The sequence below is a fragment of the Mus musculus genome, chromosome 13 (genome assembly GCF_000001635.26).
Source record: "Mus musculus strain C57BL/6J chromosome 13, GRCm38.p6 C57BL/6J".
NCBI classification, from domain to species: domain Eukaryota; kingdom Metazoa; phylum Chordata; class Mammalia; order Rodentia; family Muridae; genus Mus; species Mus musculus.
Genome location: NC_000079.6, coordinates 54,371,255 through 54,615,047, shown reverse-complemented (window position 1 = coordinate 54,615,047; position 243,793 = coordinate 54,371,255). Strand labels below are relative to the sequence as shown.

The 243,793-nt window shown below is 46.4% G+C and overlaps 8 protein-coding genes, 2 long non-coding RNA genes, 1 other non-coding gene and 1 pseudogene across 31 annotated transcripts in view; 7 read left to right on the top strand and 5 right to left on the bottom strand.

Moving 5' to 3' along the window:
* The first annotated feature begins 3,674 nt into the window (after positions 1-3,674).
* Positions 3,675-22,662, top strand: Cltb (clathrin, light polypeptide (Lcb)). 2 transcript variants are annotated; one of them, NM_001347512.1, is made up of 6 exons: positions 3,675-3,970; positions 8,358-8,404; positions 15,887-16,004; positions 16,215-16,326; positions 17,969-18,022; positions 21,006-22,662. In NM_001347512.1, the coding sequence occupies exons 1-6, from the start codon at positions 3,784-3,786 to the stop codon at positions 21,175-21,177; spliced, it is 690 nt and encodes a 229-aa protein (NP_001334441.1). In that variant the 5' UTR covers positions 3,675-3,783; the 3' UTR covers positions 21,178-22,662. The 2 variants fall into 2 exon arrangements, with proteins under 2 accessions (NP_001334441.1, NP_083146.1); NM_028870.4 differs by lacking the exon at positions 17,969-18,022.
* A 1,238-nt stretch (positions 22,663-23,900) lies between these two features.
* On the bottom strand, positions 23,901-24,817 carry Higd2a (HIG1 domain family, member 2A). The gene is made up of 2 exons (NM_025933.3): positions 24,629-24,817; positions 23,901-24,324 (listed from the first exon to the last, which is right to left on the bottom strand). The coding sequence occupies exons 1-2, from the start codon at positions 24,780-24,782 to the stop codon at positions 24,158-24,160; spliced, it is 321 nt and encodes a 106-aa protein (NP_080209.1). The 5' UTR covers positions 24,783-24,817; the 3' UTR covers positions 23,901-24,157.
* Positions 24,818-24,950: 133 nt separating this feature from the next.
* Nop16 (NOP16 nucleolar protein) lies at positions 24,951-30,857 on the top strand. 2 transcript variants are annotated; one of them, NM_178605.4, is made up of 5 exons: positions 24,974-25,187; positions 25,277-25,385; positions 26,381-26,450; positions 29,122-29,228; positions 29,624-30,857. In NM_178605.4, exons 1-5 carry the CDS (start codon positions 25,081-25,083, stop codon positions 29,765-29,767), a joined length of 537 nt encoding a protein of 178 aa, NP_848720.1. In that variant the 5' UTR covers positions 24,974-25,080; the 3' UTR covers positions 29,768-30,857. The 2 variants fall into 2 exon arrangements, with proteins under 2 accessions (XP_030103152.1, NP_848720.1); XM_030247292.1 differs by lacking the exons at positions 26,381-26,450; positions 29,624-30,857 and having other exon boundaries at positions 24,951-25,187; positions 29,122-29,205.
* A 1,425-nt stretch (positions 30,858-32,282) lies between these two features.
* Positions 32,283-40,001, bottom strand: Arl10 (ADP-ribosylation factor-like 10). Of its 3 annotated transcripts, none has more exons than NM_001377082.1 (4): positions 39,771-40,001; positions 39,100-39,298; positions 36,080-36,255; positions 32,285-35,909 (listed from the first exon to the last, which is right to left on the bottom strand). In NM_001377082.1, the coding sequence occupies exons 1-4, from the start codon at positions 39,951-39,953 to the stop codon at positions 35,904-35,906; spliced, it is 564 nt and encodes a 187-aa protein (NP_001364011.1). In that variant the 5' UTR covers positions 39,954-40,001; the 3' UTR covers positions 32,285-35,903. The 3 variants fall into 3 exon arrangements, with proteins under 3 accessions (XP_011242846.1, NP_001364011.1, NP_064352.2); NM_019968.3 differs by having other exon boundaries at positions 32,285-34,327; XM_011244544.2 differs by lacking the exons at positions 39,100-39,298; positions 39,771-40,001 and adding an exon at positions 36,904-39,089 and having other exon boundaries at positions 32,283-34,327.
* Gm24195 (predicted gene, 24195) lies at positions 36,827-36,909 on the bottom strand. Its single transcript, NR_162773.1, has one exon. It is a non-coding gene; the product is annotated as a predicted gene, 24195 (primary transcript).
* A 9,664-nt stretch (positions 40,002-49,665) lies between the features above and the next one.
* Positions 49,666-63,830, top strand: 4833439L19Rik (RIKEN cDNA 4833439L19 gene). Of its 7 annotated transcripts, NM_133797.4 has the most exons (9): positions 49,666-49,866; positions 50,427-50,533; positions 50,776-50,863; positions 53,177-53,355; positions 55,724-55,850; positions 58,397-58,521; positions 61,744-61,850; positions 62,011-62,150; positions 62,231-63,830. In NM_133797.4, exons 3-9 carry the CDS (start codon positions 50,836-50,838, stop codon positions 62,434-62,436), a joined length of 912 nt encoding a protein of 303 aa, NP_598558.1. In that variant the 5' UTR covers positions 49,666-49,866; positions 50,427-50,533; positions 50,776-50,835; the 3' UTR covers positions 62,437-63,830. The 7 variants fall into 7 exon arrangements, with proteins under 7 accessions (NP_598558.1, NP_001239574.1, NP_001239575.1 ...); NM_001252645.1 differs by lacking the exon at positions 50,776-50,863; XM_006517478.4 differs by lacking the exon at positions 50,427-50,533 and having other exon boundaries at positions 49,672-49,866; positions 62,231-63,826.
* Simc1 (SUMO-interacting motifs containing 1) lies at positions 63,758-111,309 on the bottom strand. 8 transcript variants are annotated; one of them, XM_011244529.1, is made up of 11 exons: positions 111,044-111,309; positions 89,944-91,078; positions 88,376-89,838; positions 86,497-86,744; positions 85,825-85,894; positions 77,812-77,966; positions 75,192-75,344; positions 73,496-73,624; positions 67,915-68,071; positions 67,709-67,793; positions 63,758-64,665 (listed from the first exon to the last, which is right to left on the bottom strand). In XM_011244529.1, exons 1-11 carry the CDS (start codon positions 111,170-111,172, stop codon positions 64,415-64,417), a joined length of 3,975 nt encoding a protein of 1,324 aa, XP_011242831.1. In that variant the 5' UTR covers positions 111,173-111,309; the 3' UTR covers positions 63,758-64,414. The 8 variants fall into 8 exon arrangements, with proteins under 8 accessions (XP_011242831.1, XP_011242832.1, XP_011242833.1 ...); XM_011244530.1 differs by adding an exon at positions 102,576-102,728 and having other exon boundaries at positions 88,376-91,078; positions 111,044-111,132; XM_011244531.1 differs by adding an exon at positions 102,576-102,735 and having other exon boundaries at positions 88,376-91,078; positions 111,044-111,129.
* On the top strand, positions 110,734-129,142 carry LOC115486438 (uncharacterized). The gene is made up of 3 exons (NR_168901.1): positions 110,734-111,279; positions 117,021-117,092; positions 126,658-129,142. It is a non-coding gene; the product is annotated as an uncharacterized LOC115486438 (long non-coding RNA).
* Positions 114,958-115,470, top strand: Gm2830 (annotated as a pseudogene).
* A 17,065-nt stretch (positions 129,143-146,207) lies between the features above and the next one.
* Positions 146,208-156,211, top strand: Thoc3 (THO complex 3). Its single transcript, NM_028597.3, has 6 exons — positions 146,208-146,507; positions 147,066-147,222; positions 148,664-148,868; positions 151,205-151,366; positions 151,476-151,576; positions 154,811-156,211. Exons 1-6 carry the CDS (start codon positions 146,241-146,243, stop codon positions 154,972-154,974), a joined length of 1,056 nt encoding a protein of 351 aa, NP_082873.2. The 5' UTR covers positions 146,208-146,240; the 3' UTR covers positions 154,975-156,211.
* Positions 156,212-215,614: 59,403 nt separating this feature from the next.
* LOC115488208 overlaps positions 215,615-243,793 on the top strand; it is a 112,561-nt gene continuing 84,382 nt past the window's right edge. For both annotated transcript variants that reach the window (XR_003950718.1, XR_003950717.1), the window contains exon 1: positions 215,615-215,954. This is a non-coding gene — a long non-coding RNA (uncharacterized LOC115488208). The remainder of the gene's footprint in view (positions 215,955-243,793) is intronic.
* The window catches only part of Cplx2 (complexin 2), an 81,960-nt gene continuing 69,291 nt past the window's right edge, over positions 231,125-243,793 (bottom strand). Inside the window, exons 1-4 of one of the 3 annotated variants that reach the window (NM_009946.3) lie at positions 243,473-243,699; positions 236,349-236,467; positions 236,061-236,236; positions 231,131-235,536 (exon numbers count right to left, since the gene is read on the bottom strand). In NM_009946.3, the coding sequence (NP_034076.1) occupies positions 235,339-235,536; positions 236,061-236,236; positions 236,349-236,379 (405 nt within the window). In that variant the 5' untranslated portion in view covers positions 236,380-236,467; positions 243,473-243,699 and the 3' untranslated portion in view covers positions 231,131-235,338. Of the gene's footprint in view, positions 235,537-236,060; positions 236,237-236,348; positions 236,468-243,472; positions 243,700-243,793 lie in introns of those variants that run through there. The other 2 variants (XM_017315376.2, NM_001362218.1) reach the window with 2 other exon arrangements.

The window sequence follows — 243,793 nt, the reverse complement described above, 5'->3', positions numbered from 1 at the left end:
TGTAGACCAGGCTGGCCTCAAACTCAGAAATCTGCCTGCCTCTGCCTCCCAAGTGCTGGGATCAAAGGCGTGCGCCACCACGCCCGGCTTGAATGTTTTTAAGTTGTTTTCTGAGCATCTTGTCACAGTGGCAAAAAGTGAGGGGGGGGGGTGACGACTTGTACAATGACTACCAGAAATAACTGTTGAGAAAAAGCTCAGCAGGTGACCCTGATTCAAAGGTCAGATGACAAGTGACAAAGGACACTGGCCTGTGAATGCACATGTGAACACACACACACCCAAACACCCACACTCAAACACCCACACACACACACACAAATGATACATTTTAAAAACTTTTTTTATGTGCTGGTGAGATGACTCAGCGGATAAGAGCGCTGACTGTTCTTCCAAAGGTCCTGAGTTCAAATCCCAGCAACCATATGGTGGCTCACAGCCATCTGTAATGAGATCTAATGCCCTCTTCTGGTGTGTCTGAAGAGAGCAATGGTATACTCATCTACATTAAATAAATAAATAAATAAATAAATAAATAAATAAATACATCTTTTTCCCCATTCTTCTAGAGAACCTGGGTTTAATTCCCAGCACCTACACGGACTTCACAACTGCCTGTAACTCTAGTTCCAGGGGATTTGGCACCCTCACACACACATCCATAAGGCAAAATACGAATGCACGTACAACAAATCTTTAAATTAAAGAAATTATTTATGTGTGTGTGTGCCTGTCCGTATGTGTACCATGTGCATGCAATGCCCATAGAGACCAGAAAAGGACATTGGATCTCCTGAAACTGGAGTTGTGAGCCACCTGATGTGGATGCTGCGAGCTGATCCTGGGTCATCTGAGAAAGCAGTGAGTGCTCTTAACTGCTGAGCCATCTCTCTTGCCCAAATACACAGCTCTTTTAAAAACAAAAATGGCGGGGATGAAGAAAGCACTCCCTAGTAACAGAAAGCAGAGTGCTGCTGTCCTGGGAGTGAGCTGAAACAGAAGCTGACTGCGAAAGGGCACAGGCAGCCTTTCAGGTGATAGTGTGCCTCCTTTCTTCGTTGAGCTAGAGTGCTAGAAGGTGCTGCTCAGGCTGCTGGGGTGGAAAAGACATCAACAGCATCCTTGTCCGCATCTTTCATGTGATAATATTAACCTGCTAGGCATCCCACTGAGGTTGGAAAGATAGAGAACATGCTACTCTTGTAGACAACTGACAGCCTGCAGTAACTCTAGCTACAATGTATCTAGATACATAGTATCTTATATACCTTTAGCCTCTGTAGGTACCTGGACATATACACACTCACCCATACCCATACACCTATACATACATATGTGTAACTTTAAAAAATAATTTTAAAAAACCATGCATGAAGCAGAATCATATGGATTCTGTGAGTTTGAGGCCAGCCTGGTCTACATAGCAGGCTCAAGGCCAGACAGTTGTGTAGTGAGACTGACTCAAAAACCTAAAGTTCTCACTGGTGTAGCAGTGGCATGAACATTACAGGGGTAACCTCACTGTGCGTCACTGTGATGGCCTGCTCATTCCTTCAGGCAGTGTTAATTGAACTCAGTGGGTTACTAACACAAAAAAACTGGAGAGGATGGGGGGCGGGGGCACTGGTGAGATGGCTCAGCAGGTAAGAACATTGACTGCTCTTCTGAAGGTACGGAGTTAAAATCCCAGCAACCACATGGTGGCTCACAACCACCAGTAATGAAATCTGATGCCCTCTTCTGGTGCATCTGAAGACAGCTACATTGTACCTATGTATAATAATAAATAAATCAGCCGGGCTTGGTGGCGCATGCCTTTGATCCCAGCACTCGGGAGGCAGAGGCAGGCGGATTTCTGAGTTCGAGGCCAGCCTGGTCTACAAAGTGAGTGCCAGGACAGCCAAGGCTACACAGAGAAACCCTGTCTCGAAAAACCAAAATAAATAAATAAATCTGCTGGGCAGGGCAGTGGTGGCCCATGCCTTTAATCCCAGGACTTGGGAGGCAGAGGCAGGCAGATTTCTGATTTCGAGGCCAGCCTGGTCTACAGAGTGAGTTCCAGGACAGTCAGAGCTACACAGAGAAACCCTGTCTCGGAAAACCAAAAAACTGAGTGAACAGAGTTGACTGGAGAGGGAGCAGAGGTCCTAAACCAATTCAATTCTGAAAAACCACATGAAGGCTCACAGCCATTTGCACAGCTACAGTGTCCTCACATAAATATATAAATAAATAAAAAAATTTCAAGTGGGGGAGGGGAACTGTTAGGGAGGGGATACCTGGGAGGCGTGAGATATGTGAGGGGGGAGCATATGCTCAAAATGCATTACTTGTTTGTATAAAATGACAAAGAGGGCTGTAGAGATGGCTCAGTGGTTAAGAGCACTGACTGCTCTTCCAGAGGTTCTGAGTTCAATTCCCAGCAACCACATGGTGGCTCACAACCATCTGTGATGTGATCTTGGTGCCTTCTTCTGTCCTACAGGCATATATGCAGGCAGAACACTGTATACATAATATATATATATGTATATGTATATATATATATATATATATATACACATATACACACACACACACACACACACACACACACACATATATACATATATATATATATATAAATTGACAAAGACTAAAAGAGAGGTACTCACCTGGCAGTGGTGGTGCTCGCCTTTAATCCCAGCATCCTAGAGGCAGAGACATGTGGATCTTTATGAATTTGAGGCCGGCCTTATCTACAGAGTGAGCTCCAGGATCAGCCAGGGATACATGGAGAAACCCTGTCTTGAAAAACAAAAACACAACCAAAAAAGATACTGTATTTTTGAAAAAGGTCTCCGGGTAGTGGTGGCGCATGCCTTTAATCCCAGCACTTGGGAGGCAGAGGCTGTTAGATTTCAGAGTTCGAGGCCAGCCTCGTCTTCAGAGTGAGTTCCAGGACAGCCAGGGCTATACAGAAAAACAGTCTCGAAATACAAAAAAAAAAAAAAAAAAAAAAAAAAATCACTACTTTGAAGCCAGCCTCAGCTATACAAGAATTTGAGGTCAAACAGGCTACTAAAAAACAAAACAACAACAACAAAAACCGCGAAAGTAATTGCAATGTGCAATGCGAGTTTGGCATACAATCTGCTGTCACAATACGTATATTAATTACCAAAGAAAAAAGCAGGCTCCACCTGTACTGTACTGAGTAATCAACGGGAACCTAACCAATAATGGGACAAACTGACCCTCTGCTCTAAGAACTAGAGAAAGAGCTCAAATTGAAAGACAAAACAATCAGCCAGTTAGTTGCCTTAAGGAACATCAATGTCACCAGACAGGGAGAAAGAGGAACAGTCCCTGATTTCAGGGGCTCATCACACAGATAGGGCGGCGGGATGCTTTACTCAGTCCTGAGAGAACAAGGCTCTGCTGTGCGCGCCTGGCACTCAAGCCTTTCCCAGCCTCAGCTCCCTCCTCCTACGCAGGAAGAGTACTCTTGTATCACGCAGCTCACAAAATCAGCTCTGGGAGAAACTTTTCGGTTCAATGCACCCGGTGCCAGCCCAGTGCTGCTGGCACGCTCTGGAGCCGAAGGTGGGCTTCGGGGGCTCGAACCGAGGGCGGGGCGACCACCCAGCCCCGCGGGCCCCGCCCTCGGCCGCTGACGTCACCGCATTCCCGCCGCGACTCCTCCCGCCGCCGCTGCAGCCGCAGTGACAGGCAAGCCGGGCGGGTGACGGGAAGTGCGGGCCGCGGGCGCGGGCGGGAGGTGACAGCAGCCACGCGGGGAAGATGGCTGAGGACTTCGGCTTCTTCTCATCGTCGGAGAGCGGGGCCCCGGAGGCCGCCGAGGAGGACCCAGCGGCCGCCTTCCTGGCCCAGCAGGAAAGCGAGATTGCTGGCATCGAGAATGACCCGGGTTTCGGGGCACCTGCCGCCAGCCAGGTGGCCTCTGCGCAGCCGGGACTCGCGAGCGGGGGTGAGTCAGCGCAGCGGCCTGGAACCGGGGAGGCTGAGGCCACCACCGGGGGCGGGAGGCCCAGTCTCGGTCAGACCCGGCCTGGGTCCCTGCTGTACTCTGAGTCCGGCTATCCAGGGTGACCAAGGGTACCTCGGGGGGCTGTGTGTATCCGTGAGGCCTGGGAAAAGAGGAAGGAGCCGGGAGATGAGTTGGAATCTGCGCTGAGACTGGATCTGCTGACTCTGGGGACAGGAATTTAGTCATGACATTTCATCCCCAGGCCAGCTTCTCCACCCTGGCTCTGGAACCCTCCCCCTGCTCAGTTCTGAGACTGTCCCAGTGTCCTAGCTAAGTGATACAGGTGTGGGACGGACACGTCCTCCTGACGTTAGCGTTAGCGTTCCTTTCTGCAGGGAAGCAGGGGGCGCTCAGAGAACTCGCAGCTCATCCTTTGGGGATCACCTGCAGTCCTGCAGCAGTGCGGGAGACAATGTTAATTACATATAATAATTTCATACACGTTACTGAACCCATTTTAGAACTGGCTTCAAAGGGTACACTATTAAAACAACTAGGAAGTAGCAATAAAGAATTCAACCCCTTCTTTCGGATGCTGAATTCTTCCTGTCCAGACCTCACAGTCCTTCATGGGCCCGACTGTAAGTCTAGGCAGGGGCACAAATGGCCAAGAGCTGTGCCCTTCCTGTTTGTAACTGTTTGTTTAGTGGATTTACAAAGGTGGCCCGGACCTCTGCGTGTGGCTTCAGACATAAGGGTTCAGGACCTTTTTCCTGCATTGTTATGTTTATCATTGATACTTCTGCCCCAAGGAACAATTTCTTATAAATATATTTAAATATTTAGTACAAATATGGACCTTCATGGTGACCCTCCTAGTAGACCTTGTTATTTTTTGGTGTCATGTTAAAGAGGTTTAATGGTCCTGTTGGAAATAAATATTGTATGTATACATTCATCTTTCTTTCCTTCCACACTTGCTGTGTTGCCGTCCCCACTGGGAACACAGAAGGAAGAAACTGTATCTATGGCCCAGCGTTTGAAGAAACTCTGACATAAGTGTAATAAGCCTTTTGTAACATACACGGAACTGGAGTTTGAGGGGCTATCAGGATGGCTTGTCAAGTAAATGTAAATCAGCCCAGCCTGGTGACACCTGAGCTCACGCCCTGGAACCCTCATGGCGGTAGATAGAACTCACTCCCACAAATTGTCCCCCCGACCTCGCATACATGCCTGCACCACACACACACACACACACACACAAACACACACAAGTAAAGAAAATATAAATAATAATAATTAAAAAGAAAAAACTGGAGTTTGAATGTCTTGCCTAGGGCCACACAGCCGTGAGTGATAGGTCTGGGGCTTGATTTCAGGCCTCCTAGTTATGATCTTCCAAAGGGCAGCTGTGCTGGTCTCCTTAGGAGATGATTGGATACAGCAGGGAGAAGCAGGGGCCTATCCAAGCCAGCCATGCAGCTCTGAAATAGCAGCTCTCAGTCCCTCAGCCCTTCATTGTCCCTGGGAACCTCCTAAGTTCCTGTATGGAACTCACTTGTCCATGGTCACCCCTTGGGAACAGTCCTTTCCCTCATTAGGAGGTCCCAAGTTGTTAGCAACTCAGGAGAAAGACAGATGCAGTTCCAGCTGAGGATAGCCACAGGAGCCTGGGATTTTGCAAGTTGTAGTCTTTCCTAGGGACTTACAGTCTGGGTGGGTAGGGCACTGACTAGCCCTAGATATGAGATAACCGGGAGGGAGACAGTGGTGATAACCCTTAGGGAAGCAGCCAGGGACTTGACCCTCTGAGGGTCTCCCGGACTCCATCAAGCTGCAGGTGCCCAGCTGCCCTTCTGAGTGGCAGTTTGGGGAACAAGGAGGTGCTTCAGGAGGGGAGCTCAGCGGGTGTTCAGGCATAAATAGAACAGACCTGATTCTCCTAAGCCTAGACAGTGGGAGGTACCCATCCTCCTCTGCGTTTGCAGGGAATGATAGGAGCCTGGGTGGTCTGAGGTGAACTGTCTGGGCAATTCTGGGAGTTGGAAAGAAGCTAGTTCTAACAGCAGCCACCAATGCACACCTCTGAGTCACCTCCCAGAGACAATGAGGTCTTCTGATAGCAGCTCTCGAGCCAAGTTCAATGCCGCTTCACTGCTGCTGGCTCTCAGGGGGGCCTGGGGAAAGCTGTGTCTGGCGTAGGCCTGAACCGGAACCCCACTGAGCCTTCCCTCTGGGCGGATCTGCAGCCGGCCTGAGCTGCGGATACTTTGTTTCCATTCATCAGCCTTGGGCAGTGCCCAAATGCTCTACACTTTCACACCCGTTAGCTGGGCTCTTGGCCTGCCTGTGACCAAGCACTGTGTAATCCTCTTGCCCCTGCTGGTCTCAGTAAGCTCACAGGAATGTTCTGGATCTTTTGCCATTATTCCTGAGGTGACCACACACCAAAAAGCTTATCCTTGGAACATGTTATTTGCTTTGCTGTATTTGTTCTGCGGGCTCTGTTGTAGACTCGGAATCATAAATGTGCAAGAGCCCTGTGGGATACAGGCTGGTATTTCTAAGAGTGGGTGTGTATGCAGTCCCAAAGACTGAAAGGAGGATGATGCTCATAGCCTTTTGGGACCACCCTTATTTAGAGAGCAGGCCACCTGTACTGTAGAAACCCTCCCAGAGTGGGTGGGATGAGAGCTGTCATAGTGAATCAGGATTAATCACTGCTTGACGATAAATAAGCTATAATTTATATCTGTGACACATAATTGACATGAGACTGCAAGGCCCTGATGAATCAGGTCAGGCTTAGGCCAGAAGCACTGTTGCTCTTCAGAGGCCAGTCTATCCCATACAGGGCTAATTGTTTATCTATGGGGACCATATGAGGCCTGCTGTGGCTCGCAGCTAGGCGGCATGACAGTTTCAGAGAGGCCTTGCCAATTACAGTGAACCCCAAGAACAGTCCAGCTCTCATTTGGCCAACTGTCTCTGTTCATCCATTCTATGCAGGAGCCCTTAACTGGGAATATATATACACACACACACACACACACACACACACACACACACCACACACACACACACACACACACACACACACACACACACACACATATATATATATATATATATATATATATATATATATATGCATCCAGAGTCTGGGCATGCTAAGTCACTATACAGGAGAGTGGGATACCCTGTGTAGTGTTCCAGTGTACCCCAGAAACGAGACTTTCTTTTAGTGCCTAGGGAAGTAGAGGAAGCAGGCTAAGGTTCCCTGTAGGAGGTAACTTACACACCAACTAAAAAAAAAATTAATGAGCCAAGTGTGGTGGCACAAGCCTTTAAATCCCAGCACTTGGGAGGCAGAGGCAGGCAGAGCCTGGGAGGGGCTCTTGCACATTTATGATTCCGAGTCTACAACAGAGCCCGCAGAACAAATACAGCAAAGCAAATAACATGTTCCAAGGATAAGTCCAACCTGGTCTACAAAGTGAGTTCCAGGACAGCCAGGGCTATACAGAGAAACCCTGTCTTAAAATAAAAAACAACAACAACAAAGAATTTAATTTGTTTATTCAGCATCTAGTGACCAAACTTGTAAAGAAGCCTAGGCCCCATGCATGGGTGTGGCTCTGAGCCACGGTGCTCTCATTTGTCACTAGCAGGACAGACAACCAAAGCAGGAGTGTAGGTTTGAGATGTCGAGGGCACAGGCTGGGCTGGGCATGGGAGTGAGGGGAAGGTAGCTGTGAAGGTCGCTGTTGCAGCAGAAGCTACAGGTCGTTTGTGGCTAACTGGATACTGGATAAAGGGATTGTGCGGTGTCACTGTGAAGCCAACATGAAACCCTGGGAGGGGCACAGAGAGGAAAAATAGGCCAAGCGTTGCCCAGGGGGAGCTGTGAGGCTGCTTGCCCAGGCAGATCGGTTGCTCAAGGTTCCAGCAGGACATGCAGAGACACAGACCCCTCTCTTCCTCGTCCCTGATGGCCTCTCCCTAAACTCACAGTCCCCCTGTCTACTTAGGAGGTCCCAGCTCCATGCTGAACTTCAGGTTGGTAAGGAATGGTGCACTGCCAGGTGATCTGGAGCAATCACAGTAGCCTTCCGAGCCTCCACTTGAGAATCTGTAAAATGGGTCACTGTTTCATCATAGGGCTGTGGCAAATATTAGGGATGACAGTGAATGCACATGGGAACAATCAGGGCCTGAGCCTCGTTGCTTATATATCCATTATATCTCAGGGGGTGGGAGGAGGGCGGTGGGTATCAGTATACCCATGGGTGTATGCATAGGTTGGCTTAAGAAGCAAAAAAATAGGACCTTTGTGTGTTTGTAATATGGACTGTGAATGAAACTGTCTCCTTGCTCTTTCCAGCTGGTTCAGAGGACATGAGTACTACAGTCAATGGAGATGTGTTTCAGGTAAGCAGAGGTGGGATGGACTGTCTCAGGCTCAGTGACTTGTTTCTCCATTGGAGGTCATTTAGGGCTCACCATGTTTCCTACACTGACTATTTTCTTGTCGTATGCTGGGGGCAGGGACTGACTGAGGAGTCGCTCAGGTTGTCTTCAGGAGTAACTAGCTTTAGGAAGGAGTGGCGTGGGATGGAGGGAATGAAAGCTGTGCCGGGCAGGTGTCTCTGGTGGGAGGCTGGCCTGACTGGCCATCATGGGTATTTTAACTGGATAAGCTCTTTGGTCAGGACATTACATGTGGAATTTCCCCTAAGCAAATGATTGGAAAAGGGCACCCAGTTTCTCTGCAGGATGGTTTGCCACAGCAGACAAACTAGAAATAGCTTACATGTCCAGAATCGGAAGGCCTAGGTCGACTGTTCTAAAGGGCTATCGGAGCTTCCTGTAGACATGCATGTTCTTATTAAAGCAACTTGCAGAATGAATGATGTGCCATTATTTTTATTTTTGGTGTTTGCACAAAATTATTTGGAAAAGGCATTCCAATTATTAACAGTGGTTGGCCCTGAGAGTACGAGGCCCTGGCTTCCTCTTTCCACCACAGGGGCTGGTACAGTATGGATGGGAAGGTAAGGCAGTCTGGGGATGGGGCTCAGGGGAGAAGCTTTGAGTTAAGCCCACAGGACCACAGAAACAGAACAGAACAAAACACACAGACTGAGAGAGCTCACACACCAATGGCATCCCCAAACCCCACATAGTGCGGAGAACCCCAAATGTCTAGGTGGGAATGAGCCTCTACTGCCTGAGCTTTAATTCTCAACTTGGGCAAGTAAGACTCGGATGTTGGGGCCTGCAGCTTCCGGATCTCCTGAGCCCCACCCTGAGGAGGAGTTGGCCTCTTGGATTCTGGGAGAATAAACAATACTTTCTTATGTAAGTGGGATGGGCTCCTCCTAATACAGGAAAGAAAACTGGCCTAACCCCATTTCTGGAAAATGACTCAACAGACAATGAGTTAGAAAAGTCTCTCCCTAGGACCCAGGCAGCTTCGTGTCCAGTTGAGTATAGCTGAGCTAAGGAGTAAGCGTTGCTCTTGTACTCTTAGGACTTTGGTCAGGCCGTTTCTGGGCTCCAGGAACACCCACAAAGACCTTACTGGCTCAAAAGGCCTCTGTTCTGCAGTGAATCTGCTGGAGCAGCATTTGGAACTGCAAGAGTATCTGGAGCATTCTGAGCCACATACTCTCACCTTCTCAGTTGAAGAGAAGCTTGAGATTTCAACAGATAGTGAAGAAATTCACAGATGGAGTTTTCCTCACTTGAATCACTTGGCTCTCCTGGCCCTGGCTCTCCTGGCCCTGGCTCTCCTGGCCCTGGCTCTCCTGGCCCTGGCTCTCCTGGCCCTGGCTCTCCTGGCCCTGGCTCTCCTGGCCCTGGCTCTCCTGGCCCTGGCCATTGCTGCCTCCTTTAGCATCACTGTCCATTAGAGGATGTGAAGAGTGCAGTCTCAGGAGTAATTCTTTTTGGTTTTTCGAGACAGGGTTTCTCTGTGTAGCCCTGGCTGTCCTGGAACCTGGAACTCACACTGTAGACCAGGCTGGCCTCGAACTCAGAAATCCGCCTGCCTCTGCCTCCCAAGTGCTGGGATTAGAGGAGTGCGCCACTGTGCCCGGCTTCAGGAGTAATTCTTATTCTCTGCTATCACAGTGCCCCGAGGCAGGTTGATCTGTGAATCATGCCACACACTGCTCCCCTAGAGCTCTCCTGGGTAAGGGAAGGTCACAGAAGAGGCAGTTTATTTGGCTTAGCAGCGAAGCTCCTTCCTGCCTGCTCTGCGTACGCTCTGCACTGTGCTTTGCTCTGCCGCTGGACCCAGAAGACTATCTGTAGGCTAGGCACAGTGAGCAGTGTGTGGCACGCACTTTCAGGGATAAAAGCCTTAGCCTGTGCAAGCTCGACACATCCACCACCCTGGGTAGAGCCTTGGGTCGCAGTCTTTTCTAGGAGACTAGGTGAATGACCAAGTACAAACTTCATCCCCAGCAGAGCAGGAGGGTAAGCCTCATAGCACCCATTCCAGCTCCTTTGGCTACTGGGGGACAGGGATGGGGCTGGAGGACCCCGCAGAACCCATCTCCTTTCTACCCTCCCTCTCCTCGTCTCCCCGCCCCACTCTCTTTGCATCTATTCATCTCCTGTGAGCTACTTAGAGGAATCCACAGCTCAGCCCAGCTTAGCTTGAGCTGCCCAATCCTGAAGATGGATAAATTGGCCATGAAGTTTTAGCATGCACTTGGCCAGCATGAAAACCTAGCCCACTCACGTTAAAAAGCTTCATTCATTATGTGAGCCTTATTAAATGCCTTGAACAGGATGCTGTCATTTCACAGGTTTGAAAGCAGGGTTGCCCAGGGAAGGGGATTTTTCTCAGCAGCCATCACCCTGTGCATGGTAGAACAGGCACTGTAAGCCAGGCCTCTCTGATACAGTGTCCAGCGCCTTTCTGGTCCCTCCCCTAGCTTTATAACCAGCCGTTTGTCCATTCATTTCTCAGCTCTCATTCTTTGGGGGCCAGGCCTGTGCTGCGGCGGTGGTGGATGTGAAAGCAAAGCCAACGGAATTTTTGTCCCCGGAGTTTACTTCTAATGGAGTTCTGGGAAGGCCCGAGAAACCTGGAAAGAAATCAGTATAGCCCAGGAGCTTGGATTTGTGGGTAACTTTGAGACAGGAAGGTCAGAAGTTTAAGGCTACCATGGGGCACATTCTCATTTTGAGGCCCTTAAAAAAAAAAAACCCAACTCTAACAGCTTGAGTTCTTTTTGTGTCTGAAAACAACTGAGGGCTTTACAGGGATTAACCTACTTAATCCTCCCAATACCCATTACAGTGTCTTTTATTATCCCCATTTTGCTCAAGGAGATTTAATAACTGTTCTAGTTAGACAGGAGCTGGAAGCCTGGAAGCCCAGCAGGGGGCAAGTGACAGAGGAAGTGGGTTTCAAGGCTGCTCTAAGGGAGGCATGGCTGGCCCTGGCTGAGAGAACAGCATGTGTAAAGGCATGGAAGCTAAGACAGTTGGTTCAGGGTTCATCATCCTGACATCCTATGGAGTCTGCTGCATAGAGGGATATGTCAGGAAAGCCCCAAGAGGCCACAGACACAGGCCTGGATAGGATTGCCTAACCTAACTCCCAACCATAGCGTATCAGTGGCCTCTCATGTGGTATAGGAGGTGGTCCCGGCTTAGGTAGACACCATACCCTGGACCTGGAACTGGCCACATCACTTCCAGGCATGGGAGGTGCTGTGGAATCCTGAGCCTTGTGCCCTGGGTGTGCAGTGGGATCCTGAGCCTCGTGTGCCTTGGGTGTGTAGCGGGATACTAAGCATCGTGCCCTGGGTGTGCAGGGGGACTGCTCCAGGACTGCCCAGGCTTCATACCCAGACATCAGACAGCGGAGGAGGCCGAGGCTTCGGTTTCTGGCTTTTCCCTGCAGGATGACCTTGAATTAGTAACTTAACCTTTCTGAGCCTGGTTTCTCAGTTGTAAAATGGGGATTCAAGGCCCTGCCCTGTTGTTCCCACGGGGTTGTTGGGAAAAGCACTCTGTAACTGTGACAGTCTTATACATTACTGACTTGTGCACTAAATGAGTTTAGGAGTGGCCTGGGGGCAGGAGAGAGGTGTGTGTGGGTTGAGGGAGGTAGGGACCCTGAAGGGACAAAGTCTTTAATCTTGAGGTCACTTAGCAGCAGCCAGGCTGGGACCCGGGAGTGTGAGTGGGTGGTACTGCTTGTCTAGCATGCCTAAGGCCCTGGATTCAGTCCCCACCACAGGGGTGGGGGTGGGGGGCAAGAGGACCAATTGAAGAGACAAGGGCAGTTCAGGAGTCATGCAGAGTTCCTGTAAGCTGTTCACACCCAGCTAGCTATTCGGTCTGAACCTGGCTCTGTCACTGGCTTGCCAAGGGTGACTGTGGCACTTTGGAACTAGAGTCCCCTTACCTATAAAACAAGGGCAATAAAACCTTCCGAGTAGAATTGTAAAGATCAAAGGCATCTGCTTGCTAGCAAGTGCTCTGGAATCCTAACGTGGGCCCAGGCTTAGGGTGCCAGCCCAGGGATGCTGCTCCAGTGTTATGCCTCTTTCCTCTCTTCCTCCTGCATCTCTTAGCACCTAAGACTTTCCCAAAGGCACCTGCCCTGTTTGGTCCTTTAGCTTGCTGGATCTTGGTGAATAATGACTTCTCTCATTCTTTGCTGTTCTCTGCTCCCAGGCAAGAATGGCCATGCCGGTTTTTTTGTCTGGCCTTTTACTATAGTATACCCGTCAGCTATGGTCCTCATCTCTGAGGGACTCCCCATCTCAGGGAACCAGAAGACAGGCTGTCTTGTCCATCCCTGTCCATGGCCTCCACACTTAGGAATTTAATGTTCTCTCTTCCTCTCACTCATCTTCCTTTTCCTTGTCCCTTGGGTTGTACTTGAACTCAGGGCCTTATGACAGGTAGGGATACCCTCTCCCATTGAGCTATCTCTAGCCTCAATAAACCTCCCTCGTCTTGGCTCTCCTGCTCTGGATGCTGTGTGGTGGCAGCCAGTCTCTGGTTTTATGGAACATACTTGGGCTAGAAAGATGGCTCAGAGGTTAAGAGCATTGACTGCTTTTCCAGAGGTCCTGAGTAGCTGACAACTATCTATAATGAGATCCGATGCCCTCTTCTGGTGTGTCTGAAGACAGCTACAGTGTACTTAAATAAATTCTAAATATATAATATATATATATACTCAGATTGGCAACTCAGAACAAAACTAGTATGAAAAAAAAAACCAATAGCTTTTGCCTCTCCTCTCTCTCACTCTCTTATGGAGCATACTTTCTTAGGCAGCTAGAGGGCTGGGGTGAGGGAGTAACCGTGTAAACAGGTAAGCCATTTCAGCAACAGGCACTCTAAGGACAATAAAATGTGGTGTCCCCAGGGATCCAGATGGCATCAGTTCCAGCATCCCTGAAGATATAAAAGCCTGAATATTCAAGTTACTTGTATAATAAATGGTCAAGTAGTCAGGTGGTGTGTGGCTCAGTAGTAGAAACTTCCAAGGCCTATGGTGAAGATTTCAGTGGCTGGAGGAAGAAAGCGGGGCACACTGCAGTAGAAGCCCAATGGGGTCTGTGCCCACAGGAACGTGGAGGGGAGAGTGAAGGTGCCAGGCATGGTAGCAGTGCCCGGACTCCCATCCTTCAGAGAGAAAGGGTCTCCTGGACCAGGGGTGTCCCATCCACACTGACCCAAGTGCACAACCCCCAACATTTCTGTCTCAAGCTTTATCAACTCTGTCACCAGAGATGAAACCTGCCCACTACGTCTGTCCATCTTTCTTGGCCTCAGTGTTCCTTCTGTACAAAGGGAATGAGAACTGACGACAATGGGCTGGTGAGATGGAAAAGCAGTAAAGATACTTGTTGCTAAGCCTGAAGACCTGAGTTCAACCCCAGAACCCGCAGAGGGAAGGAGAGAACCCATTCCCCAAGTTGTCCTCTGACTTCCACAGAGTCAGAAACACAAATTGAGAAATATAATTAAAGAAAAAGAATGATAATGCTAATCCCATCTACCGAGCTACCAGTCATCCTGTGGCAGGCAGAGTTGAGAATGTAGCTCAGTTGGAAGGGTGGCTTGCTAAGCATGCACGTTGGATTTCATCAGTGCAATGAAGCACAACAGGACATAACCCCAGCATAGCAGCCCACACCTGGATGACGCATTTGGAAGATGGAGTTAGGTTAATCAGAAGTTCAAGGTTACCTGCAGATGTAGAACAAGTTCTGGGCTATCATGGGCTACACAAGGTCCTGTCGCTACACAAAGAATAACTATCTTATAGATTATATTGCGTCAAATCCCAGAATCAGGTCTGAGAGACCATCTTACTATGACCATTTTTAGTGAGGAAAACATAAACACATCTTGCAGCTTTAACAATGGGATTGTATGGCTTTAGAGTCCAAGTTTACCACAGCAGACTTTAATTATTTTATTTTATGTGTAAGAAAGAGTATCTTTTTTTAAAGATTCTTTTTTCTTTTTGAGACAGGGTTTCTCTGTATAGCCCTGACTGTCCTGGAACTCACTTTGTAGACCAGGCTGGCCTCGAACTCAGAAATCTGCCTGCCTCTGCCTCCCAAGTGCTGGGATTAAAGGCGTGCGCCACCACGCCTGACTAAAGATTTATTTTCTGTATGTGAGTGCATTGTAGCTGTGCAGATGGTTGAAGCCTTCGTGTGGTTGCTGGGAATTGGATTTTGTAGGACCTTGCTCACTCCAATTGGCCCAGGTCGCTCTGGCCCAAATATTTATTATTATACATAAGAACACTGTAGCTGTCTTCAGACCCACCAGAAGAGGGCGTCAGATCTCATTATGGGCAATTGTGAGCCACCATGTGGTTGCTGGGATTTGAACTCAGGACCTCTGGAAGAGCAGTCAGTGCTCTTAACCATTGAGCCACCTCTCTAGCCCTTGTTCTTTTTTTTTTTTTTCGAGACAGGGTTTCTCTGTGTGTAGCCCGGGCTGTCCTGGATCTCAATCTGTAGACCAGACTGGCCTTGAACTCACAGAGATCCACCTGCCTCTGCCTCCAGAGTGCAGTGTGCTATCATCAACTGGCTATGACAGAGTTTTAGTCATGGTTGTTTTGCCTGTTGCTGGTCTGCAGGTTCACTTGAGAAAGTCTGTTGTTTCCTATGTGCATTGTGGCAAGGAAACACCAGACAAGTGTCACAAAGGTGACACTCTGAAGGACAAATGAACACATTAGTAATGAGGTCCTATTAGACTGTGTACGTTTTATCACATGACAGAACTATACTAGAGATAAATTTTAATGATGGTAGCACAAGGCACATAAGCATTGTGTGCAAGGCATGGCATTTACAGGTGTTTTTAAGGTTTATTTTGTGTGTATGAGTGTCTTGCTTGCACATGTGTATGTGTACCACCTGCATGCAAATGCCTTCAGAGGCCAGAAGCAGGTACGTGGTTGCAGGCAGTTGTGAGCTGCTATGATGGTGCTGGGAACTGAACTAGGGTCCTCTGCAAGAGCAGCAAGTGCTCTTAACTGCTGAGCCATCTCTCCAGCCCCCCAAATTTAGTTTTAAGATTCATCTCATTATTGTATCAATCCTATGGGAGTGTTATAATTTATCCTCTTACGATGAATGAAGGGGAGTGTCAAGAAGTTGGCCAGGCTGATGGTAAGGCTCTGAGAGATTGATAGGCCTGAGGCCACATGGGGAGCAGTGTTGCTGGCAATGGGGAACACAGTGTAAAGGTAGGGTGTAGTCACCAGAGGCTGGGTGCTGGTGTGGGTTGAGGCTGCCTGCTGCCTCCTGGGCGGCCTGCTTTGAGTGCTGTCTTGGTACCAGTAAGAACAGCACCACAGCAGGGCAGGCACGCTGGACCAGGAACGCTGTGCTTTTGTTGTAGGAGGCTAACGGGCCTGCCGATGGCTACGCTGCGATTGCCCAGGCGGACAGGTTGACTCAGGAGCCCGAGAGCATCCGGAAGTGGAGAGAGGAGCAGAAGAAAAGGCTGCAGGAGTTAGGTGAGGGCACACCTGGAGGAGGGTGACTCCAACAGGGATGGCTCTGGTGCCTGCCAGGTGGCCTTGGAACCTTGGCTATCCAAGGCAGGTCCACGTGGTTAAGGGTGGGTCCTAGGGGTGCTGGCTAGGGCCAGGGGTGGAGCAGCCAGGGTGGGGGTGGCTGTTCTGCAAAGAAAAGCTGCTCTATGCATTCTCCTGCGGGGCTCACAGACGCTGCCTCGAAGGTGACCGAACAGGAGTGGCGGGAGAAGGCCAAGAAAGACCTGGAGGAGTGGAACCAGCGCCAAAGTGAACAGGTTGAGAAGAACAAGATCAACAACAGGTGAATGAAGGCCAGGGGATCTGAGCAGAGCCAAGGAGGCCTAGAGAAGCCAAGGGGACATAATGAGAACACAAAGGGAATCAAAGAACACAAGGGCATCTCTGAGGAGATGGAGGAAGGAGCCATGGGGGCGATGGGTGGGGTGGTGGGGCTGGGAAATGGCTTTGAATGGATGATACAGCGAGGACACAGGGAGGAGGGCTGCTGGAACCGTAGGGTTCTTGACAGCACGCAAACTCCTAAGCCTGTACCCTCCCCGTGACTGAGAAGCAGAATATGTACCAAGGCCTGGAGTATACCGAGACTCTCCAGGGCCCTAAGTCCTCTGTGGGCAACTCAGAGAGGGAACAGGGAGTGAAGAGTCAGCCTGAATATTTGATGTCATTTCTGTTAGAAATGGCAAATGACAGTAGTTCAACCCAGTGTGTCTAAGGGATGAAGGGACGCTAGTGGCCTGTGTGGATGAAAAGGCCAGGACGGTGGCATTGGGTCATAAGTGATATCAGTCAGCGTTCACTCTCCCTGCCACTTAGCTCTGCTTCCTTCCGTTCTGGTTCTACCAGTGGTCTTAGGCCCCTGTATGGGGACAGCAGCATCAGGCCTCTGCCCTATGATCCAGGCAAGCTCGGTAAAAATAGCAAGTATCTAGTGGCTCCTGCCAGAGTTGCCTTGGGCTGTGTGACCCTGCCAGTAGACAGGAGAAGGGTTGCCTCTCCTGCTTTTCAGGGTGAAAGTCCCATTCACTGGGTTGCTCTGGGGGCCAGTCCTATCGAAACCGTGGGGACTGCAGTAGGAGCAGCTGATCCTGCAGAATAAAAGCAAGGTAGAGCATGGGGACGAGCCAGAGAACACATTTGTGAAAATAGATATTCTCCTGCTTCGGATGCTGTGCCCTTCAAGATAAGAGATCTTCCCTGAAGCGAAAGGCAATCGAACTGCTGCATGCTAAGCTGGGCTTTGGGTGTCCAGTGAGGACCCTTCTGTATCCTCAGAGTTCAGTGAGAGTCACATGCATAGAGCCAGACTTGCATCCAGTGGGGCCCTGTGCGTGAAGACCATAGAAGCAAAGTACCTGCTGGAGAAGAACCATTGTCTAGAGCAGTAGGTGGCGACCCCAGGGGTCACATACCAGATAGTTCTGCATTACAATTCATAATAATAGAAAAATTACAGTTATAATGTAGCAGTGAAAATAATCTTATGGCTGGGGGAGGGGTTTCACCTTAACATGAGGAGCTGTATTAAGGGGTGATAGCATTGGGAACGTTGTGAATCACTGGGCTAGAGACTTGTCTTCGAGGAGTGACCATGGTTCATCAGAAGAGAAGGGCTAATGTAAGGGAGAACATTCTAGACCTGGGAGCATCGTGGGAGGAAAGAGGGGATGTGGTGTGTTGGTTTCAGGGAGTCAAAGCGTAGAGGGAATGGTTTTGGGAAGACTTCATTGAGCTGTAGGGGGCCATCAACGGTTGGGGTCTCCCCACTCTCTTATGGGTAACTGTTAGTTTTAAACTGTACTTCCTAACATGTCTCCTCTTGGAGGTACTAACACACTGTTTCTCTTTCTCTTTAACCCTGTGCCTGCCTGTCTGGCTGTCTGCCTTCCCCCACCTAACTCCTCCTCCTAACGGTTTTCCTCAAGGATCGCTGACAAAGCGTTCTACCAGCAGCCAGATGCTGATACCATTGGCTATGTGTACGTGGCTCCTTGGCTCTGCAGGGGCAGCTGTGGAGGGTGGCCTGGCAGCAGCTTTTCAGAGTCTCTTGTCTGTGTGGTATAAATGAATGTGGTTGGGCTCTGAGCAGTGACCAGTGCAGGAGGCAAGCTCCAGGGCTCCAGGGCTGGTATGGGTAGCAGCCCTTGCCGTACAGCCATCCATCTCTGTCCTGCTAGCAAACTGCAGGGAGCTTTGCCCAGTAGAGTTCCCAAGTTGGGGGCGAAGGAAGGAATGCACTAGCCAGCCTCACGTGGGAGGGGCAAAGGGCAGGCAGCCAGCCACACTACCCCTGAGAAGCCTCCCAGGAAGGGGAGGGGTATGTGAGATGAAGGGGTCTTTTTGGGGGTAGGGATAGGGGCAAACACCAGGCACAGCTTGCTGAAGGTATAAAGGAGTCTTTACAAGTCTACCCTTGCCCCATCCCTAAGTGCACTGACTTGGGCATGAGCCATTCCACAGCTCCTCTCCCAAGTGTCTGGGTTTGGAGTCTGGCTGGAACCGTGCCTGCTCCAGATCTGGAATGTCAGTCAGGTTTTCTCTCACGCCAGCTCCAGATGACAGGCAGTGCGTTACTGACAGAAGGACTGGAGGAGAAGTTACAGGGAAGACACAGTGGTTTCTGAGTATAGTTTACTCACAGCACACCTTACTGTACTGATCCTGCTGGAACGGGGCCTCTGAACTGCGCCACTGCAGCCTCCACTGCCCTCTGCCTTCGCCCTCTCTTGACACACACAGGGCGTGGCCGGCCCTGGCTTCTCTTCCTTCTGCCCACTGTTCCTCCTCCCATCTGACCTGTACCTGCTGACACTTATCCTATCCCTGTCACTGGTCACACTTAGAGAAGAGACAGATAGCCCTGCCAGTTACTCATGGATTGGAATACATCATGAACTCTGGAAGCCACACTCTCTGCTGGGAACCCAGTGTATGCTTCAGAGACTCATGACCCTCAGTTACACCTTAAAAAAAAAAAAGAATTTGCAGGTAACAAGGGGTGATGAGGACACTCTAGATGGGAGAAACAGCTAGGGTAGAGGCCTGGAGAGGACTGACGGGCTGGGTTTGTGGGGACGGATGGAAGTCAAAGCTGGGAGGCTCTACGTGGGAGCTGGACTCTCTGTGCCAAACTGAGCAGCTCAGATTTGACCCTCAAGGCAGTCGGCAGCCATGGAGGCATCTAACGAGGGAGAGGGACACCTGCGGGTGTAGGTGCTGTAGAATACTGCTGGGTTCGGTGCTCCCATTGGACCCAAGGAAATGGTCCAGAGAACCCAAGGAGGCTCTGAAGGAGAAAGAATTGGACCCAAGACTTCTCAGCCTTTCATCTGCCCATGGGTTTGCCAGGGGAGCTTGAGCAAAGCCGATTCTGGTTCCGTAGGACCGAGGTGAGGTGACACTGTGTTGTTGGGCACGGATGAGCAGTAAAGGCACAGGGGACCTCTTGACCCTGACAGGCAGCTGCAAGGATAAAACCCATCATCCACACTCACTGTCTGACCCTCACAGCACAGAGCTGTCACCACACTGGTCGCTCAGCCAGATATGGGCTCAGAAGAGTGGAAGCCATGCTTCTCACCTCCCAGGTTAGCTGAGCACACAGCGGAAAGGCAAGCTCATGATGGAGGGTCCCACCTTTGAGCCCAGGCCAGTTCCAGTACACAGCACAGTGGGATCGCTTGGAGAGCTCTCTGATCCACCTCCCAACTGCTCCCCAACTTTGGATCCCTTTTTCCCTTCCCAAATAACTGAGTCCAGTGTTCACAAACTCCTCAGTGTGGACCTATCAGGAGCCACACCCTTAAAGAAAACCGACTTTCCCTCCATACTTCAGACTGGTGGCTGCTTTGAACCTGTGCAGGTAAGCGCAGCTACTATGTGTTCACAACACAAGCGTCTGGTCAAGTCCAGAAGACGCTGCCTCTCTCCATCCCTCCTGACCTCTGACTCTGGAAAACCTTTCTGCCCCCTTTCCACTATGGTCACTGAGCCCTGGTGTGTGTTTGCCCCATTTATGGCTGGACACTCTTAAGTCAGTGACTTTCAAAACTGTCAACCAAGAATTCTGAAGGGCGGTAGAGTTCTTGCCTGGAATACACACAGACAGAAATACCCAGTACCCAGTACCATCAAAGCAGGACTCCTGAAGAAGAAACAACCCCAGTTTTATCCTGATATAATTCCAAATGAAGCAAAGCTTCCGATAGAACCTTTCCTGAGCTGTGGTTCCATCCAGACACAACTGTTCTGGGCTCAGAACATTTCTGTAGTCAGATATGCTTGCGATGTGGAGGATTCCACATCCATTATAAAGTTGATTAGGTGGTTAGTCAGTGTCCTCTCTGGAGAATATGAGGTAGGGATGGGGACACAGCTCAGTTGTAGGCTGAGTTTAGGTACACCATTGTCTGAGGCCTAGGTTCTTTCAATCCCTAGTGATAGAAAAGAAGGAACACCTGTAATCTCAGTAGGAGCAGGAGTTCAAGGTCAACACTTGGCTATGCTTTAAACAAACAAAAAGAACTGTAGGGAAGTGACTGAACAGGGAATACCCAGACTGGGAAGGACTTTCTGAGGAGGTAACTCCTACTCTGGGAACTAAATGACAAGCAATAAGTTAGCCAGGTGCAGGGGTACACACATGATCTCAGAACTGGAGAGGCAAGATCTCTAGAGTTCAAGACCAACTTGGGCTACGTAGTGAACCACAGGCTCCAGCAAAAAGCAGTCATCTGAGCCGGTGAGCAAGCCTCTCTGGAAGTTCCACAGCCCTGAGTCTAGATGGCTTCCATACTCAGGTCTAGGTTTCCTACGTCAAGGCTGTTCCTGGTGGCTGAAGTCACAGGGCACAGGGATGGGGAGCCTTCTGGCTAATGTCCCAGAGTAGGCTGCACACCACGGGCTAGGAGCAGGACACTAGTGACAACCCTGAAAACCTGTCTTCTCTACCTTTACCTTCAGGGCATCGGAAGAGGCTTTTGTGAAAGAATCCAAGGAGGAGACCCCGGGCACAGAGTGGGAGAAGGTAGCCCAGCTGTGTGACTTCAATCCCAAGAGCAGCAAGCAGTGTAAAGATGTGTCCCGCCTGCGCTCGGTGCTCATGTCCCTGAAGCAAACACCACTGTCCCGCTAGGTGCCCGTCACGAGAACGGCCGCGAAGCACATGGGCCTTGCTGGGGCAGAGGAGCAGCTGCTTCCGCCAGAGTGGAACTTCCTCTGGCAGCTGCCACACACAGCCTGTTCTGTTCCTCTGAATCTCTGGGAGCTAGGAAGTGGGACCCTTACCCCTTTCACCCCACAACTCCTTCCTGGTCCCCTGGCCCAGCCCCTCATGACTCCTGTCAGCCCACTCAATTGTGACTGTCCCTCCTGATGTATTTTTCTTGGCTTAAAGGGTGTGTTAACTCTTTTTACACTTATTTATTAGTATCCTCATTTCTCTGGAAGCCGCAACTGGTGTCAGCGCTCAGTTTGTGCATAGAATTTTCCTAGCTCCGTGTCCTTAAAAGGTGAGGATGTAGTCTTAGAAACCCAGAGCTCGCAGCTGGAAGCAGGAACCCCAACCTGTCTGTGTCTGCTGTCTGCCCTCCAAGAAGAAAGGCAAATTTTCACGAGACAGGGTCTGCAACCTTGCTCTCTGTGATTCTTTAACAAGTCTGAAGGTAGGGACTCTGCTGTCCTCATGTATAGCTGAGAAAACTAAGACTCCCCAAACAGAATTGGCTTTTGTGTAGAAAGGAAGTGAGGCCAGCGTGCTCTAAGGCTGTGTCTAGGCCTGAGTAAGGGTGGCAAATACAGCATCCGCCCAACCTTCTTCCTCGAGAGTGACCAAGACCCTCTTAAGACATGCAGGCCTGCTGCAGTACAGATGTGCCTCCCTCTTCAGCTATTCCCCCCTGTGGACTTAGGATAAGCAACAGTGACCACACCTTCTTCCCCTTCAGCAGAGGCCGTATAACAGGACTTTAAGCCATTACGATCTACATGGTGTTTGAAAAGATTTGGGTAATTGCTAACAGTATTAGTTCCCTAAGATTGCCATTAAAGAATACCAAAAAACCTGGCTGCCTTAGAGCATCAGAAATCTGTTGTCTCAATTCCGGAGGCTAAAAGTCCCAAATTTGGGAACGACCAAGCCACGCCCCCCAGAGATGCTAAGGCAGGACCTGTGCCTCTCGTAGCTTCTAGTAGCTCAGGTATCCTTTGGTTTGCAGATATAGGTCTCCAGTTTTGCTTACACCCTCACATGGCTGTCTGTGTTCATCATTTTCCCATGTATAATTTGTGTGTCCAATTTTTTTTCTTTTTTTGGTTTTTTTGAGACAGGGTTTCTCTGTATAGCTCTGGCTGTCAATCTTTTTTTTTAAATATGGATACGAGGGGCTAGATATATGGTTCAGTGGTTAAGAGCACTGGCTGCTCTTCCAGAGGTTCTGAGATCAATGCCCAGCAACTAACTACATGGAAACTTAAAACCATCTGTAATGGGATCTGATACCCTCTTCTGGCATGCGTGTGTACATGCAGAGAGAGAGAGGGGAGTGGGGAGAACTCCTAAATAAATTTTAAAACAATGGATACCAGTATTACTGGATTAAAGCCCACCTTAAAGACTGTATTTTAACTATTGATGGTCATGGCTGTAAAGTCCTATTGCCAAATAAGGCCTAAAAAATTAAGAGTTGGAGTTCGACTTTTAAATGTATTTTAGGGGGTGGGGGCATCATAACACTAGGTGGACATTACCTTTAAATACGGCACCATCTTCAGCTCCTTATGCCCTGTTCTTGCATCCTGAGGGCTTCACAATGCAGTGTTCCACACTGGCAATATGCCTTGTGGTTAAGATCATGATGGAGATACAAACACCTAGCTCTAGTCACGGACCTTCCACTCAGAGATTGAAAACATGTCAGGGCCCAAGAAATGTATCTTCACTTTCTTCCCTTTCCCCTTCAGGAGGTATTCAGAGAGGCAGGGTGACCCATGGGAGGATTCGGTTCCTCAAAGCAACACAGTGACTACAGATCACAAATGCCTTTGAGACGCCTGTGTCAAAAGCTGGAGTGGTAAAGAGATCAGCAGAGTGGAGGGTCGCAGAGGAGGCTGCACCGGAGTAAGAGAAGTAGTCAAAGAATGGTGGTGGTGTGTGTTTGAACATCCTGACTCACAACAGGACCACGACAGGCCTCATCTACAGGCTACAGAAACTTGGAAATTGCTGGCAAACTTTCCCGTATTACATCAAACAGCTCACTGAATTAGAATCCCAAGAATGAACATTTGGGAATCTCTACTTTTAACCAGTGCCCCAAGTAACTTGACAGTGCCGAGGAAAGTTTGGATAGCACTAGGCTCTATGTTCCTCTTTCACAACTGGAGAATAAACCTCCGGCCTCACAATCACTATGTACTGTACTGCTGAGCTGTACCCTCAGGCCATTTTAAATGATACAGAGTCTAAGTTACTCTACTGAGTGATCTTGCATTTTTTTTTTTTTCCGAGACAGGGTTTCGAGACAGGCTCTGTATAGCCCTGGCTGTCCTGGAACTCACTCTGTAGACTAGGCTGGCCTCAAACTCAGAAACCCACCTGCCTCTGCCTCCCAAGCGCTGGGATTAAAGGCATGTGCCACCACTGCCCGGTGATCTTGAACTCTTGAAGTCATGTGCAGTCAGGCAAGATTCTTTCTTCTCCCTCAACCTTCAGAACAGTTAAGGCAATAGGCATGCACTGTCAGACCTAGCTGATTTTTAAAGGCCAGTCCTACTGACAGCCTGTTCCCTCTTAAAAATTTAAAGGAAAAATCATGGTTTTGATCGTAGGAATGAGATTAAGAAATAGTTCATCACATACAAGTGTAATAAGCTTTTATTAAGTAATTAAGGGGACGCATCACAAATAGAAGCATGCAACCCAACTGAAATGAACCTGGGATTTTGGGAGCGGGAGGGGGCAGCGGTGGAAGCGCAAATCAGTTACAAAATCGGCCACTTCCTCACCCAAATGACAATAAGGTCCGGTCTGAAACGGAGGGAGCAAGTCTGACAGGGATGTCTGTTGTTCCTGGGTTTTGTAATGGTTTCCATGGCGCTTTAAGACCCGGCTATACTCAGGCTTGAGACTTCATAGCAGATGCCGCTAACCCCAACAAGATGGCTACGACCGTGAAACCCTGTGCAGCGATCCGGGTGCGCATCATGAGTTGGGATCGGTGGCTCTGGCCGCGGTGGAAGCAGTAAAGGCCATAGGTGAGGGCAGCCGCCGTCCCCAGACAGCCTGGGGAGAGGACAACACACGCGGGAGGCAACAGGTCGGGTCCTGCAGGTCCCTTAAGGATGTAGCCCGTCCCAGCTTTCCCAGAGCCACAACAGGAGGGCAGTTCTACAGTCTGCTTCATCTAGTCCCAAGCCCCGCAATGCATTCCGATTCGTTTCAGTCACCCCCCACCCCGCACCGTCATTTCGTCACACCTCTGGTCCGCTCCCCTTCCCAAACCCCAGGCTTACTTGATCCACCCCTATTTCCTTTCCCTACGAAACCGCTGTCCTCTCGGTCTTCCGTTCCTACAGCACACACTTACCTATAGGCACCATTGGGTTCTCACGGGTCTTGCGAATAAACTTTTCCTTAAAGCCCTCTGGGTTGGAGTAGACCGTGGGGCTGAAGCCCTCGATAACTGGGGGCTTGGACGGATCAAAAGGCGCCTCTGGACTCACAGGACCGGGAGCCGCCATACCCACCAGCACAGAAATAGGTAGGACACAAATCCGGACACCGGACCCCGCCTTCTGATGAGGTCACTACGGGGCGGGGAAATAGCTTGCTGAGTGTAGCACGCAGGCGCCATTGCCCGTTGCTTTCTGGGAGTTGTAGTAAGTGAATGTGGAGGCACTAACTACTAAAACTACATTTCCCAAGAATCCTTGCGCGCACGGGTGGACGGAGACTATTAACACGCGGCTCTGAGAGCGTGGTTCTTGAGTTTGAGCTGCTGTTTCAAGGGTTTGAGCTGCTGTTGGGGCAGTTAGCGAGATGCCCAAGGCTAAGGGAAAGACTCGGAGGCAGAAGTTCGGTTACAACGTCAACCGAAAGCGTCTGAACCGGAATGCTCGTCGGAAGGCAGCGCCACGGATTGAGTGGTGAGGGGCCAGTTTGGAGGCGGGGGCCTGGGCTGGGATCTAAGGTGAGGTGACAGAATCTCGATTTCTCTCTCTCTCTTTGATGTTAGTTCCCACATACGACATGCCTGGGACCACACCAAATCCGTGCGGCAGAACCTGGCGGAGATGGGGTTGGCCATGGACCCCAACAAGGCGGTTCCCCTCCGTAAGAAGAAGGTACTGATAACGCAAAGCACTTTCCCCATCTCCACACTAGCCGCTTCCTATTTTCCTTCCCACCTGACGTTCCTTCACTGAGCAGAGTTTCAGAATTTGTTCTCTCTCTCTCTCTCTCTCTCTCTCTCTCTCACACACACACACACACACTTACTTCCCATATTTGTGATAAAGTCATTTTGCTTGCACTAATTCTGGTCAAAGACCTTTAACGACCTCCTTTATTCACGCCCCCTCCTCTGCTTACCATTTCTTCTCAGGTCAGTGGAATTTTCTAGAATGTATCTTTTTCTGTCCCCCAGAGCTTGAGGGGTTTTTTTTGTTTTGTTGTTTTTTCGTTTTTCGAGACAGGGTTTTTCTGTATAGCCCTGGCTGTGCTGGAACTTACTTTGTAGACCAGGCTGGCCTCGAACTCAGAAATCTGCCTGCCTCTGCCTCCCAAGTGCTGGGATTAAAGGCGTGCACCAACACCCCCCGGCTTACCCCAAGAGTTTTTTTTTTTTTTTTTTTTTTTTTAGTAAAATTATAACTAAGCACTGGCAGGTAAGTCCTCCCCATGAAGAAGCTATCGGACATGGCTCCCTGTAACTTATAAAGCGCTCTTCATGCACATGGTTTTTGTGGTGCTACTACACAGCAGAGTAAGGAAAGCATAGATATAGGCAGAAAGATGAATTGCTTGTTAAAAATATTACTGTGGGTGTCATATGCAACTGTATGAACATATCATGTGTGGTGTGACATGTGAGTGTGAGCATTAACATACCATGTGTGGTGTGACATGTGAGTGTGAGCATGAGCATACTGTGTGTGGTATGACATGTGAGTGTGAGCATGAACATACCGTGTGTGGTGTGATCTGGTTCTAGTGACTTTGGGCAAGGATTTTCTGATACAAGACATAGTTGTGTTTCCATAGGGAATGTCCTTCCCTAACGTTGGTCAAACTCTGACCAAAGGTGCTTGTCTGTTGGTCTCAAACCTGTTCTTTACAGGTAAAGGCCATGGAGGTAGACACGGAGGAGCGACCCCGGGATCTTGTACGGAAGCCCTATGTGGTAAATGGTGAGTGTGGGCTGTGTTCTTCTACCGTCCTGTCCTCTCTCATGTAGAAAGGGCACTCTGACTCTTCACTCTACAGCCAGAGAGCCCAAGATTCAAAGAGAGAGAAACGAAGAAGTCCAGGGTTCACAAGTAGTACTGTGCCCTGGCTGAGTTGTTTTCCAGCTAATATTGATGAGATTTCAATGGATGAACTAAGGTAGTAGACGCTCATACAAGCTAGAACTGGGTGTCTGAAAGGACGAAGAAGAAGGTCTCAGGCTTGTGCCCAGTTTCTCATGACTCGAGAGCTTGGCCTGTCATTTAGTCTGTCCAGTGATACATTTACTCCCCATGTGTTCCTGCTGTAGAGAGAGGCACACACCCTGCAGGAAAGAGAATATTCTTTGTTTGTTTGTTTGTTTGTTTGTTTGTTTCAAGACAGGGTTTCTCTGTGTAGCCCTGGCTGTCCTGGAACTCACTCTGTAGACCAGGCTGTCCTCGAACAGAAATCCTCCTGCCTCTGTCTCCCAAGTGCTGGGATTAAAGGTTTGCGCCACCACACCGGGCTGAGAATATTCTTGAATCCTTGCCTAACCTTTTCCCTACCTGTTGTAGGTTTATTGTGTGTGTGTATTTTTTTTAATTAATTTATTTTTATTGTATGCATATGGAGTACACTGTAGCGTGTTCAGACACACCAGAAGGGGGCATCGGATCCCATTACAGAGGGTTGTGAGCCACCACCTGATTGCTGGGAATTGAACTCAGGCCCTCTGGAAGAGCAGTCAGTGCTCTTAACTGCTGAGCCATCTCTCTAGCCCCTTGTCATTTTTTATTTGTGTGTTGGAAATTGAACCCTGGGCCTCTTGAATGCTAAGTGTACACTCAGCCTTATAGCCATACCTCCATTCAGGTGATTTTATTTTTTCACATCTCCTGATTTGAATAGACAGATGCTTGACATGAAATTATTTTGAGTCTTCTATTTGGCTGGTTCACATTAGAATTTTCGACAGTTCAACGAGGGGACCTACACCCTTCTGGAAATATTCACAGCCACATATACTTAAGGTGGTAAGGTAATTGTGTTTGATTTTTTTTTGTTTGTTTTTGTTTTTTCTTCTAGATGTAGTCTATGTTGCCCTGGCTATCCTTGAACTCACAAAGAACAACCTACCTCCGTCTCTTAAATTCTGGTGTTAAAGGCACCTGTAAGAATTTTTCTAAGATTTAAATTGTAGCTGAAAGAATTACATAAAATTTACCTTCTTGGCCCTTTTATAATGTATAGTTCTGACCCGGCAGTGGTGGCACACGCCTTTAATCCAAACACTTGGGAGGCAGAGGCAGGTAGATCTCTGTGAGTTGGAGGACAGCCTGGTCTACAGAGCAAGTTCCAGAACAGCCAGGACTACATTGAGAAACACTGCCTTGAAGAAAAAAGTACAAGTGTGTTGGTACATATATTCACACTGCTACATAATACAGCCCTGACATTGTTTTTGCAAAGCTGGGACTGTCCAACCACCAGGTCAGAGATGGTTTTGACTTTAAGAAGTTTTAGTTCCTCACGCTTAGATTGGTTCTGACCACATCATTTCTGTGTTTTGCCCATTTGCTTAGCGTTTATTCTCCTTGCCGTCCTGGAGACTGAATTAGCATGAAAGCGTGCTCTGCTCCTGAGCTGTACTCGAATTCTGTCTGGCTTTTATTTTTCTTTTATTTGTCAGTTTCATTTGTTTTTTGTTTTTTTTTAAAGATTTATTTATTATATGTAAGTACACTGTAGCTGTCTTCAGAACTCATTACGGATGGCTGTGAGCAACCATGTAGTTTTTGGGATTTGAACTTAGGACCTTTGGAAGAGCAGTCATTGCTTTTAACCGCTGAGCCATCTCGCCCCCCCCCCCCCCACACACACACTTGTGGGTTTCATTTGTTAAAATACTGTCTTGTAATGTAGCTGAGGCTAACCATGGACTTGAGATCAGCTTCTAAGTGCTGGTACTTCCTACCTGTCTTAAATATATTTTTAAAGACTTTATTTATGTGTGTGAGTACACTGTTGCTGTCTTCAGACACAGCAGAAGAGGGAATTGGACCCATTATAGATGGCTGTGAGCCACCACCATGTGATTGCTGGGAATTGAACTCAGGACCTCTGGAAGAGCAGTCAGTGCTCTTAACAGCTGAGCCAGCTCTCCAGCCCCCTCCTACCTGTTTTAAAAGTATAACAATGATTGGGTCCATGGTCAGGATTCTACCTTCACACATACAAGTGCTGTACCTGGGTCTAACCCTGCAGCCCTAATGTTGAGCAATTCTGACCTTCCCATTTCAAATGCTGGCATAATACACCAAGAAGAGACTTTGTGTTGGTAGTGGAGCTGGACACAATCCAACTTCCCATCTTGCTGCCCCTGGGGCCTGACACGGAGTAAGATTGGTAAGCGTAGTGGTTTTCGTTTTAAATCACAACTTGAGAACTGGTTTTCAGGAGTTGCCACGCTGATGGGTAGGAGGTAGGCTTGGGGATTCTAGGGCCTGAGAACGTGAGTTCTGGTTTTGGACTTGGGAAAGTGCTGCTGTCCAACAAGTCTTGTGACCTGGGATTGGATGGCTAGGTACTTGGGCAGCGCATGTAACACAAACAGGAAATCCTCATTCCGTTTCCTGGCTTCTCTTCCCCCAGACCTGGAGGCAGAAGCCAGCCTCCCAGAGAAGAAAGGAAATACCTTGTCTCGGGACCTCATCGACTATGTGCGGTACATGGTAGAGAATCACGGGGAGGACTACAAGGTGAGTTCTGCCCACAGGAAGAACACTCGGGCTTGTGGGGAAACTCACTGGCCTGTCTGCAGCTGACTAGAAACGAGGAGAAAAAGTCTAAAGATGTCTTTATGTTTGTGTTTTGCCTATGTGTACGTCCACTACATGTGTGCCTGGTACCTGTGTGGGTCAGAAGAGGGTATTGGATTCCCTCAGGACTGGAGTTATAGATGGCTATGAACTGTTTTGGGTCCTCTCTAAGAGCAGCCGCTGAACCAGCTTTCCAGCCCTCTAATGGCTTCTGAGATGAGAGAGCCGGACCCCAGGGATAGATTGGAAGTGGCACACTCTATTTAGGCAGCGCTAGGATTTGGATTTGAGCGTCTGCCTGTGTATCCCTCCACATGTCTGTCCTTCCTTTATAGGCCATGGCCCGGGATGAGAAGAATTACTACCAAGACACCCCAAAACAGATCCGGAATAAGATCAATGTCTATAAGCGCTTTTACCCAACGGAGTGGCAAGCCTTCATCGATTCTCTGCAGAGTAAGAAGATGGAGGTAGACTGAGTGGGGCACACCCCCAGACCTAGGTCTGCTGGAACAACGAAACCAAAGCCAGGCTGTAAGGCAAGGGGCGTGGAGCATCAGTGATGCTGGCTAAGTCCTGTGGAATCGGGTCTTACGTGCCCCCTCCCCCTTCCTTCTGGAGAAGGAACTCTTCATTTTGTTTTGTTGTTTTTTGAGAAAGAGCATCTCTCTAATAGCCTTAGCTGTCCTAGAACTCTCTCTGTAGACCAGGTTGGTCTTGAACTCACAGAGATCCACCTGCCTCTGCCTCTCAAGTGCTGGGATTAAAGGCGTGCACCACCACCACCTGGAGAAGGAACTCTTTCAAGGCCATGGTTTGTGTTCTGTTGGGAGCTTACAGAAAGCCGGGGCCTGCTGTTTCTTTTCAGAGGGATGCTCTGTTTCAGCTTGTTCTGTACATGATAAAGGAATATTTTACCCATGTAACATGACTAGGTGGGTTTTTGTTTGTTTGTTTGTTTGTGACTGGGCTTCTCAGTGTAGCCCTAGGTGGGATTAAAGGCACACTTGTGTAATATTTTTGTGTTTACTGTGCCCAGCTAAGCTCTGGAGTTGTCCCAGGAAAAGCTAATCTTACTAGCGAGCGGAGATGGATTATCAGCTCAACAGCAAGTACTGCAGTCCTGGGCTTTTGTAGGCGCTGCCTTGCCTTCTTCCTCGTCAGTGCTCCTAGTCTCGGTTTCCTCCAGACACTCTCCGGGAGGCCTGGGCTGACATAGAAGGGTAAGGAGCCAGGTCTCTGCTCACTGTGGATTGCTTTTTGTTGGCCATGGCTTAAATCAAACATCAGGGACCCAAACTTGCCATCTGGGACCGGCAGCCTGCTCGCACTACTCTACCGTGTGCCACTGCTAGGCTTTCCATGGCATGGCCATCTTCTGTTGGCAGGACTCTTGCAAGCAGTGGCCTGAGAATGTGATACCTACTCTGTAACAGGATCACGGGCAAGGGGTTTGAGCTGGGCATTTTAAGGCCTAACTAACCTCAACTATGAATGATGTAAAAACCTGCAATTGTGTGTATTGTATCTTCAGCGCTCTTGAAAAGCATATTTTATACATTGCCTATGACATTTGGTAAGATGCACTTTTATTTTTGTTATAGGGAAACAGGTCAGGTGTCCAGAGTGGGTGTGGGGTGACATCAAATCTGTTCTGAAGACAGCAGTTCATCCTTCCTCCAGTATCAAGAGGCCCTAGAATCTCCCGTGCCTGGAGCAGTCCTTAGGGTCTAGTGTGTACTCATCATTTGCCTCTGTAGCTTCTGCCCTCTGCACAATCCTAGCTTGTGTCATTGGCTAGAAGTTCCCTCAACTTGTTTACAGAATTTGGTTGCCAGCTTCTAGAAGCCATCACTGCCATCTTCCTTGCTCCCAGGGCACGTAAACTTCATAGCCAGAGCTGTCTATTCTGCAGTTGCTGGAGATGAAACACCTGTGCAAGCTTTCTTGCTAAGCTACACTCTCATCCATGGTGCCTTTAATTTTTCCTGATGTCCTTGCCCAACTGAGCTTCTGGACAAGGGACTATAGTGTTTGGCACAAGGCATATACTTGGGCTGCCTCCAAGGCCTAAGCATGGAGGCGGAAGAATTTTTTTTTTTTTTGAGATGGTCTATGTAGCTCTGGCTGTTCTGAAACTCTATGTCGACTAGGCTAGCCTCTAACTCAACTCAGGGGGTCCATCTGCCTGAGTCCTTTGATTAAAGACTTGTCCATTTTGCCCAGCTGGCAGAAAACTTTTGGTTTCTGGGGACATCAGCTAGATCCCTTTCTGAGGGTTAAAAGGCATTAAGTCACTGTCCCAAAGGTCAGAGGGTAAGTGACTGGAGCTCACTGTCCCAAAGGTCAGAGGGTAAGTGACTGGAACTCACTGTCCCAAAGGTCAGAGGGTAAGTGACTGGAACTCACTGTCCCAAAGGTCAGAGGGTAAGTGACTGGAGCTCACTGTCTGAGGAACTGTAAGTATCAGCCGTCCTCACGATGAGGACGATGCCCTGAATAATGCCATTCTGGCATTTATTGTTACTTTCACCGTAGAGAGCTGGTGACACTCCACTTTACAAGTTGTCCTTGTTGGCCCCGTGCTGCTAGCTCATGGGCTGGAGAGCATCATCTTCCAGGTATAAGGGCAGGAGAAAGTTGATTGCCAGAAAGGACTTTGGCCTCTGAGGTTGTGGAGTAAAGTATCTGCCAAGACCCGAATCAAAGTCTGAGGTCTGGCCCTGTGGCAGGGGGTGGATGTCATCGTCCTGCAGCCGGCTTGTGTTGATAGTTCCTCCTAAACTAGTGTAGGTGCAGAGTGCCCAGAGAGTGTTTGTTTTCTAGCACTGGGAAGCCTGCCTTGAGGGGTCAGTCCTCTCTACCCATGTTTATATGGGTCAAACTCTGGTCATCAGGCTTTACCTACTGATCCAGCCTGATTGACTGTGCGTTCTCCAGAGCAGCTGGGATCATAAACCACCAGGTCTAGCCTCAAGTAAAGTCACTTCAGGAGACACAGTGAAATTGTTTATTCTTAACACTCCCCCACCCCTTGGACAATATGACAATTGTACATGATAAAACGCATTAGACAAAGGTCTTTCAGTTAGGAAAAAGAAATTCTCTCAATAAGTCTGGTTGTAAGGTAAGCTTTAGCACTGGGGAGAGGCGGAATCCTCAGAACAGACATACAATGTCCAACAAAATTTCAACTACTTTAAAATCCTAGTCATTCTTTAAATATTTAGTACAAAAGCAGGACAATCCCTTGTAATGAGAGTGCTTTGTCCTGTAGTAATTCTGTTCTCATGGGCTGGAGTCCAAGGGCACAGCCCGCCCCCCTTCTGATGATTGTGCTCACGTTAACGACGCTTTCCACTTCCTGGGCTGTATGTTGGACAATTGGCAAACAGCACAGTGATTCTCAAACAGCAGACTGAATGCGCCAGGCGTGATGGCACAGTGCTTCCTATAATCCCAGCACGGGAGGCTGAGGAAGGACAAGTGCCATCAATTCAAGGCCAGCCTGAGCTACAGAGTGACACTGTCTCAAACAACAGTGCTGTTGTCATTCAGTGTCCCTGGCAGACCGAGGCTCTTTTGCCTGCACCAGGGTCAACATGGGGTCCAGCTTTGCATCGGTCACAGTCGTGGAATGTTCACTTCAGAGAATACAGAATTTCAGTCTGTTTTTGGCTGGCAAATAAATGGTCCCAGAAGGCTTGGTGATGTGCCCGCCGTGGGCACAGGAAGAGTCATTCTGATGGCTCGTCTAGTCCTATCCTAAGTCCTGGACCATGAGTACTAGGTCTCCTTGAGGTACTTGCTTCCAGTTATGGTCTCAAGGCCAGTTTGGGGGAGGGGAGGGGAGGGGAGGGGAAAGCTACAGTTCTGTGTCTCCATTGACAGCTATAGGTTACCTAATCTCAATCATAATTCCAAACAGTTCTAAGCTTCAGCTTTTCTGACAGTCTCCTAGGGTTTTCATTACAGCACCTAGAAACAGAACCTAGAACTTTGGCCCATTCCTTTGATAAATACATAAATAAATAAATAAAATGCCATTCTGAGGCTGACCCCCCCCCCCCCAACCCCCTAGCTCCAGTCTTGTTCCAGGACTCCGGCTCCTTCCTTCTCTAGACTTGTGTAAACATGGGTGTTGGCACAGTTAGTACAAAAGCAGCAGGTTGTCTCCAGACCTGGGCAAAACCACCCTTCACCCTGTTCAGTGAACTGCACTTTGTGGTCAGTAAAGACTGGCAAGGCCAGGCTGTAGTAACAGTGGGGAGGTGTCGAGAAGATTCTGTGCTAAGGTTTTCAGGTTTGGCACTGCCAGGGATGGCATTTAGGAAAAAAAAAAACATGGAAATCATCTCCCTTTAAAAATAATGGCCCCGGGGCTAGAAAGGCAGGAACACAAGGCCACAGACAGAGCGAGCAGGGGCTGGAGGATAATGAAGGACTAGGAGCGAGGACTTGCTGTGCTGTACCCAGAACCTTTCCACATGTTAAATGTATGATGTTACCAGGAGTGAACCATGAGACATGAGACGGGAGACGCAGGCTCAGAAGTACCTGTGATATCCACACTGCTCTGCAAGCAGTGGGACCTGCAAAGGGGGGTTGGGGGGCACTGAGCCTGCTGAGCATCACACTGCAGGAAGGCAAGGCAAGGCAAGCTGGAGCTACACTATGGCGTCCTCCCTGCCTCAGCCCCACGTCTACCTCACCGGGAAGACTTCTGCACGGATTTGGCCTTGCTCTTGAGGAAGAGAGGAAGCGTTGCTATGATGCTCCTGCCCAAGGCCTAGGCTAGCAACAACAATGCGGAAGAAGGCAGAAATGTGGTATTCAAGGCTGGGCAGCAGGCAGGTGGGTCCAGCTTAGGAGAGAAGCTGCAAGAGCAATTTCCAGATGTGCACAGTGCCGGGTTCCCCAAAGCCAGATCCTGCAGGGGCAATGCTGGCTGCCAAGAGGAAAACCTCCCTCTGGTTATAACTAGCAAGGAGGCCCAGCTCCTGCTGCAGCTCCACCATATTCATGGCCCCGCTCAGGTCCTGCAGTGAACACAAGCCAGCACAGCATGGATGTCAGACCGATCCCAGTATGATAACAGACATAAATGTTCAGCTACTACTCTGGACCCCAAATCCCAGGAAGTGCCTCTAGATCCTGTGGAAGAAATTCGGTGCCCTCCTTCATCATTTTGTGGCACCCTTTTTTCATGGAGTAATCCATCATTGTCACAAGAAATAGCCCTTTCTAACTTGTTAGGCACCAAGATGGTACCTGCCTACCAAGTCCTTGGTTCTCAGGATCCACATAACTAATGAGGAAGCTGGTTCAGTGATGTCATTTAGCTCCTCACGATGATAAACAGCAGATTTAGGTTCCAAGGTCACATTAATGACCACACTTTTTTTTTTTTTCCGAGACAGGGTTTCTCTGTGTAGACCTGGCTGTCCTGGAACTCACTCTGTAGACCAGGCTGGCCTCGAACTCAGAAATCCGCCTGCCTAATGACCACACCTTTGAACCTTCTGGAATCCCTACTCTGTCTTATGACTACAATGTAAGAGCATACGGTGGGGTAACTCCCAGACAATCTGGGGTTGGGGAAAGGGAAAAAAGGCTACTAGATACTGTAGCTGATCCCTTTAAAGTTCATCATTGGTTCGGGATCCCTGGAGCAATTCTTCCATGGTAAGACCCCTCAGTTGCCTCCTGTACTGGTTTGAATGAAAATGGCCCCCACAGGCTCACAGTTCTGAATGCTTGATCCAAGGTCAGTGAACTGTTTGGGATGGTTAGGAGGTATGGATTTGTAGGGAAAAGTGTATATCTTCAAGGTTTCAAAACTGAAACTGTGAGCCAGCAATACACTCTCTGTAAGTCCCCTCAGTCATGATGTCTCTTTACAACAAGTAACTAAGATAACTCAGGTAAGTAACGGAGACACCTCCTGTCGGTTCAAAATGCCATAAACTATCAGCTATCAATTATAATGGTCTAACAGTTCAGTGCCCTGGGTACTTCTGAGGCTCTAAGAAAACACCATTGGGGCTGGAGATTTGGCTCAGTGGTTAAGAGCATTGACTGCTCTTCCAGAGGTCCTGAGTTCAATTCCCAGCAACCACATGGTGGCTCACAACCTCTGTAATGGGTTCCAATGGCCTCTTCTGGTGTGTCTGAAGACAGCGACAGTGTGCTCATATGCATAAAGTAAGTGAATAAATCTTTTTTTTTTTTTTTAAAGAAACAACAGAGCTTATCATGGGGTGTGGCGGGACGAAAGCGGGGTGATGGCTGTCAGGTGTTCACACTGTGCCTGAACATTGTGCTCCCATTACTTAATGTACCCCACTTCTCAGCTCAGTGCAGGCATCCCAGCACCACCATCCTCTATTATGTCACCCTGAGCTGTGGTGGCCCCACCAATAAAGCGGAAACAGTATTGTATACCTTGCATAAGGCCAATAATGTCATTTAAGGGAGGTGTGGTGGTACACACCTACAATCCCAGAACTTAGGGACAGAATTATGAGTTCCAGCCAGCCTGGGTTGCATAAAGTATTCAAGACAGATGTCTCAAAAAAATCCAGGAAAATAAAGTACTGAAGACTGCGGCTGGCATCACATCTGTAAAGGGTAACAGAAGATAGGGGGACTGAGAAAAGAAACCGGAAGGAAGGATGAAGTGGAAAGGGGAGGGCGGGGACAGTATGTCAGGCACTGGCTGGTTATGCCATGCAATCCTATGCCCAGGCATCAGTGAGAAGACCAACTGGCTCACCTCCCATAGCACTCACCTGCTTGTTGGCCACTATAACAACAGGCAGATCCGGATCCCTGTCCAACAGTTTCTGCAGCTCCTGCCGAGCCCAGGGCAGCCTTAGCCGGTCAGTCGAGTCCACCATGAACACCAGCACGTCCACCTCGTTGACAAACTCCTTCCAGTAAAAGCGCAGGTTCTGGCTGCCACCAACTGAAGAGAGGCCAAGGGTCAGCTCAGAGCAGAGCTCCCTGTAGCATGGCTCTGCCCATAGCCCCAACCCACTTCCGGATCCTAAGGGTCCACTAGTCAGGGACAAAGAAGCTGCCACAGCCCAGAGCCAGTCAGATCTCCTGAGAGGGCGCTACCCTAGTGTACCAGTCTCTTACTGAACAAAGAGGTCTCAGCAGACCCCCAAAGGCACCGGCTGCATTGGGCCGTAGTTGCTGGGCTTCCTTGCCTCTTATCAGTTCCTAGCTCCCTCCCTGGTCAATGATAACTGATGGGAAACCAGGGATCCCTAAGCCTAGAAAAGCTAGAGTCCCATGCCTTGCCAGTGTACCACTACCCCCAACTCAGTCCCACTCAGGCTTGTCATCCCTTCCTCTCCCTCCCTCGGGAACACTGTACAGAGTCGTGCCAAACGACATTAGCCACAGTGTCCGCCCGCGCCTGGGCTGCCTTTCTGTTCCTCTTTGCCCCTCTGCTCAGTTCCTCTTGGCTACCCTGCACCCCAATCCGGTTCTGCTTCTCTCTCTCTCTCCACTCTAAATCCCCCCAAAAGCCTCAGCACAATGTCTTGGCACACAGTAGGCACTCATCAAATACTTACTGAGTGCTTACCAGGTGCCAAGCACTCACCTGGGTGCTGGGTATCAGGCTGGAGTCCCGGCTCTCTAGGAACTCCCTCCCTAGCCAGAATGGACCAGGCAACCAGATAAGACATATTCTAGAAAGCACGGAATCAAAACCAAGGGAAAACAAGGGGAAGTGGCCGGAGTGTGCTGCTGGTCTTGGGTTGGGCGATCTGGAAATGTCTCCTCAAGGAGGCTGGGTGTGAGCGGAGAGGAGGATGAGGAGCTAGCCACAGGAAGAAGCAAAAGCAAGCATCTCGGGCAGCACAAAGAACAAGCTCCACGCATGCGCGGAAGGGAAAACGTGACAAGCAAGGGGCCTCCAGAGAGAGAGAGAGAGAGAGAGAGAGAGAGAGAGAGAGAGAGAGGAGAAAAGGGTCCAGACCATGTTTCTGAAAGATACCAGTCGCTGACTCCATGGGACGATCTGCAAGGGAGCAACTGTAGTTCTAAATGGGAGAGACGAAAGGGGCTTGAAGCAGACAGCAGCCCTCGGAGTAGGCCAGGCTATGCAAGTGTACCGCGGACAGAACCGATACATTCGATTTCCTAGGTGGTGCACTAAGGAAGGTGTTGCCAGTAATAAATGTGCTCCCTTGCCAGTTCTGCCACAGTGTGCATTCTCAGCTGATCCCCAAGCCACGATGCCGAGACCACGTGAAGGGACTGTTGTGGGGGAAAAAAGCTCTAGGACTTGATTGACAGCTTTCCTGCCACCGCCTCCGGAGGGCTGGGATTACAGGTGTGAACCAACAGGCCTGACAGCCATTTGGGTCTGAATCCTGATGTCCGTCAGAACATGGGTTTGTGAGAACACCTCACTTGGGTGGGAAAGTGAACGCTCCTTCTGTCAGGCACTCACTGAATTCCTGTCCTTTGGCTCAAGAAGAGACAGAGAAAGCTTGATGGGTGGTCCTAAGTAAAGATCAATGTTTGCTACGACCTGGGAGAAAAGGTATGGCCAGGCATGACCAGACCACAAATGCTTAAGAACGAGACCCACTCAGGCTAAGAGTTCGGCTCTCAAAGCTCAACTCTATCCCTAGTGCTTAAATAAGCACACCCAGGCTTCACAGTTTTAGTCCTGTGCCTCGAAGTCCCTCCTAACTCCTCAGAGACTGAGGCTAGACCCAGGTGGAGAAGTCCAAAATCCCAAGACTCCTACATCTACAGGTAGGGCTCCTCAGTCGCCTCTCAGACCACTCACTCAATAAGCCCCCTCGGGTACCTATTAGAGGGCTGAGCCTTTGGGCCAGAAATGGATCATACACTCTGTGACCACAGTGTTCCTGGCCTCATCAGGGACAGAGGGTGAGTGACAAATCCTGCAGCAGGAGGGGACCAGAGTCAGGCAGAGGCCAGACTTCAAAGGTAAGCTTCAAAAGATGTCATTCACAAATCACACTTGAGGCTTGGTTGTGGCCGTGTGTACCTGTAACCCTAGCACTCAGATGGTGGAGAAGGAAGGTTCGAGTGTTCAAGACCAGCCTCAATGCCATGAAACCATCTCAAACAAATGACAAAACCCCGACTAATGGAAGAAAAGACACTATAGCTCAGAATGAGTGGTAGTAGTTTGTCAAGTGTTCCAAGCAGAGAGATGCATGCAAAGAACAGGTAAGAAACAAGTCCCCTTCGTGAGGGCCAGGAGGACCTGCTGCATGAGAACACCGGGCTGGAGAGATGGCTAAGCCATTACGGGCACTGGCTGCTCTTCCAGAGGTCCTGAGTTCAAACCCCAGCAACCACATGGTGGCTCACAACCATCTATAGGGGGATCCGATGCCCTCTTCAGGCAGCCAGAACACTGGAACACTGGGGGAAACCTTTCGTGATCTAGCTTGTCAGAAACCTGTTTGTACATGTATCTAACAGGCAGGTTAACTGATGGCAGTTTTGTGGAGTTGTGTGGGGTATTTTATAAGCAGTGTTTGTCAAATACCTGGCATATGAACCCTTAGCTGTTAGTCTGCCAGTGTAAGGCATGTGTGGTGAAAGGTAGGTGGACCATTTGGATACACAGGATAAGGAAAAATCCTAAGTGTTAGAATGTTCTGTATCTTGTGCCCTGAAGAGAAGCAGGAAGGGTTTCATAAAGGGGAAATGTCCTGATTAGAAATGCATTGTATGATAATCTCCAAATAATCTAGGCCCTGGGGCATCAGTGAGGACAGGGAGAAGGGGGAGTGTGTCTCTTGCTCACTCTCTAACAGGTCCACCTCGAAATTCTTGGTAGGCAGCCGAACAGAGTTGAAGCCCCAGGTAGGGACGTGGCCTTCCACCGGTGGCTTCCCGGCCAGCATGCGCAAGAACGTGCTTTTCCCTGAGCCATCCAAGCCCAGCACCAACACTTCCCGCTGCTCCAGCTCTTCCAAGGCCGGCTCATCTTCCTCGTCCTCGGGCTGTGGGACAGAGACGAAGGCTGCAATCCCCAACCTCCTTCTTGACCCTCCCTTCCCTAGGGACAACGAAGTGCACCACGGTGCCCCTGCACGCCATCCACGCGTCCCGGGGCAGGCACCTGTGGTCTGACATTGCAGGGCAGGAGCTGCTTTTTGAGTCCTAAACTAAAAGTCTCACTTTTCTTTTTGACTCCTCATGATTTCGCGCACAATCTTTCTCATCATAAATCCTTGGCTTCCACGAACAGTAAACCCAAGACAATCCCAAGATCTCACGATTATCCGGCACCGGGAATGAGGGCTCTACCAGGGATCCCCGGGGCGGCGCCACTGCGCTTACTGCACTGTCGCCTGGCTGGCTCCTACCGCGCCCACGGGGCTACCGAGCCCGATGCCCTGCCCGGGCCCTCGCGCTTGCACTCCGCGCTCACAGCATGCGTAGGCCTCCCTGACCTCGGCGGCTCGCACTCACCTCCCACTCGTCCCACTGAGGGAGGCGGGCAGTGTCCGCGCCCCACCAGGCCTCGCCCCGGTCCCAGCGCCGCTCCCGGCCGCGGCCGAAGTAAGCTTTCCAGAGGATAAAGAGCACAGAGCCCAGCACGGCTGCGGCGCCACCCAGAGCCAGCACCAAGGGGCCCAGCGGCCGCGGCGCCATTTGGCCTGGGAGCAAGACCGACCAGCCTGCGGTGGAAGATGGAGCTGTGGCCGCGCCCACCCGCCGGACCCCGCCACACTACAAGCCCCACAATGCACTGCTCGCTGCCAGCGAAGGCTGCGCTTGTATTGCGGTGGGGAAGGGGCACTAGGGTGGGATGGGCTTTCCGAGTAGGGGTTCGGTCCAGGATGGATCTTCCACTCCCTGACCAGTGTGGTAGAAGTGAGGCTGTGCGGACCTGTTGAGTCCCTTCAGAGAAGGAAACACTGAGACTTAGCAGGTATTAAGTTGCTCAAGGTCGCACCATAGTCTAGTTTGGCATTTAAACCCAATCTATGTCACCTGGGTATTTCTCAGGACCACAAAAAAGAGAAATCTCGAAACTAATTATATGGGATCATACGCCAGTGGGATGGCAGAAGGAAGAAGTTTCTCCAAACCTTTGGTGGCTTACTGTGCACAGCAATGAAGAATGTCTGTCTGGCAAGGAAAGTTCAGAGCAATCACATTGTCAGCCACTCCCAGAGACTGCAGGGCTTCCAAGTACTGCATCAGAGAGAAGAGAAACAGGAAAAAAAATGGTGCCCCAAGCTACAGCAGTCCTTTGGCCTTCACTGCGTCTGCGGGATAATGGGAGAGAGTGTCCCAGTGTCCAGCTATGCCTGCCTCTTTAAAGTAGCACGCACACTACACACTCCTTAGCCAGTTTCTCTGTGCCCTAACCTCTGTTCTTTTTGGGCCCCCTTACTTTTGGCTACATATCTATGCTGCTTCCCCTTCTGTCTTGACTTCTTGTTTCTTAGGGTTTTTTGTTTTGGTTTGGTTTTTGGTTTTTCGAGACAGGGTTTCTTTGTGTAGCCCTGGCTGTCCTGGAACTCACTCTGTAGACCAGGCTGGCCTTGAACTCAGAAATTCGCCTGCCTCTGCCTCCCAAGTGCTGGGGATTAAAGACGTGTGCCACCACGCCCGGCTTTGTTTCTTAGTTTTAAAAAATACCTCTATCGGAGTTGTAGAGATGACACTGGTTCAGAGCACTGGTTGCTCTTTCAGAGGACCTGATGAGTTCTACTCCGAGAACTCACACAGCTGCTCCCAACCTTCTGTAACTGCAGATCTTATCTGGCTTCTGCAAACACCATGCACACTCATGCCCACAGTGCCCAGATATACAAGCAGGCAAAATACCTCTATAAAAAAAAAATCTCAATAGCAACACCTCTTTGGGGGAGGTTCATTTTGCTTATTTGATAGAAGTCTGGAGGTAGCAGAATAGAGCACTCTGAAAGGTTTTACTCTCAGTGGCACTCAACCTCATGGTGACTCTTTAATATAGTTCCTCATGTTGTGGTGACCCCAACCATAAGATTTTCTTTGCTTGCTACTTGGTAACTCTAATTTTGCTACCGTTGTGAATTGCAATGTAAAAGCTTGTGATTGTGGGTTGAGAACCATTGATTCAGAAATTACTATTTGCAGAGCAGGAGAGAGATCTCCCTTCCCTTTCCCTTCCCTTTTCCCCTTCCCCTTCCCCTTCCCTTCCCTTCCCCTTCCCTTTCCCTTCCCTTTCCCTTCCCTTTCCCAATCCCTTCCCTTTCCCCTTCCCTTCACCTTCCCTTTCTTCTTCCCTTCCCTTTCCCCTTCCCCTTCCCTTCCCTTTCCCCTTCCCCTTCCCTTTCCCCTTCCCTTTCCCTTGCCTTTCCCCTTCCCTTCCCTTTTCCCTTCCCTTTCCCCTTCCGTTCTCTTTCCCCTTCCCTTCCGTTTTCCCTTCCCTTCCCTTCCCTTCCCTTCCCTTTTCCCTTCCCTTCCCTTCCCTTCCCTTTCCCCTTTCCTTCCCTTTCCCCTTCCCTTCCCTTTTCCCTTCCCCTCCCACCCCCTCTCCTCCTCTCCCTTCCCCTTTCCCTTTCCCTCTCCTCTCCTCTAATGCATACCACTGGAGTGCCTGGTGCCTCCCAAGGTCAAAAGAGGATCCCGCAGCCCCTAGAACTGGAGTTAATGCATGATTTCGAGCTGTCATATTGGACTCTGGGAATTGAATCTGAGTCCTCTGCAAAAGTGATAAGTGTTCTAAGGTGCTGAGCCACCTCTCCAGTCACACACACACACACACACACACACACACACACACACACACTGGGAACATTTATATACACCCTTCACTTTTGCTATCAGACTATTGGCACAATGGACCCTGAGAAATTGAAATGTATCCCTCCCCGGAAACTGAAGGAGGAGAAAGAGAAAGTAAGGCAGTTAGAGATCGGCCTCAGTAAGACCTGACTCTAACTTTTGTTCATGGTCTGACTCGGATCGAAAGTAGTGCATGGATTAAAGCCCCTTTGCTTGATGACCTTTGATAATTCTAGTTCTTCATGAGAGAGCTCTGGTGCTGGGGGAAAACCATCATTTTGTACACAAGGAAAGTTCAAGTTATCTTTTTACCTCCTATCCACTGTTGCCTTGTTTTGTAACCATTTTAAAACACCTACCTCTTTACTTTTTTTTTTTTTTTTTTTTTTTTTTTTTTTTTTTTTTTTGGTTTTTCGAGACAGGGTTTCTCTGTGTAGCCCTGGCTGTCCTGGAACTCACTTTGTAGACCAGGCTGGCCTTGAACTCAGAAATCCACCTGTCTTTGCCTCCCGAGTGCTGGGATTAAAGGCGAGTGCCACCACGCCCGGCTTTAAAAACACCTACCTCTTGAAATCTGAACCATACCCTCTCTTGGAACCCATTCCACTTTGAAAGTTTCTCTTTCAAAAAAAAATCACATTTATCTTTAAATTTTATGTGTATGTGTGTTTGCTTGGCAGGTATATTTGTATATCACATCCATGTCTGGTGTCTGCAACACCAGAAGGGGATGTGGGAACTGGAGTTACAGAGGGCTATGAGCAATGTGGGTTCTGGATTGGATAGCGAACCCTGACCCTCTAGAACAGCAACCATGTTGGTGCTTTCAACTCTGAGACATTTCTCCAGCCCTTCTCTTTCTCTCTCTAATAGACAATATTAAAGCACTTGACTCATGAACCACTCCTTCACAGGCCAGTATCCTGGAGTCCCAGCAGCTTCCAGCAGTAACCACTGCAGGCAGCTCTCAGCCACTAGTTCTGAGTCTCATGTTTGGAAAAAGATTGAAATGGGTGCCAAAACCTTGTGACTTTTCAGACTCCCCTCAAAGGAGGTACTGTTGGCATTAGAAGCTGCTTCAAGGTCAGCCTCTAAATCCAGGAATGATGTCATCCCTGGGCAACAAGGACCCTCTTGCATCTGTTGTCATGGCAACCACCACACACTCCCAGCTTATACTTCCCACGTGCTCCTCACCAGCATGATCACCTGGCATCTATGTTAAGACCCAAATAAAAGACGGAGTCCCTGACCCCTTGCCCCCCTTTCCCTCTTTCTTCCCTCCTTGCTTTCCCCCAGTGAACCCTCTTCTGGTGGGGCTGTGTGGGTCTGGTGTGATCTGTCTGGATCTGAGCCACTTTCTAACACAACAGGTACTATAGCTAAAATGACAGTCTGTTGACAGGTGGGTGGGCCTACGGTTCGTCAGACTACCTTCCTTGCCTTTTCAGCTTTGTTCTTTAAAGACTGGGTCGCTTTACTTTTTTTTAGCTTTGGTTGGACAGGAACTTGCTTTATAGACCAGGCTACCTGCAAACTCACAAAGACCGGACAGACACTAAAATGCACCATCACGCCTGCCTGCTTGTCTCCTATTCAAACACAAACATCATTCCAGGACCATGAAGATGTACTCCAGGGGGTCATTATGAAGCAGAATAAGGTAGAAAAGATCAATTATTAGCTTTACTGAAAGCACTACTTGTACTGCATTTTGCCAAACATGACTTTACTTTGCTACCAGGACCAGAACGACCTAAAGAAGAAGCTAAAACACAATAGGTTGTTGTTCGCAGTAATCTGACAACAAACACATGTGTGTGTCAATGTCATACATACCTTTGGAACCCCAAAGCTCCCAAAGCTAACGACCACCTTATGCTTCTGTTCACAGGCTGTGGCTTAGAGAATGAGAATGCAAACTGGATCAGAGACTGAAGACTTATGGGAGCTTACTTGGCTTGAGTTCACCAGTGGCACTGCCTCTCATTTTCTTTGACCTTGTCTCACTGACAAGACAGGCATAAGGCCTCCAAAGAGAAGGTCAGGGCTGGAGAGATGGCTCAGACGTTAAGAGCACTGATTCTTTTCCAGAGGTCCTGGATTCCATTCCCAGCACTCACATGGCAAGCTCACAACTGTCTATAACTCCAGTTCTAGGGGTTCTAATACCCTAACACAGACATGCGAGCAGTAAAAAACACCAACGTAATAAAATAAAAGTAAATTATTAGAAATTTAGATCAGTTCAAATGAAAGGATGAAAATTTAAAATAAGAAAGAAAAGAAAAAGTCAGGATCAATGCCCAAAGAGGCCAGAAAAGGACACCGGATCCTCTGGAACTGGAATTATGGAGACTATGTGGGTGTTGGGAACCAAACTTGGGTCCTCTGCAGGAACAGTCAGTGTTCTCCTGACCTATCTTTCCAGTCCCCTCGAACTGCCTTTTTGTTTGTTTGTTTTTGTTTTTCAAGACAGGGTTTCTCTGTATAGCCCTGGCTGTCCTGGAACTCACTTTGTAGATCAGGCTGGCCTCGAACTCAGAAATCTGCCTGCCTCTGCCTCCCAAGTGCTAGGATTAAAGGCATGCACCACCACACTCAGTCTGGAGGTGGGGATTTTTTGGTGAGGGGAGATGACGCGTAGGGTGTGGGGAAGAGTGACAGAGGGTATGGGGTGAAATGATGTATGGGATGGTGTGAGATGACGAAGGTGTGAAGTGATCTCAAGGAGCCTATAAAAAATTGACTCCTCGCTGGGCATGGTGGCCTTTAATCCCAGCACTTGGGAGGTAGAGGCAGGCGGATTTCTGAGTTCGAGGCCAGCCTGGTCTACAGAGTGAGTTCCAGGACAGCCAGGGCTATACAGAGAAACCCTGTCTCGAAAAACAAAACAAAACAAAACAAAACAAAACAAAACAAAACAAAACAAAACAAATTGACTCATCTGTGGTAGCTAGGCAGATACAGGCTGAAGTAGGTCGTGCTGAGTCACTCCAGTACTGAACTGAACAAGACAGGTCTCTAAACTCAGGCTTCTTCACTAGGCCTCAGTATCTGGCAGAATAAGGCCGAAAAGTTTTCTTTCTTTCTTTCTTTCCTTCTTTCTTTCTTTTTTTTTTTAAATAATTATTTATTTTATAAATGATGAGTACATTGTAGCTGTCTTCAGACACACCAGAAGAGGACATCAGATCCCATTACAGATGGTTGTGAGCCACTATGTGGTTGCTGGGATTTGAACTCAGGACCTCTGGAAGAGCAGTCAGTGCTCTTACCTTCTGAGCTCTTAACTCTCTAGCCCCCCTGAAGTCGTTTTCTTAAATCTGCATTCAGCCTAGATTCCAGGAAGAACTAACAGTCACCTCTTGAGACTTTCTCTTCCCACTCTACTTTCCAGGGTTACAGAAGCAGCACCCCTCCTGCTTGTGGGGCACAAAGTCAAGAAAGTGCTGCAGAGCAGGCTCCTCCCCTTCAGAGCAGGCTCCTCCCCCTCAGAGCAGTAAGCTTGGTGGCCAGTTTGCACCACTGGGAAACAGTCTCTCTCCCAGGCAACAGGGGCTCCTTTGGTTCCTCTTGTGGAGTCACACTTAAAATAATGGCCAACTAGCTAACATTCTGACCAAGATTACCCAGTTATGAATGCTTCTTGTCCTCTATTTTAATCATTTAAAAAATATATTTAATTTGCAGGACTAGAGAGATGGCTTACCAGTTAAGAACATGCAATGCTCTTCCAGGGGACCCAGTTTGGGTCTCTGCACAAAAGGTGGCATACTGCTGTCTGTAACTCCAATTTCAGGAATTCCAATGTCCTCTTTTGGCCTCCATGGGTACTAGGAGATACTTATGATACAAAGACGTACATGCAGGCCAAATATCAACACATACAAAATAATGCAAATAAAAATTTAAGCACACTATCTCCTCTTCCAGAGGACCCAGGTTCCATTCCCAGTACCCACATGGCACTGCTTGTATGCCAGTTCTAGGGAATCCAATGCCCTCTATGACCTCTTAGGACACCAGGCACTCATGTGCTGCAATACGTACTGTAAGAGGTTTCCAGGCCTTAGCACAAATGACTCCATGATAGACGTATCAGTCAGGCTGTAAAACAGCACGTAGACAACACCACTTGCTAAAACTCAAGCAAAGGCTTAATCTGGTGGCCAATGTGGGGCATAACCAGCTGACACATACTACAGCTCTGCCCATGTGGACCACAGGAAGGACCACAGGAACTCTGGTTTGAACAAAAAGCATGAGTAGTTCCTGGGCTACGGCCCACTGACTTTTGGCATTAGCCCCAAAGACGTAAGCCTCCCTACTCAGAGAGCAGGCACTCTGTCTTTTTGGAAGCAGCACCCCTCCAGCAGAAAGACCTGCCTGCTGAAGCAAATAGCTGGCGGTGGCAGTGGGGCAGAGCAGGCTCCACCCCCAGACCAGGCTCCTCCCCTCAGAGGAGGCTCCTCCTCTAAAGTTTTTGTCATTGCCCTACAGACGACCCTGGTGCTCAGACCCTGAACGTGATACCCTGAGCAGGATTTCCCTGTCTCAGGATTGTCTAATCATTGTGTTCACACCAGAGGCTGTGTAGATTGTGAAAGCCAAGACTTGTGTTTTGAAATTCCATTGATAGTGTGAACTAAAGTGAATGAAGGTTAATTGGGCACCTTCAGTTTAAGTGAGCACTCACTTATAAACCAATTTGGTGTCATTTACAGGACATGGCAATCCTAAGCATGCATGTAGACACCTCATAAACACAGGCAGACACTCCATAAACACACGTAGACAGACATAAAGTTGGACCAAAGGATTCATTGTCTTTTTATTTGTTAATTTTAAGTTATTACTATTGATCTGATTATTTTCTCCACAGTATTAACTAATACTTATTCTAAAATATGCATGTCCAAATGTGAAGCCAGGGAATTGTGGGACCAAGGAGAACAGGCCCGGAACAAGAGTGAGGTCAAGGCATGTCCAAACCCCAGAATCTGGGGTCTGACATGGACAGGAGTGTATGATCAAGCCTGTGTGTCCCAGCACAAGTAGCCCTGCACTCCCACATTTGTCCCCCACCCCCAGGAGGTTATGTAGCCTGAGTTGCCAGGCTAAACTTCCTCACCCTATGTACTGGCTGGCTTTGTATGTCAACTTGACACAAGCTGGAGTTATCACAGAGAAAGGAGCTTCCCTTGAGGAAATGCCTCCATGAGATCCAGCTATAAGGCATTTTCTCAATTAGTGATCAAGGCTGGGAGGGCCCAGCCCATTGGGGGTGGTGCCATCCCTGGGCTGGTAGTTCTGGGTTCTGTAAAAAAGCAAACTGAGCAAGCCAGGGGAAGCAAGCCAGCAAGCACCCCTCCATGGCCTCTGCATCACCTCCTGCCTCCAGATTCCTGCCCTGTGTGAGTTCCTGTCCTGACTTCCTTTGGTGACGAACAGTAATGTGGATGTGTCAGCTGAATAAACCCTCTCCTCCCAACTTGCTTCTTGGTCATGATGTTTTGTGCAGGAATAGAAACCCTGACTAAGACAGCCATTATAAGGTCATGTCCAGCCGCACAGTAGCACCTGGAATCCTTCCTCATGGTAATGAGGTATCCCTAGCACCCTGGCCCTGGCCAATGATGTTCACTCACCCTGAAAGCCTCCATCCCCTCGAAGGTTTAAATAGCGTTTATTCCCTCCATTAAATGAGCTGCCTCACTGAAGCTCTCTCCTAAGAGTCCGTTCTCAATGTGCTCACTGCCACCTGAGGTCTCTTGCTCCTGGTTGTCCTGCCTCGGTTTCTCTCTCAGGATCTACCAGTTGCAATAGTAGCCAATCACATGTACTCACATACATAAAATAAATAAATAAATCTTAAAACAAGATATTTTCAAAATATTTCATTTGTTTTTAAAAAAAGACATTTTAACCTTATAAAAGATTTGTTTTTTAAATGTGTGTGTGTTTGTTTGTCTTTTTTTTTTTTAAAGAATTTATTTATTTCATGTATGTGAATACACTGTCACTGTCTTCAGACACAACAGAAGAGGGCATCAGATCCCATTACAGATGGTTGTGAGCCACCATGTGGTTGCTGGGAATTGAACTCAGGACCTCTAGGAACAGTAGTCAGTCCTTTTAACCACTGAGCCATCTCTCCAGCCCTGTGTTTGTTTTGCTTGCATAGATGTGTGCCTGTCTGTCATTCACATGCTGAGGCTGTAAAAGGGCATTGGACCCCTTGGATGAAGAGTGATAAGCAGCTGTGAGCTGTCCTATGGGTGCTGGAAATTGAATCTGGGTCCTTTGGAACGGCAGCCAGTGTTCTCCATTGAGGAGCCTTCACTTCCGTCCCCATGTTTAACCTTTTATGTGAGAATTGATCTGCACCCTTTCCTCCCAGGAGCAGTAAAGTAAAAACACTGGGAATACTTTTTCAAGTGTCACACTGCAAATCAAGTGTGTTATTCACAAATGAAGTATACAGCTTACAGAAGACATGAATTCCTGGCCCAGTCTTGGTCCTAACAGAATGCAAGCAAAGTCAAATGTATTCCCATCTTTTAACACCCTCCGATTCTTCCTGAGCGGACAGTGAACCTTGGACTTGGAGCAGAGTTGAGTGTGGGTGTTTTCAGCTTTCTCTCATGGAGCAGAGCAGGGAAGTGTTTTTGAGACCTCTGAGTGGCTACCTCTCCAGGTCCACTTTTCTCATAGTTATTATCCATTTCCGGGGAGGCGGATGCTCCTGTATTTAGTCCTGTACTAGTGTGGAGCCCGCCTGACTCCACTGCTAATTAAAGGGAGAAAGATTAACTATCAGATCCTCTCTGTGTGTGGGAGGTATGGTAGTGGTTCTTAACCTGTGGGTCACGACCCACGAAGGCGCCTACCTGGCTTCATGGTTCATTGAACTGTGCCCTTCCCCCCAGCCTTGAGCAGGCAGAATCAGACTTTGTTTCTGCCACAGTTGGCTAGCCCACCTAGGGTGGAGTCTTCCAATCTAGGTAAAGTCTATTGTGTGCCACATCTGCAGCTTCCTGCAAGAAGCCACCACCTGCTAACAGGCTGCCTGAGCTTGCTTTCCTGATAAAGCAATGAGAGTCTGGCAAAGTGGGGGATGGGTCTCCCCCCTTTAAATTCAAGTATGTGGGAATGGGAGACCGACTGCGGTGTCCTTGGGAGCCAGAAGAGGGCAGCAGACCCTGGGAGCTGTACTACAAGAGGTTGTGAGATACCAAACCTGGGTGCTGGGAACAAACCCAGGTCATCTGCAAGTGCAGTAATTACTGTTTTAACTGAACCATCTCCAGCCATCAATCTTCATTCTTTCCCCCCTTCTCATCCTCAGCCCCCACCACACTCCTTGATTCAGGCAATGCTCCTGCCTCAGCCTCCAAGTGCCACAATTCTGTAATCAAGTAAAAAGCGCAGAGGAAGTGCTGGAAACAGGTGACCTCCTTTCTGGGAACCCCGTGGAATTCCCTTTTAGAGTTCAACCTACAGGGAGGTGTTCCGGTGGTGGTGGGTACGGAGGCACGCTCAGATCTCGGACTACAACTCCCAGCATGCCCCGCGGATCTTCGAGTCAGGTCTCGCGCGACCTGCGACAGTCTCGGGGTGGTTTGGGGGTTCGGTTGCCGGCCGGCGACTGTCCTCCGTAGGGGAGCGTTCGTCGCGCTCTCACGATGGCTCTGCTCTGTTCAGCCCAGCAGCCTCTTGGGCCATCTGGAGCCTCGGAGCCTCTTTAGTGCGGGAAGTCGGGCCGCAGGCGGCGGGCGAGCAGGTAACCGACCGCGGCCTGGCGGAGCTGGGGGCAGCCTGAGTTCCGGGGCGCCGCGGCCTGGGGGGCCTGGAGGGGGGCTCTGTTCCACCCTAGCGGGGCTCGAGGGACACCAGAAAGACCCGCACAGTGAGCCTCGGAGCATCTGCTCGCTGCGAACCAGCCGGCTTCGCCTTGAGGGGTGGGACCGTGGGAAGGTCGGGATTGGCTTTACACATCTCAGAGGCTTTGTTTTGCACCTCCTGCGAGAGAGTCGTGGGCTTGGGGTCGCTAAGGGAGAGGGAAAGGGCGTGTGTCTGGCTTGCGGATGTCCCTAGGACCGCAGTGAACTTGAACAAAAATCTGGACCAATAATGCCTGCTGTGCAGCGCCGCGGGTTTGTTTTCAAGACAAGGGTTGTGTGAGAATGCGATGACTTTTAGTGATGCCGAGTTGGTCTTCTATGCTGGCATAGCTCATTTCTGCCAAGGGGAAAGGCTGCTATGTAATCCGGCTGGGGAGTGGTCGGATGTTCGGTGGACTTAGGGGCGCTGTACCAACCTTGCTTGTTTATTGTTACTTAGAGCCTCTGGATGGACCCTTCCTCAGAAGCTTCGCTAATTTGCAGAAGCTGGGCAATGCTCCTCATTAACATCTGTCTGTCTGCATAGTCCGGCGTCATTTCACTGTGGTAAGGTGTCTGTCTAAACTGAGGTTTGGCTTTCTCCTCTCGGGTGTTCAGAGGAGCCAGCCATAGGATACTGGCAAACTAGTGGACTTTATCCTTCCGGGGGTGTGTTTGTCACTCATTGGTTCTAGCGTGTGTATGTGTCAACCTTACTTACCAGCCATAAGTCTCTGCGTGTCTGTCAGAGCACTGGAATGACCCTCTGCTGTGCAACATAAGAAAATGCCCTATGTTATTTTTATTAGGTGGAAGGGACTCAGCTCCGAATTACGTATAGAAAAAAACACCTGGATCCCTGTCTTTCAATGGCTTCAAGACAACCAGAAGTGCCTGGTAAACTTAAGTTCTTATTGGTTAAGTCTGTACCCCCACCCACATCCCCCAGAGAGCTTATTTTCTCAGAATCCTTAGTACTGATCTTCTTTAGTATTAGGTCATCACCTTCTCAGCCGTGGTATACACCCTGACCTTGGCTTACAGCCTCTTGCCATAAGTGTCTTTTGTGAAGAGTAAACACTTTTTGTTTGTTTTTCCAGAGACAGGGTTTCTCCGTGTGGTTCTGGCTGTCCTGAAACTCTGTATTTAGACCAGGCTGTCCTTGAATTCACAGAGATCTTACCACCTCTACCTCCCAAGTGCTGTCTTTAAAGGCGAAATCATAAGTGAAGTTCAGAGTTGCTGCTAAATCTACATCTACTGTTTTTTTTTTTTTGAGACAGAGTCTCCCTTTGTAGACTTGGCTGTCCTGGAATTCACAGAGATCCTCCTGCCTCTGCCTCCTGAGTTCTGGGATTAAAATGCATGTACACTGCACCTGGCTCAAAAAAGTTTTTGGGCAGGCAGTGGTGGTGCACGACTTTATCCCAGCACTTAGGAGGCAGAGGCAGGTGGATTTCTGAGTTCCAGGACAGCCAGGGTTACACAGAGAAACCCTGTCTCGAAAAACCAAAAAAAAAAAAAAAAAAAGTAGATGCCAGCGGCTTTATTACTATTGTCTTTATGAAGCCATTGGACAAGGTGTTAGACACTGTTTGAAGTCGCTCCCCAGTTAGGCAGGTTAATGGAAGCTTCCTCCATGTACCCTAATACCATTTGTCTCTACCATCACGTGTGTCTTCCACTTACACTGGACTCTCTAACGCCCTTGTCACCATGCAGAGCTATGTGTGTGCTCATGAGCTTAAGGCTTTGTAGCTGGCAGCAAGGAGTGAGCCCTGGCTCAGTGTCTCCTGCGCATTTGCTAGCCGTGTGGTAGTGCTTAGGTTCCGTAGCACGGTTTCCTGAGCTGGGAAATGGGAAAGAGTTTACTTAGAGAGGAGTAGATAGAAGGAGGGCTCTCAGTGCCAGGTCATTTGTGTTTGCATGTCTTTTTCCCTTGAGATAGCAATGTACATACTGTAAATTCACCTAGAGTGGGTGATTTCATGGTTGGTGTGTTCATAAGGTTATGCATCCATCAAATTAATCTACTTACAAAGCATTTTCATGCCCCCAGAAATACTTTGTACCCATTAGGAGAAACACCTCATTGCCCTCTCCCTGGCCCTTGGCAACTAGTAACTTCTTGGGCTTGTTAGTTATTAGTATTGGTGATGGTCACATGGTAGCTCTGGGTCCCCTTGCTGTTTAAGTCAAACTTGGCAGGGTTTGAGCCTTGCTGCCAGGCAGGTTTCTACCTTGACGAGTGCGATTATGTAACAGGAAAGTATCACCTTGAAGGCAGGTTCTGGATCAGTGACCAGACAAGTGAAGCCTGCTCTCTGCTCTGGCACAGCTCAGAGTACACACAGCTGAAGCATGACGCCTCTGTCACAGCTGGACGTGCCAGCAGTCAGCTGTCGTGGTCAGGAATGGCAGGCTCAAGCTGGCGGTGTTGATGAGAGTGCCTGTCAGTAATGCCTGTGGTGGAGACGTTTAAATCTTCAGAAAGCTAGGAACTAGAGGGCATGCCAGGCCCCAGACGAGGAACTGTTCCTTGTAGTTTTCTTTGGAGGGGGGACACAGAAGGCGCAGGGCTCTTGATAAACTAGGTCGAGCCTCAGCTAGCTAGCCATTTTCTCTATGAACTGAGGCAGCTCCTTTCATCACTAGGGTTTAGTTTCCTCATCAAATGAGACAGTGACAGGCTACAGACTGAGGGAAGAAAACATAGAATGATACCTTTAGTCACTTTCTATCCTCAGTCTTGTATGACTGAGAGTTAGCATGTGAGTTTTGAGATAGGTTTGATTTTTGACTGAAAATTGTGCTTTGAAGTTGTGACTCTGCATAGGCTAAGTACAGTAACTTGAGGTTCAGGTTCTTTATTCTGTAAAAGTTGATGAAGCCCTGGAGTGGTTGTCTGTGCTTGTAGTCCTAGCACTTGGGTAGAGCTGAGGCAGGAAGACTGGCAGAACTTGAGGCCAGCTGTGCAAGCTATATAGTGAGTACTAGCCAGCCAGGACTACGTAGCAAGACCTTGTCTAACAGGATTGTGTTGCTGAGCCAGTGTAGTAGACAAAGAAGGCAATGAGCACTGATAGCAGGGCTGTTATTACTCCCTTAAATGGATTAGCTGTCCCCTAAGTGTCACAGCTTTCTTATCTACAGATGAACTTAAAGTCTGTTCAGTTGACATCCCATATTGACAGGTATCTCTGTTCTTAGCTCTTGCTCCCAGCGGGCCTCTAGGCAAGATGTCCCTGCCCATCGGGATGTGCCGTCGGGCATTCAGCTATGATGATGCCCTAGAGGACCCTGCGCCCATGACTCCTCCTCCATCGGACATGGGCAGCATCCCCTGGAAGCCAGTGATTCCAGAGCGCAAGTATCAGCATCTTGACAAGGTACCTCACCCTGCTCACGGCTTCTGGCAAACTCACCCCATTTTTCTTCCTGTTCCAGAAGCTTCCGTGGTTCTCAGTCCCTACAAAACCAGGCAGCAGTTGTTCCCTTTGTACATCTTCTGTCCCTTTTTCCAATCCAAAACTTGAATAGTAGTGTTATCTACAAGAGATTCTTCTAGACTCTGCTTCCCCAACTAAGAAGCCAAACTCCAGAACCTGCATACCTGAGTTCTGATGAGTCCTGCTTGTCTCTTTATAGCTTCTCTGTTATCCAGCTATAGTATTATTAGAATATTTGCATAGACACAATGAGGTAGTGGGGGAAAGGACCAAGTCTAAATATGAAATTAATTTATGTTGTATGCATACCTTTTCCCTTATGTAGTCAGATTTTTATGCACTAAATGAAATTTTACACCGGGAAATTTTACTGTCTCTTGTGTCATGGCAGTGTGCAAAAGTTTCAGATTTTGGGGCACTTGAGAGTTTAGGTTTTTGAGTAGTGATTCTCGGCCTATATTGTATTGCAGCATTAAAATGAAGGTCTGGCATAGAGTTCAAAAACCCTTTAAGTGGTTCGTTTTGTGATTGGCATCAGCGCAGGTCTCTCTCTAGTGCCTGCTGTGTTGTTGCTCGGGCATGGGTCACCCTGATGCCCGTCACCCAAAGAAGGTCAGCCTGGTGCCCGAGTCAGCGGGGAGCTGAGGTAAAGCCATTTCCCTGCAGCCTCTGTGGGCCTGAGAGGAAGCGTGCAGTGAGGGTCTGTGTAAGCAAACTGGGGTAGATCCCTCAGAGTCGTACCAGGGCACAGTGCCTCTGTCTGAGTGGATGTTGAGGGAGTAAAGTAGGAGACTTAGAGGCTGGGTTGGCGTGGGCGGTAGCTGAGCTGGGTGCTGTCTGAGCTTTCCTTTCTGTTTTCCTGTTACATTCTCAGAACAGGGACTTCTTCCTGTGGTCTGTCTGCACTGCTGTGTGGAGAAGAACTCCTTGTGTTAGTTGTCTGCTGTAATCCAACTCCGACAGCTGTTGAAGAGAAAATGTTGTGTTTAAGACAGAGGGTAGACTACAGGGACTGGCAGCCAGCATAAGGAAGGTCTTGAGTCTGAGGCCAGCCTGAGTTTTATTCAAAGGCCCCTGCCTAAAGAAACAAGACCCCTAAACAGTTATGATAAAAACCTATATAAAAACAAACATGAAAAAACCTGCCAGCTGTTTCCAAGGCTAGTACAGGAGAATTGCCTGCTTAGGCTACAGAGCGAATTCAAGGCAAGTCCAGGCTATGTAGTGAGATCTTGTCTCAAAATAGATGAGAAAAAGGACAGCGGGTATGCTCAGTGGTGGGTGCGTGCTGGGCATTTGCAAGGTCCTGGGTTCAGCCCTCAGCCTGGGCCTGGGCTGGGAACAGGGCCTCCTGTAATAAAGATGAATCTTCCCACATCAGTGAACAGAGCAAGGTAACCCCCACAGACACTCACAAAGGCTAACCTAATCTAGATAACTCTTACTGGGTGCCCAGAGACCTTTCTCCTAAGTGCTTTTACATTCTGTCAAGTTAACACTAACCATCACACTTGGGAGTTTGTTTAAAAATTCTATTACTATTATTTTCTGTGTGCTGGATATCCAAGGCTTCACATAAGCTGGGCTAGAAACAGATTTTTTTTTTCTTTTTTGACCTAGGGTCTTACTATGTAGCCCAGGTTGACCTCAAATTCATGGTAGTCTTCAGTCTCCAGAGTGCTGGCACTGCAGATGGGCATTACCACACTCTGTATTCACTCTTAGTGTCTGTGTGTCTCACCTCCCCACAGCCCAGACCGACCAAGCAGCCTGAAGTGTGTTTGGCTAGCACTCAGGGGCGAAGTCTGAGGAAGTTCTGCTCAGCTAAATAAGGCTTGCTTGTAGGAGGTGTCTGTTCCATGTTGTTTCTGCCCTGTTTGTCCTTTCTTCTCTCCATCCCTCAATAATGTTTCCTCATTTTGGAGACAAGGTTTTGGTAGGTATTCCAATCTTGTCTTGAACTCACTATGTAGCCCAAGCTAGACTTGAACTCACACCAATTCTCCTGCCTCAGTGTCTCTAGCACTGGGATTACGCGTGTGCCATCAAACAGTGTTTAATCTGTAGTATTATGGGCAGACAGAAGTTGAAAGTTAGGCCTCAGGACTCCAAAAACTGCCTTTCCTCATGTGGTTCCAGGTTCTTCCCTTAAGTCCAGTCTGCTTGTCACTTTGGCGAGTAGAACTGTCCCCTTCAAGCAGTTCTTCTCTTAACAGGTTGCACACTCTCGTAACGTTCTCCACAGACGTAAGTTTAGCTGTGTGGCTCCCCTGCCCTGCTCACGTGCTTCCTTCCCTCTCTTGAACAGACAGAGGAGGGCGCGGCCAGTGTCTCTTCCCTTGCTGTGACTCCATCACCAGCCACTGACAGTTCAGACAAGGCCCCTGTGGTGAAGGCTAAAGCTACCCATGTCATCATGAGTTCCCTGATCACAAGTAAGCGCCCTTCAGTGTTGGCAGAGTGAAGGGAGTGAGGGAGAAGTTGGGCCTCAGCTGCAGGTGATTCTCAGGCATGTCGCTTTCATGGCATCAGATACAGCAAGAAGGAAGATAAATTGTTGACTATGAAGGATCTCATTGACTTAGGTGTTAAGTATCTCATTGGCTTAGGTGTATTCCTAAGTATCTGATTGGCCTAGGTGTATTCCTAAGCCAATTGTTGTTTGATACAGTCTCATTTTCCTGTTGTGACCAATGTGGTCTTGGCCAAGTTACTCAATGGTAGCACTGTTCCCACTTTTCTGAAGTAGGGATCTGGCTGGCAGGTTGTTGGTGAGGTTGAATAGTTCATTAGCAGGAGCTTGGACCTGCTGCTCTGGGTGTGTTGTAGAGAACAGGGCCTTCCACTATTACATGCATATTTGTTTGGTTTGGTTTTGAGAGAGGGTTTTGCTGTGTGCCCCTTTTGACTTAACTCAAAATAGTCCCTGTCTTAGTGGTTTTTTTTTTGTTGTTGTTGTTGTTTTTTTTTTTAATTCTTCTTCTTTTTTAATGTAGGAGTGCTCTGTCTTCGAATATACACTTGCAGGCCAGAAGAGGGCATCAGATTCCATTACAGATGGTTGTGAGCCACCATGTGGTTGCTGAGAATTGAACTCAGGATCTCTGGAAGAGCAGCCAGTGCTTTTAACCTCTGAGCCATCTCTCCAGTAGTGCCTTAGTGTTCTTTTTTGTTTGTTTGTTTTTTTCTGAGACAGAGTTTCTCACGCCTGGCTTGCCTTAGTGTTCTTAAGTGCTGGGATTATAGTCTTGTACCACTGACCCAGCTACTTTAAATTTCTTTACATAGCATTTATAGATAATGTATATATATTTTTACAAATGAGTTTTTGATAGTGCTGACCAAGGCCTGTTGGTCCACCAGGAAGTCCAGGTGTGGAGCTTCAGCTTCTTTAGAGTGTGCCATTGATAGTCCTAGTGAGGCTTGATATGGCAGCCAGTTTTTCCTTTTTAAGTTTATCATTTTAAAAAAATTTGTATTTATGTATATAGTCTGTGTGCTTGAGAGTGTTTGGGAGTGGGGAGGCAGAGGTGTATGTGTGTGTGTTTGCACGCGCATGTAAGCCTGAAAGGGCAGAAGAGATATAGTTGTGAGCCATCCAGTGTTGGCAACAGGATCTGAGTCGGAGTCCTCTGAAAGAGGAGCAAGTGCTTCTAACCACTGAGCCATGTCTGCAGCTCTTCATTTTAGACTTCTTTCACAAGTTACCTAAGCTGTTTCCTTCTCAAGGGCCATTCTGGCAAGTGTGGGAAGTTAATTATTCAGCCCATGGCTCTGCAGTAACACCCACACCAGCACTGAGGTGCACAGAGCTTCTCCTTGGCTGGCTCTTCTGTCAGAGTTCTTTACTTTTCTCCAGGAGGGCATCAGTTTGTCTTGTCAGTTGTGGAAAGTTTACTTGAACAGTCAAAGTCCAGACCCACTTTGGTTTTCTGTAACTGACCCATTTGCAGCAGCAGCTGTGACTTGATTTTGTAGCTTGACTGTCATACAGCGCGGCTGTTCTCCTGGCAGGAGTGTGGTGCACATCAAAAAGGAAGTGGGAAGTCTAAATCCGAAGTCCACCTGGTGTGGACATGGGACAGTCCATAGCTGCCATGCTCATGTGTAGTGTGCAAAGTTTGTAGCTTAAATTGGGCTGATGAAATGGCTCAGTGCAGAAGAGCACTGACTGCTCTTCCGAAGGTCCTGAGTTCAAATCCCAGCAACCACATGGTGGCTCACAACCACCCGTAATGAGGTCTGGCACCTTCTTCTGGTGGGTCTGAAGACAACTACAGTGTACTTATTTATAATAATAAATAAATCTTTGGGCCAGAGCGAGCAGAGGTCCTAGATTCAATTCCCAACAACCACACGAAGGCTCACGGCCATCTGTACAGCTACAGAGTGTACTCACATCCATAAAATAAATAAATCTTTTTAAAAAGAAAAAAAAATCTCTTGTTTATTCTGTAGTGTGATCGACTTGTGACATAATAAGTCAGGCTGAAAGGACATGGTTAACTGGGCCAGGGACAGTAACAGGTAGACCATATGTAAGAAACTTAAGAGTCTTTATTTAGGCCTGGGCTGGGCCAAGGCAGGTTGTTGTGCTGCGACTCTGGCTGGTACCTTGGTGCCAGCTGGCAGGAATGCTTCCCTTTGGCAGAGTTTCTGTGTAGGTGCTGATTCAGCAGCTGAGTGCTTTGGGAAGTCTTACTGTGTCCATATGTCAGGGGCTGTTGCTGAATGTCAAGTGTCAAGAGGCTGAGTGTGAGGAGCTAAGGCATCCAGCTCCCTTCAGGACAGTCGGCTTTTTGGGGTGCTGTGAGAGAAGGCTGGCTTCTGAGGGAACCTTTGCGTCTGGGGTACTCCTGAGTCTCCAGTGCTCAGTGTGGCCTCTTGCCTCTGGGGAGAACAAGACACCTGTTCTGTCCTAGCTGGTTTTGGCTGGTTTGCCACTGGTGAGGGTTGAGCATGACCTGTCCTCTCTTTTCAGAGCAGACCCAGGAGAGCATCCAGCGTTTTGAACAACAGGCAGGACTGAGAGATGCTGGCTACACACCCCATAAGGGCCTTACCACGGAGGAGACCAAGTACCTTCGAGTGGCAGAAGCACTCCATGTAAGCAAGCAGGGCCATCATGACTTGATCTGCAGTTGTGCTTTACTTTTTCCAGCTTAGCTGTCCTGGAGAGTGACAAGAAGAGAATGGCAGGCAGACCGGGACTGTCCTGCTAAGATGGCACTCCTGGCTGAAGGCCTGGACGCCTTAGCTGCAGATATCTTGCTTGCTGGTCTGGAGAGTGAGGCCACGCTTTACTTATATATGACATGTATGAGAACTCTGAACTGAACTCTTTTCTATGTATGCCAGGGTGGTTGGCCGTGACGGAGGGAGAGGAGACTCCCACGGTTCCCATGGTTTATAACTCAGCTGAATAACTCAGTCGCCATTATTTAGAGATAGGGTCTGGTCTTTGTATATAAACTCAGGCTGGTTTGGTGGCATATTCCTTTAATACAGTGTACATGTGAGCATGAGGGTTCCAGGCTAGCCAGGGCTACATAGTGAGAACCTGTTTCAAAAAACAACAAAATCAAAATCCAGGCCAGCTTTGAACTGTGATCCTCCTTTCAAATTCTGGGATTACAGGTGTGTACCGCCATCCCAGAGAATTCTTAACTTTTTAAACCTTCTGTTCAGGAGCTGGGTGTGATAGTGCTCATCTTTAATCCCAGTTTTTGGGAGGCAGAAGCAGATGCAGGTGAGGATCTCTGTGGATTCAAGGTCAGCCTGGTCAGCTTAGTGAGTTCCAGGCCAGCCAGGACATTGAGGGAACCTGTCTTGGAGTGGGGTTACAGTATTTTGGTGAGAGTTTATTTAATGATGGTTAAAATGTTCTTTTGTGCTACCAGATAATTGAACCCAGGGCCTCATGCCTACTGAGGAGTGTTCTATCATCAAACTACAGCTCCAGCCTCTCACCCACTGTTTCTTGTCTTATGGATTTATTTTCTATGCATGGTGTTTTGTCTCCAAGTATTTCTTTTCTTTTCTTTTCTTTTTTTTTTTTTTTTTTTTTTTTTGGTTTTTTGAGACAGGGTTTCTCTGTGTAGTCCTGGCTGTCCTGGGACTCACTCTGTAGATCAGGCTGGCCTTGAACTCAGAAATCCACCTGCCTCTGCCTCCTGAGTGCTGGGGTTAAAGGCGAGCACCACCACTGCTTGGCTTGTTCACATGATTCTTTTAGAGAGGCCACTTTCTATTAAATGATGCTGTGTGACTTACACATTCACAAGTCTTGATATTGATCCTTGGAGTAGATACTATAGTCTGTTGTGTAAAGAAAGAAGATATTGGGGGCTGGAGAGATGGCTCAGTGGTTAAGAGCACTGACTGCTCTTCCAGAGGTCCTGAGTTCAATTCCTAGCAACCACATGGTGGCTCACAGCCATCTGTAATGAATGGGATGCCCTCTTCTGGTTTCAGGTGTGTCTGAAGACAGCTACAGTGTACTCATATAAATAAAATAAATAAATCTTAAAAGGAAGGAAAGAGAGGAGAGAGAGCACGCGAGAGCGCAAGAGCAAGAAAGAAAGGAAGAAAGAAAGAAGCTATTGGCAAGGCGAGCCAGTCAGGTACAGAAGCATGAGGACCAGTCCCTAGAAACCAGATAAGGTAGTGCTGGCCACCTCACTGCTATGGGCAGCACAGGAGAGGTGAAATTTATAATGGCATGACTCGCTTGGACCTTTGGCACTGGCTAATCAATCATGGTGTTTCCAGGAATGAAATACATAGGAAGCCTACTGCATATTTGTTTGATCTGTATAAGCAGAAAAATTCTCAAAAAAATGAAAGAAAGGCTACATTAGATCATGGTAAACAGCAATCTCGGCCAGTGAATCAATTTCCAGACTTGAGACAGTTTGCAGATCCGGAACCCCTTGAATGAAGGGGTGGCCAGGTTCCGCTGAGGAAGGATCTTGATAAGACACCCAAAGGTTTTGCTGTTACCCTTTCTCCAGTTCTTCCCCAGAGGGACCTACGGCCTTTTACAAGGGTAACTGTACACTGGGGAAAAGGAAATAATCAGACCTGAAAGACAGGTGGATTCCTGGAGCTTGCTGGCCCACCAAACCTGGTCTAATCAGCTCCAGATTGGAGTGAGAGATGATCTCAATAAAGCAAAACAAGACAAAACAACCCCCGAGACAAAGATCCACAGTGGTCTCAGACATGGAGATGCACACCTTTACTTCTAGCATTGGAGGTAGAGGCAGCCAGCTCTCTGTGTGTTTGAGGCCAGCCTTGTTTATGTCGTGAGTTCCAGGACAGCCAGACCTTGTGTCAAAACACCCAAACAAAAGAGAAAGCTACCAATAAGGTGGGTGGCTATTGAATAGTGACAGGAGGTTGATCATCGTATACATACCTTCCCCTCACAGTACATACACGTACATACATACAGGCAGATCACTTGTGCACATAAAAAAGTAAAGACAAATCTTTAACACAAGAAAGAAAATAAAATCCAAGTAGCCATTACAAGTTCCTTTGAGCATTGGAAGACCATCAGAAACAGGTGTTGGTGTACAGTGTGTGTATGTGGGGGTGGGGGGAGATATAGGACACCATGGATGGTTTGCATTGTGCAGTGAGTATTCCAGATGAGTCTGCAGGTTAGGTTTAAAAGCCACTCCTGGGAGAAATCATGTTGAGCTGATACCATTTGAACTTTGACAAGACAGATGCTTCTGAAGGCTGGTACTCTGTTTTTTCCATTCAGATTGTTAACTTACACAAATTGCTGTGTTGAAAGTCAGCTTAGGTCCAGCAGAGGCATGTCCCTCATGGAGAACATACTACTGTGGAGCTACAACTTAGACCTAAGAAACAGCTCTGACTCTCCCTGCTGAGCCACCAATCTGTCAGCAGTCTTTTGATAATGCTGTGGAGGTGGTTGCTTATGGGAGAAAGGAGGGAGAATGGGGTAGGTTTCTCAGAGTATTTCACTAAAGAGGATAGCAAGCCTGACTTGGCTTTCAAAGTCTGAGAAGGGCAGAGACTGTACTGAAAGACAGGAGCAGAATTGAAGGCCAGGCCTAAGGGGTCAGCGGCCTGGTGGCTCTTCCATGATTTGGCTTTGTTAGAAACCTGAGCTCTAGTGTACAGCTTGGAGCACAGGAATGCTTGGGATGCTGTAGAGTACAGCGCCTTACAAACACAAAATCCATGTCGTATGGAAGAAACAGAAGCACTGCTGCCTCAGGTTAGGATGGGCACCATAGGGCTCATGCCCAGGCTGATCTGCTGTGTATCTGATCTCACCCATTGGGACAGAAACTAAAGCTGCAGAGTGGAGAGACAGCAAAAGAAGAGAAGCACCCTGCATCAGCCCAGTCCACCCCGAGCAGCACCCCTCACGCGTCCCCTAAGCAGAAGTCCAGGTCAGTCTCCCTGGAGCCTGTGAGCTGGTGTCTCTGGGGAAGCCAGTGCTGAGATGCTGCTGGGCTCCTGCCTCTGGGTTCTTGTTGCTTTGGGGTAAGACACTTGTAGTGACAGGGGAAGATGGCATACAGGAATTATGCATTTACTTCTCTGTTCCAGAGGCTGGTTCCCATCTGGCTCCTCCACAGCCTTACCTGCTCCGAATCCTCACACCATGGATCCTGGGAGTGGAAATGATAGGAACTCAGCAGACAAATGGAGCCTCTTTGGACCACGACCCCTGCAGAAATCTGATTCTGGTAAGGTAGCTTCAGAAAGACCATCAAGGCATCAGGCTACTGTGTGGGCTGGGGCTATAATCTGTTGTTTTCCTTGGCAGGTTTTGCTATTCAGGCTTACAAAGGTGCCCCAAGACCCTCTCCTATGGAGGTGATGCGTGCCCAGGCCACACGAGTAGGTGAAGATCCAGCAACTTTCAAACCACCAAAGATGGATGTCCCAATGGTAGAAGGAAAGAAGCAACCACTTCGAACCCATAATCTCAAACCCCGTGACCTGAATGTGCTCACACCCACTGGCTTCTAGAATGCTCTGTCCAGGGTCTGCAACTTCCCTGGGCTCTGACTTAGGAGTGATGTGGCTAACTGAGGCCTGAGTGAGTGTGTAGATTGTCCTTGGGTGAGTGAGAAAAAACACTTTGCATTGCTTTCAGGTTGGTGGAAAATGTCAGTGGTGTAGTGTTGAGGACCTCACTATTTTTTTTTTTAAATCATTTATCCTAGAGAAGGACTCTGATCCTTGCTTTCCTAGGTAAATTATGCTGGAGTGCTTCCAGTACTAAGGCCTCTTGATTCTTTCCCCTTGAACACTATGAGCACTGACAAATCATGGTAGAGGTGCCCACCAACCAGTTTGCACAGTGGAGGCCACCTGACATGCATTAGCCTGGACTTCTCTGAGAGCTGGGCACAGCTTGCAGGACCCTGGCTTTCTAAGCTGAACCACAGATTGTTCTTCCACCCACCCTCTCTTTTTCTTTTTCTTTCAAGACAGGGATTCTACGTGTAGCCCTGGCTGACCTAGAATTAGCTCTGAAGACCAGGCTGACCTTGAACTTACAGAGATCCACCTCCCTGCCTCCCGAGTGCTGGAGCTAATGGGGATCACCACCACAGCCCAGCTCAAGTTCTTTCTCTTGGTTAGTCCAGCACACCACTTTGTTCTCTTGGGCCGTATCTGCTGTGTCACAGGACAAACACTAGGTCTTATACAGCCCCCTTTTTTCCCCCTGAATTTTAACATGACATTAATTTAACTTCTAATTCAGTATGATGCTGGTTTCATACTGGCAAATGGTTCCCCACTCTAATTCCATTACTGAAGATTAAGCCCAGGCAGGGACTTGCTCATTCTAGGCAAGTGCTCTACCACTGAGCGGGAGTCACCCCTACTTCCTGGATAGTAGGCTTTTTTAGTTGTGTGTTTTGTTTTGAGACAGTGTCTCACTTTGTAGCTGTGGCTATCCTGGAACTCAATCAGTAGATGCCCAGAGATGATGTGCCTGCCTCTGCCGTCCAATGCTGGGATTGAAGGTGTGCACAGCCACACCAGCTTAAGGTTTTGTTAAAGAAGACGATAGGTATGGCTGGATTATATAGTCTTCAGGTTCACATGAACTTGGCTGTATTCTGATAACATTGAGACCGTTTTCCACCAAGTTAGCCTCATTTGTTCAGTAACACATCTTACCGAGGAAAGGAGGCAAGGAAGTGCCCTTTTGTGTCTCCTCATTGTTCACAGCCTGTTGGTCTCGAACACTCAACATATGATTGCTCGATCACTTTAGATAGTAAGTAGGCTATTTACATAATGAGCTAACCTCAGAGAGAAGCCCTGGAGTCTAAGATTGTTGTAAAAATTAATTTATTTGTGTTATCTTGTATTGACAAATAAAAATCTTTACTACTTTCTCAAGCCCAGGTCTGTCTTGTCCATTCTGCCTGCCCCATAGTGGAGCCCAAGCACTGTAAACATCTTATTCTATCTTATTAACACCACAGGTTTGACAGGCTCTTGTTTCTTTGCCTGCTTTGTTAGACTTAATAAACTGGCCACAGAGTCATATTTATGGGCAATATAAAAAGTCTAGTATAGAACATGGTCTATTCAGGAAAAACTAATGTTTTTTTCAGAGCTGGGCCGAGCGGGCCGTCAGTATCTTGACCAGTGTAACACTGATGGATTGTGCAGAAGGGTTCTTTCACATCTTGCATGGAAATGTTGGACATATAGTGCATATCACTGCCTGTTTCAAAAGCATAGATAAATAATTTAATAAAAAATATATACACCTTGTATATTTAAGCCAAATTTGAATAGGCTAGGATAAAGATTATAAAAAAAATATATACTGAAGAGTTACAAAGTTATTACAACCTACTGATAAATAAGATAGGTTTGGTCCTATGATGTTCCTAACTACTGTTCATACTTCAGGGCTTCTAAGTAGCTGGCGGTAGTCAGGAGGTATTCTTGGTGCGCAGTGCTTAGAAGTCTGGCTGCCTCAGTGCTCTGAAGCAGGCTCTGTGTCGGGGTTCAAGTCCGCAGCATAGAAGAGCAGCAGCTTCAACAAATGCACTTTGTCTTGGAGCTGGGGGACTAAAGGTTCTCCCAATATGTGGACCAGGCGGCTGCGGAAGGCCTCGATCTGCTTCTCCACATCCAGCACCGTGATGTCATCTCCTTGTTGGGGCTTGGGCTTAATTCTTTTGATGATTAAGTCTTTCCGATCAATCACTGAGCTCCGTAGGTGCTCTGCAAGCGGGAAGGAATCAAACAATCTGTTTGTTTTATTTTTATTGTTACTCCTTGGCATTTAAAAGCTAAAGTCTAGTCTTATAGGTGAGGCCTGGTGCCCGGCTACAGGACACAAGACTTACTTGCATTACTGTGGGAGCCTCACTGATTGTCAAGAAAAAACTACTCTGCTGGGCATGGAGGTAAATGTCTTTAATCCTGGCACTCGTGAGACAGGCAGGTGAATCTCTGATTTTAAGCCCAGCCTGGTGTATGCATACGCCATATGTATGAGTGCCCACAGAAGCTGAAAGGACACCATTCAATTGCAGTAGGCAGTTGTGAGCTGCCTGATGTAGGTTCTTGGAACTGACTGCAGTTCTCTGGAAGAGGGATACATGGTCTTAACTGCTAGGCAATCGCTCCAATTCAAGAAACTATACATTAAAAAAAACTAAGCTGGGTGTGGTGGCGCAAGAAAGGACTGGGCACAGTTAAGTGGGAAACTGCTTGTTGAGCACGAGGAGGTGTGGCTTCACTTCCTAGCACCTCAATCCAACCTCTGGGAATGTAGAGAAGTGATCCTAGAAGCCTGTGTAGCTCATCCTGTAATCTAGGAGTTAGGAGGCCAAAGCATAGCCATGAGTGTTGGGGCTGCCTGAGGCGCCCCCCCCCCCCCACACACACATGGGAGGGAGTGGTGGTGGTGGTAGTGGTAAAACTTTAATTCAGTGCTAATATTTACAAAAGAGTCCTGCCCAATTGGTTCCAGGCCTGAGCAGGTCTCTGAGGTCTCTTACTTTCTGTGTGACATCACTGAGTTAAAGTCAACCTCCAAATGATCATGGGCAAGTAAAATTTCCTATAATCTATAGATACCATGTCCAATACTACAACATGGATTTCCTAAGATTGAGGATATTTACTATTGTAACCTGGTATAATTATTGAAAATAAACAGTATCAACACAATATCATATGCTCTTCAGATTCCCAATTGTCCCAACAGTGCCCTTCATTTTTGTAGTTCTGGGACTGGGGCCCATGGCTTCCAGTGTGTTAGACAAATGCTTTATCAATTATCCTCAACTCTTCTACACCAGCCTTTTCTAATTTAGAATCCTGTCTAGGATCAAGAGTTACATTTAGTATTCAAATACTTTAGCTTCTCCTTAATCAGGAACAGAATTTTTTTTAAAAGTACGGGTCATTCATGTAAAAATGGTCTGGCAAGTTTAATGTCAACTTGACACTAGCTAGAGTCATTTGGGAGGAGGGACTCTCAGTTGAGAAAATGCCTAAGGCTGGTTTATAGGTTAAGTCTGTAGGGCATTTCCTTTAGTGATAGATACAGGTGATATTCCTGAGTATCCTGGTGTATCAGCTGTGTGTGAGGGGGGAGGGGGAGAGAGGGGAGAGAGAGAGAGAGAGAGAGAGAGAGAGAGAGAGAGAGAGAGGGGGGGGGGGAGAGAGGGGGGAGAGAGAGAGAGAGAGAGGGAGAGAGAGAGAGAGAGAGAGAGAGAGAGAGAGAGAGAACGTGCGCGAGCCTGCTTTCCAGTTCTCCTGGATGACAAATGGTGGACTGTGATAGGAAGTATAAACAGAATAGACCTTTTCCTCTCCAAGTTGGTATTGGTCATGAAGTTTTATCAACAATAGAGAAACCCAGCTGTCTGTCTGGATTTGTGGATTTCCTTGAGATTGGAGCAAGGTCATAGGCTCTGGCATGTGAGGCTGTGTCCTCAGTCCACCATGTTAGGGGAAATGCCCCATTTCTCCTCTGTGAGGTTCCTATTTTATGTCAATCTTGATAGTGTATGCCTGGAAACCTAGCACCTGGGAACTCGAGGCAGGACAATCTCAGTTCAGGTCAGTCTGGACTACTTAGGAAGTTCCAAACTATCTTGAAATACAAAGTCCAATCTGAAAAAAGAAAAACAAAACAACTAAAGAAACCTATGTGCGTAGTAATTTTTAGTGATAAGGTGTCATATTTACCAGGCTGGTCTTAAACTTGCTTGAGTAGCCCAGGGTGACCTGGAGTCTGGTTCTCCTGCCTCCACCCGAGTACTGGTTCTGCTGTGCTGCAACTGAACCCAGGGTGTCACTGGGGCTTGAAGAGCAGTCAGCCAACCAAGCTGCAGCCCCAGCCTTCCTAAGGATTCATTCGTCAGCTCTCAGTAATCCTTACCTAATAAAATAGTTCTCACTCGAGCAAATCTGTGTCATTTGGCATGATCCTTGAATCCTGGTCGACCGCGTGCCTCCTGCCGGCTACCTAGGCTGGCTCTCCCAGCAACTTTGAAGAACATTTTCATAAGTTTTAAGGTCTCCCCTTCCCTCTCCTTTCAGGCAGTACTGGGACTGAACCCACAGACTGAAGGATTCAAAGCTGCATCCTCAGGCATTTTAAGATCCCTCTTAAATGTGGGTCCTATGCTCTATTCTGTACTTTACTGAGAGCTGTTATAATATTGTAGTCCATGAACAACTGATCTAACAAAGGTGTCATGAGAAGCCAGGGCTCTCATGCTAGGGGTTATGTTTATCTATAAATCTAATAACCAGGAGGACTACTGTATTATCATCATCTGTGACAAGATAGGAAAGTTACATTATCACAGTGATTCCAGCTATGCTCCCTGTAGATGTAATCAAGGAACAACGCTTTAAATAAAAGTTTTATTTTGTTATTATTTTTAAAAATACCTATTTTTATTTGATGTATGGGTGCTTCAGCTTGCGCTCATTGTTATCACCACATTATATTCTGTGCCCATGGAGGACAGAAAAGGGCATTGGGTCCCCTGGAACTGGAGTTATTAATGCTTGTTACAATGTGGGTACTGGGCCTGGAACCTGGGTTCTCTATAGGAGCAGGAAGTGTTCTTAATTACTAAGCCATCTTTCCAGTTCATATAATTTTTTGAGACACACTAACCATTACTATGTAAGCGTCACCTCTTCACCCTCCTGCCTCAGCTTCCTGGGTGCTGGGATTACTTACAGGGCAAGTGAGAGTTCTCTGCAATGGCCATTGTTGTGAGCAAGTGCTCCTTACCTCTCAGCACGTGTTGATAACTGGACAGCAGGAACTGCAGATGTTCAACCAGCTCATCCCATGTCTGCCACTGCGTTTTATCTGACTGCAGAGACAGTAAAAGCAGCGGGAAGATCAATGAGTCCCATTTAAGTATAGTTTCCCAATCTCCCTCATGATGCCCAAACAGCAGGATCAGGAGTGTTCTGAAGCAGGAAGGAACATACTTGACACTTGAGCAGGGACGTGGAGTTGTTCAGAAAATAGAGGGTCTGGGCCAGAGACAAGGGGAGACGGGTGGGTGTCTCACAGCTGTGCAGGAATATGATCTCCAGGACTTTGCATCGCAGAAGGTGGCTTTCCATGGTAGTAAAGAACATCTCCCTGTGTGGACAAGAGGGAGTTACCCAGAAGCACATTTAAAGAGCACATAGCACAGCATTCTCTGAATGTTCTAATGTAATGGAGGCCTACACAACCACAATGCTTGTAGACAGAAATGGATTTATTAATAAATCAGTAACTTATAGAATAATGGAACAGTCTTTGACATCTGAAAAAGACAAAGCCAGGTATCCTGGTGCATACCCATAATTCCAGTGCTAGGCAGAGGGCCAAGAGCTTGAGACCAGCCATCTGGGGACTGAACCCAGCACCCTGTGCTCCATCATTGGGATATACCCTTGACCTGAATTTTCTAATGCTTCCCATCTGTACTGGCTAGTTTTGTGTCAACTTGACACAGCTGGGGTTATCACAGAGAAAGGAGCTTCAGTTGAGGAAATGCCTCCATGAGATCCAACTCTAAGGCATTTTCTCAATTAGTGATCAAGGGGGAAGGGCCCCTTGTGGGTGGGACCATCCCTGGGCTGGTAGTCTTGGGTTCTATAAGAGAGCAGGCTGAGCAAGCCAGGTGAGGTGAGGCAAGCCAGTAAAGAACATCCCTCCATGGCCTCTGCATCGGCTCCTGCTTTCTGACCTGCTTGAGTTCCAGTCCTGACTTCCTTGGTGATGAACAGCAGTATGGAAGTGTAAGCCAAATAAACCCTTTCCTCCCCAACTTGCTTCTTGGTCATGATGTTTGTGCAGGAATAGAAACCCTGACTAAGACAAATTGGTACTGGGAGTGGGGTATTCCTGTGACAACCTGACCATGTTTTGGGGAGAACTGTGGAAGGACTTTGGAACTTTGGGCTTGAAGATCTATTCGTTGTTAAGAGCTCTGTCAGATGTTTTGTAGGAGGTTGGAAGATAATGTTGAGAACAGTGCAGAAGATGGAGGCCTGGCTTGTGAAATTTCAGAGGAAAAAGACTCTTTTCAGGGACATTGCTGTTTTGATTGTGAAGATTCTGTAGTTCTGGTTAGCTGGGGCTGAAGAATCAGCTGTGATTAACAAGATACCAGAACTACTAAAGCAAAAACTTTGCATTACTGGGACTATTGATGCTGGTTAGCTGGAGCTAAGAAATTAGCGGTGATTAAGAAGACACCAGCATCATTGAGGTGACATCTTCTGGGAAGTGTTTTATGAGAGCACAGTGGCTGTGTTCCAGAGATAGCCAAAGTTGTACCTTGTGCTGTGGCTGGACTTGGTAATGTGTAAGGGTCACCCAGGTGGTACTGGTTTTGAAGGCATGAAGGAGTTGAGCAGAGCAGCTGAGGCTTGGCATTGTGAGAGGCCATGGAAGGCCATTGGTGAAAGTCCAGCCTCATTTGCAATTGACGGCCCAGGACTGAAGGGGTCATGCAGTGTTTTGGAGATGCCAGTACCATGAGATGACCACCAAGAGCAGTAGCAGCAGTGGAGTACAGGCATCTGGAGCCTAGAGGATGACACGTGTGCTACAAAGGGCATGGCTGGAGAAGTGACCCAAGCCCTTGGAGGAGCCCAGAAGATCGTGAGTTGGATCCCAGACATTGGACGGTTGGAGATTGACTTTTGCTTTTGATTGTGGCTGTGCCCTGATATTTTCCCTCTTGAAGGAAGAAACTGTTTTAGTGGAGCCCACAGTTAAGAGACTTTTAATTGTAAAAAGACTTTGGATTTTAAAAGAGATGGATATTTTAAAGAGATTGAAATTTTAAGAATATGTAAAGACTGTGGGACTTTTAAAGTTATTTAGATCTTGGGGATGAATAAGATTGTAAGGGTTGAGGCTTACTAGTGATGTGTTTGTGTGTCAAGTTGACAAGGGGTCAATTGTACTGGCTAGTTTTGTGTCAACTTGACACAGCTGGGGTTATCACAGAGAAAGGAGCTTCAGTTGAGGAAATGCCTCCATGAGATCCAACTCTAAGGCATTTTCTCAGTGATCAAGGGGGAAGGGCCCCTTGTGGGTGGGACCATCCCTGGGCTGGTAGTCTTGGGTTCTATAAGAGAGCAGGCTGAGCAAGCCAGGTGAGGGAAGCCAGTAAAGAACATCCCTCCATGGCCTCTGCATCGGCTCCTGCTTTCTGACCTGCTTGAGTTCCAGTCCTGACTTCCTTGGTGATGAACAGCAGTATGGAAGTGTAAGCCAAATAAACCCTTTCCTCCCCAACTTGCTTCTTGGTCATGATGTTTGTGCAGGAATAGAAACCCTGACTAAGACAGCATCACAGATACTACACTCAAACATCTTTAAAATACATTAAGTACTTAGCAATTATGAATTATATTCAGCAAAAACCCTTCACAAATGAAGGTGAAATAAGAAATCAAGATAAATAAAACAATGTTGCAAGCCAGGAGTGGTGGTGGGCACCTTTAATCTCAACACTCAGGAGGCAGAGGCAGGTGGATTTCTGAGTTTGGGGTCAGCCACCATGGTCTACAGAGTGAGTTCCAGGATAGCCAGGGCTACACAGAGAAACCCTTTGTGAAAAACCAACAAACCAACTAACCAACCAACCAACAACAAACACAGAAAAAGGAAATTAACATAATTGCCCACATCCAGAGAATAAAGAGGAGAAATTAAAATTCTGTCAGGAGACTCTAGACCTCGTCCTCAGTCTGACAAGCTCCCTCCCAACACCTACAGGTCCCCTTACATGTAGTGCTCAAGCCTGAATGGCTCTCTAGGATGAAGACAGGTGAGGATATCTGCACACACTGTTTCTCTAACATCTGACCTGAAAGGTCTGGTGTATTGAGGCAAAAGAAACAGAAAAGAGTCATACAAGTTAGAAAGTAGGATGTCAAATACCACTGCAGACAACTTGATGGTGTATGTAGAAAGGGCAAAGAAAACTACGAAAAAAACAAATTCTATTAGAATAGCCAAATTTAACAAGTTTGCAAGATTTTATTTTTTAAAACAATTTTCCATGTTGATTCTTTCTTTACATTTTTTATTACCAATTTTGCCTGCATGTATGTCTCTGTTCATGTCAAGACACCTGTGGGAATTAGGTTTTTCCTTCCACCATGTGGGTGCCAGTAACTGACCTCAGACTGTCAGGCTTAGCAGTAGGCACCTTTACCACTGAGCCAGCTTGCCAAGTTTGTAAGATTTTATATACCACCAACAAGCCAGGCCAGTTATTTTTCAGTACTCATGAATACTATCTATATAAACTTGTGTAATGTAACTGTAAAAAAGTAATATTGAAGATAATACCTGAATTAATAATGAATAGAAGTAAAGGTTACTTTATGTATCTTCTAGTATAATTTGGGTGGGTGGACAGTTTGTCCCTTCTGAGAAAGATCTTAGTTTTTATTTATATTGTTTTTGTCTACTCCAAGTCTAAACTTGAAGGATGACTTCTTAATCAAGTTGACATGGTAGGGAGAGTTTGGATCTGATGGTGTCAAGAAATTATGCCTTGACTACACAGCTATTACTCACCAAAGACATCTCCCTACCCTTTTCTTCCCCTTTTGATTATAGTTTGTGTGTTTTTTCCTAAGAGAAGCCATCTATGAAAGGCTATGAGTGAATTTCCTGGAGATGGCCCCCCGGCTTGCATGGCTGTGATGGGTGCACTCTGGAGAGGCACAGCCCAGAGACTTCCTCCCAGGACTGCTTCTCACTGCTGATGTGCCTTTCCTGCCACTATCACATAGCCTAGTGATTCCTGGACATCAGCCTACCCTACTGGGCAATTTCCTGCAGATCAACATGAAGATGACCTTTCATGAATTAATGCTGTTTAGATGAATTACTTTATAGAGTTCCTCATTTGGCTAAAATAATTTTAGGAAGAAAGTTTAAGGAGATGATTTTAGTTGTTTTCACAGATGTAATAAAGTTAGGATGGAGAATAGAATGTGCCCCCTCCTCATAGACTGGTAAGCAGAGGCTACAGAATAAGGGATGCAGTGAGCTTTCAGACGTTACACAGAATAGATACAGCTTTGGGACAAATTTGTAATCAAGGAAACTATTCGATCTAGGTCAGGTCCACGGATGATGCTAAGCATGTGCACTATAAAGCCAGGGCATGTGAAACTGTTGCTGTGAACTTATAATGAACTTAAAGAATGAAACACTGCTTTCAACTTACTATGGACATCCTTCTGTGACTCCCCTTTTATGGTGGAACATTTTATGTATGAGGTAATTTTATAAAGAACTTTTGTCTAAGAGGGAATAAAAAGGCCGAGAGAAGAAATAAAGTGTGGCTTTTGGAGCTGTGCTCCGTCCACCAAATGTATGCATATCTGTCTGTCTATATGTATGCACATAAATATATATGTAGTTATATGTATATGTATATAAATATGCATGTGCAGTTGTGAAACTGATGATACAGGTGGTCAGGATAGGCCAGAGGGAGTGAGTGTGTGTGTGTGTGTGTGTGTGTGTGTGTGTGTGTAGTGGCTATTCCTGGTTGTCAACTTGACTATATTTGGAATGAACTACAATCCAGAATTGGAAGGGTCACCAGTGACCCTAATCTGGAGGCTGGGAGATAGAAGTTTCTGACCTGGATCTTGGTATGGAGATCTTAAAGACAGGGAGATCTCAGAGTTCAAGGTCATCTGGGATTAAAGGTATGGTGGCACAAACCTTTAATCTGGGCTAGACCTTCTGCTGGAGAACATATAAGGACATTGGAAGGAGGGAGTTGTGCTCTCGCTCCTTTGCCTGCTTGCCCTGTGGGACTGAGTAACTGCTATATCCTTGGACTTCCATTCACAGCTATTACTGAACCATTGTTGGGAATTGGACTGCAAACTGTAAGTCATCAATAAATTCCTTTACTATATAGAGACTATCCATAAGTTCTGTGACTCTAGAGAACCCTGACTAATACAGTCTGTATATATGTGTATATGTGTGTCCCCTTCACTTTCTTCCTTTCTTTTTCTCTCTGGCTCACGAAGTGGTAAGGAACTCTGAGCCTCTTGCCTGGCTGTCAAGGGGCACTTGAGTAAGAGAAAAAAGAGCCCAAGTAACTAAGCTGCTTTTTTAAATCTCCCGCTGCTATCTCCATGAGGAAATTGCCAGAAGCCAGCAGCTTTTGGCTCCCATCACCAACTCCATACCTCATTTGCTTCCTGGATGCCAGTCTAGCACCTGGCATTTTTCTCTTGAAATTCTGTTTCTAGGAGGCAGAGATTAAAAAGTTAATTTAAAAATAAATGACTTTAGTTCTCTCTCTCTCTCTCTTTTTTTTTTTTCATACAGGGTTCCTTTGTGTTGTCCTGGTGGTCCTGAAACTTACTCTGTAGACCAGGCTGGTTTCAAACTCACAGAGATCTGCTTGCCTCTGCCTCCTAAGTGCTGCAATTAAAGGCGTGCACCACTACCTGGCTTAGTTCTCTTTTTAATAGAGAAATCAGACACAACTGAAACAAATGCTCAAACTACACTCACCTCTGGCTCCTCTCAGGGATATCCAGCACAAACCCAAACATCATCTCCGCTATTTTATTGGAGCTGCAGGTTGGAGTCCTGTCCACCTCTACAGCGATGGACAACATCCTCTGAAGCTGACACACAATCCTGGATCCAGAACACAGGAGACACATGAGTAGGAAGACATGGAGAGAGGCTTTCCTGAAGCTGGAGAAGGTCCCCACAAGAGTATGCCAAGCACAGAGACAACTGGGTGTGCAGGTACACACCTTTAATTCTGGCACTCAGAAGGTAGAGACAGGCAGGCCAGCCTGATCTATGTACTGAGTTTCAGGCCAGTTAGAGTTACCGTTGAGATTTTATCTTAAAACAAACAACAAAAAAGTGAACAACAACAACAACAACAACAACAGAACAGAGACCATTACAAGGTCCTCACAATACACAGGCCAAGGAGAGTACCCAGCCCTTAGCTCATTCCCGCTTAGTAGTCCATCCTTCTGATTCTCTCTGCCAGCTCATATGTGAAACTTCTAGAATTTGAGGGTGAGCTACATGAGCAAGATACTCTTAAATTAAAACAGAACAATATAATCCTAAGGGTCTAGAGAACTGTAAAGACGCTGTAACTTCTCTATTTGGGAAATGAAAAAACAGGTCTAAGGTGACTAACATTATTCTCTTTGTTATAGAAGACATTTCAATTACTTTTTTTTTTTAACATATTAAATACTTCTATGCTTCATGTGCATGCCTGGTGCTGTCACAGACCAACAAAGGCCCTAGATCTCCTGCAAATGGAGTTACAGATGGTTCGGAGCTGCTGTGTGGGTGCTGGGAACCAAGTTCCTCTGGAAGAGCAGTCGGTACTCTCACTGCTAAGCCATCTCTCCAGCCTCATCATGTATATGTCCTATTAGTGGTTTCTTACTAAGACTAGCCTCAGAATTTCCAGTGGTAGACCTCACCTTCTCTCCCATCAGACACAAATATGGGAGAGAGGCAGACACAGCACTGGGAGGCTAAGCAACACTTCAGAAGGGTAAGCTTGGCTTGACAGCACTCACTTAAGCACATATTATATGGTGGAAGTGTGTTGTTTTCAGAGAAACTGCAGACAGTGACCAGATAACAGAACAGGGCAGGCCAGCTTCTGACTTCGATGAAGACACCTGTGAGCTGCTATACCGGCTCTGTTCAAGTTGATCAAGTCAATTTCATTAGTGTTTAAAAGAAGACAACAGAGCTGGAGGTCTCAGCAGCTAGGAGGTAGGAGATGGATCAGAGTTACAAGTCTCAAGGGGCAGGACTGCTCCTCAGTGCAAGTCTGAATGGCTACGTGGGATGGGTGTCTTTAGAGGAAGCAATGTCCGGCAGAGCAGGCTCTGGACTTGGGTTAGTATCCACAAAAGGGAGCTAGAAAGAGGGGACCCTTTCTGATCAGAACCCAAAGGTGGAAGGTTAGCAGTGAGAGCCCCTTCTTTTCTGTGGATGGAATGTAGGTCCTAGTGTATGCCACACACGAATTCTACAAAATTACACTCCTAACCTAGATAAGTCCTTTTTTCTTTTCCTTTTTTTTTTTTTTTTTTTTTTGAGAAAAAGTCTATGTTACAATAGTTGGTAATTTGGAGCAATCTGTTCTTAGGACAGTCCTATTTGCTAGATACCAAATCCTCAAAGCCCTGGAGACAATTCTTTGCTTGCTCCTTACAGTTGATTGGTGTTCTTGTTCTGGTTAGGCCGGGGAGACAGATGGTCACTGCTAGTTTTCAAGACTCCTGTTCTTGGAGAGGTCTGAGTCTCATCTTGGGGTGGAGTTAATTCATTTTCAGTCACTGCTTTGACCAGCCACTTAATAACATCTCTGGAATAAAGAAGAGATAAAAAAGGAAGTTGTACACAGCTGTTGTGCCTACAGCATTCAGACCTGCTTACACTGGTCTCCCAGACCAGGAGCTTCCTCCAAAGGCAACCAAGAGGACCTTGGGGTTATGTTCAGTATTTAAGCAAGTCTAACAAAGAGCAGCATGGTTATAAAAGCTGACTGGAATATCAACATGTTTTTTTCTTCTCCTTCCGTGGTACTGGGTACTTGAGCCTAGGACCGTGGGAATGCCTATCAGGCATTCTACCAGTGGGTTGAACCTCAGCATTTTCCATGAAGGTACAGATTAGTAACATTTTATTCTTGTTGTCGCAGACACCTGGCAGAATACTTTGAGGGAGGATGATTTATCTCAGCTCAAACTTTCAGTGGTCAGTGGCTGCCTGGGCTGTGCTGTCAGGTACAGCATCTGGAAGCCTATGGCAGAGGCTCTTTTACTTCTTGGTGGATTAAAAACCAAGAGAAATGGGAGTGTAGAAAGTGGCCAGTGTGTGCTATAGCATCGGGTTAGCCCCACCCCGTTGACCTACCCCATCTAATTAGTCCAACACCTCCAAATAATGTGTATTGTGAATTCATCAAGGAATTAACACATTCATTAGGGGCAGAGCCCCCAAGGTCTGCCTGTCTCTGGAAACAACATCAAGTGCTTTACTAACCCAAATACTGGCCAATCACAACTGGCTCCTATAAATACAATATGGAAAGCAGCCCTGGAAGGCAAAGATGACTTTCTGACCAGTGCCACTTCCTAGCCAGGTGGGAAGCGGGACTAGCTGACCATAGGTCTTCACTGGCTCTCTGTCACCATGCATCATCTATTAAAGCGGTTAAGAGTGCCCGACTGCTCTTCTGGAGGTCCTGAGTTCAAATCCCAGCACCCACATGGTAGCTCACAACCATCTGTAATGAGATCTGACACCTTCTTCTGGTATGTCTGAAGACAGCTATCGTGTACTTACATATAATAATAAATAAATGTTAAAAAAAAAAAAAAAGAACCGGGGTTCAGAGGATGTGCACTGCAGTCATCCTTTATCTAGGCCTTAGGCTCTATCAGGAAGGCAAAAACATCTCATATGGTTAATATTTATTTTGATGATTACTAATTGCTTAAGTAATCAAGATTAAGAAAAAAGTGGCATTGAATACATACACTGAATTATTCCTCCCCCACAAACCACCGTTAACCCTAGAGAAAATAAAAGTGTAAAGAACAGACCTGGATATGGTGGCACTCGGCTTTAATCCCAACAATCAGAAGCAGGGGCAGGTTAGATCTTGTTAGTTTGAGGGCAGCCTGGTCTACAAAGTGAATTCCAGGACAGCCAGGGCTACACAGAGAAACCATGTCTCAAAAACCAAAAACAAATAAAGACCCAAACAACCAAACCCTACCCCCTTGCCAAAGGCAATTAACAGGAAAAACAGGTGGTATGGACAAAATTAGAAGACAATTAGAAAAGATAAGAAATGTGTGGGTACAGACATTGTTTTTCCCCCGAGACAGGGTTTCTCTGTGTAGCCCTGACTATCCTGGAATTCTGTAGACCAGGCTGGCCTTGAACTCAGAAATCGGCTTGCCTCTGCCTCCCCAGTGCTGGGATTAAAGGCGTGCGCCACAAAGTAGTGGATGACAGCTATAGCGGCCGGGGCTCCCGACCACTGAGCCTTCTCTCCAGCACTGCTGCTCATTCGTAACAGCACTTCTGGCAGCTAGAAGACAATTTCTTCAAAGCTTTGCATAAAAGTTATTCTTAAATATGTAAACTAAACTAAGAATATTTACCTACTTATTAGTCAAAACATGAGAGGAAGAAAGGTATTTTCAAACATGACTTCTCAAAATTCTTCCTTTATATATATATATATTCTTTGGAATAAGGAATACTCCTTGTTACTCAGGAGTCCACATGGTCAATTCAGAGAAGTTTCCTGTGATTCTCCACAGTGTTGGGAGTTACCCCACTCATGGTATTTAGTAATAAGAAAGATCTCATCCCCTTAGTCTCTGGGTTTATCTAGAGCAACTGAGAAGCACCTAGCAGGCCCGTGTCTGAGAGAGGACTTCCTAAAATAATCAGGCCTCATAAGCATCCAACTTTTCTCTAAGGAATGGTCCAATCTACTGCCATACAAAGCCTGAATAGGTAACTGAGATAGTAAGACAGTGGAAGGGCCTGGCTGGAGAAGTGGCTCACTGGCATGTGGCCTTGGGGCTGTTCACTGCTTTGCCCCTATCCTCTTAGTTCCTTTGCTTCCTGGCTGCTTCTGCCATGAAGACCGAAGTCTCTGAATCTGTGAACTTAAATAAGTCCTCTCTCTCTCTGTCACTTGTCTTCTCACAGGTGCCAGTGACCATCAGCTGACACACTGACACACTGGGCTTTACTTGTTACAACTAGAATCTCTATTCTCTCATACCAGAGCTCTAGTATCTCATTACCTGACATTGTGAGGCTGTTTGTCACATGACAGAACAGTGTTTGCAATGGATTGCTGTAGGTGCTGCCGCTGTCTCCTCAAGATCTGCTGGAAGTCATCTTCCAGGGTTTGCACTACGTAGCGTAGAAAGAGAACTCGTCCAGGCAGAGTTTGTCCCTGTGGAAAAAAGAATAAGAAGTCAGGGTTGCTTTTCAGTCCCTTGGATGACAGGGAAGTGTGGGCTGCCATGCGGCAGCACGTTTATCTGTATCAGAGAGAGATTTCTGGCAGACAACAGGTATTTTGAGTCATGGCAATAAAAACTACCAACTGTTTTCCGAGGTGGCTGTACCATTTACAATCTCACCAGCAATGAATTGGACTTATTTCTTCACATTCTTGCCTAAAAATCTGTGGTAAAATACAAACTATATTAAATTTCGATTGTAGCCATTTAAAAATAGTGTTAATAGTTTGGATGTATATCCTCCGCAGGTTCATGTTTTGAAGGAGTAGTCCTCAGCCGGTGTTATTTTAGAAGCTTTGAAACCTTTAGGAGATGGGGCCTAGGCAGATGAACCAGGTCCCTGGGAGCATGCCTGTAAAGGGTGCGTGCTTGTAGAGGGATATTGCTTGTCCTAGTCCCCCTTTTCTCCCTTTTTGAATATTATTAAGTGAGCCACTTTTCCTCACCACCATACTCTTCTGCTGGGATGCTCACCTCACTACATTTTGGAACAGAGCCAACCATGGACTGAACTCTCTGAAACCAAGAGCTCAGATAAATCTGTCTTTTTAAATTCTTTCAGTATTAGTCACTGTGAGGAACAGTCTGATATAGTATTAGTCACTGTGAGGAACAGTCTGATATAGTATTGGTCACTGTGAGGAACAGTCTGATATAGTATTGGTCACTGTGAGGAACAGTCCGATATAGTATTGGTCACTGTGAGGAACAGTCTGATATAGTATTAGTCACTGTGCTGTGAGGAACAGTCTGATATAGTATTAGTCACTGTGCTGTGAGGAACAGTCTGATATAGTATTGGTCACTGTGAAGAACAGTCTGATACAGTATTGGTCACTGTGAGGAACAGTCTGATATAGTATTGGTCACTGTGAGGAACAGTCTGATATAGTATTGGTCACTGTGAGGAACAGTCTGATACAGTATTGGTCACTGTGAGGAACAGTCTGATATAGTATTAGTCACTGTGCTTACTCAGAGTCATGCACAAGGCTACAAAAGCTTTCACCCTGCAAAACTGATCAACAGTGGCTGTTCCTGTCTCACCCTTCCACCCCCAGTAATGGCTACTTTCTTTTCCCTTTTTTTTTTTTTTTTTTTTTTTGGTTTTTCGAGACAGGGTTTCTCTGTGCAGCCCTGGCTGTCCTGGAACTCACTCTGTAGACCAGGCTGGCCTCAACTCAGAAATCCGCCTGCCTCTGCCTCCCAAGTGCTGGGATTAAAGGTGTGTGCCACCACGCCCGGCTGGCTACTTTCTTTCCTCTTGCTTTTCTTGGCTTTCAGTTCTTGGCAAGGAAAAAACATCATGGCCAAAGGACCACCTCCCAGTGGGAGAAGATTCATTCTTCCAAGGAGTGTCCTAGAATGCTTCTAGCATCCAAAGTCCTCAAGCCAGTACCAACCTCCCTAATACCATCAACCATAAGCCAGCTAACGGACTAAAAGCCCTGTCTGTTACTTTGTTGTTGTTTTCATTTGTTTTTCCAAGATAACCCTCAGTGTCCTGGAACTCTTTCTGTAGACCAGAGCGGCCTCATATCAGATCACCTGCCTCTGCCTCCCGTGCACCACCTGTGCACCACCACTGCCCTCTATTTAGTCACCATTTAAGGACCAAATGCACAAGCTAGGAACAAAACCTCCTAGCAGGTCTTTGCTACTTTGTAGGTTCTTGTCCTCCCCCTCCCGGCTTTACCCCATCACTAGATAGGAGAGAAAGAAGGATTGGGGGTGGGGGAATAGCCTTGAATCCAATTTCTTTCCTTTTGTTTCTTCTTTGAGCACTAACAAACTTCTCTGACTACTAACAAACAGCAACAAAACCCTGCCGCGCACCCCCCCCAAGACCACCCACCCTGCCTCTAGGGTGGGGGTGGGAGTGGGGGAGGGCTTGCATTCACATACCCTCTAAAATTTGCCAGAATTCCAAACTTCACACAATCACAAAAAGCTATGTGCAGCCATTGTCAGCTGCTGTACACAGTTCAAAGCAGCCCCACATCCCCATACCTGGGATTAAAACCAAAATGCTTTCTTATATTTCTGTGTTTTTTTTTTCACTAAAAAGCCTTTAACACATGAGCATTTTTAGGATCACAGGAGGTGGTGGTAGTTATATTTTATTCATGATTGACTTATAGGAAGATAAGAAATGGATCCATTTCTTCTCTTTTAAACCGGCTTAGAGCATCCATTTGCTGGCGGTCCACAGGCTGCGCTAAGCTCCCACCTATCCATTTCTTTTGGGATCACTTTTTTTCTCTCTTTTTGGCATATGGTTGTTCAAACTAATCTCTATAATGAATTCTTATGTTTCCCTGGGGGCAACTGTGCTAGCTCCCTTTTCATCTTATTTATTTAAATATTTTGTTCCTTTTTCTTCATCTAACTGAAGGCTTTATATTTATTTTTTTGGAGAATGAGCTCGGGTAGAAACCTTTTTTTGAGAATTAGTTATCTGAAGAAAGTACCTTTTCTAGTATGTACGATTGAATTTATTTAGGGTAAGACATTTGGCAATCAGCGTGGCTTGAAATTATTGCAGGCTATTTGATCAGAATGTGAACCCTGAGATTTTGTTATTTACTGAAAAAACAAAAACAAAAACAAAAACCCTGTTTCTAGTTGTGGTATGACTTAGCCCTTAGCACTCACCTTTAATCCCTCTGGCTGGAATGCAGACACACACTTAATCCAAAACAATGAATGCAACATTACTTTGTAGAAGGAAGCACCCATATTTGAAGGCAGACAAAGTGACTAATCAGAGATCGGACAGGATAGGATACGCCCAGCTCTCACAAGAACAGACAGGAAAAAAGAGGCTACTTATGGGAGCACCACAGAAAAGAGGGGGAAAAAGAGGCAGTTTTACCAGGACAGTCAGGATAGAAAGGGGGGGGGGGGGAAGAGTAGTTAGATTCAGTCAGTTTGGAGAGTTTGAGTCAGAACAACTGAGTTGAACCAGCCAGTTAGAATTCAGAACTAGAAAGGGAGAGCTTATTCAGCAGTAAGTCTCAGAGGCTGAAAACATTCTAGACCTAGATCAGATTGTACGGAGGCTAGGAGCTTCTAGAACTTGGCCTAGGTTAGCAGACAAAAGCAGCACGCTTTGAAGATAACAATTTCAACAGAAGAAGAAAAGTTACATTTACAGGAAATTCTGGAACCCTCGCCCTTTTTCTAGTAAAGTCCACTTTAGACATGTGCACGTGCTGTTCTTATTCTGGTGTGTGTGTGTGTGTGTGTGTGTGTGTGTGTGTGTGTGTGTTTGTAGACCAGAGAACAGCAGGTGTCTTGCTTTACCATTTTCTTATCCCTTTGAGACATGTCTCTCACTTAAATGGCATTTGAGGCCCAGCAATCCTCTTGTCTCTGCCCGCACAGTGCAGGGTTACAGAGACACCCACCTTTTTACATGGATGCTGGAGATCTGAGATCAGGTCCCCTGCTAGCTAGTTTGTGTTAGCTTTCACAGTAAGTACTCCTTACCTGTTGAGCCATCTGCCCAGCACTATGCACTATACTTAAAAACAAAAACCCAAACTTTTGTGCTGAATGGTGGTGATGTACACCTTTAGCCAAAGCACTCATGAAGCAAAGGCAGGAAGATTTCCAAGTTTGAGATCAGCCTGGTCTACAGAGTGAGTTCCGAGACAGCCAGGGTACACAGTGATGGTTGTTTTGTCTCAAAACAAACCAACCATCCAAAGCAAAGCAAGCCAAAACTTTTCATTTAACTATTTATCATGTTTGTTTATTTATTTGGGTATGTGTCCATATGTTTGTGAACATGCACATGTGTACACACAAGTGTGCGGACAACTCATGGAAGTCAGTTCTCTCCTTCTGCCACCTGAGTCCAAGGGCTTAAACTCAGCTGTCAGGCTTGACACAGAGTTTCTTTACCTGGTGGGCCACCATGCTAGTCCTCATCTACCATACCTTTAAATGTATGTATGTATGTATATATATATATATATATAGCATGCTGTGTCTTATATGTGACAGTTAAATGCCAGAGAATAAGTGCTGAAAGTCCTTTCTCTCCTCCACTTGTTCACCTGTCTTAAGTGTTTACTCCAGGATCCCTAGCCTCCGATCTCCTGGGGGACTCCTTGTCTCCATTCTCAACTCACTGCTCCCGGCAGCAGTTCTGGGATTGCAGACTTGCAACACCAGGAGCTGTGTGACACAGGTCTGGGAATCAAACTCACGATGTCACACTTGCTTTTACACAATGAACTTGTTTGTTTGTTTTTTCAAGACAGGGTTTCTCTGTATAGCCCTGGCTGTCCTGGAACTCACTTTGTAGACCAGGCTGGCCTTGAACTCAGAAATCCACCTGCCTCTGCCTTAAGTAAGGCAAGTGCTGAGATCAAAGGCGTGCGCCACCACTGCCCAGCCTCAATGAACTCTCTTGCTAGCCTCTATGTACTATACTTTCTTTAATTGCCCCAAATGACTTGTTCCTGTTTTTTCTCAAAGCTCATAATCCCTTGCTTTCCCTGCTACTTGCATATGGAATTGCATGCACTTTCAGTAGTTGTAACACATGAGACTATGCCTGTGCTCTGACACAGGCAGGGCAAAAACTAATCTCTTCAGCAATCTCCAGACACACTGAGTATGGTAAAGCTGCCTCTAGGAAGGAATTGAGGAAGGAGTGGTTTCTCTCTGGGTGGAGTTGGTTACACTGAGTGAGGGGAAGCACCTGAGCATGGCAGATACTACAGAATTTCTACCTCTGTAGATGGAGAACCCTTTTTTTTTTTTTTTAAAGATTTATTATTTATTATATGCAAGTACACTGTAGCTGTCCTCAGACACTCCAGAAGAGGGAGTCAGATCTCCTCATGGATGGTTGTGAGCCATCATGTGGTTGCTAGGACCTGAACTCAGGACCTTCGGAAGAGCAGTTGGGTGCTCTTACCCACTGAGCCATCTCACCAGCCCCCGATGGAGAACCTTTATGGTCATGTTAGACTACTCTGTAGCGACTCTGGTCTCGGGAGCTCTCACAAGCCTGACTTTTGTTGTGTGGTAAGTTTGGATGCTATGTTCCCTATAAGCCTCAGGCTCCTGAGTATTTGGCCCCCAGTTGGTGCTGTTATGAAGGATTAGGAGTGGGTGTGTCACTTCCTTCTTGGAGGAGGCCTGTAACTGCGGGAGGACTCTGAGGTTTCCAAAAGTTCCCACCATTCCCATTCTCTGTCTTCTGCCTATGGATCAAGATGTAAGCCCATGCTCCACCATCATGGATTCCAACCCCTGAACCGTAAGTCATGTGTACTGTATAAGACTTTTGATGTGACCATGTCTTAAAAGTTTGTTGTGCATATGGGATGGAGTTAATTATCAACTGTTTTCCAAATTGTGCTGTACTTAAATATACCTAAAATAAAGTACTAAATAAACTGTCAGACTCTTAAAATTTGAACCAAGCCCAAGCCCTGCTACTGAGTTGTGCTGAACTTAATTTCCTTCTTGTCTCCCCTGGATTGACACTCTGCTGGCCTTGTGCATGCAGAGACACCTTCCCCTACTGTGACAGACTGTGACTGTGAGGGTTTGGGGTTTTTTTTTCCCAGATAAATGTGAATGACTTTGGGACATTGTACTCAAGAATTTTCAGAGAGAAACAATATTTGCAACTAGGCTGGAGGATGTTCTTGTCATATTTTGGCAACGAATATAGCTGCTTTCTGACCTTGTCCTAAGAATTTGCCTGAGGCTAAAATGAGAAGTATTAATTTTCTTGGGAGATATTTCCAGACAACCCAACACTGACTCTGTGTCGTGGCTATTAGTAATCTCTCTTATTCAAGTCCACAGTGATGACAGGCAAGCAAGGCAGGAAGCTGTGCAAATGTACAGTCTGACAAGAGGAGCATCCAGGAAAGTTAATGTCAGCTATCTTGTGCTGAAAGGGATAAGGGGATTAAGAAGGCCTGATCTGGGCTGGAGAGATGGCTCAGCAGTTAAGAGTACCGACTGCTTTTCCGAAGGTCCTGAGTTCAAATCCCAGCAACCACATGGTGGCTCACAACCATCTGTAATGAGATCTGACGCCCTCTTCTGGTGCATCTGAAGACAGCTACAGTGTACTTAGATATAATAATAAATAAATCTTTTTTATTTTTTTATTATTATTATTTATTATTATTATTATTATTTTGTTTTTGTTTTTTTTCGAGACAGGGTTTCTCTGTGTAGCTGGCTGTCCTGGAACTCACTCTGTAGACCAGGCTGGCCTCGAACTCAGAAATCCACCTGCCTCTGCCTCCCGAGTGCTGGGATTAAAGGCGTGCGCCACCACACCTGGCATAAATCTTTTTTAAAAAGAAGAAGAAGGCCTGATCCACATTAGAATAAATAAAAGACCCCCCCAAAGTTCCCAGCTTCTGAAAGGAAAAGGGATGAGGACTTTTCTGCTCCTAAAAAGCAATAATTGAAGCTGCTGCAAATGTGATTCAAGAGGACCAGCTTCATCCTAAGCAAGCAGACAAACATGGCATCGTGTAGGCAGACTTGGTGCTGGAGGAGCTAAGAGTTCTACATCCAGATCCTCAGGCAGTAGAAGGAGACTGTGTGTCACACTGTGTGTAGCTTGAGCATAAAAGATCTTAAAGCCTGCCTCCACTTTCTCCAAGAAGACCAAATCTACTCCACCAAAGCCACATGGGGCCAAGGATTCAAACACATGGGGGCCATTTGTATTCAAACCATCACACAGATAGATGTGAGCCATCATGTGGGTACTGAGAAATGAACCTGGGTCCTCTGCAAGAGCATCCAGTGCTCTTAACCACTGAGCCATCTTTGCAGCCCACATCTTTATTTCATCCTCATACCTAAAAATCAGAGTTTGGTTGAATATAAGTAGAAATTCCTTTGTTGAATTACCCTAGGACGTACAGACAGAATGTGGCAGCTAAACTTGGAGTTCACTAAAGATAGAAAGTGGGATTTTTTTTTTCCTGGATTACTAACTTCCCACCTTTTGTTTTTGTTCATGCCGTTTCTTGAGACATTTTGCCTACTGTGTTCCAGAGTGTAGTAGTTGACAGTTTCACACAGTGAGTTTCAGCAGATACCTACTCACCATCTGTAGAACTCGTTCACACCGCTCGGCCAGTAGATTGCCTTTCTGAGTGGCAAAGTTCTTTGGTGCTCTAATGTGAAGCTTCCCCTCCCTGGCTACGGCAGTCTCTTCCACCTGTGCGCTAGTTCACAGCTGTCTTATCACTAACCACTGATGTATTCCTAAGATCTCTTGAATTGTTACTCACATTATTGTTCGTCTCCTTTTCATAGCTATGACTTACAACTTTCTCCAATTATTTACTAGCACCTCAAGATTATGTATTTGGAATTGCACTCTCAGACCTCATGCACGGTAGGCAAGTGCTCCACCAATGAGCTGTATCACTGGCCCTTTTCATAATATTTTTAGTTTGGTCTCTCAAGTAGAGAAGACATGAATACATGAGTATTTGAGTTGGGAGACAGAATGGTTTAAAACTAATTTTTTGGTAGGGTAGGACCATCAACAGGAAATAATGACAGAGACATTACTAACAGTTTTGTTTTTGTTACTTTTCTTTGTAGTTAAATTTTCCTCTGTGGACCAGTGAGATGGGTCAGTCAGTGGTAAAGGCAGAAGTAATTGTCTTCTGACTTCCACACACACCACAGTGCTCCTAAGTACATCCTATATTCAAACCCACACACAAATACAAATTCAAAATTCCTCTGCAAAAGATATGTCCTTATAATTTATGTTACCTCTTCCTCCATGACATAGGTGAGCAGTTTCCAGTCCCACTCCACTGTCTTGGCATTGGCTGGATGCAGCCTGAAAGTCAAGTGACATCAATTAGAATTCTGGAGATTTTAGTGACAGAAAGGATAGGATCTGGAAGGTGACAGGACAAAAAGCCTCTTCTTATCATAAGCAACCTGACCTACCCTTCAGGACCACAGCATGTCAGTCGAGGCCAGCTCATTGCCAGAGAGCTATACCTATCAGGACTACATGAAGCATGTGACTCGTTGAGCCAATCACAATATCCTATTCTTTAATTCACTATGAATGTCTAAAAATGGACTCCTGTCATGTTAACCCAATTATAATACAACTCGGCTTGTGTAATTACTGAAGTTGATTTTCTAACCCAAAATACTATAAAAATCTGAAGATAAGGACTATAGAACCAAGGCAGGGTTGCAAACTGGGTCCAAGCAGCCATTTATGAAAACAGTATCAAATAGCATTCCCAGATTTCTAGTGAAAATAAGTCATTACATTCTTTTGCTAGCAATTGACGCAGGTTTTATTAGGTTCCTTGCTACTTGCAATTAGCATTCTTAAGGAAGCTGCCAGGCCAGCTGAATCAAAGCTTAGACAGGGAAGCTGTGCCCTGAGTCTAGGTTCCCTAGAAGACTTGGCCAACCCACTGTAATGGTTCATACTGTTGGATTTTCATGAGAAGCATGTAGGCCTCCTTGAGGACATCCACAGTCTCAGAGCCACTGAGCAGGATTTTCTGGACGATGTGAGCCACAATTTCTCTGGGTGGGTAATGTTGGGGTGAAACAAAGTCCATTAAAAACTGCACAGTCCCCAAAGGGAAGTTTTCTTCAATAGTGTTTGTCACCATTCTTAGTCTTCGATGAGGGATGGGTTCTAATTTCTGACCCTTGCTCTGTAGAGACAAAGAGATAGATAGGCATGAGGATGGCTTCTACGCTTCCTAAAAAGCAAGAGGTTCTGCAACAGGTTGAAAACAGCAAAGTTTTCTATGCATTTGAAATATTTTATTAAAGAGAAACAAGAAAGCTCTACTTAAAAAAAAAGTCTAAATGACGTAGGGAAATTAAAAGACAGAAATTCTAAATTCTACACATGACATGATTTCATCCATATTCAAATATAACAGAAAGGAAAATACCAAAGAGCCAAGAGCAAGGGCTTTGAGTTCCTGATCTTCCTGCTTCCATATTCTACATGCTAGGATTATAGGCCAAGATACTTAGGGATAGGGACAAAGGTCTATATCTTAATACAGATAAGAAAACTTGAGCCTGTTGTCTTGCTGGAAGAATGAACACCACTTTCTCCCCCCCCCCTTCCTCCCTTTCCTTTTTCTCTTTGAGAGGGTGTCACATGGCCTGGGTGATATGGAATTTAGTATGTTTGTAGTGGAGACTGGTCTTCAACTCTTGATCCTCTTGCCTCCAGCTCCCAAGCACTAAAATTATAGGCATGTACCACCATGCATGGCTTTTAACCATTACATCTATAATGGCAAAACCAGTAACAAATACATATGTTTAAAAAGAAATTCTAATTATTAAAAAAGTTTAAATGAGCATATATAAAAAGACAATTGGAAAGGGAATACATGGAATTATTTATAATAAATGCTGTCTGAGAGCATGATGGGTGACTTTAAACACATTAGATTATCTGTTTTTAGATTCATTCATTCTTATTTTATGTATGCGCATGTCTAGGTGTAGAAATGTGCATGTGAGTGTGGCGCCTGCAGAGAAAGAATGCCTTTTTGACTTACATATTTCCTGTGTTTGTGTTTATGAGTGCATACCACAACTGCAGCGTCAGAGGACAATTTATGGGAGTTGGTTGGCTCCTTCCATCACGTGGGTCTGGGCCATAGAATACAAGTTGTCAGGCTTGGCAGCAAGTGCCATTGCCTCCTGAGTCACTCTGCTGGCCTGGAACCACTTTAAACAAATGTCATGGTTGAGGGTGAGGTTCTGGATAGCAGAAAGGTTTCACGTGAAAGACTGTAACATTTCTGTCTATATATAGTTAATTAAGTTCTCATAGGTCAATGACGACAAATGGGAAATGGTAATCTCATTAAAATTTTAAAACTGAATTTCTACTCCTAAATTCTAAGGAATCATTTGAGGCATTGAAGTGACAAGAGTCTTTTCTCTGTTGATATGGGAAATGTATAGAACTCAGGAAGAGGAGGATAAAGGAATGGAAGACAAGAATTTGATGAAGGCCAATGATAAATCAGACACAAACATGCACTTCACACACATCACCTCATTCAGTGCCCTGAGTCGTGTTTTTACCTCTGCTTTACAAATAGGGAGGCCAAGGCTCACAAAGAAAAGTGACTTGCACACTGGGTTTTAAGTGTGGGCTGAGATCTGAACATAGATCTAGTTCCCCCCTCAAGTTGGGGGAAAATTAAAAAAAAAATTTTGTTTATCTTTGGCCCATTCTCTGGCATGGACTCTAATCATGATAACATTATCAAAGAAATAGCCCCCAATGTGGGTGAGTATGTTAGCTTACCTCTCGTGTATCTTTATCTGGTATTAATGTCTGGAAGAAGAGATGATGTACTGGAGGCCGTAAGAAGTATTTCAGTCTATGCAGGCAAGGTCTATTGTATACCCCAACTTGTGGTATTTGTCCTTGTATCTGAGCAGACCCAGGGTTGGCAAGCTGTGGCAGTGATTTCTCTCTCCTGGCTGAGCTATCTGTGATAGTGAGCCAAGGAACTTTATCTAATTTAAATTCAGACTGTCGAGATTGTGGGTTAGCAGAGCAACTTGAAGAGGATGAAGCTGAGATATCCATAGGAGTATCACGATTCTGCACATCATTCGGGGAAGACTTCGGCCTGTCTCTTGCTAAGTCCAATAATGCTTGTGGTGAGTTTGACACATCTCCTGATAAGTTTGGTGTATCTCCAAGTGACTCTGACATATTGCCTGGTGACCGCAATGTACCGCTAGGTGACTGTGGCACACTTCTTGGTGACTGTATTGCATCTCCTGATGCCAGTAACACACCTCCTGCTGACTGTATTGCATCTCCTGATGCCGGTAACACACTTCCTGGTGACTGTATTGCATCTCCTGATGCTGGTGACACACCTCCTGGTGACTGTATCACACCTCCAGATGATGGTGGCACACCTCCTGGTGACTGCATCCTATCCCTTGATGACCGTGGCACACCTCCTTGGGACTGTATCACATCTCCCGATGATAGTGGCACGCCTCCTGGTAACTGTATCGAATCTCCTGTTGCCAGTGACACACCTCCTGGTGACTGTATCGCATCTCCTGATGATTGTGGCACACCTCCTGCTGACTGTATTGCATCTCCTAATGATTGTGGCACACCTCCTTGTGACTGTATCATATCTCCAGATGATGGTGGCACACCTCCTGGTGACTGCATCCTATCTTTTGATGATAATGGCACACCTCCTTGTGACTGTATCACATCTGATGATAGTGGCACACCTCCTGGTAACTGTATCGAATCTTCTGTTGCCAGTGACACACCTCCTGGTGACTGCATCCTATCTCTTGATGTCGGTGACATACCTCCTGGTGATTGTATTGCATCTCCTGATGCTGATGGCACATGTCCTGCTGACTGCATCCTATCTCTTGATGACTGTGGCACACTGTTTAGTGACTGTATCACATCTCCTGGTGACAGCATCATTCCTGGTGACTTAATCATACCTCTTGGTGACTGTGTCACACCTCCTGGTGACTGCATCACACCTCCTGGTGACTGCATCACACTTCTTAGTGACTGTGTCACACCTCCTGATGACTGCATTACACTTCTTAGTGACTGCATCACACCTCCTGGTGACTGCATCATACTTCCTAGTGACTGTGTCACACCTCTTGGTGACTGCATCACATCTCTTGGTGACTGCATCACATCTCTTGGTGACTGCATCACATCTCTTGGTGACTGCATTACACCTCCTGGTGACTGCATCACACCTCCTGGTGACTGCGTCACACTTCTTAGTGACTGTGTCACACCTCCTGGTGACTGCATCACACTTCCTGATGACTGCATCACACTTCTTAGTGACTGGGTCACACTTCCTGATGACTGCATCACACTTCTTAGTGACTGGGTCACACTTCCTGATGACTGCATCACACTTCTTAGTGACTGGGTCACACTTCCTGGTGACTGCATCATACTTCCTAGTGACTGTGTCACACCTGCCGGTGACTGAATCACATCTCTTGATGTCTGTGTCACATATCCTGGTAACTGCATCACTTCTGGTGATGGCGGCACATCTCCCAGCAATGGTGGCACATCTTGCAGTGACTGTAACACATCTTGTAGTGACAGTGGCATGTCATGTAGTGACCATGGCATGTCTTGCAGTTGTGTCACATCTTGTGGATATGACATGTTTTGAGGTCGGCCTGGAACATCTTGAGGTAGGCCCAGAGTGTCTTGATATGGGTATAGGGTGTGTCGAGGATGCCATGATAAGCCTTGAGGTGTGCTTGGCATATTCTGCTGAGGGCACGGTACATTTTGGGTAGAGCATGGCACTTCTTGAGGTGGTTGAGGCAAAGCTTGGAGTTGGCACTGTAAAGTTTGTGATGGGCATGACAAAGCTTGAGGTGGGCATGACAGGGCTTGTGGTGGGCATGAGGAAGCTCGTGGTGGACATGGTGAAGCTGTTTGTGGGCATGATAAGGCCTGTAGCGGGCATAGCAAGCCTTGTGATTGACAAGGCACATCTTGCTGTGGGCATGGCAAAGAGGCCCTCTGATTGCTTGTGGAGGAGAAGGAGCTAACATCTGAAGAGAGCTGTAGGCTTGTCAAGAAGCTGAGGTCACCTTTATATGTGATTGAGCTACAGTTTGGTTCTGGTGGATAAACAGAGTCCTGGCTGATAGATGTAGGGGGTCGAGAACCTTCAAACAGGTTTTCCTCTAGCAAATCCAAATCTACAGGATCATTGTTAATGATTCTCTGTGCTGCAGGCTGAGAGCCTCTATCTTCATGGGCTTCCATCACTTCTTTGCCCGAGAGACTGGTACATGTCTGAAGACTGGTTGGCTCCTTCTGAGAGGAAGCTACAGGTTCTAAAGTCAAATCAAGAGTGGCAATAGGCCTATTTTCTTCCTCATTTCTTGTTAGATCAATCACACAGAGTCCATTCCGGTCTTTTGTCCTTGCTCGGTTTTCTCTAGTTAAGTCAATGAAGTCCTGTTAAAGATTGTGAGAAGGGAGAAGAGTGAGAGGGGAGTCCAGTAACTTGATTCTAGAAATCTAAGGTTTTAGCTTTTAACAACAGACATCACTTTATCTTTCCATGTCACTGATATTTCTACATGTTTGCAGTGCTAGTGATTAAATCTAGGGACTTGTGTACACTGGGTAAATGCTCTAGATCTGAGCTATATCTCTAGCCTTCTATGCATCATCTCAAGTATTAGTTTATTTTCTTTTTTTTTCCTTCCTTTCTTCCTTCCTTCCTTCCTTCCTTCCTTCCTTCCTTTCTTTCTTTCTTTTTTTCTTTTTTTTGTTTTTGTTTTTCGAGACAGGGTTTCTCTGTATAGCCCTGGCTGTCCTGGAACTGACTTTATAGACCAGGCTGGCCTCGAATTCAGAAATCCGCATGCCTCTGCCTCCCAAGTGCTGGGATTAAAGGCGTGCACCACCACTGCCCGGCTTAGTTTATTTTCTTTAGTTAACATTTTGCTAGTGTCAAAGCTGTCAACGTCTATAGATTCATAAATCATCCAAATGCTAAATGTGGGAATGCAATGGAATTTTTTCCCCTTAGATTCAAGAAAGACAGGTTTGTAGTAGAGAAATTCCACCCTTGACCAACAGAAAGCAACTTTTGCTTGGAGAAGCCAATTCCCGGGATAATTTGCAACAGAGGCTAAGCAAGGCTTTAAGTTAATATGAGGACCCAGATGCTAAGAACATGCTTGAGTGTTTGTCACTGGACTTGGGAGTTCCAAAGATTCATGGCTTCATTAGAGAAAGTTCTCAAGGACACACATATGAATAGAAACAGATTTACTAAGAAAATAATCAAAAGTACACTTCTAAAAAGGAAAGAAAATAGGAAACTTAGCTGGATAGTTGAGTTTTTAAGGGCTGTAGAAAAATTTTCCATTAGTCTTATCCATATTTATGTGTAAATTTTTCTGGAGATTAGGAGGGCATTTTGGGTCTCGGAGGGAAGGTTTGGCTAAACGCAGGATGTTTAGAATCAAACTATTGATCTGAAAGGCAGCATTCATGTAAAAATACAGCTATACTGGAAAGCATAAGAAGCTGATGGGGCTTCTGGGTCTTGGAATCTCCTGTAGAACATAGCTAACTTCTATCACAGAGCACAACCAACTATAAGAGTAGGATTTTGTGCAGTCTGGATCTGGATGAAGCCATAACCATCAGGTTAAATTTACATCCAATGGGCTGGAGTGATGGCTCAGTAGTTAAGAGTATTGGCTACTCCCAGCATCCACAGGGTGTCTTTTCTACTCTCCATAGGCATAAGACACACATCTGGTACACAGATACAGTACAGGCAAAACACCCATACTTATTATAACCCATTATCTTGTCTCCCTGATTACACATGTCACTTTTCTATGATTTCTTAAATTTCACAATGATACTGCAGGATAGCATTGCCATCTCCATTATATACATGCAAAATCAGTTTTGAGGGACCAGGTGATTTACCCAAGGACTACACAGCTAAGTAGTAGTGGCAGACATTCAAATCCACTGTCCGCCTTGCCTGTTAAGGGCCTAGGGATATGTTCCTTTTTCCAATATGTAACCAGCTCTATCGCCTTTGTTTTGCTGAAACAGGATCTCACTTTGAAGCTCTGGCTAGCCTGGGACTCTCTATGCATACCAGGCTGTTTTTAAGAAAACCTCAATCATTTGATTTTTCCAATGACGACTCAGGAGCCAGATGCTGAGGTGAAGGCCTCCTAGCTCAGAGAGGCAGAGAAAGCACCCAGATGACCTTCCTCTATAGGTCTAAAAGAAAGAGGACATCCCAAAAGAAAGTTTTTCTCCATGCCCCGTCAAAAACCCTCAAACTGAATGTCCCTCCCTTCTACTTCCAGTGCATCTCTATATATCCTCCTGACTTACTCTTGCTGTTTTTCCTCCATGTTCACTCCTTATCTACTGGTTATTTGCTCCACCTCTCAACCTATTTAATCTCGTTTACAATAAACAGAAAGCTCTTGAATTAAAGGTGTGTGCTAGAGTTGAGCCACACCACAACTAGAAAAATGTTTTTTTTTCCCCCCTCTAGTTAATAATACAATCTTGGGGTTGGGGGTGGGGTGGGTTTACAGTGTATGTGATCAAATACCCTACAACAGGGGCCAGAGAGATGGCTCAGCAGTTAAGAGCACTGACTGCTCTTCCAGAGGTCCTGAGTTCAAATCCCAGCAACCACATGGTGGCTTACAACAATTCCCAGGAACCACGTGGTGGCTCACAACCATATGTAATGGGATCTGATGCCCTCTTCTGGTGTGTCTGAAGACAGCGACAGTGTACTCACATACATAAATTAAAAAAAAAAAAATCTTTGCCTTATCATAGGCCTGCAAACCAAACCTTTGACCTCTTTTTTAAAAATCCTGCAACATTTCCCCCTTTTTGTCTAAATAAAAAGGAAAGAGTTTAACTCTAACAAAATAAAACTATTTACAATAATGAAGACATTTCTGCCAAGCTTTCCACAATGTCCAGCATTGTATTGTATTTGGCAGGCCTAGGATGGAGTAATTTGAGTTCAAAGTTCTGTAAAATGTTCCTGTCAGTCTCCTATGAACTCAGCAATTTCAATGTCCTGAGCAGGTTGTAGTCCAAACCTGATCTTTGGGTGGTGTTTGTCACCTTAGTGGCAATCCTGGTTAGGTAGAATATAGCAGTCAACCCAAAGGTGTCCACTGTTTGCACTGATGCTGGCAGCAGAAGTGGCATAGGGCAGTTTTGTCCAGTGGTTGATGTTACCACAATGCAGGAAGATTGGCTGTTACAGGGCCCCATCATCTTCTCAGAGATCACAAGGTTATTGTTATTGCTTGGTAGAAGACTTAAACATTTTAAATGCCATATTCAGCAGATCTCTGAAAGATTTGAGGACCATGATGTATTAAGTATATCTGAAGTACACAAACTTTGTTCCTAGTTACCTGCTTCAGACTCAAACCTGAAAACAGCACGGGAAGCAGGTGAAGCTTATTTCTAGAATTAGTTAATATTCTGTATAACTCCTAGTATGACAGTAAGTCTATATACACATAATAATCTTACATATTTTTGAGATAATATTTATAGCTTAAGGAAAGTTTTAGAGTGTCAAATGAAGATCAAAAGATTATGAGAGTAGTGGTACTAGAACAGTCCCTTATTTCTTGTTTTCCTCTGTCCTATATGAGGAGGCTCCTCTGATATGAGACAGAGATTTGGGATTTCCCTTTAACAAGCATGTGTGGGTTTAGAGAAGGAGAGCTATGCTCAAACCCCAAAGCCAGCTTTAATTTTTTTATTTGTTTGTTTGTTTGTTGAGACAAGGGTTCTCTGTGTTGCCCTGGCTGACCTGGAACTCACTCTGTAGACCAGGCTGGCCTCGAACTCAGAAATCTGCCTGTCTCTGCCTCCCGAGTGCTGGGATTAAAGGTGTGCGCCACCATGCCTAGCTCAGCTTTAATTTTTAATTGAATTGGGACCACAGAAAGAGCATTTGCCACTCTGTCTGCAGAGGGCAGCAGAGATGAGCTGGAGGTGGGCGGTGCCACTTGGCCATCTATCTTACTGTTTCTTGATGATCAGTTCTTTCCTCAGATGTTTCACTTGTCCAGTGGTCTCTAGATTCCCTATTTGGATGTTTTTATTCTCCTTGAAAGATAAAAGAAAACCCTGCCCCAATGTTAACTCTGGGGGTGGGATTTTTTCTTTTTCTTTTTTTTTTTTTTTTTTTTTTTTTTTTGTGCAGGTTATATCTTTCCTAGGGCAAAATGTATTTTTGGCAACAGTAGGAAATTCTTTTTGAGTTTTAATCACTGTAATTTTTGTGTGCTTGCTTCTGCCTCTCAAGTGTTGGGATTAAAGGATTAAACCCAGCCACTGTCTGGCTATGGATTGCTCACAATAGTTATTCTCATAGAGTTGTCCTGGTTTAATTTGGTGCCCCATTTCCCCTTATTTTTTAGTGCTAGAGGTAAACTTTCAAGGTTTTCAAATGTGTAATCTATCATCCATGCTAATTTATTCTGAATTTGTTCCCTGGCAAATTTTAACATTCTAGAACTAGACAAACATGATGCCAATTTGTTCACTATTTCATTATTTTCTGATGTTTATGTTTGTATTACCTGCATGAGTTATATAATATTTGATGTCTTTGCTAAGTTTTTCTATGTTTCTCCATTTCCATTCATGCCTATGACCAGGTATCTTTGCCATTTACCTGACAGTTACTGGTCTTTCATTTGGATGGCCATATAGCTAGACCATTACACATGCACCATGAATTGGAGAAGATAGAGATTTTTCTTTTCCTTTCCTAGTTGTTTGTCTTATAGGCAATAGTGTTGCGCTGATTTTGTGGTCCTTCCTCAGTATTGGCCATTTCATCCCCTAGTCTATAAGCTGTCACTTTCCATTAATTTTGGTTCTAACAGTGGTTGATGAACCATCAGTAAACCATGCATTAGCTAAATGTTATGACCATTCTGGTGGTCCTCACAGTTCAATACATGCCTCTGTGGGGGGAGGGGTAAGAGGTTTAGGGATGGGGAGTACAGGCAACTGAGCTATTTTCTCCATGCAAAAAGGCAGACCCCTTTGCTACTACATCCTGGTCACAAAGGAATTCAGGTAGGTACCAGTTCTACTGTAATAGCCTTTCTTCCATGACTAAGTCTGTGAAGGATTCTGCCTTTGAATAGACCCAATCCATCATTGGAGGGGTACCCTTATGACAGGGTGATTGACAAAGAATGAGTATAAGGTTTGCCTCATTAAATGTCCAGGTTTGTTTCTCAAAGAGAGAATAGTTATTCTCTCTATATAGAAAACATCTGCAATAGAAGCTGACAGGCAAATGTTAGTGAACTCCTTTTTGCTGTATGAAGAGTCCCCAATATTGACAATTCACCAATAAATACCATATCCATAATTAGGGTACCATCTGGTTCAATACTGGTTAGACTGCAATGCACAGAGATGAGCTTACTTGCAGTCACAAAAGCTGTTCTTTGTTCCTGTCCCCATTGGAAACCAGCTGCTTTTCTAGTAACCCTGTAGAAGGTTTCTATAAGAATCTGTAAATATGGTATGTGATTTCTCTAGTGTGCAAACACAGCAAACATACCAATTAGGAGCTGTATCTGGTTTTGTCCCTGGTTGGTGGAATTAAATAAAGGCACGGGCTACCACTGCTCAAATATTATATCTTATCTCCAAATCACTCAAACTCTTAGAGATTTAGATAACAATTATAGTAACCCTTTGAATTTGAATTTACTTAAAACATTTTAAATCTCTCTCTCTCTCTTTCTCTTTTTTTTGTTGGTTTTTCGAGACAGGGTTTGTCTGTGTAGCCCTGGCTGTCCTGGAACTCACTCTGTAGACCAGGCTGGCCTCGAATTCAGAAATCCACCTGCCTCTACCACCCAAGTGCTGGGATTCAAAGCGTGCGCCATCACCACCCAGCTTCATTTTAAATCTCTTAAGTGTAGTTTTAATACCAAACAACAAAAATACCCTTTTTATTTAAAAAGAAAAATTAAGAGCTAATGTCCAAAATGGTGTGGACCATGCAGCAATCTACAATCTAACCTACTAACGTGGAATTAAGACATGTGGATTAAAAAAAAATCATTTTTCATTTCATGTCAGTAAGACAAGATCTTGTAACCTGGTCAGATAAAAGGCATTTTTTGTCTTTATTAGTTAGTTTGGACTGAACGACCAAACTATCTGATGAACTATCACCTCTCCTTATTAAGGAGATTTTTCCTGTTCAAATCTAATCTTTAATAAATCTTGGTGGTATCCACAGCTTATCTTCTTCTGGGGAAACAGAGACAAAACCTCTTCCCCAACATAAGACATAACCCAGCTTCCATTCTGAAGATGTCCATTTTTGATGTGTACAGACTTGATTCAGCAGTGGTATCTACTATACACTGTCTCTCCACAGCTGTTGTTCCTCTCTCATTAGCATTTACACATTTTAGAGTTAATAAAGCACTATGTAATCTATCACTGAAGGTCTTTATTACCTCTTTCTGTTTACTAAGTATATCTTTTAAAGTGTAATTAGATCTTTCTATAACTGCTTGTCTTGTAGGATTGTGTGGTATGCTTGTAATATACAAAAACAAAACAAAACAACTATTTAATTTTACTAGAGACATATGCTGGCACATTCCGGGTCTTAATTTGTAAGGTATTCACATAATAGCCATAACTTCTCATAAATGTGCAATTACAGAATCCTCCTTTTCAGAGCTTGAAGCAGTGGTCCATTGCAATCCTGCATCTGCACCTATGGTACGGTGCATATACTTTAACTTTCCAAACGCTGCAAAATGAAACACATCCACTTGCTAAATTTCATTTCTTTGGGTATCTTTTGAATTACTTTCTGCAGGTAATGGAGTTTGGTTATACAAAAAAAAAAAAAAAAAAAAAAAAAAAAAAAGTATAATTTCCTTGGCTTGTTGCCAAAGTGATAGAAAAATCTTTATTTAAACCTTTGCTGTTAACATGGCATTTCTTATGAAAGTTGGAGCCTTTTAGCACATTTCCTATAAATAGTGAATCAATTTCTTCGTTACCTGTGCTAGAGGGCTTGGCAGACCCGAATGGGATCTGGTATGTGTTCTATAGAATGGATGGTTTCTATTTCTGATTACTTGTTGTAGTTGAATAAGTAACAAAGTTAATTCTGAATCATCCAGAATATGTTTAGCAGTTTCAACATATAAAACAAACTCTTTCTGCATAATGAGAGTCAGTAGCTATATTAAGAGTCAGGAAAACCTAACAATACTGTAAGAATGGCATGGCTCTGACTTTTAACTGAATCATAAGCATCCTGAGCCAATTTGCTTATTTTCCTGACTTATAACCTACCTTTCCTGATTTATTTGCATCTTTATAGATGGTAGGGGCTCCAGAAATTTGTATTCCTTTTACCATACAAGGGAGAATCCAATTTTTTCTTTTTATAAGATGAAATATCCTGTTTGGGGGATATTTGCTATTAATCTCTTCCAAAAAATTACTGCATGCTTTTTACCAATGCTCATTTTCTGCCCATAATGAAGTAATTTTAGCATTAGTAAAATTACTAATTTCTGTTGGGTCTATATCTCATAAATGACAACGTCTCATTTTTCCTTTCAGAATCAACTCAGAAACCTATTCTACATAAGTCTTTAATTTTTTACTGTTTGTGTGCTAAAAATACTCATTCATTATCTTCTCTCTGTATAAGACTTCCTGTAAGAGAAGGGGTAGAGGGCAAAATAACCAAAATACAATCCAGCTTTGGATCAAAACAGTACATATGTGCATCCTATAATTTCTTTTCTACCAAAGCCAATTTTCATTTTCCTCAGCGGATAATTATTTTCTTGGACTATTCAAGTCTCTTAGTACCTAGGTAAAAAATTAAGACCTGTATGGAATATGAAGGCTTAGGTGGAATGTTAAGGCCTAGATAACTAACTATAATCTGGCTAGCCTGCCATCATAAGGAAACTTTCTCATTTGTTTCTGCTGTTACTAGGGTATTCTCTAATGCCAAGTTTGATTACATTTTCTGTTATGTTCTGTACCCTTGGAAACCAATCAGGATAGAAGTCAGTAGAACTGCTTTGTATAGTTACCCACAATAAGCTTGGACTGGAACCAATCACCCAACAGCACTTCCTTCACCTGTGTATAAGCTTTTATGGTATGAGCTGCCCCTGGGATGGACCCCAACATAAGAGAGACACCTGCACCAATATAAGAAACTATCTGGAATAAGACTTCCATTTTGAATAGTGGACAAGTAAAGTTTTAAGTTCCCAAGTCCTTCCTGGGAACTGATATGTTGGTTGGCAAGTTAAGACATGAATGTTAGGCAAAACAAGTCCCATCCCGGTAGACAAGTTAAGACAAGGTAAGTCCTGCCACAGTTGAATACCCCAACCAACGGAAACAGGATAAGTGTACAACAAAGACTTGTTCCTATGGAAATCCCCTATCCCTAAGTCCTGATTGGTTGGGTAACCTGGCTCAGACGTTTGTGAATTTTGGGATTAAAAATCAGGTAGGATCTTAACGTGGGTCCTGAATCTGGACCATGGCCCTGGTTGATCAGTCCAGAGGCATAGGATCAATAAACTATCTCTATCTGACTTAGATTGGTGTTCATGTGGTTTGTGAGGTGATTCCTGGACCCAAAAAATCCTTCTAAAGTTTGAAATAAATTACTTAGCTCTTGAGTAGTTAATCCAATTGTAGGCCATAACCAGTTAATATCTCCCAGCAATTTTTGAAAATCATTAAGAGTTTGTAATTGATCTCTCCTTGATTTTTACTTTCTGCAGTTGAATTTTCTGTAAACCTATCTCATATCCTAGATAATTAACAGAATCTCTTTTTTTGAGGAGCAATTTGTAACCCCCAGCAAGGCAAATATTCTTTACTTCATCAAATATGTTTTCTAAGGTATATGCAACTGAATCAGCCAGTAAGATATCATCCACATAAAAGTAAATTTTAGATTGAAGAAACTGTTTACTAATTGCTTCTAATGGCTGCTGTACAAAATATTGGCACAAGATAGGACTATTTAAGACTCCTTATGGTAAGACTTTGCAATATCTCTTTACTAGACAACTATTGTAAGTTGGTACTGAGAAAGCAGTCTTTCCCTATCACGTTCATGCAAAGGGATTGTGAAAAAGTAATTTTTTAAATCAATTATTATCAAAGGCCATGACTTAGAAGGCAATGTAATTCAGGTTGTAAAGAGCCCGTTGGCTGGATGGGCTTATTTATGTCTTTTAAATCTGTTAACATCCACCATTTTCTTTTTTATACAAAGGCAGGGGAATTCCATCGGCTGGTAGATTCTTCAGTATGTTGAGCATTCAACTGCTCCTGTATCAGTTGTTCTAGTACAGGTAATTTTTTTTCAAGTCAAAGGCCATTATTTTACCCACACACATTTGTCAGTTAACCATTTTAAAGGTAGGGCAGTTGATGCTTTTCAAAGACCAACACCTGTCATGTTCTGCTTATGAACAACTGGACAGTCTATGACTGTTCTTGATAATACCTTTTAATATTTTTCTCAGAAGCATTCTTTACTTTATGGCTTGCTTCTGAGGTTGGAGGAATGTTAATCTGTACTTTGCATTGCTGCAACAAATTAGGCCCCCATAAATTCATGGCTATATTAGCCACATATGGCTCTAATTTTCCTATTTTTAATTCTGGCCCTATAAATTTGACTCATCTTGTACTTTGTTTTACCAAAGATAAAGTTCTAATCTCTAGAAGCTGAATATTTACCTCCTAAAGAGGCCAATCTGGATGCCAGAATTTTGGTGAAATTATTGTTACATCTGCTCCTGTGTCTATTTTTTTTTTTAAAGATTTATTTTATATATGTAAGTACACTCTCGCTGTCTTCAGGCACACCAGAAGAGGGCATCAGATCTCATTACAGATGGTTGTGAGCCATCATATGGTTGCTGGGAATTGAACTCAGGACCTCTGGAAGAGCAGACGGTGCTCTTAACCACTGAGCCATCTCTGCAGCCCTCCTGTGTCTATTAAACCTTCAATTTCAATGTCATTTGTGTCTCTGATCATTTATAACAGTTTGCTAAAATAACTGTTTTTTTGGTCTCTCTGGAATTTTTTTTTTTTATTTAATGAAGCTCTTCTGATCTTGATTATATTCAGAGAAGTGTTGTTTTTAACAATGGGCATTAAATTTTTTAATTACTCTATGGATGAGTTTCTCCAATGCTGACAGGGAATAATTGGATCAAATTTGATATTGGGTCTGCAGACTCCCTACAATGACAAAGGGTTGCCTTGCCTCTCCCTTGTTGATTTGCATTCATCAGTCCAATGCTAGCCTTTGCCATACCTTCTGCATATTCCAGAAGGCTGGGGCCTTCTTTTTGTATTAGCTCTAGAAAAAAAAACATTGTTTCTAGAAATGCTTTGGCTACAATTGCTTTTCAAATGACCTTGCTTACCACAATTAAGGCATCTGGTATTTTGATTTTTCTTAAAATTTTTAGAAATGTCAGGGCTGGAGAGGTGGCTGAGTGGTTAAGAGCACTGACTGCTCTTCCAGAGGTCCTGAGTTCAATTCCCAGCAACCACATGGTGGCTCACAACCATCTGTAATGGGGTCTGGTGCCCTCTTCTGGTGTGTCTGACAATAGCTACAGTGTATTCATATACATTAAATAAGTAAATCACTTAAAAAAATTTTTAGAAATGTGAGATTCAATATCAGCCATATTTCTAGTCTGTTAGTCTATTGGTGCTGATCTTGCCTTTAAAGGTCTAATCACCCTTTTGCAATCTGAATTAGCATTTTCAAAAGCCAAAGATTTGATTAATATTTGTCTGACTCCTGAATCTGATACTATTCTATTTACAGCTGAAGTCAATCTTTTCAAAAACTCAGTGAAGGCTTCTTTTGGGTCTTGTATAATTTTAATAAATAACTCAGATCTCTTTTCTGATTCTTCAACCTTGCCCCAAGCATTTAGAGCTAAAGCAGGACATAGTGCCAAGGTGTGATTATCAAATTCAAGCTGCCTTTGTAACTCAGCATATTGATCTTCACCTGGCAACTGATCTTAGGAAAAATTAAAACCTCTAGCCCTATTTTGTCGTTCTATGGTCCTAGCTTTCTCTTTTCATCATGTCCACCATTGTAACTGAGGACCAGCTCTGTTCTGAGTTGCCATGAATATTATATCAGCCTCACATAGGATAAATGCATAGCATATGAAATGATTGCTTCCTTAAATATTTTCAAATCTGTCTATAGAAATCTATTTAACTTCTTCATAACTCTGGGGGTGCCTAGTGTCTCCTGGTAGGTCTTGTATAGTTACTGGATAAACTAAGGTTGGGTTTTTGGGGTTTTTTTTTTTGGTTTTTTTTCGAGACAGGGTTTCTCTGTGTAGCCCTGGCTGTCCTGGAACTCACTCTGTAGACCAGGCTGGCCTCGAACTCAGAAATCTGCCTGCCTCTGCCTCCCGAGTGCTGGGATTAAAGGCGTGCACCACCATGCCCGGCAAGGTTGGGTTTTTAACAACCTTGGGTCACCCTCTTTCGTTTTTAATGTGGTGGCGTGGTAGGTTCTTGTCTAGATTCCTCTGTTTGTACCCGAATATTTTTCTTATTTAATTTGTAAGACTTTCTAAGGCTTGTATTTTATCAATCCACTTTTCATATTTAACACAAAAAAACTATGGCTATTATGGATAAAATATGAATTACCAAACTGATAGTAATTATAAACAGCATTATGTCAGTCTCAGTTAAGTCATTTATATTTCCATTTTCTGCTTCTATTTCAAGCCATCTAAAGTCAACTATACAGGGTCCTAGCACCTCGTATTATTTCCCATCCTTAATTCTCTCCTTGAGGACTTCCCAGGTGACTTACCAAATCTGATGGCTTCTCAGTTTGTCCACGGCTGATGTGATTTCTTTGTCCTTATGGTCGTGCCACGCATTGGAGTGCCAAATGTTTTTAACAAAAGCTCAATCATTTGATTTTCCCAATGAAGACTCAGGAGCCAGATGCTGGGGTGAAAGCCTGGTAGCTCAGAGAGGCAGAGAAAGCACCCAGGTGACCTTCTTCCATAACTCATGTCCCAAAAGCAAGTTCTTCTCTACGCCCTGTCAAAAATCCTCAAACTGAATAGTCCTCCCTTCTATTCCTGTGAATCTCTATCTGCCCTCCTGACTTCCTTACTCTTTCAGTTTTTTTCCTACGTTCACTCTCTGTCAACTGGTTGTTTGACAGAGGGTTGACTTTATTTAATCTTGTTTACAATAAACCAAAAGCTCTTGGATTAAAGGTATGTGCTAGGGTTGAGCCACACCATAACTAGAAACAGGTTTTTTTTTTTTTTTCTCTCTTTAGTAAATAAATCAATTTCAGGGGTCACAGTGTGATCCAAGATTTGGCTCTGCCTCCTGAATTCAGGGATTATAGGCATGCACCACTACACCTGGCCTATAATCAGCTTTAAAAAAGAGATTGTTTTTATAACAATGTTGGGGTCCAGGAGTCGCCTCACAAACCACATGAACTCTGGTCTCAGTCAGACAGGGGCAATTTGATGAGCATTTGCGCCAGGACTGACCAATCAGGGCCATGGTCCAGATTCTGGAGCTGAGCTGTGATGAGTTAAAATCCTGTTAAGCCTAAAATCCACAAACATCTGTGCCAAGTTATTCCACCAATCAAGATTTAGGGGTAGGAGATTTCCTTAGGAACTTGTCCTTGTTGTACACTTATCCTGCTCCCCATTGGTCGGGGTATTCAACTATGGCAGGAGGCTTGCTACATTTATTTCTTAACTGTCAACAAGGATTTCAGTTACCCACATACATATGTCCCAGGAAGTTCCCAGGAAGGTCTTGGGGACTTAAACTTTACTTAACCACTACTCAAAATGGAAGTCTTATTCTAAATAGGTGCACGTGTCTCTTATGTTGTGGTCCGTCCTAGGGGCAGCTTATCAAGGCAAATACCATTTGTTGGGTGGTTGGTTTAGGTCCAAGCTTATTGTGGCTAACTACAGAAAGCAGTTCTGACTTCTGTTGGGATTGCCTTCCGAGAACACCAAAGCACAGAACATCCTAATAATAGCAGTAACAGCATGTGAGAAAGTTTCCTTATTATATTAGTAACAGCACAAAATGGCAGGCTACACAGGTAACAGTTACTCAGGCCTTAACATTTCACCTGTGCCTTAACATTCCATCTAAGCCATAAGACAATTAGCAGTAGAGAAGCAACAGTCTGAGTTTTAACTAATGGAAAACCACTAATCCTTGTTCCCATTCCTCAGTAGGGTGATCGATGCCAGCCATGGGTACCATCACCAACCTTTGTACCATGGAATAACACTGTGGTAGTTTCCATGTGTCTTCTTCTCACCTGGCTGGGTACTATCATTATTGGTATGTTACGGTCTGGCAGTGGTGTTGCCACCATAACCAGCACACTATTTCTCTATTTTTTAAATTTTATAATTGTTCTTTTAGTTAGCATGTTAAGTGTTTTATTATACTTTCATACATATCCTTATACTTTGTTCTGGTTTGCCTTGGTGGTCATGAACTGCTTTCTTCACCTTCCCTATTCCTTGTTGGTTACCCTTCTTTCTTCCAAATAGTTGTTTCTGCTTTAGTGCTGTTTCTCTTAATAGATGCCATGGTCACTAATGTCAACAGTTTCAAACACAGAGTTCTGAATGGGTCAAGTAAAAATCTGGTATGTATCTAGTGCTAGAATAGGAACTATCTGGCAAAATTGAAAGCCTCAGTTTCTAGGAAAGAGACAGACAACATCAGTGCCTTTGATGTCACCAACAGTCAGGTGAACATACAGAGTTGAAAGTCTACTCCAAAGTTTGAGTTTAACTCATGTAATATAGCCAACTGCTAAAATGCAACATCTGATGCCCTCTTCTGGTGTGTCTGAAGACAGCTACAGTGTACTTACATATAATAAATTAAATAAATAAATAAATAAATATTCAAGTGTTGACTCAGACTTTCAGAGTCTGACCCAACATGGTTTATTTAAACACAGCACAGGCTGGTGAAAACCATTTTTGTGATGACTATCGGAATCCAAGCATTTCTGATTCTCTGAGATGAGGGTCTAGCTAAGTGGCAGAGTAATTGCCTAGTTGAAAAAGGCCCTGGATTCAATTCCCAGCCCCACCCCCCCATTACACACAAACACACATACATGTTACCATGTCAACCTTCATTTTCAACTATCATCAGTTTGACACAAACTCCAGAATTAAAGTCAAATGCCTTATCAAGAGTCAAGGTTCTTTAGTATAAGCCTGATACGTACTAGTCTATTTCTTATCACACGATATATCCCCAACTGTGACAAATTTCTCAAGAATTTTTATGTTTGTTTCTGCTTTCTTTTACTTGCAGTGACTATGATCACTTTTTGATTTTTCTAACTTTCTCTTTTGAATTCTTCTTGCTTTTCTAGGCATACATTAAAAAAAAAATCCTGGTTTTTACAAGCCTTTTTTTTTTTTAAATTTATATATAGAAGTATACTGTTGCTATCTTCAGACACAGCAGAAGGCAGCATCAGATCCCATTACAGATGGTTGTGAGCCACCACGTGGTTGCTGGGAATTGAACTCAGGACCTTTAGAAGAGTAGTCAGTGCTCTTAACTGCTGAGGTATCTCTCCAGGCTGGCATACATCTTTTAAATATATTTTCAGTGGCTGATCTTGTGATTATAGTCTAGAAATTCAGTATGTGCTACTATGCTTAGAAAAAAAAATTGATTACTTAGGGTAAAAATTCAGGAACCCTAAAAAATATTGTTTACCTTGTTCCTCACCCATTTTTTGTGATATTTTAAACAGTGATAAAATGAATTATATGTTTAAGTGTGTAAGTGTAAGCTCCTCAACTTTTTACTCTGTAGTTGTCAGGGAGGTCCTTGTGCTCAGCCATGCAGTAGGGGAATCTCGCGTGTTAAGCACAAAAGATTGTTCCTTCAAAGGAAGGAAGGCAAAACCTGTTTTTTACCCAGAAGGCTGGAGTGGATGTGCTTTCTAGCCAGGTCACCTTTGCAATCTGTGTGGCCAAGGACTTTCCATCACTGGACCTTCTTTCAGATCCTTCTCATGCACTTTTCTCAGTCTATAGACTCTATCTTTATGGAAGATATGGCCTTATAGTTTTGATGTAGTCAGGTCTGATCTGTATTTAGTTTACTTTGTTCCTCAGAGAATCAGAAATGCTTGGATTCAGATAGTCATCACAAAAATGGTTTTCACCAGCCTGTGCTGTGTTTAAATAAACCATGTTGGGTCAGACTCTGAAAGTCTGAGTCAACACTTGAATATTTATTTATGTATTTATTTATTTATTTATTATATGTAAGTACACTGTAGCTGTCTTCAGACACACCAGAAGAGGGCATCAGATTTTGTTACGGATGGTTGTGAGCCACTATGTGGTTGCTGGGATTTGAACTCTGGACCTTCGGAAGAGCAATCGGCGCTCTTAACCACTGAGTCATCTTGCCAGCCTGTTTTTTTGGTTTTTTTGAGACAGGTTTTATTGCCAAAGCTAGCCTCAAATTTGTGGCAATCCTGTCTCACCCCTCTTGCAATAAATATGGATATTTACTACTACATTTTTCAAGCAAGTTATTGTTAAAAAAACTACTTTTCTTTTTTTCTTTCTTTTTAATGTGCATTGATGTTTTTAACCTGCATTCATGTCTGTGTGATGGTGTCAAATCCCCTAGAACTGGAGTTACAGAGAGCTGTGAGTTGCCAAGTGGGTGCTGGGAATTGAACCTGGGTCATCTGGCTGGAAGAGCAACCAGTGCTCTCAATTGCTGATATATATATATCAGCTTAAAAGTGTTAGCTTTTGAAGGGGTCTGCAAACCTATAGGTGGAACAACAATATGAACTACCCAGTACCCCCAGAGCTCTTATCTCTAGCTGCATATATAGCAGAAGATAGTCTAGTCGGCCATCACTGGGAAGAGAGGCCCCTTGGTATTGCAAACTTTATATGCCCCAATACAGGGGAACGCCAGGGCCAAGAAGCGGGAGTGGGTGGGTAGGGGAGCAGGGCGGAGGGAGGGTATAGGGAACTTTCGGGATAGCATTTGAAATATATATAAAGAAAATATCTAATAAAAAAAGTGTTAGCTTTTAAGCATATATTTAGAATTTCTGAGCTCTTAATTTCTTTGTGAAAATATGTATTTCCACTTGAAGTCATTTCTTTTTAGCCTAAATATCCTGTAATGAAGGGGTACTAGTGAAAAGTTCCGTTTATTTTTTAAGATGTCTTTATTTTGCTTTTATTCTTGGAGGGTATAAGCATAGAGTTCTTAGCACTGGCAGATCTTTACGTCTCCCTTGCCTCCAAATCCAGGCCCCAAGTCTCATCCTCAGTTACATATAGTGTTTTATCAATTAAACACTGATTTTTACGTGTAACGTAATCTTTCTCTGTATAGATACAAAATGAGTTTTCATTGTTTATTCTTCCATATGTCTTATTTTTTTCCCCCACTTTTTGGATCTGTAAGTTAACTACCACCTCAGTCAAATCTGATAAATTTTATTAGCTGTTTTTTTTTTTTTAAGGTGTCTAATCTATTCCTGTTCTTCAGTATTCCATTTCCCATATTTTGGATTGCTTCACAGTACCCTACATCACTATGTAGTTACTGAGTTTTACTTAATCTCCTTGCACTGATTGTGAACTTAGTGATTTCTATTGATCTGTCTTGAACTTCTCTGTTTGCTCTGTCACTGTTTTCCAATTTTCTGATGAGCTCATTTAGTTTATTAAAAACATAACATAACAAAACAAAAAAAGGCCAAGGAAAAAAATTTTTGGAGCCAGGTGGTAGTGGTACACACCTTTAGTCCAAGCAATAAGGAGGCAGAGGCAGGAGGATTTCTGTGAGTTTCAGGCCAGCCTGGTCTACAAGGAGAGTTGAAGAACAGCCTGGATTGTTATACAGAGAAACCTTGACTCAAAAACAAAGAAAAAACATTTAGTTAATGGCAGATTTTTACCTCTCCTCTGAATCCAGTCCTCCAGTCTCATCCCCAGGTGAGGTAGCTACACCTGTTGTGCCCACTCCCACCCCCCACTTCCTGTGGATCACACAGATTCCCCCCTCCCACCACTCTTTGCTTTATCCAAGCCCCCAACTCCAGCAGGCATTCCCTGGAAACCTGCAGTCGCCTCCATCCAGGGAAGTGGCCCCCAACTCTGGCAGATATTAGAAGATATTAGAGGATGGAAAGATCTCCCATGCTCATGGAACAGCAGGATTAACAGCAAAAGTAATCTACAAGCCGGGCGTGGTGGCGCACGCCTTTAACCCCAGCACTCGGGAGGCAGAGGCAGGCGGATTTCTGAGTTTGAGGCCAGCCTGGTCTACAGAGTGAGTTCCAGGACAGCCAGAGCTACACAGAGAAACCCTGTCTCAAAAAACCAAAAAAAAAAAAAAAGTAATCTACAGATTCAATGCAATTCCCATCAAAATCTAAAACAATTCTTTTTTTTTTAGGTTTATTTATTTATTTTATGAATATGAGTACACTGTTGCTATCTTCAGACACACCAGAAGAGGGCATCCATTACAGATAGTTGTGAGCCACCATGTGGTTGCTGGGAATTGAACTCAGGACCTCTGGGAGAGCAGTCAGTGCTCTTAACTGCTGAGTCATCTCTCCAGCCCCTGACACAATTCTTGAAAGGCCAATCTCCTTTTTTTATATGGAGAAAACAGAAAAACCCAGGATAGCTAAAACAATTCCCAAACAGTAAAAGAACTGCGGGAGGTCTCACTATTTCCAATTTCAAGTTGTGCTAAAGAGCTATAGTACTAAAACCCACAAGACATTAGCACAAAAATACACAAGTTGATCAATGGAATGGAATCGAAGACCCAGACATAAGTCCACGCACCTAAGGACACCTGACTTTTGATAAAGAAGCTAGAATATATACTAGGAAAAAGACATCAATATATGTATGGTGCTGGTCAAATTGGCCGGCTACATGTAGAAAAATGCAAATAGATCCATTCCCATTTACAACCATGCACAAAAGTCAACTCCAAATGGATTGAAGATCTCAACAGAAAACCAGATATACTGAATTGAATAGAAGAGAAGTGCCTTGAATTTCTTGGCACAGGATGAGACTTCTTGAACAGAACACTTTTAGTGCTGGCAGGATTTCTGTGTATTCCTGGATGTCTTGGAACTCCTTCTGTACAACAGGCTGGCCTTGAATTTAAGAGATCCAGCTGCCTCTGCCTCCAAGCCCTGGAATAAAAGGTATATGCCACCACAGCCTGGCAGGAAAAGATTTTTAACAACTACATATTTGATAGAAGTCTACTATCCACAACATATAAAGAACAAAAAAAAAAAAAAAAAAAAAGCTATCAAGAAAACCCAATTAAAAACTGGGGTAGCACATATTCCTTTGTAAGGAACTTATTCTACAGACAGTCCCATCGCTGTCTTCACTAGCAAGAGCAAACAGGCTCAGCTGAATCATTTTTTTAAAAATGTCAGAACATGAAATTGATAAACTACCATGTGCCAGGATACTTACTATATACATGGAACAGCAATTTTTTTTATATCTCTACTTAAAATTACGTTTATAATTCAAGGAGGTGAAAAGTCACTTTTCCAAAGATGTTTGTGGACCTCAAGAACAAGGTTTCCTATCAGAGTGAAGTAAACAATTTAGTAACTATGAACGTTGTACAACCCAACGTATTATATGGATGAATCACACCACAATAAAGGTACTGTTAAAAGATAAACTAGCAGCCCAGCAGTGGTGACGCATGCTTTTGATCCCAATATCTGGGAGGCAGAGGCAGGCAGATTTCTGAGTTCAAGGCCAGCCTGGTCTACAGAATGAGTTCCAGGACAGCCGGAGCTACACAGAGAAACCCTGTCTTGAAAAAAAGAAGAAAGATAAACTAGCTATAAAGGTATATTTACAAGCTAGATAATACAAAAATGCAAAAATTATGTTCCTCTCTTAAAGAGAGAGAACACATATTGTCCCAGCTAGTTTTACATCAACTTGTAACAAGCTACAGTGATCTGAGGGAAAGGGACCTCAATCGAAAATGTATAGCCTAAGATCCAGCTGTAAACAAGTCTGTAGGGCATTTCCTCAACTAGTGATTGCAGTGGGAAGACCCAGCCTATTGTGGGTGGAGCCACCCCGGGCTAGTGGTCCTGGTTTCTGTGAGAAAGCAGGTTAAGCAAGCCAGAGGTGGCAAGCCGGTAAAGAAAGCATCGCTTCACCATACGGCCTCTGCACAACCTCTACTTCCAAATTCCTGCCCTGCTTGAATTCTTGTCCTGACTTCTTTAGTATGAACAGCGAAGTGTAAACTAAACCAATTTCTCTCCAAGTTGCTTTGGGTCATGGTGTTTCATCACAGCAACAGTAATCCTAAGACACCTACCTTTGGGTGTAGGAAGACTTCCCAAAGGCAACTTAGAATGAATGAGCACTCAAAATGTGATTTACACGCTTATAGAGTAGCTGACATTGATTTAGGACACATATTAGGAAGAACAGAGAAGGATCCCTTGATTTTTGAAGCCACAGCATGTAGATCATGGTAGGGGTCAGGTCACTAAATTTCTGTGGAGAGTTCTAGAAAGCCAGAGACCACAGATATTTTTATTCCATCACTTCAGGAGCAGGGACAAAGATAAAGAACCGAAGGAAAAACAAAGGTGGGAGTGCCCCGCCCCCTGGCTTTGTATGTGATTCGCATCTGCAAAGCAAAATTAACTGTCCTTCTCCACAACTCAAAAATCGGGGCCCTAGCTCAAGAACTAGGCCCTGCAGCGCAGCCGCCACCATGCCAAGGGCGGCGCTTCCCTCGCTCGCAGCCGGGGCTCCTGTTACCTCCTTGCACACATCTGTGCCCATCATAAGCCAAACAATTACGCGCTCCCGCGCGCCCGCCTCGAGGTCCGGGTGGCGGCTGCGGCCTGGCCAGGACCCCCCACTCCTCCCGCTGCCAAAGCTCTGGAGCCAGCTCGGGCCGGAGGCCACCGCCGGCCACCGCTTGGCAGCTCGCACTGGTGCTCAGTGTGTCGCCCATGTGCTCGGCCGGCTCCGCAGCACAACCCTGTAGGGCTCAGCGCTGGCCAGCCCGAGGCCTGCCTTGCCAGCGGCGCCACCGAGCTCCTCGAGGCCCGAGGCCGCCAAAGGCGGGAAGACACGGCGGCGGGGAGCCAGGGTCGCAACGCTGAGGCCCCGAGGGGGCGACGCTCGGCTCCCGTCGGGCGTGGCGAGCGGCAGTGGATTCACTCACCACGGTTCGGCGGGGCAGCGCGCCGGGGGTCCGAGACAGGGCCCGGCGCAGCCTCCGCGCCCTGCCCGAGCGGGTCCCGGCCGAGCTCTCGGAGCCACTGTCGTCGGAGATCACGATAAAGTCCTCCATGGCTACGGGCCCGGCGGAGCCACGCGCGAGCGGCGAGCGGCCCCGGCGACTCCGACTCCGGTTCCAGCTGCTGAAGCGACTGCAGCGAAGGCGTCGCAGACACCGGGGTTAGTACCCCGCCGGCCCCGCCCCCTCCATTGCCCCGCCCCCACCGCGCCCCGCCTCCAGAGGACCGGTCCCGCTCGGAGCCCCGCCTATCTCGGGGGCAGCCGCGCGCCCGGGTCAGGGCAGTGTCACAGAACCCTGGAGGAGCCAGGCTCCCTTTCCCTCAGAGAAGGAGAGAGAGGGAAGAGAGGGAAAGGGAGGGATAGAACCGAGGGGCTGGGCCGCATGGTCGGCGGGCTTGAAAAACGCTGAGGTTGAGAGGTTGTCCGCCGCCGCTCTCAACCGATCACAGTGGGCAGTGCTGGTGACGAGCCCCTGGCTGCAGGTGTGAGGACTGGAGTGAGCTGATGGAGCCTCTGATAGCGCATTTAATTGACCCGGTAGTGGAGCCTGCACCTGGCAGAAGGAGCAGTGACGCCTTCGGGTTAAAGAAGCCCTGAGGGGCTGAAAAGGGTAACCTGAACCTAGGGTTTTATTGACTGGGGCTTCTGGCTGAGATAAGGGAGAGATACCCACTCTTGTGTGTGCAGGTAAATCCGTGGGATAAATTCCCAGAAGCAGGTTTATTGGATCAAATCTATGTTTTTATTGTTATTTTGACAAATGGTACCAAATTGTCTTAAGTTGTGCCGATTTGCGGTTTCACCAACAATACGTGTCGCAGGAATTTAAACTGTCAGATGTAAGAGTTTGTTGAGTTTCTAGTTGACAGAAACCACTGAAAAGGCACATACAGAGAGCTATGAGGTCCCAGAGTGCCCGTATACTCCAATGCTGTGAGCAAGCAGAAAATATAGGGATAAAATTGTATCCCCATCAGAGGGAAATATGGGTAAGTAGTGAATTCTTTGGTTGTTTTGTTGAAGGGTAGGGACATTAAATCAAAATAGGGCCCATGGCTATTTTAAAAATGTGCAATACTGACAAAACCCTGCTGCTTATGCTCAAGTAACTTCAAAAAATAGAATAATAAAATGTCTTTAACAAAAAGGGGGGAGTTCCTAGAGGCAAAGCTGTTGTGTGCTGTCTAAGCAGCGTGTGATGCAGTGTTTTCTAATCTTTAGTGAACTTCTGAATCAGCCAGAGAGTGTATAATAAAGTTTGCAGGACTACACACCAGTGTTTCTGACTGAGAAACTGAGTTTTGGGAGTGAGCCCCAAATTGGTATTTCTCTCAGGTTTCTAGGTGATATTGACATTGCTTAGAGTCTGGTGAACACACTTGAAGGTTCACTGCTCTGAGTCAGGCATCACGGTGCTTGCCTTGAATCCTAGCTCTTGAAAGGCCAAGGTCAGCCAGGGTGAGAGAAAGGGAGAGGAAGGAGGAGGAAAAGGAGGAGGGGAGAGGGAAAGGGGAGGGAAGGGAAGGAGAGAGATCACTGGCCTGTTGGGCAAATAGCTTGACCACAGGTTTCAGATGTTTTGGTCCAGTGGGTGAATTGTTATAAAGGGATACAGTAAAGTAAGTTTCCTGTAGTGCTATCAAGCATCCATCTCAACACACACACACACAACACACACACACACACACACACACACACACACACACGGAATCTAATCTAGGACTCCATACAGGCTAAGCTATACCCCTGTCTCTTTGACTGTGGTTTTTCTAATCAGTTATCTCTAGCGTCTAACTGCCTCTTGTTCCTCCACTCAGCCCTTAAATCTTTATTTTTTTTTCTTAGTCCTTTGGTTTTTTTTTTAAGCTTTTATTAGATTTTTAAATATTATTTTATACAAATGAGTGTTTTACTTGCATGTATGTTTGTGCACCACACAGATGCCTGGTGCCTTCAGAGTTCAGAAGAGGGCATTGAATCTCCTGGATTTGAAGTTATAGGTGGATGTGAGCCACGTGGGCACTGGGCACTGAACCTAGGTCCTTTGGAAGAACAAGTTCTCTTAACCACTGAACCATTTCTTCAGCTCCCAGTCCTTATATCTCCATGCCCCTCAGCGTTTCGCCATGGGCCGTTCCACTCTTTACTTTCCCTTCATATAGTCTCAAGTACTCTGAGGCTTCTGTGACCATCTTTGATGTTCTCCCCACCCGACACGTTTATTTCCAGACCAGCCCTGTCCTGTCCAGTCCTTAAAGTTCCATTTACACATCTCCAAATGGATATTCATGTTTCTAGGCATCTATCTACAACTAAACTCACCTCTGTTCTCCCCACCAAAAACTATCTTCTTTCAAAACCAAAACTGAAACCCAGGCTGCTCTCTTTCAGTATTCTCTAGTGTACCTGAGTGGCAAGCTTATCAGCCAGCAATTATTCAAATGAGCAAGCTGCTTGGTTCCTGCTTCAAGTCTTTTACCTCCTGCCATTCACTTCCTTTGGATTCTGCTGCTGTGACTCTGGCTAAATTACTGTCACCTCAGGCCCAATCTTCTGAAATGGCATGTCTTTCCACTCCTTTTTGTTCACTAGCCAAATTGGTCTTTAGGAAAGTGTGTAAACGCAGCTGGTATCACATTCTTGACGTTCCAGCACTGGGGAAGTGGAGACAGGAGAATGCAGGCTTTGAGGCTAGTTTGGGCCCCACAGCAAGAACCCTGTCTCAAACAAACAAACAAACAAACAAACAAAAGTATGTATGCATCCTTTTTCCTTAGGTCTCTTAACCTTGTAGTCAGCACCATGTGCTGGAATAAAACACTGCAGACTGTGTGGTTTAAACAACAGACATTTATTTCTCCAAGACTTAGAGGAAGGTTAGGTGCTTGTGATGGTTTGTATATTCTTGGACCAGGGAGTGGCACCATTTGGAGGTGTGGCCTTGTTGGAATAGGTGTGACCTGGTTGGAGTAGGTGTGTCACTGTGGGTGTGGGCATAAGATCCTCACCCTAGTTGCCTGAAAGTCAGTCTTCCACTAGCAGCCTTTGGATGAAGATGTAGAACTCTCACCTCTGCCTGTGCCATGCCTGCCTGGATGCTGCCATGCTCCCACCTTGATGATAATGGACTGAACCTCTGAACTTGTAAGCCAGCCCCAATTAAATGTTGTATTTTTTTTATATAAGACTTGCCTTGGTCATGGAGTCTGTTCACAGCAGTAAAACCCTTACTAAGACAGTGCTGGTCCATTTGGTTCCTGGTGAGGATTTTCTCTCTTGTGCTACATGGGGCCACCTTATTGCTCTGTCCTTACATATCCTATGTGGGTCACTTGAGAGAGGAAAGGTCTCCCCTTCTTCCTCTTAAGCCACCAATCCCACTAAATCAGCTAACCTGCATCTCCTTGCTGCTTTGTTTTGACAATATGATACAAACCAGAGTCACCAAGGAAGAGGGGACCTCAGCAGAGGAGTTGTCTCTACTGTAGGCACATCCGTGGAGGCATTTTCTTGTTTAATGATTGCTATGGGAGGGCCAGCTCACTGTGGATGGTGCTACCCCCGGGCAGGTGGTCCTAGGCTATATTAAAAAAGTACACTGAGGGCTGGTGAGATGGCTCAGTGGGTAAGAGCACCCGACTGTTCTTCCGAAGGTCCAGAGTTCAAATCCCAGCAACCACATGGTGGCTCACAGCCATCTGTAACAAGATCTGACGCCCTCTTCTGGAGGGTCTGAAGACAGCTACAGTGTACTTACATATAATAAATAAATAAATCTAAAAAAAAAAAAAAGTACACTGAGGCTCTCCACCTCCGGCGCCGTAGCCATCATGAATGAACCATCCAGACCAGGAAGTTCATGACCAACCGACTGCTTCAGAGGAAACAGATGGTCATTGATGTCCTTCATCCTGGGAAGGCAACAGTACCAAAGACCGAAATTCGGTAAAAGCTGGCCAAAATGTACAAAACCACACCAGATGTCATCTTTGTATTTGAATTCAGAACCCACTTCGGTGGTGGCAAGACCACTGGCTTTGGCATGATCTATGATCCTTTAGATTATGCAAAGAAGAATGAGCCTAAATGCAGACTCGCAAGACATGGTCTTTATGAGAAGAAAAAGACCTCCTGAAAACAGCGAAAGGAACGCAAGCAAGAACAGAATGAAGAAGGTCAGGGGCACGGCGAAGGCCAATGTTGGTGCTGGCAAAAAGAAATGAAATACCTAGCAGTGAGTGGAGATTGGATACAGCCAAAGGAGTAGATCTGCGGTGACTTGATGTTTTGCTGTGATGTGCAGATTTCTGAGAGGACAAATAAACTAAAAAGCTTCTACAAAAAAAAAAAGTACACTGAGAAAGCCAGGGAGAGCAAGCCTCTTCCGTGCTCAGCCTTCAGTCCCTGCCTCCAGGTTGCTTCCTTGAATCCCTGTCATGAACTTCCTCAGTGATGCACTGTTGCCTGGGTGTTTTAAGATAGAATAAACCCTTCCCCCCACCCTCCAGGTTGGTTTGGGTCGTGGTATTTACCAAAGCAGCAGAAAGTAAACTAGGATACATATCTCCCAGGGACTCCATTTCCAAAGACCAGCACATTGAAGGTTAAGGATTCTGTGTATGGGTTTGAGGGAAATGCAGACTTTCCGTCCCCAAGCACATTGTGAACTAAACATAAAGACAGACATATCTTACTATGTGATTTTTGGATCATCTAGATATTTAGATACGTCTATATCTAGATATAGAGTAAATATATTTACTCACTGAAAGGCTATGCCAGTCTAGGTCATTGCCTAAGTCCTGGTCTCTCTGTGCTTATACTTTAAGGGAAACAGACTAGAAAATCCTGGTCGTCTACAGTCATCAACCTGTGAAGCATACATATAGGACAGTTTTATTTTTCTCCTCCAATAACCACTACCACTCTCTCTAGAAATCCTCTTGCTTTCTGTGTAGCAATTTCCCCAAAGACAACCCTACTGTAACCCCAGTCCAAGAGTCATATATGTGGTTTCAGGTACTGAAACTTGTGGTTTTAGCTCATGTGGTTCCAGGTGTTAACACTTCAGCATGATCCATTAAAATATTTCATCTCCTGTTTAATCCATAGCTTTTCCTGTTATTTTAGTACAGGTGAGTTTGGGCCGATAATCGCTCTTAGGGGAAAAGTGGGAGATGTCTCTTCCCTTTCTCCCTGCCTTTCTCAAGCCCAGAAAACAAAGGAGAAAGAATGTTCTCTGCCATACCGCCCTTGAAGATGCTCACCCTGCTTTCTCTCTTGCAACAGTTCTCCTATTGTGCGGATGTGGCTTTCACCTGCACTCTGTGTACATTGTTGCTTTCTGAGGTTCCTGAGTTCAGAGATTACAGGCTCACCCTCTTTCTCCTGGATACTCCCACCAGTGTCTTCCAGGGACACGAACAATCTTTGATTGTTGACGAATCCAGAGGAGCTTCTCGAGAAATGCCAGCCACCTTCTGAGCTGTACTGGGGACTAGGGACAGCAGGGACAGAAGGAAGCTTCCATCTCAGCAACCCTCTTTATTGCCAGTCCTTTACTCCCATGAGTATCAGAGACTCACCCAAGTCCATGGGTCAATATATTCACACAAACTCTTAGTCTGGGAAAAAAGAGTGATGAATAGTGTATTTAACCTTGCTCTGTGGGAAGTGAGTGAAAAGGCAGAACATCCCTCATTTCCTTCATCTGGGAAGAAGTAATGGCTTGTCATCTGATGTACAACAGTCGCCCACAGACATATTAACTAATTGGGAAATTTCAAATGACCGCTGCTTTGCTAAAGAGTCTATGATAAGATGACTAATATTAGTGAACGACTTTCCAGCATGAAACTGGGGTAAGGCCGTGTTCTGAGTCTGTATATTGTTCTCCTCAGCGATGCTGCCTAAAACGTGGGAAGTACAGAGTCCCTGACACAGGAATTTCTGAAGAGCACCTTGCCAACAAGGTAGGGTGACTATGGGCCCTGAAGTTATTTTCCTTAACTGGATGTTATATCCTCACAAATAGTTGGTCGTCCTGGGTTTGTCCTGAAACAACCTATATACCCTAAGACTTCAAAAAACGATGTGTCTTTATGTTTTAATGTGTGCACTTGCAAATATTCTGTAAGGTGTCACTTCTATATAGATTTACTCCCCCAAATGGTAAAGTCATATGCCACTGTAGTCTGTTGTACTTAGTGAGAATATGTATGTATTTTTTACTGAGTGTCTGTTGTGTACCAGGTACCATGTAAAAAGCCAGTAAAGAAATGAGCAGCTTGGGGGTAATGGTAACCTGTAATCCCACCATCAGGAGGCTGCAGTGGGAAGAGCTGTACACATTTGGGGCCATTCTGCTCTACATAGCAAGTACCAAGACAGTCGGTGCTATACAGTGACACCTTATCAACCAACCAAACAAACAAACACGGAAGCATAAAAGCAATGAGGCGGCTGTTGCCTTTATCCTGAGCATTGCAGCTGAGGAGCTGTCCCTGGCTTGTGGTGAAGGAAACAAAATTCTGTCCTTGTGCTTTAAATAATAAGCCACACACTGGGGAGGCAGAAGCAGGGGAATCATTGTGGGTCTGAGGCCAGCCTGGTTTACAGAGCAAGTTCCAGGACAGCCAGGGCTATATGGAGTAACTTGAAAAACCTAGATAGATAGATAGATCTTAATTAAGTAAAAAAATTAAACTTGGGGAAAAAAAACCTATAAAATCCACAATTAAATACTACTTCATACTCTTTAAGATTTTTATTTGATTTGATAATTCAGCCATAAAAAGTATTAAAGTTCTGATGAATGCAACATGAACAAATGAACTCTGAAGTCTAAGCAAAATAAGCCACATAAAAAGAGTATACTCCTGGGCTGGTGAGAGGTGGCTCAGCAGTTAAGAGACTGTTCTTCTGAAGGTCACAGGACCTTCTTCTTACAGAACCCAGGACTACTAGCCCAGGGATGGCCCCACCCGCAATGGGCCCTCCCCCCCTGGATCACTAATTGAGAAAATGCCTTACAGCTGGATCTCATGGAGGCATTCCCTCAAATCCCAGCATCCACACGGTGGCTCACAGCCATCCATAATGAGATCTAATGCCCTCTTCTGGGGTGTCTGAAGACAGCTATAGTGTACTTACCTATAATAAACAAACAAACAAACAAATAAATCTATCTTTTTTTTTTTAACAACAACAACAAAAGTACCCTCTGTATCTGAAATCGAACAGTGTTGTGGAACTGTAGTTTGGTCTTCACATGACTGATGTGGTTGTTGACATCAGACTCTGCACTGGTTGGTTGTGTGTCAACTTGACACAGCTAGAGTTATCACAGAGAAAGGAGCTTCAGTTGAGGAAATGCCTCCATGAGATCCAGCTGTAAGGCATTTTCTCAATTAGTGATCAAGGGGGAAAGGCCCCTTGTGGGTGGGACCATCTCTGGGCTGGTAGTCTTGGGTTCTATAAGAGAGCAGGCTGAGCAAGCCAGGTGAAGCAAGCCAGTAAGGAACATCCCTCCATGGCTTCTGCATCAGCTCCTGCTTCCTGACCTGCTTGAGTTCCAGTCCTGACTTCCTTGGTGAAGAACAGCAGTATGGAAGTGTAAGCCAAATAAACCCTTTCCTCCCCAACTTGTTTCTTTGTCATTATGTTTGTGCAGGAATAGAAACCCTGACTAAGACAGACTCCTTACAAGACTGGGCCACTAACAGTCCTTCATGGAAGATGGGGGTGGTGGTGGGTGCTAACAAAGCCCCACAGAGGCCTTGCCCCTTGTCTTAGTCAGGGTTTCTACTCCTGCACAAAACTCCATGACCAGCCGGGAGGTGGTGGTGCACGCCTTTAATCCCAGCACTTGGGAGGCAGAGGCAGGTGGATTTCTGAGTTCCAGGCCAGCCTGCTCTACAAAATGAGTTTCAGGACAACCAGGGCTATACAGAGAAACCCTGTCTCGAAAAGCCAAAAAACAAAACAAAACAAAACCAAAACAACAACAACAACAACAAAACTCCATGCCCAAGAAGCAAGTAGGGGATAAAAGGGTTTAATTTAAAACCCCCAGGAACCTGGAGGCAGGAGCTAATTCAGAGGCCATGGAGGTATATTACTTAATGGCTTGCTTCCCCTGACTTGCTCAGCTTGCTTTCTTATAGAACCCAGGACTACTAGCCCAGGGATGGCCCCACCCACAATGGGCCCTTCCCCCTCCCCCCATCACTAATTGAGAAAATGCCTTACAGCTGGATCTCATGGAGGCATTTCCTCAAGGAAGGCTCCTTTCTCTGTGATAACTCCAGTTTGTGTCAAGTTGACACACAAAACCAGCCAGTACACCCTTCCTCAGAATAGTTAAGCCCTTAACAGTTGCTAGTGGGGAGACTTTTCAGTGACATAGCTGCTCTTCAATTGCCCATAATCTTGTAAGTGACCCAAGTGCTCCTCACTGTTCACCCACAGCTAGACTTGGAGGGATGGTTTCTTCTATCTGTTGGTTCCGTACCTGGTGTGAAGTGACGTGTGTTCTTGTCTCCCAGGAAAGGTCACATGACAGCCTTTAAAGTTAAAAAGAACATGTCTATGAGACCAGAAAAGATTGAGTCACAAAGTTACAAAATTGGAAGACCGCTAGTTAAAAGTTGCAAATATTTGGTTGGCAAGGGTGAGACAGTGGGTAAGAGAGAATCAGCTTCCATAGGTTGTCCCTGGGCTCTTCCACATGTCTGTCTGTCTGTCTCTCTCGGTAAAAACATAAAGTGTACATATTATTCATTGTGTAATGTTTAAATTGTTTTTTTTTTTAATGAATACATTCAAAGGTTACTGATAAAGGATGTGTCACAATTTGTTTAAGCAGTTCCCTGTGGTAAGTACTTTGCTTTCTTCTGGTTTTGTTGGTTTACTTGTATAGCGTTTGCTATTGCCAAGAATGTTTGGAGAACAGTTTTGTTTGTTTGTTGTGAGACTGGACGTGAGAAAAAGCAGTAAAGAAACCAAAGCAATCACTCCATGGATGGAAAGGGAATCATTTATTCCACACAGCCATGGTCCTCTTAGGAAAGTGAAAGAAGCAGCAGGGAGGGAAATCTTCAGTGTTAACAGGGAATGGGTACCTGGGAGAAAAGGAACCTGTGAGCTGTCCTGAGGGCTTTGAAGTGTATAACAAGGACTTGTGAGCAGGGACTGAGGGAGCCTGTCGTCTAGCATGGACCTTGATATGCTGATAGGCACCCAGGCGCATGTTGATGGAAAAGCCTTATGTCCCTTTTGCTAGAAATAAGGAGAAGGATTCCTTTTGGCAAATGCCCTGCTGGACTCAAGTCATGAGCAAAGCTCTAAAGAACCTGTGCATAAAAATAATACATTAGACTAAAAGCACACAGGACTGGATCTGGAGCAGGCTGGACTGCACACATTTCTTTGTATCTTATAACCTGTCCATGCCAGTAAGAACAGGAGGAAATACACAGGGAAATAGTTTTGCCTTTCTGATCTCAATGGTAATTGAATTGGCACGGCAGTGCGTACCAATGGTCAGTTGCGTGAATGGCCATGAAGCCAACCTCTTTACCTGACATGGTTTATTGAAAATGACACAGATTCAACAACATGTAGGGCATGGGGTGTGCCTTGAGAATTGAAGCTATTAACATCATCTTGCAAACATAATCCCCAAATAGGTGGCTCCTGCTTCCACATCACTGACAGGCATAATGAAGTAGAGAAATATTCAGCAACTGGTTTGTTATATTTATATTTATATTTATATTTATATTTATATCAAACCATGTGAAGCATCAATTGATTATTTTTTCTCCCAGAACAAAAAAATCTACGCACAAATGATAGGGTTCTTGGTCCACACTGTGTGCACATTCAGTTTTACAGATTTGCAGTAGTGGAATGGCTCGATGTCTGATCTGTTCATATTCATTACACTTTACAGATATGGTATTTTCTATTTAGCTTATCTGTTTTTATTTTTATTTCCTATTATGCTCTCACTTATACATTCTTCCTTGACCACCACTATGTAAGCCATGTCATTTGCTCAGTACTATAAACTTATATACCCTTCTCCATAATCAAGTAAACATTAAGAAAGATATGCATGTCTTACACATAGGAATAAACAGATATACAACATATAAAAAAGATAGTGAATTTGTTATTTGCTTTACAGAAGGGAATATATATATATATATACACACATACACACACATATATACACATATATATACATATACACATATACATATATACATACACAAATTATATGTGCATTTTAAGCACGTATATACATGTACACATATGCATTATATATGTATATATGCACACATATGGATTACTCCCTCACCCAGCAATTCCCTTTCTCATTTAATTAATTTAATCGGTCAGGGCCACCACCAGCTCTTTCTACACTTTCTACATACATGACTTGACTTCTCAGTACTGACATACTTACATATATTTATTAGTCCTTACCCCATTGATAGGCAAACTTTTTGGTCTGGGGACCTGGCAAGATGGCTCTGTAGTTAGAGTATTTGCTAGTCTTGTAGAGGATCCAGGACTCAGTTCCTAGTACCCAGGGGGTAGCTCACAGCCATTTCAACTACATTTACGGAGATCAAGCCCCCCTCTTCTGGCTTCCGCAGGCACCAGAACATATGTGGTACATACACATAAAATAAAAGCAATAAATAAATCTTTAAAAAGAGACAAGTACTGGACGAAAAGAAGTGGCTAGAACCACGGACAAGTCTGGTGGGTAAGAGCTGACAGTGGCCAGAATTACTATGATGGGGTCTGCTCGTCCACTGTCTTTAAGAGTAATTCTTCTTTGAAATGGCATATTTTCTGTCTCCGCCTTGCAGATAGTTGGGGTTGTAGGTGAGCATTGCTATGCCTCTAACAATCTATTTAAGAAGCTATTACAAGTCACCCTGTGACTTTGGTATACTTAAGACCTGTTGTTCCATTACATCTCCCTTAGCACAGGCTCTCTCTACTCCTTCTTCCCCGCTTCCTCCTCCTTTTTGAGATGGGGCCTCACTGTTTGCCCTTGTTATCCTGGAACTCGCTGTGTAGACTCCACCGGCCTCCGACTCCCAGAGATCTGCTTGCCTCTGCCTCCTGAGTGCTGGGACTAAAGGAGAGCACCCCCTCTCTGGCCTCTGCTTCTTAATATTTGTCAATCTGATGTTTAAAAGAAACATTTTCAGGGGACTGGCAAGATGGCTCAGAGGGTAAGATCACTGACTGCTCTTCCGAAGGTCCTGAGTTCAAATCCCAGCAGCTAGCGCATGCGAAGCAAGCAGACTGGAGCGAGCAGAAGTCCTAAACTTCAGATTTCAGCAACCACATGAAGGCTCACAACCATCTGTATAGCTACAGAGTGTACTCATAGACATTAAATAAATAAATAAATAAATAAACCGTAAAAAAAAGAAAGAAGCATTTTCTGTTGTCATTTGAAATCTGCTGTTGTGAAAGCACATGGCCTCCTTTGTGACAGCCAGGCATATGTGCTTTACACAGAGCAAAAGGAAGACTTACAGAGTGTTAGAATGCAAACAGTGTGTGACCCCAACTAGAAAGAAAGGATCACCAAATGACACCATCTCCACTTGGGACTGCTGTTTGAGTGACACATATCTTTTCAATGACAATTTTAGGCTTTCTGAGATCCTCTTGGCTACATTAAAATTACAGAAATATCCCAACATTTAACTGCCCTAAGTTTGACAACTCTTTTAGTTTTTTGAGACAGGGTTTCTCTGCATAGCCCCGTCTCTGTTTCCTGACTGTTGAGATTAAAGGCAGGCATGTGCCACCAAGCCCAGCTTTATTGACAACAGGGTTTCTCTGTGTAGCCCTGGCTGTCCTGGAACTCACTCTGTAGATCAGGCTGGACTTGAATGCAGAAATCTGCCTGCCTCTGCCTCCCAAGTGCTGGGATTAAAGGCCTGTGCCACCACTGCCTGGCTATTGACAACTCTTGATCCCCAACTAACCACCCACTCTCTGGCTTTTCTTTGAAAAGTCCAGCACAAGGCCACATCCTATAGATGCTATGTCCAATTATGCCTGTGGTGAGGCCCTGACTCTTTTGGTCAGTGTGCTCTGAAGCAGTTTTCTCAAAGTCAGTTCTTTTTCTTCTCTCTCCTGTGGGACATTTCCCCACTTACTTGAGCAGTTGTGTTAGTTTCTCTTCTGCTGAGCTGCCGCCCCATCCTCCTCATGCCCACTGTGTTTCTTCAGCCAGTGTACCGCTTCCTGGTCAGGGATGCAGTTCCCATTCACTGGATCATACCAGCTTTACCAGCATTGGCAAGAGGACTTGTTAACTTGCCAGCAAGGCCAGCTGAGGCTCCTGAGCATCGAGGTGTGGGTGGTGGTGGGGGTGCTCGCTCTGTGTCTGAGCTCAGCTGGACCCACTTGCTTTGGAACCTTCTGTAGCTTTCCTGATCACCAGTCTCGTGTGCTGATCTTGAGAGCGTGTGTCTGTGGTGTGTGTTTGTGTCTGTGTGTCTTTGTGTGTGTGTGTATGTGTTTATCATTTATTGCTCATTTAGACAGACAGTGAGGAAGGGAATCCCTTTGATGTACTTTCTAAGTTTGGTATTTCATCTCTGATATGAAATATAAAAAAATTTCAATACTTCTTTGTTCATCATTTTAGAGATAAGAAAGTATCGCTTTTAGTACTTATCATCCTGAATTCTGTTGGTTACGTTAATATCGTAAGGTAGGTAATGGATCCTCTGTTTGATGGCTGGGAAAATGTTCTGACTTTGAAGCCTCTGTGTGTGTGTGTGTGTGTGTGTGTGTGTGTGTGTGTGTTTTCTGATAGATTACTGTTTGCCCAATCAGAACAAAGCAGAATCAGAACACAAAGGAGTAAAGTCTTGGCTTAGTGGGCTGAGGCTTCTCCCTGGGTCAGGCTACAGAAGGGTCAATCATGCTGTGTGCCCTAGTGGCTCCTTATCCTTAGATGCTACTGTTATTCTTCTGGTGGTTTAGGGCTCATCACTTCTGGCACTAGAGATGCCCCTAAAAGTCTTTTTGTCACTACATCTGTGAGTGCTGGGTTTGTTTCCCACACACGGTGGCCAGCGGTTTAGGCAAGCTTGTGTCCAGTGCTGGATGAGGTGTGCTAGTTCTGTCTTCTAGGACTGTGGGCCTCATTCTTACCTCAGGCAGTGCAATGACTACCTGACTCTGAAGGCGGGAACGTCTGATAGGGAGGACTCCTCTGCTCACTGCTGCAGGCCCTCTTACTTCCCCATGCCTGCTGTTGGGGGCTGGGGAATTCCCAGGTCACTCTCATCTTCCATTTGCCACTCTCCTCTGGGGATTCTGGGTGATATTTTTTTTCTTCAATCTGATGGTGTTTAGCTTCCAAGCCTGGGTAGTCAAGGGCATTGGTGGCTTCAGTCTCTGCCTTGGATCGCTTACTCTGGGGGAAAGCAGCTGTGACTGGGTCATCTTCAGCCCAGTCAACCATTCTGAAGATGAGTGTTGGCTGGCATCTTGTGAGACACTCTGAGCCAAAACCACGGGACTCTTAGGTTCCTTACTTTAAAAATTACACGACACAGTAACTGTTCATTGTTTTAGGTTGTTAACAGGTTAATATTTGAGACAGTATTATCTACTGGGTATTTTTCTGGTTATAACTCTCATGTTAACATGCCACGAAGATTGTCTTCTGTTGTTGTTGTTGTTGTTCCTTTAGCTAAAAGTCTTCATGGAGGACCAGCCAAGGTCACCAAACCACTATGACTAATTCTTTTAGGTAACTTACACTTGGCTCATTACAGTCCTGAGCTGAGCAAGCCCAGAAGCACCTGTTTTTCATGATGGCTAAGAATCTGGCCTCCAGTCACTTAACATAGAGAATACTTTGATCAGCAACCTTTTCTTATGGCACCAGCTTCTACCTACCGTACCTTCCTTCCTAGATTCCTTTGCTGGCCCTTTCTCCCACCCAGGCCATTAAATGTTGGGACCCTCCAAGTTCAGTCACAGGCTCTTGTCTTTTTGTAATCTACTCTCCTTCCTGAGGAATTATTACTCATCCTCTTTGGGAATATGCTGCTGTTGGTCAAATGCGCTCACCCAGACCACGCCTCTGTCTTAAATATCATCTATAAGGAAGCACTTGCCGGTTACTGGCCCCTCATCTTACTTAATGGAATCCCATTTTATGGACCCAGCACATCTCAACTGTCTACCAACTGATGGATGTTGGTCTTGTGTACTTTTCAGTAGTTATGAATAATGCTACTGTGACCGTCCCCTGGTAATCTGTGTGGCCTGTCACTGCATTTCTCTTGGGTGCCTATGTAGCAGTGGAGTGGCTGGGCTGAGCTGGGGTATGTGCATCATCATCATCAAGGACATGATGCCCCTAGGTATGGGTTGGGGAGAAGACTTATTGTAGATACAAGGGACAGCACAGCCATGACAGGAGGGGGTAGGAAGTAAGAGAAGAAGAGAAGAGAGAAGGGAACCCAGAGGCCAAGAGCATCAAGAGACTGAGTAGCCAAGATGACTGGGCTATATAGGAATCAGAGAAGCTGAGGGGAGGGAAGGGAAGGGAAGGGAAGGGAAGCTGAGGAGCTGGATATGGCAGGGTAGGGGTGGGGTGTGCTGGCCAAGATGACTGGAACAGGTACTTGCTGAGAACTCGTCTGCCAGTGTCTGCGGTGATATTGTTAAGGACAGGTGCCTCAGTTAGCCCTTTGCCCTGGGTTTGAGACCTAACAGTTTTTATACGTAGAAAGAGAAAGATAATCAGTCCTGGAATGAGAATATCCTATTTTCAGCACCTTTCCCGACAAAGTTCTATAGGGTCTCTAGTTTCAGGTTTTCCATTTATTCATTTATTTTGTGTAGGCGCGTGTATGCACATGTGTGGAGGCCAGAGAGCAACTTGTGGGAATCGGTTCCACTGTGCATGCGTGTGTGTTCCAGGACTCAAATTCAGAGTCTGCAAACTTGGCACGTGCTATCTTGTTGTCTTAGTTAGGGTTTGACTGCTGTGAACAGACACCATGACCAAGGCAGCTCTTATAAGGACAGCATTTAATTGGGGCTGGCTTACAGGTTCAGTCCAGTATCATTAAGGTGGGAGCATGGCAGCATCCAGGCAGGCATGGCGCATGCAGAGGTAAGAGTTCTACATCTTTATCCAAAGGCTGCTAGTGGAAGACTGGCTTTGAGGCAGCTAGGATGAAGGTCTTATAGCCCACACCCACAGTGACACACCTACTCCAACAAGGCCACACCTACTCCAACAAGGCCACACCTCCTAAAAGTGCCACTCCTTGGCCAAGCATTTACAAGCCATCACATTTGTGATGCTCTGGACTTCAGTGTTCTCTGTCAAGTAGGACAACAGCCATACTTGTCCTTGTAGGTCATCAAGCAGATTAACTTAAGTTAATGTAGGCAAGAATTTCATGAGTAGTCTAAAGAGACTACTTACCAGTGACACCATTTTTTGGTTCTTCTATACAGTGATGGAATGGAACAACATGCCACTGGATGATACCGTCATGTCAGCATCACGGAGTGCACTCACCCTCTCCTGTGTGCTACAACCTCCTTCCTGTGCTCTGTGGTTGGTCCAGCACAGCCGTGTAAGGGTCTCCACCAGGGAAAGAAAGCAGTATTGGTGTCTGTGAAGACAACCCAGAGAGATGCACTGTGAGTCTCCAACCTCAGCATGAGTTGTCACATTGGAAGGCCCCTGTCAGTGCCTGCTTCTGCTGATTGGGATGGCAAAGAAGATAAAGGCGGAAGCAGGAACTGTGAAGGTGTTGAAAGGCAGACCTAGCACAGGGAGAGGAGGCCCAGGCAGAAGCCCAGTTTCCTATGAGCTGATGAGCCTCCTGGAGATTTATAATCTGACTGCTTGACCTTGACTTCCAACAATAGGAAGTCATAGCCTTCCATAGCCCCAGGGCTGAGGGAGTACTGGTCCCTTGTGTTGTTGTGCACACCCCCCCCCCCCCCCTGTGACAGGATAAATCTATTACAACTTTAGCAATTGATTAGCTGGCCACTTGAGGGCCTTTGAGATTTTTTTTTTTTTTTTTTTTTTGCCCCAGGGCTCTGAGGCTGGTTTTATTGGTTCCTCTAATCTCTTCCCACAAGAGTTTATGATCTGTATAAAGCTTTGTGGTTCCATCTGCTTTCCAGAGAGCCTGTATCACAACTGAAGAGTTCCTGCTGGCCCAAGAGCACCAAGTAGTGGGTAGTGTCAGTCACAGCTTTCTTCTAAGGGGTTTCTAATAAGCTTTGTTGGTCTTCCCAATGCACTACCAAAATCCAGTAGAATTGTTACAAAGGGCAGAGCTGGCAGTGCTTTCTTGGTGGGTTTTTTTTTTTTTTATGTGTATGTGCATTTTTGCCTGCATGGCTGTGCACCACATGGGCTCTGTGCTCAGAGGTCAGAAGAGAGTGTCAGATACGATACCCTGGAACTGAGGTGTGAGCTGGGGTGGTGCGGGTGCTGGGGCTCTAACCTGGGTCATCTGTAAGAGCAGCCAGTGCTCTTACTTAGCCTCCGGGGCATCTCTCCAGTCCCATGATTGTAGAGCTTTTATAACTGTGTGGCTGGGTGCATTGTATATGCCTTTAATCCCAGCACTCAGGAGGCAGAAGCAGGAAAATCTGTGAGTTTGAGGCTCGCCTGGGTTAGTTACATGGTAAGTTTCAGGACACCCAGGTCTATGCAGAGAGACTCTGTCTCAACAAACAAATATATAATTGTGATATGTTTGTGTGTGTGCACACACACAGGAGGAAGGAGAGGGGGAAGAAGAGGGAGGGAGAGAGGGGGAGACAGAGATAGAGAGAGAGAGACAGAGAGAGATGTTATTCCAAGTCTTATCAGAATAATCCCATCTTACTGCAAACTACTGTTTGTCTCATGAAGCATTTATTTGCTATAAGTCATGTTTGCAGTATTTTCCAAGACCAGCATGATCCCCAATAAGGGTATGATCCCCAATAAGGGTAAAGGCCAGTTCTATCAAGTTACATTAAGTCTGTAGTAGATATAGAGCCATGTAAGTAGGAGCTTGTGTTATGTGACAAACGTTTTCCTGGGGAGACTCAACACACATCTACTCACCCCAGACAGAGGTCCCTCAAAAGAACAAAGCACAGATAACAAAGTCCAACTTGGAGAACCAATGAGTTTTATTGGGGATACTTATAGGAGTATGGGGAAGGGGACACTTACAGGAGCAGAAACGACTTAAAGACCTCAGCATCACTAAGACCACTTGTCTTAATTAGGGTTTTACTGCTGTGTACAGACTCCATGATAAAGGCAAGTCTTATAAAAACAACATTTAATTGGGGTTGGCTTACAAGTTCAAAGGTTCAGTCCATTATTATCAAGGTGGGAGCATGGCAGCATCCAGGCAGGCATGGAGCTGGCAGAGCTGAGAGTTCTACATCTTCATCCAAAGGCTGCTAGTGGAAAACTGACTTCCAGGCAACTAGGGTGAGGATCTTATGCCCACACCCACAGTGACACACCCACTCCAACCAGGTCACACCTATTCCAACAAGGCCACACCTCCAAATGGTGCCACTCCCTGGTCCAAGAATATACAAACCATCACATTCCACTGGCCCCCATAGACTTGTTCAAACACATGAGTCTATGGGGGGGGGGCACACTTAAACATAGCATAATGCAAAATGCATTTAGTCCAACTTTTAAAGTCCTCATAGTCTATAGCAGTCTCAACAATGTTAAAAGTCCAAAGTTCAAGGTCTCTTCTGAGATTCATCCAATCACTTAACTGTAATCCCCAAAGAAAGACAGGGAACCAGCTGTGCAAACTCCAAACTCTGCATCTCCATGGCTGATGTCAAAGCAGTCTTCAGATTTCCACTCCTTTTTCATCTTTGTTGACTGCAACAATCTGCTTTCTCCTGGGCTGGTTCCATGCCCTGTTAGCAGCTTTCCTCAGCATGTATCCCATGGCTCTGGCATCTTTAACATCTTTGAGTCTCCAAGGCAATTTCAATGTTACAACTTCTTGTTTCAGGGTCTGGGATTCCACTTGATCTTTTGGGCTCCTCCTAAGAGCTGGCATCACTTCTCCAGCTCTGCCCTCTGTAGCACTCTAAGCTCAGGTTGATACACTCCACTTCTCCACTATGTTCTTGATGATCATCCCATGGTACTGACATCTCCAATACACTGGGGTGTTCCACTCCAACTAGGCTTCACCAATAGCCTCTCATAGGCTCTCTTCATGGTGCCAAGCCTCAAATCCTTTGTATGACCCCTTCAGTCCTGAGCCATCAACTTCAACTGAGGCTGCACCTTCACCAATGGCCTTCCACAGCCTCTCACAGTACCAAGCCTCAGCTGCTCTTCATAACCCCTTCATGCTTTCAAAACCAGTACTACCTTAGTGACTTTTTCCCATTACCAAGTACAGCTGCAGTGGGAAGTACAACCTTGTCTATCTCTGGAACACAGCTTCTATGTGCTTGCAGAAAACACTTCCCAGAAGATTTCACCTCAATGATGCTGGTCTCTTCTTAATCACCACTAATTTCTTAGCTCCAGCTAGCCAGCATCAGTTGTCCAAGTAGTCCCTTCTATTATTCACTTTAAAGTCAGGGCCACATGGCTAAAACTGCAGAGTTCTACTGCTTGCAGGAGCTGGAACATGGCCCCCTTGTTCTATTAAATAATCACCAGCTTTCTGTTCTCCAACTCCTTCACTACCTAAGATTGGCTGTTCTGGATCTTGCTCTGTAGATTGACCTTGAACACAGAGATCAGCATGCCGCTTCTCCAGAAAGTAAAGGTGTGTACCACCATGCCTGGATCTAAATTTAGCTGGGTAGGATCTTGCCCCAAGGTCCCACTCCCTTAATCTGTTATCTCCTAAAACGCAGGATTTTGTTCTATTTCACTTCCTGGTACCACTTTAATATTCAAACCATATATTTTATATTTTTCCTTTCTAAGCTTTCTATGCTTGTTCAAACTTCTCTTCATAAGACTTAACCAGACACTTGGGAGGCAGAGGCAGGCAGATTTCTGAGTTCAAGGCCAGCCTGGTGTACAGAGTGAGTTCCAGGACAGCCAGTGCTATACAGAGAAACCCTGTCTCGAAAAACCAGAGAGAGAAAAAAAAGACTTAACCAGAGAACTAAGTCTCTGCTGGGCTGTTTTGAAACTTCCTTTGTCAATTTATTTAATCTAAATCTCTTCACCTTAACCTCAGGCAGACTTTTCAGACAAGGGCAAAAAGTAGCCACATTCTTCATCAAAATACCAGAAAAACAGTCTTTATGCCACATTCTGAAATTCTTCTCCTTTGAAATCTCTTGGGCCAGGTCAACACAGTTCAAATCACTCCCAGCAACAAAGTCTTCCATATTCCTACTAGGATGACCCATTAAGCCCCATTTAAAGCATTCCACTGCTTTCCAAATCTAAAGTCCCAAAATCCACATTCTTTCAAATAAAAGCATGGTCAGGCCTATCACAGCAATACCCCAGTCCCTGGTACCAACCTCTGTCTTAGTTAGGGTTTTACTGCTGTGAACAGACACCATGACCAAGGCAAGTCTTATAAAAACATTTAATTGGGGTTGACTTACAGGTTCAGAGGTTCAGTCCATTATCATCAAGGTGGGAGCATGGCAGCATCCAGGCAGGCATGGAGCTGGCAGAGCTGAGAGTTCTACATCTTCATCCAAAGGCTGCTATTGGAAGACTGACTTTCAGGCAACTAGGGTGAGGATCTTATGTCCACACCCACACTGACACACCTAGTCCGACCAGGTCACACCTATTCCAACAAGGCCACACCTCCAAATGGTGCCACTCCCTGGTCCAAGAATATACAAACCATCACACCACTCCAGCCTGGGTGACAGCTCACAAAGCTGGGGAACCTGGAGCACACTGAACAGCCTGCATGCAGCTCACCAGGCTGGAGAGTGTGTTTTCTTTTTTCTTTTTCTTTCTTTCTTTCTTTCTTTCTTTCTTTCTTTCTTTCTTTCTTTCTTTCTCTCTCTCTCTCTCTCTCTCTCTTTCTTTTTTAATTTTTTTTATTTGGTATTTTCCTCGTTTACATTTCCAATGCTATACCAAAAGTCCCCCATACCCTCCCCCCTACTCCCCTACCCACCCACTCCCACTTTTTGGCCCTGGCGTTCCCCTCTACTGGGGTGAGAGTGTGTTTTCTAAGCGACTCTGGTCTAAACTTCTTCCAGGCAGTGTGGCTGGTTTCTACTTCTTCCAGACTGCTGGTCTAGTCTCTGAGTCGTCTTTGCAGCTCAGCTCTGCTCTCTTGAGAGGCATTCAGCTTTTCTGCTTACTCCAGCAGGGAGGGTCCCTGTGAATTTGGTCAGTTTCAGGAACTTCCTGCAGCTCTCTCGAGTCATTTACCTTTCCACTCAATGTCTCAGAGTAAATTGTAATGGCTATTTTTGGTTGTCAACTTGACTACATCTGGAATCAACTAAAATCCAAATGACCGAACACACCTATGAGAGGTTTTATTTGTTTGTTTGTTTATTAATTTTAATTAAATCATTTGAAGTGGGAAGACCCACTTCTAATCTGGATCTTTGGGGTGGGAAGATAGACCTTTAATCCCAATCTTTTGAGGTGGGAAGATCCCTCTGTAATCTGGACTACACCTTCTGCTGGCAACCTATATAAAGGACATAGAGGAGGGAAGCTTGCTCTGTCTTTGCCTGCACGCTCTTGCTTTACTAGAAAATCTATTCCTTCACTGGCAGCAAAGCCTACTTCTTCAGGATCCTGGAGTATACTGAAGACCAGTTGAGACATCCAGCCTTGAGGACCGAACAAAACTACTGGATTCTGGGACTTTCTGTTAGTAGACAGTCACTCGTGGTATACTCACATAAACATACACACAGACACACACACAAATACACAAGCAGACACCCACAAACACAGATACAGACACACAGACACACACACACACACACACACACTGTAAGTTTTGTTCCTCTATAGAACCCTGATGAATACAGTGTCATAAGACAGTTTGGTAGATAGGCAGAGGTTGGTGACTTTGGAAAAAAGCAAGTGGCTGTAGTTGTCCAGCATCCATGAGTATAGCTAAGAAGTTCACTTTACTCATCAAGATGAGCTGGGATAAGTTGCTCTTTCAGCCACTGGTACCATCCCAGGAAGACAGCCAGTATTAAATTGACATATCCCACTCAGAGTTACACAATTTTATCTATCTATCTATCTATCTATCTATCTATCTATCTATCTATCTATCGATCTAATTACAAGGAGATACTATAGTTTTGTAGTTTTGCATGGAAAACAACCTCAACAATGTAGTTTAAAGACTATTGACTCCACCATCCATGTAGTAATCAAGAGCTCTATGAAATGCAGAGATCAAACACCGTGAAAATTAGATATATGTAAGCAAGACAAAATCAAAGCCAGATAAGTATGAATTAGAATAGAGACTCAAGCCGGGCAGTGGTGGCAGATGCCTTTAATCCCAGCACTCAGGAGGCAGAGGCAGGCGGATTTCTGAGTCCGAGGCCAACCTGGTCTACAAAGTGAGTTTCAGGACAGCCAGGGCTATACGGAGAAACCCTGTCTCGAAAAAAAAAAAAAAAAAAAGACTCAAAACTGGGACCAGAAAAGAGACTGAAGAGATCTTTGCGGGATGTAAGGCGCAATTCATTGCTTAAACTGAATCCCCCTCTAGGTGGCAAGTCAGCTAATTCTTGAAAAGATAAACACAGGCTGGTGAATCGAGCTGGGCGGTGGTGGCGCACGCCTTTAATTCCAGCACTTGGGAGGCAGAGGCAGGCGGATTTCTGAGTTCGAGGCTAGCCTGGTCTACAAAGTGAGTTCCAGGACAGCCAGAGCTACACAGAGAAACCCTGTCTCGATAAAACCAAAAAAAAAAAAAAAAAAGCTTGCTGTGTAGATGTGAAGACCTGAGTTTGGATCCCTACGACCCACATGAAAGCTGAGCTTGGCCAGGCACGCCTGCAACCTGCGCTGGGGAGCAAGAACTAAGAGGCAAGGACCACTGGGAAGTGCTGACCAATCAGTCCAGCTGACAAAAGGCCAGGGAAATGAGTTTTGAAGCGAGGCCAGGGAAGTGGCATGTAGTGACTGAAATGCACAACTTCATTGTTTGGTCAATTATTAATTTGTCAGTGCCCACGTATCGGCACGCTGTTCTTCTTAACTGGCAATAAGCAAGGCAGGGGAGTGAGGTCGGTTACGAGCCAGTAACTGAGCATGGCCGAAGCCCCGGCGGTGCCAAGTGGCACCACTGTGGATTATAGTGAGATCTCTATCAGCACATTTTCCATGGCTACGATGAAACACCTGACTTACCGAGTAACTCATAAAGAAGAGAGCCTTCAGCTCACACCTTGGGAGGTGGAGTGCCCAAGCTGCAGGGCACTACCTCCAGCGACGGCGTGGCATGGATGCAGCGCACCCTTGGCAGAGGCAGTGTGAAGGGAGCGACTGCAGGAAGGACCATATGGTAAAGCAAGAAGCCGTGGAAGGATTCAGGCGCTGTGTTTGTGTTTTCCATTTGAGTCTTGGAAGAACCAACCCGTGTCTGATAATGCATCATCAGCTTCCTCTCAGAGGATTGCCCCCCCTCCCGTGCCCTTCGACCACGCCCCCACACCCCGTTTATTTTTTGCATCAAGGTTTTACTCTGCAGCCTAGTGTAGCTTCTAATTCACAGTCTTCCTTTTTTGGGGGGTGGGGGGACAGGAATTATTATTCTGGTCACTCTGCCCAGCTTAAGGACCCACCATTTACTTTTTTTTTTGGAAAAGAGTATTAAGACATATCCCAGGCTGGCCTCAAACATTTTGTGTAGCACAGGATGACCTAGAATTCCTGACCATCCTGTTTCTACCTCCTAAAGGCTGGGATTATAGCCTTGTGTCACCACATGTGTCTTTAGTGTCTACTTCATCTTAACACTGCCACACGGGCACCAAGTTTTCTTTCTCTGATGTTCCTTTCTCCCCCTCCTCCTCTTCTTGGTTTGGGCACCAAGTTTTCAATGCACAGACTAGGAAATCATATCCAAACCAAGTACAAACCATTCTTAAAACCAGTTGTTAAAACAGTAGTGCAGCCGGGTGGTGATGGCACATGCCTTTAATTCCAGCACTTGGGAGGCAGAGGCAGGCGGATTTCTGAGTTCGAGGCCAGCCTGGTCTACAAAGTGAGTTCCAGGATAGCCAGGGTTATACAGAAAAAGCCTGTTTCAAAAAACCCCCCAAACTAAAAAAAACCCTAATAATAGCATTTTAAAAAGTGGTAGGGTTGTCTTTGAGTTGCTTCATTATCTGAAAGACAAATTCTATTGCCAAGAGCATATTAATTAATTAGTTAATTAATTTTATGTATGAGTGCTGTGCTGCCTGTATATCTGCAGGCCAGAAAAAGGGCATCAGATCCCTTTATGGATGGTTGAGAGCCACCACGTGGTTGCTGAGAACTGAACCCAGAACCTCTGGAAGAGCAGCCAGTGCCCTCAACTGCTGAGCCATCTCTCCAGCCTTTCCCCACTCCTATCCCTGCCAAGGATGTAGGGAGCAGAGATGCCACCCACTGGAGCTCACTGCAGACTCAGGTGCAGTGCAGGTGAGCTGTTGCCTTTTCTCCCCTGACACTGGCACAGTCCGGTTGACACTTCTAACTCTGAACCTGCCAGTAGTGATATACTGGACCCACTCTCTGATCAGTAAGCTCCCGTGGGTCATGGGGAAAGGGTCTTACATAGCCTACCTGACACAGGAGTGACTCTCAGTAAGTCCCTTCCCTGGAGAGAGGTGGGGACAACTCCCAGGGAGAGCACAGGGGTTGGCTGCAGAGATCTGTCACTTGTCCCTCTCCCTCAGCTGGTGGTTCTCCCCCTCCCCTTCCCCCAAAGGAATGAGCCACACTCATCATCTCTGCAAGGAGAGTGCGATGGAGAAGACTAAGCCACTACAATGGGCACAGCGGGCGGCACAGGGAAAATGTTAGAGGTACTTTTTGCTCACAGCCTGTTGGATCTGTGATGGGTTCATGTGTGATGAACAAGGAGAGCTTAACTCAAAATCGCTGTGCCTCTGTAACTCCAGCACTCCAGAGGCAGAGGCTGCTGGTGATGTTGCAAGTGAACAGCTCTGTGAGCTGGAGGCAACTGTGACCTCTGTAAAAGCAAAAAAAAAAAAAAAAAAAAAAAGTTATATCCCTTCAATATACAGTGGAACAGGATATACATTACTGTTCCAAAATGTAAGGAAGGGAGCATAGTTAGGCCAACACTCAGCAGGGCTTCTGAAACTCTGCCTAGGGGCTTAGCAGACTCTTCCCTTCTTTCAGCTTTGCTCACTGCACTTCTTGGTCTTGGGCTGGCTCCACACCCAGTTTGCAGCTTTTCTTGGCAGATATCCCGCAGCTCTGGCATCTCTAACATCTTCATGTCTCCAAGGAAATCCAGGCTTCATCATCACGACTTCAGTGGGCTACTGAGCGAAAGGCCATCTCATGAAAGCATTCTTAAGAAAAACTCTGAGGGCTGGTGAGATGGCTCAGTGGGTAAGAGCACCTGACTGCTCTTCCAAAGGTCCAGAGTTCAAATCCCAGCAACCACATCACATGGTGGCTCACAACCATCTGTAATGAGATCTGACTCCCTCTTCTGGTGTGTCTGAAGACAGCTACAGTGTACTTACATATAATAAATAAATAAATCTTTAAAAAAAAAAAAAAAATCTCAGTCACTGTCACCCTTGACCCTGGCTGGCTCTTTTCTTTAAAAAAAAAAAAAAAAAAAAAGAAAAACTCTGAATGCTAATACTATCTTGGGTAAACTGTCATTCATTGGTCATTAATTTCTATACAATATGTCCCTGACCTCAAGGTGAGGAACAGCCAGACCCTTAACTGCTGTCTTTCTGCTTCTGTAAACAAAGCTTGCTTGCTTCCTGCAGATGTCCACAGACATGAATATGTGGCATGATTATGGTTTTTGCTGTAAAAGTTCAAGCAAATTTGAAGGTTGGACTGTTTCCCATTGCTCTGGTGGAAAATGAAGGCTCTGTGTCACTTGACTAAGTTAGGCTTGTCTTGTGTGGTCTCTCTTCATGTATCCCATAACATGTGGAAGTCCCACTGAGACCCCAGAGGTGGAGTTCCTACTAGGCCAGGATAAGGGTTGTTGACCCTAGGGGAGGCCACAGTGAGGACATTCCTCACCCCAGGAATCGACTATCCCTCGACAACTTGTCCCCTAAAACTTTTTGAAGGGTCCACCTATGTATCTGTGTCTGGGATCTCTGGAGGCAAGAAACACCCATGTTTCTGGTTTCTGGCCCATCTGGGAATCAAGGGAACTTGTGGAAAAACCGGACACAGCATAAAAAATTCCTGAGTCTGGGATACGGCTGGTATGCTACTGTACACCCTCAGGGTATGGTTTGTCTTGCTGCCACTGATTTGTGTCTTGTGTCTGTTGGTTTCATTTTTGTCTCTGCTCTTGTTTCTGTGATGCCATTAATCTTTTCCAGTTATAGGCAGACATGGGGAACTGTACCTCATCAGTGCTTTCACACACACACACACACACACACACACACACACACACACACACATGCACATTGCATGTTACAAGATTTTAAAGCAGGCTTCAAAACATGGGAATCCAAATTTGTAGTCCACCTCTCCAAGGGAACTCCATCTGCCAGCTTTCAGTGTATGCTGGCCTGATACCTGGTTACTCAACATCTAAGCTGCTGCCACGGTTCAGTCTATTGTTCGAGATACCTGGATCAGTTTCCCAATCCTGAGAACACAATCTTCCTGGCTGCTGGAGTACCACAATCATCGCTAAAAGGCCTCCCATACTGCTAGAAAACCCTGACCCTAGTTTCTGCTGCCACCCTATCCCCTGCCCGTGACTCCTGAACCTACTGCCCCCGACTGTATCCTTAGTCTTTCCCACACCCCAGGGGATCCGTCTATGTCTTACCTCCTGCTCTCAGTTGTATCCAAGGCTTCCTCCCTGCTGACTTGTCCTTACAGGACCCATGTATAGCCTGACCTCCAGACCAGTTACCCTTTCAGGTCCTTGTTCACCTTCCCCAAAGAAAGCCTCAGGCAATGTTGAATGATGACATTCTTCCTATAGCCCCATTTATGGTCTATGTTCCTGTTTCTACCAGCGATTTTATAACCGGAAGAGTCAAACCTTCCTTCTCAAGACAAACCTCAAGGTTTAATGCCTTTTCTCAAGACTATTTTATACTCACCAGCCTACCTGGGAGGACTGCCAACGGCTCTGACAAACTCTCCTCAGAAGGGAGAGGGAATGGGTGGGAAGCAAGGAAGACCACAGTCTCTAAGGAACCCCGTCCCACCCTGGAAACTATCTTTCCTTTTACCAGACTTCTGTGGGACCCCGACACTGAACCAGGAGAGGGGATTCTTGATACCTGTCACCTGACTCTGATGAACCATCTCTGTGATGCTGTGTGGCAGGCCACAGATTTGTCTAAGGCTAGAGAACTGTTGCAGGAACCAGCTGGAACTCCTGCCACATTTCTGGAAAAGCTGGTAGAAGCCTTTAACCCACTGAGCTGGAAGCCCCAGAGAAGAGACAGGTGATTAGCATAGCCTCTGTCACCCAGGCGGCCCTGGATATTAGAATCTCCAGAAGCTAGAATGCTTTGAAGGAAAGATGTCAGAGTCGACAGAAGTTATCTCAGAGAATCTTTAATAACAGAGATTTAGCCTGGTAGTGGTGCACACCTTTAAGCACTCAGGAGGCAGAGGCAGCTGGATCTCTGTGTCCAAGGACAGCCTAGTCTACAAAGAGTTTCAGGATAGCCAAGGCTATAATACATAGAGAAACCCTGTCTTGAGAAAACAAATAAACACAAAATAATAATAAAGAAGTAGAGATCTGGGCTGGAGAGATGGCTCAGCGGTTAAGAGCACTGACTTCTCTTCAAGAGGTCCTGAGTTCAATTCCCAGCAACCACATGGTGGCTCACAACCATCTGTAATGGGATCCGATGCCCTCTTCTGATGTGTCTGAAGATAGTGACAGTGTACTCACATACATGAAATAAATAAATAAATAAATAAATCTTAAAAAAAAAAAAAAGAAGTAGAGATCTGTCAGAAGATAGGCAGGCAGAAAGTATGGAAAGACAACTGTGCTAACATTGGGAGGAACAGGGATGGAAAATCCACCAGAAGGTAATGGACGAAGCCTCCAGAAGTGATCAAAGACCAAGACCACTCAGACCCCTTCTAGCCCAAAATCAGTGTGCACATTGTAAAAAAGTCACTGGAAAAATGTCTAAACTAGCAGGTTGCACTGCCCAAGGTGAAAGTCCTCCAGATGATGACACTGATGACCGTCCCCCTTCCCCACCCCCACCCCACTGCCTTGAAGTGGCTCATAACATCCAAATGTTCTTCACATTGTGTGAAGGCCTGTCTATATTTTCTTTTTTTAAAAAATATTTATTTATTTATCATATGTAAGTATACTGTAGCTGTCTTAGACACACCAGAAGAGGGCGTCAGATCTCATTACAGATGGTTGTGAGCCACCATGTGGTTGCTGGGATTTGAACTCAGGACCTTTGGAAGAGCAGTCGGTGCTCTTAACCCCTGAGCCATCTCACCAGCCCTGTCTATATTTTCAACTGCTAGTTCTGTATGCAGAGAGCTAAGTGCAGGCAGGATTTTGATATTATCATTTCTGTGGCCCATCACCGGATTGTCTACTTTGTACATGTTCATTCTTCCTCAGCAGTCTAAGGACAATCTGGAGCAGTAACATAGGTTGTCTCGATACTGTCTGGTTGTCATAAAAAGCTGAGAGCCAATAGCTTGGGCAAGAAGTAGAGGGCGGGACTTGTGGGAAGGGAGAGTTCATCGGGGAGAGGAAAGCAGAAGTGAGAGACTTGAGAGTGGCCATGTAGGGAAACAGACAGACCCGACCAGACTAATGTATAGAACTGGCCATGTGGCAGGTTGTAGGCAAGAAAGATAGCTGGGTTAAGTTAGATGAGTGATCTGGGAGACTGGCCAAGTAAAAGGCCAAAGCTTTAAATCCCATCAGCAGCCTCTGTGTCACTATTTATACCACTGGGTCCTAGAAAGTCCCACTAGGGCTGGAGAGATGACTCAACGGTTAAGAGCACTGACTTCTCTTCCAAAGATCCTGAGTTCAAATCCCAGCAACCACATGGTCGCTCACAACCATCCTTAAGGAGATCTGACGCCCTCTTCTGGAGTGTCTGAAGACAGCTACAGTGTACTTAGATATAATAATAAATAAATCTTTAAAAAAAAAAAAAAAGAAAGTCCCACTATATCCAAGGGTTTTGACCAGGCCTCTAACATCCCCTGGGCTTCAGCCCAATGAGGTACCATACACGGATGGGAGCATCTTTGTAAAGGGTGAGCTATGGGATGCTAGCATAGCCCTGGTAAACCAATATCAGGTCATTTGGGCTCAGGCATTGGATCATGGGGTGTCTGCCCAGAGGGCTTTGACTTAGGTTCTCCACTATGGACAAGGAAAGACAGTAAACATTGTGGGGGAGCTGTTTTCTGATTCTCTGAAGCAGAGGAGGGAAAAAGAAGAGAAAAGTCTGCCTGCCAAGCAGAGTTAAGGAAGGTCAGTGTCTGCTGGCAGATTTCCCAGCCTGCTGGGGCATGGAAGGATAAGAGGAGGTGCACTTGGGGTTTAAGGCGAGGGGCTAAAGATTCTATTGACCTTGGTGGAAGGAATAGAGAGGCTTTTGGATGGGAACAAATGTCTTGTGTGTATATCTCAGCGAATTGTTTCTGTTAGCTTGTGGCTCTGCTTCTCACAGTACTCAAGTATAAAAAGGCTATGAGAAATACACTCTGGGCTGGCGTGGTAATGGCCTGCAGCCCTCCCTCGATCTGTCTCTTGCATTGTGGAGAGCTCTTGGTGCTGCTTCAGGGATATTGACAATATTTACACTGGGCTAGGACGAGGGAGTAGGCTCAGGCAAGATTTTGACATTGGGCTAGGACAAGGAAGTAGGCTCAAGGTGAATACAGGCGAGAAAAGTGTTCTTGATTGTCCCTGAATCGTGGAACCTTCCTATTGTTCCTCAATAGGAATCATGGACCGAATCCTATCGTTCTTACCACACCCATTGCTATCAAGGTTGCTGGGATCACCCCCTGGATTCATCACACCCAGCTCAAGCGGGTAACAGACATTCCTGACCATCTCCCCTTCAGAGGACCCTTTACAGGTTAAATTCACCTGGTAGGACTGCAGAGGCTCACCCAGGTCCACAACTTCCAGATAAAACATAAAAATCCCAACTCTTATCAAACCTGGTTCTCCTTTCTACTATGTTACCCCCTCCCCCACGCATTGACTACTGTTCTGGTTAGACAGACACAGGCCAAAGTTATCGGAGAGGAGGGAACCTCAATCAAGAAAATGCCTCCATAAGATCAAGGTGTAGGCAAGGCCTGCAGGATATTTTTCTAATTAGTGATTGATGGGGGAGGGCCCAGTCTGGTGCCATCTGAGGCTTGTGGTCCTGGGTTCTGTAAGAAAGCAGGTTGAACAAGCCAGTAAGCAGCTTCCCTTCATGGCCTCTGCATCAGCTCCTGCCTCCAGGTGTTTGCTCTGAGTTTCTGTGTAGATTGCTGTCTGTGAGCAGGTGAAGGCAGGTGAGAGATAAGGCTAGAGCCTGTGTTTGGGCTGTGGAAAAAGAAGTCAGGGCTGAAATGAGTACGGAGAGACAGAGGGAGAGGGAGAGGGAGAGACAGAGAGAAGGAAACAAGATGGAACCTGTAGGCGAGGAAGAGGAGCCAGAACCACATGGTCCTGGGAGCCTTAAGTATTGGGGATTTCTTAGATAGATGATTAAATAATAAGTAGGGTGTATTTGCCCCATCTAGGTGTGCACCTTGTGTTTATATCAGTTGAGTTCTGAGTTTATTGTGCGGGCATTTTGTGGCTTGAGAGTTTACTAATATAAATCTGACTGATAAATTACAAGCCTCAAGAGTTTGGATTTTACCGGGTTATGGGGGACTTAGTGACAGCTAACCACAGGGGACAGATGGCTGGGAATGTAAGCAGAATCCACAGCAAGAGAACCAGGCAAGATGGGAAGTCACTGCATAGGACTAGCCATGGAGGCAGAGAGATTGCAGGGGCTAGAGAGTAGCTGGCACTAGAGTGGGAGGGTGCCTTTTTAAATATTTCCCCGCAACGTTTCTGTCCTGACTTCCTTTGGTGATAAATAGTGACATGTAAGTGTAAACCTTTCCTCCCAACTTGGTTTTTGGTCACGGTGTTTCATTACAGCCCTAGAAACCCTAACTAAGACAGGTATCCCTCAGCCTGTCAGTTATAGAGTCTTACAACTGGGATGGGCTTCTAATGACAAAGCACTAGATGATAACTCCACACTCCCTATGTTATAGCACATCTTAGTGATGTGCTAAAATACGAAACTGCACCCAGAAATGCCTATACACCCCCAAAGGACAAACAAATTGTTTCCACACTGGGGGCATCCTCAACGGGACAGGCCACATTCCTTTGCCTGAAGGATGGCTTTTCACCTGTCTCATAATACCCATTGTTGTTTAAGCAGACTGACTATAATATTTCCTACAGACCAGGAAGAAAAAGCCCAAGAAGACACCAGTGTCGGAGGCAGAGCGAACCCCTGTCTGGAGACTGTGATAACATAGCCCTCTCCTCAAAACCTGGGGCTGTGGCCATCACATTCTCTGCAGTGGCTGTGTGCACTGGTGATCAGCTTACCTGGACAGCCTGTAACACGCTAAAGGTTCACACTATCCCTCCGTGGCTATTGCCTTATTAAATAAAAAGCAAGGAGACCTGACAGGCTATCCTATATAACAGGGCTGCTATCAATTACCTACCTTTACTGCATCATCAAGGATATCAGTTTAGGGAAATGTGCTGTTTTAATCTCTCTGACAGTAGCAACTCAATTAATGAAAAAAAAATCAGAGTTACTAAAACTTGCGAAAAAGGTTCCTCAAGGTGGGGCTGAGATCTGATTGGATGGCTCACTTGCAGGTTACCAAATTTTACCTGGGGTGTGTGTGTGCGCGCTTATTTTTCCTGTCTTTTTGTTTTATGTATCCTGATGCTCATTTGTGGATGTCAGTGTCTACCCCTTGGTATCCCCACCCCCATCACCAATCAGAAAAAAATCCAAACCAAAAACTATAGTTACAAAGGGCTCTAACATTAAATTCTCCTAACTATGAGTTGATAATTCAGCATATTCTTTTTTTTTTTTAGATTTATTTATTTTATTATATGTGAGTACACTGTAGCTGTCTTCAGACACTCCAGAAGAGGGCGTCAGATCTTGTTACAGATGGTTGTGAGCCACCATGTGGTTGCTGGGATTTGAACTCAGGACCTTTGGAAGAGCAGTTGGTGCTCTTAACCACTGAGCCATCTCACCAGCCCAATTCAGCATATTCTTATAGAGCCAGTGGGGAATGTGATGGGCTACTGGACTGTAGTTATGCCATCTTGTAAACATTCCTCTTAAGAATACTTTGCTCGGGCTGGAGAGCAGTTAAGAGCTCTGGCTGTTCTTCCAGAGGTGCAGCGTTCAGTAACCAGCAACCACATGGTGGCTCACAACCATCTATAATGACATCTGTTGCCCTCTTCTGGCATTCAGGTGTACGTGCAGATTGAACACTTGTATACATAAAATAAATACATCATTTAAAAAAAATGGGCTGGAGAGATAGCTCAGCAATTAAGAGCACTGGCTGCTCTTCTAGAGGTCCTGAGTTCAATTCCCAGCCACCACACGGTGGCTCACAACCATCTGTAATGGTATCTGATGCCCTCTTCTGGTATGTTCTGAAGACAGCTACAGTGTGCTCATACACACACACACACACACACACACACACACACACACACACACACACAGAGAATACTTCGCTCAGCTGAGTGGTGGTGGTGCACGCCTTTAATCCCAGTACTAAGGAGGCAGAGGCAGGAAGATCTCAGAGTTGGAGGCCAGCCTGGTCTACAGAGTGAGTTTCAGGACAAGCAGCGCTATGAGAGCAACCCTGTCTGGAAAAACAAAAACAAGAACAAAAACAAACAAAATACTTTTCTCTATCAAATATTAGGCCTGTGACTTGGGGAAGGCCATTTTGTCCCTTTCGTCAGTTTCCTTACCTAATATAAGAAGCACAAGTCCTCAGTGTCTGTAAGATATATAGTCACATGAAATATTTGAAAAAGAAGGGAAGGAGGGAAAATGAGATAACACATAGTTTTCTGCCCAAAGACTTTAGTGATTTTATTGACACTTTAGTCCTGTCTAACATCTTTGCAGTTTCTAAAACTTTCTGATTATGACGAGGTAGGAAGGAGAGTGTAGAAGCAGGAGCTATGTGCTTACGTGGCTTCATTTATTATTTAGGATCTATATTTCCTTATATGGATGGTTGCAGATTCTTAGAAACTCCTCTTTAATTGTTTTATAACACTACCCAAAGAAAGTGCACAGTGCATAATGAAGATTGTATAGGGATATTCATTGCAATAATTCATTAAGGAAGCAACTGAATTAAACTATTATACTTCTCCAACTGAGCTATTGTGCAAGACCCCTTCTCAAGGAAAAAAAAGAAAAGAACAAAAATCAATCCCCAACTAGAAGTCTATATATATTTATGAAAGACAGCAAATTATGTAAGGAAGGCTGCATCATCCCATAAACCCTGCAGCGTCTTTGCAAGGTCACACATTTTTTTTTCCTTTTCCTTTTTTTTTTTTTCCTTAAATTTTTATGTGAAGGAGGATTTTTGCATGGGGCCTGGGACGCCAGAAGAAGGCGCTAGATCTCCTGGAACCAGAGTTACCAAGAGTTGTGGGCCACTTTGTGGGTGCCTGGGGAGGGAACAGCAATCCTCTGCTAGGACAGCAAGTGCTCTTAAACAGAGAGCCATCTCTCTATCGATTCTATTTTCCTTAAAAAAAAAAAATTAAAGATACTATTAGCTAGGCATGGTGGAGCACTCTTTTAATCCTAGCACTTGGGAAGCAGAGGCACATGGACCTCAGAGTTCAAGGCCAACCTGGTCTACAGAGGAAGTTCCTGGACAGCCAGGAATACACAGAGAAATCTTGTCGTAAACCCCCCTTCCCCATCAAAAATTATATTTTTTCTTGTGAATATTCATTGTGTAGGGTACTGTTATATAAGGATTTCTTTCTTTCATTTTCTCACATTTTATTTAGTAAATATTGGGTGCCTACTATGTGCAAAATACCAGTGGAGGGGGCCAAGACTGCTGGGTCATAAAAACAATGGAATGACAGATTTCAAGAAATTATATTCAGGTAGGGAGATAGCTATTACTGAAAGTAACAGAAGAGAATATGTAGGGAAAATACACAGGAATTCCAGTCCCAGACAGAGTACAGAACACGGTATTCAGGGATAGACCCATTTAAAATGATTTCATGGATATGCATGTGTGAGTACACGTGTGTATGTGGGGGCCAGAGGACAACACGGAGGTGGTTCTGAGGCACCATCCCTTGTTCTGTTTTGAGAAAGGGTCACTCATTAGCCCGGGACTTGCCAAGGAAGTTAGACAGCTAGCCAGTGAGTCCTAGGGATCTGCCTGTCCCTGTCTCCCCAGTGATGGGGTTATAAGCCTGCGACACCACAGCTGGCTTCATAAGGACATTTTCACACGAATATTTGTTGGATATATTCCTCTGGTGTCCCCTATCCCTGCACAGTTCTTCTCCAGTGCTTGGCGAATCCTGGCTGTGCACCATTGTTTTTTTCCACCCGGGTATCTTTTGGTTTAACAGAGACATAAGTGGGAGGATCAGAGATGTGAGCATGGCACACAAAATGGTCATTGTACTTTCCGCTATTTTCTTTTAGTTTACTATCATGTATATACAATATCCTTTAACAACCAAGATCAAAAGACAGAAAAACGTCTTGGGAGGCAGAGGCAGGCGGATGTCTGTGTGTTCGAGGCCAGCCTGGTCTGTAGAGTGAGTTCCAGGGCAGTCAGGGATACACTGAGAAGCCCTGTCTTCAAAAACTAAAAACAAAAACAAAACCCCCGAACAAACCAAATCTCAAATTAACCGAACAACTTTTCCCAAGTCCAACCGACAAACCCACATTTCTTTTTTCTTTTTTTTTTCTTTTTTTTTTTTTTTTTTTTTTTTTTTTGGTTTTTCGAGACAGGGTTTCTCTGTATAGCCCTGGCTGTCCTGGAGCTCACGTTGTAGACCAGGCTGGCCTCGAACTCAGAAATCCGCCTGCCTCTGCCTCCCGAGTGGTGGGATTAAAGGCGTGCGCCACCACGCCCGGCTCAAACCCACATTTCTTATCAATTCCTTCATTCCACAAACATCTAACCTTTCTCCAGGAGCGACAACTTGCAATGGCCTTTTGCTTTAAGGGCACGATGAGGACCTTACAGTGAAAAACAACTCTAGAAAAAAGATATTTTACATGCAGGTAAACTGGAGGATTTATCTTGACTCTCTTTTTTGAATAAGCAAGGCTACCAAGAAACTGGTAAGAAGACCATTTAAAAAAAAAGTTGAACTCTTGGTGGGGGGTGGGGAGGGGGAGGGAAGCAAGTCGGGCAGTGGTGGCACACGCCTTTAATCCCAGCACTTGGGAGGCAGAGACAGGCAGTTTTCTGAGTTAGAGGCCAGCCTGGTCTAGAGTGAGTTCCAGGACAGCCAGGAAACAAACAAAGAAACCCTGTCTCGAAAACAAAACAAAACAAAACAAACCAAACAAAAAAAAGCGAATTTAAGGAAGAATCAGTCCTATTTCAAAAGGGAAAGGTGGACGCGCGCTGCATGGCGGGATTTGTAGTTCCGCGAGTGAGAGGCGCCAGCGCGGAGCGACGCGGCGCTTTTTCGGCGCATGTGCAGGGCGACGGCGCCAGACTCAGAGTATCCAGCTTCCGGCGCGCGGTCCGTGAGGAGGGAGGCATGGCGGCGCCCGCTGCGGTCCTGGGCCCCTCGGCCCTCGGCCAGAGCGGCCCCGGCTCGATGGCGCCCTGGTGCTCAGTGAGCAGTGGCCCGTCTCGTTACGTGCTCGGGATGCAGGAGCTCTTCCGAGGCCACAGCAAGACGCGCGAATTCCCGGCGCACAGTGCTAAGGTGCACTCGGTCGCCTGGAGCTGCGATGGCCGTCGCTTGGCCTCGGGGTCCTTCGACAAGACTGCCAGCGTGTTCTTGCTGGAGAAGGACCGGCTGGTGAGCTTGTAGGGCACGGGCTTGGCGGAGAAGAGGGCTGTGTGCGGAGGGAGAAAAAGCAGGAGAGGTAGGGGTATGGCCTGTCGTTGGCGGTGATGAGGAAGGGGTTTGGGGCTGGAAGAGTTGGAATGACGAAGGGGGTGAGGCTGCCTGGCGGAGAGCAGAGAGCGAACTTAGTGGCAGTAAAGAGGTGTGGCGACGTGGCTGCGGGCCGGGGGAGGTTGAAGTCAGGTGGCAGAAAGTGGTGAGGGTCTAGAAGAGCCCTGGTGACGAGTGGCTAGGGACTAATGGGGTGGTAGAGCCCCTAGGGTGGAGAGGAAGGCTTTATTTGAAAATGATAGCGCAGGACAGGTTGGTTGAGGTGGTGGTGGAAAAAGAAAGAAGGGAGGCCAGGAAGGGCCAATGTCAAAGCTCAGAGAGGTTCATGGGGGGGGGGGGGAGGGGGTGTTGTAGTTTTGGAAAAAGAATTAGATTTCTGTTTTGAATTATCCAGATCTTTGCTGGTTTCAAGGCACCACTGTTTGGATAAAAGTGGCATCTGGATTCTGTTCTTTTAAGGTCAAAGAAAACAACTACCGGGGCCACGGAGATAGTGTGGACCAGCTTTGTTGGCACCCAAGCAACCCTGACCTCTTTGTCACCGCATCTGGAGATAAAACCATTCGCATCTGGGATGTGAGGACTACAAAATGCATCGCCACTGTGAATACGAAAGGTGAGTTCAGAGAGAGGGGGTTCTGGAGGAAAAGCTAGTGTGATCTGCAGCAAGCATCTTTGTAGCAAGTGCAGGTTATCAGGATGGGTTGTATGTGTCTGTCTGGAGAAGACAGGAACAGAACAGAGCACTTTTCTGGCAGGCTGTAGATGTATAGGAGAGCAGTGGAAACTATACAAGAGTAGTATGTGCAGAGGCGTGGAGAGTTTGGGAGATTCAGGCAGGTTACAATGGCTGAGAAACCATGGGCGATCTGGAAAGTTGTGCGTTTTGTTTAAAGGCTGTGTTCAAAGAAGCAGTGTGGTAGTTTGAGTAGGCTTGGCCCAGGGCATGGCACTATTAGGTGTGGCCTTGTTGGAGGAAGCGTGTCACTGTGGGTGTGGGCTTTAAGACCCTTATCCTGGCTTACCTGGAAGCCATTCTTCTGTATGCCTTTGGATTAAGACGTAGAACTCTTAGCTCCTCCTGCTCCATGTCTGGTTGAATGCTACCATGGTCCCACCTTGATGATACTTGACTGAACCTCTGAACCTGTAAGCCAGCTCCAATTAAATGTTGTTCTTTATAAGAGTTGCCTCGGTCATGGTGTCTCTTCACAGCAGTAAAACCCAAAGTAAGGCAGGCAGTTTTGTTGATTTTAGATTTTTTTTTTAATTTTCATCTGTGTGTGTGTGTGTGTGTGTGTGTACGTGTGTACGTACACGTACCACATGTGTATAGGTGCTGGAAGAAGGCGTCTTGTCCTCTATAAATGTAGTTATAGGTGATTGTGAATTGTGGGTACAGGGAATTGAACTTGGGTCTCCAGGGAAAAAAACCCAAGTGTTCTTAACCACTGAGCCATTTCTAGCCCCACAGGGGAGAAAATGTGTGTGTGTGTGTATACACACACACATACATATATATACATATATATGTACACATATATTTTTGAGGGGGAGACAGGGTTTCTTTGTGTAGCCCTGGCTATCCTAGAACTCACGGTGTAGACTAGGCTAGACTCATGAACTGAGAGATCCACCTGCCTTTGCCTCCCATGTGCTGGGTTTAAAGGCATGTATCATCACCACCAAGCTCCCACAATAGAATTCTTGATACACCTTCTGATAGATTTTTAACTGCACTATAGACAGTAAAGTACAAAAAAAAAAAAAAAAAGGTGTTTTGAAAAAAGGTTTAATGAAGTTGAAAATTTTAACCTGTGTTCAGTGTGGACACGCGTGACTTTGATGAGACTGGTGCCAGGGGTTGGAGTGGGGAGGTGCTTTGACAAATGTCTAGACTCACGGTCGCCTCTTGGTCATCGGAAGCTTCCTTCCATTGATTTGGTGAGGAATAAGTGCTGAAGGTAGCTCTGATCTTCTTTCCAGGAGAGCAGAATAAACTCTGGAGGCCGATGGGCAAAGGTGAGCTTGCTGACGGATTATATCTGGGTTCCCAGGGGAGAACATTAACATCTGTTGGAGTCCCGACGGGCAGACCATCGCTGTGGGCAACAAGGACGACGTTGTGACTTTCATTGACGCCAAGACACACCGCTCCAAAGCGGAGGAGCAGTTCAAGTTTGAGGTCAATGAGATCTCATGGAACAACGACAACAACATGTTCTTCCTGACCAACGGCAATGGTTGCATCAACATCCTCAGGTGAGGCACTGGCCGGGGTTGTCAGACCTCTGCAATGGCCACCCTGCCTTGCAGGGAGGAGTTAACTGTGAGCCTGTCCCAAAAGACTTGAAAGATAGAGAGAGTATTAAAGAAAAAAATCCTACCTTCTTTTAGGCATTCTGGATTTTATGAATTCTTACTGATACTGATTATACATTTTTCTGTTGATCCTGAGGGAACTGAGGCTTGTAAACATTCAATTATTAGTCAGCCAGCCCAGGATACTTTGATGCACCTTGAATTGTGGCTAATTCTCTCTCTAAAAGTTTCAGCTTAAATATCACTTTCCCTCTAGCAAAGTCACTTTATCCTCTCCTCTCCAAGATTAGAGGGTTTTAGTGTATCTTAATGCCCTTCCTATTTCTTTTTTTTTTTTAAATTTTATGTGTATGGGTGTTTTGCCTGCCATGTATGTCTATGCACCATTTGTGTGCTTGCTGACTGGAGTGTCAGGTCTCCTGAACCTGGAGTTAGATACAGCTGTGAGCTGCCATGTGGTTGCTGGGAATCGAACTCTGGTCCTCTGGAGGTGCATCCAGTGCTTTTAACCACAGAGCCATCTCTCCAGCCCCCTTCTTCTTTTTAAATGATTTATTTATTTTATTTAATTTGTGTTCTTTGGTGTTTTGCCTGCGTGTATGTCCGTGTGAGGGTGTCCTGTCCCCTGGAACTAGAATTATAGATGGTTGTGAGCTGCCATGGTTGCTGGGAATCAAACCCGAGTCCTCTGGAAGAGCAGCCAGTGTTCCTAACTGAGTCGTTTCTCCAGCCCCAGGAGGAAGCATTTCTTAATTCTATATTCTAATGTGCACATCATCTCGGTTTCTCATTGCACTAGCAATTTCATGGTGGAGAGGACTGTGTTTGTATTGTTTTCCATTGAATTGCTAATGCCTTCCTAGTGCCAGTCTTAATAGTGGAATTTCAGTGAGCATTTGTATAAGTAAATGAAAATGTAAAATGAAGAATCAGGGCCATGGGGCTCTGCTCGCTGCTGTGCCTGTGAGTAATGCAGGGCAGATGGCCATCGCCACTTCGATAGAGAGGGTGACGTTTGCTGGGAGACCAGTAGCTTCTCATTTTTCAAAGCTTACTTTGAATGATGGCTCTTAAATGTTTTAACCTCCCATCTAGCCAACTACTCACTAGAGGTAGTGGAAAAGAAAGGATACGGGGGAAATAGACCTTTTTAGAAATTGTTCTTTGGAGCAATTCCCATCTGTGTTGTCAGGAAATCAGCCGTTCAGTTCACAGGTCAGCAGCAGCAGCTCGATCCACTAGTAAAAACTTCACGAATATATCAGTAGTCTAGTTCAGTAGAGTCAGGCTAGCAGCATGAATTAGCAGCAGTGGCACCACCTAGCAGAGACAGCGAGGTTAGCAGAATCGACATGAGTCAGCAGGAGGAAACAGGATAAGTAGAGAGGCCAGGAGAAGTTCTCTTTTGGCAAAACAGAGGTCAGCAATGACGTGAGAAGCGTTATAGAGCTAGCTTTCTACAAGCAGACCCCATTCCTCTGTTGAGTCTTGTTTGTACTCCCTACAACATCATGCGTCCTCCACAGGTCTCATCACGTGTCTTGCCTCAGCACATGAGTCTGTCTTAGCAAAACTCCACATGAGTCTGTATCAGCCAAAGAACATGAGTCCTTGGAAGCCACAGCACACCACCAGAAGTTTTTTGGTGTGATTCTCCATGGAGTCCTGACAGACACATCATTAGTGAAGAATCCTTCCTCACCAGTCCTTTCTTGTGTTTGCTTTAGCAAAACATCCTTTCTCCTGTGTCTGCTTCAGGAAAAACCTATGTTATGTGTTTGCCCCAGCAAAACCCCATCCAACACAACTGACTTTCCAAAGAACCTTTAAGTTTCCACTTCAGAACCCCACGTTAAACAAAACAAAACGAAAATCATATTGATGGAGGATATTGAAGGAGTTATATACTCTGTAGACTTGTAGATACTGTACCTCGCTTTTTGTGTTTATGTATTGGATAGTTTTGCTAGGTATAACAGTCCTGGATTTGCTTTTTTGCTTCTGTGTCTTAGGTGTGCTGCCCTTTCTTTTGCCCCAGAGTAATGCTCTCAAGAAGTCTAGAGCTGTCTAATTTTCTGTGAGGTGCAGTAATCTCACTGGTTCATCTAGATGCTAGATGGTCCCTGCTCATGTATATGTAGGCCTGTGTTGTGCTCTTGTACTTGAGCAAACCTTTTGTTTTATTCCTTTAGGGAAGTTTTGTTACTGTTTTTTCCCTTGGTATCATAATGCCTTGGCCCTCTTCTACACATTATGCTATGCGTCTTGTTTCTCAGCTACCCAGAATTGAAGCCTGTGCAGTCCATCAATGCCCATCCTTCTAACTGCATCTGTATCAAGTTTGACCCCATGGGGAAATACTTTGCCACAGGAAGTGCAGATGCCTTGGTCAGCCTTTGGGACGTTGACGAGTTAGTGTGCGTGCGGTGCTTTTCCAGGTGTGTAACTGACGGTCTTTTCCTGTGGGAAATCAACCTTTCCTCTTTCATTTGGGGATAACTCGGATGTTTTGGGGGGTAACTGATGTTTCTCTCCATCCTGTCATAGACTAGATTGGCCTGTGAGGACCCTCAGTTTTAGCCACGATGGGAAAATGCTGGCATCGGCTTCGGAGGACCATTTCATTGATATAGCTGAAGTCGAGACAGGTATCTTAATTTGAATCCTTTGTGTTTAGTATCCGGCCTAGGCTTTTTCTGGTCACGTTTTTAGTCTGTACACTGCTACTTCACCAGTGGTATCAGATGGGTTTGTGTTGTTGAGACATTTGTTGATAGGACTGTCAGTTTCCTGTCGGAGGGAAGGACAAGAGCTGAGCGCCAGGTCTGAAGGGAGCACTTTGCTTTTGCATGATTTCTTCCACTATTTAAAAATACGGCTTTGCCGGGCGTGGTGGCGCACGCCTTTAATCCCAGCACTCGGGAGGCAGAGGCAGGCGGATTTCTGAGTTCGAGGCCAGCCTGGTCTACAAAGTGAGGTTCAGGACAGCCAGGGCTATACAGAGAAACCCTGTCTCGAAAAACAAAAACAAAAAAAAAAATACGGCTTATAAAAAGGTGGTTTGTTTTGTTTTGTTTTGTTTTGAGACAGGGTCTCACTCTGTAGCTCTGACTGAAACCCCTGATGAAGATGAGACTGTCTTTGAATTTACAGAGAGGATCTGTCCCTGCTTTCTGAGTGCTGGGGTTAAAGTAGGACATCCCAAGCTAAAATGTTCTCAAATTAGACACAAAGAACAGGCATTTATGCGAACTCCTCCCAAACCCCACTGCCCAGCTCTGACACCTGTCAGTTTCCAGTGTTCCTTGGTCATTTGTAAATACATGATTTTACGTATTTATAAAATTTAGGACCCCCAAATGAGAACAAACATGGAATATTTGTCTTTCTGATGAATTTTGTTTAATTATCACCAAGTTGTGATAATCTTTGTTTTGTTTTCTTTTCCTGTGGCTGTGATAAAATGCCCTTAGGAAAGCAGCTTTGTGGGGAAAGGGCTTCTTTGGCTCACACTTAGGTTACAGCTCATCATGTCAGGCCTGGCAGAACCTTGTTTGTGCTCAGCTGCCCTCCTCCTGTCATTCAGTCCAGGGTCCCCTGAGATCCACAGCCATCGGGGCTTCCCACCTCAGAGAGCTCAGTTAAGACAGCCCCTCACAGTCATGCCTAATCTAGACACAAATTCACTGAGGTGCCCTTAGCAGATAGTTTTCAATTCAAACTGACCAGCACAGTCTTACTGAACTGCTTGCACCATGTAGGCTACATCGTAAAGGGCCAGTTATTGATCTTGGGTCAGCAACACAGGGCCTTTAGGGCAGTCTGTGCTCAAAGGGCTCAGACAAAGCTGCCTGAGAATTTCACGTGACCTTGGGTATATCAGAATGTGGACAGGGTAACAACCAGTTACTGACACCAGCGTTGGGGGTGAGCTCAGGTCACCAGGGTTGCTTGGCAAATGCTTTTACCTCATGAACTCCTTTGCCAGCCTTGCCCCTTTTTATGTCCATTCTTTAGTGATAACTATGACTAACTTTTTGTACACTTCTTTTCAGTCTTTTTTTCTGTCTATGCATTTTTTTTATTGGAGTAAATAACATTAGGTTTAATTCCTGAATATTTTTTGTAGTTAAGTCTGAAAGAAGGTAAGAATGAGTTTTGATTTTGATTGATTGTCTATAGACTAGAACTCCATTTTAACAGTTACTTCAGCGTTCAGACACACCACCCAGTTGGCACTGGTCTGTCTGCGTTGGTCACCTGGGATGGTGGTCTCAGCCTCCCACGGTTAGCACTGCATAGTTTAGGGATTAGCTTTGCAGTAAGCTATCAGGGGTACTTATCCTAGTTAGTGTTGTTCCTGCTGTGATGAACACCACAGACCAAAGTGACCTTGGGAGAAGAGGGTTTATTTGTTTCACACTTTTTATCACACTTCATCATCAAAGAAAGTCAGGACAGAAATTCTAGCAGGGCAGGAATCTGGAGGCAGGAGCTGATTCAGAGGCCTTGGAGGGGTGCTGCTTACTGGCTTGCTCCCCATGGCTTTCTCACCTTGTTTCTTATAGAACCAGGACCACCAGCCCAGCAGTGGCACCACCCACAATTAATTGTGTGTCATCCCTCCCCACCCCTATCAGTCACCAATTAAGAACATGTCCTACAGGCCTGCCTACAGCCCACTCTTGTGGAGGTGTTTTCTCAGTGGAGGCTCCCGCCACTCCAGTGGCTAGTTTGCTGTTAAGTTGACGTAAGCTGGCTCACAGCACTCAAGTCTGCAAAGCTGTGTGGTTACCTGGGGACATCTCAGGTGTTTTCATGATTGCTTTGGTTTTCTTGGGTTGTGTAAATTTTTATCTTAACCAAATCCATAACAAATGATACAGAATTAAACACCTAAAGAAAAGTGCGAGTTGTGTGGTAGTGACACCAGGAACCACAGAGTGTGTCCACAGAGCCTAGGAGGAATTCAGAGAAGCTGGAGATGGCTGTCCCTGACATAGAATTACTTTAAACACTTCATATATATATAAAACTAAAATATGTACTTACACATATACATGAATACATTTTAATAGTATACAATATAATTGGTAGGCCATATAGTTGGCCTGTTAGATGTGTACCATTCAGCATATCCAGGAACTTTATATTGGTACTACACTGTACGTCTATTAAAAAACCAAAACCCAAACCATTTATTTGCTGATTGTGTGTTTTGTTTTGCCTGTATGCCTGGCATTACAGTGTGCCTTCTGCTCATAGAGACCAGAAGAGGGAGCTGGATCCCTTTGGGTTGGAGTTAAACAGGTGGCAATGAGCTGCCATGTAGGTGCTGGGATTTGAACCTGGGTCCTTTAGAAGAAAAGCCAATGTTCTTAGCTGCTAAGCCATCTCTCCAGCTCCTCCCACGTTATAAGTCTTAACTCTTAGGGAGAAAATTTGGAGCACACCTGAAAGAAATCATGTATAATTTCAACAAATTAGAAGTAAACTTTTGGGAAAAGGTTGTTTTCAAGGCTTTATGGTATATGAGGTGTACGCCTTCGTTTTCCTTAGTTGTCACTTTGTTAAGACCCTACTGTTCCCTCTCATTTAAGAAACGTCTCTGCCTAACAGGCCTGTCACTGGCAATCAGTAAGGACAGGCTGTCTGTAAGGTGTTTAGCAAACCATAGCTGGTAATTGTCACTGGCATTCAGTAAGGACAGGCTGTCTGTAAGGTGCTTATTAGCAAACCATGGAAATTGTTTTTCCAGGGAGTATAGAGTAGAGGCCTAGACTCATAAGTTAATCTGCCTGTCACCTACTTGTGTGTGACATATCTATATGCCAAATATGTAATGAATGTGTTACTTAGTAACATTCTGTTCTTTTCTGTAGGAGACAAGCTATGGGAGGTGCAGTGTGAGTCCCCGACTTTCACTGTGGCTTGGCACCCCAAGAGGCCTCTGCTGGCTTTTGCCTGTGATGACAAAGATGGCAAATACGACAGCAGTCGGGAGGCTGGAACTGTGAAGCTGTTTGGACTTCCCAATGACTCCTGAGAGGGCCGACAGCGAGAGGAGAGAGGAGGCAGGAGGCCGGGCGGACTATTTGGGCTACCTAATGACTGTACCTTTCAGGGAGAGGAGGCCTGGGCTTCCTAATGACTCCTGAGAGGACCTGATGGGAGAGGAGGCTGGGTGCAGACCTTCCTTTTGTATAGTTCAATGTAGTCTTTTGGACTTGTAGGCACCATAAATGTTTATAAATGTCATAAATGACCAAAAAAAAAAAAAAAAACCAAACCAAAAAACCAAAACCAAAACGGCCCAAAAATCTTTGGTCAGGCTGAGTGTACCTTAACCCTCTCTGTGATACTGGAGAACTGAGCTAGCTTTACTGTGGTGAGCAAGTGCCCCACATTAGCTCCAGCCCCAGCCCCAGCCCCACCTCCTGGGTTTTGTGTTGGTGTATTTGTGTTAGCAGTTCCCATCCCTCCCCGCTGCTGACAGCTAGCTAATGAGGATTTTGCAAGTGCAGGTCATGGTCTGTTTTGTTTTAGGGTTCTCTAGAGGAACAAAACTGGTAGACTATCTGCCTAAGAACAGAACTGATGTGGAACATCTGTTTGTCTGTGTATATATCTGTGTCTCCGTATGGGATTTTATCAGAGTGGCTTAGAGGCTGTGGTCTGGATAGTCAGTCCAGCTGTCTCCTGATGGGAAGGCCAAGGATCCAGTAGTTGTTCAGTTGTTCAGACTGGATGTCTCAGCAGTGTTACTCTGGTGCTGGAGTCCCGAGGGATCCCTGGAGAGCTGCTGATCGTGGTCTGTGTTGGAATCCTGAAGAAGTAGGTTCTGTGGTTAGCAGCAGAGGAGGCCCCGGCAGCAGGGTAGATGAACCAGGCGGTGAGAGTGAGGGCAAGCAGGGGAAAAGCCATAGCTTGCTTTTTCCCTGTCCTTTTATATAGGCTGCCACCAGCGTGTGTGTCCCAGATTTAGGGTGGGTCTTCCCACCTCAAAGGATCAAGGAAAATCTCTCACAGGTGTGCCCTGCTGGTTGGGTTTCAGTGTTTCCAGATGCCACAGTCAAAGTTGACAGCCAAGATAGCCCATCACTTGAGTAGCATAGCATGCCCTCTCCTGCTGGGAGGGCCCTGTTTTCTGGATTTGACCATGGCAGAGTTTGTTGGACATCTGCTTAGGCGGTACTGGTTTAAAGGGAGGGTAGCAGCATAGGGATGGGATTTTTGAAAAGCAATTTTGAGAACAGAGCATTCAATAAAACTGGCTTTCATTATGAGGTGTCTAAAGTTACTATCTTTATTCCAGGAAGATACTGCAGTTTTAAATTCTGTTTTGATCTTAAATTTGAGAGCTTATGGTCCAGTCTAACATTCAAAGCAAGATTCCTGAACTGCACTGCTGGCTGCTGCGGTATTTTAAAAGCATCTGTTTATATGAGCGGGTGCACATCTGGCCTTGTTCTACCAGGTTTTATATTAGAGCAAATTAAGGCAAACAAACACTGTAAAACAGACAAATACAAAATCAGATTGAGATAAATTAGAATGAAGTCAAGGCCGAGGAGATGTAGGAGTGAGGCCATATATGATGATCTGACTGAGGAGAGTGAACTTCCACAGCACACACGGATGGAGGAAAGCCAGTTAACTGCTTTGATGCAAGTTCTCAGTGTGTGTACAGTTGTCCTGAGCTCACTGTCCTCCTGCCTCAGCTCTCTGAATGCTACCATTATAGGCAGATGTCACCATTGTTGCCAGGACCTCTCTGTCACCAGTGAGAATGGAAGAGGGTTGTCCCTGATGGACTGAATTCCGGGCGGCTGAAAGGCGAGGTCCCTGCTGCGTCCTGTCTGCATTCTCAGTTTATACTTTTAAAACCACAAGGTGGCGAGAAGAAGCAATGGGGATTTCACAGAGGCTTACCCACCCGCAGGTTGTTAAGGGCAACAGAGAAGAGCAAGCGATTGAGCTCCTTCTCCAGGTCATTCTGTCCCAGGCATCACTCGAAGTCACGCTTGGTAAGGACAAGCAGCGCTTTAAGAACATCGCTAAAGACGTCAGCAAATGAGCATCTAAGAATTGGCCTTTTCTACCTTCTACTTGACCATGCCTTGCTGAGTAAGGCAAATGCTCTGCAGGGCTGGTGAGATAGCTCAGTGGGTAGAGACATCTGCATCCAAACCTGACAGCCTACGTTCAGATCCCAGTATCCTCGTGGTGGGAGGAGCGCACCAGCTCTGCAGCGCTGTCATTTGGCCTCCATGCTACTATTTCCATGGAGAAATTAGACATTGCCAAACGCCACCATGCAGTGAGTCCTCAAACATTTCTGAAATGTTTTTTGTTGCTTTGAGGCAGTGTGGAGGGTATTTTCGGCTTTATGATATTGGGGATTATGGGTAACACTACTAGTCATCATGTGATCTTGTTCAGATCTAGGTTGACTAGAAGGCCTAGATGAGCCTTAACTTTGTGTCTGCAGATTGCCAGTCATCGTGTTTCACAGGAAGGAAGCCGTGGGTCCCCGGTTAGTGAGGTGATCTGTTGATCTCAGTCTTGGGCTTAGGAATGTTTCTGTTGGCTTTCTAACAGCCCATTGTTTTAAGTCCAGTGGTGTACCTGTCACCGAAGTACACTTGGACACATTGTTCTTGGTTTTTAATTCCTGTGGTCACTACTGTACCTGTTTCCCTTAGTGTTGGAGGAGAACTGGCTCAGCTTCTGTCTTCATATGTGTGGAATTTTCCACCTTCAGTTCCCTCAGTTTGGGTAAAAAGGTGCGCACTGCTTATCTAGAGATCCCATGTCACCTGGTGGAGGTCTACAGCTGTTCACGAGTCCCCTGGGGAAGGGCTCCCCTTAGTGGCAGTCTTTGCACAGTGCTTGCTTGCTTGTGAGCTCACTCTCTCTGTCTGTCTGTCTGGTTTCTTTTCATCTCATAGAGACAGGGTTTTCATGTGTATCCTTGGCTGTCCTGGAACTCACTCTAGACCAGGCTGGTTTCAAACTCAGAGATCCACCTGCCTCTGCCTACTGAGTGCTGGGACAAACCTTGAACCCAGCTTTGTCTAGGAAGTTTTGGACGTCCAGTCCATCAGAAGAATGATGTTGTGTGTCCTCGACCTAGGGCTCCCCATGGTTTCAGTGCATTCTGTGGTACAGAGCTGGTGGGAGGCTGACGGTCGGCTAAGGACTGGGTTTTGTTTGGCAGGGTAAGACGTATTTACTGTTCTCTGACCTATTGTGTGTTGGCCTGGAGGAAGGAAAAAGTAAAGGATAAAAACTTTTAGCGGGGCATGGTGGCACACACCTTTAATTCTAGCACATAGGAGGTAGAGTCCACACAGAGTTTCAGCCCAGTCAGGACTACAATACCGGGACCCTATCTCCGGGAGGTGGGGGTTGGGGGTGGGATGAGGACACTGCTGTGGCAGCCCCGGTACTGTGATGGCATGAGATGTCACATGGTAAGATTTCCTGAGGTTTGTGTGAGGAGCCTTTGTCCTGCCTCTTTAACGGGTGCAAGGCAAGGCTTGAAGATAGGACAGAGGCAGCGAGTCCTGGGCATATGCTGGTATCCGTGGGCAGAGAAGCGGATCAGAGGAACTCAGTAAGCCCAGTGCTGTGCACAGAAGACAGATATGGCATCTTGGGGGTGGGGAGGCAGGAGACTCAGATCCTGAAAGGCCTGTGTGTGCCCGTGTGCACTAATTGGAGTATAATGTGACGTGTGGGTGGGCTTAAAGAGTGGGGGGGAGGGCCTGGAGAGAGGGTTCAGCAGCTAAGAGCACTTGCTGCTCATGCAGAGGACCCAGGGTCTGTTCCAAGCACCCACACATGGCTCACAAAACTATCCATAACTCCAGTTGCAGGAAGTTCACTGTCTCTGCCTCCACAGACACTGTGTGCGTGGCGTACATGCATAAATGCAGACAAAACACACACATAACAAGAAGACAAGTAATCGGTATGTTTTTGAGTCCCTTAACTCTGAAGTGTAGATTCCTTCCCTGAAGGCTTAATCACGGAGAGAGAGAACCATGGAGTGTCAACCGTCTGTGGAGGAGAAAACCCTCAGACTTGAAAGGGCAACCCTGTCCTAAGAGTAGGGAGCAGAGATGCCATCCACTGGAGCTCACTGAAGACTCAGTACCTATGTGCAGGTGACCTGTTGCCTTTTCTCCCCTGACACTGGCACAGCCCAGGTGACACCTCTAACTCTGCCAGTAGTGACACACCAGAAGAAGACTGAGCCACCACACCTGGGCACAGCAGGTGGCATGGAGAAACGTGCTCACGGCCTGTTGGGATCTGTGATGGGTTTGTGTGTGATGAACAAGGAGAGTGTAACTCAAAGCTGCTTGCTAGTGGACAGTATGGGGAAGAGGGCAGAGCTCCAGGTAGCTGAGGCACTTAGGAGTGGGGGAGGAGGAAGGGAGGAGGAGGAAGAAAGGGAGGAGGGGGCAAAGGAGGAAGAGAAGGGAGAGGAGGAGGGGGAAGAGGAGGAAGAAAGGAGGAGGAGGGGGAAGAGGAGGAAGAAAAGAGGAGGAGGGGAAAGAAGAGAAGGAACAGGAGGAGGGGGGAGGAGGGGAAAAGGGAGAAGAAGAGGGAGGGGGAAGGAGGAGGGAGAGAGGGGAGAAGAGGAAGAGGGAAAGGGGGAGAAGAAGAGAAGGAAGAGGAGGAGGGGGAAGAGGAAGAAGAGGAGGAGGTTGTTTCCGTGCAAGTCTTGTACTGTGTCCTCCTATGTGAAGCAGAGGCCACATGAGGAAGAGGGCAGCAGCCAGGTAGAGAAGACAGACAGTGGAGTGTGAAGACTGGAGAGGAGGAGGAGGGTCAGGGCAGGAGACTCAATGCCTATGTGCGGTGAGCACGGTGAGCATGTAAGGCAGGCTGGCAGGTGAGGAGGATGAGACGGATGGCCTAGGTCCCTCTCTGCAAGCATCTGGATAAGCTGCTGCATCCTTGTGAGTTTTCTTTCTTTTAAAACACATTTTTGAATTTTGTTTTGGAGTGCTGGCGATCAAACCCAAACACACACTGGGCAGCTGCTCTTCCACTGAGCCACACGGTTCTCTGTAAAATGTGTGCAATAACAGAGAGGCTCAGGGTAGAGCTTGTCAGCACAGGACGATGCCCAGCACATGACGGGTGTTTGGTAACAAGCCCTTTCTGTCATGCGGGTGCTGTGCTGATGCTGTGCACACTCTGCTGTAGGAAGGGCGTTTGCCATGCTCTGTTGCCTTCTGAGCCAAGGGGAGAAGGAAAGTGGTCTAGGATAGACTTTCATAAAGATGGGCTGGGGCGGAACTTGCAAAGGAAAGTGCTTCTCAGGATCTCCTCCCACAGCCTTCACACTGGATTAGTTACTTTGTATAGCTGTGATAAAATACCATGACTGAAAGCAACTTTTATTTTGGTTGATGGTTCCACAGGGAGAGTCAGTAATGACTGGAGGAGGAATGGCAGCCAGGACAGACAGCTGACCCACCCCATATCTAAGGACAAATGCAAAGCAGAGGGGCAGGCGGGACATGGGCAAGGCTATAAACCTGCAAACTCGAAACTCATTCCCAGTGATGTGCTTCCTCCAGCATGGCTGTACCTCCTTAAATGTCCCATATCCTGAAACAGTGCCACCCAGTAGGGATCTGGTTTTCAAATACAGGAGCCTATGAGGGACATTTTCATTGAATCCACAGTGTATTGAAAACTGTTGAATCAGCAATTAGATTTACCTTTTTTTTTTTTAATGTTTGAAGTTATTGCCAAATGGAGGTAAAATGTTTAATTTCTGTATTTTTGGGATGTTGGGTCTTCAATCCAGGACCTCACACATGCTGGGGAAAGCACTCGCTCTGCAACCGGGCTGTGCCCCCATCCCCCAAGTTGTGAGTTTAAAGACATCTAATATCTTCATCTTTTATACGTCAGGGAAAGAAGACTGGGTGTGAGATGTCACTCAAATAGCAGTGCCATGGTAACCTTCCAAGAGTCACCTGTGTATGCTTGGTCACTACTCACTCAGAGGCTGCCATGAATGACTGGCGAGCCCATGCTTTTCCTAACTCCGCTGTTAATGGCACTGGTCAGGGAGTGGGGGGCAGACGGAGCAAAGAGAGCACCCGGTGATGCCCTTGAGCGCAGGCAATTAGAATGTGGTCTTAGCTGTACCAGAATGGGAATCAAAGCCAACCTGAAAAGTTTTCTCCTGGAATGAGATGTCACTGTGAAATTCATCTTGAAGGTGACGAGGACTGTGACTGGAACAGCTCTTTACTGAATGTTCACGGTGGACCGCATCTCCAGACTGGCAGCCGAACATCCTCACTGTCTTTGTTGGTTTAACTGAAAAGTATCTGAGGCCTCTCTGCTGGGCTTGTACAGGGAAAGAGTGGATGAACCCTCTGCTGTATCCGTTCAGCAGTTAGGACTGTCCAGGATCTGGGGTCAGTGCATTGTTTTGAAGCCCATGTTCCTTCCACTGTGTTATGACCCTGCCTGGAATGACAGATCTAGCTTCAAGTAGAGGAGACCTAACAGTGGCATAGATATAAACCTCAGAAACTGTAGGGGTTTTACTCTCCACATTGGGAGTCACATGGTTCTACGTGGGACAGGTGCCAGTGTGTTCACTGTGTACTCAGAGAAGAGTGAGCAGGAGGCAACAGACAGATGAAGGCGGGAGAGTCCACTCAGCCTTGATACCTATCCTGGGGAGCACCTGAGCGTGGTGCTGACGGCTCAGATGCACAGGTCAGTCGTCTCTGTCACAGGAGCACCCAGGTTGATGCAGTCATGGTTAGACTTCAGTGTGGTAGCCGTTGTGATGGCGGACCCTGGTTGTCACCTTGGCTGCATCTGGAATCCACTAAAACCCAAGCTCCTGGCTGTGGACCCACCTGAGGGATTTTGCCAGTGGATCATTTGAGGAGCTGTTTGCAGCCACACAGAAGCAAAGCTTTTACTTTTTGCTGCTTGTTCTTACTCTTTGTCAAGCTCATCTGTCCTGTTGCTGAAGCATCCCTCCGTTGGTTTTAGAACGTACTTCTCTGTGATTTCCAGACTAGACTGAAGACAGCAGCTCTTTAGGAATTCCTCATGACTCTAGCTCCAGATTAGCACTGCAGAAACACCCAGCTGTGGACCGAGCAACTACCCTGCTCTTGGCCTTTGCATCAGGATCCAGCCATTGTTGCACTATTTGGATTCCACCCTGTTAGCCAGTCTAATGAATCCTCTTTTCATAGAGAGACGCTCATTCTATTGGTTCTGCTCTTTTGAGAACTTTGACTAATACAGTGGTTTCATAAAAGAGCAGTCAGGATCTGGGGTGAGATCTCATTGGGTAAAAAAGATAATGATCTTATTTGATCTCAGATCCTAGGAAAAAGATGTGGAAGTGATATATCGATGGCAAGATAGGAGGTAGAGCGGGGCGTGGTGGCGCACGCCTTTAATCCCAGCACTCGGGAGGCAGAGGCAGGTGGATTTCTGAGTTCGAGGCCAGCCTGGTCTACATAGTGAGTTCCAGGACAGCCAGAGCTACACAGAGAAACCCTGTCTTGAAAAACCAAAAAAAAAAAAAAAAAAAAAAAAAAAAAAAAAAAAAAAAGATAGGAGGTAGAGACAGGAGAACTAGCCTGAACTTTCCTGGCCAGACAGAACAGCAGCCAAAACAGCAGGAGCGTCTATCTCAAAACAAGCGGGAAGACAGATGGGTATTGGGAGGCAGAGGCAGACAGATCTCCGTGAGTTCAAGGCCAGCCTAGTCTTTGTAGTGAGTTCTAGAACAGCCAGAGGTACATAGTGAGACCCTGTCTCGGGAAAACAGAACCAAGGAAAACAGTAAACAAACAAACAAACAAAACCGACAAGGTGGGAGGAAAGAACAAATTCTGGAGAAGTCCCTTGACCTTCTGTTGGAGTAATGTTTTTATGTACAGTGTAAAGATTGTCTCTGTGTTATATAAATGATGATTTCTGAAATGGCAGACATCTGGTTACAGGCCAGACTTTGGTATGAAGCAACACCTGTCTCAATATATTGGGAGCACTCCCTCGCTGAGCTTCTGATTGGTCTATTAAAAAGCTGATGGCCTATAGCAAAGGCAAGAAGTAGTAGGTGGAATGTCCAGGAAGAGAGATGACTCTAGGAGAATCAGGCACAGACTCTGAGGAAGCTGGCTGTATGAAACCGAGGAGAGGTAACTTACTAGCCATGTGGTGGACTTAGATTAGTATAAATGGGTTAGTATAAGTTACAAGCTAATTGGAGAGTAAGCCTAGCTTAAGTCCAATAAACATTATTTATAAGTAAGTCTCTGTGTCATTATTTGGGAGCTGGGGCAGGCTTTAAAAGCCCACATGGTTACAGCCTTCACATAGGTACTCTTACTGGAGCACATAAGCACACATGGTTACAGCCTTCACATAGGTACTCTTACTGGAGCACATAAGCACACACAGAGACAAATCGTTAAAAGAGGATCCCTGGTTAGATCTCTTGTGCTCAGGACATTAAACGGGCCTCTCAGTGCACGGCCCTCAGATCTGTGCTGTGTTCTTGGGCAGTTAGAGCCTCCTCACTCAGCAGCTCGGCCTTTGGTCTTCTCAGGTCTCAGCTGACTTCCCCTCATCCTGTGTTCCAGCTCTACAGGTCCACTCGAAGCGGGTTTTGTTCATTGTCAGCATTGAGAATCATGTGGTTCTGTGTAGGGAAGGTGCCATGGTGAAACCAGTGTAGTGCTGTCACCATCTGGAGCTGCTCATCTGTTGGCTTGTTTTGTAATTGTTTCTCTAACATGCCACATATGTGCTGGGGACCTTGTCTGACCCAATCATTGATCTACCTCCATGTCTATCACAGGCCCAGTACTACCGGGTAAGTGTAGAGTACAGAAATGTTTGGGAAAGGAGTCGCCATTTTGAGAAGAATGCCAAATAAGTTTAGAGACCCTAGCTAAACATGAGAAATGTCGTAATCAGGGTTTGTATTCCTACACAAATCATTATGACCAAGAAGCAAGTTGGGGAGGAAAGGGTCTATTCAGCTTACACTTCCACATAGCTAGCTGGTCATCACCAAAGGAAGTCAGGACTGGAACTCACACAGGGCAGGAACTTGGAGGCAGGAGCTGATGCAGAGGCCATGGAGGGGTGCTGCTTACTGGCTTGCTTCTCCCGGCTTGCTCAACTTGTTCTCTTATAGAACCCAAGACTATGCCAGCCTAGGGATGGCACCACCTACAATGGGCCCTCCCTCCCTTGATCACTAATTAAGAAAATGCTTTACAGCTGGATCTCATGGAGGCATTTCCTCAAGGGAGGCTCCTCTCTCTGTGATAACTCCAGCTTGTGTCAAGTTGACACACAAAACCAGCCAGTACAAGAACTGTCTGGTGTTCAGACCCCGCCTCAGATCTTACCAAGCTCTCCAGGGAGTTCTAATGGTAACTCCATTGGTGAACCTCCTTCCAACCAGTTTGTTTTCTCAGCACAGACAAGGAGGCAAGCCTGTACTTGGAGAAAGACTTCCTGGAGGAGGCATCTCAGTGTGCGCTTGGTGATAGACGCTAACCTGGCCAGGAGCAGGGGCAAAGGCTCAGCTAGTGGAGGCAGGCAGCTGTGAGATGGGCGTTCCCTTACAGCACCGAGGACTGTGTTCGCTCATTCCCTTACAGCTCCTGCATTGGAGACTGTGCTCACTCAAGTTCCTGGACATTTCTACTTTGCCTGCCGTGGTCTAACCTTTAGACCTTTAGACCCTGCCTGTGGTTGCACACAGTTGAACTGGCGTTATTGCTAAGAATTTGGTTACATGAGTTTTGGAGCAGGGAGAATCGGGTTAGGGAGAGGACACCTAAGGAACCCACAGCAGTTGACAGCATGCATGAGACTTGTGCAAGGTCAAGCTGCAGAAAATCCCAGCACGGGGCTGGGGTGGGGGGCAGTCATGAGATCCTACCCCTAGTAGAGGGCTTATGGGCAATTGTGAGGATAGTCAATTTTTTTCAACCAAGTGGTCCCTGAGAGGACACCCACACTCCAGTCAATGGCCACACGCCATACTCACACTGGCAGTGCTGAGTGGACTCTGGGTAAAATGTGAACAGAAACAAAACACTTGAGGTTGGGAGATATCCTAGTTAGGGTCTTACTGATGTCAACAGACACCATGACCAAGGCTACTCTTATAAGGACAACATTTAATCAGGGTTGGCTTACAGGTTCAGAGGTTCAGTCCATTATCATCAAGCCTGGAGCATGGCAGCATCCAGGCAGGCATGCTGCGGGAGGAGCTGAGAGTTCTACATCTTCATCTGAAGGCTGCTAGCAGAAGACTGGCTTCCCCGGCAGCTAGGGTGAGGGTCTTAAGCTAAGGCCCATGGTGACACACCCACTCCAACAAGGCCACACCTCCTAACAGTGCCACTTCCTGTGCGAAGCAAACAGAAACCATCACAGGAGAGAATAGTAAAGGAGACGATGGGCCAGGATCTGGAGTCGAAGCACATCCGATGCCCATGTGAAACGCTCAAAAAACAAAAAACAAGCAAACAAAAAACCCCACCTGGTAATAATATAAGGTTTCAGAGTGCACCATGACCAAAAATGAAGTCAAAATCAAGTTCACAGTCTGAGGGGCATCGAGTGTGGTTACTGCAGCCCCAGCTCTGAACACAGGACTGTGCACTTTGGGCCGGGTGCCGCCATGATACGCAGTGCGAGTGAATGGTCCGCAAATACCTCAGCTCAGACCGGGGGCTTCTGCCTGTTATGAATTGCAGTGCTTTGATGGTACATGGTAAGTTTAATGCTTTTCCACAGAATGGTTTAATTACGGAAAACAAAGACTTCAGTGTTTCTCAACAGGGCTCAGCAGGTGAGTACCAAAGCAATCTTTGGGTCTTGGGTTGTACCGAGTTAGGGTGTTTGATTTTTAAAAATTGCTGTTGAGTTGAGTTTCATTTAAATAAGTCATTAAATGAAGTTTGACTTGGAATTAGAACAGTCTCCAACAACTTCTGGAGCAGCCTAAATACGCTTCTGTCGTTTTGTACTGTGTATGTGAAATGGCATTCTCGTTATTGACCATTTTAAATCAAAAATATACTTATCAACTCTGAAAGACATGGAAATACCCCACACATTCAAATATGCTGTTAGTATTTTATTCTTTACACAGAAAACAGACACAATGCCATGGTATGAAAATTTGCTTTAGTTTTAATAAACGGTAACATGTATACCAAAAATTTTAAAAATAAATTTCCTTGCTGGGTGTCATGAGTCCACAACTTTAACCCCAGTGTTTGGGAGATAGAGGCAGGCAGATCTCTGTGAGTTCAAAGCCAGTCAGAGCTACATAGTAAAATGTAAATAAAAATCCCTAAATGACAAAATTTGTGTTTGATTTGTATCCCTATTTTATATACTTACACACCCGTGGTTCTGTAAGAATTTTCTGGCCAAAAGAGATCATAAAACATATAAGGAGCCCAGGCCTCATCCATCCGGCTCCTGGATCTCCGGTTCCTCTCCCAGCCTCAAGTCTTGATACGTGGGATCTGGAGAACCAGAATGAGATTTGTGCATTGGGACCCTTTGATGAAATCGTTGGCATCTCAGCATCCACAGGTGTGTGACCCTGACTCCGCTTCTAATCAGTTTGGTTGGCTCTTTTGGGGGTTGGAAGCTCTTGGACAGCAATGTCACGTGGCCTCAGGCTTTTGGCTGCAGGCAGGCAGATCTTTCCCAAGTGCTCACCTCCCCAAGCAGGGGCTTTTCCACAGGTGAGGAGGGAGTGTCTTCCGGTGAGCTCCGCTCTAAGGGGGCTCTCTCACAGCCCCGAAAGCACTCCTTCAGTTAGGCTTTGCGCTCAGAGAGAGTTTCCGAGAGAGAGCCCCGCTTATTGCTTATTTCTCGCTAAAGGGAGGAGGTGGTGGGGCTGGCTGTGAAGGGGCCAACAGTTGAGCTAAGGGGGTCAGCTTAAGTGCCTTGCCGGTCTTTAAGCAGTTGGAAGTTCTGTTTTAAGAAAGACCACCTGGGGCAGTGTGGAGCCTTGCAGATCAGAAGGGAGCAATGCTGGAGGCTGCTGCATAGCTTCTGCTCAGAAAAGCCGCAGAATCAGCTTAAACTCCTGCTGTTAGGTCTGGCCCTCGAGTTTTAGCTTTTCTGTTGGCTGCGCATTGCTGGAACAGAATACCGGAACTTCAAAGGAAATGTTTATTTCAGTGGAGGGAGGGAGAGAGGGAGGGAGGGAGAGTGAGGGGGGGGACAGAGAGGGAGAGGGAGAGGGAGAGGGAGAGGGAGAGGGAGAGGGAGAGGGAGAGGGAGAGGGAGAGGGAGAGGGAGAGGGAGAGGGAGAAACAGGAGATAGAAATACCCTCTTTAAGGGATGCCCCAGTGAATTGCTTCCTCGACTAGGCCCCACATCTTGAATTTCACTACCGTCTAATCTCTCCACTAGCTAGTAGTCAAGCCTCCAAGTTAACGCCCAACACTGTCAAGGAGACACTGCTGCTTTGTACAAGGACACAGCTCCGGCTTGTAAACGGATTAAACTACAGATCCTCCCCCCCCCCCCCCGCCCCAGTAGCCGTATGGCCTTGGCCTTTTAAACTTTTATGAGCCTCAGTTTCCTCTCCTGTAGACTAGATACTACCTGATTCCAAAGAGAGTTGTAAGAACTCTGGGTGACCCGAGACTGCTCGGCACAGTTCCTGCGAACAGCATCCTGCAGTAGGAGGCTGTTTGTGATCTTATTGGTGCCACTAGGGAGACTGTAGCAGAGTCCAGAGGGCAAGGGACCCACCCAGGCTAGCGGCTGTAGGAGGGAAGGTAACGGAGGTGGTTTACAGGTTCGAAGCTTGGTGATCCTCTCTCAGTGGTGCTGTTAAGATCCGTGGACCATTCCCTGTGTGGCCACTAGAGGGAAGCAGAGGCAAGGCTGCGGTTGGAAACCCGCTCCAGGATGCAGTGCGGCTGTCTGCTTTCAGCCTTAAATTCCCTGTTGAGCTGGACTGTGTCTCTGCCTTGAACAACCCCTCTTTTCTTCCGCTGAACACATGCTGATGGTTTTGAAAAATTACTCGAGGTTCCTTCGTGCTCCTGCTTGCTCTGGGTCTGGGGGTCAGCAGAAATGTGTGCTTTAATTTCTAAAGACACAGACTGTACAGGACGTGGGGCCCATGCCCTGCAGCTTGGCTAGTTGCTTGGGGTCTGCTCCATCTTGCACCCTCCCTGCTTGCCAGCTCTTTCCTGTGTTCTTTGATCTTGTGTGTAGAGTATTAAACTGAGCCTCAAATCCTTAATCCATTTTGAAGGCTGGCCGGGGGCAGCGTTTCTATGGGCCCACTAAACAGCGCTGGCTGGATCGTTTTAGAGACGGGAAGGAGGTTTTCCATCCAAGGTCATGGAGTGTGAATAGGGGGGGAAAGACAGTTGAATCACCTTCATAGCCTTTGGAGCTATACCTCATGCAAGCCCTGTATATTGATTTATTCCATAAACATCCATAAGAAGTGGGCTGGGGAGATAGCTTAGTGGGTAAAGTGCTTTTGCCATGCAAACACAAAATCTGGATCTCCAGAACACCCGTAAAGAAACCCAGGGTGGTTGTAGTTTAGTGCCCTGGAGGCAGAGACAGGTGGACCCCCCCCGCCCTCCCCCCCCCCCCCCCCCCGCTCCGGTTTACTGACCAGCCAGCCTAGCTAAATTTGCAAATTCTGGGAAAACAGTGTGGATAGCTCCCAAGAACCATACAGGGGTTTGACTTCTATACTGCATACCACGAACACACAACTGTATACACCTTCACACAGAGGGTGCACTCCGCCACAGAGATGTGAGTTCAACGTACCCTGAAACACCATGTCCTGGGAGCTTTATCTCTTCCAGCTGCCCATGGGGTATTTTAATCCCAAAGAAAGTGCTCAGGGAGGTATCTTAGTTAATTATCTCATTGCTGAAACCAAATGCCCAGGAGGGGAAAAAAAAGCACAATTTTAAGATTTCATACAGGTTTATTTTTGACTCATGGCTTGCGGGTATGGCCTATGGCTGTGCAGGAGTGGCGGCTGGAGAATGTGGCAGCTGGTCACAGTTCATCCCCAGCAGAGGGAGATGTCAGTGTGTGAGCCCAGCCCTTGGGATGGTGCCCCCACATCATAGGTACATCTCACCATCTCCGTTAGACCTGCCTGGAAAACCCCTCACACAAGCCAGAGAGTGGCTTTGTGGTGACTCTCAGTGCAGTTATATTGACAGTCAACACTGACTGTAGGCTACAGGGCTCAAAGATGGTCCTATCAGCTGTTCCAACTGGGTGTGCCTAACTCCATAGTCCAAGCCTTTCTCTTTTTAAAGTTTTAGGAATGGTTCAGTTCACTGCTATCAATGTTCTTTCCAGAGGGAGTATATAGACACTAGGAAGGAGAACGCCAGAGCTATAACAAATCACCCCAGGAACTCTGGGTCCCACAGCATGGGTGTCAGTTAAAAGCACAGATTCATTGTTGGACTGCCTGGGTTTGAATCCTGGGGTCACCCACTAGAGACACTCTTTACTCCATTCTCGTGTGTGTGTGTGTGTGTGTGTGTGTGTGTGTGTAAAGAGGTTTAACAGAGAAGGGAAGACTCACTTTTTAAAAAAGGGGCCAGGATCCCCAAATCCTCTTTGAGATCATACCACCAATGAGATAAGGAGATAAGGATCTTTTATAAGACTCAGATCTTTCTTTCTTTCTTTCTTTCTTTCTTTCTTTCTTTCTTTCTTTCTTTCTTTCTTTCTTTCTTTCTTTCTTTCTTTCTTTCTTCCTTCCTTCCTTCCTTCCTTCCTTCCTTCCTTCCTTCCTTCCTTCCTTGTATATGAGTATACTGTTGCTGTCTTCAGACACACCAGAAGAGGGCATCGGATCCCATTACAGATGGTTGTGAGCCACCATGTGGTTGCTGGGAATCGAACTTCTGGAAGAGCAGTCAGTGCTCCTAACCCCCCACCCCCACCCCGGGCCATCCCCGCAGCCTGGGAAGACCCACTTTTAATGTAGGCAGCACAATACAGTGGACTGGGGTCACACACTGACTCCAAAGGTGGTGGAGAATGCCCATGAATACCAGCCCTCATCCCCTCTGCTTCTGGTCTGTGATAAACTGTGACCTCACACTCCAGCCACGGTGCCCACACAGCTCTCTCTCTGAGGGCACGGCAGACTTTTTGATTCTGAACCTTAGGTCCTGCTGGAGGGTGCTTGGCACACAGATGACCTTCCACAACCTTCCTTTAGCCCCTGCCCTCAGGACTAGACTGTGGTTAGTTAGTCTGGCATTTCTAGGTCAAATATGAGAACCAGTTTCAAGGAGGTAACATTACTTTGGCTGGTGGCTTCGGTGCCTTCTGTCCTCAGTCATGCTGATTCCGTTTCTGGGCATGAGGTGCAGAAGGGAACCACCACAGCAGAAGAGAACGGGCTGAGTCATTCACCTCCAGGTGACCTGGAATGGCCCCACAGCCATGGAACTATACTGCGAATATCTGGTTTGCAGGGTATCTGATATACAGCCCCCAACGGGTTCATGACACAGGTGGAGAACCACTGGCTTAAGACAACGTGAAAACACGTTACAAAGAGCCTGTCTTTCTGGGAGGCATCGGTTCAATTGTTGTGGCATGAACCTTGACACCTCTGAATTATTAGCTGATTGGATGCCAGCCACAGCCACAGCCACAGCCACAGCCACAGCCACAGCCACAGCCACAGCCACAGCCACCAGGCATCACTGATGGAACCAGCTACACTTGGTTCAGACCCTAAGCTCGGCTCTTTTATTTCCGTTGTTTTTCCTCTCTGAAATGGAGATTATCATTCCTGCCTCACTGAGAGGTGAGGAACTCCACGAATGCCCACTAGCCCATGCTGGACTCATCCTGACTGTAACTAAAGGTGGATGGCCTTTTAGAACAGTTTCTATTCCTGATCATGTCAGCTTGCAGGCAGGTGTCTATCAGGACAGACACACTCACTGGGAACAAAACCTAGCCCTTCTGGATAAAGGATACACTTGCCTATGGACCTTGGGTGCGAGGGTGGGGGAGTTCTGTGTAGACCGATCCTTTTCTTTTTCCGTGGGATGGACAGCCTTGCAACCACACACCACTCCTTAGTACCCACAGGCTCCATTACCAGCTTGTCTTTCATTGCCATCACAAGGCTCCCAGCCAGCCAGTCATCTGGAGTGTGCTAATTCTCCTCTGTTGCTGGCAGAGATCTGGGATCAGCTCTGCATTAGGACAAGTTGTAAGTAAACATACATTACTCAGTGTGGCCTGTCTTCCTACCACATTGTCTTAAAATCAGACAGCTTTGAACTGAAGTCTGACTGAGGAAAAAAATCTGTATGTTATTTAATTCAGACAATTCATTTTACAGAGAAAATTGACAATGCTTTGTAAGAAACCTGACCACAGACATGGTGCCCAGAGATCAGGTCTTCTGAGTCTGATTGTCACCTGGAGTTTCGATCCATCGGTCACTCTGACACCTGCTCATGTAAGCTCAGGCTTTGTTTGTACATTGTGAAAACAGAGTTGGAAAGGAGACAGTCTCTGTTCTCCCAGTCTCAGAACTTCCCTCCCTCCTTCTCCCTTTTTCCTCCCTCCCCTGCAGTCCCTTCCCCTCTCTCTCCTCAAAATGTTCCTTTCTCCATCCACCCACATCATCTGTCCACTCATTTTCCCATGTGTCTTTTCAGTCATTTGTTTATCTGACCACAGGGTATCTGTTTGTATGTCCCTCAATCTACGTCTCTTTCCCTATCTCCACTAATACATCTATGGCTCTATCCACTTGTGGCAATCAAGGTATCTCCCGAGATCTGGGCTGCGGAAATGACCACACTGAATAGCAAACCCTTCTCTTTAGGCTTTCTCACCTCTCGTGGGGGAGAAACCTGCATCTAAGGATGTAGACAGGGATCCTCATACAAGAAAGGAGACCTGCCTCTTATTTCTGAGAAGGCTTCATTCAGAGGGTGAGGGCAGTCACCTCTTGGGTAGGAGTCCCCAATGGTAACGACCAGGAAGAAACTCTTAGGTTGAGGGGACAATGGTGAAGCTCGAGGGTCTGGAGGGCTTGGAGGGGGGATGTGATGTCCTTTGATGGCTCTTTCAGGGAGTGACCTATGTAGTTAATAGTTGAGAGAGGTTGTCAAAGTAGGACCTTGAATATTAGACTTGGAGCCAGAATGCTGCCCTGTGGGTGTCTGGAAACCATTGCAGGGCTCTCAGTGGGCCAGGACTTAGGTCAGTGAGCATTTAGAAAGATTGCTTTTGATGGTTGGATCAGAGGAGAGAGTGGCAGTATCAAGGATTTTAAAGTTGGCTCTAATAGCCCCAGAACATTTGACATCACGACATCTTGGCAGTAGAGTTGGGGACTGGAGGTGGGATTTCAGAGACTGGAGAGGGAGTGTCATCAGGCCTTGAAGAGTGAGCCATGGCGATGTCCTTTAAGACCACAGTGGGGAAAGGACTTTTGTGGGTGGGAGTGATTAACTTAATTTTAGGACTCTGCAGAAACACTGAGAGGAGAGCTGGGAGGTATGTTAGTTTTAAGACCCGAAACTTCAGCAAGATGTGGGGAAGTTATCGGTGAAGATGGAGAGATGGAGCTGAGTGGAGAGTCACTGCACACAGAGCGGCAGCTGGCATGGAGGCTGGAGCTTCTTGGGGGAGTTCTCTGGTCAGCAATAGTCAGTCTAGAGAAGGACAGAAGGATGAAACAGTGAAGACTTTGATGATTGTACTATGGTTACATCTGTTGTTACATTAGAGGAAGCTGGGTGAAGGATTTGTGCCATTTAGAGTTCTCTTGAGGAACATCACCAATAGGATGAATATAATGAATATATGTGGATATTTTTCTTAACTTAGAAACACTTCCACTAAAACTATATTGTTATACATGTTATGTAGCAATTTCCTAAAAGTTGAAACGTTCATCCTGAAGGGAGACTGGTTGAGACTCAGGAAGTAAACAACTCAAAAGTCTCAGGAAGTCCCTGAAATTTACCAGATGCACAAGGTTCCCTATATATCTTAAAGTATATAAGCAGTCAGGACTACTGAGGAGAGGAGACTCTGATCTGTTAAACGGCCTGCATATCATACCGAGAACTCAAGCGAGGCAGCTTTCCTGACTATCGCCTGTGTTGGGTGGGCTTTCAGTGCTGTATCTGCCTTTGAGTTACCTATGTTCACGAGATAACATCTGTAAACTCACTAGTTCACCAGGGTGGATGTCAGGATTGGAATTACCTAGGTCTGGAGATATTATTTATTCATGTCTCTCTGCAAAAGTGTCACACAACATAAATGGCACCTGAACACGGGCAGCCAGATGAATGAATTGAGGAGGAGTAGTTTCATGGATCCTGCCTGGTACTGAGAGACGCAACTGCATGGGTACTGGGACATGCAACTGCACAGGTACTGAGACACTCAGCTGCATGGGTGCTGAGATATGCAGCTGAGGCTAACCTGACTGAGAATGTCTGCAGAGTATGTGGGGAGGAGATGTCTGAGAAGAAAACACTTATACAGTAGAATCCCAAGGTGGCCATCTTCCTCTGCCTGGTATGGGGTGACATGCCACCTTGATGAGTAGAGTGTACCTCTTGAGTACAGTGATGCCCTGTGAACGTCTGCTAGATTAAAGAACGTGTTACAATCCCCTCAGGAAACACACCGGAGACAGGATTGTAAGCAGGCTGAGGTATCAGTTGCATAAGCCCTGTTCTGGGAAGGCAGGCAAGCAACTGAGGCTTAGCTGTCTCAGAAAGAGCCTGCTTGTTTAGCGGAGGAATTGTGGCTGGCAAGGACAGGCAGTTGCTACCAAGCCCTATGCTTGCTTCTGAGGGAAAAGAAGGTGAAAGTAAACGGGAGGACGGGTAGAGGGGCCGGCTTGAGACTTCTTATGACTTGGGACCCTAAAGGCAAGAGAACAGAACTCAGATCGATCTTAAAGAGAAGCTGTGTAAAGTTGAAATGTGGGAGGATCCAGACAGGGAGGACGAAGAGAGCAAGCTACAGGTGGTAGAAGATTCAGAGAAAGAGGAAATCCACAAATCGTTATGCAGCTGGAGATCCTAAAAATGGCCAGGCAAGAAACCATGATATCCAGGGTGTTTTTGTCTCACCCCACCATAGCTTAAATTGAGAAAGACTTTTAAAAAAGGAACAGAATAGAGAAATAGACTGTCACAGCATGGCCCTGGAGGCTATGGAACAAGGGACAGATGAGATCACTGAGTGATGTCGGCTACTAGCGCTCCCCCTCCACACCTGGGAGATGAACAATATACCATCAAAGAAGTGTGGAGAAAACCAGTTTTAATGGACTGGCTCGTAAGAGCCACTGTGGATCTGTGGTTGTCACCAGCTGATGGCCCTGTGATTATCAGGGGCAGGAAGCCAGTAGAAGAAGCATGGGTGTCGCTGAGAGCCTTGGGCCTGAGAGAAGAGGCTCTCCGTATTCCGTTCCCTGGGTCTGTTTTACCCGAGAATCGAAAAGGAGTCTGGTCAGCTGAAACCTCAGGAATGCTTTAGGGCTTTAGTGGCTTTGCTGACCCCGTGGTACACTATTGAACACCGAATGGCTTTGATCTAAATAGAAACGGTGCATAACAGGTAAGGACAAGCTGAGAGGTTTGCATTCAAGCATTCGAAGGCCAATGTGGGAGGTCTGGTTGCGATGGACCTGGGTTATCTTGAGAGAAAAAAAAACCCCAACTCACTGGAGAGCCAAGCACGGTGTTAGCGAGTTTCCAGAAGCCGGTAAACACCGAACAACAGTTTATATAAGAAAAAATTAAGCCAATCCAAGGGACGGGCAGTTATCCCTCCCACAGTGTAAAGTATATAGTGGGGGTGGAGACTGTTCGCCCAGGCTGGGGCCCTTGTGGCAGCCAGGTGTGGCTGATGGAAAAGCTGCCAGAACAAAGGGGTCAGCTCCAGCAGCAGGCACAGGCGGGCAGGCCAGAGTGCAGCCCTTGCTTGGGGCTGAGCCAGATCAAACAGCACAAGCTGGCCCTGCTGATGTCCTTTAGAGGCAAAGAGGTACACAGCAACTCCATGGCAAGAGCAGCATCCAGGATGAGGAGGGCAGGTGGCTCAAGGGAAATGTCAGGAGATTATAGCTTAGGTGGGGTAGGGTCTCCCGTTCACGCTTCTGTACCTCATCTTGCTCTTTGGCAAAAGAACTGATAAAAGTGGCGAGAAGTTTCCACGGGGTGTTGGATCTTGCTAGCGTTTACTTTTGGTGACCCCTTAGTTTGAAGACTAACTTGCACTTACTTGGAATGGAATGGATCGTGGCCTTCAGAGATTCTGCCCACTCTCTGTAAAAAAAAAAGATTCATTACATAATGGTGACCTTTGAGTGTTTTACAGATTTATACAAACATCCTTTTTTAAAAGACCGTTAAAAAAACCCAGTACAATTTTAAAAAAGGTTATCCCACATGTTTGGGGAGGATGGAGGAAGACACTCTCGAAAGTCTTAAGGCTGCTAAATTTAAAAAAAAAAATCCCAGTGTCAGAGATGGCTTACTTCCCTGTGGGTTGTTGGTCAGGGAAGCTCGGAAGTCCTCATAACAATAAGGCCATTGTCAGTGCTATTGGCCAGTGATAGTGCCAGATAATAAAACCTTAAGTTAATATGTTACATACGTTACATTTGTTACATACGTTATATACATGTGTACATATGTTAATTACAAGGCACAGAAATCAGAGTGGGACCAAACTGAAGCCTTCTCCCTACCACTGGCCTTCATGATGCTGAGGTAGTCTGTGGGGTCCTAGGGGAGAATTTTCAATCCTCCTACTTGGCTGTGGCTTATGTTACCACTGGGGGTCATCCAGTCCCTGGTCTGTGTTGCACCGGCTGCTGAGCTAAAATGTTTCCAAATCCTTCCCTCTGATTATTTTCAGTGTCAACCTTAAAGCCTTTGATCTAGCCGCATTCTTCTACCTATAGATACACAGTTGCCACACTATGCCAAGCAGGGTGTGACAACAGGTGTAGAAGTGACCTAGACAGTTTTGCATTCAGCTAACAGCTTACTGATTAAACGCCACTCTGTAGACTGTGAACTCATTTCTGGCACTATATCTGGGGATAAAAGTTACATCTGGGGAAGTCATTGGTACCAGTGGGGAAACAACTACTATTGTTTTTTATGGATAGACATAATGCACCTGTCTAACTGCCTTCTAAGAATTCCTGTCTATGCCCATAGGTCACTGTTGTCAGCTGGTGGGGGAAGGAAACTTCCTTTATAAGTCATGATGGCACGCCCTAGAGAGGCACAATTGCTTCAGAAATACTTCAGAGCAAATCTATGAAAGAAGCAGTTGAAGCCTTTAAAACGCTCAAGATATTAAAGAAGACACTGGAGACAGAAAGGCCTCCCAGGCTCATGGTTTGGGAGGATTAATATTGTGAAAGTGGCTAACTTACCAAAACCAGTCTACTCACCCAGTAAAATCCTCATCAAAATTCCAAATACCCTTCCATATAGAAAAAAAAAAAAAAAGAAAAAGAAAAAGAAACCCTAACACTCATATAGAAGCACAAAATATCCCAGACAGCCAGATCAACGCTAAGCCAAAGAGAAGAATCCTGGAGGCATTGCCACCATGATTTTAAGTTAACTATACTGGATTAATGAATAGACATAAAACAGGACACAGAGGTCTAGATGTGAGCCACACAGCTACAGCCATCTGAGTTTTGACAAAGACAACCAAAAATAAACACTGGGAAAAAAAAAGACAGTCTCTCTGCCAGGGGATTCTATGGCAACTGAGCATCTCCCTGTAGAAGAATGCAGTTAGACCACCATCTGCACAAAAGGCAACTCCAAGCAGATCTAAGGCATTAAGGAGGGAAAGATTTGGAAACATTTTAAGTGTAAACAGCTCGGCAGCCGGTGCAGCACGACCAAGGATGCCTGCGTGACCCTCAGTGGTAACATAAGCCACAGGCATTGTCCTGGTCTCCAGCAGGGCATGGCTGGGTGGGGTACAGGTGGTCACAGGTCTGGCTCCCTGGGTTGCTGGCTCTTCTACCCCACACTGCCCCTTGGGTATTTTGTTTTTTTTTTTTAAGGACTCCAAGGGATAAGGAGAAAAAATCTTATAATCTTATATATTTACTGACATGTTTCCATTCTTTGGTGCTTTCTATTCCTTTGTGTAGTTCTGGACTGCTATAAAATATGGTTCTTTTTTATGTAGGGTCTCCAGTTAACATTCAAACATATTTATTTTATTTGTATGGATGTTTTGCTCATATATGAATGTCTGTGCACCATGGTGAGTGCCTGGTGCCCACAGAGGTCAGGAAAGGGCACCAGATCTCCTGGGACTGGAGTTGTGGATGGTTGTGAGCCACCATGTGGGTGCTGGGGACTGAACTCAGGTCCTCTACAAGAGTAGTCAGTGCTCTAACCACTGAGTTATCCCTCCAGCCCTCTGTTAATGTTTCTTATGGTGTGGGTTTGATGGTCACTATCTCCGACTCTTGTACACCTATGTGTTCACTGTGACTTTAAAAATATCCTCATTGTGTAATAGATTTCCACAGTGACAGTTCCTTGATGAGGGATGCTGCCATCTTCTCCAGTGGGTTATTTCTCACGTGATGTCTGTTCCTTTGTTAACTCTTCAGCTAACTGTATCATGTGCCTTCATTACCTCTCAATCTCCCCGTATCATGTGCCATTGTTACCTCCCCAGATCACTGTATCATGTGCCTGTTTTCTCCAGCTGCCTTTAAGCTGTTTGCTAGTTTTGATAAAATTGGCTGTACTGTGTCACTCTCTTATCTTTACACAGTTTTTTATTGTTTCTTTGAATGTCTCCCTCAGTACTTTATGACTTGGATTGTGTGCGTAACAGACGGCCTGACTCTTGTCTACAAGTTGATGCGTGTGGGCTCATATTATTTTCGATAAAGTCTCAGTATAGTTTTTAGCGGTTCCCTTTGGGTGTTCTTCATCTTTAGCTCAGATAGCTGCTTTTCTTTTACAATTTGTGGGTTAGAGTTATCTTAACTGTTTTAATAACCTCGTGTCCTAATGCTAGCGTCTGTGTCAGTTCTTGGTTCCTAGCTGGTGGGACACTCTCTTCATAGTGGTTTATTCATACTCTCTGCATTTCTTGATAATCTTTGATCAATGCCAGCTGGCGTGAGTTTTGTTACTGTTGGATATGTCTGTGTTCCTGTTAACCCCTTCTCTGGAATTAAGTTATTTGAAAACACGTTGATCTCATTGGGTCCTCCTATGATCTGTTGGGAAGGCTCACAACATTATTCCATCTCTGGGGAATGACATCATATGACTCCAGAAAGACCCTCAGGGCGCTCCATCTGATGTGCTGGGGAGTTTAGCCTTTGCTCTCTGGACTGGTGGCTCTAAGTCCTGTTTCTGGCCCCATGTGAATGCCAGATAGCAAGTCCTTCAGCTCTTTTAGACAAGTCTGCACAGCTTCAGGGCTCTCCTGGTCTGACCAGCTGATCAGACCTGCTTGCTGTTCCGGGCAGCTTTCTGTTATCTCTCTCTGTCTCTGTCTCTGTCTCTGTCTCTGTCTCTGTCTCTGTCTCTGTCTCTCTCTCCCTCTCCTTCTTTTTAGATTTATTTATTTATTTATTTATTTATTTATTTATTTATTTATTTATGTATGTATGTATATGAGTACATTGTGGCTGTGCAGATGGTTGTGAGCCATCATGTAGTTGCTGGGAATTGAACTCAGGACCTCTGCTTGCTCCAGGCCCTGCTCACTCCAGCCCAAAGATTTATTTACTATTATATGTAAGTACACTGTAGCTGTCTTCAGACACCTCAGAAGAGGGCATCAGGTCTCATTACAGATGGTTGTGAGCCACCATGTGGTTGCTGGGAATTGAACTCAGGGCCTTCGGAAGAGCAGTCAGTGGTCTTAACCGCTGAGCCATCTCCCCAGCCCCTGTTCTCTTTTTCCTAACGTGGGAATTCTAGCTGACTTGATCTAGCTCTTTGACTTTCGGTATCTGCTAACATCTGCTTCTTCTGCACTGTCACAAATTTCATGTCTCTCAGAGACCACTGTCTTCTGTTACCTGATGTCCAATGTCTTAGAAATTGTGTTTCATGTATTTTAATGGCTTTGGTGTTTCCATTGGGAAGATAACCAAACAAGACCATCTGTTGACTCCTGTTTCTAAGGGCTCCTGATAAACCAGTCTGCCTCCATCTTAGGATGGAAAGCCATCTTCTAGGAAAGACAAACTTGGCTCATTACTGTTTGTGATTAAATCTCTGTTTCTCAAAAATTGGGCTGTGCCCCACCTGTAACCTTAACCGCAAATGGCTCTGTACTGCCTGTTCCAGGAAATGGCAACCATACGTTTGTTTCAGAAAGTTGTAATGTCCATCTTGTAACCTGTTTCAAAGGGTTGTCATGCCCACCCTGGCATGTTCTGCATCTGTAACTGTTTTGCTCACTAAATGTTCCATTTGGAAGCCCCCCCACCCCCCGCCTCCTGATATATAAGACCTTTATCTCTCCATGTCCAATGCTGACCTCTTTAACCCTACCTTAGGGGGAGGTGGCTTATGCTCGGGAATAAAAAATGCTTGTTTTAATTTATGGCTTACTTTACTTTTTTTGGCTACGATGATTAGGGTTGGTGGCCTTTCTCTTTGCATATTTGGGATTAGCACTCTGTGGATTGGCTCTCATTCCTTAGTCGGGGTAGTGCCCCCTCCCACTATTTAACAAAGGATTATCGAATATCTCACTGAAGAAATAATTTTAGGCTTCATTGTAGAGATGTCGAATCAGACGAGGTAAGGTTTAATTATCAGGTCACAGCAGAATGAAGATTCAAAAACCCATTGATCCGATCTTTATATCAGAACATAGGTATAGAGAATGCCACTTTAAATAAACCATTTGCTAGATGTTTAAACCCATCTCTAGTTAATATGAATCAACGTTGAGTCTCAAATGTTCCTTTTTAAATTTGTGGTTTTGAATGAGGGCCTCCCCATCTCCCTTCCCCCTCCTCTTCCTCCTCTTCATTTTCCTGCAGCCTTATGTGTTAACACCTACAACATGGGAGTGGTAACACCTAAGTCACAGAGGTTCCACGTGGGTTACAGACAGTGATGCCTACAGAAGGGCTCCAAGCAGTACCTGGTAATGTAATCAGGGGCCTCTCTCCCGGGACTATTGATTCCAGACTATATGGGCAGAGGAGCAGCCTAAGATAGGACCTATGGAGATTGTGGTGATGTTGGAGGTATGTAAATCGCCATGTAAAGAAACAGGCCTCGCTTGCAATTCTGGCTGTTCTTACAGAATTTGAATTCTGGGTATAGATCAACGTTTCTAAGATAGGTCAAAACCTCAGTTTGCTTTGTGGATTCTCTTGATTTTTCCCTTCCCCAACATCAGTCTGTAATTAAGACAGAAACTACGTGGGCCAAACAATGTAGTTCTTGACTGCAGGTGAAAGGTATTCTGGGTAACAGAGCTTCCTTGGGACTAGGCTGGCTGGAGACAAAACTGGACTGGCTTTCCCTGGCGGCTGCTGTACAGTGGAGGGGAAAGCCTCACACACAGGGAGGAGACATTGTTATAGGATTGGATATGGTGGGATTAGACTTTCATTATCCTTGACCTCCTTGGGCTTACATCTGTAGAATGGTTCCTGCCCACCCCCCACCCCCCTTTTTGCCAAAATGCTGAAATTGACGTGGTAAAACACTTTTGTGGCTCGTGGAGGGGATGTTTCCTTAGGGAAGAAGGGCTTTCTCTATCATTTGACTTATTTCGCCAATGAGTAATAATCCCATATCTCTTGTAGAGCATTTAAGACTCAGACAATAAGAGTCTGAGAGTTCAGAGAGCTGGGGTGAGGAGGGACAAGCCTGGGACCCAGGTCTCCAGCACCTCTTTCCCACAGATCTCTCAGTGCTCAAGTAGGGAAGGAGAAATGGGTCCTGAGGATACTTGAACACCAAAGGTTCATGCTAGTCTTGGAGGATCCTTCCATTCACACAGTGGTTGACCTGATCAACCCTACTTCAGAGCAGAGCTGAGCTCCAGAGGCACAAGATGAGAAGAAGATTTGCCCTGGAAAGCCCAGGGAAGGAAGACACCGAAGAGTCCTTGGCACTTTCAAGATGTCTGAAGATGAACACATTAGGCTTGCGGTCCATTCCGTTTTGCAGAGTACCCCAAACTCTCAGAGGACTTTCGGGTCAGTGACCCCAACTTGGCAAAGCACTGCTGATTTAAGCAGAGTCCTTTCTGACCCCAAAGCCACCGTGGCTCAGCTTCCTATGTGGGTTTCTAGATAAGAGAATATTTCTTAGGGTCAAACTCATACGGTCTTCACAGGGGAAACGGTTCTATTGCTCGTTAGTGTATTTCCACATCTATAACGTGGGATTCGCTTACTTGACAGTTACCGTCTGGATTCCTGGCATACGATTCAGCCAGTTTCAAGGTACTGAAGACATTACAACGCCTTAAACAAAGTTAATGACAGTCCCCGCAGTCACTAACTTTTATTTTTGTGAAGGCCTAAAGGCAGTAAATAGGTAAAGAGTATGCAGAGGTTTGACAAGTGCTATGAAGGACTAGATAGGAGGACGGGGTGTCCAGTGGATGAGGCTGACCGTGTATCACATGGTCAGAGAGGCTTCTCCGTTAGTCATTTAACCAGAGTCCAGATGAAGGGAGATAGCCGCATGGTTTTAACGAGTAAGCGAAGACAAATGGCCCTCTTTATCTTCCATAGAAAAGAGAAGTGTTGATACTAGGATAAGCTCGACTCTAAGTGATTCCGTATTGAATAAAACTAGTTTCCCAGACCACAGACTAGAGATTCCATTTGACAAGCAGCTTTGACTCCATCTTGAGGGAGAAGGATGACTGTAGCCCTGGGTAGACCCAGACACCACACCATCTGCTAGGCAGCTCTCTCCTGCACAGATGATAAATGGGAACAGAAAGGGAGCCACCCTATCAATTTATTGGAGTGAATTCAAACTGTGAGGGTATATAGGGGTGCACTAAAATTATATCAATGAGACCAGGGAAAGACCTTGGACACACCAGACCCAAAGAAAGATTGTAACTCCCTCACTTCAATCTCATAAAGGGATGGACATCTAACATTGGGACAGCATGGCCCGTGCCAGCCTATCAACTGATATTTTTCAAGAGGTAAAAGGTTCTTTTTCCCCCCTTAAGGAAAAGTCTTATCAGTTAATTCCGAGTTTGACTGCATCTGTGAACTAAGAATTCAATCAGAAGTTAACTTCTGCATTTGTGGGCAGAGTGGGGGTGGGTTGGGATGGAGTGGGTAGAGACAAAGTTGATCTCTGTCCCCAACAGCTCCAAAGCATCCGCAAACTGATCGGAATAGAGGGAAGGCCTATGGGAGAAAGGGGAAGCCTCAGGCTGGTCTCCCGGCTCCAAGAGCCCCTACTCTGTTCAAGGAGTCTGTACTGCCTGCTAGTCAGCTTCACTTTACTCTGCCCTCATTGCCTGGCTTTTTATTCTCTAGTCAATGGAGAAAAAGATCCCACAGCCTGGTGGCTCTCACTGCATCATCCTCTCTGTCACTACCTTTCATCTCCCCAGAACTGTCTGTCTGTCTGTCTTTCTTTCTTTCTCTCTCCCTCTCTCTCTCTCTTTCTTTTTTTTTTTTTTTTGGTTTTTCGAGACAGGGTTTCTCTGTATAGCTCTGGCTGTCCTGGAACTCACTCTGTAGACCAGGCTGGCCTCGAACTCAGAAACCCGCCTGTCTCTGCCTCCCAAGTGCTGGGATTAAAGGTGTGCGCCACCACCGCCTGGCCAGAACTGACTTTCTACTCTGAGTCCCAGCGATTACTCCTTTGTTTCCTGTCTCTATATGGGTTATTAGCCTAATTCTGGACATTTCATATTAACGGGATCATATAATCTGCAGTCTTTTTGTGCCCTGGAGGTTCTTTATATTAATATTCTATGATATATAAATATTTAAAAACAGGTACCATATATGCTTTACAGATCATTATCTCAAACCTGCGGCTGCTTCTTCTTTCATACTTAATAGCTTTTTACTTATGTTGAAATTTTTAATCCAAGCATTGTGCTTTAGTGCATTGAGTTGTGTTAGTATCTGACTATAAGGTCATCCAAAACCCAAACCCACAGCGGGTTTGATGATGAAAACTCTCTCTTTCCTTATAAGAAACCATTCAATGCATGTCTGGTTTGAACTAGTAAAATGCACATGGTGTCTGCTCATTCCCACACCATAGGAACTCAGAGAACCTCCCTGCTTTAATTTTATTTAAACCTGTTGTTTTTGAAAATCCTTTTAACCGTGTTTTTCTGTAGAGCAGAATTCTTAACTTTGATCCAGCACAGCTCATAATTTTTAATTTTCCTCTCACGAGTCATTCTTTTAGAGTTGTAATGAAGAAGTCTTTGCCCTAACATAGAAACATGAACACGGACGGAAAGCCATTATTAAGAAGAAAATCAAAGAAGTCGCATTGGGGAGATTTTCACAAGCTAGGTCCAACAACCTCAAATGGAAAAACCTTGCCTCCAGCCAGACCTGGAGCTGCAGAGCTCAGCAGCCTGACACCCATGTCAGAGCTGCAGCCCAGGGCTGGCATCCTGCCTCTGCTCGGGTCTGCACACTAAGACCTGGTCCGCCCTTGAGTTTCAAGGCTGGCATCACCCTATTTGGACATTCCATGCCCAGTGCTCACACTCACCTCCCAGGACCGAAGAGTCACCAGTGTGAACCCCATCCCTCCCCTCCCCGTCCCATGCCACTCACACACCGAGAGACTCACCCCGGTGTGAACTGTCCCCCCTCCCCCCCACCCGGAGAGACTCAAACACCAGGAAATGGTACACAAAATTGTCATAATTGGACAAATATTTTTCCAGGATGGACCCCTGCAGGCCCAGACTACTGCCTCCCGCTGCAGGCATGTCTCTGATAACACTTTGATTCTGCTTTCTTCAAAGGATGAATGAATTCATTGCCTGCCAGTGCCTCCTGCTACAGCGGTAGCCAGTTGACCACAATAGCGATTTCTCCTATTTTTTTTTTTAACTGTCAAAGATTTTCTTTTTAAAGAGATACTAGAAATGAATTTTTAATAGTAAATAAAACATGTTTATAGGCCCTCGGTTTCTACCTATTAGTTTATAGTGCAATAAAGATTTGGCCATACTTGGTCCTTTTTGAACTATAAAATCAGATATTCATGTTGTTGAAGTTCATGCTCTTTGCCAGTTACTAAATTACCAGCTGTCAGCCAAGCCACAGGTATCTCTGGTATAGTTCATACCCTGGGCTCGTTGTTTTTAGTCAAGTCCTTGAGCTTGCTAAACTGTGTCTGTCATAGATGAGAACACCAAGGCCGAAGGAAATATCATGTGTTGATGGGGGATGTCCTGCAGGACCCCACTTGGTCTCAGACATTGTAAGCTTCAGTGATAACCTGGCATCCTGCTCTCTAAAGCTAAGACCTCTACACACATGCTCCTGGGGCCCCACATTTAACATGTATGTACATGTATGTTTAACCATTCAGACTCTAGCACAGATTTCAGCAGATGACTTAGGGATGCCCCCCAAGGGCCCCCATATTAAAGGTTTTGTCCTCAGGGTGGTGCCAGCATTCCTTACTGGTTGGTCCCTGGTGACTAGGGTCATGCCCTTGAAGGTGTTGTGAAACTTCTGTCTCTTCCCCTTCCATTTTGTTTCCTGGGTCAGGCTCCCTGAGGTATTACCTCACCATGTGTCCCAAATGTCGGGGTCAATTGATCTTGTACTGACACCCTTCTACTTCGAGCCAGATGTGTTAACCCTTTTGTTGTTGTGGCTATGACAAACACCTGAAATCATTTCAAGGAGAAAGGATTTATTTTGAAACAGGAGTTCAGACTTTCCAGTCCCTTTGGAAGGAGCATCTGATGAAGGAGTGTGTTGACCACTCGGCTCTAGGAGAGAGAGAGAGAGAGAGAGAGAGAGAGAGAGAGAGAGAGAGAGAGAGAGAGAGAGAGAGCCCAAAACTCACCCTCCAAATGCATACTTCCAATGACCCACTTCCTTCAACCAGGCCCCACCTTCTGTATGTAGCGCTACCATTTCACAAGCTTAGTTTATCAATGCCACACAATTGTTGATTAGGCACAAATCCTTATTATTTAATGATCTCTGAAACCACTCCCCCCTTTCAGACATAATCTGAAAGTGGGCATTATTAATCTCCTAGAAGGCTCTCAGTCGAATTAAATTAATAGTCTAGATTGAACATCACAGTTAACGGGTGTGGGGTACTCTGGTTGTGACATCTCCCCCTCCCCCCAGCTATCGCCAGGGTTGATTCTATTGCTATGGCTTGTTATGTGGCTGTCTGACTCTTCTCTCATGTTTGTTCCTCCCAAAGGCTGGTGCTCAGTCAACAAGGAAAACTTTTCCTGAACACAGGAGGACAGTTTGTCTGTCAAGGGTAGCTGAGTGGCTGTGATGCTCTGCTGGAATCTTTAAATAAGCTCTTAAGCATCACAGTTAATTAAAAAAAATGTTTTTTTTGAGACAGTGTGTGTGTGTGTGTGTGTGTGTGTGTGTGTGTGTGTGGTGTGTGTATAGTCCTGACTGTCCTAGAACTAGATCTGTAGACTAGGTTAGCTTCGATCTTACAGAGATCCACCTGCCTCTGCCTCCTGTGTGCTGGGATTAAAGGCGTTCACTACCTGGTTCATCACAGTTAATTTTATGTCTAATAGTTTATTATAGCAATAGTGATAAAAGGAATGCAGCAAGAACCATTGGGCATGTCGTGTGCTGATGTTGAACATCTTGGGGACAAACAGCACTGTTTCTTCTTACTCATGTTTCTCCTGCTAGTTCTGCATAATTAAAGAGACTCCTGAAATCGCAAGCAAATCTAGCTTTTGAATCCTCTTAGCATTCCTAATTCCTATTCTTTGGCAGACTGGAAGTTTCAAAAATATTTGCATGCTAGGAATACTTGAAGGTTTTGCAGCCTAAAAACATTGGCTCTGGATTGCAGTGTGATGAGATATGACGCATCTGTCATCCATGGCTGATTTCTTCTTTTTACCCATCACCCCATTCTCCTTGTACCCTGTGATTGACTCATAATTTGGTTTGGATTTTAAGTGTTCTCTCAGTTCCCATACACATAAAGCTTGGTTTCCAGTCGTTGGTACTACTAGGGAGTGGTGGAGTCTTTGGGAGAGGAGTCCTGCTAAAAGGGATTTAGGTCATTGACATGCGCTCTTGAGGAGATATTGGGATTCTGGTCTCTCCTTCTCTCTGTCAGATTAATGGATCCTGTGAGGTAACCAGCCTCCCTTTTCATGTGTCTCCACCATGAGTGTAAACCAGCAGGGCTAAGAGGGTTGGGTCAAAGCCTAAAACTTTCCTTGCTAACAGTTCCTTACCATGGAGACTTCATGCCAGTAGTGGGATGTGGACTAATACGACCTATAAGGAGTCAGTGTTGCTGAGTGTGGTGGTTTGAATATGCTTGGCCTATGGGAAGTGACACTATTAGGAGGTGTGGCCTTGTTGGAGGAAGTGTGTCACTGTGGGGGTGGGCTTTGGAGGTCTCTTCTTATCTCCAGGCTCCACCCAGGGCAGAAGAGGGTCTCCTTCTGACTGCCTTCTGATCGGGATGTAGAACTCTTTCCTCTTCTAGCACCATGTCTGCCCTTCTCCCCGCCATGATGATAATAATGGATTGAACCTCTGAAATTGTAAGCTAGCCACAATGAACTGTTTTCTTCAGTCATGGTGTCTCTTCACAGCAATAAAACCCAAACTAAGACACCAACCTTATGGCAGAGGTACCAAAACTAGGGTGGTTTTTCTTCATCAGGTGGTTATATTTACCAAGGTCCCTGGCATGTGAATTGAGGCATGTGACAGATGATGAGGTCCAGATGGGGTGTGGGCAAGAGTGGATGTTCTTTCTTTCCTTCCCCAGGAGATAGGTCTTTATTGTGGTCGAATGAGAAATGATGTTGAGGGTGGAACTCAGGGTATCTGGTTGGGGGCTGGGGGGGGGGGGAACTCCCAAGAACAGTTCTCTGAGGTTGTACTGACTAGTGAGGAGCAAGAAGCCAGTCTTTGTTAAGATGCTGAGTTGTTGATGTTTGTATTATAGCCCTCTCTAGTTATTCCTGGCTAATACTAGGTTAAGCATATAAGATAAACATTTTAACAGAACAGAGCTTTCTGTTTGTCCTGTATTGGGTTCCTTTTATCATTTATCGAAATCTAAAGCATTCTTTTGCTTCTAGAAGGTTCCAGAATCAGCTACTGACTTTAAGTTGGACTTTATAGAAGGGAGGACTTCGGGTCCCAAGAGAGGCAATTTGCCTGGGGCTACTGAATGGCAGCAAAGCTAGACTCCAACTCTGATATCTATAGCTGGAGCCCTTTCTATTGTTGAATATTCCCATCACCCTTCTAGACACACGTGTTTCATGCAAGACTTGTCTTCACCTCTCAGCCCCACACCTGCCTATTTTGTACAATTTGTCACCCAGCTCGCAGTGATTATATTTGTGATGGTCATGTGACCCAGAATGATCACACTCCAGTGGGTCCCAGCATCTTTGCTGTATCTCCTGGGCTGTTGAATCAACGTGGCTCATTATTTTCAGGGGACTCTTCCAGCTCATCTAGATTAGAAATGGAGCCAGGCGTGGGAAGCAGAGCGGAAGATGCTGGCAGGCAGTGGGATGGAGTCAGTGTCTGAGTACCTGGATCCAGCCATGCCCAAAGCCAGAATCAGCAAGTTTCCTTTTGTGCTTTTGTTTTGTTGTTGTTTTGATTGACATTTTCAACACTTGAACCTGACTCATACACACCACTGACACTTTCTCATCAAAGGATAGGAGTCCCGGACTTTTGTTTGGCATTGTTTTCTCATGATACCAAGGAGGTTAGCTTGTGATCAAATGCTTCCAGTCTTGTGAGATTCAAGGCCGTGACTCCCTCAGGAACAGCCACACAGTAGCTCTATGCTGCCTTTAACCCTGACAGAGTCCAGATGCCCTTGGAGTCCTGACCACAACAGTCACCGAAAACTGAGTTGCTACTGAAGCATTGCTGAAATGGAAAGAAATATTTCTACAAACAAAACAAAACAAAACAAAACAACTGTGCCATGTGTGATGAACAAGCTCTCAGAAATAGGATGTACAGACAACGCACTAACAGATATTTAATGTCACTAAGACTACCAGGAAAACAGATGCTGTCACCAGTGGGTGCGGTAAAGGTTATCTGGGAGTGGGGAAACGTTCACGGGCTGCTGGAAATGGAAGAGTAATGTGGCCTTGCCTTTCAGAAAATAACTTGGTAGTGACCATTCAAGTGGAGAAGACATGTAAGCCTTCCTGCTTAGAACTTACACTATAAATAAATGTTGATGACTCTGCAAAGATGTTAAGTAGATGCAGAAGGGTAGGAACGTATTTGTAATAGCAAAAATACTGGTCACAATCACCCAGCGAAAGGGAACTGTTTTTATCAATCCCAAGACATCCAGACCAAGAATCAATTCCAGTTGCTAAAAAGAATGAGGCCACTCTGGATGTATAGGGACGGGAAGGTGTTGAGGGTGTACGACGCTATTAATGTGGAGACGAAAATAATATCTTCCCAAAGTTAAGATGAAGTTGGGAAGTAGGACTAGGGAGCCAGGGGACTTTAATTTCTGACTAATTAATTTTCTTCCAGGATGGAGAGATGGCTCACTGGCTAAGAGCAAGGGCTGCTCTGGTAGGCGAGTTCCACCGCCTGTAAAGTCAGTTCCAGGGGATCTGATGCCCTCTTCTGGTCTCTGCACGTGCCAGTACTCACTCATGTACCACCCCCCATTAAAAATTAAAATAAAAAACTTTACAATTTAATTTAAAATTTTTTTTATCTTACACATTTCACTTGAAAACTAGTATTAATAATCATGAAGTGAAAAAAATTTAAAGGCTCAAGGAGACGTGCCAGTTATCTGTAACCAACTGGTATGGAATTAATTTATTCCTAGTGTGTACTTATTGCCTTTAGGAGGAGGAGAAGGAGGAGGAGGGGAGGGAGGGAGGGAGGGAGGAGGAGGAAGAGGAGGAGGAGGAGGAGGAGGGGAGGGAGGGAGAGAGGAAGGGAGGAGGAGGAAGAGGAGGAAGAAGAGGAGGAGGAAGAGGAGGAGGAAAAGGAGGAGACAGAAGGCTGGAGGCCACTGGGGTCACCACTCTGTCTTTCTCAGAGTCATTCTTTGTACATGGGCTGGCATGAGGCTTCCTGAGCCCCGCTGAAGAATTTACAAAGCCATGGGGGGTACCCGACCCATGGATCTGGTTATGGTTCTCCTGGGTTTGGATCTTGAACTGGGGGGCTGGAGGGGCCTAGACGGTGAGGCACTGGGTCCCCCAGGACTGGCCCCTTCCTGCCAGCTCTCTTGAGCCAGGCCTGCCTGGCAGCTACTCAAACACTCATTAGGCAAGACAGATCTGTAGGCAAATATTTATCCCTGTGCAGCTGTGGGCTGCAGGTGCAGGGCAGAGTCCTGTTTACTTAGTGTGCAGCCAAGCAGGCTGCTGCCTGTTTGCTAAGTGCCCTCTCTGGCTCTGCTTAGAGGCCCACCTGGGAGCAGGCTGGGGTAGGAGAGTCAAGAAGCCAGAAGGTACTACCCTGGCAGGCAAGCCTTACAAAGGCCTCAGTGTCAGGTCCTGAGTGTGGATGGGGCTTATATGGTAAAGTGAGCTGTACTTCCTTCTTCTTTCTTGCAACGGGTCTCCCGAACTGTCTGCTAAGGTGGCTCACTGTCCCGTCTCTGGGATCTTTCTTGGGATTCAGCTTTCAAACTCACCAGGGTTTTCATGAACTCACTTCTACTGCAGAGTGATTGGGGCTACTATCAAGCACTGTTGTGACCCCAGATATTATCACATGGCAATAATGATGGTAACATCGGGTTGTTTTCTGGACTCCCTGCCAGTACCTAGGGATGATGGCTAGGGTCCTTCCATACTTTATTCTGTGATGCTAGGGATCAAGTCCAAGGCAAAGGCTCTCCTCCCGAGCTACAGTCCTCCCGGGCTCTCCATGCTTGCAATCATCTCCAGATCACTTACAGTGTCTAACCCAGGCTAACTGCTGTGTAAAAGTTTGACATACCAAGCAGTTCAGAGAACAAAACCAAACGTGACTGAATCTCTACATGTTCAATACAGTTTCTGAATGGGGGGAAACCAGGGATGTGAGGGGTGACCATGGTTTTTTTTATTTATTTTAATTTTTAATTAATTTATTTTTATTTTACGTGCATGAGTGTTTTGCCCATGTGCATGTTTGTGCACTGTAGGCATACTTGGTGCTCAAGGAGGCTGGGTGGCATGGTTGGATCCCCTGAAACTGGAGTTACAGTCTTGTGAGCTGCCGTGTGGGTGTTGGGAATCAAACGCGCTCTTAAGCGCTGAGGCATCTCTGCTGTCTCCACACTTGTTTTTCCACACTGAGGTGGTTCATGTTTATCTGGATGAGATAATAGATGCGTAGGATGGGGGGCTTTGCACACTGCTCACTTCCCAGCACTCCCCAGAGAGCCTAGGCAGCAGAAATCTGCCTAGGGTCCGCCTGAGCGAAGCCATTCAAAAGGCTTTGAATACTACACCAGTGAGGTGGGTTTTCTCTAGCCAGAGACAGGAAATGGTTGGGTAAGGAAGTGTAAATAATAGAAGCAAAGAGAACGATAAGCCAGATGCGCCCAAGTGAATGATATAAATTCTGCAAGCCTCTGCTTCATCGGCTCTTCCAGCCACACCCCTTCCCTGTCTCCCATCCCTCAGTCCGTTGGCTGCCTGCTCTCTGCTATTTCTTTAAAAAAATTTTTTTTTAAAGATGTATTTTTATTTCACACATGTGGGTATTTTGCCTGTGTGTATATCTGCACACCATTTGTGTGCATTGCCTGTTCAGGACAACAGGAGGCGGCATTGGATCTTGAAGAGCTGGATACAGACAGCTGTGAGCTACCGTGTGGGTGTTGGGAATCAAACCAGGGTCCTCTGGAAGAGCAACCATCACTCGTAACCACTGAGCCACCTCTCCAGTCCCCTTTGTTGTGTCTTGAACAACCTGGAAATGCTCCAGCCTCGGGTCTGCTCAGGCTGAGGTGTACAGCATCTCCACCCTCTCGGAGCTATGGGCTGAAGTCTAGTCTCCAAGGTGACGGTGCGAAGGGGGCGGGGCCTTTGGGAGGCAATAGGTTATAAGGATTGGTCCTCATCGACAGAAGGAGTGTCAACAATACTTGAACGCACCTTCCAGAGCTTGTGCTCTGTAACTCACTCCCTTCTACCCCCAGTGCAGTAGTACTGAGAGATGGGACATTTCAGAGGTGGGGGATGTGGGAAGCCGCCCCCACATTCGCCGTCACAAGATGGCGCTGACAGCTGTGTTCTAAGTGGTAAACAAATAATCTGCGCATGTGCCAAGGGTATTTCTCCACCCCATGTACTCTGCCTTTCTCGTGGCAACAACTCGGCCATGGGCTGCAGCCAATCAGGGAGTGATACGTCCTAGACGAAGGATAACTCTCCTAAATAGGGACGGGGTTTTCGCTTTCGTTTTTTGGGTTTGAGTTTTGCACTCTTGCTCCTGAAGATGTAAGCAATAAAGTTTTGCCGCAGAAGATTCTGGTTTGTTGCGTCTTTCCTGGCCGGTTGCGAGAACGCGTGTAAGAGTTGGTGCTGAAAACCCGGGACGAGAAGACCTGGGACGAGAAATCCTGGGACAAGAAAACTCGGGACGGGAGTTAACCATCACCGGCGCAAGGAAGATTCCTCATTCCGGAACCAGAACTGCGGGTCACGGTAATGAAGTGTTCCCGTAAAACAGACTGTTGAGAAGGATTCAACTGCGTGAATTCAGAACTCTTCAGCTGGGGAACGGTGGTAATGAAGTGTTCCCGTAAAACAGACTGTTGAGAAGGATTCAACTGCGTGAATTCAGAACTCTTCAGCTGGGGAACGGTGGTAATGAAGTGTTCCCGCAACACAGACTGTTGAGAAGGATTCAACTGCGTGAATTCAGAACTCTTCAGCTGGGGAACAGGGTACCCGTAAGTATAGCTTTACAAGGTAAGTCTGGCCTTGAACTTTCTAACGAAATTCAAGACAGTCTATCAGAAGTAAAGTGGGAAATAGCTTTACAAGGTAAGTCTGGCCTTGAACTTTCTAACGAAATTCAAGACAGTCTATCAGAAGTAAAGTGGGAAATAGCTTTACAAGGTATGTTTGGCCTTGAACTTTCTCTAGTGTTAGAAGCCTTTTTGTTCCTTTTCACATGTTATCAAGTGGTTAAGGCAGGGCGGATTCTGGATGAAATTCAGGGCAATCTATCAGAAGTAAAGTGGGGAGAGAGAGTAGGAGCAAAGAGGAAATATGGTTCACAAAATAAGTATACAGGCCTTTCCACGGGTCTTGAACCCGAGGAAAAGTTAAGGTCAGGTAAGAATACCTGGGGAGAGATTAGAAGGAAAGAAAAGAAAAAAGATCAATCAGCGGAGGTCTCTAGGAGAAGGAGCCTATACTCATCACTAGGTGAGCTCAAGGAGCCAGTTCTTAATAGTTCTGAATCAGATGAAAAGGCTATTAGGGCCTGGAAGGCGCTCTCCCGCGCAGGTGAAGCCACTGGACAACTAACAAAGATCGTCCAGGGACCTCAGGAGTCATTCTCAGATTTTGTGGCCAGAATGACAGAGGCAGCAGAGCGTATTTTTGCAGATTTGGAGCAAGCCGCACCTCTGGTAGAACGCAGGAATGCAGAGCGGCCATAGCCCCAAGAAAGAACAAAGGTTTACAAGACTGGCTTAGGGTTTGTCGGGAGCTTGGGGGACCTCTCATTATGCGTTACTTCCATTCAGTATGAGAAATTTACTAGGGCAGCTAATTTGTTAAAAAGTCTTTCTCAGTATATGTTAAAGAATTGGACGACTGAATTTGAACAGACCCTTCGGGAATTGAGAATTGCCATCATTCAGGTCAACTCCACGCGCTTGGACCTGTCCCTGACCAAAGGATTACCCAATTGGATCTCCTCAGCATTTTCCTTCTTTAAAGAATGGGTGGGATTGATATTATTTGGAGATACACTTTGCTGTGTATTAGTGTTGCTTCTTTGGTTGGTCTGTAAGCTTAAGGCCCAAACTAGGAGAGACAAGGTGGTTATTGCCCAGGCACTTGCAGCTCTAGAACATGGTGCTTCCCCTGATATACCTATGCTTAAGCAATAGGTCGCTGGCCATTCAGCTCTTGCACCCCACGAGGCTAGTCTCATTGCACGGGATAGAGTGAGTGTGCTTCAGCAGCCCGAGAGAGTTGCACGGCTAAGCACTGCAGTAGAAGGGCTCTGCGGCACATATGAGCCTATTCTAGGGAGACATGTCATCTTTCAAGAAGGTTGAGTGTCCAAGTGTCCTTCTCTCCAGGTAAAACGACACGGGAGCAGGTCAGGGTTGCTCTGGGTAAAAGCCTGTGAGCCTAAGAGCTAATCCTGTACATGGCTCCTTTACCTGCACACTGGGGATTTGACCTCTATCTCCACTCTCATTAATATGGGTGGCCTATTGCTCTTATTAATAGAAAAGGGGGAACTGTGGGAAGCCGCCCCCACATTCGCCGTTACAAGATGGCGCTGACAGCTGTGTTCTAAGTGGTAAACAAATAATCTGCGCATGTGCCAAGGGTATTTCTCCACCCCATGTACTCTGCCTTCCCCGTGGCAACAACTCGGCCATGGGCTGCAGCCAATCAGGGAGTGATACGTCCTAGGCGAAGGATAACTCTCCTAAATAGGGACGGGGTTTTCGCTTTCGTTTTTTGGGTTTGAGTTTTGCACTCTTGCTCCTGAAGATGTAAGCAATAAAGTTTTGCCGCAGAAGATTCTGGTTTGTTGCGTCTTTCCTGGCCGGTTGCGAGAACGCGTGTAAGAGGGGGAGGTAGTTAGAGGAGCTCTGAATAGTTTACTATTGCTTCCTCAGGAGTGGGAACCTGATACAAGAATGACTTCAGTCTCCTCTCTCCATCCTTCCTCCCTCCCTCCCATACTCTCTTGTCCTCACGTCTTCCTATATGATGGGGGTGGTGCTGTTTTTTAAAATAAATGACCTAACCTGTGTAACACCATTGATGGTGTTATGTTATAAAGGCCTACACAGACAAGATAGGGCCTTCAAACTCCCTGTTCTCTTGTCTAGAATTCCTTTTCTGGAACATCATAGTGAATGTCCTTGCTTGTATCTTATTCTCCAGTGTCATCTGACCGGAGAGCCTTCCTCGTGCCACTCATAGTCCAGTGACCCTATTCTGCTCATTAACCTTTCTAACGGTTGAATCTTCGTGATCGCTTATTGTCTGCCTTGCCCCAGGGACAGGACATTAGGAGTGCCACCCATGTGCGTCCTGCTGGAAGCCCAGAACACAGAGCTTTAGACTCGTTGAATGCCTGATGAGTAAATGTGTGCGTGTGAAATATGAAGCTAAACTACCCAGGCTCTGGAATGCTAACTGCTGCTCACACGGGTCCACAGTGGCCCTGTTTGCTGACCTGTCAGTTTGTCCCCTTCGCTCTGCATGTCAGCGGGAAAGGGATGATGACAAGCCTTCAAGAGTGATTAGCGATGGCCCAGGGGCTTCACAATCCACAGAACTGGGACGCAGGCTCATGGCTGCAGCAAAATCACATTTCAAAATCTGATGCGTGGGAATTGCAGCAGCGTGGGAAGGGTCTGTGTTCTGAAGCAGGTACTTCCTGGGTTCACCTCCCAGCTCAGCTGTTGACCCGAGATCAAGAAAGGCCCCACTGTGAGCCTTGGCTGACCCGTGAACAGGGACATTTCAATAGGACCATTTCCTGGACTGCACTATTTGTTTTTCATCCTTTTAGGGACCCAGGTAAACTGAGTCATGTGCTTTCATAATCAGTTGATCATTTCTGGATACAGTAACATAACAGTATTTTCCATGTACTGATCATACTAGCAGCTTGCCTAAGCCCTAAGCTGAAGCTACCCTACTTCCTTCAGACTCCTCTGCAACGTGTGTGTGTGTGTGTGTGTGTGTGTGTGTGTGTGTGTGTGTGTTGCAAATGATGCCACACAACTCAGAGCAATGGAAGGTCTGGGATTGGATGGCAAACTGTCATTTCTGAGATCTTCCAACTTTTTATGCTGGGATAGAATTTTGTTCCTGAAAAAAAAAAATCTTAATTTATTTATTGTCTTAGACAAGGTTTCACTATGTAGCTCAGCCTGGCCTCGAACTCATGATCTTCCTGCCTCAGCCTCTAGAGTGCTAGAATTCAGACATGTAGGATCACACCTTGGCTTGTTCTTGTTTCATAGGTTATGGGGGCGGGGGAAAGGCCCGGGGAGATCAGAGGTTTGCCTTGGGGGCAAAATTGGGAAATGGCCGGGACCCAGATTTATTATTTTCTGTCCTGTGCTTTCCTCTGGCCCATCTTTGCCCTTTGGGGGCAACAGCTAAGTGTCTCATTTCTCCCGGGCAGTAAGTGACTGAAGAGGGGTGTTTTTTCCCAAATGTCTGTTCCATAACCAGCTTTAGGCTTGAGGACCGGTGGGGTAGGGGTGTGTGTGGATCGCTGGTGAACAGAGGAAACCTATTTGAGTCTACAAATGGTCCTTTCTTCCTTTCTGTCTGCATCTCTTCCACCCCCCCCCCTCGTCTTGCCTCCCAGAGAGCTCCACGCTAATTAATCAGTAGACATTAGCTGTTCCAGCTGGGACCGAGTGGGGTAGACTCATTAGTACAGAATGACATTAATATAACATTTTTTTTTTTGAGACAAATCAATGATTCAGGGTATGTGCCTACGGAGGGCTGCCTGCAGAACTGGCACAGGCAAAGAAATGGGGGTTAAGATGCAGAGAGAAAACTGTCAATACAGAAGGAGGGCCAGCAGGCCCGGTCTCCAAGGTGACTGGACAGAGAGGGCCAGAGCAACTGTTGCTTAGGCAGCGATTTCGCCCGCCTGTGCTAACTGGTGTTGACTGGTTTAGTCCTCAGAAGCTCTGGTAGAAATCCAGAAGCTCTCTACTGTGTATGGTAGCACGCTCCCTGGGCTTCTCATCAGACTAAGAACCTCTGCAGTGTGGGGACAGCGGTTCCTATTGCTGACTGGTTGGTTCCCCTGGGGGGCGGCGGGGGGCATGTAGAATAGCATTATGGGCCTGAATCCAGAAAGTGTAACTCCTTCATAGGTCTCCTTGGAATGGGCAGGTAGGAATAGCTGTGCTGTGATGCCACATCATTTGGGCCTGGATGGTTTGTGACAGGGGCTGTTGAGGACCATGGGGTGACATCCTTTGTGGTTTGTGGAGCATGCACCAGAGGAGAGGGAACGTCCTTCCTGCTTTCTTTCCTTCCTACTTTTCTTCCTTCCTACTTTCCTTCTTTCCTTCCTTCCTTCCTTCCTTCCTTCCTTCCTTCCTTCCTTCCTTCCTTCCTACTTGCCTGCCTTCCTCTCTTCCTTCAGTTTTTACCCAGTAGAGTTAAACAGCTCTGGGGTTAAAACCCTATTATTGTTGTATATGTTTTTATAATGAAAGAGAGAGAGAGAGAGAAGGAGAGAGAGAGAGGAAGAAAGAGAGAATGCTACAGTTCAGGTATAGCGGTGAGAGGACCACTTTCCTGGAGTCACTTCTTTTCTTCCTCCTTTATGTGGGTTCCATGGATTCCAGAGATTGACTCGAGTTGCCCAGTTTGAGCAGTAAGTGCCTTTCCCTGAGAGCCATCTCAACGGCCGCAAGCACCAACTCTCTTTACCTTCAGAGGCAAGATACTCAAGCTAGCCACCCCCACCCAAGGGAGGATTAGACATTGGTATCTGCTTGCTCCCTATGCCATTTATTTCTTACCCCCACTCTGTACCCATCCACACAGTACAGACCTCCCAAGGGACAGCTAGACTTGATGCTGTTCAGAGGTTCAGAAGGAGGATGCGACTGCATGCTCCTGAGAGGAACTTAGTGTGGGGGAAGAAGAGAACTGCTAGAATAGAGAATAAGAAGAGCTACTGCAGGCTGGAGAGATGGCTTAGCAGTTAAGAGCACCGACTACTCTTCCAGTGGTCCTGAGTTCAAATCCCAGCAACCACATGGTGGCTCACAACCATCTGTAATGGGATCTTCTGGTGTGTCTGAAGAGAGCAATGGTGTACTCATGTACATAAATAAATAAATCTTAAAAAAAAAGAGCTACTGCTGGATTTTTCACAAGATGCTGTTTCTAAGATACACCGCTATTGCCAGCATCTTTATCTTCTTCAGGAAATGGGGCTGATGGCGGGAGGCTGTTGTCTTAGACTCTGTGGAAAGGTGTCAATCATGATAAGTGAGTGCACAGTTTCTGTCTTAAGTGTCATGTGTTGAAAACGTGGTCCCTGGCTCATAATGCTCTTGGGAGGTGGTGGTGGGATCTGTAGTAGGCAGGGCCCAGTTGGAGGTCAACAAGTGTATGTCTTTGAAAGGTGCACTGGATCCTGGTGGGACCATCATCTGATGCAGGGGAGCAGCTTTGTTTTGTCATGTGCTCCTAGGAAGCTGGACCATATAGCCATTCCACTTCTGATCTTTGAAGAACATCCATACTGAACCCCAGATCTACAGCAGCAGCACAGAAGGGTTCCTTTTCCTCTCTACCCTCACCAGCATTTGTTCTCATTTGTTGTTTTTTAGGGGTGGCTATTCTGACTCTCATTAATTTGCATTCCTCTGATGATTAAGGATGCTGAACATTTCCCCCCATATGTTCATTCGTCATCTGTACTTCATGTTTGGAGAACTGTCTGTTCGCTCATTGGATCTTTTATTTATTGGGTTTTTTCCCCCCTTTTGGTATTTAGGTTTTTAAAAGTCTATTTATATTCCAGATATTAATCATCTATCAGATGTATAGCTAGCAAGGACCTTTCTTCCCATTCTCTAGGCATCTCCTTATCTCTCTTTTAGTGTGTGTGTGTGTGTGTGTGTGTGTGTGTGTGTGTGTGAGCGTGTGTGCCATAGCGTGTAGGTATTGACTGAAAAACAACTTTGTGGCACTGGTCTCTTCTTCCAGTCCAGGTCTCCAGACTTCTGGTCTTTTCTTCCAGCCCAGGTCTCTAGGCTTCTGGTCTCTTCTTCCAGCCCAGGTCTCCAAGCTTCTGAAGCAAGCACCTTTATCCCTGAGGTATCTCTCCTGCCCCTAGGCTGTCTCATAATCCAATTAACTGTTAAACTGCTGTGTAAAAGCCCTTTCACTTCATGGGCTCCCATTTTCCAGCTCATAGCAATATACCCCGAGCCACTGCAATCCTCTTCAGGGAGTCCTTGCCTGCGTTCACATCTTGACGTGTTTCCTCTACCTTTCTCTCTTAGCAGTTTTCAGTGTTTCTGGTCTTAGACGGATGCCTCCGTTCTACACCGCACTGGTTTATGTAAATGGTGATAAATAGAGACCTTGTCTTATTCTTCTACAGTGGGTGTCCAGCTTTTGCAGAATCATTCCTGATGAGGCTGTCTTTCCTTCCAAATATAGTCTTCATGTCTTTGGAAGGAAATACTCAGGTGACTGTAGCTGTGTGTGTGTGTGTTGAATTCTGGGTTACACCGCTCTCTTCTGCTGATCGGCATGCCTGTTTCTGTTGCTATGGATCTGTGGTATAACCTGATGCCGGGCATGGTGATACTTACAGTAGTGTTCTTTTGACCAGGATTTCCTTGGCTATCAGGGGTGTTTTGTGCTACCGTATGGATTTTAGATTGTATTTTCTATCTTTGTGAAGAATGGCATTATATGGGGATGGCAGTGGAGTTTAAATGGGGATTGCACTGAGTCTCTGGATCACTTTAGACAGTTTAGCTATTTTCCCTATATTAATTATGTCCATTCATGAGCATGGATATTTTCATATTCCAGTGTCATGTTCCCATTAGTCAGGATTTTAAATTTTTCATTGTTAATTTCTTTTGCTTCTTTGATTTTTGTTGGTCTGGGACAGAGTCTCACTATGTAGCTCTGGCTGACCTGGAACTCACGATGTAGAACCGGCTGGTCTTGAACCCACAGAGATCCACTGGAGTGCTGGGATTAAAAGTGTGCCCCCTCATGCCCGGCCTTTTGGTTATTTTTACTCCTGGTTATTTTTGAAGCTTTTGTGAATGGGGTTGCTTGGCTGATTTATTTCTCAGCATGTTTGGAGTTGTATATAGACACACCACATGCTATTGGGATTGATCCTTGCATGTTGATTTCATACCCTGACATTTTGCTGAAAGTGTTTATCAGTTCTGAGAGTTTTCCGGTTGCGCCCTTAGGGGCTTTCATACACAGAATCATATCACCTGCAAACATGATGGGTTTTTTTTTTTTTTACTGCTTTTACTATTTGTATCTATTTAATTTCTTTCTCTTGTGTTATTGCTTGAACTCTGACTCTAAGGACCTTACTAGAAGAGTAGACACTCATACTTATTATATTTTTAATGGAAATTCTTTGAATCTCTGTTGCTAGGATTGTCAACTTGATGCATGTGATGGTTGGTATAGGAATGGCCAACATACATCCATGTGTTTGAATGCATGGCCTATAGGGAGTGGCACTATTAGGAGGTGTGGCCTTGTTGGAGGAGGCGTGTCACTATGAGGATGTGCTTTGAGGGCTCCTATGCTCAAGCTCCACCCAGTGTGACACATAGGCTCCTGCTGCTTGCAGATCAAGATATAGAGACCTCTCAGCTCCTTTTCCAGCACCATGCCTACCTGCATGCCACTATGCTCCCCATTATTGTGATAACGGACTCGACCTCTGAAACTGTACGCCAGCCTCAATTAAACATTTTCCCTTATGAGCACTGCCTTGGTCATGGTGTCTCCCCACAGCAATAAAACCCTAAGTAAGACAGTGCCATCTAGACTCACTCAGGGGACAAGCATGTCTGTGGGCATGTCTGTGTAGGAGTCGAGTTGTATATATTGGGGTAATTAAAGTGGGAAGACCTCTCCTCACTGAAATGTGGGCAGCACTGCCCTATCGGTTGAGGTCTGAAATTCAACAAAAAGGAGAAAGTGATCTGTGCTCTGGCTTTCATCTCTTTCTGCTTCCTGATGGGGTATAATTGGCCAGCTGGCTAATGCGCATGCACCCCTGATGGACTATACCCTTGAACTGTGAGCCCACATTAACCCTCCTTCCTTAATTTGCTTTCATCAGGCATTTTGATAAACCTGACCTTGTGATTCTTAGGCCTTTGGAACTGGTTTGTGGTAGAGCTTGTGGTTCAGTTCTTAGAAGAGCCCTAGAATGGTCTCTATCCTTGTTAACAACGTGCAGCGTGGCTTTCTGAGTTCTCTCTTTGTCATAAGAGGAGGCTCCAAGCATTGGCGATTGTCCTTACTCCCTTTGGGAACAGAGGACTCCCTGCCTGAGGCTGAGCCCCTGGGATGGCCTCTGTACTCTTTTTATTCTGCCTTCTAAAGTTGTCTTTTTTTTCTTTGTTTTTTGCAACTCAAGGGGTACTTACTCTCCAACTAACCCCCTCCTCAGAGATTCTAGTGGTCCACATGTATGTGCTAGCCACCATTGTCCTTATGTGGGGAGCATTTAAAAATAGACTCTTAGCAATGTCACAGTATACCACATATTGTTAGTAACTGTAGCCACCATATTGACCAACATCTCTTCAGTACCCATCCTAGCTCCTGGTAATTTTGTTGTTTTTGTTTTTGTTTTCAAGACAGAGTTTCTCTGTGTAGCCCTGGCTGTCCTGGAATTTGCACTGTAGACCAGGCTAGCCTGAAGATTCACCTGCCTCTGCCTGCGAGTGCTAGGATTAAGGGAGTGTACCACCATACTGGGTCCTGATAAATTCTAAGAATTTACTCTCTCTCTCTCTTTCCCTCCCTCCCTCTCCCTCTATCCCTCCCTCCCTCTCTTCTCTCCTTCCTTTTTTGACATTCTCAGATTCTACATATAAATGTGATAATGTGTGACATTTGCCTTTCTGTGTCAGCTCATTTCTCTTTACATGAATTTAAGTGGGCATCCTGATATTTAGTTTCTTTTTAGTTTTGAGATTTTGGCTTTGCTCCGAAATGGAAGCTCCTGGAAGGTGTGAGACCGAGTGGAAGGGATAGGATCACAGATACCCTCCAGGAACTTGTCATGCACAGGTCTTCAAGCAAAGACAGAAGCCTGCTTTGTAACTTTGCCGATCAGGAATGGAAGGAGCCACCGTCAGAGAAGGAAGCACTGTGGAAATGCTGAAGAGTCTTGACGTGTTTAGAAAACAGAGCTGAGTCCATGTGTTAGCTGATCAGCTGTGGGTTGGGAGAGAAAAAGGGTGGTTTGAATAGGACTCCAGGGATTTTGGCTTGAGCATCTGGGAAAGACTGCAAGGAGAAACTCCTGTATACACCTCAATGTTAAGGGATGCTTGTGAGAGAGCAGGAGGGCACATGGAGTGGGTAGCTATTGTCTCTTCATTGCTGTGAAGAGACACCATGACCAAGGTGACTCTTATAAGGACAACATTTAATTGGGGCTGGCTTACAGGTTCTGAGGTTCAGTCTGTTATCATCATGACTGGAAGCATCTTGGCATGCAGGTAAATGTGGTGCCAGGAACTGCTGAGAGTTCTACATCTTATTCAGAAGGCAACTGGAAGACCGACTCTTCCACACTGGGTGGAGCTTGAGCTCCAGGAGCCCTCAAAGCCCCCTACCCAATGACACGCTTCCTCCAACAAGGCCACACCTCCTAATAGCACTTCCCATGGGCCAAGCATATTCATACCACTGCAGCTGGGGTCATGGCCCTGGCTAGAGGTGGTCCTTAGGACAAATGTCATCGAGAGCCGAGCACCTGGCTAAGGATACTGTGGAAGTTCACAGACAGATGTGTGGCTCACAGAGACTTCAAGAGTCTGGTGTGCTGTGCCTCCATGGGACACCGAGGAGGGCTGATTCTTCTAATGTGCTATGCAAAGTGAGACTGGTCTGGCTTTAAGAATAGGAAGCTGTGGGGCTTCTGAAGGGGGAACTGACACAGTAGATCTCTGTTATCAAGGTCTTGTGTGGGAGAGAGGGTTTGAAGAGCTTCGAGGGAATTGATGGTGACAGCCCTGGCACCACACAAGGAGGTTTGGCTCAGGACAGTGGCTGGGGTTCAGGCATAGGAAGACATAATGGAGGATAAGTTTGTGTGTGGTACTGATGGGGCTGGGGTTCAGGCATAGGAAGACATAATGGAGGATAAGCTTGTGTGTGTACTGATGGGGCTGGGTACCAGATGAATGCAGGAAGCAGGAAGATGGATACCAGTGCCTTTGAAAGCTCTCATGGGGTTGCAGATGCAAGAGGAGGGGTCCTTGTGTTTGTCTCAGAGGAGTACAGACTGTCCTCAGCCCATCCCCCAGCACTCTATGGCCACCGTGCTTGTTAACAAGGAACACGCCTCAGAGGAAACATATGTGCTGTTATTTTTAGGTGATTAGCCACATGTCGTGGACTGTTTGACAGTCGTGGGTAAACAAAAGCCATTTGTCAAAATGAGACATTCCAGCCTTGAGTCCTTCAGCAGGCCAGTTGCCTCACTGTGAATTTCTGTTGCATCTGCAGTGAGGCTAATTAGCAACGCGACTCCTGAATAATAACGCCTGTGTCTGCTCAGCCTCCTGTGAGCAGAGAGCCAGCAATGCCTTCTTCAGGAAGCAAGTCACAGGTGCATCTCTTTGGTGCCATTTTAGAGTTGGAGACTCTGACAATAACGGAGGGAGGGTAAGTTCCTTATGGCTCTGTGACCCTTGGATCTGAAGGATCCCAAAGCCTGAGGCTGGTGAGGGCTTCTCTGTACTTTTGACTCTCTCCCTTCTCCCATCCTGAGAAACTCAGTACCTAGCAGCGTGGTGGGTAGAGGATTGCCATTCTTCACACAGCGCTCAAATCTGGTTGCTGGGGATTCTATCCAAGCTGTTCTCCCATCCATTTTCACAGTGATTCAGGTAACCAGGGAATGGATAACCCAAAGTCCTATTGCTGATCTGCTAAGGGGCTGAAAACCAGATTTGTGGTCTTGGACCAGCTCTCAGGGGTGCCCTGGGCCCATGGTCCCGCCCAGTGGTCTCCAAATTACCATGTACAGTTGGCTCTGCATATCTGTGAGTTCTACATGAGTGGATTTCTTTTTTTTTTTTTTTTTTTAACCAATGATGGCTTGAAAAACAGAATTTTTTGTTTGTACTGAGCATGTTCAGGCTTTTCTTGTCATCATCCCCTAAATAATGGACTAGAACTGTTACAGACTGTATTAGTCAGGGTTCTCTAGAGTCACAGAACTTATGGATAGTCTCTATATAGTAAAGGAATTTATTGGTGACTTACAGTCTGCAGTCCAATTCCCAACAATGGTTCAGTAGTAGCTGTGAATGGAAGTCCAAGGATCTAGCAGTTACTCAGTCCCACACGGCAAGCAGGCGAAGGAACGAGAGTGAGACTCCCTTCTTCCAATGTCCTTATATGGTCTCCATCAGAAGGTGTAGCCCAGATTAAAAGTGTGTTCCACCACACCTTTAATCCCAGATGACCTTGAATTTGGAGAGCTCCCTGTCTTAATCTTCTGGAATCCTTAGCCACTATGCCTCAAGATCTCCATACCAAGATCCAGATCAGAAACTTCTATCTCCCAGCCTCCAGATTAGGGTCATTGGTGAGCCTTCTAATTTTAGATTGTAGTTCATTCCAGATATAGTCAAGTTGACAACCAGGAATAGTGACAACATAGACCATTTCTTGATGTCAGGGGTTACAAGTCATCTGTAGACAATTCACAGCACTCAGGGAGGGGTGTGCAGGTTACACATAAATCCACATGCCATTGTGTCTATGAGACCTCACTGTGCTGGACTGCCATCCATGGCGGTTCTGGACCCTCCCACCCTGGCAAATGGAGGGATGACTGTATTTTATTACAGAATTCTGATTGTACCAAGACTGACATCATCAGTCACATACTTTCAGGACTTCCTTTCTTCCCAGCTGCTGTGAGGTAGTTCCATAATAGCACTGCACTCTGCCTGCTTTGGCTGAAGAGAAGGTCCTCACTGCACTTCGGAGTATGTACTCCTGAAAGCTGAAAGAAAGCCTTGGGGAGCAGATGCTGTTTGGATCCCATACGCGATGCTGGCTGCTGGCGTGTATGTGTGGGGAGCAGAATTCTGGTCTTGTGTAGTACATATCTGACATCTCCCGGGCCATATCCTCAGAACCTGGTCCCGTTGTGTTCCTGGTGGCATGTATTGACCAGGTCTTGCAGCTCTTTGGAGGTGCAGTACCCTGTTTCCTATCAAACCCCATATGTCCATAGCTTATGGTGATTTATTTGTCAATGGCTTAGTCTGTTTTCTGTTGCTATGTTGGGATACCCAAGACTGTGAGGTTGCTCCTTCTTCTAGGTACTGGGAGGTCCAAGAGCATGGCGTTAGACTCTCCCAAGGTGATTGTCTCAAAGGGGATATTGCCAGTGATGCTTCGTGCTTCTGAAATGAGAACCTCTAGGGCTGGCAGGGGGCGGAGGGCTTCTGCTTTTCTGTTTGGACAGTCATTGCTGCTTAGTTATGCTCATCTTTTAAAAAAAGTTTTCTAGACCAACTGTGTTTAACAAAAGCCAGTGAGTTGAATGATCCTTACAGTTACCCCTTTGCTCACATTTGTCACTGTATCGTACCAGTTAAGAGTTCCCCCTTCACAAGCGTGGCTCCGTCATCACCTGTGCAGGGCCTACCGGTGATGGGTGCCTCAGTGCCAGCCGGCAGCAGGCGGCTCAGCCCCACGCTCATCCCAGGGTCTGATTTCCTGACTGACTTTCCATAACACCCATTGCAAGCTGGGTTCCTGGAAAGGATCCTGACAACCCAGCCCATGGGCCATGAATTAACAGCTAGACTTAGGCCAGCTCTTGTTGAAGAGAACTGACAGAAAGATGGTGGGCAGAGGGAAGTTAAGCTAGGATACACAGCAGCTGCCTCAGCTGACATGTAGGAGTTCTGAGAGTGTCCCAAGCCTTAAGCAAAAGGTTCCAGTCTTTGGAGCCTGGTAGCCATCAGTTACTAGCATTGAGCAGCCCTGGGGGCAGCATGTGACCTTGGGTAAGGTGGTCCCTTTCTGCTGAGGAAAGTGCTGAAAACTAAGAGCCATCTGATGGTGGCATGCCTCCCATACCTGGGAAACAGGTTTAATTCCACAGGAGGACATATTTGGTGTGTCACAGTTTTTATCACACCACCTGTAGATCCGTTTGTCTCTGAAACTCTGTAAAAGAGTCCTTACACAACTTTTGGCTAAGTGTGGAGGACCCCATGATGAATAGCTATTACATATCAAATAGGTAGCTATTTGTGGGTATTTACAAGTGATAACGCTTCAACTCAATCAGTTTAATTTAAGGGTATGGCTCCTAGTAGAATGACCATCCAGTGGATGGTCCCACAATCAGGAGTGTATGTGCAGGGTCCACCTGGGGCACAGCCAGCAGAAGTGAGCTGAGAACTGTCCCTGACCTCCATCATCAGGCCCATGGCTCTTTCTGCTTCCCTGAGGATTCCTGCCAGCATCAGGAACATCCACCCAACACCAGAGATAACCAGATGGCTAAATGATAGCATAAGAACACAATCAACAAGAGCCAGGGCAAGATGGCACCACCAGAGCCCAGCTATCCTACTACAGCAAGCCCTGGACATTGTAACACAGCTGGAGCATAAGAAAATGACTGTAAATCCAATTGTATAAAGATGAGAGAGGCCTTCAAAGAAGAAACAAATAAATCCTTTAAAGAAATACAGGAAAATACAATCTAACAGGTGAAAGACATGAATAAAACTGTTTAACACCTAAATATGGAAGTAGAAGCAATACAGAAAACACAAACTGAGGAAATCCTGGAGATGGAAAACCTAGGGAAGAGAACAGGAACTACAGAAAGCAGTGCTAAGAAGAAAGTTCATAGCACTGAGTGCCTTCATAGAGAAAGTCAAAAGTTCTCATACCAGCAACTTAACAGCACAACTGAAAGCTCTAGAACAAAAAGAAGCAAACACACCCAAGATGAGTAGAAGGCAGGAAATAATCAAACTCAGTTCTGAAATCAGTCAATTAGAAACAAAGAGAAAAATAAAAAGAATCAACAAAACCAAGAGCTGGTTCTTTGAGAAAATCAATAAAATAGACAAACCCTTAGCTGAACTAACTAAAAGGCAGAGAGACAGTATCCAGACTAACAATCAGGAATAAAAAGGGGAACATAGCAACAGATACTGAGGAAATCGAAAGAATCATTAGGTCTTACTTCAAAATTCTGTATTCCACAAACTTGGAAAATTGAAATGAAATGGACAATTTTCTTACCAAAGTTAAATCAAAATAATTCAAAATCAGCTAAACAATTTAAATAGTTCTATAATCCCTAAGGAAATAGAAGCAATCATTAAAATCTCCCAACCAACCAACCAACCAACCAACCAACAAACAAACAACCAAAAACCACAAAAGCCCAGGGCCAGATCGTTTTAGCACAGAATTCTATAGACTTTCAAAGAAGAGCTAATACCAATACTCCTCAAACTATTCCACAAATAGAAATAGAAGGAACACTATCAAACTCACTCTATGAGATCACAGTCACCTTGATACCTAAATCACACAGAATCAACAAAGAAAGAATTTCAGACCAATTTTCCTTATGAACCTTGAGGCAAACATACTCAACAAAATACTTACAAACTGAATCCAAGAACACATCAAAAACATCATCCACTATGATCAAGTAGGCTTCACCCCAAAGATGCAGGGATGGCTCAATATATGACAATCTATCAATATAATCCACCAAATAAACAAACTGAAAGAAAAAAAAACCATATGATCATCTTATTAGATGCTGAAAAAGCCTTTGACAAAGTCTGATATCCCTTCATGTTAAAAGTCTTGGAGAGATCAGGGATTTGAGGCACATACCTAAACACAGTAAAGTCAATATACGCAAGCCAATAGACAACATCAAACTAAATGGAGGGAAACTTAAAGAAATTACTCTAAAATCAGAGATAAACAAGCCTGTCTAATTTTTTGTATGTATTCAATATAGTACTTGAAATTCTAGCTAAAGCAATAAGACAACCAAAGGAGATCAAGGAGATACAAATTGGAAAGGAAGAAGTCAAACTATTACTATTTGTGGATGATATGATAGAATACATAAGCAACCCCAAAATTCCACCAGAAAACTACTACAGCTGATAAACACCTTCGGCAAAGTGGCTGAAGACAAAATTAACTCAAAAATCAGTAGCCCTCCCTTATACAAATGATAAACAGGCTGAGAAAGAAATTAGGGAAGCACCGGGTGTGGTGGCACATGCCTTTAATCCCAGCACTTGGGAGGCAGAGACAGGCGGATTTCTGAGTTCAAGGCCAGCCTGGTCTACAAAGTGAGTTCCAGGAGAGCCAGGAGAACACAGAGAAACCCCATCTCGAAAAATTTAAAAAAAATTAGGGAAGCAACACTCCACAATAGTCACAAGTAATAAAAAATATCTTGGTGTAACTCTAACCAAGCAAATGAAAGACCTTCAAGTCTCTGTAGAAAGAAATTGAAGAAGATCTCAGAAGAGGGAAAGATCTCTCATGTTCATGGATAGGTAGGATTAACATAGTAAAAATGGCTATCTTAGCAAAAGCAATCTACAGATATTGAATCTGTGGCAATTCCAACACAATTCTTTATAGATTTTGAAAAAGGAACTCTCAACTTCATATGAAAAAACAAAAATCCCAGGACAGCCAAAATAATCCTGTATAATAAAAGAACTTCTGAAGGTATTACCATCCCTGAGTTCAAGCAATAGCAATAAAAACCACATGGTATTAACATTACAAACAGACAGGTTGTTAAATGGAATAGACTCAAAGACCTAGAAATAAACCCATACATAGAGACATTCAATTTTTGACAAAGAAGGCAAAATCATACAATGGAAAAAAGAAAGCATCTTCAGCAAATGGTGCTGCTCTAACTGGAAGTCTGCATGCAGAAGAATGCAAATAGATCCGTATCTATCATCCCGCACAAAACTCAAGTCTAAGTGGATCAAAGACCTCAACATAAAATATGATACACTAAATCTGATAGAAGAGAAAGTGGGGAATAGCCTTGAACTCATTGGCACAGGAGACAGCTTCCTGAACAGAACACCAATGGCTCAGCCACTAAGGTAAACAATGAATGAATGGGATCACAAGCCTCTGCAAAGCAAAGGACACCATCACAAAATTGCAGCCTGCAGAGTCGGTAAAGATCGTCACCAAACCTATGTCCCACAGAGGGCTGATATCCAAAATATATAAAGAACTCAAGAAACTAGACACCAACAAACCAAATAACCCAATTAAAAATGCAGTTCAGGGGACCAGAGAGATGGCTCTTCCAAAGATCCCGAGTTCAAGTCCCAGCAACCACATGGTGGTTCATAACCATCTGTAATGGGATCTGATGCCCTCTTCTGGTGTGTCTGAAGATAGCGACAGTGTACTCATATACATAAAATAAATAATCTTAAAAACAAAAGAACAAAAAAAATGGGGTAGAGATCTAAACAGAGAATTCTCAACAGAGGAATCTCTAATGGCTGAGAAACACTTAAAGAAATGTTTGACATCTTTAATCATCAGGGAAATGCAAATCAAAATGACCCTGAGATTCCATCTTATACCATTCAGACTGACCAAGATAAAATACTCAAGTGACAGCAGATGCTGTTGAGGATGTGCAAATTTGTCATATTCACTTTGGAAATCAATTTGGTGGTTTCTAAGAAAATTGGCAGCAGTTCTATCTCAAGACACAGCTATACTACTCCTGGGCATATACCCAAAAGATGCTTCATCATATCACAAGGAGAAGCGCTCAACTATGTTCATAGCAGCTTTATTTATAATAGCCAGAAACTGGAAGCAATCCAGATGTCCCTCAACCAACGAATGGATAAAGAAAATGTGGTTCATTGACACAATGGAATAGTACTCAGCTATTAAAAACAAAGTCATTGTCAAATTTGCAAGCAAAAGGATGGAACTAGAAAATATCATCCTGAGTGAGCTAACTCAGACTCTAGAAAGACATGCATGGTATGTACTCACTTAAAAGTGGATATTAGCCATAAAGAACAGGATACCCATGCTACAATCCACAGACCCAGTGAGGGCTCAAGAGAGGATGCTTGAATCGTGCTCAGAAGTGAAAATAAAATAGACATGGGAGGTAGATGGAGGGAGGGGAGTGGGTGGGAGAGGAGGTAGGGAGGTGAATGGGGTTTGAGATCAGGTGTGGGGAGAACAGAGTGGAAGTGGGTGGGTAGAAGAGAAAATTGAAATCAATGGGGAGTCATCTCTGGGATGATCCAGAGATCTGGGATGGGAGAGGCTCCCAGGAGTCTATGGGGATAACCCTAGCTGAGACTCCTAGCATCTGGGGATATGGAGACTGAAGTAGTCACCTCCTTTAGCCAGGTGGGACTTCAGTGGAGGGAGTGGGACACCAACCCACTCACAAAACATTCAAAATTTGCCCTTCCTACAAGATGTGCAGGAATAAAGATGGAGCAGAGATTGGGGGAATGGCCAACCAATAACTGGCCTATCTTGAGACCCATCCCATGAAAGAGAGCCAACCTCTGACACTATTTTTGATACTCTGCTATGCTTGCAGACAGGAGCGTAGCACAACTATCCTCTTAAAGGCTTCATCCAGAAGTTGATGGAAACAGATGCAGAGACCCACAGCCAAATATTAGGCGGAGCTTGGAGAGTCATGTGGAAGAGTGGGGAAGAGGACCGAAAGCGTCAGAGAGGTCAAAGACACCACAAGAAGATCTACAGAGTCAACTAACCTGGGCCCATGGGGGCTCCCAGAGACTGAACCAAACAAAGATCATAAATGGGCTGTACCTAGGCCCCCCCACATCTGTAATAGAGTGCAGCTGGATCTTCATGTGGGTCCTCTAACAATAGGAGCCGGGGCTGTCTCGGACTCATGTTGTCTACCGTTGGATCCCTTTCCCCTAGCTGGGCCGCCTTGTCGGGCCTCAGTGGGAGAGGACACACCTAGTCCTTAAGCAAAAATAAGAAAAAGGAAAAGAAAAAAAAGGAGTATATGGGTGGCAGAGATTGGAGTCTGTGGGGCATAAGAAGCTGGCAGTGGGTCTGGAAGGAGTTAGGGGTAAGAGGTGAACGTGACCAAAAGACATTGTATGAAATTCTCAAAGGACTAAGACAAATATATTTTTTAAAACTTTAACTCAAAATAACTTAGGCAACAAGAGAAAGTCATTTGTTCGTGACCTCAGGAAAATATCTTCAGGAAGTGATCTCAGTGGTCCCTGTAACTCGGATTACTAACAGGTCCTGAAAATTCCCACCCCCTCCCCCCACATCTCTTGTCTCTAAGTCTTCTGAGTTGGCCTCACTTCAGGCAGTCTCCCTTTGTGAACTGAGGCCCACATCTCACCAGCAGGGAAACCCTAGCAGAATAGGATATTAACAAGACAGAAACAGGAGCAGCCCAGCAACCAAAATTAGTTAGCAGCGCCAGGCTAAATCTCATTGGAAGATACTCACTGAACCAGACCTGGGTCATAGCCTTCCCTAGATTCTAAGCCCTCTTGGTAGGAAGCTCAAGAGATTTCCCACGAGACTGAGATATCACACACACACACACACACACACACACACACACACACACACACACAGAAAACGAAAAGGAGAAAAATCTAATCAAAAGCGGCTGCTTCCTTCATCAGTGGGGAGGACTCTGCCACCCTCCCAGAGGGCTGGGGTGTGTGGAGCATCAGGTTGGTCTGCCAGTGAAGGGTTAATGAACCTAAGAGCCCCAGAAAAGCAGAGACACTCCTGGCAGGCAAGTTGACTGGCTGATAGCATCTACAGGCAGTTAGGGGATTGGAAGTCAACATTTTGGTAAGAACCTCCAATAGAATTTATGACCTTGGGAATGAATGCAGAAACTAGATCCGCAGATGGAATTTTCCACCCCAAAAGTTCCATTTTAGGCTCTCTAAAGCTCTCAGCCCCCATGCACCTTTACGGAAGCGCAGTCACCAGTCCTGGGGAGAGACTGCTGCCCCTCACTGACAGCCTGCTTCTGTCCTGGCCAGTCTCCCCACAATATGACGGAACAGCCTGAGCACTAAGTTCAGGACTGTGGCTCAAGTGCCTATGTGTATACCTCGTTTGTGTGGCTGCCAGGAAACACCCCACACAGTGTTCCAGCCATATTTCCAGGGGGCTCCAGCTTCTGGATAAATGGAAGAAAAATGTATTGGGGATCTTGGATAGAATGGTATGGCTTTTGTGTGACCTTGGGGCTGAGTCTGCAGCTGCCACTGAGCGCCAGCATTCTGGGAACATGTTTACCTGAAGCGCGGAGCAGATTCTGGCCGGGAGAATTAAGTTGAGGGCACATTGTAACGAGCACCTGGCGCGAAGCCCGGCACACCGTTTGCTCGGGTATTAACACGAGAATATTTTAAGCTGCTTGTCTTGGACAATCGGAGAGTCTGATTAGGAGGTGGTGGTTGTCCTGGAAACACAGGTTTCTCTGCACAAAAAGGTCAGGAACCCCCAATGTCTGGGTTTTGTCTTTTTGCCTTTACCTGGGGCAGAGACCTGAGGGTTTTGATCAGAGGAAAAGCCTTTCTGGTTGTGGCGGCGACATCAGCTGCCAGTTTCCCAAAGGCCCTCCTTTTGGCCTATGAATTCTGGACCCCAGTTTCTAAAAACAAACAAACAAACAAACAAACAAATAAAAGTAAAAATTGAGAGCAGGTCTTGTGCTCGGTAATTCTCAGAAGACGATACTGTCTGGGTTCTAAGTTGGAGACTGTGAACTGGGAGGCCAGCACAGACCCCAGTTCATCGGTCTCCTCTTAGCATCTACTTTTGCCAGCCCCGGGATCGGTTCTGGGGTTCATGTCTCTTTGGATGTCTTCATGGTGTGTTAATTTCCTGTGAGTGAGCAGGAAGGCTGAGGACTAGGCCACCCTGAGTGCTCAGTAGTAGCCAGCGCTGTGACTGAGGGACAGCGTGCCCCGTTCATGTGGATCAGGACCGAAGAGGCTGTGTTGGGAGGAGGTGTGGTCTACCAGGAGAGCATTTCTGGTGCCCTCCTGCACGCTGGCTGCTTCCTGTCCTACTCTGTGACCATTATGCATGTGCCTCCACTCTTCTGAGGTGACTGAGCCAAGAAGGCCCTCCTCATTAGAGGGTGAATTGATGAGGCTGCCCAATGTTGGACTTTCCACCTCCAGACTTGGAGCTAAATAAACTGTCTCTTTACACAATCCCTAGCCTCAGGCATTTCATTATAACAACGGAAAAAGTAGTGACAGATATGGCACAGTCTGGGCCAGCAACCAGCAACCTGTGAGCCTGTCTGGCCACCAGGATTTAAAAGCACGCATTCACATTTGATCATATCTACTGTGAGGCTAATTGCAAAGCACTGCTTTACATAACACGAAGAAAAAGCTAGTGCACTCTAATATGACACAGCTGTAGCCTAGCTCTCCCCTCTGACTTCAGCAGTGTTACTCGGAAAATACTGATTATTTTGTGCTGGTGTAGTTCAATAGTCACCAGCATCTAACTGGGGAAATAGGATGGAGCTTCCTTAAAAGCATTAACAATGGAATTATCACATGATGATGTAACCTACTTTTGGTCCAATATGCCCCACCCCCAATTTTAAAATAGAGGCATGAAGAGAGGCTTGTACAATGTTCATGGTAGCTTTATTCATTGCAGTTAAAACATGCAATGCTTTCATGTGCCAACCAACAGATCTGTGAATCTCATTTGCAGTAAAATATTATTTGGTCTTTTTTTTTTTTGGGGGGGGGGTGGGTGGTTGAGACAGGGTTTCTCTTTATAGCCCTGGGGCTGTCCTGGAACTCATTTTGTAGACCAGACTGGCCTCGAACTCAGAAATCCACCTGCCTCTGCCTCCCGAGTGCTGGGATTAAAGGCGTGTGCCACCACACCCGGCTCTTTTTTTTTTTTTTAATTGGATATTTTCTTATATTACATTTCAAATGTTTTCCCCTTTCCAGGTCTCCCCATTGGAAACCTCCTATTCCATCTCCCCTCCCCTGCCTCTATAAGGGTGCTCTCCCCCGCATCCACTCACATCTTCACACCCTGGCATTTCCCTACATTGCAGTATCGAACACCCTCAGGCCCAAGGGCCTCTCTTCCCACTGATGTCCAACAAGGCCATTCTCCACCACATATGTGCCAGCGCCATGGGTCCCTCCATGTGTCTTCTTTGGTTGGTGGTCCAGTCCCAGGGAGCTCTGGGGCATCTGGCCTGTTGACACTGTTAATGTTATTCGGTCTTTAACAAAGAAAATTTGACAAAACTTGAGGACAGTATGCTTGCTGAGATAAGCCTAGTTGTCACTTATGTGAGAGAGGCTTTTACACAGACAGGAAGTAGGGTGGTGACGACCAGGGGCTGGGGAAGCCAACGGTGACTGCTGGAAAACCAACCGCACACATAGGATGAGTGTGGCTTTGTGCTGTGTGTATGTATTACAGGGCACAGAACAAGTTCAGCTATTTCACATTAAATCTCTGCTCTCTGGCTTCTCCATAATTGCAGATCCCCGAGACTCAGGCTCCACATCTTTGTGCAACCCCAATGGGAAAGCAGTGGGATTCTCCCCTCAGCTATTTAAACATTTGATTTCTTGGTTGTAAGTAAACAGTAACACTTTTAGGGTTCAACCCATCAAAACAATAGAATAAAAATCTGACCCCTACATCTGCCACCATCACTCTGTTCTCACCCCACCCCCACAAACAAACCCTTCTGTTAGCTCTTGTGAGTCTTCCCAGCCGTGTTTATGGAGATGCAAACAGATAGGACTGGCTCCCCTTTCATCTCTCTTTCATTTATAACAGGTTTTGTCTCTGCTTTGATCACTTAATGATGTGTCTGTCAGCTACTTCCAAAGCTGCAGAAAGAAGCTGGCTCTTCACCGGGTCCACTGGCTTCTCCCTGTGGAAGCCCTAACCCACAGCACTTCCTCTTTTTACTCTCTGGCTCTGGGAAGATTAGAATTCAGCCCACCAGGCTCTGCCAGGATCTGCGGGCACAGAGGAGATGCCTGACAGGGCGTGGGGCCAACAGAAGCATGTGTTTGGCCTTCTCTTGGGGTCAGAGTGTACGTGGACACTTCAGTATGGTTTAAAGACAGTTGCCTGAGTGGATGGATCAGGTCGTCAAGATGGACAAGATGCAGAGACTTGGCGATCTTTTTAAAAGATTTGTTTTCATTTATGTATATGTTTGGGTAAGTATGTGTACAAATACCGCACAGGTCAGAAGAAGGAGTTGGATCCTCTGGAGCTGGGGAGACAGGTAGTTTGTGGCTGCCCTACATACCTGCTGGGAGCTGAACTTGGGTCCTCGGCACAAGCATCAAGACCTGGTAACTGCTGAGCCCTTTCTCTAGCCTTGAGTTCACAGCCTGATGGGGGTAAGATGGGTCATCTCAACTGTCACCCTGACAGGAGCTAGACTTACCCAAGAGGCCTCTCTTTGGATGTGTTTGAGGGAGTTTCCAGAGAGGTTTGGATGAGGAAGGGAACTCACCCTGAGTCTGAGTGTCACCATCCCAAGGGTTGGGACATGATAGTGACTTAAAGGAGAAAGGGGTGGGGGGTGGGGGGAGGAGGTCACTGGGGAGAGGGCTCAGCCATTAAGAGCATCAGCTGCTCTTTCAGTGGACCTGGGTTTGATTTCCAGCATCCACACGGCAGCTCACAACTGTTGGTAACTCCAGTTCCAGGAGATCTAAAGCCTTTTTCTAGTCTCTGTGGACACCAGGCCTACACACAGTACACACACAGACACAGATGCAGACAAACCACCCATAAATCCAAATTCGAGAGTCTTTTTTTTTTTTGTTTTTTGTTTTTTTTTTGTTTTTTTTTTTTGTTTTTTTTTTTTTTTGAGGCAGGGTTTCTCTGTATAGCCCTGGCTGTCCTGGAACTCACTCTGTAGACCAGGCTGGCCTCGAACTCAGAAATCTGCCTGCCTCTGCCTCCCGAGTACTGGGATTAAAGGCATGCGCCACCACGCCCGGCTTAGATAGTCGTTTGAAAGGGAGAAGCCAGAACAGTACCAGGATTCATCTCTGGCTGCTTCTCGACAGCGAGTGTGGTGCGTCCAGCTGCCTCGTATTTTGTCACGTGACCCCCTACCTTGATGGACCAGAGCCTCAAACTGTCAGCCGGAATGATCCCTCCCTTCTGTCGGTTGCTTGATGTCAGATATTCGGTCGCAGTATCAAGGAGAGTAATCGACACAGGGGAGAGGGAAAAATGGAGCTTGATGAACAGTTGTAAGGATGGAGGGTGATGCTGGATAGGTTCATCAAGGAGTTAAGCTGCTTATGCTTGGCTTACAGGAGGGCAGTAATCTGGCCTCTCCCTTTCAGAGTTACTGTGCAGATTAAATACTGCACCACAAAGGCCTGGCACAAGAGTACATGTTCACGTGTGTGGAACATTCTGCTTTTTAATCTTTACGGCAGTATAAGGGCATCACCTCCTGAGTAGGGACCACACTCAGAGTGATCTTTCCAGGTGGATGCTGTACAGCACAGAGCTCCCTTACGATGCTGGGCAGCAGCCGTGAGCTGCGGGTCCAGCCCGTTCCTGGATGGCCACCGCAAAGGCTTGTTCTCTGCAGCAGAAGTGATGCTGACCTCTGATACCAGGTAGGCTAAGTGCATTAATACAGTTATTAATTAATTAATTAATTAATTAATTGATTAATTTTTGCATTTTTGCCTACACAAGAAGCAGAGTTCATCAATACACTCTTGGTCTTTGCTATTTCCTTGAGAGAGAGAGAGAGAGAGAGAGAGAGAGAGAGAGAGAGAGAGAGAACATTTGTTTGTTTAGGACAACCTGTGGGAGTCTGGATCAAACTCAGGCCACCGGGTTTGGTGGCAAGTGCCTTTACTTGTTGAACTATGCTGCTGCCCCTCCCCCCCAACCTTAGAGATTTTCAACATATGATGCACAGTTTTAGGACATAACTCCTTTGTAAGTGGAGAAGGATCTATGCCATCACCTCGGGGGCAGTGATACAGGGAAGATTGCAGGGAGGGAGTACCAAGTTGATTTTTTTTTTCTTTAAAGCTCACAGGATGGAGAAGAGAAAATAGCACAGCCCAACAAGGAAGGTGCAGGGTCTCCTCTCTTGCCTGTAGGTATAACCCTATATTATTACATTATTGATTATGCATGTATGCATGTTCTCATGCACACGTTGACTCTCCCCTTCTAGGCTATGAGCCCTGGGGATTGAACTCAGGATGTCAGGCTTGGCGAGTACCTTAGCCTGCTGAGCCGTCTCCCGGCCCTTCATCTTAATTTAAAGGAAGAGGGGTGGTGGATCTCATTCAGATGGGACCTGCCCAAAGTCAAGCATGCAGGACTGTAGCTGTGCTCTGCCGTGCTCCACTTGGAGTCCCGAACTTGGCCTGACTCAGAGTCCAGAGGTCAGTACTCCAAGTGAGTGCCGTCACTCTCAGGATGCACTCCTGTGGTGACCTGGTGTTTCCGAGCTTGGTAGTTATGGAACATGAGAGCAGCGTCCTCTGAACGAAGGCAGAGTTTTAAATGCCCAAGGCCCAGACAGGCACATATACAACTGCTCAGCTCTGCTTTCTGTACGTGAGTTTCCTTCCACAAAGGTTCTCACATGACCACCAGCATCTCCAGACACGCATTTGGCTGCCTCAGCTATCAGAAAGAACGAAGTTTCAGCTAAAGTCCTAGGGGAGAGTTTTCCTTGGCCACACCCAGATCACGTAATCACGCCTGAACCAGTCACTATGGCTAAAGAAATACGGTTCTCTTTGGATTGGACCTGGATCACACAATCATCCCAGAGCCAGAGCGGGTCAAAACTACATGGGTTAGGTAAGCAGGAGAGGTAGCCCCTCATCCCATGATACTGGAGTCCTGGATCTAGAAGGGAAAGTAACTGGCCAGTAAACTCAGTGGCTCTTCCCCATGAAAGCCTAGAGAACCCCATAGTCCCAGTCTGTGACCAACACTGTGCTCCCGGGATAAGGGAGCTACAGATCACCTGAACCCAATGGTTAGGAAAAATCATTGTGGAAGCATAAATGGACGTCTGGCCTGAAAAGCCAGTTCATGGTGGTGTGTAATCGCCCTGACAGTGGGAGAGTGGAGCTGTGTGCAGGCCTGGCCATGCCCAGCACCTTGGGTATGGGGAAGCGTATTCCCATCTTCTCCCCAGACTATTCTGATTGCAATTTGGAGCGCGGAAGTGAACAGAGGAGTCAGGGTCCCCTGATTCATGGGCCCAAGCCACAGATCCATCCTAGGAGGTTCTCAGGGGATCCACAGTAACTAAGCAGGAAGAGGATTTTATGAATTAGCTCCAACCCCTGAGGGGACAAAACCAGTCTAAGGGAAGGCAGGGAGGTGAGCCCAGTCCCCATGGCATCCACTGCCCCACTGTGCAGAGAATCCTGTGTTTCCAGGGCAACTGCTACATCCTGATTGGACACCTCACCTTGCCAGGGAGTACAACTTCAAACCTTCTGGTGTATAATTTATTTTGAACGTTCTGTGCACGAAGCACCATGTTGGGCGTCTCACAGAGATGATCTCCTTTTATCCTTTCTGCTCAAGGGGCGTGGTCCTTGGTTTCCTCCATGCTGTGACAGAATATCTGGCTCAAACTACTGAAGGGGGAGGGGGGAAGGAAGGGTACATCTGTGGCTCCCAGTTTGAGGGTGCAGTCCATCCTCGTGGGAGGGGAGTGCATGGTGACAGGGGTATAGGGCACTTAGCCCTGTTGTGTCTTTAGTCGTGAAAGCGAAAGGACTGGCACTGTTCCTGTTGTTTGCTCCTTTTTATTCAGTCTGGGATTTCAGTTTACAGAATGATGCAGCTCACACTCTGGGTGGGTCTCCTTTTCTCAGTTGAACCTCTTGAAAAGTCAGCACAGACACTCAGAGCTCAGTGCTCAATCATCACACTAGGCCATTGAGTCTCGTCGAGTTATCAACATTGACCATCATGCTGGGTGTGGTGGTGTGTGCCTTTAGTGCTAGCACTTGAGAGGCAGAGGCAGGTGCATGTCTGTGAGATTGAGGCCAGCTGTATCTATATAGTGAGACCTAACAGAGAGAGACAGAGACAGACAGAGACAGACAGAGAAGAGACAGAAAGAGACAGAGAGAGACAGAGACAGAGAAATAGATAGAGACATAGAGAGACAGACAGAGACAGAGAGAGAGAGGGAGAGGGAGAGAGACAAAGAGAAAGACAGAGACAGAGAGACATAGGAAGACAGAGACAAAGAGAGACATAGAGAGACAAAGACAGACAGAAAGACAGAGAGAGACAGAGAAAGACTGATACAGAGAATTAACCATCATAAAAGACTATGGTCCCTATTTTACAGAAATCTGGGGATACCTTCCAACAACACCACACTGGAAGGTAGTGAAGGCAAGAATCTTTTAAATTTGTTTGAGGTCCAAGTAGGAGTTTTTCCAAGCTAGGGCCCTTTGGACATTGATACGTCATATCACAGACCCAGTGAAAACCCCACGTGCCCTCTGGAAGTGGCATGTGTGTGTGTACATGTGTGTGCATGGGTGTTTGTGAGTGCTGCTTGTCTCTACAGCTATTTGACAAATACTCCTGAAGTGGCATGTGTATGTGTGTGCGTGAATGTGTGTGTTTGTGTGTGCTGCTTGCGTCCATAGCCACATGACAAATGTTCTGAGGACACTCAGTTGAGGCCAGACAGAGATGCCATCCCAGGTTCCCTTGTCAGTCTTATAGACCCTCCCAGAGCTTGCTCCTTTCTTTCTCATTTGGGGCCCAGGTCTGGGCTTCTGAAAGTCCAGTTGGCTCAGTGAGAGTGGTGAAGAGTTCAGGAGATCTGGAAGTAAGCAGAGAGGGCATGAGGCCAAGAGCCAAGGCTGAGGGGGTGGGGGTAGGAGCAAGGAGGCAGCCCCATCATCCTGTCCCCAGGGGATTTGCCAGCCTGTTGTTAAATGCTCCCTAATATAGTGAGCTTGGTGGTTGAGGAAAGTACTGTGTAAGAGGAGGAAGTTGGCTGCACCTTGTCATGTCATAGGGGCAGGACTGAAGCAGGGTGTCCCTCATGCTGTCACGAGTGGGAGCCACTCTGTGTGAGCAGAAGTCCTCATGGTCACCTTTGGGTGCAGAAGAGTAGCTGAATTAGCCTTGAAGTTGATTCCTATGGTGTTTCCCAGCTACATCACATCCTGGGTGGGTGGGGGAGGGGGTTCTTGGTTTCATGGTAGCTGGGCTGAAGGCTGTGGTAGTCATTGTATCCCTGTCTCGGTTATCTCTGGAAATCCTCCAAATTAGGGTGCAGTCTTGGGGCATCTTCTCGTTCCCTATCACAGGACCATGTTATTGCCCCATGAAGTGCCCTGATTCCCAGATCTCTTCTCTCTCACTTCCTATCTGTGGGTCATCAGGTGCTTCCTGCTTCCAACCTGAAGGTCTTGGTAAGCAGCTGTCTATTGGGTGTCTCCTGGGTGTCCCCAAGATCATAGATATATAAGATAGGAATTCAAATCAAACCCTTGCTGACAATAAATCATAGACACACAGTCCAAAATGGCAGAAGTATGTGTAGGGTCACATCAGAAATTATTGAAAATTCTGTCCTAATCCCTAAGTCAAAATTCATTTAATGGTTTTTGTTTTGTTTTTATTTTTTTCAAGAGAGGGTTTCTCTGTATAGCCCTGACTGTCCTGGAACTCACTTTGTAGACCAGGCTGGCCTCAAATTCAGAAATCTGCCTGCCTCTGCCTCCCAAGTGCTGGGATTAAAAGCGTATGCCACCACCTCCGGGCTTGTTTTTTTTTTTTTTTTTTTTTTAGGAAAAAAACCAAAACACTCAAATACAACCCAATCCAAATACAGATCAACTTGATACTTCCGTGCCGAGAAACGGTGGCAGAAGATATTAAAAACTTCATTTCCCAGGGTTCTGCCGACTTCTATGAGAGCAGGAAGCTTTGCACATACCGTGAAACCACTGCGGACCAGATCACACAGTAGTCTAGAATCAGAACTGATGTTTCAGGCCGTGTTTTCTGGTGTTGCCTGGAGCCTTGGCATGCACAGTTATGTGCGTTCAAAGCCAAGGCTGCCGTGGAGACACGCAACGCAGCGCAACACGGGTGAGCACTGCCCAGACCACCCCGATCTCAATGTCTGTTTGGTTTTGAATTAATCGTTGGTTGTTGAGTGTGCTGCCAGATTTTCTCAACCTCGCATTCGATTATGAGATTGGAAGCTGGAACTCAAGAAGCCAGGCTCTCTGTCACACAGCTTCCCCTCCTTCCTGTCCCTCTGTAGCTTTAGCCCCATCACACTGCCTGCCTGTCCCCTACCCCTGCTCTCTCTTCTGCCTAACATTCCCAGTGGCTGCTCAGGATCTTTGGCAGACATCCATACCCCATTTCCCTGATACCTGGGGCTCATGGCCTGCCACTGCCACTCCTGCATCCACCCTCAACCTTTTGCACACCCCAGTGCTTCGTGTGGCCAGAGTTCCACAGGCTTCCCAGCTTTTGCCCACACAGTGCTCTCTGCCTGGGTGGGAACTGAAGCCAGGGTCTCTGCCTGCTGGATCCGGGCTGCATCACTGAGATACAACAGTCTTGCTTCTGGTTTTCATCTCAGCTCGTCAGAGAGTGACTGAAGCTTTTGACTCCTCTATGAAAAATCCCCAAAGTGTGTCCCCTTTGTGCCCCTCCTCTGGGCTCTGCTCACATCCCTCATACGTCCATATTTATACATTTATCTTTGTCTTCCTGCTGACTGTGAGAGCCTGGAGGGCCAGTGGTGTTCATTCAGGAGGTTCCAGCACGCAGCTTGGATCAGGCATGTGCCTACGCTTAGCTGAGGCTACAGGAAGGAATGGGATGCCTGTCAGTCAATCTCTCCGAAGCCTACAACAGGGCCTTGTGATGATGTACTCTTTGGTTTCCTATTGCTACTCTTGCCAGTGACCACAAACTTAGCGGCTTGAAACAAGACACATCCATTCTCTAGCAGTTCCTGAGGCTTCACTCTCACTGCATGGAAATAAATCAAAGTGTGGACAAGGCCATTTGTCTCCCTCTGGACACTGACAGGAGGACCTGCCTGATGATGTTCTCCATCTTCTAGAGCTCCAACTCACTTCCCACCTTCCTTGGCCTTTTAACTTCAGAGATGCTGGGCTGAATACCCAGAGCATCTCTCCTCTTCCCCTCTATTCGACTTCAACAGGACTGGTGTTTGCACTGAACCCAGTTGGATGATCCCTATGTTAAGGTCAGACTCTCAGTGATTTACATTTCTTCTGCAGCCTTAATTCCTATTTGGCAGGTGTGGCAACACTGAAGTCACATGACCTCAGGATTAAGAAGTCACATTCTCCAAAATTCCCCAAACTAGGGTAGTCAGGGTCAAAGGACGGTGGAGATGAGAAAGAAGCCTTTTTTTTTTTTTTTTTTTTTTTTATTTATTTATTTAGGGGCTGGAGAGATGGCTCAGTGGTTATAGAGCACTGGCTACTCTTCCAGAGGCCCTGAGTTCAATTCCCAGCAACCACGTGGTGGCTCACAACCATCTGTAATGGGATCTGATGCCCTCTTCTGGTGTGTCTGAAGAGAGTGACAGTATACTCACGTACATAAAATAAAATAAATAAATCTGTCGAGCGTGATGGCGCATGCCTTTAATCCCAGCACTTGGGAGGCAGAGGCAGGCGGATCTCTGAGTTCGATGCCAGCCTGGTCTACAGAGTGAGTTCCAGGAGAGCCAAGGCTACAGAGAGAAACCCTGTCTCGAAAAACAAAACAAAACAAAACCACAATCTTTTCCTTAAAGATTTATTTATTTTATTTTATGTGTATAAGTGTTTTGCCTGCATATATGTGTGCGTACCACATGTGTGCCTGGGACCGTGGCACCCCTGGAACTGGAGTTATAGATGTAATAGACAGTTGTGACCCACTAAGTGGGTGCTGGGATCCGAACTCCAGGCCTTTGTAAGAGTCACAGCGCTCTTAACTGCTGAGCTACCCCTCCAGGCTCAGAAAGCAAGTTTAACGAAGATGGGAGTGTCTGGTGTAGGAGGAGCCAGAAGGGCTTTCCCATCATGCTAATAAGCTTGAAAGGGGTGAAAAGATAAAAAACCAAAGTGGCTCGAGGAAGAGAATGCCCATTTGTCTGCCCTTTCACACTCTGCGGTTCAGCTTCTCATAGGAACTAAAGTCCGAAACCCTGAACAGAAAGGAACAGCCTGAAGGTTCTAAGTCGCACACTCACTCGAGTAGCATGGTGAGTCTGTTCAAGTGTGAGCCGGTTCTTGTTCTATGCGTCCTGGCTGTGCTTATCACCCGCCTATGAGGCACGGGGTACACGCTTCATTTGACTGACTGTGGCAGTATCACAGGCTTGTGTTCAAGTCGGCCTCGGTTTACTCAACAAGTAAACAAAGTTGCTACCTAAGGTTTCCGATTCCCACTGGGGTCTTGGAAAGTGTTCCCTGGAGGCAAAGGTAAACCTTGTTCAGGGAGTTGATGGGACAACCATTTCTCCAGGTGTGGCTCGGCAGAGGGGGAGCTTGGTGGAGGCGTGGCTTAGCGGAGGCGTGGCTTGGCGCAGGAGACACTATGGTAGCTATCTCCCAGGTAGGTGTCTTTATCTCAGGCTAGCCACCTCAGGCCACTCCTTAGCAGCCACTCCTGCTTTTTAGCAGTGCCCCAAGGCACAGGAGTAGTAATGCTGGTAACTGTATCACAGGGTAGTATTGTAATCATTTTATTTTATTATTAATTAAAATTGTTAATTTGTTACTGTGCTTAATTTATATGTTGAACTTTATCATATCTACACGATCCTATATAGGATCAAACCTCACTAACCTTGCTCCCTCACCTGCCCCCCCCCCCCCCCACACACACACATCCCCACCACAGGCTCAGTAGGCTGTGCTTAATCCAAATCCTGGGTAGTCACAGGGAAGGCAGAGCCAGAAGGGAAATGCTGGTTGCTATGCACCAGATAAGTGATGGTCCCCACTCTGTCCTAGGGACTGTGACCAGTGTTTCGTACTCTGCTGCCCTTTGCTGCGTGATAGTGAGCAACTGTATTGATGTCTCTAGGCCTTTCTGTAGAAGGCGGGGTGGGACTGGATGCTCTTTAAGGACCTTCCAGCTCCCACAACCTTTTCACTCAGAGGCTTTCCCCATCTGTGTACTCCATCTGCTCTCCTGTGCTTGCAGACTCTAGTAGTAACTGTCCTTAGAAACCATAGCATGTTTTCCCTAGAGAAGGCTGTGCAAGAGTGATGCTTAGTCTGAGGCAGGGCTCCATGGTAAAGCTTAACGAGGGTCTGTGTTCCATGAGATGTTGGAGAGGGGGCTAGAGAGATGGCTCAGCAACTAAGAGCACCTGCTGCTCCAGTAGAGGACTTGGGCTCAGTTCCCAGCACCCACGCCATGGCTAACAATTGTCTGTAACGCCAATTCCAAGAGACCCCATGCCTTTTATTTTTTAGCCTTTGTGGGCACTGCACACACGTAGTATATAGACATTTATACAGGCAAACCACTCATACACATGAAATACAAGCATGTTTAAAATGGCTAGGGAGTACTGTGGGGAAGTAAGTATTGGGTTCCTGGAGAATTTGCCAGCTGAGCACAGTTAGGGGCAAACCTGATCCAGGACTCTGGCTTGCCACGGAACTTCAGCCTTACCCTGTGCTTGATGTCAAGGCCTGGTGGTCAGGGCCGGGAGCGCATCTGAATTGGTGAAGGAATGAATGATCCTTCGATGTCTGAGTTAATTACAGTCTGGATCTGGGGTGGGCACAGGCCAGACATTCATTGACAGTACACAGGGCAGGCCCGTGGGCAATTCAGATGTCCTATGGCCTCGTGGGACATCTCGGACATTTACATCATTTGACATGCTACACATTTTATTGTTCCTTGTCAGGCCTGTGGACTAGAATATCAATTCCATGTTTTCCAGTGACCTTGTTCTCTGTAGTCAGGTTGGAGTGACTGAATAATGCAGAGGGGCCTGTAGCCAGGGGCAGCAAGAACTGTGCACACTGGAGTACAGTTCTGTTGCTTGGCTGCTAGTAGAACCATCTGTGGGGCTCTTCAAAACCCCAGTGCCAAAGCTGCACATCATACAAATTGAGCCGGAGGGCTGGGAGTCTGAGGCTAGACATCACTATCATTTTTTAGACGATTTTCCCCAGGTCCATTCCACTGTACTATGAAGCCTGAGAGCCACTGTATCTGGCCGGGGATAAGTGGGCATACACTTCCTTGGGAGGACACACACAGCAGGCTGCCCATACCATGCAGGAGGCAGGAGGGGGGCTGGAGATGGGGCTGCAGTTGGCCCCAGCTTTTGGGTGGTTGTGGGGGGAGGGAGAGACATTTTGTTCCAGATCTCTATCACTTTTCTCTGGACACCCACTATGGAGGTGACTACTCTGTTATCACAGAATGGAATTTGGCTGCGAGTCAAGAAGAGCCCTTGTTTCCCAGCTAAAACGACGGCAAATCAATTTGAGGTCTTGGCTGGAACTGTTGATTAGGGCTGGCAGCCAGGGAGCCTGGGGCTGTCTGAGCCAAGGCAGGGCTCAGCTAGTGTGCGGGAGGAGGTAGCAGGCAGGCGCGGAAGGCCAGTGTTGGATCCAAGAACCCTGTGCTGTCTCTCAAGGCTTGGGGTGTGTGTGTGTTATAATCTCAATTTGTTTATAGTTTGCAGAATTAATAGTCTTTATGCTTGTGTATTTGTTTGGGGCAAGGTTTTGCTATGTAGCCCAGGCTGGCCTGGGAACTCACTATGTAGCCTAAGCTAGCCTTTAATGCACAACCTGCTTCAGGTTCCTGAATGCTGGGATCATAAGTACGAGCCGCCATGGCTGATGAATATCTGTAGCATCCAGAGTCTTAGATGTCATTTATTGAGCAGCTGATATCCCTGGGTCAGGCATTCTAATATACTTTGTGGCTAACTGCGTGTACTGGCTGGTTTTGTGTGTGTCAACTTGACACAAGCTGGAGTTATCACAGAGAAAGGAGCCTCCCTCGGGGAAATGCCTCCATGAGATCCAGCTGTAAGGCATTTTCTCAATTGGTGATCTAGGGTGGGAGGGCCCATGGTGGCTGGTGCCATCCCTGGGCTGATAGTCCTGGGTTCTATAAGAAAGCAAGCTGAGCAAGCCAGGGGAAGCAAGCCAGTAAGCATAACCCCTCCATGGCCTCTGCATCAGCTCCTGCTTCCTGACCTGCTTGAGTTCCAGTCCTGACTTCTCTTGGTGATGAACAGCAATGTGGAAATATAAGCTGAATAAACCCTTTCCTCCCCAACTTGTTTCTTGGTCATGGTATTTGTGTAGGAATAGAAACCTTGACTAAGACACTGAACATTAGACCGACTCAGCCTTGAAGAAAGATCTGTAAGGTAGGTTGAGGCACATATTGTGAAGTAGGTAGCCCCCACATGTCCCTGCTCCCCAGCCATCTTTCTTTCTAGGATTCATACTCTTGCAGTCTCCCACGCTGAATCAGAGCTGGTGTCGGGGACCAACAAAGTCCTACGCAAGCAGTGATGTGAGGTGTGCGGCTTCAGAAGCAATGCCTTAAAGACATCTCAGCTTCTACCTGGTTCTCTTGGATGGCTCTTTCCTGAGGAGACAAGTAATCACTGTGGGGAGTGCATCCAAGAGGGGCTACAAAGTAGCTTCCTTGGTAAGGAGGCTTGTAGACAGCCAGAACTGTCAATGCTGGGACTTAGCTGTTGCACAGGTATGTCATCTGGACACATCTGGTCAGTTGAGCCTTCAGGTAATGTTATAGCCCAGATCGCCACCATCTTTGCTGTTGTTTTGGTTTCTTGTGACAAGGCCTATGTATCCCTGGTAGGCCTCAAACTCAATATGTAGCATGGGCTGACCTCGAACTCTGAGCTACTCCTGCCTCTGCCTCCTGAAAGCTGGGATTAAAGACATGCACCACCCCTCCCGGTGATCCAGGCCGCTTAATGACAGATCCCCATGTGGATACTAAGATGGCTCTAGATAGCCCAAAAGAAAAGCTAATATTTTCTGCTGGAAGCCACTAAGTTGGGGGGCGGTTTGTTATGTGGCTGCAGATAAATAAATAGTATACATTGCTATCGTTTTGAAATCCAAGAGGGAGTCTTAAAGGAGACAGGTATTATTATCATTATCCTCCCGGCTTGTTTTGTGTTGTTACAATGAGAAGATACGGAGGCAGTTTGGTTTTTTATTTGGCTTTCCAATTTGTTTTTCGGGTGGCTGGAGATGAGTTCTCCTGGTCATTTTATATTTCTCCATTCTCCTCTTCCCGCTCCCCCATCAGCAGTGTTGATATAGTAATAATGGTAACATTTAGTAACCATGACTTTTAAGATATGTGCTATTACAGTGGTAGACTTACAGGCATTCTTTTACTCAATCCCTCCCATGGCCTCGGTGGTTAGACATTATTACACTTCGTGTCTGAGTTCCAGGCAAAGCATCTATTTCTGCTGTACAGCCATTTCCCCACAAGAAGTCCCAGGAAGGCCATGAAACCTACATGGCCCACAGAGCCCTTGCTGGGAGAGAGGAGACTGTTTTTCAGAGATGGAATGCAGCTTTTGTGTGTCATCTTTCCTGCAGAGGTGTGGCTTTTTGCTGATGCAGCTGCCCAAGGGTTGCCCACACTCCTGTAAAATAATCCCAATAAACTCATCAATCACCAAGTTGGACTCGGGCAGAATGATTTTTTGTTTTTGTTTTTGTTTTTTGTTTTTAGTCTGTTGCTCGTGCCCTATCTGGGGTAAATAGACATTTGTTCATGTGTCCCCAGGAAAAGTCACACAGCTTCGAAGCTTCGTCTTTTCATGTATAAGGTGGAGGCAATGATGATCTCATAGACTGCTTTCAAAATAGGTCCTGTGTTTAAAAGCAATCATCTCTTGTGAGTGGCAAGTAGCAAGTGTTTAATGAGTGGGGGAGGAGCGCTCCCTTTTCCTCCCTAGCTTACTGTATTAACATGGCCACACCAAGCTTGTCTCCCAGTAAGTGCATCAGAGAGCTGATGTAACCAAGAGCTGATGAGCCCTGGGCCTGCCTCAAGATGGACGAAACGAATGGATGCTTTGGGTCCAGAGATGGTTATGCCAGTTCTCATGCAACCTACGAGCCTAAAATTTTTGTCAGCTCTGTGCTTGGAGCTGGAGATGCCCCGCCTGAGCTCACACAAAGAGGAAGGACTGGAGTCTGCATTTATACCCGGGTCAGCATGCATGCAGAGGCTGGGTATGAGAGATGTCTCCCGCTGGAGGAACCTAGCTGAGAAAATACTGTCTTCAGGCAGTATCAAATCATCTCTCAGATCAGGCAAGAAACCCCAATTAATTACAAGTGCTAAGTGAATGGTCTAGAAGCTGGGCTTTGCAGTCAATTAGTGAGATAGCGAAGGAGGTTTCGTTAACCCTCTGCCTCCTGGCAGTTTAGGGAAAGAAGGGACCTTTCAAGCTAGAGTGTGCTCCAAGACATTGTGGGGAGTGCCAGACATCAGAGTGCCCTCAGCCAAGGGTGGCACAGAGGGGTTCCTGAATGCCCAGGAGAATGGGCTTGACTTTAACTCTTGCCTAATCTAGACTTCTTAACTTCAAGATCTTCTGGTCTTGTGGTAAAGTCATTGGTCAAATCCTTCCCAGCCAAGGTATTAGACCATGCAAAATGCCATCTGTGCTCCCTGTGAGTGAGCCAGTATGAAACATAGACCACACACTGGGCTTCACCCTGGTGCCTCGAGCCCAGAATCCTCAAACCCATGACCTTCCTCCAACTTGACCACACCCTGCCCCTGTGTTCCGTATCCTGGAGACAGTTCTACCATCAAGTCAGAGACACAGACCCTGGTTGAGATGCCTCCCTCCTGCATGCTCTGCGTACATGGTTCTGTCTACTTGATTCCGAATAAAGGGATCCCTTTATCCTGCCTGCTTCATCCCACACTTCCCTCAATGGCAAAGGTCAGGCCATATCTTCTCCTATTTTGATATTGCAATGCTCTCTTTCCTGGGTTCTGGGTTCCCAGCCTCTTATTCCCAGCCTGAAAACTCCCTCTGTATCTCTGCTTAAAACCACTCTTAAAAAGGCTCCCGGTGGCCTGCAGGTAGAACCCATAACTGCTGGGCACCTCATTTGCGGTGCTCAGCCTCTCAACAATGGCTCAGCCAGCTCCTGCAGACATCTCTCTTGCCCTTTCTTGCTCTGTCCAACACCCTGGATTGGACTGCTGTTGTCTCTACCTCTCCCATTGGCTTTTCTCTGGGTACCCAAGGTACCCCCTTTCTCCACCAAACAGTCTCCTCCTCTTTTCAGGCTCATTCCAGTTGTTGCCTCTTCCAGGAAGCCTTCACCAAAGGCCTAAGTTTACTTGAGTGACCAGATATGCTATCACATGCTATTGATCCGTCTCTACCTTTACAAGTAGTGTTCCGGTTAGATTTGGCTGTGTGGTCGGCATTCTTGGTACCTAATACAGTGCCAAGTAGGTGGCAGAAGTTTGATTTAATTAAGAGATTAGGATGCCTAGGAGAAAAAAAAAACTTTAGAATTAAAAGCAGGAGGGTGGTGTTGTTTATCTGCCAGGGCACAGATGTGCTGGCGCTTGCTGTAAGGAGAGGAGATGCATTGGGCATCTGAGTTGAGCTGTCACAAAGCCCATCTGGGTCTTTGGGGTGGGTGGGTGGGGCAGTGTCTTGTGTGACTGACAGAGTCCACTGTGTGGTGGACTCTCAGGGAGTTCTGAGGTCCACATTCTTTTTCTTTCCCATGGTTCTGGGCCTGACCTTGGCTTGCAGAACTCCCCAGGACCTCACAACCTGCCCTTGCTCCTCTGTGCAGCATCTCCTCTACCTCCTGGGACTCTGCCAGTGAAGGTACCGAACTCCGGCACTTTCCGAGGAAGGGAGGCTTTGGGCTTAGTCCTGATAATCTCTTTGGTGCAATTTCCTCCCTGTCAGTGTAGGAAGAACTTGTAATTTCTTCTAGCCAATAGCACACGGCTAATTTACAGCACCTAATTTCTACAATTAGGTGATATAAAATTGTGGCTCCCGCTTTTGCCAGCAGACTCACCAGGAGTTGGCTTGGTTTGCACACTTGGGTAGAACAAGCTTTATGTTGTGAGCCGCCTCAGTGGGGGGGGGGGGGGGGCTCGGGGCAAGGGATGGAGGATATTCTCCAGCCAACATCCGGCAACTGCATCTTTCCAGCAACTGTGTGAGCTTACAAGTGATCCTTGCTCAGCTGAGCCTCCCGATGAGGACCCCAGCCCTGGTGGCTGGCAGTTCGCTTGCATTTTGCTAGCTAGCATCCTTATGCAGTCCTAAAAGCATAGAATCCAGCTAATCTTGTGCCCAGACTCCTGACTCACAGTCACCGGAAGGCGACAAATGTGCTGCCCTCACAGAGACTGCCTTTGTGGGGGAGATGTGTGCAGTATCATACCTTAAATAGAGTTCACAGTGCTAGCCCGGTGAGTGCTTGGTACTTGATGATAAGGACAGGCGTGCAAAACACCACTTACTCTCCACAAGGGTGGAGGTTAGAATAATTATTGTCATCCCGTTTCCTGTGTGAGCGGACGCTCAGAGGGGTTAAGTGTCTCACTCAAGATGGCTCTGCTGGATGACAGTGCCTGTCTGTACGCTCGGGCTTTTATGGCAACACAAAGCTATAATGCTTTGTGCTCCGTGTGCTTGGTGGCAGACTGCTCTGGTCAAGAGACAGGCAGCCATCTCTGTCGGCTTTGCAGAGGGGAGTGACGACTGAGCTAGATCTAGAGAAGCTCCAGAATTCTTAGAGGGTACAAGGAGGGGCGAGGGCAACCATTCATTCCAGGTAGAGGGAGATTTATGCAAATGAGACGTGACATTGGATGTGGGGGTGGGGCTGAGTGCCCCTGGAACACCGGAGTGGGTGTGGCTCTGACTTAGCAGGTTGGAATCACTGGAGTCAATCACACAGGGACATTTTGACCATCTGGATGCTGTCCCCCCCACACCAGGGGTAGATACTATCCTGTAGGCAGGCTGAAGGTGCGGGGCAGGGGGTGACTTATTCATGTTTGTAGTTTAGACAGCTGCTCTAGCTGGGGCTGGGGTGCCAGGGAAAGGATGGGGTAGGGGGAGGTACAGCAGTCTGGGAGGACAGACCCATGCATTACATTAGGAAATACTGAGAAGCCAGGAGAAAGGGGGCCTCACATTGGGCTGGCTATGCGGTCTGACCAGAGGCAAGGAAGTGAAAGGGGTCTTAGCCTGAGCCCTCAACGAGGTGAGTCTGTGTCCAAGAGGAAGGCTGAGTGCAGTCCTTTCTGTGTGCCCTCAGCCTCCTTCCCGCAAGCCTCCCAGGCTCAGCAGGGAGCAGATGCCCCATCTATTGCAGAATGAACAACTGATAGACATTTGCCCATCTATTGTGTTCATGGTGTTCTTAGGATGCCCCCCTGCCCCACCCAAGAGTGGAGCAGGGCAGTCTGAGATGGAATGTGAGTGAGGGTCAGCCTGCATCCCACCCCCACCCCCCAGGATTGTGGAGTTGGCCTTGGGAAATAGATCGATCCTGGAACTTGGGCCAGCCCTAACTCTGGCCTCCATTAATCTCTGAGGTCTTTTCCACATTGTCCTGGCTGGAAGCTGTGGGTATGACTGAGAGTGTTTGGTGCATCCTTAACCATTGGTGTTAGTTGACTCCCATCACCGGCAGTGCTGACAGACAGACAGACAGAAGAAAGCAGACAGATGGACAGCTGCTGTACAAGGTCTTTTTCTTTGTCATCATGGTTGGTTTTGTACATCATCTTAGCATTTGCATCATACAAAGTGGGGAGCACGGCCATGGCTTTTGGTCAGGTTCAAGGGAGTTCGGGGGGCGTGGCCCTCCCCTCCCCCAGAGACTGACACATTTAAAGGAAGCAGAGCAACAAGGACACAGCACAGTTGTGGGAAAGAGGTTCCCCTACATGAGCAGGATGGTCCATCTCACCTGGGTCTCAGTGGGACTTCCCACTCCCATCCCGGGGCCAGCAGGAGCACCTCAGGTCTCTCTCCCTGGTGAAAGGGCAGGGCATTAGGAATGGGGACTAGAGCAGGGGACATTGGCCGGGAGGCATCCCCCATGGGAGGGAGTCTGATCCCCAGGTCTCCCAGTGAGGTCAGGGGCTGGCCAAACCACAGGAAGATGGAAGGGGAGTTGTGGGTGGGCAACTCTGCTCACTTCATAGTGGGCACTCTCGGGGCTGGAAGCCCCATGCTTAGCCCCCCTTACTCTAGCCATGGGCCTTTAGATGGCTGGTTTGCTCACCAGCTCTGCCATGTGTGAGGGGTCTCTGGGCTTCTCGTTCCTGTTCTCATTTACCTACCTGGGATGGCCTATAGAGCTCCTACTTCCATGGAAGGAAGCGCTGTGGAGCTTTGCTGCTAAGGGCTCACTCTCTGGAGCTGAAATGGGGGACATGTACCCTGGATATCCTGTGTCATCTTCACAGAGGCCCAGAGAAGCGCTCTTTCTTTTCACTGCTGGTGATTTCCAGGTGTAGGAGCCTGATGACCTTCCCAAAGAGCACACATGCCTGTCAGTGATGTGCCTCATCCCACTCCAGCCATCTTCCATGCTGTGTGTGTGCATGTGTGTATGTATGTGTGTGTATGTGTACATATGTGTGTATATGTTTGTATATATATGTGTGTATGTATGTATATATATGTGTGTGTATATGTATGTTTATGTATGTGTATATGTATGTATATATATGTGTGTGTATATATATGGATGTATGTATGTGTGTATATGTATGTGAGTGAATGTGTGCATGTATGTGCTATGTGTGTATATGTATCCTTTCCAATGCTCAAGTACCCAAGTTCTGCCCTCCCATGCATGTGTGGTACACAGCATCCTTCCAGGGTTGCCTGTTGTTTTCTCCCTATAGCCCAGGCTATGTCAGAAATATCAATCATTACATCTCCCTGGGCTTTGTGTGGGTGGAACCAGGTATGTATCAAGTAGAAATTCTCTTACCTCCACCTTCAAAGGACCTCAGAATCTGCTGTCTGGGCATAGAAAGGAGACATAAATCTAGACTAAGCCAGCCCCGCCTGGGGGGCACTGGGTGAGGCTGAAAAGCCCTGAGCTCGCTCTGGGCTCAGAGGAGCCATGGAAACCACCAAGGACTTCAGTTGAAGGGTCTGGGCTCTCTCAGGACCATTCGGGTTCTTGCGTGGCTGGGTTTCCTTGCCTATTTGCATCTCTCCAGGTCTTGGTCTCCACTACCCATCTGATGCTTTGTACTGTGCCGTTCATTACCTTTGAGGTCTATCTGTGAAGGGTTAGGCCTTTAAAACACTAGTGTCCTTCCCTGCCTTCAAGGTGTGTGTGAGGGGGTGGGGGTTGGGGAAGGGGAAGTCACACTCAGGGTCTAGGGAGGCCCAGGGCCCCTGGACTGGTCCCTGCCTGTCTCTGGCCCAGGACCCCAAGGCTCTGAAGAATGACCATCCTGCCCAGGATAAGAAACAGAAACAAGCAGACAATAGGGGTGCAAGATGGCTCCCCACCACAGACATAGACACAAACACTAGCCCCCTGTGGGATGACACAGGGGCCCAAGAGGGTGGGGGTGGGAGGAGGGTAAGTCCCGGGAGCTGGAGCTGCCAAGGCCCTGCTCCTTAGAGGAGGGAGAGACCAGGGGACTTTTCTGGTTCCCTACACATATGGATTGTTTAGTCTTATCTTTAAAGTATTGCGGTCTAACTGATATGGCTTTAACTATTGGAAACGGACAGGGAAGACGTCTGTCTTCTCTGAAATAAAAGCGTAAGTCCACTAAAATGGAAAACCTGCAGAATGCAAACTGGGGCCAGTGGGACAGGGGCTTCGGGGGAGGGCAAGTCGCCCCCTCCCGGGCCCCTGCTTTTGGGATAGGCCCTGGTAGGGGCCCAGCATGGCTTCCTAGGGTACTGCCTGGGTCTGTCCCAGTAGCATTCTGAGGACCTCAGGTAGGAAACCCCCAAGGGTGGGAGGACTCTAGGCCAAAGTAAGGTTTCCTGTCAGATGTGGCCATCTGTGACTAACCGTCTCAGGGTGGGGAGGAAGCATCTTACTCCAATTCTTGCTCTCTGAGAAAGAAGTTGTACGACTTATGCATACGACTTCCTGGTTTAGACCCACACACATGAACACCAGTCTTAGCCCACGTGACAGTTGTCTCAAGCACACATGTCTACAGCTAACATGTAACCTGTCACTCTTGACACACATGCCGTTTTGCAAGTACATGCATATACAAGCTAGCACATGCAATCTGAAAGCACACGAGATGGCTAGCACATACCGAGAAAATGAACTGGGACTCAGGCACACTACATCCCACAAACACATATGCACGAGGCACATCAGATACACAGCCTGCAACACAGAGCTAACACACACACATGCAATCTCAAGACACAGTCGCATCGAGATGTAGGATGGGCCTGCCGTGCATTACCCAGTGTGTGGGGACTCACACGCTCATCCCTCATTTGCGCCTCCCCCTCTGTCTCTCCATTTCTCCACAAGTCACAGAGCAGGAAGCCTTGACAAGGTGGTACGTGAGGACACATACCAGTCCTATACATCCCAGAGGAGAGCTGACCCTTGGCCAGTGGGATGAATGGACAGTCTTTTGTCAGGTGGCAATTGGCTTCTCCCCAGCTGTTTGGGGGCTTTGGCCAAGAAGAGTCCTCCTGGGGACAATGGGGACTTGGAAGCACATGGACAGGACATGGAGGGAAGGAGGGTGGACAGGAAATGGGGGCAGTTTGGATGTGCCAATGAGGAGCCTCATGGCACAGGCCACCACTGCCCGATGGCTCCAAGTATTTTCTGGGGGTCTGGGCAGCCCCTTGGCTGGGCAAACTCGGGCCTAGCCTGGCAGTGGGGTCCCAGGACCTAAGTCAGATGAGAGAGAAATAAGGGTGTTGCCCTGCCCTGGGTTCCTCCACAGATGTGCTAAAGTCCAAAGAGGATCCATTTGGAAGGAGTGGCTTGGCCGGGGCCGTGCTTCTTTAGGTCGGGTTGGGGAGAGGTGTGCTCCTGGCCAGCAGCGGCACCAGGAAGAGGAAAAGAGGAGAGCCCAAGCCTCCTGCCCAGATTCTAACCTGGCCAGACCCAGCTAGAGCCTCTCAGGGCTAGGCTCTCCAGGACAGGCTCCCTCTGAATAGCCTTCCTGGAGCCAGACCACTCAGTGCCTCTGCCCTGACCTGGACTCCCACTGGGGGGTTCAGAGGCCAAAGGTCAGCATGCTGGGCAAGGCTGGAATGTGTCATTACTTTGGCTGGCTGGGGACAGTGGTCCTCCTGGCAGTGGGGAGCATGAAGGAATGTATGGGGGGGAGTGTCACCACATTAACATAGACCATGGGCTTCTTCTGGAGGGACAACCAATGCCTTTGGCTCTGGGTTCAATGCCCCCTGCTAGAGTAAAGCTATCTTCTTCTTCTTCTTCTTCTTCTTCTTCTTCTTCTTCTTCTTCTTCTTCTTCTTCTTCTTCTTCTTCTTCTTCTTCTTCTCCTTCTCCTTCTCCTTCTCCTTCTCCTTCTCCTTCTCCTTCTCCTTCTCCTTCTCCTTCTCCTTCTCCTTCTCCTTCTCCTTCTCCTTCTCCTTCTCCTTCTCCTTCTCCTTCTCCTTCTCCTTCTCCTCCTCCTCCTCCTCCTCCTCCTCCTCCTCCTCCTCCTCCTCCTCCTTCCTTTTTCAAGCTACTTGGGAGTGAAACAGGACTAGAAACCCTGGGATGAAGGGTCTGTCAGGGACTGCAGAGGGGAGGAGTCCCTGACTAGGGTAAGGGGGCAGAGGTCGACTAAGGTTTTCCCCTTTGGAACTGAGACTTAACTGAATAAAAAGAAAAGAAAGACTAAGAACACCAAAAAAAAAAAAAAAAAAAAAAAAAAGTCATAACGTGGAAGGGGCCGGAGGAGGATGGGTTACTTCTTGAACATGTCCTGCAGCGGCCCTGGCAGATATTTGAGCACTGTGTCCAGGATGCTCTCCTCTTCCTCCTCCTCCTCGTCCCCACAGCCTGCAGGGATGGCCTTCTTGGGTCGGGTCAGGCTTCCCTCGCAGGGCTGTTCCAGGGCTGCCTTCTCCTCTGCCTCTTTCTCTTCCTTCTTCTTCAGCCCATACTGGGGGAGAGAGGACAGAGAGGGGCATGAAGTCAAGTCAGAGAGAACAGAAGGTTGGCTGTGTGTCTCATCAACACGTTTAAGCTCCCCCGGGAAAGCTGCCTTCCCTGGAGAACTGAGCCCAGTCTTTAGCAGGTGACTGATATAAAAGACCAGGACGCTGCCGTTTCTTTCAAAACTCGCACTTACCAATAATACCCCTTTATCCGTTTGAAATCCTCAAAGTTCTGAATGTTGAATGTCTTCCTACGGTCTGAGGCACATTTCTGTGACAGGGCTGGCTGGCTGATGGAAGGCTACCTGTGCTCTGCAGTGTGATGCTACTAGACACTAAATGAACGGCATACGATGGTGCGCCGTAGCTAGCGCTGCGTTTTCTACGTGCTTAGTTATGTATAATCCTTGGGGGCACTGTTGCGAAGACACTTGTTTTCCTGATGAGAGTAAGGCTCGGGGAGAATCAGGTCTTAGATGAGATCTGGGGTTTAGGGGAGTCAGAGGTGGGGCTTGCAAGGGGTGCTGACCTTGTCTCGGATCTGCTGCCGGACCTTCTCGCGCTCGGCTTCCATGCGGGCGTGTTTCGCCTTGCGCTCTTCCTCCTGCTGCCTCAGGGCCTCCTGCCGCTCCTCCTCCTTCTTCTGTGCGTCTGGGTCCTTCTCCTCCTCTCCCCCCAGCATCTTCCCCATGTCCTTGGTGGCCCCTGCAGGGATGTGGAGTGGTAGGAGAGGAAGGGGGCGTGGTCAGTGGGGCAGGGAAGGCGGGTGGGTCGAGGGTGCGTAGGGGGTGGGGGTGAGGAAAGGTGGCAGGCTCACCTCCGAGGGCTTGCTTCATGACGAAGTCCATCCTGCAGGCTTTGGTTAATGCTCTCTAGCCCGTGGCTGAATTCGCATTCAGCACTCCTGGCTGGTCTGCCTTTGGGAAATGAGCCCACCTGCAAAAGGGGAGGTGGGGTCAGATGGAAAGGTCTCTTCCCAGGTAGGGTGTTAGAGACTGACGCAGGGCAGCCTTATTCTTGTTCTGACAAGGGATCACCAATTGAGAGTAAGGCTCAATGTCTTGAAGGAAGAAAGAAGAGAGGTATTTATTGAGACTGTATTATGGTCCAGGTGTGAATCTGCAATTAAACAGCTTCTCGTTCCTATTCTGTATTATGTTTTAAGGAGGATTTATTTATTTATTTATTTATTTACTATGTATACGAGTGTTTTGCCTGCATGCAGATGTGTACTAGGTGTGTGCAGTGCCTGTGTAAGCCAGAAGAGGGCGCCAGATCTCTTGGAACTGGAGTTACAGATGGGCTCTGGGACTAGAACCTGGGTCCTCTGCTATAGCAGAGCATCTTTTAACCTTGAGCATCTCTTTGTTCCTGTTTTATAATCTTCATTTTGAACACATTTTTTCTAATTTGATTAAAGCAAGGAGGATTGACATGAAGCTGGATTTGGGAAGAACTGTGTTTTAATGTTCCTCTCATTCACTCTCTGTCACATGACCTTCAGCAAGTGACACCCCTTCCTTAAGCTCTTGTTTCCTCTTCCCTGAAACAGAACTGGCAGGGGGAGGGATACCGTGGAGAGCAGAGAGGAGCCAGGCTGGGCCATTGGCTCAACTCACCAAGCAAATGAGCCTTGCTTGTGGCCCCAGAAAACCAGGGGTGTATGAAAAAAAAAAAGGTATAGCTAGCATGAATGGGAATCTATCCAGACTTTGGAAATTAGACACATAGAAAATAACTTATTTTTCATTGTAATGTGTGTGTAGGTTTTGTGTTTGATACGTTAGTGTTGATTTTTTTTTAAATTTTGAATCACACATGAGGGCATTGGGGATATTGTCACCTCGGTGCTTATGTCTTGTACAGAGGGAGGTCTTTGGAGGAGCTCTCCTAATCTTAGTTTGATAGCCTTCTCCCTAAATGACTGGTTTTTCCTTTTTATTATATTTTTTATTGTTTTTTTTTTCTCAGAAGATTTTTCTCCAAATAAAGTCATAATTGGAATGCAGTGTAGAGAAAATGAGCAAGTGGGGGCTAGCAATGGCGGTGGAGGGCCTGCAGACGGGACACTGGGACCCTCCTGCTGGAACCCCCACACCTCTAAGAATAGGCCCCGATGCTCTAATTTAGAGTCTCCTATCTTAATTGTTGAGTTGTACTGATTCCTGAAGAATGTCTTTAAATGTTTATTTTAACTTACGTGTATGGTTTCTTTTTTAGTCTGTGTACCACGGGTGTGCCGTCCAGAAGATCGTGTCAAAGCCCCGGCAGGGTTACACATTGTTGTGAGCCATCATGTGGCCGCTGGGACTTGAACCTGGGTCCTCAAGAGCAGCTCTTAACCCCTGAGCCATCTCTCCTGTCCCTGAGTGATACTGATTCCTTAACAGACAGGGCTGCTGCCCACTTGGCTGCATCCGAAACTGTCCGGAATTCGATGTGGGGTGGAGGCTAACTGGGTCTAGGCCTACCCCTGCTCCAGGGCCTTTTAGCTCATATAGACTTAAAGTCTCTATTACTTTCTAGGAAGAAAAAAGGGCTCTGGGAAAATGATGACAGAGAATCCTGCCAGGCTGGTTTTTGCAGCCAAGTGGAGTTCAAGGTCACAAGCTATTCGTTGATGGATTCTCCGTTTCTTTCAAAATGAGAAACCATTAGCAGACGGAGCTTCTCATAATGAGGGAATCCAAGAATGCGTCTACAGAGTTAGACCACTGCCTGGGATCTTTTTGGTATAGAAAAACCATAATGTTCTAGATGAAAAAGTTCCCAAGGGCTTTGACACCAGACTGGTTAAAGATTCCAGACTGGGTCTCTATGAACACTTCAGCTTGTTCCAGATGCGGCAGCGCTCAGGTGATATTTGTTCTGATATTTAAAGGAAAAAGAAAATGCAGGCCAAGTGTCTGGAGGCGTAGAGGAAACTTACACAAAAGGCAGCCAACGCTGACTACATATTTACGGGACCCCATGAAACCCAAAAGGCATGCAGGCTTTCCAGTTAAAGGCAAGAGGACCCACCCTGACCCAGAAATCCGAGTTTGAAGGTTGCTCAGCTCTGTGGAGATGGTTTCCGTTGATTTCAGACCTTGGGGAGAAGACTTAATTTCTAAGAACAGGAAATGAACGGTGAACAAATGGAGTGGTTTCAGGAACTCTGGAGTCTCTGCGTGGTGTTTACACAGAGCTCAGAGCATTGCCAGGTGGTGGAGGAAGGTGCAGCCTGTCGTCTAATTTGAGAGGATTTCCAGTTGGAAGGCAGGGCACCTGGGCTGGAGCTCAGCTCTGTCCCTGACTTGCTGCACGGCTCTCCTGGGACCAGATGCTCCCCTGCTCCCCCCCCCCCACTCCCCTGCAGAAGCCTCCATGACCTAGGCCTGTACCCTCAACAACTCCCTTCTTCCTCCTGAAACTCAGCTCTCTCCTCGGCTTGCATCTCCCCACACTTCCTCCCTAAGGAATTCTGAGGCATACCTTAGCTTGGCTCCTTGGGTCTACTCCAAAGCCCTGTTGTCTAACCTTGGTGTGGCCCTCTTAGCCTTGAGGCGACCTCCTTGCTCATCTGCCTGAGAGAGGCCTAAGCTGTTTCTCACTTCCTCTTCTCCTTCTTCTAGTTTTAACTTTTTTAAAAAAAATATTATTTATTTATTTATTTATTATCTCTCATATATTACATCCTGACTGCAGTTTCTCCTCCCTCATCTCCTCCCTCATCTCCTCCTGGTTCTTCCCCCCCCCTCTCCCCCACATCCACTCCTCCTCCATTTTTCTTCAGAAAAGGGCAGGCCTCCCAGGGATATCAATCAAATGCGGCATTTCATGTTGCAATAACGCTAGGCACCTCCCATATCAAGGCTGGATGAGGCAACCCAGGAGGAGGAAGAGGGTCCCCAAAGCAGGCAAGAGTCAGAGACAGTCCCCACTCCCACTGTTAAAGGTCCCACAAGAACACAAACAACAACTCAGCCGAGGACCTGGGTCAGATCCATGCAGGCTCCCTGATTTTTGGTTCAGTCTCAATGGGCTCCTATGTGCTCGGCTAGTTGATTCTGTGGGCCATTTTCTTGTGGTGTCCTTCACCTCTCTGGCTCCTATAGTCCTTCCTCCCCCTCTTCTGCAGGGTTCCCTGAGCTCCACCTAATGCTTCACTGTGTAACCCCACCTCTTCCTTTTTTCTTCTCTCTCTCTCTCTCTCTCTCTCTCTCTCTCTCTCTCTCTCTCTTTCTCTCTCTCTCTTTCTCTTTCTTTCTTTCTTTCTTTCTTTTTTCCTGAGACAGGGTTTCTCTGTGTAGCCCTGGCTTTCCTGGAACTCTCTCTGTAGACCAGCCTGGCCTCGAACTCAGAAATACACCTGCCTCTGCCTCCCGAGTGCTGGGATTAAAGGCGTGTGCCACCACTGCCTATTGTAACACCCCCTTCTTAACAGAAGACTTCCCTCCAGGCCGGGCTGGCTGTTGAAGGGGCCCTTTCTTCCAGTGAGGCAGCCCTTTGAAACTGGGTCTTCTCTATAAAAGGAGGGCTCCATGGCCAGTCTGAAGGTTAGAAATCATCTGTGAGATGTGTTTGTCACGTGACAGGTGCTCAGCAAATGGAAGTCACTCATGCTGTCATTAATGAAAGCTATTGCGCACACCTGCAACCTCCCCGCTCCTAGCTCCAGGGAACTCCCTCCTCCTAGATGAAGCCAATCTAGATTTTTCTCTCTGTACTTCTTTCTCTATCGATCCATCCTCACACCTTCCTTACATCTTTACTGTCCTTTCTCAGTCTCTTGGGTCTCCTCCCTTCCCCAAGCCTTTACTTTAACTATGACTTTCTTTGACTCTCTGCCCTGGAGTGAACCGGAGAGTCTTCCCCTCACCTCCTCACCTCCTTACTGCTCCTGAGACCTGCTGTTTTCACACACAGCCCACTTCACCTTCACCAGCATGGCTAGGAGACCCGTGCCTGACCAGGGGTGTCCACAGTCCTCTGCCTCTTTCTCTTTTCATAGCGTTTAGTGCTGATCATTACCCCTCCCCCACTTTCAGCCGTCTCAGATCTGAATTCCATGACACAGCACCCTTGTGGCTCCCGGGTCTCCCCAAACAGGTCTTCTGTCCTCTTCCTTGTTGGTTCCTTCTCTAAGCAAACTCTTCCTTCTCTTTCCTCTGTTCCTCCCATGGAAATCTCCCATCTGTGCCTACTGATTTAGGAGCCTTAGTTAGTCACACAGATGCACGGTGGCGTGGCGGCAGCTTTCTCTCCAAAGCCTGCACGTTTTTAACCCTCTGCTGTATGCTGTTTCCATTTCAGTCTCTGGGAGATCAAGCCTGTCCTTACAGGGCTCCCATCTTGTTCTCCTGCATGTTTTGCCAGAATTGTCTCAACCAAAACCTCCATTCACTACACATACACACACCCACTCACTCACTCACCCTGCACTCCTGAGTACCTACTGTCTACCAGGGGCTACGGAAGAGAACAGGGGCATTTTCCAACACTGGTCCTCCTAGCTGTTAGTTAACCTCATAGCAGAGCACACAGGCTTAGGTGGCCTTGACTGGGATAGAGGCACAGTCACTGTTTACCCGCCACCTCTTCCTACTGCTTTACTGCCTTGCTTCATGACTCTGTCTCTCCAGCTCGTCCCTATCTTCCACATCACCCTCAGATTCATCTTCCTCAAAGGCAGATTTGCTCACGCAAACTTACGACCCTGCAACTGGCTTCCCGTGGCCTTTGTTAAACCTACCACAGCCTGTGCTCCAACCTTCAAACCCTGCAGTCTGGAACGGGACATCTTTCTTTGCCTTTCATGTCTCATCTCTTGTACATTGCTGTGTCTTAACCAGCAACCCCCTGCCCCAAATGTTATTTCCACCTCCACCTGAGGCAGGGTGATTTGGTCGTACTAGTCCCACAGCCTCAGGACCGGTTAACCTCATCCCTGCTGGCTCAGATCTTGGCACTACTACTTATTAAATGATGTTGACCTGACTTAATGTTTTCTCATGTGTAAAATGGAGACGGTTGATGCCTCGTGCAAGGCCTGCTGTGAGCACCGAGATTATGCAAATCAGGTGTCTAAGCCAGTAAGTGTCCTTGTTGTTGTCATAGGCATCCACAACAGTGCCAACTTTTCTAAGACCCTTTGCTAACAGTACTTCCCTTCGTGCAGACCCTGTTCTCCCTGACACGACAGGATGGGTTGCTTTTGTGAGACCTAAAGCACTTTCTATTCATGCTCTTGCTGTCTGGGTATCGTTTCTTTGTGATCTGGGGAGCTTCTCTGTTGCCTGTCTTACCCATTTCACCTATCTGGAGGCTCCTCAGAGGATATCCTCTTCAGCGTGCTTGCTCAGTGGAATTTAGTGTTGTGTGCACGGGCTCAAAGCATGAGCCTGCATGTCTGATTCTAAACCTCTTAGACACTGGCGTGTGTGTGTGTGTGTGTGTGTGTGTGTGTGTGTGTGTGTGTGTGTGTGTGTGTGTGCGTGCGCGCCTGGAGCTACCAGGAGGACCGCGGGAGAGAGGGCCTGCAGATTGTGTGCAGTTGAGAATTTGGGCCTCACCGCCAGGAGGCGCTCCTCAGCGGTGCTGCGGAAAGCTGCCGTCTGTCTCCGCGCGGGAAGGAAGCTGGTGGGGGTGGAGGATGGTGCTGCTGGTAGGGTGTTGGACTGGGGGAAAGGGGGAGGGGGTGTAGGTAGGCTGATGCAAATGTTTCCATGCTGCCAGTCACCGGGGACCCAGGGCAGGCCCCTCATCTTTCCTCCAGACCCCACACTCCCACACCCCTGCTGTCAGTCCCAGCCAAAGGCAGCTAAGGCACCTGCTCTAGTTCCAGTTCGAGTCCCAGAAACCGGGCCCCTCCTTCTGACAAGCACACATGAGCACCTGCAGTGTTTGTCTTTGCGGCTGTTTTTCTCTGATTCAAGTACGGGCTACAATCACAACTCAATTCAACACTCCGTTGTTTTTTTGTTTTTTGTTTTTTTGCAAGGGACTCCACGCTAATGGCAGTGGCTGAGACAGAGGACGTCTCCCCTACTTCCCCACCCCACGCCCCTAGCAGCAAGACGTCTCAGAGGTGGCGGGGAGGGTGTGTGTGTGTGGGGGGGGGGGGGCGGGGGGTGCAGCGAGGTCCGGCCAGAGTAAAAGGATCAGTCGTCTGGGTCATGAAAGTGCGGGGGTTTTCCCCCCACAGAAGAGAGGGCAGGCTTCCAGGCGCCGCTCCCCCGGCCCTCATGGAGACCAACAGCTCTGCCCTGGGGCCCTTAGTTGGTCAGTGCGTGTCCCCTTCCCCCAACACTTGCCTCTCAATTCTGAACCTTCGCCTGCTCTTAAACTTTGCCAGGGAGAGGAGGGTCTGAGACTGAGGAGCAGCCTGTGACCCTGCACAGGCTCGTGCTACTCCAACAGCGCTCCTGCGGGAAGAGGACAAATAGCCCCCCTGCCCCCCACCGACGTGGCCTCTCCTCTCTCCACCTGGCCTCTGCCACCCTCGGGTTCCCTTGGGAACCGAACTCTACCCCTCGGGGTGACTCTCTGCTCCTGTAGCAGAGGGTCCGGGAGGGCTTCAGGGGTAGCCACACCCCAAGCAGCCGAGGACCACGTCCCCCACCCTAGTCTTGCGGGCTCGAAGTTGTTCTCCAGGTTCACACTTGAGTCTCCGCACTCGGGGCGGTCGGAGCTCCCCAAGCCCCACTGCTCCGGGTGCGCATCTGCCCACATCTTCCTGCCCCGAGTCTGCAGCTCCAGCGGTCCCCCTGGCCTCCGCGGGGAGCTGTCCCTTCAGCACCACAGCGAGCGGGTAGGGGCCGCAGTCCCAGCGCAGCGCCCCGCGGTCTTGGGGAGCCCCTCAAAGCTACACTGCCCGGCTTCCCCGCTGTTCCGGAGCCAGAGCGTTCCCCCACTGCCCCCAGCCCGGCTCCGCCTCCCCGGCCCACGGCCAGCACCGACCTGGTGGTCCCAGCAACCGTCTAAGCCACTGCAGGGCTCCGGCTGACTCCAGCAGGCGGTGCCGTGTGCTCAGCCAGCTCGCGCCGCTGCCTGGTGTAACTCCGCCAGGCAAGCTGGGGCCGAGGCTGCTGCCGCGGGCGGGCGGATGCCTAAGGCGCCCTCCAATCACGCCCCTCAGCCAGGCCCTGACGCCGTACAGCTTCTCTTCCAGAAGGGAAATTCAAAACCTCTCTCTCTCTCTCTCTCTCTCTCTCTCTCTCTCTCTCTCTCTTCCCTCCCTCTCTCTCTCCCTCCCTTTTCCTCCCTCCTGCACTCCCTCCC

What these genes read in the sequence shown, in the direction of transcription:
- Cltb (NM_001347512.1), top strand. Translation starts at nt 3,784, where the DNA reads ATGGCTGAGGACTTCGGCTTCTTCTCATCGTCGGAGAGCGGGGCCCCG. An exon ending in AAGAACAAGATCAACAACAG is followed by an intron (nt 16,327 to 17,968) that starts GTGAATGAAGGC and finishes GTTTTCCTCAAG; the next exon opens with GATCGCTGACAAAGCGTTCT. An exon ending in GCTGATACCATTGGCTATGT is followed by an intron (nt 18,023 to 21,005) that starts GTACGTGGCTCC and finishes CTTTACCTTCAG; the next exon opens with GGCATCGGAAGAGGCTTTTG.
- Higd2a (NM_025933.3), bottom strand. Translation starts at nt 24,782, where the DNA reads ATGGCGGCTCCCGGTCCTGTGAGTCCAGAGGCGCCTTTTGATCCGTCC. An exon ending in GAACCCAATGGTGCCTATAG is followed by an intron (nt 24,325 to 24,628) that starts GTAAGTGTGTGC and finishes TCCTCTCCCCAG; the next exon opens with GCTGTCTGGGGACGGCGGCT.
- Nop16 (NM_178605.4), top strand. Translation starts at nt 25,081, where the DNA reads ATGCCCAAGGCTAAGGGAAAGACTCGGAGGCAGAAGTTCGGTTACAAC. An exon ending in TTCCCCTCCGTAAGAAGAAG is followed by an intron (nt 25,386 to 26,380) that starts GTACTGATAACG and finishes TGTTCTTTACAG; the next exon opens with GTAAAGGCCATGGAGGTAGA. An exon ending in ATCACGGGGAGGACTACAAG is followed by an intron (nt 29,229 to 29,623) that starts GTGAGTTCTGCC and finishes CTTCCTTTATAG; the next exon opens with GCCATGGCCCGGGATGAGAA.
- Arl10 (NM_019968.3), bottom strand. Translation starts at nt 39,953, where the DNA reads ATGGCGCCGCGGCCGCTGGGCCCCTTGGTGCTGGCTCTGGGTGGCGCC. An exon ending in CGAGGTGGACCTGTTAGAGA is followed by an intron (nt 36,256 to 39,099) that starts GTGAGCAAGAGA and finishes GCCTCTCTTCAG; the next exon opens with TTGGTGGCAGCCAGAACCTG. An exon ending in TTATAGTGGCCAACAAGCAG is followed by an intron (nt 34,328 to 36,079) that starts GTGAGTGCTATG and finishes TGTTCACTGCAG; the next exon opens with GACCTGAGCGGGGCCATGAA.
- 4833439L19Rik (NM_133797.4), top strand. Translation starts at nt 50,836, where the DNA reads ATGGCTTCAAGACAACCAGAAGTGCCTG. An exon ending in AGTATCAGCATCTTGACAAG is followed by an intron (nt 53,356 to 55,723) that starts GTACCTCACCCT and finishes TCTCTTGAACAG; the next exon opens with ACAGAGGAGGGCGCGGCCAG. An exon ending in GAGTGGCAGAAGCACTCCAT is followed by an intron (nt 58,522 to 61,743) that starts GTAAGCAAGCAG and finishes CCATTGGGACAG; the next exon opens with AAACTAAAGCTGCAGAGTGG.
- Simc1 (XM_011244528.1), bottom strand. Translation starts at nt 111,172, where the DNA reads ATGGAGGACTTTATCGTGATCTCCGACGACAGTGGCTCCGAGAGCTCG. An exon ending in AACAAGAACACCAATCAACT is followed by an intron (nt 73,625 to 75,191) that starts GTAAGGAGCAAG and finishes TTCTGGATCCAG; the next exon opens with GATTGTGTGTCAGCTTCAGA. An exon ending in ATCCCTGAGAGGAGCCAGAG is followed by an intron (nt 68,072 to 73,495) that starts GTGAGTGTAGTT and finishes TTGTCCACACAG; the next exon opens with GGAGATGTTCTTTACTACCA.
- Thoc3 (NM_028597.3), top strand. Translation starts at nt 146,241, where the DNA reads ATGGCGGCGCCCGCTGCGGTCCTGGGCCCCTCGGCCCTCGGCCAGAGC. An exon ending in CGCCACTGTGAATACGAAAG is followed by an intron (nt 147,223 to 148,663) that starts GTGAGTTCAGAG and finishes CTGGGTTCCCAG; the next exon opens with GGGAGAACATTAACATCTGT. An exon ending in TATAGCTGAAGTCGAGACAG is followed by an intron (nt 151,577 to 154,810) that starts GTATCTTAATTT and finishes TCTTTTCTGTAG; the next exon opens with GAGACAAGCTATGGGAGGTG.